This window comes from Artemia sp. Qi Xiang Cuo, chromosome 6, assembly GCF_049724085.1.
Source record: "Artemia sp. Qi Xiang Cuo chromosome 6, ASM4972408v1, whole genome shotgun sequence".
Taxonomy (NCBI): Eukaryota; Metazoa; Arthropoda; class Branchiopoda; order Anostraca; family Artemiidae; genus Artemia; species Artemia sp. Qi Xiang Cuo.
The window spans coordinates 69,046,945-69,335,302 of record NC_142799.1 but is presented as its reverse complement, the minus strand read 5'-3'; the positions used below and the strand labels follow the sequence as shown (position 1 = coordinate 69,335,302).

Genomic DNA, 288,358 nt, shown 5'->3' with positions numbered 1-288,358 from the left:
AGGTCTAATTTTTATTTCATATTTACGATCTTTTCTCAGGATGTCGTAGGTATTTTTGAAAATACAGTCGACAAGAGCCACTTCATACTTTCCATCGTCGAATTTGATGGTGGGAGAGAGTTTCTTCCAAAAATCACTTGTTCTATTCAAGTCATTGTAGAGAGGATCAGAAACATTGGACATGAAAGTCACATAGAAATCATTGGGCATTTCTAATATCTTCAGCACTGACCCAAGAATCAAAATCAGAGTTGTATCCTAGCCAGCGCCTAAGCAACTGTCTCTGGCCCTCACGAGCAAAACTCTTTAATATCTTTTCAATTTGATAAATTTCACTAGCGTTTCTAACTTTTTGCAGTTCATATTCATAAAAACCGCCGAGAATCTCATCATCTTTGGTGTCTCGCAGTCGATATGTCGTGGGTTCGGTGTCTAGGATTTTGGACACTTTAAAAAGTTCAGTGCTCCATAAATAATTCCCCTTTTCAAAATATTGGTGGTTCTATTAATTCGAACAGTATAACCCACATTGAATTTCTTCTTCTTCTTCACATTTTTTTTCTTTTTCACCATTGGAATATTGCTTTAGAAAAGCATCAAATGGATTTTCACTGCAATGAACTTCCCGAGGACTTGAGTTGGACAATGATTGATGGGGTCGATGGTTGTATATCCGCATGGTTCTATCCAAATCATGAATAAAAGCAGATGTATTTTTCAGTGTACAATATCTTGAAATTAATAGACGATTCGTTCTTATCAATCGTTCAGCCAATGCAGCCTTTATCGGGCTGTGACTATGATAAAGTTTTGTATTATATTTCAATAGAACCTTTTGCATATGAGAATTAACACATTCGCTACCACGATCCGATTGAATTTTTCTATAGCAATCCTGTTCAAGAATACTTTCAATGCCCTGAGCAACTTCAACATCTCTCTTTGACCGTAAAGGAATGGCATAGGCATAGCGACTAAAGACACTGATTGCCACCAGAATATATTTGTAGTGTGTATTGTAATGCCGTTGAATTGCATCTAAAGTTAAAAGATCCGTTTGCATTATATGCAGAGGGAAAAAGGCGTTAGTTTGTCAATATTGTTTGCCACGAAGCCTGCGATTCTGATGCAGTGTGTAACTCGGTTCATTCTGTAGATACTCTTTTGGTTTTTTTAATATGCTACCAGAGACAATTTTAGAAAGCGTTTTGGGGGAACTTAAACTTCCCACTTTACCATTATTTTCATAGACGTGTTTCAGAACTTCAACCATTTTAAACGCAAACGCGTAGTGTAATGTCCACTCCCCTTTTGCACACTGGAGGGTGAATTAATCCGTCTTCACTTATGACTAGCAGCCACTGGTGCTATAAAATCATTTCTGCTGCTGCTGCTGCTGCTGCTGCCACTATTATTTTCTAATATTGAATCTTCTTCTTGTTAAAATGGTGGTGTTGCCGTTGTTGGAGGACTATATTTTCTTAGTTTCTTTAGAATTTGCTTATTGCCAATAAGACTTTGGGGAAGTTTAATGTATTTAGAAAGGTGTATTGATTATTGTCAAATGATAAAAGTCCTTTAAGATTTGTAACCATATCACAAATTAAATCTGGTAGATTATAACTTTTTCCCTGAATTATAGTTCGTTTCCCTGTGCTGTAGACTTGAACTTGATGATCATCACCACCAGTTTCCAACATGAGATAAGATAATACTCTTTTACTCTGTTCTCGATAGGTCACTGGCAATAGGTTTCCAATTTTCAATACAATTGAATTCAAGTCCTTCTCCTTTGATTGCACAGCAGAATTCTGAGAAGGTGATTCTTGTTTAGAGGGATCTGTGACGATGACAGTGGTGGGTCTCTCACGATAATGTCTATGGGTGTCCACACGTTGCAATGCGTCTTGAAGTAAAAGTAGTTTTTTATCATTAGCAATATTCTTATCATTAATGAATTTCCTTAGATTGTCTTTAAAATGTTTGACGGGCGAGAGGACAAGTTCAAATGGTATCAATTTATAGGGTTGAGCCATGCTCTAGAGAAAACTGTTTACAAGTCCTGCAATTATTGGCAGTAAAAGTGTAAAGAAGCTACCGCCCGCTTGAAGGAGACGTTTTCTTTTTAAAAATTGTCCCTTGTTTTTGCAAGCCAAGGCGCGTACAGTGGAACGATGTTGCTTTGTCTGTTTTCTAATACCTTCTTGCAAGTGTGCATTACCCTCAGTTAAATTTAAACAAAGTTCAGATATTAGATTAATGAAATCATTGTCAACACCATGTTTGAGTATAGCCTTCCTGAGTGGAGGTTTTGGAGTGTCTAAAACGGAAAATAAATGCCGTTGTTCGTTTAGTTTCTTCAGTGTCATAATGGCAACTAATAACCTTTTCTACTGTTCACCGAAAGATATACGGTAATTTCATTTTCAAAAATATCGGTGACTACACGCAGATCCTCGGGTGCATTTTGATTAAGATCTAGCAAAATGTAGCTGTAGTGCTTATTTGTCGCCTGAGTGTACGCTGACAGCAGAAATTTAGGGGCGCCTGGATATAATTGCTTATTGAGAGGTATTAGTGAGCTAAAATCACGAACAACTCGGTAGATAATATAGATGGTGCAATTCAAAGCAAGAGTTCGCATACATTTGCTCTGATGAAACAGATTGTGTAGAACTAGGGTTATGAAAATCTGTTCATGATGAGAGCGAACAGTGAACAGCTGTAGCATTTCCTGTCAGAACTGTTCAATGGATTCAGCCAAATCATCAATAATCAGCCACGAGTTTGGTTCTATACTATTGAAAACATCAAGTCCCCGTATGAATTGTATTGGCATGGTTGTGGCAATAGCTTTTATTTGATCATTGGACTCCTGCCAAATACTATAGCAATAATAAATTTTTTTGGTTTTTCCAAAAACATTCCATTACAATTTTGAATTATTTTAGCTAAAAGTGTTGTTTTTCCAGACATTGATGGACCACACAGAAACGATCTGAATGGTGTTTTAAATTAATACATGCTGCTGCTGCTGTTGACAACAGTCGGACTACAGCTAACTGTAAATGATACGTGTCTAGTGAATAAGTAGTAGTAATAATTTTCCGATAGATCTATCTTGTACGTTAACAGAAACAACAAAAACAATATGTCATGGTCATTTATTCGACATGAAAAACACTATTTTTTCAATATGAACAACATAAAAAAAAACTTATTCAAACATTCTTAAGATAAAAAAAACACCTCTGTTCAAACATGAAAAACATAAAAATGACACTTGTTCAAACATGAACAACATAAAAATGACACTTGTTCAAACATAAAGAACAACATTTATTATAAAAACACTTTTGTTCATCAAGAACAACAAGAGCAACACTTATTGTCATAAAAAAACACTTTTTGTCCAGCATTACTATTTGTGCATTAGCACACTTTTTGTACAAACACACACACACACACTATTGTACATGACTTAACATGCACATGAACATGAACTTTGAAAAATGGTACAGTTGAATATTATGAATCTAATACCCTCCACCCTCCGGGGAGCCGCGGGGCCGAAGGCCAGCCACGGGCAGGACCCCCCCCCCCAACCCTCCGGGCCACGGGGCCAAAAGCCAGCCGTGGGCGGGACCCCCCCCCCCACCCCCGGGGGGGGCGCTGTGGAAAAAACTGTATACAATAGTTGTCGTCACTGCTGCTGCTGCTACAGGTTAGGTTGGGTTAAGGTGAGGTTGGGTTAGTTAATTTATGAAAGGATTAGGTTAGTGGTTAGTGGTTAGAGTCAAACACAGGTTAATTTATCCAGACCAAGTTGATTGCGATAGTCTATGCATTTAACCCTGTCTGAAATACGGTAGTGGCCATGTGGCAGTACACTTACACCATTCTCGAGCACATAGACTTTGTCGGATATACACGACATTGCATTCTTTTCCACTCTAACAGTATAATTTTTATACTGCAGGGAGTGAATTGCAAGCACTTGTGCTCTCGGCACTAGGCTACTCTCTACACAGTCTCTGTACAAGCTCATGTTGAAATTGCTCTTTACAAAATGTGTGGGCACCCCTTTACACGCCTGCTTTACATCCCCATTATGTGTTTCCACGCAATAAACTTTAGGATCCCGGGAACACCCCCCTGGATTTCAAATCACTCACAGTCTCTGATTTTAACATTAGTAGTTGGTTGGGGGCTTGATGTTTCACCAACTCGGGGTGGAAGGATGGATTCCAATTGGTGAAAACCATCCGCGAGCTGATGTGTTCCCCATTTTCTAAATTCCCCAATAAATCATAGGTTTTTACCTTTAACAGCAGAGAATATGTATCCCCAAAATAAACTTGAACCTCCCTCTCCCGTGGCCATTGCACCTTGCACACATTGTAAAAAACGACAACATGAGCTTTTGGAAAATTCAACTACTGAACTACCTCCTGCTATATTCTATTTCAGTACCACATTTCTCTTTTTCCCGTGTAGAAGAACCATGCCAGCCTTTTTGCTCGTGAACGTTGTAAAATTGGGGGCAGCAATATTTCGTGCACACTCTTGAGGATTAGTAACGACGTCGCAATAATATTTGTTCCGTATGCTTTCACACATTTTGCCAAACGCTGAATTTAGAATGAGTTTGTACATTTCCTTCTCTACTTTGCTGTTTGCCCGAGAGCGTTTATCAACAAAAGTGTCGATAAACGTCTTCAAATAGGGTTCCTGACTGAATTGCAGGACCCTATGTATTTTGGTGATCTTGAAACGATTGTTCACCATCCAGTGCAAAAGCACATGGTGAACAACGATATTCTCCTTAGGGTCCAGATCTACAATCAGTTTTTTCTTAGAGGGGGTCCAGTGCATCCCCATATCCTCAACCAATGATCGATTGTAGGGGCTCAGTGAGTCCCTGCTCACTGGTCGATTGATACAGGGAAAAACAAAATCTCTGACTGAATCATGAAGCGCCAATGGAATGTGCCCGTCAATTTCAAAGAACCATCCTTGCGGCCCATTGTCCTCGACGGTGGTAATGTCGGGGAGCTCACAAGGATTCTCAAGCCATTGATAGTTCCCACACGGCAAAGAGTAGTGAGACATTGCCGAGGGGTACAATGAGTTCATGTCCAAGAACACTGCATTTGACTTTTCACCGGTGTTGCTGTTTTGTCTGCTTGGATCGGTTGTCAAGACGCGATCCCCATGAAAAACTTACCCACCCCTCATTGATCTTTATACAGAAAGGTGTTGATCCACGTCGGTGATTAAGCCTATTTCCTCCCTACTAATTTTAAAATCAAATCCATCACCAAATGTGGTGTGGAAAAATAATAGCCTATATCTAGTCTCGAACTCTGAATAGATTTGGTCTGTGTTCTTGCAGACTATATCTAACAGAGTTAAAACGTCACTGGCCAAGTACAGTCTACAATAATCCCACCCATTTTTACAATTCCCCTTAGACCACACCTTCTTGGCAAATTCATAGTCCTCGGCTGTGCATTCACTGTTGGTGAGTGAATTATAGAAATCTTCAATTGGAGGTAGTTTTACCTCGCTTAAGCTAGCGCCAGAACGGTAATAGTCGTATGCATATACACCTTTACAGGTCAATAGGTGATACATTTCACTGTCTGGAAAGTGCTGTTTAAGCAAAGGAAAACTATCAAAATTTTCACTTTTCTGCACTTCAATCAATTGACTCAATGCCTTGGGAAAAAAACTAAAAAAATCTAAAAACCTGATTTTATTCCAGCACGTGCGCCCATTATTTACTACCTGCCATTTCAAATCGAGAATCAACTACATCTCGGCTGATTTGGGAATGACTTTACAGGTAAATGAATTATTAACCAATGGGTTCTCTTCTCCCCCTTCCTCCCTGTGCGTACGTACTAGTACCAGTGAAATAGATTTAAAATCATAATTTGAATTATGAATAAAAACTGGGATAAAAAACTGCTGGCTAACGTTTATGTTACACTATTGATGCGCTACTCCTCTAAAATTACTACCCCCAGAGGATATTTCCTGCCACAAGTGATTGTGGTCTCTGACTTTCCCCCTCCCCCCTCTTTTCGCTTTAGTCTCCTTATCCCCGTCCTCAAACTCCCCCTTACAAACCCAACATATTCATTGATTTTTAATCGCGAGACAATCCTCTGCAGACAGCACCATAGGGTAATGCGTATTTCTCAAACGAGAAATAGCGCCATTAGCTGTGCTATTTAATTTAGTCAGTGCCTTGATCATGAACTCTCCCTCATCCAGTGTTTCAACTATTTCTAACAACTGCATAGTGTTAGAACTGTCTCTTTGTGCGTGGGCGTAGGAAACTGCAATAGCTTGATGTTCTTTGATACAGTTTGAAAATCGAGGATCGTTCACTTCCACTAGCTTCGCCTCACAATCCAAAGAGATTTTATTGTTCTGGAGGAGGGTATTTTGAAAGTTTTTAAATCGTAAAATGGCCCTATCCCCTGAAACCGTTTCCACTGACTGTTAGCCATGGCGTATACAGTGATTCATATGAGTTTGCAACTTTAATTCTGTCAAAAATCGAGACAGGCATGTCGGACAGTAGAAACTTACCCCCCTAGTCTTACCCTCCCCACGAACTCTACTAATGTCTGTAATTGGATTGAAATGGCCAATTGAATTGGCTAGGTCACTAGATGGTGGTGTGTACAACAACCAAACCCAGTGTTTAACCAGTTCAATCGACGGACCTCTTACTGGGAAAACCACCCCCTTCTTTTTAGAACGAACCCCATCTTCAAATTCAGTTTCATACTGAACGACAGTAACGCCGATATTGAAATGGGCATTGGCCCTTTCAAAAATATCAATAGACCTGAGCGTTACTGCGTATTTTCCATCAAAACAAGTGAAATCTACAATGGAAAAATTGGACCCCTCCTTACCATGTACAGCTCAGTGGTCTAAATTCGTCTTGGTAGCGTCACGTGCTAGAGGCTCGAATGCTGATATGAGGAAAGCGTACTTGAAATATTTGACCTATCCACTCGGAAAAAAACCCTCATAATTCTCTAAATTTGGATAGACCAGTCGCATCTCGGTGTGTACATAATGATGGTAAACCTCACTTTTTCCCTCATTTAAATACAACACCTTTAAAACAATAGAAACCTTAATTGAATCCCTACCTCCTCCCCCCCACAACTGAATTTGATTTTCTAGCAGTGCACGAATTCTATCTACATAGTCATGAACAATTTCTACAGGGTCAAACACAAAATTACCACACAAAAGCGAATTAAATGGGTCTCCAAAGGTTGCAGTGTAGACAACTATTGTATTTCAAATTGTATTTGTGAGCTGCAACTCAGGGATTGGTGTCAATTGGATATTACCCTCCCCCACCTCCTCCCCCTCCTTCTCTTGTATATTATTATCAGCACCCCTCCCCCACCCCACCTTCTCCTCTTGTATGTTATTATCAGCACCCCTCCCCCACCCCAACCTCCTCCCCCTCCTCCTCTTGTATATTATTATCAGCAGCCCCACCCGCATATTATCAGCAGCCACATTGTTCAATAATAGGGCTATGAGAAGCCACTTCATTCGATTGAAGTGTAAGTATGTTATCAGTGGGGGGAGGGTTCCCTGTTAATTCACTGGAAATATCCTCTAAAATTTGTAAGGTGTTTGGACTCAAGTCCCCCTGCTCAACTATGCTATTATCATCATTAAAAAAATCAGTTAAAAACTCATCAATGTTATCAGGAATTTCAAGTGAATTAACGATACCCTGCTGTGACATTTAATTGTTGTAGAGCTCCACAGGCGCGTCCTCTCCTTCTCCAACTGAAAAGTAGGGGGAGATGGCGAGTAGGGAACCAATGCAACCTAAAAATGAAAAATAGCTTATTTTCAAAGTGTCTAAATCACCCTATTTTTAAAAAATTGGATTATTATTTAAAAACGTGTAATGTCCCCTCCAACACGCCCCGGGCCCCCCCCCCTGGGCCCCACTTGATTTAAAAAGGGGGAACAATTTCTTTTAATATCTTTGACAGGCTTTGACTGACTGACTGATGAAATGCATCGATTGTTGGAAGACGATCCTTAAAACTATAATATTCTAGCGAAAAATAGCATTCTGCTTTGGAAAAGAATCTAGTTCTATCAGTAATTGACTAGAAATTAGAGAAAAATATTATTATGAGGTTAAAGAGATAGCGAAGATGCCTACAGTGGGCAGAGAAAATAGGAAAGATTAGAAAAAAAGAGTGGTTTCTTTGACAAGCAATCAAAAAAAATTACATTATATTTAGATATCTCTGAGGGAGGTGCAGAGAAATTTAAAACAAATGGTTGGAGCGGGGGGTTAATATTTTAATATCTCAGATTACAGCGATGAAAAATGGGTTTTTGTGTAGATATTTCTATAAGTTAGGTAAAAAATGCTCACATTTTTATATCCCGGGTGCAGTTGAGTGCCTGAAGGCCCTGGTGAAGCATGCTGGAGGGCCACCTCCTGACCTTGTGTAGGTGGGGCAGCTCCTGAAGGCCCAGGCAACGCATGATGGAGGGCGGACGGTCCGGCGGCATTCTTGTAGATTAAGCTGCGGCTTGTGCAGGCAGCGTGTCTCGAATAACCGTTATGGGGGTTGGGTGGGCCAGTGTATTTGATAATTAATGGTCTTAAAGAAGTAGCCTCATCCTCTCTTGCTCTCTTAGGTGGAGGGGACATACATTCTTCATAATTTGCCTTAAAAGAAGAGAAAAAAGTTAGTATTGAAATAATTTTCCCCTTTTTTACAGAATAAAAATTAGTACCCCTAACCTAACCTAGCAATAAATTTGTCTAGAAAGTACTTGTCTCAAAGAAGTCCCCTCCCCCCTGTTCAGTAAAGCAAAAGGTAAAATTTGCGACAGTCAGTAGCTCCTATTTTTACCATTTAGAGAAAAAATTAAATACACAACTTGTGAAAAATAAACCCGAAAGCATAGAAATTGTATTTTTACCATTTAGAAAATAAATTAAAAAAACTATTATTATTCCTTAGGGCCAGCAGCTGCATCAAATCCAAGCCAAGGATTTAAAATCTAGATCTCAAAATAGCCAACCATAAATATGGTATAAATAAAAGCTAACCAAACATTAAACTTCAAGTTTATATATATATAGGAATGACTACATTAGTTTTCTTGTCAAAGGGTGTACATGTCTGCACAATGAATCCATCCCCTTGCGGTTCACGGGGGAAACATTTTTTTCACCTTGCAGCGAAGCTGCTAGAAGCGAGTCACTGCCCCTTCCCCCCTCCCATATAAACACTGAGTACTCAAAATGGAAGACAAATTTTTTTATATTAAAATATTTATCATAACTGTCACCAGCCCCCCCTAGCAATTTATAAGATTTACTGTAGAAAAATACGCCACAATATTGACTGAAAAAAAGCGTCTTTTCCGTGAAACCATTGTAATGCTTAATTCCATGGTTCCCTACATAGCGGATGAGCGTTGACAGTATGTGATAATTACCCCTATTTAAATCTTTACACAACTGATAAAGTTAGGTTGACGGCTTAAAGGAAATTAGCATGCTTAAGAGTTGACGAAAGTTGCCTGTCACTTTTAGCTAGAAATAGAGAAAGCATGAATTTATCGAAAAAGAGAATTATTTCCAATGAAAGAATTGAAGTCGTAAACAGTGGGGGGTTTACATGGTAAAAAAAGAGTATTTTACGCTTTCTAGAGAGTATAAACAATAAATAGTGGAGTTTGTATTGTGGGTGGGAGAGGGGGTACCTGAATTTGAATATATTGTGGGGGCTACTATGTAAAATAATTTTATTTGAAAATAAAGAATGAAAATGTACTAAACAACTCACATTGTAAATAGCTGTAGCCAAGGCTTCTAGCTCATCAATAATATTCGTTGTTTTATCCATTGTGTCTTGAAACTATATTATAATTTAATCACAACGCATGTCCGTTATATATGAAATCTCAAGGGCAAATTGCGATGTAATGGGAAACCGTATGTAACCGACTCTCTGATTGGCTTAGAAGGAGATGTAACCGACTTTCTGATTGGATTATAAGGAGATGTACCCGACTCTCTGATTGGCTTAGAAGGAGGCATGTACTTCCTGTTTCCCATTCCTGGATCAAAACATTCTCCCCACCGATTATGTAAATCAAGTTCCCGGAAATTCTCTTCCCCTAGATCAATACATTCCACACTGATTATGTAAATCATCCCTCGTGTCATTACACTTGGCCAAACAACAACAACAACAAATAAATCGACCTTGACATATTCCATTAGACATTAATATACCATGAAAATACATCAAAGTGAGAAAAATCCTGTTTTTCATTCTCTGTGACAAAAACCATAAAAACAGGCATAAATTATATAGGCCCGGGATATTATGTAATCAATTTCTCTGCAATCCTCTCCCACTAATATGTAACCCGCCCTCTGATTGGTTTAGAAGGAGACACGTGATCCTGTTTCCCGTTCCTGGATCAATACATTCCCCCTAGCGTACACCTGGACGAACAACAACAACAGATAAATCGACCTTGAATATTCATCAAAGTGAGAAAAATCCTGTTTTTTTATTCTCAGTGACAAAAACCATAGAAACATGCATAAATTATATACTTTCAGCGTTAGACTAAATTGTAGATGGCAGCAGTGGTGCCCGTCACGAGCTCTTGATAGGTTCCTACTTATGAGTTATAAAACAATAATTTTACCTTTACCATTTTTTATCTCATATTAATTATATTTTCTTCTACCATTAAATCTGTTTAGCATTTCCTCTAACCTACTATGTTTTGCAAATCGTTCGCGTGTTTTTGCTTCTTCAAAACCTCTCCTCTCTCCTCCAAAAAATGAAATCTCTCTGTTATAAGTTGCTTTGTACACTCCTGCATAAAAAAGAATTAATTAGATTCATAATATTGTTTTAATTTTACTGTTCAAATTTAATCAATTCAACTTGAAATCAAAGTTGCAGTGGTAGCTGCAACCTAGTAAAGAGCGAACCACAGCCCATAGTAACCAAAAGTTAATAAACGCGTTTTGAAAAAAATCCAGCCTAGTGACAAAAATTGCCATCTGACACTGACTCAGGAATGGTAACTATTATTTCGGTTCGCTTATAAGCAAAAGTTTATCATGAAAAGAAGTTTATGGTGATTTCGAAGAAAAGCTTCAAACCCAAGGCCGTACCCAGAGGGGGGGGGCTAGGTGGGTTTGAATCCCCCCCACCCCCGAAATGTTTGTCTAACTCGTAAAAACGTAACAAAAATGGATATAAACAAATTTATTTGCGTTTTTTTAATTTTTTTTGGTGTAAATCCCCCCAATTTTTTTTAGTAACCCCCCCCCCCGAAAAAAATCCTGGATACGGCCTTGCTCAAACCCCTCAAAAATGACGTCAGATCAAAATGAAAAGTGTACAGTTGGAATCAGCAAGGTCGAAAACCTTGTACAGGAAAATTACAGTCCCCCTCCTTGAACAACGAGGAAAATCACTTTTTTTGCATCTGTTTCCCGTTATTTTTTTTTAACAGGCCTAGCGGACTACCAGAACATCATAGAGAGATGTTTAATGATTCATTCAAAAGCTATTTCTCATATCTACGTGCTTTTTATAAATTCTGCCATCTGCTAGTGCTAAATGGCACTCAAATGTTATTTTTGTGCCACTTCTCAAGGGGTGGCACTATCAGGGTACCAGAACATCGTAGACAGATTTTTTGTAGCTTGTATAAAATATATTCCTCATACATACGTCCTTCATATAAATTCAACCATCAGCGCGTTCCAAATGGCAGCGCGTTCGAGGAGTGGGGCTAGCGGGCTACCAGAACATCTTAGATAGATTTTTAATAGTTGATTTTGAAATATTGCTAATATCTACGTTCTTCCTATAAATTCCACCATCTGCAAGTTTCAAATGGCACTTATAACGGCACTTTTGGTGCCATTTCTCAAGCAAAAAAGCTGGGGCTAGTGGGGTACCAGAACTTTTTAGAGTGATGTTTAATGGCTCATTTGAAAACTTTTGCTCATATCTATTTGTTTTTTATCAATTCTACCATTCGTAAGTGAGATATAGCACTAAAAACAACACTTTTGGTGCCACTTCTTAAGTGGAAAATCTTGGAAGCATAAAACGGTATCATTGTAATAATAATGATCCAAAACCCTTAACTGGAGGTTTGCAAGAGCAACTCCCGCATGCTCATCCTCCAGGCCTCTTTACTAAGCTACGCAATTAAAGTCCTATAAACACCAATATATTAAATTACATTGTTAGAGGCGTGGTTCTGTTAGTACAGCGCTTGACTTCAAATTAGATTATCAGGCGTCCGATTCTAGCTTGGATTTTTTTTTCAATCATGGTTTGTCCCTTCTTATGATTACTGTTCAGATAATCCGCTATTTTTGCAAATGTGATGCGCTCATTTTTTAAATCATATCCCGTGAAAGCTCATTTTAAAGCTATTACTTATATTTACTTGCTTTTTATCAATTTTACCATCAAGAAGTGCCATATAGCACTAAAAAAGGCACTTTTGGTACCACTTCTTAAGTGGAAGAGGTTGGAAGCATATTACGGTACCATTGCCATAATTATGGCCCAACGCCCTTAGCTGGAGGTTTATAAAAACCCTCATCCCCCCCTCAAGACGCTCTTAGTAAGTTTCATAAATCGCCTACTCATCTTAAAACTAAAAGATTATTACGAAATTGAATTTACTAAGACTAAAAACTTTTAAACTGAAAATCTACCAAAATTTAAGCTTGAAAGATCAACAGTATTGAATTGAACCTTTAAACTTCTTAAACTTCACTCTGCGATGAAGTCTGTGTGCTTGTTCAAACGACGGTAAATGAGGGGAGGGGACGTCTTTGGCCCTTTGTTTTTTGCTCCTGTCTAGGTTTTGAAAAACAAATTTTTTGGTCATTTCATTGGAAAAGGTACTTTTTTCATTAAAAAAAAAAAAAAAAAAAAAAAAAAAAAAAAAAAAAGGAAAACAATGTTCTATCTAAAAAATGGGGGAATGTGCTGTCGAGTCAAATTTATAAAAAACGATTAGGTATAAATTTAAGCTTTTAAATGAGCCCTTAAACAGCTTTCTTTTGTTACAGTAGCCTTCTAGTTTCTGCTAGTCAGTAAGTGATTTATAAAGCCCTGTCTTCATTATGGCTTTTTCAGGCAAAGTCGGCCGAGTAAAACAGTTTTTCGCTCATCGAAAAACAAAAGTTCCTGAAAAGCATGTATTGTTTTGTGAAGTATGGATAATGAACTTTATGTTATAGACTGAAAGTTTTTCTTAGCTGCCAAGGTTGCTTGCAGTATTTTTTAGAGGTCTTATCTCCCCTAGATCGGTGATAATTATAAATTATATTAAAAATGAGTTTTCAACTGATACTAAGGAATGACATTATTTAAAAAAAACAAAGTTTTTCCGAGGAAAGTAAAGAGCAAAGTTGAAACTGAAACGGACAAAAATTATTACTTCACAGCCTATCTATTATATATAAATAAAACAAGTACAAATAAACGCTTTACTGAAAATACAAAATAATATTGGAGTTTTAGTACAGTAAAAGCAAACCAATTAAGGACACATTTTACAAAATAAAAATATTATAAATCCCTTATAGAATAAATCCCTTTTAAGATAGAGCAACAATCCATTTTAGGATTGTTGCTTTATTACTTTTTTCGTTTAATTCGGTACCACTTCGGCACGATGGCTCAGTTCAATGACTGGCTCTCGTTTTGGTTCTGAAAAGGACAAGTCATGATTAGTTTGTAGACAAGTTCGTAGCAAAGCCATCTTGATAGTCTTAGGACTATAGACTAGCTTTAGAATTTGTATCTTAGCTTGAAATTCACCGTTGTATAGAGAGAAATAATCGGATTTCCAGAGTTCATATTATGTCTTATTTGATATTCATCATAGGCAGCACAATAGCGCTGCCTGAGTAAAGAACGATGTTGGCACAAGTATTATTTATTATTTTTTGGTTGGTCTTTGACCAGGGAACTTCGTACCGAAGGAGTTGTCGTACAAACTTGGAAAAGCTCTTATTGGATTGGAAATTCGAAGGGCTTGTGCCCTTTTTAATAGACGAAAGGGATTGGAAGGCAACTAACACCCATTCCACGCCCATCATTTCACCAAACACATCCAATAGAAATTTTGAGATAGCCATTTTATTCGACGTAGATGAAAGACCTAGAAATTATGTCTTTGAGGATAACACTCCCCTCATAGTCCTCAGGGCAAGGGTTGTAATTTATGTCCTGGGGGCATATAAGGTTGTTATTGAAAGCGGTGTCGTAGAAACTTCAAAAAGGGACCATTGAATTGGAAATCCAAAGGATTCGTGCCCTTTTTAATAGTCGCAAGTGATTGGAGGGCAACTAGCCCCAACTTACGCCCACCATTTCCAAAACACGTCCAATCAAAATTTTGAGATAGTCATTTTGTTCAACGTAGCTGTTAGTTCTGGAAATTAGGTCATTGAGGATGACAAACCCCCCACAGCCCTCAGGGCGAGGGTTGTAGATTACTCCCTGGGGGCATATAAGGTTTTTATAGAAAGCGTAAAAACTTCAAAAAGTGCTCATTCAATTGGAAATTGAAATGGCTAGTGCCCTTTTTAATAGTTGAAAGTGAGTGGAGGGCAACTAATCCCCTTCTCACGCCCACCATTTCCCCAAACACATGCAATCAAAATTTCGAGATATCCATTTTGTTCAACGCAGTTGAAAGTTTTGGAAATTAGGTGTTTGAGGATGATAAATAATCCCCTCAAAGCCCTCAGGACAAGGGTTGTAAGCTAAGCCCTGGGGGCATATAAGGTTTTTATAGAAAGTGTTGTTGTAGAAATTTCAAAAAGGGGTCATTTGATTGAAAATTGAAAGGGCTAGTGCTCTTTTTAATAGTCGAAAGTGATTGGAGGGTAGCTAACCCCCCTGTCACGCCCACAATTTTCCAAAACACATCCAATCAAAATTTTGAGATAGCCATTTTGTTCAACGTAGTTAAAAGTTCTGGAAATTATGTCTTTGAGGATGACAAGCCCCCCACACTCCTCAGGGCAAGGGTTGTTAGTTATGCCCGTGGTGCATATAAGGTTTTATAGAAAGCGTTGTCATAGAAACTTCAAAAAGGGCTCGTTCGATTGGAAATTGAAATGGCTAGTGTCTTTTTTTTCAAAAATATAATATAATATTGAAAATATACAAAATCATTTTCTAATGTATGTTTTAAATTCTTCTTCTTTTCATTCTCTTGCCCAGTGGTATTCGGTCCTCCTTTCCGAGATTCTTCTTCTATTTCGTTTTCTTAATGATGGGTTGTTGATACTTCATGTAATGAATAGAATCAAACCGGTTATTGTTTCCTTTTCGTACTCCTGAAAAAAAAATGTCCTGTTTTTTTTCTTGTCTTTTTTTTATCTAAGACTCCCTGCTCATTTGTAATCTAATTCGTCCCTATTTCTATATTATTTCTTCACTTTACTACCTATCTATCTTACCTCTTACTCGATATTCCATAGCTTTGCATTTTTAAGCTGTGTCGTAGAAACTTCAAAAGGGCTCCTTTGATTGGAAATTGAAAGGGCTAGTGTCCTTTTAACCATTTTCCCAAACATATCCAATAAAAATTTTGAGATAACCCTTTTTTTCAACGTAGTTGAGAGTTTAAGAAATTAGGTCTTTAAGGATGACACCCCCCCCCAGCACTCAGGGTACGGATGCTGAATTAGGTCCTGGGGCATATAATGTCTTTACAGAAAGCGGTGTTGTAGAAACTTAAAAAATGGCTCATTCGATTGGAAATTGAGAAAGCTAGTGCTCTCGTTAATAGTCGAAAGTGATTGAAGGGCAACAAACCCCCCTCTGACGCCCACAATTTTCCCAAAAATATCCAATCATAATTCTGAGATAACCATATTTTCAACATAGCTTAATGTTCTGGAAATTAGGTCTTTGAGGATTACACCCCCCCCATAACCCTCAGGACATGGGGTTGTAAGTTATGCCCTGGGGTCATATAAGGTTCTTACTGAAAGTGTTGTCATAGAAACTTCAAAAATTGCTCATTCGATTGGGAATTGAAAGGGCTAGTGCCCTTTAGTAGAAACTTAAAAAAGGGCTCATTCGATTGGAAACTGAGAGAGCTAGTGCTCTTTTTAATAGGAGCCCCAAAACCCCCTCGCACGCCCACCATTTCCACAAACACATCCATTTAAAATTTTGAGATAAATATCTTGTTCAACGTAGTTTAAAGTTCTGGAAACTAGAGGGGGATTGTTCAAAATAGTTCAAAGGTCCAGAAATCATGTCCTTGAGGATGATAAACCCCCAGAGCCCCCAGGGCAAAGGTTTCAAGTAATGCCCTGGGGGACATATAAGGTTTTCATAGAAAGTGTTTTCGTAGAAACTTAAAAAAGGGCTCATTCAGTTGGGAATTGAGAGGGCTAGTGCCCTTTAGTAGAAACTTAAAAAAGGGCTCATTCAATTGGAAATTGAGAGAGCTAGAGGTCTTTTCGATAGTCGAAAATGATTGAAGGGCCTTAAACCTCCCTCGCACGCCCACCATTTCCACAAACACATCCATTCAAAATTTAAAGTTCTGGAAACTAGAGGGGGATTGTTCAAAATAGTTCAAAGGTCCAGAAATCATGTCCTTGAGGATGATAAACCCCCATAGCCCCCAGGGCAAAGGTTTCAAGTAATGCCCTGGGGGGCATATAAGGTTTTTATAGAAAGTGTTTTCGTAGAAACTTAAAAAATTGCTCATTTGATTGGAAATTGAAAGGGCTAGTGCCCTTTAGTAGAAACTTAAAAAAGGGCTCATTCGATTAGAAATTGAGAGAGCTAGTGCTCTTTTTAATAGTCAAAAATGATTGAAGGGCCTCAAACCCCCCTCGCACGCCCACCATTTCTACAAACACATCCACTCAAAATTTTGAAATAACCATCTTGTTCAACATAGTTTAAAGTTCTGGAAACTAGAGGGGGATTGTTCAAAATAGTTCAAAAGTCCAGAAAACAGGTCCTTGAGGATGATAAACCCCCATAGCCCCCAGGACAAAGGTTTCAAGTAATGCCCTGGGGAGTATATGAGGTTTTTATAGAAAGCGTTTTCGTAGAAACTTCAAAAAGGGCTCTTTCAATTGGGAATTGAGAGGGCTAGAGTAGTGAGCATATATAAGATTTGACGAGTACATTGACGAGCACAAGAATAAGCTCAAAAGTGTAATAGATAAGAACCCTACAAGAAAACCTACACCTGAGGCTCTGTGGTTACACGTGGAAATTTAAAAAAGCGACTGGTTTTTCTGATTTTTTGGAAGATTACCTTAACTCGAGAGTAGTTTGTTATTAAAAAATTGGATGCGACAATCAGAATTGTTTGATTGACATTTTCAAAAAGGGATAAGGGATTTGCGAATTGGAGTGTAACTCGAGAGTAGTTTGTTATTAAAAAATTGAATGCTAATATCAGAATTGTTTGATTGACATTTGCGAAAAGGGGTAAGGGATTTGCGGATTGGAGTGTAACTCGAGAGTAGTTTGTTATTAAAAAATTGGACGCTACAATCAGAATTGTTTGATTGACATTTGCAAAAAGGGGTAAGGGATTTGCGAATTGGACTGTAACTCGAGAGTAGTTTGTTATTAAAAAATTGGATGCTACAATCAGAATTGTTTGATTGACATTTACAAAAAGAGGTAAGAGATTTGCGAATTGGAGTCTAACTCGAGAGTAGTTTGTTATTAAAAAAATGGATGCTACAATCAGAATTGTTTGATTGACATTTGCAAAAAGGGATAAGGGATTTGCGAATTGGAGTGTAACTCGAGAGTAGTTTGTTATTAAAAAATTGGATGCTACAATCAGAATTGTTTGATTGACATTTACAAAAAGGGGTAAGGGATTTGCGAATTGGAGTCTAACTCGAGAGTAGTTTGTTATTAAAAAATTGGATACTACAATCAGCATTGTTTGATTGACATTTGCAAAAAGGGATAAGGGATTTGCGAATTGGACTGTAATTCGAGAGTAATTTGTTATTAAAAAATTGGATGCTACAATAAGAATTGTTTGATTGACATTTGCAAAAAGGGATAAGGGATTTGCGAATTGGAGTGTAACTCGAGAGTACGGCTTTTATGAGCTAGTTCTCCTAGTATTTCGTAGGTGTGTGTTGTCTGAAACTTATGATTTGGGGTATGTAAATTACTATTTAGGGATTTTCTGGACTAAAGTTTCTTAGTATTTCGTAGGTTTGTTTTGTCTGAAACTTATGATTTGGGGTGTGTAATTTGCTATTTCTGACTTTTCTTAGCCAGATTTCTTAGTATTTCGTAGGTGTTTGTTGTCTGAAACCTATGATTTGGGATCTTTAGTTTGCAATATCCTGCTTTTCTGACCTAGGTTTCATAACCTTTTGTAGGTGTTTATTGTCTAAAACCTATGATTTGGGATGCTATTTGGGCTTTTCAGAGCTAGGTTTCTTAGTCTCTCATAGGTGTGTGTTGTCTGAAACCTACAATTCGGGGTGGGTAGTTTGCTATTTCTGGCTTTTCAGAGCTAGGTTTCTTAGTCTCTCATAGGTGTGTGTTGTCTGAAACCTACAATTTGGGGTGGGTAGTTTGCTATTTCTGGCTTTTATGAGCTAGGTCTTCTAGTATTTCGTAGGTGTGTGTTATCTGAAACTTATGATTTGGGGTATGTAAATTACTATTTCGGGCTTTACTGAGCTAGATTTCTTAGTCTTTCGTTGATGTGTGTTGTCTGAAACTTATGATTTGGGAAAAGTAGTTTGCTATTTTTGAATTTGCTGAGTTAGATTTCTTAGCCTTTCATAGGTGTGAGTTGTCTTAAACTTATGATTTGGGATGTGTAGTTTGCTATTTTTGACTTTGCTGAGCTAGGTTTTGTAGTATTTCGTAGGTGTGTGTTGTCTGAAACCTACAATTTGGGGTAGGTAGTTTGCTATTTCTGGCTTTTATGAGCTAGGTCTCCTAGTATTTTATAGGTGTGTGTTGTCTGAAACTTATGATTTGAGATGTGTAATTTGCTATTTCCGGCTTTTATGAGCTAGGTCTCCTAGTATTTCGTAGGTGTGTGTTGTCTGAAACTTATGATTTGAGGTATGTAAATTACTATTTCGGGCTTTTCTGAGCTAAGGTTTCTTAGTATTTCGTAGGTGTCTGTTGTCTGAAACTTATGATTTGGGGTGTGTAATTTGCTATTTTTGACTTTGCTGAGCTAGGTTAATTAGTATTTTGTAGGTGTGTGTTGTCTGAAACTTATGATTTGAGATGTGTAATTTGCTATTTCCGGCTTTCATGAGCTAGGTCTCCTAGTATTTTGTAGGTGTGTGTTATCTGAAACTTATGATTTGGGGTATGTAAATTACTATTTTGGGGTTTTCTGAGCTAAGGTTTCTTAGTATTTCGTAGGTGTGTGTTGTCTGAAACTTATGATTTGGGATGTGTAATTTGCTATTTCTGACTTTTCTTAGCCAGATTTCTTAGTATTTCGTAGGTGCGTTTTGTCTGAAACTTATGATTTGGGATGGTTAATTTGCTATTTCCGGCTTTTATGAGCTAGGTTTCTTTGTCTTTCGTAGGTATGTGTTGTCTGAAACCTATAAAAATAAACCATATTAGCAAGATCTGAAATATTAAGTGTTTTTTACCTCAAACTGTACGTTTGTGCGAGACAGTTATGGAAAATACAATTCTTCGGCTCTTATGTGGAGCTTAATTTTAGTTTTTGATAGAAAAATAAACTATTTCTATAAAATATGATCTATAAGGGTTTTTGACTCTAAAAGAATGTTTTTTGTCAAAAAATTATGTAAAGCACTATTGTCTATTTCAAATGCAAAATTTAAGTCCAGTTATGAAAATAAATATAGACTCTTTCTGTAAAGTCTTTGCTAGTGAAGGTTTTGACCGTAAACTCTAGTTTTTTTTTGTTAGAAAATTATGGAAAATACAATTCTCTGGTTCAAATGTGAAACTTAAGTCCATTTTGGATCGAAAAAATAAACTATTTCAATAAAATATGATCTAATCAGGGTTTTTGGCCGTAGTCTATAGTTTTTTGTTGTGATATGTATGGCATTAAGAGACACTGACTCAAAGGCAATATTTCTGTCATTTTTTTAATCGAAAAATAAACTATGCCTGTCATTGATGCGCCTATAAGGGTTTTTGATTTTAAACACTAGTTTTTTGTAAGAAAATTATTGAAGATACAATTCGCTGGTTTAAATATGAAACTTAAGTCCATTTTTGGATCGAAAAATAAAACTATTCCTGTAAAATCTGAGCTAATAAGGGTTTTTGACCGTAAACTCTAGTTTTTTTGTAAGAAAATTATGGAAAATACAATTCTCACGTTCAGATGTGGAACTTAGGTCCATTTTGGATCTAAAAATAAATTATTTCTGTAAAATCTGAGCTAATAAGGGTTTTTGACCGTAAACTCTAGTTTTTTGTAAGAAAATTATGGAAAGTACAATTCTCTAGTTCAAATGTGAAACTTAAGTCCATTTTTGGATCGAAAAATAAAACTATTTCCGTAAAATCTGAGGTAAAAAGGGTTTTTGACCGTAAACTCTAGTTTCTTGTAAAAAAATTATGGAAAATACAATTCTCTAGTTCAAATGTGAAACTTAAGTCCAGTTTTGGATACTCATAATGATGAGGACTGATGGTTCTAATTCAATATTTTTTCATAAAAACAAACTATTTTTTTTAAAACTTCGAAATTATTCAACTTTATTTATTTTTTATTTTTTTGTACGTATCTTAAAATGACAAAATATGCTTACGGCTCTAACAATTGTAATCTATGATTGCTCAGAGACACGATGTGGCTTTCCCACTGGTATTCTATGTCCGGTTATCAACACTACCTAGTCTATTGCATGTATTAAATCAGTATTTTTTACGCAGTTGAACGATAAACACATAAGTCATATCTTAAAAAAAGTGAAGATGGAGCATTTTAATAAAGTGTGTTCACATAACAAGGTTACTGTAGCATTGAATGCCGACAAGGAGAAGTATTTAAACTATGAAACAAGTACAAGTGGTAGAACTATTGGAAATGTATGCATGCATTGTCATGACAGTAAGGAATTAAATTTCTTTGGAATAGCGAAAAAATTCAACTCTTATGTTGGTGGTTATGCGAGATTTAGATCTCCAGAGATGATTGCACTCAAAGAGAATGCCAACATAAAAATAATCGTTGATTGAAATCGCTTCCTAGACAGACAATGCAGCAATTTCACAAAATATAAGTATAAGAGTGATTAAATTCTATATCAACATCCATTTCTCGGATACACAGGAAAAAGTTGGCAAAATCTAAGTGTTAGAGTGAATAAATTTTATTTATCAACATCCTTTGTCAGATACATCGGATAAAATTGACAGAATCTAAGTGTCAGAGTGAATAAATTTTTTTTATCAACATCCTTTGTCAGATACATCAAATCAAATTGACATAATCTAAATTTCAGAATGATTAAATGCTTTAACAATATCCTTTATTGGATATATCGGATAAAATTAACAAAATCTAAGTATCAGAGTGAGTAAATTCTATATCAGCATCGTTTTCTTGGATACATAGGATAAAATATCGGATAAAATTGACAAAACCTAAGTATCGTATTGATTAAATTCTATATTGACATCCATTTATCAGGTACATGGGATAACACTGACAAAATCTAGGTATCAGAATGAATAAATTCTTTATCAACGTCCGTTGTTGGATATGTCATTATGTCATTATGAAAAAATTATAAGTAAGTAAGTAAGTAAGTACGTAAGTAAATAAATATTTCTTGTTTCACCTCTTGGATACACAATACAGAAATTTAATTCAGGAAATTATGAAAAAAAAATTGAACAAATTCTTTATTAACATTCATTATCGATTGAAGTCTCTTCCTAGACAGACAATACAGCAATATCACAAAATATAAGTATAGGAGTGATTAAATTCTATATCAACATTCATTTCTCGAATACATAGGAAACAGTTAACAAAATCTAAGTCTTAGAGTGAATAAATTTTATTTATCAGCATCTTTTGTCAGATACATCAAATAAAATTGACAGAATGTAAGTGTCAGAGTGAATAATTTTCTTTTATCAACATCTTTTGTCAGATACATCAAATAAAATTGACAAAATCTAAATTTCAGAATGAATAAATGCTTTAACAACATCCTTTATCGGATATGTCGGATAAAAGTGACGAAATCTAACTATCAGAGTTACTAAATTCTATATCAGCATCCTTTTCTCGGATACACAGGACAGAATATCGGATAAAATTGATAAAATCTAAATATCAGATTGATAAAATTCTATATCAAAATCCATTTCTGAGGTACATGGGATAACATTGACAAAATCTAGGTATCAGAATTAATAAATTCTTTATCAACATCTGTTGTTGGATATGTCATTATGTCATTATGAAAAAATTGAAAGTAAGTAAGTAAGTAAGTACGTAAGTAACAAACTCTTTCTTGAATTCACCTCTTGGATACACAATACAGAAATTTAATTCAGGAAATTATGAAAAAAAAAATTGAACAAATTCTTTGATTTAGATTGTTTCAATGTTATCCCATGTACAGGAGAAATGGATGTTGATATAGAATTTAATCAATCTGATGCTTAGATTTTGTTAATTTTATCCGATGTTTTATCCTGTGTATCTGAGAAAAGGATGATGATATAGAATTTACTCACTCTGATACTTAGATTTCGTCAATTTTATGCGACATATCTGAAGAAGGATGTTGTTAAAGCATTTATTCATTCTGAAATTTAGATTTTGTCAATTTTATTTGATGTATCTGACAAAAGATGTTGATAAAAGAAAATTATTCACTCTGACACTTAGATTCTGTCAATTTTATTCGATGTATCTGACAAAAGATGTTGATAAATAAAATTTATTCACTCTAACACTTAGATTTTGTCAACTTTTTCCTATGTATCCTAGAAATGGATGTTGATATAGAATTTAATCACTCTTATACTTAGATTTTGTGAAATTGCTTTATTGTCTGTCTAGGAAGCGACTTCAATCGATAATGAATGTTAATAAAGAATTTGTTCAATTTTTTTTTCATAATTTCCTGAATTAAATTTCTGTATTGTGTATCCAAGAGGTGAATTCAAGAAATATTTATTTACTTACGTACTTACTTACTTACTTACTTATAATTTTTTCATAATGACATAATGACATATCCAACAACGGACGTTGATAAAGAATTTATTCATTCTGATACCTAGATTTTGTCAGTTTTATCCCATGTACCGGATAAAGAGATGTTGATATAGAATTTTATCAAGCTTATACTTAGATTTTTCCAATCTTGTCTGCTGGTGTTTCCTGTGCATCCGAAAAGAGAATGCTTATTTATAATTTACTGATTCTTATGCTTATATTTTGTCAATTTTATCCTACATATCCGATAAAGGATGTTTTCAAAGTATTTATTACTTCTGTAATTTATATTTCGTATATTTTTTTTCATGTATCTGATAAAGGATGCTGATAAAAAAAAATATTTACTCTGACACTTAGGTTCTGTCAATTTTATTCGATGTATCTGACAAAAGATGCTGATAAATAAAGTTTATTCACTCTAACACTTAGATTTTGACAACTTTTTCCTATGTATCTGAGAAATGGATGTTGACATAGAATTTAATCACTCTTATACTTAGATTTTGTGAAATTTCTGTATTGTCTGTCTAGGAAGCGACTTCAATCAACGATTATTTTTATTGTGGCATTCTCTTTGAGTGCAATCATCTCTGGAGATCTCAATCTCACATAACCATAAACATAAGAGTTGAATTTTTTCGCTATTCCAAAGAAATGTAATTCCTCACTGTTATGCCAATGAATACATACATTTCCAATAGTGCTACAACTTGTACTTGTTTCATAGTTTAAATACTTCTCCTTGTTGGCATTCAATGCTACAATAACATTGTCATGTGAACACACTTTATTAAAATGCTCCATCTTCACTTTTTTTTTTAAAAAGATATGACTTATGTGTTTATCGTTCAACTGCGTAAAAAATACTGATTTAATACATGCAATAGACTAGGCAGTGTCGATAACCGGACATAGAATACTAGTGGGAAAGCCACATCGTGTCTTTGACCAATCATAGAGTACAATTGTTAGAGCCGTAAGCATATTTTGTCATTTTAAGATACGTACAAAAAAAATAAAAAAATAAATAAAGTTGAATAATTTCGAAGTTTAAAAAAAACAGTTTGTTTTATGAAAAAAATATTGAATTAGAACCATCAGTCCTCATCATTATGAGTATTCAAAACTGGACTTAAGTTTCACATTTGAACTAGAGAATTGTATTTTCCATAATTTTCATACAAGAAACTAGAGTTTACGGTCAAAAACCCTTATTACCTCAGATTTTATGGAAATAGTTTTATTTTTCAATCCAAAAATAGACTTAGGTTTCAAATATGCACTAGAAGATTATATTTTCCATAATCTTCTTACAAAAAACTAGAGTTTAAGGCCAAAATACCTTAATAGCTCAGATTTTACAGAAATAGTTTATTTTTCGATCCAAAATGGACCTAAGTTTCACATTTGAACCTGAGAATTGTATTTTCCATAATTTTCTTACAAAAAAAACTAGAGTTTACGGTCAAAAACCCTTATTAGCTCAGATTTTACGGAAATAGTTTTATTTTTTGATCCAAAAATAGACTTAAGTTTCACATTTGAACCAGAGAATTGTATTTTCCATAATATTCTTACAAAAAACTAGAGTTTACGGTCAAAAACCCTTATTAGTTCAGATTTTACAGAAATAGTTTATTTTTTGATCCATAACTGGACTTAAGTTTCACATTTGAACCAGAGAATTGTATTTTCCATAATTTTCTTACAAAAAACTAGAGTTTACGGTCAAAAACCCTTATTAGCTCAGATTTTATAGAAATAGTTTATTTTTCGATCCATAACTGGATTTAAGTTCCACCTATGAACCAACAAATTGTATTTCCCATAATTTTCTTACAAAAAACTAGAGTTTGCAGTCAAAAACCCTTATTAGCTTAGATTTTACGGATATAGTTTTATTTTTAGATCCAAAATAGATCTAAGTTTCACATTTGAACCACAGAATTGTAGTTTCCGTAATTTTCCTACAAAAAACTAGAGTTTACGATCAAAAACCATTATTAGCTCAGATTTTACGGGAAATAGTTTTATTTTTCGATCCAAAATGGGCTTAAGTTTCACATTTGAACCAAAAAATTGTATTTTTCATAATTTTCTTACAAAAAAAAACTAGAATTTACGGTCAAAAACCCTTATTAGCTCAGATTTTATAGAAATAGTTTATTTTTCGATTCATAACTGGAATTAAGTTTCACCTATGAGCCAGAGAATTGTATTTTCCATAATTTTCTTACAAAAACTAGAGTTTACGGTCAAAAACCCTTATTAGCTCAGATTTTATAGAAATAGTTTATTTTTCGATCCATAACTGGACTTAAGTTTCACCTATGAGTCAACGAAATGTATTTTCCATAATTGTCTCACACAAAAGTAGATTTTACGGTCAAAAACCCTTATTAGCTCAGACTTTCCGGAAATAGTTTATTTTTAAAGGCTTCAGACAACAAACACCTGCGAAAGACTAAGAAACCTAGCTAATAAAAGCCGGAAATAGCAAATTAACCATCCCAAATCATAAGTTTCAGAAAACACGCACCTACGAAATACTAAGAAATCTGCCTAAGAAAAGTCGGAAATAGCAAATTACACATCCCAAATCATAATTTTCAGACAACACACACCTACTAAATACTAAGAAACCTTTGCTCAGAAAACCCCGAAATAGTAATTTACATACCCCAAATCATAGGTTTCAGATAAAACACACCTACAAAATACTAGGAGACCTAGCTCAAAAAAGCTGGAAATAGCAAATTACACATCTCAAATCATAAGTTTCAGACAACACACACCTACGAAATACTAAGAAACCTTAGCTCAGAAAACCCCGAAATAGTAATTTACATACCCCAAATCATAAGTTTCAGATAACACACACCTACAAAATACTAGGAGACCTAGCTCATAAAAGCCGGAAATAGCAAATTACACATCTCAAATCATAAGTTTCAGATAACACACACCTACGAAATGCTAAGAAAACTAGCTCAGCAAAGTCAAAAATAGCAAATTACACACCACAAATCATAAGTTTCAGACAACAGACACCTACGAAATAGTAAGAAACCTTAGCTCAGAAAAGCCCAAAATAGTAATTTACATACCCCAAATCGTAAGTTTCAGATAGCACACACCTACAAAATACTAGGAGACCTAGCTCATAAAAGCCGGAAATACCAAATTACACATCTCAAATCATAAGTTTCAGACAACACACACCTACGAAATACTAAGAAACCTTACCTCAGAAAACCCCAAAATAGTAATTTACATACCCAAAATCATAAGTTTCAGATAACACACACCTACAAAATACGAGGAGAACTAGCTCATAAAAGCCGGAAATAGCAAATTACACATCTCAAATCATAAGTTTCAGACAACACACACCTACGAAATAATAAGAAACCTAGCTCAGCAAAGTCAAAAATAGCAAATTACACAACCCAAATCATAAGTTTCAGACAACACACACCTACAAAATACTAAGAAACCTTAGCTCATAAAAGCCCGAAATAGTAATTTACGTACCCCAAATCATAAGTTTCAGACAACACACACCTACGAAATACTAGGAGACCTAGCTCATAAAAGCCGGAAATAGCAAATTACACATCTCAAATCATAAGTTTCAGACAAAACACACCTAAGAAATACTAAAATACCTAGCTCAGCAAAGTCAAAATAGCAAACTACACATCCCAAATCATAAGTTTCAGACAACACACACCTATGAAAGGCTAAGAAATCTAACTCAGCAAAGTCAAAAATAGCAAACTACACATCCCAAATCATAGGTTTCAGACAACACATACCAACGAAAGACTAAGAAACCTAGATCAGAAAAGCCTGAAATATTAATTTACCTGCCCCAAATCATATGTCTCAGACAACACACACCTATGAAATACTAGGAGACCTAGCTCATAAAAGCCAGAAATAGCAAACTACACACCCTAAATTGTAGGCTTCAGACAACACACACCTATGAGAGACTAAGAAACCTAGCTCTTAAAAGCAAGAAGCATAGAAATAACGATCATCAATTGTCTGTTTAAGAAAGGACGCACTTATGAGAGAATATGAATCACAGCTTTGGTGATCCTTAAAACTATCCAAAACACTAAGTGTAAGAGAACCTACACCAGTATAATACTATGAAACATAGCTTAAACAGGCCTTATCTTGCACACTAAAGATCCCAAATCGTGGGTTTCAGACTACAAACACCTACGAAATACTAAGAAATCTGGCTAAGAAAAGTCGGAAAGAGCAAATTACACACCCCAAATCATAAGTTTCAGACAACACACACCTACGAAATACTAAGAAACTTTAGTCCAGAAAAGCCCTAAATAGTAATTTACATACCCCAAATCATAAGTTTCAGACAACACACACCTACGAAATACAAGGAGACCTAGCTCATAAAAGCCGTACTCTCGAGTTAGACTCCAATTCGCAAATCCTTTACCCCTTTTTTGCAAATGTCAAACAAACAATTATGTTTGTATCATCCAATTTTTGAATAGCAAACTACTCTGTAGTTACACTCAAACCTGAAATTCCCTTATCCCTTTTTGCAAATGTCAATCAAACAATTCTCAGTGTATTATCCAATTTTTTAATAACAAACTACTCTCGAGTTACATTCCAATTCGCAAATCCCTTACCCCTTTTTGCAAATGTCAATCAAACAATTCTGATTGTAGCATCCAATTTTTTAATAACAAACTACTCTCGAGTTACACTCCAATTCGCAAATCCCTTACCCCTATTTGCAAATGTCAATCAAACAATTCTGATTGTAGCATCCAATTTTTTAATAACAAACTACTCTCGAGTTACACTCCAATTCGCAAATCCCTTATCCGTTTTTGCAAATGTCAATCAAACAATTCTGATTGTAGCATCCAATTTTTTAATATAAAACTACTCTCGAGTTACACTCCAATTCACAAATCCCTTACCCCTTTTTGCAAATGTCAATCAAACAATTTTTTATTGTAGCATCCAATTTTTTAATAACAAACTACTCTCGAGTTACACTACAACTCGCAAATCCCTTATCCCTTTTTGCAAATGTCAATCAAACAATTCTGATTGTAGCACCCAATTTTTTAATAACAAAAACTACTCTCGAGTTACACTCCAATTCGCAAATCCCTTATCCTTTTTTTCAAATGTCAATCAATCAATTCTGATTGTATCATCCAATTTTTTAATAACAAACTAGTCTCGAGTTACACTCCAATCCGCAAATCCCTTACCCCTTTTTGCAAATGTCAATCAAACAATTCTGATTGTATTATCCAATTTTTTAATAACAAACTACTCTCGAGTTACACTCCAATTCGCAAATCCCTTATCCCTTTTTGCAAATGTTAATCAAACAATTCTGATTGTAGCATCCAATTTTTTAATAACAAACTACTCTCGAGTTACACTCCAATCCGCAAATCCCTTACCCCTTTTTGCAAATGTCAATCAAACAATTCTGATTGTAGCATCCAATTTTTTAATAACAAACTACTCTCGAGTTAAGGCAATCTTCCAAAAAATCAGAAAAACCAGACGCTTTTTAAAATGTCCACGTGTAACCACACTGCCTCAGGCGTAGGTTTTCTTGTAGGGCTCTTATCTATTACACTTTTGAGCTTATTCTTGTACTCGTCAATTTACTTGACAAATCTTATATATGCTTACTACTGGCTAGTGCCCATACTAATAGTCAAAAGTGATTGGAGGGCGAATGTCCCCGAAACACCCATAATTTTCCCAAACACTTCTGATAAATATTTTAATATAGTCATTTATTTTAACGTAGCTTGAAGGGTCTGGAAATTATGTTTCTGAGCATGACAACTGCCCCCCCCCACAGCCCTAAGGGCTAAGGTTGTAAGTTATACCCTTGGGGCATATAAGGTTTTTATAGAGTGCGTGTTCGTAGAAACTTCAGGAAGGGTTAATTCAATTGGGAATTGAGATGGTTAATGCCCTTATTAATAGTCAAAAGCGATCTGAGGTCGAATCCCCCCCCCCAAGCACGTCCATCATTTCCCCAAACACTTGAAATCAACATTTTTATACAGCCATTTTGTTAAATGTAGTTGAAGGGTCCGAAAATTCTGTTTTTGAGTATGGCAACCCCCCCCACAACCCTCAGGGCTAAGATTGTAAGTTATGGCCTCGGGGCATATAATGTTTTTATAGAAATTGTTGTCGTAAAAACTTTAAAAAGGGATCATTACATTGGAAATTGAGAGGGTTATTGTCCTTTTTAATAGTCGAAAGAAATTGCAATGAGAATCAGCCCCGCCCCATGCCCATCATTTCCCCAAACATTTCCAATTAACATTTTGACATGGCCATTTTGTTCAACGTAATTGAAAGGTCTGGAAATTATGTCTTTGAGGATAAAAACCCTCCCCCCATAGCCCTTGGGACAAGGGTCCTGAGTTATGCCCTTGGGGCATATAAGGTTTTTATAGAAATTTTTGTCGTAGAAGCTTCAAAAATGGCTCTTTTGATTGGAAATTGAGAAGATTAGAGGCTTTTTTATTAGTCAAAAGTAATCAGAGGGCAAATGCCCCCCATGCCCATCATTTCCCCAAACACTTAAAAATAAAATTTTGAGATAGCCATTTTATTAAGCGTATCAGAAAGGTCTGGAAATTATGTTTTTGAGGATAAAAAATCCCCCCAGCCCTCAGGGTAAGGGTCGTAAGTTATGCCCTGGGGACATATAAGGTTTTTGTAGAAAGCGTGGTCATATAAACTTCGGAGGAGGCTCATTGGATTGGTAATCAGACGCTCTAGTGCTCTTTTTAAGAGTCAAAGTGATCGGAGGGCAGCTACCACCGCCCCCCCCCCCCCCACACACACCCACACACACACGTCGCATTGTCACGAAATGCATCTAATAGAAATTTTGAGATAGCTATTCTATTCAAAATAGTCTAAAATAATATCATATAACAAGGCTTTTGGGGTTGAAACAGACCCCAGAGATTAGGGGGCAAGGGTTATAAGTTAAGCCCAGGGGGTATTTAAGGTTTTTATGAAAGGGATGGTTGTTTAACTTTAGAAGAGGCTCAGTGTTTCTCCCTGAAAAAGACTATGTCAGTATAAAATGAACAGAAATTAATTAAAAGAACTTTTTCCACAAAATAAGTTTTTCAAAAAAAAGTAAAGAACTCCATTAAACCAAAAATGAACAAAAATAGAATCAAATGATCTACCAAGCATACAACTGCCACAAATCAATATCAATAAATAAATGAAACCCAAAACAAACAGAAATTAAAATAAATAATAGAGTCAAACTCAAAAAGATCAGAAACTAATATGAGTAGGGTTCTAAACCCCATGCTTTCTAAAAGCCAGAAAATAATTGGTAATTTACTGAAAAAAATTCTTTTAAATGTTTTCACTTTTATAACTTTAAGAAATCAAAAATTAATTAAGATTTTAAGGAATAAATATCAACATATGTATATTAGACTGACAATACACATTTTTTCAGTAAAGTTCAAATTATATTCTGGCTTTTAGAAACCATGGGGTAATTGGGGTAACTAGGGTAATTGGAGACACCAAGAACCGTAGAACTTCTTAGGAACTTTAAAGGTGAATTTTAGAAATAACTGAGTCTAAAAAAAAGTGCCAAAAAAGAATATGCTACTGGGTGACTTTCAGCTAAAACAAACTCTTTATAGTAACAATTATGTTTGCTAATTATCATAGGCAGCAAAATAGCGCTGCCTAGGCAAAGACCGTTGTGGGCACAATGTATTATTTATTTATGTTTTATTTTCTAGACCAGGGCACTTTGTATCAAAAAAGTTGTCGTAGAAACTTCAAAAAGGGCTCATTCGATTGAAAATTGAAAGGGCTAGTGTCCTTTTTAATGGTTGAAAGTGATTAGAGGGCAACTAACCCCCTCCCACACCCATCATTTCCCAACACACCTCCAATAAATTTTTGAGATAGCTATTTTGTTCAGCGTAGTTAAAATGACTGGAAATTATCGCTATAAAGATGATACCCGTCCCCCCTCCCTCAGCTCTCGGAGCAAGGGTTATAAGTTATGCCCTAGGGGCATATAAGGTTTTTATAGAAAGGGGGATCTTATAAACTTCGGAGGGGGCTCATTAGATTGGTAATCAGAAGTTCTAGTGCCCTCCAATCACTTTCGACTGTTAAAAGGGACCCCCGCCCTCTCTATTTTCAATCGAATGAGCCCTTTTCGAAGTTCCTACGACAACTCCTTCGATACGAAGTGTCCTGGTCTAAACAACAACAACAACAACAAAAAAATAGTACATTATACCCACATCTACCTTTACTATAATTAAATAAAAAAAACAAGTTTTTTTTAACTGAAAGTAAGGATCGACGTTAAAACTTAAAACAAACAGAAATTATTCCGTATATGAAAAGGGCTGTCCCCTGCTCAACGCCGCGCTCTCTACGCTAAAGTTTTTTATTGGTTAAAAAAATAGAGTTGTGGGAAAGTCCAACTTTAGCGTAAGGACCGAGGCGTTGAGGAGGGAACAGCCCCTTTCATATACAGAATAATTTCTGTTCGTTTTAAGTTTTAACGTCGGTCCTTACTTTCAGTTAAAAAAGCTTGTGTTTTTTAATTTAATTTTTGAAAGCCTTTGAATAAATGGAGATTTTGATTATGACTCACCGTACATGAATAATCAACACCAAATTTGCATGTTAATTTTACTTTTATTTGGTTAAAAGGCTTTCTTGAACGTTGTTTAATTTTATTTACGAACGTTTTTATTAGTAATAAATATACGTAAATTTACGAATTAACTTACGTAACGAATTTCTATATTCATGTATTTTTAATACGTATATAAGGGGGTTCGCCCCTTATTCAATACCTCGCTCTTTACGCTAAAGTTCGAATTTTGTCCCAATTCTTTAAAATGACCCTTTAATCACAAAGGCCGTTAATTAGAATAAATAGCTCTTATGAAAGTACTAAAAAATCTTTGGCTTAAAGAGCGAGGTATTGACTAGGGGGTGAACCCAATCATATACGTAATATTTCCTGTTCGTTTTAATTTTGTTGTTGCTCCTTACTTTCAGTTGAAAAACTTGTTTTTTTTATATATAATTTCTGATCTTTTTTTAAATAATGCTGGGAAATCTGGCACCCCCGTCATAGCAATGTCCCTTCCCCCATGAACATTTCCTCCATGTAAAGATCCCCCGCATAACCCCCCCCCCCACCCCCACTACCAAAAAAATACCCCTGGAAACGTCTGTATACTTCCCAATAACCAATACTATATGTTAACATTGGGTAAAGTTCATAATTTTCAGCCCTCCCCCTGGAGACTCTGGGGGATTAATTCATCCTAAAAGACATAGTTATCATATTTTCGACCATGCTGAACAAAATGGCTATCTCAAATTTTGATCGGGTGATTTTGGGGAAAGAATGAGCGTGGGAGGGGGCCTAGGTGCCCTCCATTTTTTAGGTCACTTAAAAACTGCACTAGAACTTTTAATTTCCGTTCCAATGTGCCCTCCCACGATATTCAAGGACATCTGGGTCGATACGATCATGGTAGGAAAAAAAAAAAAAAAAAAAAAAATAATCACGCATCCTCGATCTTTCATCTGGCAAAAAATACTAAATTCCACATTTTTGCAGATAGGATCTTGGAACCTCTACAGTAGGGTTCTATGATACGCTGAATCTGTGATTTTCATTAAGGTTATATAATTTTTAGGGGGTCTTTCCCCCTTTTTTCGAAAAGCCAAATTTTCTCAGGTGCGTAACTTCTGATGGGATTGAACTTTATGAAACTTATATATTTGAAATCAGCATTAAAATCTGATTCTTTTGATGTGTCTATTAGTATCAAAATCCCGTTTTTTAGAGTTCCGGTTACTTTTGAGCCGGGTTGCTCCTTACTTACAGTTCGTTACCAGGAGCTGTTTGAAAAAATGTCAAGCCTTCCAATCACTTTCGACTATTAAAAAGGGCACTAGGCCTTTCGATTTCCAATCGAATGAACCCTTGTTGAGTTTCTACGACAACGCTTTCTATAAACAACTTATATGCCCCGAGGGCATAAATTACAACCCTTACCCTAAGGGCTGTGAGGGTGGTTGTTATCCTCAAAGCCCTAATTTCTAGAACATTCAACTATGTTCAACAAAATGACTATCTCAAAATTTTGATTGGATGTGTTTGGGGAAATGATGGTCGTGAGAGGGGCGTTAGTCGCTCTCCAATCACTTTCAGATATTAAAAATGGCACTAACCCTTTCAATTTCCAATCAAATGAACCCTTTTTAAGTTTCTACGACAACGCTTTCAATAAAAACCTTATATGCCTCCAGAGCATAACTTACAAACCTTACCCTGAGGGCTGCGGGGATGGGGGGGGGGGGGGGTGTCATCCTCAAAGAACTAATTTCCAGAACTTTCTACTACGTTGAACAAAATGGTTATCTGAAAATTTTGATTGGATATGTTTGGGGGAAATGGTGGGCGTGAGAGGGAGGTTAGTTACCCTCCGATCACTTTTGACTATTAAAAAGAGCACTAACCCTCTTAATTTCCAGTTGAATGAGCCATTTTTTAAGTTTCTACGACAACTCTATCTGTGACAACCTTATATGCTCCCAGGTCATAACTTATAACCTTTTCCCTGGGGGCTCTGGGGGGGGGTGTCATCCTTAAATACATAATTTCCAGAACTTTCAACTATCTTGACAAAATGGCTATCTCTAAACTTTGATTGAATGTGTTTGGGGAAATGGTAGGCGTGAGAGGGGGGTTAATTACTCTCCACTCACTTTCGACTATTAAAAGGGGCAATTTCAATTTCCAATCAAATGAACCCTTTTTGAAGTTTCTACAACAACTTTCTATATAAACCTTATATGCCCCCAGGGCATAATTTACAACTCTTGCACTGAGGGCTCTGATGGGGTTATCATCCTAAAAACCTAATTTCCAGAACTTTCGAATACGTTGAACAAAATGGATATCTCAAAATTTTGATCGAAGTGTTTGGGGAAATGTTGGGCGTGAGAGAGGGGTTAGTTGCCCTTCAATCACTTTTTAAAGTTTCTACAACATAGCTTTCTATAAAAACCTTATATACCCCCAGGGCATAACTTACAGCCCTTGCCCTGAGGGCTGTGGGGGGAGGGGTTGTCATCCTTAAAGATCTAATTTCCAAAAAAAATTTTAACTACGTTGAATAAAATGGCTATCTCAAAATATTTATTGGATATGTTTGGGGATAAAGTGGGCGTGAGAGGTTAGTTGCCCTCAAATCACTTTCGACTATTAAAAAGGGCAGTAGCCATTTGAAGTTCCAATCGAATAAGCCCTGTTTCAAGTTACTAAGACAAAGATTTCGATAAAAATCTTACATGCAACCAGGGCATAACTTATTATCCTTGTCCTGAAGACTGTGGGGGGAGTGTCCTGCTCAAAGGTATAATTTCCAGAACTTTCAACTGCGTGGAACAAAATGGCTATCTCAGGATTTTGATTTGATGTGTTTGGGGAAATAATTAGCTTGGAAGGGGTGTTAGTTGCCTTCCAATATCCTCCAACAATTAAAAAGGGCACTAGCTATTTCAATTTTCAATCAAATGAGCCCTTTTGAAGTTTCTCCGACAACACTTTCAATACAAACCTTATATGCCTGCAGGGCATAACTTACAACCCAGACCCTGAGGGCTGCGGGGAGGGGGAGGGGGGCTGTCATCCTCAAAGACCTAATTTTCAGAACTTTCAACTACGTTGAACAAAATGGCTATCTCAAAGTTTTGATTGGATGTGTTCGGGGAAAAGGTGGGCGTGAGAGGGGGGCTAGTTGTCATCCAATCACTTTCGACTATTAAAAAGGGCACTAGCCATTTCAATTTCCAATCAAATGAGCCATTTTTAAGTTTCTACGACAACACTTTCTATAAAAAAAAAACATTAAATGCCCCCAGGGCATAACTTACAGCCCTTGCATTGAGGGCTCTGGGGGAGTGTCCTCCTCAATAACATAATTTCTATCTGGAAATCAATTACGCTGAACACAATGGCTGTCTAAAAATTTTGATTGGATGTGTTTGGGCAAATGGTGGGCGTGGAAGGAGTGTTAGTTACCTTCCAAACACATTCGACTATTAAAAAGGGTATAAGCCACTCCAATTTCCAATCGAATGAGCTCTTTTCGAAGTTTCTACAACAACTCCTTCGATACGAAGTGCCCTGGTCTAAAGGGAAAGAAAATACATTGTGCTAACATCGTTCTTCACTTAGGCAGCGCGATTGCGCTGCCTATGATTTCTGGTCTTTTTTAGTTTGCATTTATTTCTGTTGATGTTAAGTTTAATATTTTTTTTTTCACTGTTGCATTGTTGTTGGTGTTCTGACAAACAAAAAACACGCTGGCCAAAACACAAATCATTTTCGACAAAGCTCCAATGATACTTTGAGCTTCAGAAGATTTGGAGGGCAGTATAGCCTTACTTCTGTTTGTGGTACTCGTGTATGTTTACTTAAGCCTTTCAGTGGGTTTTAAATGTCAGGGGGATTACTACTCATATTTTTGACTATTAAATAGCCTTGTGATATTCTTTCATTGTGGCATTGTTGTTGGTGTTCTGACAAAAAAGAAACACGCTGCCTAAAACACAAATCATTTTCAGCAAAACACCAATGACTCTTTGGCCTTTGGAACATTTTTTTGGGGGGGAGGGGGGGGGGAGCAGTAGCCTTTCTTCTGTTTATGGTAATTTCTCTTCACTTTATGTTTACCATGATTATTTTTTTTAAATTATCTTTGTTTAGGATTCATTTATATAAAAATGTGTCGCTTTTGCGTTTAATGTGACAATTCAATTAGTTTTTGTTCGTTTTCGGTTTTATTTATTCAGTGATAGCAATTTCTTCTTTTTTTATGTTAAATTACTGTATATAAGGCTGTCTCCAGGATTTTTATTGGAGTAGGGGTATTTTTGGGGAGGCTGTTTTACGAAAAAAAATATTAAAAAAACCCATTAAAAATTTGTTTATTTGCATTTCTGTTACGTATTTACGAGCCGGACAAAATTTTTAGGGGGGGGGGTCAAACCTTACACCCTGGATACGACGTTGACTTTATGAGTTGGTTTTAGGTCACATTAGGCTTTAATATGACTTTCTATTACTTTCCTTAAACAATTCTTTTCGGAACACTGTTTTTACAGTAATCAACATTAAAAGCTCGGATGAGTCATTAAGAAACGAAAATCTTCACCATAGTAAAATTCAACTATTTATCTTGAATTGTGGGAAGTTTCAGTTCATTAGATTATAATGACTCCTTCTTCTGTTCAACCGTCGACTGATATCAATCTTATTTCTGACCACTAATCTATCATGATTTTCATCAGACTAAGAGAATAAATCATACTGGCATTTTTTCATTTTAATTGATTTTAGGTTTTCAACAACAAAAAATGTTGGGTAGAAAGAGAGTGAAAGTGAGAGAAGGGAGGTCAATTGGGGGAGGGAGGCAAAGGGCTTATAGAGGGGAATGGGTAATTGTTACCATAGATTTCACCCACCACTCCTCCTTATTTTGAAAACACCTTTTATTTTGATATTTCCAATGAAAAATACTTTTCATGGTATTTTCAACGAAAAATACAACACAATACCCACCTTGGTGCGGAGAAACAAATTCCCATCCCATATATCTGTGAATTAGAGCCCCTGAGATAGCAAGAGAGTGAGGGAGGGGGAGTGGTATAGAGGTGGAGAGAAAGGGGAATAGAAGGGAAGGGGAAGAGAAATGGAGAAAGTGTGAGAGAATGAAGAGACACCTACTATTTCTGCTGCACTGATTATGAAAATAAGTCTTCCAGTGCAAGAGTATTATTCAAAACCGAATTCTCTTCAAAGCAGAGACTAAATTTTTTGAACGTAATAAAATGAAAAAAATAGCTTCAACGAATAGCTAAAAATATTTTAGGAAACAGTCTGCCATGAAATCAAATATTAAATTGCATAACTGCACCTTTGGCTATTTTCTACAGCAACTAAGATAAGTAACGTAACTATGACATAGGTAATGAATCCAGCATTAATTAGTTTGGTTGGCAAAGAACATAAAAAAAGGTCAATTTAACAAGAATTCAAGTTTGGTAAGTGTATCTTTTTTCCTACCCAAATATTTCAATAAGAACGCTATAAATCAAATCTGGCAAATAGGTTTATAATAACAGAGTAAACTTTGTTGAGATAGGCGTTACGTTTTTACGCAATGGCTTGTGAGATATTTAACTTTTTAGGAATGTAAGTTACGTTATCTCAAGCACAAGTAGCCACAGGGTCAACTTGATATGATTCCAGCACGGGGGTGCCCAGTTTCAGAAATCCCGCACATCAGGTGGCGCAAGCCAAAAGAGGTGAAAGTGTGCCATGCGCGGTGGAAACTGTTCCAAACATGGCTGAAACTCTGTCAAGTGTGGTGGAACTGTGCAGCACACGTGGCATTCTTAGATGTATATCAGGTCGTGGAGAATGGGTGCTTCCTCGGATTTCACGCAAAAACAAATGTTCTTGATTTATACTAAAAAGTTCCTTTAAAAAGTTTCTACTTTAACTATGTAGACTGCACATAAATATTTTTGTGCATCTGTCAGAGAAACAAATACCGAATGAGAGTGGAGAAACGGAAGTTGGTCATTGTCGTTATTTTAACGTTAGTCATTTTATAAACTAACTTTAGTCATTAATTGTGAATATCTTTGCTTTCTGTCGAATTTACTTCAAAAGATTAGTTTTTCCTTTTTATTTTTTTAGCACTGAAGACGACTTGGCGGAAGTCCTTGTATCGCACCGAATCAACGGTCCAGAAAATCGGGGTAATAATCATTTGTACTTAACTTAAATTTCTAGTACTACCTTTGAGTAGCAAAAAGGATTTTGCCACAGCAAATGACATTTTCGGCTATTTTTTGTGGCACCAATTGACTATTTTTACCCAAAGGTGTCAAAAAGTCGTCGACTGAAAATTCTGATATTGGCAATCAATTCAAGATTGTCAAAAAATTGTATATTGAGATTCCTAGTTCCAGAAGCAGTTATGACACACGGCAGGATATTCGTTCCTAGAGCTGCGCGAAGTCCAGACAAAATATACGATTAGTGTAGAAACTTATTTAAAAGCTGCATAAATTTATTCATGCGAGACATTACAAAATTTAACTTAAGTACAGTAACATATAGTTTCGCATCAGCCATTATAGTGGAGGACCGTTTGATCTTTGTTTAGATGGAGGGGGGATAGTGTCATAGTCTAAAGTAGTTTAATTTAATTAATTACCGCAAATTTGCGATAATTAAACTTGCTCCTAACGCAAGTTTATCGGATCAACCTTTTTTGTGTCCCCTCCCTAAAAAAATCCTGGATCCGCCCCTGTTTACATGGAAAATAGTTCCCCAAAATTAAGGCTTTAAACAAATTTTCCTGACCTCGTGACCAATGTAGATCACTTTTTTCAAGTAAGAAAATCTTAGTGTGCAAATTTTCAAATAAAAGTATGGAGCTATTTTCGAAAAGAAATATATGGAAAAAATAGACAGGGTACCAGGTAGAAATATAATATTTTATCAGGGGATTTTAATTCCCAGGTCGGTAAAGATGGTGATAGATAGTGTCCAATCCTAGGTAAATTTGGTGTAGGAAAAGAAAACAGTAATGGTCGCAAATTTCAGGAATTTTGTAGGTATAACAATCTAGTTAAAACCAATACAGCATTTGGTCACAAATTGGCCCATAAGAAGAAGAAGAAGGATTTATTGAAAAAAAAACATATCAACAAAAAATTATTGCTGCCTCCCCTAAAAAGCAAAGCTTGTCCGTGGGGGAGGTAGAGAAAACAAAATCCTTAAAACAAAGAATACTTGGCCACCGACACCCCTAATACCATCACACTAAACAATAAATACAAAATAATATCATATATTATACTTCCTCTGGAAACATCATATAAACAAAACCCCCACAATAAATAAATCAATTAATCAGTCAAAACTCATATTCAGCAAAAAGCAGTTCCTTAATGATTTTTCTAAAAATATTGGGGTCACCAATAGTCTTAATATCACTATTCAAACTATTCCATTATCCGCGTACCTCTATAAAAAACAGAAAAACATGAACGGGAAGATATACCTCTAGGTACACAGAAGTCCGCGCTACCCCTTGTATCATGAGAATGAACAGTAGACCTAATGGACAATAAATCACCAAAACAACGAGGCTGAACATCCTGCTGCAGTCCAAAAATAAACCACAATGCATAGAACTCACGAAGGCCTGCAGCCGACAAAATTTTTAAAGTTGGGTAAATTTCTCAAAGAGACATACGTAGAGATATACCGGCTAAAATTCTTACTGCATGATTTTGTAGAACTCTTATTAGTTTTAAGGTAAAAGAAAAAGTAGAGAGCCAAATACTTGAACAATAAAGTATATACGGGTGTATTAAAGAGAAGTAAAGATGGCAAAGGACAGACTTAGGAAAACAATGTTGGAGTTTCTTCATTATACTGAGATTTCTTGCCAAAATTTTGCTAGTTTAAGTTACATGTTCCTTAAAAGATAAAGTTTCATCTATTACAATCCCAAGGTATTTAAAAGACGCAGTCCGTTTTATAACGCCATTGGGCATATCTAATTCCTTGATCCATGGGTAAAAGTTTGATGATCGCGAGAAAATAATAAAGTTAGACTTAGCCATGAGTAGTAAGGGCATATAAGATTGAAAACTTACATGCACTTTCACAAGCCTGAGGCATGGATATGCGTGTATATTTTCAAGTAATTGGGTTACCAGGGTCATTTGCCTGCCAAGAGGAACAAGTATAACTTGATTGGTGATTAGGATTTGAATATTTTTTAGGTTAAATCCGTGGTCTTTCATCTGTAAGTGGATTAGTAGGTTTTTTTTTTTTAACTTGACTAATAGGTTTTTAAAACTATTGCTACGAACGCAAAATGTATTACATTTTTGAAACTAGGAGCGTGATTGTATTATACTATAAGACTGGTTTCGTTTCATGGGTTCATTAATAGAAGGACTAATGTTTTTGAAAAGGGTAATTACTTCTTTAGTTTACGAGATTTGCGAATTTTTTTTGCGAAAAGATATTTGCGTAAAGGTATTGCGAAGGTTAAGAATGCCTCACGGGTAATTAAAGAATGAGATGCTTGCATCAACAATACAAAGAATAAGCTCAGATACTTAATAGATTTGACGCTTACAAGAGACATTGCTAGAAAGTATTCAATAGCTTAATTGAAAAGTAACGATAAAATGACATTGTGACTTGACCTAGCTTTACCTCGTCGATGTGCTCTGTATAATACATAAGTAACGTTTGAAAAATATTGTCAATTTAAAAAGAAATGGCTGAAAAGTGTTTTGAGGGGGATGGGGTTGCATGGAGGGGTGAGTTGCACGAGGGTTCAGTTAAAGGGGATACTGTTGCACGGGGGGTTTCGGTTATACACGGGGTTCAGTTACAAGGGGGGTTCAGTTGCACGGGGGTTGAGTTAAATGGGAATTGAGTTCCACGAGAGTAGTGCTTTGTCATGGTTTAGTCGTGAAGTCCCATACCACAACCCAAAAGGGCTCCGCTCCCCCCCACCCCGCCCCGCCCGAAACCCCCCGGCCACCAAGGTTCTCTAGGCCCCCCAAGGGGGCCGGGGTTAACTTGTAAAATTTTAAATATCGTGATTTTCAAAGTTCCGTTTAGAGAGAGAGAGAGATTTATTTTAAACAAACAATCAATTTAACATAAGTTTAGTGGCCACCCCAAGAAGTAAAAACTTGTCCAAGGGGGTGGCAAAAATACACTAACATAACAAAACAGCAATAAAAAAAAAACGAAAAAAATAATAACCTATCTATAACACAGTCCCCAAACAGCACCACAAACCTTAAACCTTAACATTATCATTAAATTTGCAATCATATTCATAATCATCACCCCCAGGAGCCATAAAAATTTACCAATATCATTATTAAAAAAAAAAAAAAAAAAAAAAAAAAAAAATATAAAAAAACTAAAATACATACTTACTAAAAAGCATCCCTTTAATTACTATCTTAAACGAAGAAATATCACTTATATTTTTTATATTTTGATCAAGATGGTTCCAACTTCTGATCCCTCTGTGAAGCAAAGAAAACATCGATCGGGCCGAAAATACCAGTGGAATATTAATATCTGCAAATGACCTAGCACCATAATCATAGACAGAAGATCTCAGGTTAGCCAAGCTATCAAAACACGGGAGGTTTATACCCCTCTGAATCCTAAAAATTAATAGAAGTGTATACAACTCCCTTAATCCAGAAGCTGGCAGTATCTTTACACGCTCATACACGTTTCGTACCGAATCCCGGGGTTGTAGGCCATCTAACAGCCGAACAGCGTTGTTTTGTAGAACTCGTATTGGCCGAGCAATAGAAGGAAATGTTCCAAGCCAAACGCTACTACAATACAATATATATGGATGGATAAGGGAATAATAAAGAAGGTGCATAACAAAAGGAGGAAAAAAATGCTTAAGTTTTCTCATTATACCCAGGTTACGAGACACGGTTTTACAAACATAATGTACATGGCGCTTGAATGATAAAACATCATTAATATAAACCCCCAGGTACTTGTAATAACACAACCGCTTTAAAGCTCCATACTGTGTTGCAATATCCTGAAACCATGGATAAAAATCTGGCGAACGGGAAAAAATAACAAAATTAGTCTTACCCAGATTAATCTTTAATCTATTTACCCTCAACCAGGAATATAACCTTTCAATAGCATCTTTCATCGATGTCTGAAGTAATTCTTCTGTCTTCGCGGTACTTACAGCAACTGTGTCATCAGCAAATAATGACACCGTCTCATTCCTGGGATTTTTGACCATATCACTAACATTAAAACAACAACCTGGGATACAATCAGGCATATCATTAATATACAATAAAAAAAGAATCGGACCAAGAACTGACCCCTTCGGGACACCACTAGTCACTGGGCAGGCGCCTGAGTGTATACAAGTCATCTCTACAAACTGGTACCGGTTACTAAGGAAACTCCGTATAAAGTCGAGAGCTTTACCTCGGATCCCATAGACCTCACATTTTTCCAGGAGTAGGCCATGGTCAACTGTATCAAAAGCCTTCTGTAAGTCTAGAAACACTGCACCAACCTTAAAACCTTCATCTAAAGCTATGTTAATTATACTAGTCAAAAATATCAATGCATCCTCAGTCTTCCTATCTTTTCTGAAACCGAACTGATTATTATTCAACAATTTAAACTTCTCTAAAAAATAGGTCAACCGATTGCTAAAAAATTTTTCAATAAGAAGAGAAATAACTGGCAAGACTGATATTGGGCGATAATTACCCAAATCATTTCTATCACCACCTTTATAAACTGGTGTCACTCTTGCATTTTTTAAAAAATCCGGAAACCTTCCTTGATGGACGCAATCATTAATCAGTGATGTCAAAACACCAGATATACAAGGGAAAATGTATTTTAGAATTTTTAGGCTAACTAGGTCACTACCGGACGAACTATTTTTCATACTATAGATAATATCCCTTAACTCATCTAATGTAATCATCTTTAAATTTAGCGATACATTTGCAGGAGATGGTAGAGTAGATCCAAAGGGTGGGTCATCTGGAGACGAGGAAATCATCTCGGCTATTTGTAGGCCTACTGAACAAAAATGATTTAAAAACTCATTACATATCCCAGTACCATCTGCAATTATAACCTCATTAACAGTCACTTCAGTTGGTAGAATATTAGACCGCTGATCTATAACATTACGGATTATTTGCCAAGTTTTCAACGGGTTAACTTTAACATCCTTAAACTTCATACTAAAATATTTTTGTTTAGCCTCACGGAGGAGATTATTCAAACCATTACGAAAAACACGGTATCGCTCTTTATTCTCATCCGTCGGTCTTAAAGCTTGTGACTTAAACAGTCTATCTCTTACATTTATTTTTCGAAGAAGGTCATGCGTTATCCACGGCTTCCTCCTATTATGTTTTCGACCTTTCGAATTCTTCACTGCTCCCACTTCCTTAACCATTTCTAAAAGCTTACTATAGAAGAGTGAAAATTTAGTATTTACATCACTCTCATTTCCAAACAGGGATACCCAATCAATATGATCCATATTATTTTTTAGTTTCAATAGTGCACTACGATCAAAAACTACAACTCGTTTACTCTGTTCAGGAGTTTCTTGCTTAGGGATAGATACCTCAAAATCTGCAAAAACACCAAAGTGGTTAGATTCCACATTTACAAGAACTCTTGGCGATCTAAAAGGTGAATTGGAAAAAATATTATCCAAAAGTTTTGCAGACGTCCAAGAAACTCTAGTTGTGATATTAATCGTTGGGAACAGACCATAAGACATACACAAATTTAATAACTGAGAAGTCACAAAAGACTCCATATCCAGCATGTTAATATTAAAGTCACCTAGAACAAAACAAGGGTTATTACTAATTTGTACTTTTGCCAGTTGTTCATGAAGATTCTCAAAAAATTCTTGAATAGAACCAGAAGGAGGCCTATATACAATTACTAAATATGTATCAACATTATTAAATTTGGCTTGTAATACTAGTGGTTCACACACCATTTCCTTGTATTCACTTAGATCTTCTCGGACTCTCGCAAGGAGATCTTCACGAACATAAGCCGCAAGACCCTCGTGTTGACGTAACTCCCGGTTCCGAGAAAACAAAGTATATCCAGGTATATCTAAAAGAGCAGAATTGTGGTCCTTCAACCAGGTCTCCGTCAAAGCAAACACATGGAAAAGATTAATTTTACCTAGATTCGCTAAAAAATCAAATGTAGTATTTAGGCCCTGACAATTCAAATGAAAAATCCCAAACTCTTCCGATCCACCATGCCGATACTCAACATTATGAAATCATAACTAAAAACAAATTTAGAATCCTCAGGGGGGTTAAAAGCTGGAACCACAAAATCCAAATTTCTATTAATACATTCATTAAAATAATTATAAAAATTAACCTTCTTATTTTCCAAATCAATAATACTACGAGCCCCCAGGGGTAGAACAAGATCTCTAACCACTATCTATTAAAGATCCAAATGGCCTGTGGTGACGAATAGAGCATGTACCAATCACAATTAAAGATATTCTCTCAATACTCACAACAAAAAATTAAACAAAAATAATCAAAAGAAAAAATGAAAAGATAGAACACCATAAGAAATAAGGTATAAATTCTAAATAAAGGCAAGCGAAGAAAACAATCATTATTAATCACCAAAGAGCACAACATAATCACACAGAGGGTATCCAATCTAAACTCTAACAGCCAATTAAATTACTTAAACTTACATCACAAACTATAAAAACAAATATAATTTTCCTTGATTAACAACAAACAAGCAGAACATTCACTTCTGCTTTCCGAATCGACCTTTTTGACTACGCCCTCCATAGTCATGGCTAATAACCGGTCTAGCAAGTTCAGTAATTACATCATTCCGAAAATACTTAGCGATCGATCCATCAGGGCGTTTAAATTGAACACAAGGTGGGAAAGATTTAGAAACCCGAGCATCAAAACGCGCCTCACGTAACTGGGTTCGCTTATAAGACAAAACGTTCCTAGCCCGACCTATCTCAGGGGTAGCATCGTCACTAAGAAACAATTCCTTAAATGGATCAACATTCTTATTCTTTAGTTTTTTTTGCACTATATAATAGGACATATTTAGTCTCCTTGTCACTCAGTTCAACTTTAAAAAATTTGGCATCCTTCTTACACTGAATAACTTTGAATGGTGGTACTGTAGGCTGTTCTAAACCCACTTTAACAATATCCTGGAACAAAGCAACAGCAACATTTTCACTCTCGCAACTTGCATTCCAAACAATTATGTTTTTACCCCTCTGTTCAATTTCCAGTTTAACAAGCCTATCCGACATTTCCAAAACTGCATTTCCCTGGACCCTAGCCTCATCAACAAGAACTGATAATTGTGATTTCAAGGATGAGTTCTCATTTGTTAGAACTTTAATTCTACTATCATGAATAGCAACTTGAGAACCCTGGTCAGACTGGGTCACCTCTAATTTGGAAACACGATCGTCTAGTGTTTTTAACTTATCATTCACCATGTCTAGTTTTCTACCATTTTCTTGGACAGCTTCAAGTACTTTATTAAAAATTTTGTGATAAAGTTTCCACGGTAATTTGGGTGATAGAACTTCCGGTACTAGTAGATGTAGAATTCAACGGGTTTACTGAGTCCTCAGCAGGACGATTACGTTTACGATTACGACCCATACCAATTAAAGTAAAGAGACTTCGCCCACTTCAAATAGATAAATTGTTTGTTTACTCACTCTAATTTTAACGTACTGTTGGCTTTGGCCGTTAATTACTAGCACGGCTAAAAATATAACCAGGACAGGTACACCTCAATAATGGCTAAATATCAAACTTGGGTGATCAAACAGTCATTGAACCAAATAATACCAAAGACGAAAAGCATATTGAGCCTGTTGATGAGACACCAGTAAAAATTGTGTATGACTCAAAATGGAATAATGATTATTCTACTGATTACGAGCTAAGAGAAGACAATAGGTATAATATCAAGAGAGAATATGGTGAACTATTTTATGGAACAGATTCAAAATGTCCAAAGTTAATCATTGATATTAATAATGTATCATAAATATATTTTTTGTATTAATATTCTACATATCATTATTTCATTAAAAATATATTATCCATTACATTGTTATATGTTCATTATTTTTAGAGTAAGCTAGCATATCAAACGTTTAGAATTTCTAATAAAACGTCGGATATGTAAGAAAAGGAATTTGCATACATCTATTGTCAGACACATGGGAACAAATTCTTTTTTGAATTCGCCTCCTGGATAAATAAAAAAAAGATATTTCATTCTAAGGTTTTCAGACCTAGGTTTTTTAGATTTTTTTGCGTGCTCGACTCCTAGGGTTTATTTTTTGAGAAGTTAACTTGAGTATTTTATGGTTTTACGTGCCTGAAATCTTGAATTAGAATTTTTAATTAGATGTTTAGGTTTTCAGACATAGTTTTTCAGATGTTCATGGGTGTTGTGTTCCTGGAGGGTTTTATGACTCCTCCTCTCAGTGAAATCAGATGATTTTAGGACTCGTCCCCCTAGCCATAATTCCATTCAACCTTGAGCGATGATATAAAAGTTTGATGGAGTATTTTTCTGCTTAACAGCTATATCAATAACTTCCAAGATGATAGGACAGTATGCCACAGAATTTATCAGTTACCGAAAGTTCAATGACTCCTCCCCACAATGACTTCCAAGGGTTTTATGACTCCTCCCCACAATGAATTCAGATGGTTTTAAGACTCATCTCACTAGTCAGAACTCCGTTCAACCTTGAGCGTAGTTATAAAAGTTTGATGAAGTATTTATCTACTTAACAACTACATTAATAGCCTCCAAGATGATAGGACTGTATGACACAGAATTTATCAGTTTGAAAAAATCATCTTGCGGTGTTCAATTCGAATGTGCTTTTTTATTAATGTCTATGGATCTCGAAGAAATCGACTGTTATCATTGGTTAGTGAACTATAATCTGTATGAGTATGATAAAATCTTGGGGACTACAATATTACGTTTTATAAACAGACTGGGATTCTATGATAGAGTGATTAAACCACTAAATAATGCTGTTCAGGAACTGAGAAATGTCCAGGAGGAAGTCAGTGAAATTTGCAGCTTTTTCGGAGTTGAAGCACTCTACGTAAAGGGCAATGTACCTACAGATAAAGTTTTAATTCAAAAGTGTGACCCTAGTACTCCACTTTTCAATCTAGAAGAGTTTAAGTGTCCTAAATTTGAGGGGGGGGCTATCACCGTCCTCAAGACGAGGTTAGGTTCTTCGCACAGTGGATACCTAAGAACATACCTGATCATGATAAATCTATAAGACATGTTAAAAACTATTCTATATCATGGGACCATCGTTTGTGGATGTTTAAAAGTGAACTCTAAGTACTATTTTTATGTAAACATTTGTTGTTGTTTTTTTTTTCTTTCTCAAAAAAAAAATCTGTTAATACATTTAAGCAATAAGTATCTTTAATCTTAACCCGTCCTTGTTCTTTAGAATAGTTCTATTGTAAGCAAGTAACAAACTCTTTCCTGAAGTCACCTCTTGGATACACAATGCAGAAACTTCATTTAAGAAACTATGAAAAAAAATTGTAAGTAAGTAAGTAACAAATTCTTTCTCGAAATTACCTCTTTGATACACAATACAGAAATTTTTATTAAAGAAATTATGAAAAAGTTGTAAGTAAGTGGCAAATTCTTTCTTGAATTCACCTGCTGGATAAGCAAAGACATTTCGTTCAAGAAATTATGACAAAATTCTAAGTAAGTAACAAACTCTTTATTGTTTACATGACTTGGATACACGATGTAGAAATTTAATTCAAGAAATTATGAGAAAATCGCAAGTAAGTAACTTTTTTCTCTTTATCACAAACAATTGTCACTTAGCTAAATGATGTAGAAATTTAATTCATGAAATTATTAAAAAATTCTCAGTAAGTAACAATTTCTTTCTTGAAGTCAACTCTTGGATACGCAATATGGAAATTTCATTCAAGAAATTATGAAAATATTTGTGAGTAAGTAACAAACTCTTTATTGATTTCACCTCTTGGATATACAGTACAGATACTTTATTCAAGAAATTATGAAAAAATCGCAAGTAAGTAACTTTTTTTTTTCTCTTTATCACAAACAATTTTCACTTAGCTACATGATGTAGAAATTTCATTTAAGAATTATTAAAAAATTCTCAGTAAGTAACAATTTCTTTCTTGAAGTCAACTCTTGGATACACAATTTCATTCAAGAAATTATGAAAAAATTGTAACTAAGTAGCAAATTCGTTCTTGAATTCACACGTTGGATTAACAAAAATACATTTCGTTCAAGAAATTATGACAAAATTCTAAGTAAGCAACAAACTCTTTAATGCTTTCACGAGTTATATATACTATTTATAAATTAAATTCAAGAAATTATGAAAAAAAATTCTCAGTAAGTAACAATATCTTTCTTTAAGTCAACTCGTGGATGCGCAATACGGAAATTTTATTCAACAAATTATGAAAATATTTGTAATTAAGTAACAAACTCTTTATTGATTTCATCTCTTGGATATACAGTACATATAATTCATTCACGAAATTATGAAAAAATCGCAAGAAAGTAACTTTTTTTTTTCTCTTTATCACAAACAATTTTCACTTAGCTACATGATGTAGAAATTTAATTCATGAAATTATTAAGAAATTCTCAGTAAGTAACAATTTCTTTCTTGAAGTCAACTCTTGGATATACAATTTCATTCAAGAAATTATGAAAAAATTGTAACTAAGTAGCAATTTCTTTCTTGAATTCACATGTTGGATTAACAAAAATAAATTTCGTTCAAGAAATTATGAGAAAATTCCCTGATTATCGAAAAATGGGGGAAACATCCTCCAAAAGTCGACAGGAATGCTCCCCACCAGTGCTTTCTCGGATATGTTGAACTTAGCTAAATGATGTAGAAATTTAATTCAAGAAATTATTAAAAAATTCTCAGTAAGTAACAGTTTCTTTCTTGAAGTCAACTCTTGGATACGCAATACGGAAATTTCATTCAAGAAATTATGAAAATATTTGTAAGTTTGTAACTTTTTTTCTCTTTATCACAAACAATTTTCACTTAGCTACATGATGTAGAAATTTAATTCAAAAAATTATGAAAAAATTCTCAGTAAGTAATAATTTCTTTATTGAAGTCAACTCCTGGATACACAATTTAATTCAAGAAATTATTAAAAAATTGTAAGTAAGTAGGAAATTATGTCTTGAATTCACCTGCTGGATAAACGAAGACATTTCGTTTAAGAAATAATGACAAAATTCTAAGTAAGTAACAAACTCTATACTCTAAAAAATGGATAGATTAACAAAATCTAAGTGTTAGAGTGATAATATTCTTAATGGCTTGTTAGCTCAGTTGGTTAGAGCGTCGTGCTAATAACGCAAAGGTCGAGGGTTCGATCCCCTCACGACCCATAGTTTTGACTTTCGTATGCTAACTCCATAAGTTATTTTAGGGATGTATTTTATCTCAACAAGCAACGTCGACAGCGCTTTATTTCATTTTTTAAGGTTCATTTAGACGAGGTTACGTGCGCGCACATAACCTCGTCTAAATGAACCTTAAAAAATGAAATAAAAGCTATGTCGACTTTGCATATTTTATTCAACATATCCGAGAAAGCACTGGTGGGGAGCATTCCTGTCGACTTTTGGAGGATGTTTCCCCCATTTTTCGATAATCAGGCAATTTTGTTATAATTTCTTGAACGAAATGTATTTTTGTTAATCCAACATGTGAATTCAAGAAAGAATTTGCTACTTAGTTACAATTTTTTCATAATTTCTTGAATGAAATTGTATATCCAAGAGTTGACTTCAAGAAAGAAATTTTTCTTTCTTGTCATAAAACCCTCCAGGAACCGGAACACCCATGAACATCTAAAATACTATGTCTGAAAACCTAAACAGCTAAATAAAAATTCTAATTAAAGATTTCAGGCACATAAAACCATAAAATACTAAAGTTAACTTCTCAAATAATAAACCCCAGGAGTCGAGCACGCACGAAAATCTAAAAAACCTAGGTCTGAAAACCCTAAAATGAAATTTAGAATGAATTGAAATTTTTTTATTTATCCAGGAGGCGAATTCAAGAAAGAATTTGTTCCCATGTGTCTGACAATAGATGTATATAAATTCCTTTTCTTACATCTCCGACGTTTTATTAGACATTCTAAACGTTTGATATGCTAGCTTACTCTAAAAATAATGAACACATAACAATATAATGCATAATATATTTTTAATGAAATAATACTATGTAGAATATTATTACAAAAAATATATTATGATACATTATTAATATCAATGATTAACTTTTGACATTTTGAATCTGTTCCATAAAATAGTTCACCATGTTCTCTCTTGATATTATAGCTATTGTCTTTTCTTAGTTCGTAATCAGTAGAATAATCATTATTCCATTTTGAGTCACACACAATTTTACTAGTGTCTCATCAACAGGCTCAATATTATTTTCGTCTTTGGTATTATTTGGTTCAATGATCGTTTGAGCAATGACAGTAACGTTTACTGGTGCGTTGTTTTTCATCAATTCATCTTTATATTCCATCGTGATATTTTCTGACAATGCCCTTTTTATTTTTCTGGCAATTTCACTGTCTATCATCACATTATTTTTACACAGGTAACAGTTTCGGCACGTAGACAAGATATGGTTTACGATATTAGCAGAAGAGTATGCCTTTCTTTTATTGATCTTCCGTTGAATGCTAATACCCGAAAAGTGACGATTGGATGTATCAGTAGGTAATGTGTCACCTGCAACAGTAGCAAGGAGTTGTCCTCTATCATCAATGATTATTTTTATGTTGGCATTCTCTTTGAGTGCAATCATCTCTGGAGATCTCAATCTCGCATAACCACCAACATAAGAGTTGAATTTTTTCGGTATTCCAAAGAAATTTAATTCCTTACTGTCATGACAATGCATGCCTACATTTCCAATAGTGCTACCACCTGTACTTGTTTCAAAGTTTAAATATTTCTCTTTGTCAGCATTCAATGCTACAATAACCTTGTTATGTAAACACACTTTATTAAAATGTTCCATATTCACTTTTTTTTTAAAGATATGACTTATGTGTTTATCATCCCACTGCGTAAAAAATACTGATTTAATACATGCAATAGATTAGGTAGTGTCAATAACCTGCGATAGAATACCAGTGGGAAAGTTACATCGTGTCTCTGACCAATCACAGCGCGTAATTGTTAGAACTGTAAGCATATTTTGACATTTTAAGTTATGTACAAAAAGCTATCATCTTGGAAGTTATTAATGTAGTTGTTAAGCAGAAAAATATTTCATCAAACTTTTATATCTTCGCTCAAGATTGAATGGAGTTATGGCTAGGGGGATGAGTCCTAAAACCATCTGAATTCATTGTGAAGAGGAGTCATAAAACTCCTGGAAGTCATTGAGGGGGGGGGGAGTCATTGAACTCTCGGTAACTAATAAATTCATTAAACTTCCCAAAAAAAAAATCACACGGAATATCCACGCTTTTTGAACGAACACCGTGTAAAGAAAAAATCCAAACGGCCTAAAACAATAGAGCCCCCCTCAAACCCCGTAACGTCATTCTAAAAGGTATAAAAATTATTTATTTAACAGATATCCTCGCCTTCAATTGAACGGGAAAAATATAAGAATTATTTATTTAACAGAAATTCTCGCTTTTTTGAACGAACACCATGTAAAGAAAAAATCACACTGGCTTAAAACAACAGAGTCCTTCAAACGGAACTTTGAAAATCAAGAGAATGTAAAAGTTACAAGGTAAACCACGGCCCCTTTGGGAGCCTAGAGAACCTTTGAGGACCGGGGGTTCCTTCGGGGTGGGGGTGGGGGGCTCGGAGCCCTTTGGGGTTGTGGTAAGGGACCTCACGGCTAAACCACGACAAAGCACTACTCTCGTGGAACTCAAGTCACATTTAACTCAACCCCCATGGAACTGACGTCCCCTTGTAACTGAACCCCAATACAACCGAAACTTCTGAACAAGTGTATCCCCGTTAACTGAACCCACGTAAAACAACAGCGTCCTTCAAACGGAATTTTGAAAACCAAGAGAATGTAAAGGTTACACGGAAACCCCGGGCCCGTTGGGGAGCCTAGATAACCTTTGAGGCCGGGGGGGGTCGTGGGGGGTGGGGGGGGGGGGATCGGAGCCCTTTGGGGTTGTGGTAAGGGACCTCACGGCTAAACCACGACAAAGCACTACTCTCGTGGAACTCAATTCCCATTTAACTCAACCCCCGTGCAACTGAATCCCCCTTGTAACTGAACCCCTGTATAACCGAAACCCCCGTGCAACAGTATCCCCATTAACTGAACCCCCGTACATCAACCGAGTCCTACAAACGTATATTGTAAAATCAATAGAATGTACAATTTACATGGTAAACCCCGGCTCCTTTGGGGGCCCAGAGAACCTTTGAGGACGGGGGGGTTCCTGCGGGGTTGGGGTGGGGGGATCGGAGCCCTTTTGGGGTTGTGGTAAGGGACCTCACGGCTAAACCACGACAAAGCACTACTCTCGTGGAACTCAATTCCCATTTAACTCAAGCCCCGTGCAACTGAATCCCCCTTGTAACTGAACCCCTGTATAAGGGAAACCCCCGTGCAACAGTATCCCCTATAACTTAACCCCCCTAAAAAAACAGAGTCCTTCAAACGTAACTTTGAAAAGCACGAGAATGTAAAAGTTACACGGTAACCCCCGGCCCCTTGGGGGGTCTTCAGACCCTTTGTGGACCGGGGGGTACCTTCGGGGCTGGGGTGGGGGGATCGGGGCCCTTTGGGGTTGTGGTAAGGGACCTCACGGCTAAACCACGACAAAGCACTACTCTCGTTGAACTCAATTCCCATTTAACTCAACCCCCGTGCAACTGAACCCCCCTTGTAACTGAACCCCGTGTATAACCGAAACCCCCCGTGCAACTGTATCCCCTTTAACTGAACCCTCGTTCCACTCACCCCGCCATGCAACCCCATCCCCCACAAAACACTTTTCAGCCATTTCTTTTTAAATTGACAATATTTTTCAAACGTTACTTATGTATTATACAGACCACATTAGCGAGGTAAAGCTAGGTCAAGTCACAGTGTCATTCTATCGTTACTTTTCAATTAAGCTATTGAATACTTTCTAGCACTGTGTCTTGTAAGCGTCAAATCTATTAAGTATCTGAGCTTATTCTTTGTATTATTGATGCAAGCATCTCATTCTTTAATTACCCGTGAGGAACTCTTAACCTTCGCAATACCTTTACACAAATATCTTTTCGCAAAAAAAATTCGCAAATCTCGTAAACTAAAGAAGTAATTACCCTTTTCAAAAACATTAGTCCTTTTATTAATGAACCCATGAAACGAAACCAGTCTTATAGCATCACACATTCTCGCTCCTAGTTCCAAAAATGGAATGCATGTAGCGTTCGTATTAATATTTTTAAAAACATATTAGCCAAGTTAAAAAAAAAACAAACTACAACTAAACTTACAGATTAATGACAGCGTATTTAACCTAAAAAATATTCAAATACTAATCACCAATCAAGTTGTACTCGCTCTTCTTGGCAGGCACATTACCTTAGTAACCCCAATTACTTGAAAATATACACGCATATCCATGCCTCAGGCTTGTGAAAGTGCATGTAAGTTTTCAATCTTATATGCCCTTACTACTGCCATGTTAATCCTTAATTTATTTACCCTCAGCCATGCTGTAATTCTATTAACTGATTCCTTCATGGAAATCTGCAGCAGCTCTGCTGTCTTAGCTGTGCTAATGGCTGTTGTGTCATCAGAAAAAGTGAAACTGTTTCATTAGTCGGGTTTACCGTTAGTTCATTTATTCTATAGCAAAAATTATTCAGACAATTTGGTAAATCATTAATAAATATCAAGAATAATATAGGACCGAGAACTGATCCTTGCGGAACACCTATTTCAATACGCTTTCTTTCGGAAGAAGTATCATTTAGTTGGACATACTGATAACGATTACTTAAAAAACTTCTTAAAAAATTTAATGATTTACCCCTCAAACCATACACCTCACACTTCTTAAGTAGAAGTTCATGATCCACAGTATCGAAAGCTTTCATCAGATCTAAAAATATAGCACCTATTTTGAAACCTTTATCTAACACATCATTAATAATAGTTGTCAAATAAATCATCGCCTGTTCTGTTGTCCTTTTTCTACGGAACTCAAATTGTGTCTCTACCAGTAACTTATGATCCTCCAAAAAACTCATCATTCTCATACTAACACACTTCTCTAAAACACAGGAAATAATGGGTAAAACAGATATCAGTATATAATTTCCTGGGTCATTTTGAATGCCACCCTTATGAATTGGGGTTATACGGGCAACTTTAAAACAATCTGAGAATTTTCCTTGACGAAAACACTCATTCATTAACCCACATAAAACTTCAGCTATAACAGGAAAAATACATTTAAGTGTTTTTAGAGTAATATGATCGCTACCAGATGAATTACTACGCAACCCATAAATAATTTTTTTAATTTCATCAACTGTTAGAAGTCTAAGGTGAAGAAACACATCAATGGGGTCCCTCAGTAAGGACTCGGACGTTGGGTCACCACTATCAGGCACAACTGACATAGCTAAATTCAGACCAATATTCGAAAAATAACTCTGAAACTCATTGCATATGACCTTTTCAGAATTCAAAGTATTTCCCATTAAACTAACTAATTCATCAGGTACACTATTTATTTTTATTCCAATTACATCTTTTATTAGCCCCCAGGTTTTCTTAGTGCATCCTTTTACCTCCCTAAATTTTTTCTCAAAATATTTCTTTTTTTCATTTCTTAAAATTGTATTCCACCTATTTCGATAAATTTTATATAATTGCTTATTTTCTTGTGTCGGGTTAATTATTTGAGCTCTAAACAATTTATCTCTTACATTTATTTGCTTCAAAATCAAAGGACCAATCCAAGGTTTTTTACTTGAGTGCTTTCTATTAAACGGTTTCAATATGACACTTGACTTATCAAGCTCTGCAACTTTTCATAAAATAAAACAAACTTTGAATTTGCGTCCTGAACTTCGCCTAGAACATCGTACCAATCCACCTTTTCTATATCATTTTTAAGTTTTACCATCGCACTTTTACTGATCACTGGAATCCTTGATTTTATGCCTTTAACCACCTTCGTGACAGTTCTACAGCTAGCTGAAACTCCAAAGTGGTCAGATACATCATTGATAAGGACCCTGGGAAGACTCAAGGGTATATTAGAAAGGATATTATCCAGAAGCTTAGCTGATGTTCCCGTAATTCTTGTAGGGATATTTATACAAGGATGCAACCCATTGGATAAACTTCTATTAATAAATCCAGTGCTAGCAGATGACTGATCAATAAGGTCAATATTAGAATCTCTCATAATAAAACATGGCATAGAGTTAATCGGAAGTTTCATTAATTGTTCTTCAAATAGGTCCATAAAGTCTTGGAGCAGGCTCTGTGGAGGTCTATATACTACAAAAATACAAAATTCAAATTCTCTCTAGTTATATGTAAAACAAAACACTCGCAAACTTTCTCTCTATATATTGTAAGATCTTCTCTTATTGAAACCTTATAATCAGCCTGAATGTAAGCTGCTAGGCCTCCATGTTGGTAATACTCGTGATTCCTTACATATAAATTATACCCAGGGATATGTAGTAATTGTGAGTTATTATCATTTAACCACGTTTCAGTTAAAGCGATTACCTGAAAGACATTAGTATTTATTAACTATGATAAAAAATTATGCGCAGAATTCAATCCCTGACAATTCAAATGAAAAATGTTTAGGCCAAAATGGCCCCTATCAGAATACAAGGGTAGTGTTTCCTCTTTAAAAATATACCTTGATGGTTCATTTGTGAAAATCTCAGTGGCATTAATATCTAAATTTATATTTATCCTTTGATTAAACTGGCTGGAAAAATCAACCCTTCGACTTTCAAGTTGCAGGACATTGCAGTTCCCAGGAGGAAAAACGATATCTCTAACCATCATCAATAAAAGTTAATGTATGTGACGGTAGAGGGTGGCGGTGGCGAAAAAAATCATTATCTACTAAACATATACCTAGACCTAGATAAATAAAAAAAAAAATAACAAAATATATTCCGGCAAAGCGGACATACAATTTAAAAAAGCACATTATTGCAAGCTTCATGACACAAAGCAAAACCATTCAAAGACATCAGCCCGCTACCACCCACTCAAAATAATTTCACATTAACAAACATTTTAAATTATTTACTCAAAAATAAAAATTAACATTAACCCAAACATTTCAAATTCATCACTATCAACTTTTCCATATCTATTTGATTAAACCGAGCGAAAAAGAAAAGATAATTAACCAATAAGTAAACTAAACACATTCAATAAAACACTCATTTTTTAGCACCTCTGGAAGCTGTGGAGGGAGGAGGCTTATGTGCAAGTTCCTCAATCTATTCATCACACGTAAACTTCACTTTCGTACCACCCGGACGTTCAAACTGAAGATATGGTGGAACTGTGTTTGATACCCATGAAATTATACCCATCGTTTTAAGACACAATTTTTTTTCATATAGTTTTTTTCTTGCCTCTCTCACAGAAAATGGGGCATCATCACTCACATAAATGTTTCCCTGGTTTGCTATATTTCTTCCTTTAAGCTTCTTCCCATTTTTAAGGATTTCAATCTTGTTTCCACGGTTTTTTACATTAACCTTAAAATATTTCTTATCCTTTTTTATTGCAACAACTGAAAAATGGGGTATCACTGGTAAATTTAGTCCATCCGTACATATCTCGGTAAACATATGTTTGGCTTGATCTTCATCCTCACAGACTGCATTCCATACAACCAAATTATTTTCGTTAGGCTGATACTCTGCAGCCATAAGCCTATCAGACATACATAGGGTCGTTTCTTTAAAATATTTAACTTCTGACTGCAGGTTAAAATTATCATTTTTCAACAAAGGAATGTCATTTTCTACAGCATTTGTACAAGACTTAATCCCGGAGAATTCAGACCTTAGGGCTAATTGCTCTGATTCAATTGCTTTTATTTTATTTTCTACTACAATGAATCGCTGTTCAATTGATTGGACTGAGCTATGAGTTTCACGCATAATGTTCATCATCTTTGCAAATTCCTCTGATAGTCTCATTAACGAAACCTGAGTTGTCACTGGCTTCCGAATATATCTGGATTTCCTGACGTATTTGGGGTACTTGTGGCAATATCCTCGCTAGAATCAATATCTGGACGACTCCTTTTATTTTTTTTCTTGCCCATCTTAACTTAGTAATAGCTAAAATTGACTTACTGGCAAAAGAAGAAGCCACCAGTCCTAAATCAGTCCTTTTCCCCCACTTTACTATTCCTTTAATCTCATATCACGAATAATTTGAGCCTTAAATCACTTTGGAGGAATATCAGCTAATCATTTCGATTGTTGAGTTTTATTTAGGGAAAGGCTTTTATTTTCAGATTGTCTTTTATCAGATTGTACAAAGTTTTCATTATATCACAGCATGCAGATAATTTAGCAATAATCCATCGTCATTCATTTCATTAAGTGATTCATAGAGTGGGCGATAGCAAGCAATACGGTCTTAACCGGTTGAGCAATGAATCATGACTGAAAAGGTTAAAATGGTACACACATGATGGTAAGACAGCTAACCTTATTGATTATGTTACTGTAAACTGAAGACTGAGTGGATCGATACAAGATACTAGGGTATGTAGAAGTAATGTTACGGATGTTAAAAGTAAAGATCACCAACTGGTTTTCAGGGTTATTCTGAAGCTGAAATGTGGGAAGGATAACTACCTTCCGGGAACCTATGACGTTGGTAGACTCCAAGATGAGAATTTAAAAAAATTCCAGGAACAGTTGAATACCAAAGTGGGGAGTTTAAAATTTGAAAATGTAGAAGATGGATGGAATAATTTTAGCAAAAGAGTTTGTGAAGTCACTGATGGTATCTTGGGGGGAAAAAATAGAAACACAGCTAGGAATATTAGTGAAAATGCTCTATGCTTGATAGAGAGGAGGAGTGAAAAGTGGTCAGGGTAACCACCCCCCTTTCATGTTCCACTTTAGATGCCCTCTTTCAAAGACATCTCATCAAAAATTAGAAACCACCATCTTGTCCAAAATAGTCTAAAGTTTAAATAACTATGCGTCTTGGGATGACACAACCCCCACAGCCCCTGGGACAAAGGCTGTATGTTATGCACGTTGGCCATTGTATACATAAGTAAGGGTTGTTATAGGGAAAAGGTGCATGTTTGATCCTGTGTCTCCAAAAACGCCATATCTAAAGAACGGCTGAGGGTATTAAGTTGAAATTTTCCAGTTATATTGACAGGGATGTTGAAGAGTGATCGGAGGGCAACCAATCCCCCTCTCCATTTTTTGATGCCTTCCTCACCACTAATAGAAAACTTTAAAAAACAATTTGTTCAAAATAATCAAAAGGTCTAAAAATTATGCGCCTGGGGATTTCATTCCCCCAAGCCACCAATTATACGATTTGCCCATTTTTCACATGCAGGATTTATCATTGGGAATGGGGAGGGGAATTTGATCCTGGGTGTGTTGGAAAAGCCTAATGGTATTGAGGTGAAATATCGAGGAATATTTAGGGGGTTTAGGGGAACTAAATCAAATGACATTATGCGCATTTAGGTTATCAAAAAGGAGTTTCTGCAATATTTTAGGAACGGGTTAGGGTATTAACTTCAAACTTTCAGGGCCACTACAACTGCTAATGCTCCTTTGACTACAACTGCAACCACTTGTGACTGCGAGTATTTGTGACTGCTACTGCAACTACCTGTGACTACGACTAAGCCTTTTTGTAACGTCAACTGCTTTCAACTGTATGTGACGATTTGCGACTATGACTACGACTACTTGCAACTGTGACTATTCCAGCTGTGACTACTACTAATTGGGACTGGGACTACTTTTGCTTGCGACTACTTCCAGGGAATTTCGAGGGGGATATTGAACAAAATCAAGACACACCATTTGCATGCCGGTTTTCAAAAAAGCATATCAGCAATATCTCAGGGATGGCTTAGGGTATTAAATTTTAACTTTTGGAGCATGTTCAGGGGAACGTTAGAGTGAAGCCAAACATTTCCCACTTTCTCACTGATTCCCCAAATTCCAAACTGCCCGCTTTTTCAATGCTGATCAAAATTTTGAAAAAGAATATTTTATTAAAAATAGTCAAAAGGTCTAATAACTATGCTTCCACGGATGCCAAGACCTCCACAGCCCCCGGGGCAAGGGTTATAATTTATTCAGTTTGCCCATTTCTTAGACACAGGATTTTATCATTGGATAAGGGAGAGTGTTTGATCCTGGGTGTGTCCGAAAAAGCTAAGGTTGCTAAGGTGAGACTTTAGAGAGGTTGAGTGGGATGCTAAAATAAATAAAACGACACTGAAAGCATCTAGACTATCAAAGGGGTGAATCTGTAATATCTTCATAACGGTTAAGAGTATTTATTTGAAACTTTCAGGACCCCTACTACTGACTGCTACTATTCCCACTGCTACGACTACAGCTCCGACTAGTTATGACTGCAATTGTGACTACTTGCGACTGCGACAGTAACTAATTTTAAAATCGACTACTTCTAATTGCGACCGCCTTTAATATATGTTAAGGGGGGTGTTGAACAAAGTCAAAACGCACTATGCATGATCTTTGTCAAAAGAGTGCATCAGCAACTTCTCTGGAACGATGAAGAGATTAAATTGAAACTTCATGGGTACGTTGAAAAAGGGTTTGGAGGGCAAAGGGTCCCCTTGTCTATTTTTAAATGCCACCCCCCCCCCCCTCCCCAGAACTGACTAAAATTCTTAAATAGCTACATTGTTCAAAACAGTCAAAAAGTCTAATAATTGTTCTAAAGCGCGGAAGCTCCGAAAAACAGAGGAAGATTTACTAGATGTTTTCCAGACAAATTACCTAAGGATTGTTTTGGGTACCGGACTGACGGGCCATATCTCAAACAGTAAGCTTTACCAAAACTGTGGTTCAATCTCGCTTTCTAGGGCTATAATGAGAGTAAGGTTGAGATGAATGAAGGATGACAGATTGCCAAGGATTGTCCTTGTCGGCCAACCATCTCAGACCAAACGACAATCAGGTCATGCCCGAATGGGGCGGGAGTAGGCTACGTCGTAAGAAAAGAAATAAGGAAAGTGGGTACTTCCTGGAAATATGTATAGAGGGAGGCTTTGAATAGATTGGGATGGGGAGGAAGGTGTGTAGCTGTGTTTGCCTTAGGCGGCTTGCTGCTAAAGTGAGGTATTAGTAGTAGCAGTAGTACAAAATCTTCTTAGGCTCGTAATTTTCCGTCGGTAACCTTAAACGTAGTGAATTTTATAATAGAAAACACTGTAAAAAGCCAATTCTTTTATTTATAATTTGTAATCATTTTTTTAAGAGTTTTGGTTATTATTACACAAGTGGCTCCTTCCTTATAGTTCGTTGCCATGGACCACACTGTTCAAAAAGCTTGCGGTACTGGTGCATTATATGGACATTTTGATATATTGTACAAGGAAACCAAACCAGTCAAACAGGCTATTGTCAAGAGACCGCTGTACATAAATGACTGCAAAGTCGTGGTTTCTCAATGATTTACAATATTTAAACAATTTTTTTGTGGTTTAAGGGAGAATAAGGTACCTTGGTTAGGTTACGTATTTTATATATGCTATGCTTTACCCCCCCCCCCCCCTAATGTGTAAATATATAGCCCAAATTTATTTATAAACTATTATATATTCATCCTACTTTATTTTATTTCGTTAGCATTAACCAAACTTGACTTTTTAGAAGTATCCATATAATGCACCAGTATTAAACTTACTTTTCCCGTTTTTTTTCCTAGCCTGAAGTATATACGGATGTTAATACAAACATAATGACATATTGTTTGGAACTAGTGACAGCTTTTATGCTCTAAAACCAGGAAACGAGATGAGACTTCAGAGCCGTCCTCTGAAGGACGGCTCTGAACCAAACAATCTCACTCCTTCTTAACTGTTTCAACATCCCACCAAAACAATTCCAGTGAACATGCTTACTTTAAACTGATACAGGGGTTACCCTTATTAAACATCCTGTCAATGATGTGACTGCATACATTACTCTATGCTAGTCGTTTACACCAAGACAGTCTGGAGGGTGGACACACATCGATTCTCGTTGCAAAAAAAAAAAGTTCTTGGTTTGTTGCAAAAACAAGCTACACTCCTTCTATATCTCATTGCAAATTTTTTAGCGAAAAGGTTGGTATTCTGGACCTTTTTTGAAACAAAATAATAAAACAAGGTTCTATCCTCCACAACTGCATCTCTAAATTTTTATCAGAGAAGTAGGTATCTTTCAACTATTTTTAAACCGGAATCATCCTCAAACTTCCAATCTTGAAAAAGTGGAAAAACGTTTATGTGAAAAAAATTGGAAGCATAAAACAGTACCATCCTTATAATTATGTTCCCAAACTCTTCCCCGGAGGTTTAAAATTAACCTTCCCGTTTCCCCTCCCCTCCCATCCCCATTAATCACGATAACAGCAGTAGCTGCAACCTAGTCAAGAGCGAATCACAGCCCATAGTAGCCAAAAGTTAAAAAACTCGTTTAAAAGAAAATACCTATGTAAAAAAAATTTACATCTGACATTGATTCAGGAATGGTAACTATTATTTCGGCTCGTCTTAACAGTAAAAGTTTATTGCGAAAAGAAATTTATAGTGATTTCGAAAAAATTATGAAACCTTTCAAAAACGGCGTCAGATCAAACTGAAAAGTTTACCATTGGAATCAGCACGGTCGAAAACCTAGATGTGGGAGATTACAACCCCATTCGTTGAGTAACAAGGGGAATTACTTTTTTGCATGGGTAGCACTGATCTGTCTTCCGTCTTTTTTTTTCCTAGCAAGGCTAGGGGTAACCAGAACATCATAGAGAGATATGTAATAGCTTATTCAAATGGAAATTAAATTTTTTAGTGCCCTTTTTACGTGACCAAAAATACAGGAGGGCAACTAAACCCCTCCCCCTCTCCCTTAAGGCCCCCTCCCCCCAAAGTCATCCAATTGCAATTTTGAGATAGCAATTTTGTTGAAAATAGATCAAAGGCCAAATATTTTTGGTTTTGGTGAGGATATGACCTTCCTTAGTCCCTGGAGAAAGGGCTGCACACTGTGTCGGTATCGGATATTTTGATGCCACGCGTATCAGTATTGGCGTATTGTTATTGGGCGTATTGGTATTTCAGGTATTTAGACAGACTTTTGAATAATTCATAAAAAAGATATTGCTCATATCTGCGTCCTTCCTATAAATTCAACCATCAGTAAGTTCCAAATGGCACTAAAAACGGTACTTTTGGTGCCATGGTTCAAGTTGAAAAGCTGGGGCTAGTGAGCTACCAGTACTTTTTAGAGTGACGTGTAATGGCTCATTTGAAATCTATTGCGCGTATCTAACTGATGTTTATCAATTCTACCATCCGTAAGTGTGATATAGCACTAAAATCAATAATTTTGATGTCACTTCTTAAGTAGAAAAGCCTGGAAGTATAAACGAAATCATCATTGTAATAATTATGGTCCAAAACCCGTAACTGGAGGTTTGCAAGAACAACCCTGGTGAGTTCTTCCTCTAAGCTCTCTCAACAAGCTACGCAGTTCAGGTACTAACACTAATATATCAAATCTCTTTGTTAGAGGCGTGGTTCTGTTGGAACAACTTTGAAATAGATTGTCTTTTGATTCAAAAGGGAATAGAGGTCATCCAGTTCATGGTTTGCAATGACATTCTGAGTAGATATCTAAATCCGTACCCCCACGAATGACGTAATTTTGTCAAAATCCTGTGTGGGGAGGGGGGTCCAAGTTGGAGCCAATTTCCCAAATCAAGTGAAAATGACGGAGAAAACTGAAAAACTAGATGTATAGTAATAAAACTGATAAAGATATACCAAAGAAAGCTGACCTGTTTCACTGGATGCTTGAATTATGCAGGCATATCTTAGTTTCGACAACATTTTTGGAGAAATCAAATTTCAGCTGGAAGGGGAGGGGGGCAAACTGGGACATGGAGCGAAACTAAGGTCTGGAAGGCGAAGTTGTCTCCTCTGCTCCATAGCAAATTACGCCCCCAACCCTATGCCACTAAGTGGTTGGAGAAGTGTATGCATGCTGTTCTGGAACCACTCAAAGTTGTATATTAAAAGAAGGATTACATATTGTTATACTTACTTATTCAAATTATTTACTTGAAAATTCGACCGTAATATTCTCTCCATACGTAAGATTGTGCATCCAAAGAGGAAGACAGACAAATGAAGTCAGTTCTGTAGGAGAATTCAGGTAATTCTTCCCAAAATTTTTGAAATGAAAACAAACTTAGTTTGTAATACCATTCATCGTACCTACAAAAGAAATGATCTTTTTTGAAATTTCAATTCATTTCTGAGTAACGAGTGGCTTTTTATTTAGGGGCAGGTCAAATGAATCCCTAAGCCTAAAGGCACATTTCTGTTCAGCCAGCAAAATTTTCCACAAGTATGTCGATATACAAACTTATTCGCTCAGTTAACCTTTTGTGTCGAAGCTATTCGCCTGAAGCTACTCTCTTAAGTGTGACTAAATTTGATTTTTTTAAACAAATAATAAGAAATCTTTTAATTATTATTTTTTTTTACAAAAAGAAACGACACTATGTTTAGATTTTTTTCCCCACTCTAAACTTATTTTTTCCTTCAATTCTTGTACGGCTTCTGTACGGCTTCTTAGTTCAGCTCCTTAATAAGGTTTGATGCGTCTTATCTCCCCTAGATTGGAGGTGACTAGAAATTATATAAATAACTGGGTTTTCAAATGAAACTAAGGAAAAACATAAAAATTAAAACGAACAGATATTATTCCGTATAAATAGAAAAGGTCATAGCAGTGTTGTTTCTAAATTAAATTTTAATCAAAAACGAGCATAGATTAATTCAAAAAAAAGTTTTTCCAAGGGAATAAAAGAGTGAAGTTAAAACTTAAAACGAACAAAATTTATTACTTCATAGCCTATGCAGCATATCAACAAAGTTAATGGAAATAAATCAATTGGTGATATTTCCCTGTATTTTTAGGATTACAGAAAACTAGTGCTTTACTGAAAACACAAAACAATATAAGAGTTTTGGTACGGCAAAAGTAAACCTTTTAGGGACACTTTTAATAGTATAAAAGTAAAGCATTTTTAGATTATTGATTTTTTGTTTAATTTGGCATCACTTCTGCACAATGAGCTCAGTTCAATGATTGACTGTAGTTTTGGATCGGAAAAGGAAATTTTATGATTATTTTGTAGACAAGTTCGAAGTAAAGGAATCTTATTAGTATTAGGACTACAAGCTCGCTTTAGAATTTGTGTCGCAACTTACAATCCTCCGTTTTATAGAGAGAAATAACTGGATTTCCAGAGTTCATATTACGGTTTATATGTTCTTCATTTCGAGCAATACTAGGTGAGGCCAAGATGTTACCTGATAAATCAATCCTTTATTTCATATGCTGTGTAATGACTTTAAACTTATTATTTTATGCCTAAGCTTTCAAGATAATTTTAATTTTATACTAAAAGTTACTGATGTTACAGCTCTTGTACGACTATGAAAAGCATTATAGATTAGTTCGTTGTTGTGAGGCTACGTATTTATTTTTGACTCCTATTAAATAAAAAAAACAAGTTTTTTTGACTGAAAGTAAGGACGACATTAAAACTTAAAAATAACATAAATTGGTCCCTATGCGACAAAAGTTGTCTCATTCTCACCACTTTGCTCTTTGCGCTAAAGTTTTTTATTGTTTTAAAAAATGAAGTTGAGAGAGAGTCAAACTTTAGCGTAAAGAGCAAGGCGTTGAGGAGGGGACAGCCCCTTTCATATACGGAATAATTTCTGTTCGCTTTAAGTTTTAATGTCGCTCCTTACTTTCAGTTAAAAAAACTTGTTTTTTTTATTTAATTTTTGAACGTTTTGGAATAAATGCAGGTTTTGATCTTGGCTCGCAGTAGATGAATAATTAAAACAAAATTTTCATATTAATTTACTTTTATTTGGTTAAATGGCTTTCTCGAAACTTGTTTCATTTTATTTACGAACGTTTTTATTAGTAATAAATATACGTAACTTACAAATTAACTTACGTAACGAACATCTATATTCATATATTTTTAATACGTATATTAGGGGGTTCGACCCTTAGTCAATACCTTGCTCTTTAAGCGAAAGTTCGAATTTTGTTCCAATTCTTTAAAAATGACCGCTTAATCACACAGGCCTTTAATTAGAATAAATATATATAATTAAATTACTAAAAAATCTTTGTCTTAATGAGTGTAGTTTTAACTAGGGGGAGAACCCAAACGTATATGTAATATTTTCTGTTTGTTTAAAGTTTTGATTTTGCTGCTATTGCAGTTGAAAAACTTGTTTTTTTATATTTAATTTCTGATTTTTTTTAAAATAATGCTGGGAAGTCCGGCGTCCCCTTCATAGCAATGTCCCTTCCCCCATGAAAACTTCATTCATGGAAAGATCCTCCCACACAGCCCCGGGCCCCCCCCCCACCACCACCAGGAAAAATCTCCCCTGAAAACGTCTGTACTGCATACTTCCCAATAACCAATACTATATGTTAACATTGGGTAAAGTTCATAACTTTCAGCCCTCCTCCCGGGAACTTCGGGGGATTAAGTCATTCTAAAAGACATTCTAAAAGATATAATATTTTCGAACATGCTGAACAAAATGGCTATCTCAAAATTTTGATCAGGCGACTTTGGGAAAAAAAGAGCGTGGGAGGGGGCCTAGTTGCCCTCCATTTTTTGGTCACTTCAAAAGGGCACTAGAACTTTTAATTTCCATTCCAATGAGCCCTCCCACGATATTCTAGGACCTCTGGGTCAATACGATCACCCCTGGGAAAAAAAAAATAAAATAAAAAATAAACACGCACCAGTGATCTTTCTTCTGGCAAAAAATGCAAAATTCCACATTTTTGTAGATAGGAGTTTGAAACCTCTACAGTAGGGTTCTCTGATACGCGGGATATGATGGTGTGATTTTCATTAAGGTTCTATAACTTTTAAGGGGTCTTTCCCCTTTTTTTCCAAAATCAGCCAAATTTTCTCAGGCGCGTAACTTTTGATGGTTTCAAAAATTTCAGCATTAAAATCCGATTCTTTTGATGTATCTATTTGTATCAAAATACCGTTTTCTAGAGTTTCGGTTACCACTGAGCTGGGTCCCAATAACCAATACTATATGTTAACATTGGGTAAAGTTCATAACTTTCAGCCCTCCCCCTGGGGGATTCGAGGGATTAAGTCATGCTAAAAGACATAGTTATAATATTTTCGACCATGGTGAACAAAATGGCTATCTCAAAATTTTGATCGGGTGACTTTTGGAAAAAAATGAGCGTGGGAGGGGGCCTAGTTGCCCTCCATTTTTTTTTTGTCACTTAAAAAAGGCACTAGAACTTTTAATTTCCGTTCCAATGAGCCCTCCCACGATATTCTAGGACCACTGGGTCGATACGATAACCCCTGGGGAAAAGAAAAACAACAAAAAAACAACAAAAAAACAAATAAACACGCATCCGTGATCTTTCTTCTGGCAAAAAATGCAAAATTCCACATTTTTACAGATAGGAGCTTAAAACCTCTACAGTGGTGTTCTCTGATACGCTGAATATGATCGTGTGATTTTCATTAAGGTTCTATAGCTTTTAGGGGGTCTTTCCCCCTTTTTTCGAAAATCAGGCAAATTTTATCAGGCTCGTAACTTTTGATAGGTAAGATTAAACTTGATGAAACTGATATATTCGAAATCAGAATTAAAATCTAATTCTTTTGATGTATCTATTGATATCAAAATTCTGTTTTTTAGAGTTTCGATTACCATTGAGCCGGGTCGCTCCTTACTTACAGTTCGTTACCACGAACTGTTTGAAACCAATATTCCTGTTTTTATACTCGGCTTTTGTGTTTTCGGTAAAGCGCTAGTTTTCTGTAATCCTACAAAAATGGGGAAATATCCCCAGTTGATTTATTTGCATTAGTTTTATTGATATATGTTAGATAGGCTGCGAAGCAATAACTTTTGTTCGTTTTAAGTTTCAATTTCGCTTTTTACTTCCCTCGGAAACACTCTGTTATTTTAAATTAATCTATTCGACTGGCCAAAGCAGGGCTATGGCAGCTCTAACTCCCCACCACCACCCCAGCGCTAAGGTTTATCAACTAGGCAAGTATTTGGAAACTTTTTTGAACTGGAATCATGCAAGGATTTTCACTTTTTGCAATTGTAGATACAAAGTGGGCCCATGGCCCTTAAATCAACATTTGAATAGGATGTACCCAGAACCTCGGGAAAATTTTGAAGTTGTCGGGAGGGGGGCTTGTGACTTTTCCTGCCAATTTGTAAATTAAGCGTCAAGTAGACCTATACCCTCTGCCAAAGGAACGGAGGGAGCCAATTTTCAGGGTCATTCCAAGGACTATCTGCCTCCCGTACTAAAGTGCAATTTCCATTTTAAAACTGAGATGAATATAGCTGAAGTTCAGGAGATTTGCTCGAAAGAGTTTGAGACAACTGGCTTCCTTGGGAAAAGTTTCTTTGGATTTTAGTCCCTACCGAATTCGACTGAATTCCAGCACTTGCATTTTTCAGTCACTTCTTTGACAAGCTACTATAAAAATTACCAATACCATTCCTAGGTACCCAGTTAAAATGTTAAAGTCCCAATTTTGGTCAAGTGTGTTAATTTAAAACTAAATGTATTTTTGACGCTTGTATGATATAGCCCCTACCGCTCAAGTTTTCATTCATTGACGCATTATATAGCTGGTTTTTTTCGTTAGTTTCTTTCAGCTTAGCGTGAGACAAGACAAAGAGAAGTAACAGAATAGATGGAAAATATATAATTTGGGCTATATGTTTGCACATTAGTCGCGAAGGTGGGGGTAAAGTATTTGGACAGGTGTGAAGTTAGAAAACAATGCTTACTTTATAATACGCAGAATAATTTTCCCTAACACATTAGGCATGCACATCCGCTATACTTTACCCCCACCCCCCTAATGTCCAAAGATATGACCCAAATTTGTTTCTAAAGTATTATATTTATATCATACTTAAGTGTCTCATTTTAGGATTGGGTGTCAGAGAAACATATTAGGAGAGTATTAGGCAGGGGCTATATCATGCAAGCACCGTGTTTTCTATATAAATAAGTGCCACTCCAGACCCTAGAGCGTTCGACGGGGTAGAACCTCCATTCTCGTTATGTTTTTTTTCTGTTAAGTTTAACCTGTAAAATCTATTTTAATTCCTATTCATTCCATTGATTTGTTCTCTGTAATTACTGTTTCATTTCAATTCCTGTTTGTTTTAGATTTCACTTTTTTTTATTGATCGTACTTTCTATTTGTTTAAATTTACTTATAATGTGTCTTTGTTTCCATTCGTCTCAAGTTTTAACATCACGTTCTATTTTTCATTAAAAAAAAAAACAAAAAAAAAACTTGGTACTCAATTACAAAAAATCAAATTTGTTTGATAATTTGAATAAGAAGTGCCCAAAAATCTAAGACGATTTAAGAGTTGGGGGGGTCAGAACCCAAGCCCCCTCCCCCTACCTTGCGCACGTTCCTCCTTTTAGGTTCTACTTGTATCGACTTTACCACCCCTTTTACTTCTATTGCACAGGTTCAAAGAACCTGAATCGTAGTTGCATAATGGTGAGAAAATAAGATTATAGTACAGATAATGAATTCATTGATGCGCGTAACCTAATTCAATCAGTACCAACCATACCCATATAACCCTTTTGTCAAGTGTTTGTTAATTTCAAAAGTCCACAGAGCGAACGACCTTTCAACTTCAAAATGCTCTACTTTTAACTGTTTACCATTCAGAAGACCCGCTTAAAGATCAGCTTTACGGGTCACTGAGAAGTCAATCATGAGGATGGGAGGGATCTCTTGGAATGAAAGCCGCCTGAGGCTTAAATAAGTCGCCAAAATGCCCAATCCCATATATATATGACCGCATTCGTCGTTGAGTCCTGTAACTTGTGAACGCTGCTAGAGGATATTCTTTACTTAGTGAGTTTTGAGCTTAATTGCTTTCTCGTTAGACAGTGATCCTATACATTTTACAACATTGTTTCCTGTACTTTTATATATTTTGCATATTGTGATCTTTGTGTACAAAAAGAGGGAAGAGGATGGGCCCAAGCACTTATGACCAAGTCCCTACTATAAATTTTGTTCAGGCGGAGGGGGTGGGGTCTTTTCAAAGATAACTTGAAAAAATGTCATTCAATTGTTCTTAGCATCAAAAGAAAAAACTTAATAAAGAAATCATTTCAATCCAGTAACTCTAATTCATGAAAATGTAAAGGGGTGGAGCAAGGATCTTTTCAATTTTGTCTAATGAAGAAAAAAGCAAAGGGTATTTTTTAACATTTAGGGAGGGGGTATTTGCTTTTTTCGAGTTTTCAAAGTAGAACACCAAAACAGTTGTTTTCAAGTCTAGAGGGGCGATTGCCTTCTGCCCCCTATTCCAACCAAGGCCGAACCCAGAAGGGGGGGGGGTTAGGGGGGTTTGAACCCCCCTGAAAAGTTTGATTGACTCGTAAAAACGTTACAAAAATGGATACAAACAAATTTTTTATGTGTTTTTTACTTTTTTTGGGTAACCCCCCCCCCCCGACATTTTTTTTTAGTAAAACCGCCTCCAAAAAAAATCCTGGGTGCGATCTTGATTCCAGTAGGTACCCCTGTTATTGCCTATTTTAATTTTAGCATGTAGAGACACAGAATAAGCCGCCCCCCCCCAAAAAAAAAAACAGGTGTATTCCTCAGTACCAAAGACGTTCCTTGGAAAGTAACGAAAACAGAATCTGGTCCTGGACGGTATATGATAACTGAAGTGCTGAGTAGCTCATCGATATAAATCATAATTCTGAATATTCTAGTCGCACCTCACATACCGGGCCAGTGACGACAACATGTTAATACTAAGATAAAAAAGACTTGGTGTTTTGAGGGTGTGGGGGGGGGGTACGACCAGAGTAAGCCTCACCGATGATTTAAAAATTAAGAAACCCTTAACTACTAACATGGACGTCTGCCGTTGTCAGTGAAGGAGGTAATCCTACAAAAATAATTCCATTGGGGTTAAAGTTTGAAACTATCACCTGTTTACAAAAATTGGCATTTTTTGCCTGTCATTAGTGTTTCTGTAAATCCGTTGAGGATGGGAGGGATACCTGGTCTGTTTTCGGTTTGATTTCTAGTGTTCAAGATCTGTTCCTTGGCTCGTGAGGTTCCACTGATTCCCAATATCATTTTGAATGTTGAAATAAAGACCCCTACGTCCTATATTTTCTATCGTCTGTAGTTTACGCACAATGATATTTTTCGGTAATTTTCAGTCTAATTTCAAAATAATAACTTTACAAGAGACCGAATAATATGTGGCACCTATGAGCGTTGAACAAAAAGATTAAAATGTCGTGTTTGATCCCGTATGAACACCTACACCAGGGTAGCAAAGTAAAATTTTAGTAACCAATTTCGTGTTTACTAAATAAACTCTTTGAAAAGCAAAAAAGAACAATTCTAATAATTCCAAGTTCTAAAATATTAATGAGGCAAAGTTTTTTTTTCTTTCAAAAATGATGGCTGCTCGTTTGAAGTCGATTTGAAAATGTAAGTCAATGACTCGCATATATACATTGGAACATATTTAGGGAGATGTGCTATAGATATTGCAACAAAGCAAGATGTCTGCTTTGCATAGGTTATTACCTTATTATTAGTTATTATTAGTCATGATTGTTAATTTATGTTTGCTATTATTAGTTTATTATTTGGGGTATAATTTCTTCTTTGGTTACTTTACCAATGGAATTTAGTTTATACATGAGTTTTCTTTCATTCTTTCTTTTTGTTCTTTTGGATAGTGCTTGCTGTTTCTCTTTATGCGTTTAGTTTAGGCCACTTCCTTTGGCGTTGATAAAGGCATCCGTATATGAAGGCCAAATTTAGGATTTATTATTTTTGTATTAAAAAGTGTTTTCCTTTTCAATGCCTTACCAAAAATATTTATCTGCTGTTAATATATTTTCAATTGAACTATTAAATACATCTTGTTTCCATCACAGCTGTGACTCAAATTAGTTCAAAATAAACGAGAATCCTATGTTGATCTGTCTTTTGATTTTGCAATGTTGGTTTCAAATACACACTGTGGTATAATTCAGGCGAAATGCATTACTTCAGTTTTTGAGCTTTGCAGGGCCAACAGAAGGAGATGGCAGTCCTTGGCACATCTATGGATTTTGGTAGGGGAGAAGAAGGAAACAGAAAAGCAAGGTGGCATATTTACTATATTCTGTAGAGCTGTGACACAATTGCCTTACAATTGCTATTCTGTAATTGCCTTACAATCACTATGATAATTTTTCTAGGAGAATGGGGTGCAATGATGTTCCTAGAGGGCTACTATTCACCCGCACCAAAGCTCTGCCCATGATTTCTATCATTCTAATAATTGAAAATCTTTCACTTAATATTTTCAAGGAGGTAGGATTTTTTGTTGGAATTTTTCTTGATTGGTTTTACTTTTCCTACCCATGCTAGGTCAGCAAAACTCTTCTTTTTTTGGTTGATGTTTGCTGATGCTTGCAAAAAACTTATTATATTGAAACATACATATATTTTTAACAGGGAAGTCCAAAGGAAACACCTGATTAAGCCTTGCTTTAACAACAAAAAATAGTGATTAAGTCAATATGAATTTGAAACATAATTCTGGACATTGATAAGTTAATTTACCTCCAAAGAGCTATGCCAAAATACTCTCTCACTGTATTTACACAATACTATGCATCATCGACCTTCCATGTGGAGTGCACTGACCTTATATTCTCTGGAAAGACCTTGATTTTTAAAATCTTTCCATTGTTTCTTATCTAACGTAATGCTTTTTTAATGATTTGACAAATTTGACAACCTAAAAAAAGAAATTGATAAAAACATGCTGTGTACCTGTCTCCTCTGCAATGTTTTTTTTTTCCTACGAGGGGCTGTCCATTTTACACCGTCTCTACATCTTGGAATGCCGCTGGTTCTACCTCAAGTTGTACACTCCCCCCTCGCCGTTTCTCTTCACACCACGCATGATGGAATTAGGACCACTCATGCTATACTTTTGTGACACGAGGCGTGTGCCACCTCGTGGACAAGCTTTTAGAAAGTGAACAACCCCTCGGTAACTTCAATGAAAGGCAATTGTTGTATACTTAATTTTTTATGTTAAGGAACAAAGCTTCTTTTTTTAGTTCCTGTGCTACAAAAGAAAAAAAAATGTGTAGGCTCCACGAAGATCTTTTAGCTTCCTCTTCTCGCTAGAAAACAGTTAAAAAACAATGAATGATTATATTGGTAGTAGGTACGTATCAAGGAACTCTTTTTGGAGGAGCTCAATTAAAAAAATGGGAGGGGGGAGGTGGCCAATAACAAAAAAAGCAAATTTTATATAAAAATTAGAATAAAAATTGCCTGGAAATTAAAGAAATTTTTGCGTTTTTAGGGGGAGATCCCCTTACTTGTGTACGTCCCTGGGTGGAGACCAAATTTATCTGAGTCCCCATGTTTGCCGGAAAAGATGCTTATCTTTTTATTTTTTGCTTCTTAAAAAAGAAGCAGCAAGGCCATATCCAGGGGTGAGGTTAAGGGGCTTGAACCTCCCCCCTGCCCCCAAATGCTTGTCTGACTCGTGAAAACGTAACAAAAATGGATATAAAAAAAATTTTATGCGTTTTTTGAGGGTATTTTTGTGTACCCCCCCCCCCCCTGAAAAAATCCTTGTGTAAAACACCCCCGAAAAAAAAACTGGATATGGCCGTGATTACAGTGCATACACACATAATAAAATACAATTAGGCTGTACAGAAAAATGATAAACCGAAAAACTTAATTGTATTAATTATAGCGGGAAAAATGTCAAAAAAGCATGTGCTCCATTTAAAAAGAGTAAGAAAATGTTCTCCAATTTTATATAATTTCTAGGTTTGTTTTTTCTTGTCAGTACTGATCGACGAACAGTTACAGCATAATTGCAAGTAGGCTCTAGCACCGTAAATTCGTCAAGTTCAAGGCACTTCGCGGTAGCTTGCTGCAACCGTAAAATTATCGTTAAACAAGAGTGACCGTTTAAATGAGTCAGTTGGATTGCCACTTTATGTGGGAAGAAACAATTGGAACCGCTAACAAAGATCAATGTTCTATTTTACACACGGCATTTTCTTTAAATAGTAAATTGCAAGGCTGTGGTGGGCTCAAATCATACTTCATCTTCTCAAAATGTAGAACCCTAAAATAAAAATATTGACAATGATAATGACCACGCCCTTCGCTAGAGGGGAAGGAGAGCTTTTATCCTCCTCTTCGAGTTATTGAGATTTTAATGATTTTCAGACTACTCTTTTTCCTCTTATGATTAACTTTGGAGGACGAGAGGGGCTGTGACAACTTTTCCCAGAAGGCACAATGTGTTTTAGGGGGAGGGAGCTTGTTTTGCTATGGGCGTCAATTCGTCAAAACAGGAAGAAAGAAACAGCAAATAAACAAAATGAGTTCTACGGAATATTGGAAAATCATGGAGGGTTTTGTAAAGCCTTTAGGTTGTGAAAGTCAAGGCCCAGAGTAAAACTCTGCCAATTATGTACGCCAAGATAGGGCTCTTGGGACCCCTCCGCCCAAAGTCTTAAACTTTTCCCATTTTCTGGGCACTTCTCAAATAATTTATCAAATAAACATTGTAACTTTTCAAATAAACACTGTCACTCCCCCGACATATTGCTACGCACGTACCTGCTCTCTGCTTGCAAATTCAATTATAAAGTTAGTAGTATACAGGGCCGTATCCAGGATTTTATTTTATCGGGGGCGTTTTACACAAGGTTTTTTTCGGAGGAGGGAGGGGGTGTTTAAACAAAAAACTCAAAAAACGCATACAAAAATTGTTTATATCCATTTTGTTACGTTTTTACTAGTCAGGCAAACATTTCGGGAGGGAGGGGTTAAAACCCTCAACCCCCTTGGATATGGCCTTGGTAGTATATTATATATATATATATATATATATATATATATATATATATATATATATATATATATATATATATATATATATATATATATATATAAATGACCTATAATTTTTCCCCAAAAAAATAATTGAAGTGTTTCAATCTATCGTATTATTTTATGTTGATGTATTCACACCTATTATGCGTATTGATTTACACAGGTAGGTGTGGTTATAGGGGCATTTCCAGGGCTCTGTTTCTGAAGGAGTTCAAACAATAATTTTAGGGGAATAGGTTATTAAGCATCATACAAAAACATAATGAATGTCGGTATAATTTCATTTTTTGAAGGGAGGGCTCTGAGCCTCCAAACCGTAGGCCTACTACTGGTGCATTTTTGGAACAAACATTTTTTTTTCTTTTTTTTGGGGGGGGGGGGGGTGAGGATGCGTTGCTAAGCAAAATGTTTAATAATGTCCTAATTTATATTAGATCAGTAAACAAAAATATCAGAGATACTATTTAATTTTTTAATGGTAAAATAAAAGCCAAAAATGTTCCAGGTGCGATTTCAGGAAAACTCAATTCCTAGAGACAAAAATAACCTATATTCCATGCAAAACATTATTTTTACTGTTGTCAAGTTTAAAAACGAATGTTTCTTATTTGACATATTAATTATCCCAAGACTCTTCAACTGACATAAGTCTTTGCCACACGCAATGTGTTCAATATTGCATGTTAGTCACACGACAGTCCATCTCAGTTACTATCTATGGAGTACATCTCAAGAGGTTTTAGAGCAGAACGACACGCCCTTATTCTAGTTTTAAGAGTGTATACCCTTATGGTATGCTTATTTCGTGACTAGGCCTGTACTTTAGATGTGACTTTTACCTTATGGACCTGTATTTCTCCTAGTAGGGGAGGGTGTGGTCACTTCGGTTAGTGACCGCTTTGTCCGCTAAGGTTACTGATCCGGTATCAATTTTCTACTTAAAAAGATTACCGGATAACCACAGTTTTTTATTGAGTGGTAAGCTCTCACTCAATTTTCTTTCTGCGTGTTTTTTTTTATATTGAATGAGCGATTATTATAATCAATCATTGTACCTGCTACATGTCCAACGTCAAACTTTTACTTGAACAGAAACAATAAGGTGTTTGATGTAACCGAAAGCATCAGGGACGCACACCAGAACGGTAGGGTTGGCTGCCCTACCCCCCTAAAAATCCAAATTTTCCTTGAATTTCTTAATAAAACTGTGGAATGAAATTGTCCTTTTATTATTGCCCCGCCCTTCTCCGAAGCGTTTTATTTATTGCTACCCCTCCCCGAAAAAAAAATTCCGCCGTGAGTGCCTGTCTAGCTTATAACCTGTAACATAGTCTCGTATAAGGGATTGAAATGTCCGCAGGTCCTCTAAATATTCCATTTGACTCTTACAGAAGCCAGTACGACTAAACTTAACTTTTATGTTTTTTTTAAGCTATAGTGTTTGACTTGAGTTGTTAAGTTATGAAGTTGTTTTTTAAGTTTTGACTCTTAACTTTAAGCCTTCCCAAGGATATTCTCCAAAAGTAAATATTAAAGATATTTGTTTATATTATTTTTTTATTTTTTTTTGAAAATCCTGTCAACACAATAGAGAACAAGACATAGTTCATAAGGAAAAAGGAAAAACACAGAATACACATATAAGAAAATTAGCAAAGGAGCGAAAAAACGAATACAAATACCTCATCACCAAAGGGGAAAAGCCCCTTTTCACACTATTAAGAGATGTATGGAAACCCCTGTGTTTAGGAAAATTTCGCAAAAATTCCAATATTTTCCTCTGTACTTTCTTAAACATTCATTCCCCCCCTCCTGATAAATCCTCCTACATCCCTTAAAGTTTTGTCTATCAAAGAAAATTCTAGAATTAGAAACCGAGACGTTAATATAATAAAGCGCACAAGGATTTGAATTCAAAAGCACAACATACATTCCTACATTGGCTTTGCTATTAGGATTTTAGCATTGATTTTACGCAGATTGAGGAGTAGGGTTCATAGGATAAAATGCCCTGTGGATGATTAGACTTTGGAATTGAAACATTAATTTCTCTAGCTGATATAACATTATTGTATTCCCTTTAATGCTAAAGAAACGAAATTCTGTTTTTCACGATCAAGCTTTCCTCCGTAAGTAACCACGTAAGTATCCACCGTTAACCATCACCGTGTAGTAACCGAAATCCTCTGTTACTTCTGCAACACAGTCTAGGTCTTTTGATATTAATCGACGCGCTGTTTTCCAGTTTAGGCAAAACGATCTTCGGTACACCCTGTAGTGCAAAATAAGCATATTAACTTGGCCTTTTTGTATTACATTACAGGTGTAATATTTATTTTCGGTTTTCCATGACTTATTGCATTATGTGAAAAAATAACAAAATTCACAAAGAAAACTCCCTTTTTTTGCAGACTACTGATCGAAAGTTACCAAAATGGGGTGGCTTTTTCTAGTCATCTACTTTATATCAAGCTCCATACACCGTTCTGATGGCTTCGATCGATCAGCAGTAGAAGGACATCCGGAAGCTCAAGCTCAACAGCTGTTACGCTTGAGTAGAGAAAATGCTGAGGGAAGACTGCCACTTCGAGATGCAGTAGAAGGAAGACCTGACCCGATGTTCACTCGGACACAAAGACTAGGCTTAGAGGATATGGCTGTGATTGATGACGAAGGCTTTTCCATTCAGAGCAGCAACTTACTTGAAGCAGATAGTCCTCGTGCATCTGGCAAATTTTACAGAGGGGCAGTTGAGGCTCCCCCCGATAATTTTCAATTTTTTAAAAATGCTGTGTTCGAGCCTGAAAATGCTCATCACTATGACGAAAGAGTAAATGAACGAATGGAAGGAGAAGAAGAAATTACTGTCAATGCATTACAAAGAGATCAGAGCTATTCTTTACGATGTAAGTTTGTAGTTTTCTTTTTAATTGGTTTCGTTCTAAAATCTTCTTCCTTCCTTTCTAATCCTCAATGGGGTATTTCAAGATACTTATACTTTTGAGCATTAGTCGGTGTCATTTATTCATCTGCCTAATGTTGCTTAGCCTACCTCCTAGTTTTGTAGAATTCTTTACTCACTTTTAAATGAGATATGCAATTTTGTTACTTAATAACTGATGTATGTTGGTCAATCGATGATTATAATAAAATGACAACTCTTAAAGAAAAATCTTCACCATAATCTTCAGACGAAGCCTTACATTTTTTCTGCCCTTTTTTTGAAGAAGCAAAATAATGAATTTAATCTAGTTTTTTTTTTCATCCATTCCAGAAAGCGTCCTAAGGCTCAAGGACTTGTGTTCTCCTTAAGACAAAATATAAAAATAAAAACATAAGATTCTGGTAGCTCTTGAAGCATGTTCGAAACTGTATCTTTTTTTTCAAATATGTTGCTAATAATTGAACATTCGCGATTTAATGAGACAAACAAAATCAAGTTTTTATCAGATTTATTACCGAAGTAAAACTTAAAAATAAAAATATTATGGAATTTATTACTTTAATTTTGAAGATGGTGGCTTATTCGGCTTATCTCCTTAGAGTCTACATTTCATATTTTATTGAAAACCGGGTTAGAAATTTGGACACAAAACTAAACCACATGCCCAACACCTGAATGGTGTTGGGCATGAACAGACCTTTTCGGGTGCGTCTTGAGGGGTTGAGTTTTCAAGATTTCCAGACTGGTTTTCTAGAAAGGTCAAATGTAGACAAGTTCTTGCATTGTCTGCAAATGGTATTGGTAAGGCAAAAAAAGAAGAAAATTCTATGATTTTGTAAAAAAAAATCTTTTTAAAATATATTTTGAGAGTAGCTTTGAAAGTACACCACAATTTTCTTGGACATATTAAATGAGCCCAAATGTAAGCTTAAGAAGGATCATAAGCTAAATATCAAATCTACGATTTTATTAGAAATGAAGAAGTGCCAAAGTTCATCATTGAATCAATTTATTGAGTGTTTCTCTTGTATTATAAAGGACTGCTATATTTTTTTTTACAGATAGACGTATGAAAAATATGGTCTTAAACCAATAGATAAATCGACTTCTTTTTTATTTCAGCCGGAAAAGACCTCAAAGTTATTTGCTATTGGGGAGCCTGGTCAATTTATCGCCCTAGTCCGATGGATTTTTCGCCCGGTGACTTAGACCCTTTCGGATGTACACATATTATTTACTCGTTTACTGGTTTGGATAACTCTTCATTAACTTTGGTTTCGCTGGATCCTGAATACGATCTCATTCAAGGTAAATTATGTTTTATTATGTTTTAATCGTCTGCGTTAATGTGCATATACATATATATATATATATATATAATATATATATATATATATATATATATATATATATATATATATATATATATATATATATATATATATATATATATATATATATATATATATATATATATATATATATATATATATATATATATATATATATATATATATATATATATATATATATATATATATATATATATATATATATATATATATATATATATATATATATATATATATATATATATATATATATATATATATATATATATGTGTGTGTGTGTGTGTGTGTGTGTGTTTGTATGGTTCGGGGAGGATAGCTGAACAGTCTGGTTACCCCTGTAGATGACCCCACCCATGCTAATGCTTGACATTCTTGAAAAGTTTTATGTCCAAAACATTGTCCACGAACAAAGCAGAAATAAACTTCAATATGACATATTTTAGGGATGTTACAGTCGAAATTCTTGTTTTAAAGATTGGCAAAAGCGACGTGTTTATTACTCAAAACTCTTGGACAGATACAAAAAATGGCACGATGCAAAAGGGCTCTAGGGGTCATTGAACTATCTTAAAAATAAAAGAAAAGCCTGTATCGCCTGCATTTGATAAATAACTCATGAAAATTCGTACAATTTTTTCCATTTGACGCTTTCTCTTTTTTCCAATTTGTTTTGTGTGGGAGGCGATGCGCGTAAATGTCTGGTGCTAATGTTTACTGAAAGGATCAATCTACCCTGAGGATTGGTTGAATAGCCCTACAAAACATCTCAAATGTCTTATTTTCTGTAAGATTTACCTTAAAAACTTGATAAAGGCCTTTATCACGGCATGACATATTTCAAGATTTTGTCAATATTGATAATTGTGAATACCGCAGACAATTTTTATTTTTATTGGAATCAAATTGGAAAACATGGAATTTTTTTTATTTTAAAACGTATTTTGGTGGCTCCCTGTCTCTTGCAGTGCCAAAAATTAATATTAATAATGAAATAAAGGCATGTTTCTCACATATGTCTACTGTGCACAACCTGGAAAACTAACATTATCCGCTAACAAACTTTTGATAGTACTGGGACGACTTTGTCACTCTAAATTAAAACTACAGAAAAGTACAAGAGAGCTTCCTAATCATTCACTAGTTTGTTTTTTGAGGTACCGAGGACATTGAAAATAAAATATGACTGTTTGAATCGGTTAAGTGGAAACTTACATAACCATATACATATCAAAATTAGGAAAATCAAGAATTCAATTTTTAATTAAAAAGACCTCCGTTGGAGTTGTGCTGTTTTTGTTAGCAGCGGGCGTCAAATTTAAAAAAGAAACGTGTGATAAAACACTAGTAAATGATAATCTTAAAATAAATGGCAAGAAAAGGCTAAAAGATGTAGCTTTACTTTGAAGGTGTAATAGTGTTTGGAAATCAACTGACTGTTAATGCTTGAATCTTTACGTACGAAAAACGTTGTCAAGATCAAGTAACTAGTTTTGGATCAACTCACTAGTCAACTCACTCACTAGTCAAGATCAACCAACTAGTGATTTATTTTCACGGTTCAACGTTAGAACACTTACGAAAATGTGCTATTGCCCTAAAAATTCATAATTTGAAAAAAAGAAACCTTACGAAATTGTAGTTTTTGACAATGATAGACCTCAGTTGGGTACTGGAGGAGGGTGGGGGAGAATGTATTTGTTTTAACCAAGTCAATGAGACATTACTATTTTTTCGTTTTTTTTAGAGTTTCTTGGAAAAGATTCTTAGGAATACATTTGTTACTCTGAATTACAACTACGGTAAAACAGGAGGGACCCTGGCAGCAATTTTTATTTCAAATAAGAGGAGGATAAGTGTCAATTTCTTTAAAGTATTTTTTTGGATAAGAATAAAATGTGCATGTAACTAAGTGCTCCCGAACAAATTTTGGAAGTAGAATCTGGGCAGGGGTGTAAACAAAGTTTCCTAGCATAGGGGAGCCAAAGATATAAAAGATCACATTTTCCCACATGTTACAAAATGTTGTATTTTGAAGTATTTTAAGACTTATAGAGGGAAGGGGTATGAAGCTACCCCTATTCTTGCCCACTCCCCTACCCATATCTGCTTATGCCAAATAAACTAAAAATAAAATAATAAAACTAGTTTATAATGGATAAACTTGTTAGAAATAATGCACTTTTTATATATGTCTAGTCTTATAGGCGGAAGGCGGCAGCCACCTCTACCCTTCATTAAGCGCAGTCCCCCGCATTTCCCTACTTATATCGCAATAAAATTGTAGCTGAGTATTTAGTATATTATGACAAGACATTGTAAATTTCTGTAAATTATCCGCCGCTTAAAGCTATTTTAAATGCAGCACTATCTCTCATCAATAATCATCTTGCATAATAGCCTATTTGTGTGTTTTTTGTTTTTTTTTTCGTCTGGAAGGTTTAAAGATCCTTTTAGCGTGTCTATGAAAAGTTACTGAGCTTAGATAGTCATTGGTGAGATAATAAACTAGTCTTTATAAAAAAAAAGCTGCCATACCAAAAAATCACACAGCCGAAAAAGGGTCTGTAGCTTTTTACCATAGACTCAACCATTCAAAGACAACTAAGGGGTAATCAGTGCCGCTCAATTTTCAAATGTTTTTAGTTTTTCCTTTTAGAATGTTTGCTTGAAAACTTCTAAGAAATTACAGAAAAAGACTCTCATTCATAAAACTTTATGAAAGTAGCAACACCTTAAAAAATGACTGTTAAGTCGATTGATACAACCATCGAGGCAAACAAAATGTGTGACTGAACGAAGGACAATAAGTAGCATATTGTTAGCCTATTTGCAAAGTTCTGTCTCTTAAAATCCGGGCTCTCCCCCGGAAAATCCAGAATACACAACATGGCATGATCACTTCTTTTGACCATTAGAGCAAAATAAAAGTACCAGATAAAAAATAAATCAAACAGTTCGTGGTAACGAACTGTAAGTAAGGAGTGACCCGGCTCAATAATAACCGAAACTGTAAAAAACGGAATTCTGAAACCTATAGATGCATCAAAAGAACCAGGTTCTAATGCTGATTGCAAATATATAAGTTTTATCAAGTTTAGTTTTACTCATCAAAAGTTACGTGCCTGAGAAAATTTGCCTTGTTTTCGAAAAAAGGGGGGAAAACCCTCAAAAAGTCATAAAACTTTAATGAAAATCACACTATCAGATTCAGCGTATCAGAGAACCCTACTATAGAAGTGTAAAGCTCTTATCTGCAAAAATGTGGAATTTTGTATGTTTTGCCAGAAGAAAGATCACGGATGCGTGTTTAATTGTTTTTTGTTTTATTTTTGATTTTTTTTTCCAGGGGTGATAGTATCGAACCAGTGGCCCTAGAATATCGCAGAAGGGCTCATTCGAACGGAAATTAAAAGTTCTAGTGCCCTTTTTAAGTTACCAAAAAAAATGAAGGCCAACTAGGCCCCCTCCCACGCTCATTTTTTCCCCAAGTCACCCGATAAAAATTTTGAGAAAGCCATTTTGTTCAACATGGTCGAAAAATACAATAAATATGTCTTTAAGGGTGCTTAATCCCCCATAGTCCCCAGGGGAAGGTCTGCAAGTTATGAACTTTGCCCAATGTTTACATATAGTATTGGTTATTGGGAAGTATACAGAGGTTTTCAGGGGGGATTTTTTCCGGTAGTTGGGGCAGGGGGTGGGTGGGTCGGGGGTTAAGTGGTAGGATATTCCTATAGAGGAAGTTTTCATTGGGGAAGGGGCATTTCCCAGCATTATTTAAAAAAACGATTAGAAATTAAAATAATTAAAAAAAACAATTTTTCAACTAAAAGTAAAGAACAAAATAAAAATTTATAACGAACAGGAATTATTACGTATATGATTGGGTTCGTCCCCCTAGTCATTACCTCGCTCTTTACGCTAAAGTTTTTTTTGTACTTTTATCAGAGCTATTTATTCTAATTAACGGCCTTTGTGATTAAAAAGTCATTCTTAAAGAATTGGAACAAAATTTGAACTTTATCGTAAAGAGCGAGGTATTAACTAGCCATTTAGCCAAAAAAAAAGTAAAATTAATGTGCAAATTTCGTTTTAACTATTCACATACGGTGAGCCAAAATCAAAGCTGAACTAATTCAAAACGTTCAAAAATTCAATAAAAAAACAAGTTTTTTTGAACTAGAAAGTAAGGAGCGACATTAAAACTTAAAACGAGCAGAAATTATTCCGTATATGAAAGGGGCTGTCCCCTCCTCAACGCCTCGCTCTTTACGCTAAAGTTTGACTCTGTCTCACAACTTTATTTCTTAAAACAATAAAGAACTTTGGCGTAAAGAGCGAGGCGTTGAGGAAGGGACAGCCACTTTCATATGCAGAATAATTTCTGTTCGTTTTAAGTTTTAATGTCGCTCCTTACTTTCTGTTAAAAAAAAACTTTTTTTATTTAATCAAACTAAAGCACCAGGCTGATATTGTCAAGCTCAAGATTTTAAACATATTGTCTTATATATTTTTTTTTATACATTTTATAAAATATACATTTACCACACATTATTTTAACTATTCTCTTGTGATTCCAATGAATAATTTTGTAATGTTTTACTAATGATAAGCTTTTTTAAACATTTAAATGCTTGACTATGTATAATGGCTGTCCTTTGGAAATAGAAACAAACATAAAAACCACATAAACATCATATACAAACTTACTTCTAATTTTGATCAGTAGTGACGAAAAGGGAAATCCTTGCTGATTTAAGGGTGAAATTAGTTGTTTTTTATCTTTCTCTCTCTCTCTCTCTTTCTTTCTCTCTCTTTCTCTCTCTCTCTCTTCTCTCTCTCTCTCTTTCTCTCTCTCTCTCTCTTCTCTCTCTCTCTCTCTCTCTTTCTCTCTCTCTCTCTCTCTCTCTCTCTCTCTCTCTCTCTCTCTCTCTCTCTCTTTCTCAATCTCTCTCTCTCTCAATCTCTCTTTCAATTGTAAAATTGAAAAAAAAATCCCGCCCCCTCCTACAATTTTTTAATTGCCGCCACTAAGAATTGTTAGTTAACAATTAGCTGAGTTGCCTAATTTTCTTCTCTTAGGTGGATACAAATCAGTTCTTCGCCTTCGAAGATTTAACCCGAATTTAAAGGTAATGATTGCCGTTGGAGGATGGAATGAGGGAGGCAAGAAGTATTCAAAGATGGCGTCGACTAAGGAAAATCGTCGAAGATTCATTGACTCAGTCTTGGAGTTTATTGATAAACATGGCTTTGACGGCTTTGACCTTGATTGGGAATATCCAGGTAATTAGTTTTAGGAATAGTTGGTGGATGTTCCAAAACTGAATTTACTCCATCAAAATACAATTATATAATCCCTATTTAGTGTATTTAAAGAGGAATCATTTAAAGAGGAGGCTAAAGAGGAGGCTCATTTAAAGAGGAATCGAAATAGCGGGTCAATAAATTATAATAAATGCATCGAATATTGCCGAACTTCCAATAAACCTTTCAATAAAAGTATTCGAATATTTTGCTTTTAACGCTTTTACTGACATGGTACCCTTATGTTTTTTTAACGCAAGGAAATGTTATCCTTTTATCTTTGCTTCCTTTTATGTTTACTCTCTCCTTTTATTTGCATTTTAATTTAATTTAAAATTTATTTGCATATTTTATTTTATGTTTTTACTTTTGTTTATATATATTTATATTTTTACTTACATTTATTTTTTTTTATTTTTTTTTTTTTTGTTTTTTTTTTTCATATTTATTTTTTATATTTTTACTTATATTTATATTTATTCCTTTTATTATTTTTACTTATATTTATATTTTTACTATACTTACACTTATTTTATATTTTTATTTTTACTTATATTTATATTTTACTTTTATTTGCATTTTAATTATGTTTGGTTCCTTTTATGTTTACTCTCTCCTTTTATTTGCATTTTAATTTAAGCTGATAGTGCTCTCTGTGACCTATTGAATAAATTTCGGACTATCGTAAGTAGCAAACTAAAATAAAAAAATTAAAAAAATACAGCTCGCGCCAGAGGACATACGCACGAGAGCAACTCGGGGCCTGGGCTCTCCCCTGATATCGTTAATTCTCCAGAACTCCTAAACACTATGTTTATATTACCCAATGAATTTTTATTAGCTCCCGAAGAATAAATCCTTCGTCTTTGCATGATCGTGCCATTAGGATGACTATTGTTGCAAAATTGTTTTCTCCGAAAAAAATAATTCATGCTGTCAGAAATCAGCTAGTAAAAAATAATTGAAAATCATCTTTTGTTTACTAACTAATCGAAGTAAAAATTTTAGTTATATAGTGTTGGTTACAGTGTTCTATAGTATATTTATGGCGTAAACAAGGTCGTATCCAGGGGGTTAGGGGGTTTGGACCCCTCCTGAACTGTTTGTCCGACTCGTAAAAACGTAACAAAGATGTATATAACAACATTTTTTATGCTTTTTAAAGTAATTTTTTTGTAGACCCCCCCCCCCAAAAAAAAAATCCTTTCCCCCCTCCCTCACCGAAAAAAAATCCTGGATATGGCCCTGGGCGTAAAGGATTTCTTTTTAGTTTCATATCCTATTAATCGCAAACAGTTTTATTTAAAGATACATTCTTATTCCAAAGCTTTTATATTTTATTCCTCCTTCTTTCTTCATGAGTTGTCTAATAGTAGATATAGCGACTAAGAAAAGAATAGGGTTTTAAACGCTTTAGAAATGTACGCTTTGTAAGAACAATGGCTTTTTCTCAAACAGAATTGTTCTTTTCTGTATTTCATGTTACTGACTTTTTAACTCATACGGCTTGATGACCCTTTTGTCCACCTAATGCAAGAAAAATCTTATTTTTGTTCCTAGAAAAATTTTCAATTTTCCCGATGTCTTTCTATTTACAAAATTGAAGTAAATAGGACTTGAAGAGCGTTAATACATCTTATTTTCTAAGTCGGCCAATGAAAGAGATGTGGACCCAAGATACCAGTATTTAAGTCTATTTTGTGACAACATAATGCTTTCTGATTTTGAAATTTTATGCCGTAGAACAAGATCTACAAATTGGTTAGGGCGATAGCTGCACTTATCATGGTTCCCTTACCTAGATAAGAAGTAGCCATTCAGAGTAAGACCAGGGGCCTTGACAATGGGTGTAGCTAGGGGTACCTCCTTCGGAGGCGGTGGAAATTTGTTGTCTTACTCGAAAAATTAGCTTTACATTATTTTTTAGAATTAGCTTAAGAGAGAGTGAGTTATGCGATGTACTGCCTGAACTTGACCCCTAGCCCTATATTTCCAAAAACAAAAAACAACATTGTTTTCTTTAGCCCAGAGGCCTTTTTAAAATTCTTGGCTCTGGTACCCTGTCTAGTTGTGTGTGCCTATACCACTGTGGTATGTGCCTATACCACTGTGGTATGTACCCTACCTAGTGGTATATAATGCACAAGAGGTTTAGGGCTGTAGTCCTATGGAATTTCACATCAAGATTATAATTTTTATCCCCCTCCCCCACAAAAAAAAGAATTAGACTTACAATTTTAGCCAGAGGACATGAGTTATAAATTTAAAATTGCATACCTCATTTAAATGATTTTAAAAATGTAATAACTAAACTCTATACACTAGAATAGCCCTCATCGTGCTTTTTTAGATTTGTTCCCACAGTTTACACGGTTTTGCAAACGAACTGGTTTCATTAAGTGTGACTAGATATGAGATAAGCAGGAAGAAAGAACATTATTAAATATAACAGATTTGAAGGATCAAAAAATGTCAAACTGTGCCATATTATTGTGTTTAGCGAATAAGAATAAAATGGATCATTGAGATTACTGCATTGCTATATTTATTTTTATCTTCTTTCCCTGAAAATGACTGACAATGAGACACTTAGTTTTAATATTAGACTTTGCAACTCGAAATAATTATGTAGATAATTAATCAGTTTTCTCAGGTTTGTTCTATATTTATTCAGTTGTCATCAGGGGCGTTGTTTAGGGGGTGGGAAGGGGGGGGGCTGTTGCCCCCCCCCCAAATAATTTCAAGCGCAAAAACTATTATATAGCCCATGCCCCTTAACTATCCAAATATGGACCACTCTTCCCCCCCCAATAAAAATGCTGGAGCTACGCCTCTGGGCATCATTGCACTCCATACTTGTCCAGAAAAACTTTATGTACATTCCAGGAAAATAGAAGCTTTTACGATTCAAGATTACGTATCTCCTACCAAAATATTTTGTAAATTGTGAATTCTATATTCCCATCAGCTTTTCCTCTAGTTTCCTATTTTCATGAATTTGTTTCAAAGGAAACAGCAACTGTAAAATGTTATAGTAAATTTCCTGTGAACTGAATTAGGAAGCTGAAAGCAAAACGGTCCCTGTGTGCCTTAGGTGTTTAGAATCAATTTTTGGGCCTTTATTCTGTTTGTTTTCATAGTTATCCCTCCCTCCTTAAGCTCAAAATTTACGAAACAAACCATCCAATAGCGAAATAGTTTCTTCAAAACAGAGGCTACAAGATATTTTCATTTGGCCTTAAATCCCTTTACCCCAAACATTGCTTTCGTTTGTACTCCTTTGTAAGCAAGTCCATCATTTTGCTGTGGTTGGACACAGAGCTTAATTTCAGAAATATTATAACGTCAATAAAATTTCTCATTTTACTGGCTTAAAACTTCGTACAAAAGAACCAATCAGGTTTTGTGCTGGTTTTATTGGCTCAAAATTTGGCATAGCAGCAACGAATGGGTATACAAACCATCTAATAGTGAAAGAATTTCTTCAAAACAGAGGCTAGAAGATATTTTCATTTGACCTTAAATCCCTTTACCCCAAACATTGCTTTCGTTTGTACTCCTTTGTAAGTAAGTCCATCACTTTGCTGTGGTTGGACACAGAGCTTTACCTCAGAAATATTATAACGTCAAAAAAATTTCTCATTTTACTGGCTTAAAACTTCGTACAAAAGAACCAATCAGGTTTTGTGCTGGTTTTATTGGCTCAAAATTTGGCATAACAACAACGAATGGGTATAGCAAGATGTACAAGAATGCTGGTTTATTTGGCTTCCCTTTATGACTTAACACTGAAGAAATAATCAGATTAACTTGTGAAGATTTGTTACAAAAATCCTTGGCGTTCTACAAAAAGGGCCTAAGTCCACTTTTCCTAATGTTACAGGAGAGCAAAATGAAAATAAAAAGGCACAATGAAAAAGTATTACTCAGAAATCAGAATTTAATAAACTCGAAACTTTAAAGATTGATTTCAAGTGAACTTTTTGATCGGAATTCGCTGGAAATGTCCAAATTGCTAATTGCTTATTACTTAGAAAATAAGAGATTTACACTCTCTGTTACGCCCTTTTGAAACAATTTATTACTTGGTCAGAATTGAAGATAAGCCCATTTTCAGTTGACCAATCGATAGATATCTTTGAGCCCTTATAAACCATTTGCTTAATTCTTTTCCAGAAAAAAGTAGACTTGGGCCCTTTTTGCCAAACGCCATGGAAACACACCGATGGAATTAAAGCGCATTTTTAAAACCGGGGGTACAGGACAGTTGTTTTTTCTTTTACTCTTTTGAATTGAAATTAATAACTAATCTCAGTGTTTGACCATCAATAGTGTTAATCTGTTTTTGGGATTTTCTTACCAACCCTAACCTCTTCTAACAACACAACCTCTTCACCTCAAATCTAATTTTTCCTTGACTTTATAGATAAGCCCTTAACTACCCTGTGATATGCATGGTATTAAGGTTAGTTCCAATCAGTCACGTACGCAAGGAGGCAAGTGAGGCTTGAAACTTGCTTCTTCTGAGATCTTATTTTTTCTGAATTTTGGGGCAATTCCTTTTCAATTTTTTTTTTATTATTTTTATTGGTATTATTTTTATTATTCTTAATCTTTCAAATTATTTTCTTTACTGTACCTGCCTGATTTTAATTTCAGTTTGTTAATTTGCAATTCTAATAGACAAAATTTTTACTGATTTCGGAAACTTTTCTAACATAGGAGCAACTGACCGTCAAGGTACATACGCTGACAAAGAAAATTTCGCCCGACTCTGCGAAGAGATGTCGGAAGAATTTAAGCCCAAAGGACTGCTTCTCTCCGCTGCCGTTTCTCCAGCTATTTTCCGTGTTAACGAAGGTTATGATGTTCCACGGTTAGGGAAAGCGCTTGATTTTATCAATGTAATGACCTATGATTTACATGGGTCATGGGACAGGTATGCTGACCATCATGCTCCAATTAGGAAGAGACCTTTTGATCAATGGGGAACGGCCAATTTGCACGCTGTAAGTGATGTCTCTATGCTTTCCGTTCATTTGCTTCTTACAGAAAAGTATTTTAAGGGCTTAATGCTTTTTTATATGCTTCCTTTTTTTTAATTATTACTAATAACTACGCAAAGGTTAAGGACTATCTTAGCTCGGCCATCCATAATCATTTACGTTATTTAACATTTTTGCAGTTATGAACTTTTAATAGTTAACGATCTTTCTGTATTGATTGGCAATGTTTGTAAAGCTACTGAATTGTGCCATTAATACGCATGCTACAGGTTAAAGTAAACCTAAAGACTGAACCCAGAATAAAAAAAAAGATGAGACACATGTGCAAAATTTTTCTTTTCGGGGAAGGGAATAAAAAATCTATTGGATAGTTTGAATAAAAAGTACCCGAAAATTCGGAAAAAATAGGATTCTGGGGGAGTCTGGGCCTTGAGGCCGCCTCCTCTCTGTGTGCATCACTGATATTGACCATTATACTTTGAAATTCATAAGAACAAGGAAGATATCACTAAGTCGTTGTGAATTTGAGCCCCACCGACAGCAAATTCTTCATTAGCAAACACTCATTAACTTTTAATATACTTGTAACCCTTTTGCTTTATATGGCCTCCTCATCAGAGTTTTCGGAAATAACAAATTAGTTGAACCTTCCTTCGTAAAAAAATATAAATAGGAACCCAAGCGAATGCATGTTTTTAATTGTGTTGTGTAATTTCTTTGTGCAACACAGACAAATAGACCTCATTAGCTGTTATCATAATTTCACCAATGATCATAAAGACTTACGTCAGAGGCTATGGACCTATGTTACAAAGCTTCGGCTGATTTCAGTATATAGTATATAAACTGATTATCCAGAATTGTTCACCAATGACCAGGAGTGTCAAAACAGTTCTATTTTTTTTTCAAAGGGGAGATTGGACATAGGCCTACTTCTTTTGTAGACCTTTATAAATACAACTACTTACAGCTCCAAAGGGCAACACCAAGCTGCAAAGGACAACACAACTGCACACGCTCGTCCTTCGCCCCAATGTGATAAAAGCATTTTCTATATTTACTGACTCCCATGACGTTCCTATATTTCTTTAAACTCCTTTCCTACGACCTCTTCTTACCAAATTTAAAACTTATGAAAACTTATGTCTTCCTAAAGATTACACTGAGAACCATGAAATACTTTATACAATAAGCTTCTTGCCGTGGGCCTTGAACTAAATTAAATAAAAAAAACAAGTTTTTTTAACTGAAAGTAAGGAACGACGTTAAAACTTAAAACGAACAGAAATTATTCCGTATATGAAGGGGGCTGTCCCCCTCCTCAAGGCCTTGCTCTTTACGCTAAAGTTTTTTTATTGTTTAAAAAAATAGAGTTGTGAGAAAGTCAAACTTTAGCGTAAAGAGCGAGGCGTTGAGGAGGGGGACAGCCCCTTCATATACGGAATAATTTCTGTTCGTTTTAAGTTTTAACGTCGTTCCTTACTTTCAGTTAAAAAAACTTGTTTTTTTTATTTAATTTTTGAACGTTTTTGAATTAATGCAGGTTTTGATTTTGGCTCACCGTACATGAATAATTAAAACAAAATTTGCATATTATATTTGGTTAAATGGCTTTTTCGAAACTTGTTTAATTTTATTTACGAACGTTTTTATTAGTAATAAATATACGTAACTTAGAATTAACTTACATAACGAACTTCTATATTCATAAATTTTTAACACGTATATTAGGGGGTTCGCCCCCTAGTCAATACCCTGCTCTTTAAACTATAGTTCGAATTTTTTTTCTAGTTCTTTAAAAATGACCTCTTAATCACAATCAGTTGATCAGTTGAAAAACTTGTTTTTTTTATTTAATTCCTGATCTTTTTCTTTAATAATGCTGGGAAATCCGGCGCCCCCTTCCTAGCACTGTCCTTCCCTATAGCCCCCGCCCCTCTCCGTCCCCCCCCGACCAGAAAAAATCTCCTCTGAAAAAGTCTGTATACTTCCCAATAACCAATACTATATGTTAACATTGAGTAAAGTTCATAACTTTCAGCCCTCCCCCTGGGGACTTTGGGGGATCAAGTCATCCTAAAAGATATTTTTATGATCTTTTCGACTCTTCTGAACAAAATGGCAATCTAGAAATTCTGATCAGAGTACTTTGGGAAAAAATGAGCTTGGGAGGGAGCCCAGTTGTTCTCCATGTTATTTGTCCCTTAAAAAGAGCACTAAAATTTTTGAATTCCGCTCGAATGAGCCCTCCTAGGCTATTCTAGAACCACTGGGTCGATAAAATCACCCCTGGGGAAAAAAAAAAAAAAAAAAAACACCCCAACAACAAACCCCGCATCCGTGATCTTTCTTCTGGCAAAAAATGGAAAATTCCACATTTTTGTAGATAGGAGCTTGAACACCTCTACAGTAGGATTCTCTGATACGCTGAATATGATGGTGTGATTTTCATTAAGGTTCTATTACTTTTAGGGGGTATTTCCCCTTTTTTCGAAAATCAGCCAAATTTTCTCAGGCACGTAACTTTTGATGGGTAAGATTAAACTTAATGAAACTTATATATTTGAAATCAGAATTAAAATCTGATTCTTTTGATGTATCTATTGGTATCAAAATCCCGTTTTTTAGAGTTTCGGTTACCATTGAGCCGGGTCGCTCCTTACTTACAGTTCGTTACCACGAACTGTTGGATAATATGTGAAGCGGTACTTCCGCTGGGTGTTTGAAATTATCAGCGCTTATCTTACACTATATTTTCTGCATCTTTTTTTTTATTAATAGTGTTGTTCTCAATGACCATTCAGCTTTTTAAAGACTCACTGTTTAAAATCTTTAAAGCCCTGTCTTACTTGGTCTAATAATTGTCTTAAGGATTCTATAGCTTGAAGCTTCCAGATCAGATTTCGCCTTGTTTTGATTTACGTATAAGCAGTGGTATCAATTCATGAAAAGTTAGAGGGGAGGGTCAGATATATTTCTTAAAGCTTAGGGGACAATGGGCAATTTTTTGAATTTTTTCAATGAAAATACCAAAAAGATATTTTTCAAGCAGAATACAGACAATAAGTATTTTTCAAAATCCCCCCCCCCATTAATGCCTCAGTGTATATATCCTTATTAACCTTCTTACTAGTAGATTTAAGACGACTAGAAAATACCTCGGCTTTATCTTCTTCTTATTCAATAGCTGCTAAGAACCTGTAATCGAGTATCGCTTCAATACGAAGATGAATAAGAAAAATACAACAATTTCTGCTTGAGCGTTATTAGTGCTATTCGATACGATACGATACGAATTTATTATGTCAAATAACAAGAATTAAATGAGACACAATATAATTTAAATAATCACTCTTCCTTGTCACTTACTTATTAAAATGAGACACAAAATACTGTCGAAAAGACAATCTGTATCGGTTGGTAGCCACGGGCTTACAAGGCTTGAGTTGTAAAGCTATTCGTCTTGTTCAGGTTATCTCCAAAAATGAAGGATCCTTATTACTAATATTTGCCATTTATAATAAACGACTGCACCTTATAAGACAGGGTTCTTTCTATCCCCTTCTTTGTAATGCCAGATAGTCTATCCGACAACTGACATGAAAAAAAAAGAACAAACCTTAGCGCATCCTCTTTGGTAATAACTAAAGAAAGTTTTTACCCCCTTCCCCAAAACACAAAGCATCCCCTCACCCTAAGTCCCCTTAATCCCGTCCAAAACAAAACTTTCCTGAAAGTTTCAATCTGATCCCCCAGCCGTGAGACAAAACAGGGTATGATCTCTTATGGTGATCAGGTGCTCTTGAGGAATACTGGGTTTAGATACCCGCTGTATAACCTCACGTGATTGCCTAGGCAATACGAGCACTTACCAATTATATCAAATAAGTTTTTTATCGCTCAGAAGCTGAACTCCTATTCATTTAAAAGGAGGCTAAGAGGAGGCTAGGAGGCTAAGAGGCCATTTGATTTGTAGTGAGTATTGAATCATATCCATAAAAGTAAAACTGCCTCTTTGTGTAGATTAAATAAAAAAACAAGTTTTTTAAACTGAAAGTAAGGAGCGACATTAAAACTTAAAACGAACAGAAATTATTCCGTATATGAAAGGGGCTGTCCCCTCCTCAACGCCTCGCTCTTTACGCTAAAGTTTTTTATTGTTTTAAAAAATAAAGTTGTGAGACAGAGTCAAACTTTAGCGTAAAGAGCGAGGCGTTGAGGAGGGGACAGCCCCTTTCATATACGGAATAATTTCTGTTCGTTTTAAGTTTTAATGTCGCTCCTTACTTTCAGTTAAAAAAACTTGTTTTTTTATTTAATTTTTGAACGTTTTTGAATTGATGCAGATTTTGATTTTGGCTCACCGTACATGAATTATTAAAACAAAATTTCATATTATTTGGTTATATGGCTTTCTCGAAACTTGTTTAATTTTATTTACGAACGTTTTTATTAGTAATAAATATACGTAACTTAGAATTAACTTACGTAACGAACTTCTATATTCATAAATTTTTAACACGTATATTAGGGGGTTCGCCCCCTAGTCAATACCCTGCTATTTAAAATATAGTTCGAATTTTTTTTTCCAGTTCTTTAAAAATGACCTCTTAATCACAGTCAGTTGATCAGTTGAAAAACTTGTTTTTTTTTTATTTAATTCCTGATCTTTTTCTTTAATAATGCTGGGAAATCCGGCGGGCCCGTCCATGCAATGTCCCTTCCCCCATGAAAACTTCCTTCATGGAAAGATCCTTCCATATAGCCCCCGACCCTCTCCTTCCCCCACCTACCAGAAAAAATCTCCTCTGAAAAAGTCTGTATACTTCCCAATAACCAATACTATATGTTAACATTGAGTAAAGTTCATAACTTTCAGCCCTCCCCCTGGGGACTTTGGGGGATCAAGTCATCCTAAAAGACATTTTTATCATATTTTCGACCATGCTGAACAAAATGGCTATCTCAAAATTTTGATCGGGTGACTTTGGGAGAAACATGAGCGTGGGAAGGGGCCTAGTTGCCCTCCATTTTTTTTGGTCACTTAAAAAGGGCACTAGAACTTTTAATTTCCGTTCCAATGAGCCCTCTCACGATATTCTAGGACCACTGGGTCGATACGATCACCCCTGAGGGAAAAAAAAAAAAAAAAAAAAAAAAAAAAAAACAAACAAATAAACACCCATCCGTTATCTTTATTATGGCAAAAAATGAAAAATTCCACAATTTTTTAGATAGGAGCTTGAAACCTCTACAGTAGGGTTCTCTGATACGCTGAATATGATGGTGTGATTTTCATTAAGGTTCTATAACTTTTAGGGGGTCTTTCCCCCTTTTTTTGAAAATCAGCCAGATTTTCTCAGGCGCGTAACTTTTGATGGGTAGCACTAAACTTGATGAAAGTTATATATTTGAAATCAGCATTGAAATCTGATTCTTTTGATATATCTATTGGTATCAAAAACCCGTTTTCTAGAGTTTCGGTTACCATTGAGCCGGGTCGCTCCTTACTTACAGTTCGTTACCACGAACTGTTTGACACATGTGTATTTTTTGTTAAGGGATATATTTGCCCACAAGGGCACACATCATATTTTATGAGGAGACAAACTTTACAAAATTGAAGAGATTAATTGCGTGGAAGCAGCAAAATATGTTGTACAACAGGATCTGGAAATTCTTCAAATTTGTGTAAGGGTTCAAACCCGCTGGACGCTCGCCTATCTTTGGGGAATACTTGCACTAATTATGGGAGCTAAGATGCTATTTAAACATACAGCTTTTTGCAGAAAATGGATAGAAAGATAGAAAAATGGATAGAAAATGATTGAGAAATATTGCAGAGTATGATTAGTATTCGTTTCTCATAATTACCTGTCATTTTGTCCCTTCGAGTTCTTAAGAACCGTTACTAGGGATACATAATGGGCAATCCTGGGGGTATCATTGTCATCTTATAGGAAAAGTCTAAGACGCTCTTTGCCCTGTAAAAGGGATTTGATTTAAAATAATAATTAAAGAGTTGGAAAGAACTAGATTGATTGAAAACCTTTTCGAGTTTTTTTTTTGTTTTATTGGGTATAACTTTACTTTCTATAGTAATAAAAAAATACTAATTTTTTTAGATATGATAGCTTTTTTTTCTAGATGTTCTAACACACTTGTCAAGGCTAGACTTACTACTTTTTGTTTAGTTTTCTAGGAAGAACTGTTATTTTCTCCTAAAATCAACCAAGCTTCGACAACTATTCTAATACCCTAACAAGAGTCAGGGTTTAGTGCTCCAATACTGATAAGAAATATCTAACTAATCTGAAAGATTTTCTTCTAATTGATTGGTTGCGTTGTCTAATTGATTAATTGCGGATTTTTAGTTATACAAGATAATCTAAGAGCAGGCTTACTCTTAAATAGCACATACTTTACAGTTTTAAAAAGGCAATATTGATAATTCATATAATATATATAATAAAGTATTTTTTATAATGAAATCAATATTTATAATAAAACCATAATATTTATAATTTAAAGTTTTACTATCATATACAGAATGTTGGAAAATCATAACAAACTATAACAGTTATTGATAAAAAAAAAAAAAAAAAAAAAAAAAAAAAAAAAGGACGCTTAGAATACGAGCTACAAAAGATAAAAATAACGAATAAATTTGGGTCAATAACTACAATAAATATAATAACAAATAATAGCTGGATACAAAACTTTATAAAGCATAATAAAAATGTATCGCTTAGAATACGAGCTACAAGAGATAATAACAACAAAAAAATATTAGTGACTATAATAAGATATATTATTTAAATATAACGTTAAGCAAACCGTTATAAAAATCTAACGTCTACAACACGAGCTACAAGTAATAATGAAAACAAATAAACCTAAATCAGTTTACATAATAACTACAATCAAACAGTTCATAATTTCTTAGACCACACTGCTTTTCCATTAAAAACAAAAAAAAATTTTTAAACACGAAAAACGGGTTTTAATTTTCTAACAAGCAGTGAACTACAAAAAAATTAATTATTCAAAAAAGATCCTAATATTTCGGCCCCAAATCCGGTAGCCTTTATAAACGGAAAAAAAAAAATAAATAAATAAAGCAAAAAAAAAAAAAACAACATAAATTAAAATACAAAAAAAAATAAAAAAAACGAAAATATAAAAAAAAGAAAAAAATAAATAAAAATAAAAATAAATAAGAACAAAAATCACATATTAATTAAACACTTCCATGCACTGAATGTCTTTCAACTGGCCTCCTCTCAGTATATAAATTGAAATATATTAAATAAACACTTCCATGTACTGAATGTATATATTGATTCTACTCGCCTCCTCCCAGTATATAAATTGAAATCTATCAAAAATGAAGAATATATTTATACTTAGACCAAAACAATAAAAGGTCAACTAACCCCCGGTCCATAACCCTTAATTAAATTTCACAAGTTCATCAACCATTTTATGAATTATAAATTGAATGGATTCGTTTTGTTGCAAGCTTAGCTGCAGTTCGTTTACTTTTCTCATCATTTAACCCACTCTGACCTTTGTTCGCAAGGTCATCTTTCGTTTCAGAAATATTATTAAAATCAGTATTGGTTGAATATCTTGCCTGCATTTTAATTAAACTATTATAAATTGAATTGATCCCAAATTCCCCTTTATCTCTATTGATGCTAGTACCCCCATATATTCTCTTTTTTATTTCTATAATTTCCCTGAAGCTTTGTAAAAGTCCTACAGACGTATCTACTATTTTTTTTTGATCAAATAAAATACTGTGATGAGGAAAATTATAAAGATGTTCTGCAACCGCTGACTCAAACGTTTCTGGTGTGTTGTTTTGTTTTAGAGCGTAATCTATTGCATTCTTGTGTTGTTCTATCCTATTTTCTATAATTTGTTGCGTTCTACCCACATAAAATTTTCCACAAGAACATGGAATTTTGTATACTCCCTTTTGCAAATTTATCGTTGTCTTGTCTTTCCCTTTATTTAACAACTAGCCTATATTATGTCCTGATTTAAATGCTGTATTTATATTATGTTTTTTTAATTCTCTTCTTAATTTTTTTGATAAAATTGGTACAAAAGGCAAAGTTATGTAATTTGTTTCTTGATTTGACCCATCTTCTTCTAATATTTTTGGCTCCGTCAACTTTTTTTTCCTCTTTTCAATTATTTGAGAAATCATTTTTTCCGGATAGCCATTACCCATTAGAATATCCTTAATAAAAATTAGTTCATTTCTTATGTATCCTGGTGATGCTAATTTTAATACCCTATCCACTAAAGAAATAACCACACCCCTTTTTACTTGGATCGGGTGATTTGATGTGAAAGACAAATAACGGTTGTTACTAGTCGGTTTACGGTAAATTGAAAATGCTAGTTCATTATTATTTCTATGGATCAAAATATCTAGAAACGGTAACTTATTCTCTGTTTCCTTTTCAATTGTAAAAATTAACTCTCCTCCCAAATTATTTAAATGTTCCAAGAAACCTTCAATTTCTGATTCCCCGTAATTCCAAATAATTGAAATATCATCCATATATCTGCCCCAAAATTTAGGTTTTAAAAAATATGTTTCTATAGCTAAATTTTCAACATACTCTACATAAATATTTGCTAACAACGGACTTAAAGGCCCTCCCATTGCTAAACCCCTAATTTGATGGTAAAAATTATCTCTAAACCTGAAATAGTTAGTATATCTGCTAGTTATTTTGACTAAATTTAATATAGTTTCCAGTTCAATTCCCGAAGGTAATTCTTCTCTCTCATTTTTTCGTTCCTCAAGTTTTTTGGATAAAATACTAAACGATTTATCAAAAGGAATATACGTATAAATGGATTTTATATCGAAACTGAACAATCTAGATTCTTCTGATATTTCTACACTTATAAGTTTGTCTTTTAAAAATTTCGAGTTTCTTATATACGAATTTTGGAGATATAATAATGGTTTAAGTGTCATTGCTGCCCAGTTCTCTATTTTTACCGTTGGTGAATTGGTTGTTGAAACAATAGGTCTTAAGGGGATGCCTGTTTTATGTATTTTTGGCAAACCATATATTCTAGGGCTAACTGATCCCCTTGGAAAGAACTTGTGATACATCTGGGGTGTGATACTTCCATTTGTTTGAAGGTCTTCAAAATCTTTTCTTAATCTTTTAGCATACAATTTAGTTGGGTCCGAGTTGATTTTTTATATGTTGAAGTATCACTTAGAATTGTTTCTATTTTACTGTCATAATCATCTTTTTCTAGTATTACTACTGTATTGCTCTTATCCGCTTTCGTTATTATTAGAGAATCATCTTTTTTTTAAATCTTTTAAAATTTTAATATATTTGTTCTTAACTTTTTCTTTATAACTACCAAAATCTGTTAAAATATTTACTACCCTTAGTCTTAATTCATCTACATTATTTATATCTTTTGGAAACTTATGAATCCCTGTTTCAATCTTTGAAATAATTTCCTCTATCGGTACATTTTTAGGATTTAGTCCAAATTTTATACCTCTTTCAAGGATTTCCTTTTGTTCTTTGGTTAACTCCTTTTTGCTTAAATTAATCACCCCAGGACCTGGGACAAATTAACTAATTTTTATTAAGGATATTCTAATGGGTAATGGCTATCCGGAAAAAATGATTTCTCAAATAATTGAAAAGAGGAAAAAAAAGTTGACGGAGCCAAAAATATTAGAAGAAGATGGGTCAAATCAAGAAACAAATTACATAACTTTGCCTTTTTTACCAATTTTATCACAAAAATTAAGAAGAGAATTAAAAAAACATAATATAAATACAGCTTTTAAATCAGGACATAATATAAGCTCGTTGTTAAATAAAGGGAAAGACAAGATACCGAGAAATTTGCAAAAGGGAGTATACAAAATTCCATGTTCTTGTGGAAAATTGTATGTGGGTAGAACGCAACAAACTTTAGAAAATAGGCTAGAACAACACAAGAATGCAATAGATTACGCTCTAAAACAAAACAAAACACCAGAAACGTTTGAGTCAGCGGTTGCAGAACATCTTTATAATTTTCCTCATCACAGTATTTTATTTGATCAAACAAAAATAGTAGATACGTCTGTAGGACTTTTACAAAGCTTCAGGGAAATTATAGAAATAAAAAAGATAATATATGGGGGTACTAGTATCAATAGAGATGAAGGGGAATGTGGGATCAATTCAATTTATAATAGTTTAATTAAAATGCAGGCAAGATATTCAACCAATACTGATTTTAATAATATTTCTGAAACGAAAGATGACCTTGCGAACAAAGGTCAGAATGGGTTAAATGATGAGAAAAGTAAACGAACTGCAGCTAAGCTTGCAACAAAACTAATCCATTCAATTTATAATTCATAAAATGGTTGATGAACTTGTGAAATTTAATTAAGGTTTATGGACCGGGGGGTTAGTTGACCTTTTATTGTTTTGGTCTAAGTATAAATATATTCTTCATTTTTGATAGATTTCAATTTATATACTGGGAGAAGGCGAGTAGAATCAATATAGACATTCAGTACATGGAAGTGTTTATTTAATATATTTCCATTTATATACTGAGAGGAGGCCAGTTGAAAGACATTCAGTGCATGGAAGTTTTTAATTAATTTGTGATTTTTTTCATTATTTATTTTTTTTTTTATTTTTTTTTTTCTTTTTTTTATTTTTATTTTTTTTTTTTTTTTTTTTTTATTTTAATTTAAGTTGTTTTTTTTTTTTTGCTTTATTTATTTTTTTTTTTTTGTTACGTTTATAAATTAAAACCGTGTGGGGAGCCAAAAATTAGGAGATTTTTTTCATAATTAATTTTTTTTTATTTAAATGCTTGTTAGAAAATTAAAAACCGTTTTTCGTGTTTAAAAATTTTTTTTTGTTTTTTATCAAACAATTCATGGTAACGAACTGTAAGTAATGAGCGATGTAGCTTAATAGTAACCAAACTCCAAGAAACAGGGTCTTGATAACAATAGATGCAGTACATCAAAAGAATCTAATTCTGATGCTTATTCAAAATGCGTAAGACTCATCAATTTTTGTACCCGTCAAAGGTTAAGAGCCCAAGAAAACTTCCCCAAAATATCAAGTGATCTTAATGAAAATCAAACCATCAGATTCAGCATACCAGAGAACCCTGCTATAGAGGTTTCAAGCTCCCATGCACAAAAATGTGAAATTTTTCATTTTTGCCAGAAGAAAGATCACGGATGCGTGTTTTTTTTTTTCGTGTTTGTTTCCCCCAGGGGTGATCATTATCTAACCAGTCACTTTAGAAGATCGGGGAAGGGTTTATTTGATCGGAAATCAAAAGTTCTAGTGCCCTTTTTAAGTGACAAAAAAGTATTGAAGGGCAGCCGGTTCCCCTTCCACGCTCATTTTCTCCCCAAAGTCACCCGATCAAAATTTTGAGATAGCCATTTTTTCAGCATAGTCGGAAAATCTAATAACTATGTCTTTGAGGATGACTTAACCTCCCACACTCTCCGGGGGAAGGGCTGCAAGTTATGAGCTTTGCCCGTTGTTTACGAATAGTATTGGTTATTGGGAAGTATACAGACGTTTCCAGGAGAGATCTTTCTGGTGGAGGAGGAGGGTAGGCGAGAGGATCTTTCCATGGAGGTATTTTTCATGGGAGAAGGGAAAGCCAGATTTCTCAGCATTATTTAAAAAAAAGATCAGAAATTAAATAAAAAAAAGTTTTTCCAACTGAAAGTAAAGAACAACATCAAAACTTCAATCGAATAGAAATTATTATGTACCTCGCTTTTTGTGCTAAAGTTGTTTTTAGCACTGTTAAAAGAACTTTTTATTCTAATTAAACGGCCTTTGTGATTTTGGAGTCATTCTTATAGAATTGGTAAAGAATACGGCATTGGACTTTACAGTCCAATGGACTTTACCTTATAGAATTAGATAAAAAAAACAAGTTTTTTTAACAGAAAGTAAGGAGCGACGTTAAAACTTAAAACGAACAGAAACTATTCCGTATATGAAAGGGGCCGTCCCCTCCCCTCCTCAACGCCTTGCTCTTTACGCTAAAGTTTTTTATTGTTTAAAAAAATAGAGTGTGAGAAAGTTAAACTTTAGCGTAAAGAGCGAGACGTCGAGGAAGGGACAGCCTCATTCATACACGTGATAATTTCTGTTCGTTTTAAGTTTTAACACCGCTCCTTACTTTCAATTAAAAAAACTTTTTTTTATTTAATTTTTGAACGTTTTTGAGTTAATGCAGGTTTTGATTTTGGCTCACCATTCATTAATATTTAAAATAAAATTTGCATATTAATTTTACTTTTATTTGGTTAAATGGCTTTCTCGAAAGTTGTTTAATTTTATTTACGAACGTTTTTATTAGTATTAAATATACGTAACTTATGAATTAACTTACGTAACGAACTTCTATATTCATATTTTTTTAATACGTATATTAGGGGGTTCCCCTAGTCAATACCTCGCTCTTTACGCTAAAGTAGCGAACCCAATCATACTAAATGGTAACGAACCATTTAGGGGCGAACCCAATCCTATACGTAATATTTTCTGTTCGTTTTAAGTTTTGATGTTGCTCCTTACTTTCAGTTGAAAAACTTGCTTTTTTATTTAATTTCTGATCTTTTGTTTATATAATGCTGGGAAATCCGGTGCTCCCTTCATAGCAATGTCCCTTCCCCAATGAAAACCTCCTCCATGGAAAGATCCTCCCACATAGCCCCGACTCGCCCCTACCCTCCCACTACCAGAAAAAATCCCCCCTGAAAACTTCTGTATATTTCCCAACAACCAATACTATTTCAGAGCTATGGAATGGTGGGCTAGGGATTGGATTAAAGGAAGGAGCAGTTGCAAATAGGGTCAGGGAGAGGTTAAGGGACCAGGAGATCCAGGTGTGGCATGCGCGAGTGAATGAGACCCGATCACTGGAGTTATATGCAAAGGCTAAGGAGCAGTGGGGAGAAGAATTGTATTTTAAGGCGGAGCTTCAAAAGAGGCAACAAGTTGATTATTTGTGTTAGGTCAGATGGGTTACCACTAGGTGAGAGAAGGAAGTATCTGGGAAGGGTTAGGCAAGCTTCTGGTCCTTACTTCTGTCCCATGTGCGGGAAAGAGGAAGATTTGGTTCATTTTGTGGGGAAGTGTAGTGAATTAATATATTTAAGGAAAGAATTGTTTGGGGTTGAGGCTTGGGAGAGAGATGAGATAATAAATTTATTAGCAAGGAAAGATATTGGAGGTATAAAGAGATTCGGAAGGTTCCTGACGATGGTTATAGAGCATAGAGAAAGGTTTATTTTTTTTGAAGATTAGGGATGAGAGTGATATTTCACTAGCTTAGATTATAGTTCTGTGCCAATTTATGCTTGTATGAAAGTGTCTTTGTTTTTGTAACTACGGCCCTTTGGGATTTTGTGTCAATAAATTATATTCTAAATTCCATTCTATATGTTGACATTGGGTAAAGTTAATAACTTTCAGCCCCCCCCCCGGTACTTTGGGGGATTAAGTCATCCTAAAAGACATAGTTATCATATTTTCAACCATGTTGAACAAAATGGCTATCTAAAAATTTTGATCGGGTGACTTTAGAAAAAAACGAGCATGGGAGGGGGCCCAGTTGCCCTCCATGTTTTTGGTCACTTAAAATAGGACACTCGAACTTTTGAATTCCGTTCCAATGAGCCCTCCTACGATATACTAGGACCACTGGGTCGATACGATCACCCCTGGGGAAAAAAAAACAAAAAAAAAACAACAAATACACACGCATCCGTGATCTTTCTTGTGGCAAAAAATACAAAATTCCACATTTTTGCAGATAGGAGCTTGAAACCTCTGCAGTAGGGTTCTCTGATACGCCGAATCTAATGGTGTGATTTTCATTAAGGTTCTATAGCTTTTAGGGGTTTCTCCCACTTTTTTTCGAAAATCAGCCAAATTTTCTCAGGCGAGTAACTTTTGATGGGTTGGACAAAACTTGATAAAACTTTTGTATTTAAAATCAGCATTAAAATCTGATTCTTTTGATGTATTCTGATTAAAATCTGATTTTCTCAGGCGAGTAACTTTTGATGGGTTGGACTAAACTTGATAAAACTTTTGTATTTAAAATCAGCATTAAAATCTGATTCTTTTGATGTATCAATTGGTATCAGAATCCCGTTTTTTAGAGTTTCGGTTACTATTGAGCCGGGTCGCTCCTTACTTACAGTTCGTTACCACGAACTGTTTGATTGGAACAAAATTCAAACTTTAGCGTAAAGAGGGAGGTATTGACGAGAGGGATACCCCCTCATATACGTAACAATTTTTGTTCACTTTAAGTTTTAATGTTGCTCCTTACTTTCACTTGGAAAACCTTGTTTTTTGCTTTATTTAATAAAAAACATTAGCTAAATGTAACGCTATATAAAGTGTTAAAAAATGTATCGCTTACAATACTACTGCACAGTATGATACAACCAAATAAATACGAGTATTTATCAATGAAAATAATAACAAATAACAGCTACGTATAACGTTATATAAAGCGTTATAAAAATGCGTCGCTTGCAGTATGAGCAAAAAAATATAATTCCAACAAATAAATATTAGTAAGTAGCTATAAAAAAATAATATCCAAATATAACACTATGTAAAGTGTCATAAGAATGTTGCGCTAACAAAACAAACTATAAAAGATAATAGCCACAAATAATTTTTAATCAGTAACTATAACAACCAATAACAGCTGTATCATTTTAACAATTGGGGGGGGGGCAGTTGCCCCCCAATAATGCGGAGAAAAATTATTATATATTTCATGCCCCTTGACTATCCGTATATGGACCCCTCTCCCCCCCCAGTAAAACTGTTGGAGATTCGCCCCTGAATATAGCGATAATCAACATTCTTTTGATAAAATTATTTATTTGAATTATAGACTACATGGAAGTAATTTATGAATGACCGTAGTCTTTTTTATGAAATGTCCAATTTCCAATCTCTACCTCCATAAAAAGACCTTGAATAACACTTTGTATGTGTGATAAGTGAAGTGTTGCCCCTCTATATTGCAAAACAATAAATCCAATATACATCTAATTTCTGTAAATGATTCTGAGTTGTACAAGCAATTCAATCGCTCATCTCATGCCTAGTTTAGGCACATAAAGTTATTTTTTTAAGGTAATCCTACGTTTTTGTAGAAAAACTGCACATTACTAATAGCATTTCATTAAAAAAAAAAAAAAAAAAAAAAAAAAAAAAAAAAAAAAAAAAAAAATGTTTATTTGGACCCTTGAAAAAACTTCAAGTGTGAAAATCATTTCACCGTTGAATGAAAACCTCATCAGAATCTTCTGAGTCTAACTAACCATCAGTAACGGTAGTTTGACTTATAATATCTAAATTTTTGTTTATGAAATTAGCCTGATTGGGGAACAATTTAGATAGGATTTGTCCAATCAAATACGGTAATAATAACCCAAATAGGTTAATTTGGGCTAGTAGTTTTCATCATTTGTGTTAGTAGAATCTAAAAATACCGAAGACCTTGTATCCACTGTGTTAAGATTTATTCTTGTAAACTTCGCGCTTCATTCTACACCAAAAAAAAATCCATTGATGTTAGATCCAATGAAGATGGTGGCCATTATTATTATTATGGGCATATTAACCAAATTTATTCCATGCTCAGGCCACAAAGGCCAATTAGAAGTCGCTGATAGAGATTTTCGTTCTTTAAAGTCATTGCTTTGATAAGGTTTAGTACAGCTTGTGCTCAAATACACTAGACATAATAAGGAGGGCCTCAATCCTGCTGACTGAATAATTTAGCGACGTTTGCTCTGGTTTTGAGTTGTGACTACGTCATGAACCTTTTCTTTTTTATTTTGTTACACGCAGAATTCAATCGAAAAGAACTTGAAACAGATAGTGAAACAACTGTAAATTCACTTATATTATTATTATTGTTTTAATTATATTTAAATGTTTATCTAAATACTTTATTAAAACATTTTTTAGTTAGGTTTTGTTAGATCACTTACCAATTATACCATTATTACATTGATGTAATTGGCACTGTAAGATTTATTCGGTTGGACTTAACGAAAATCTACGCGCTTTGTTCATAGTTTATGAACAAAATTGGGCTATAATTTGCAAATTAGGGGGGGGGTAAAGCATATTATATATTAAATAAGTAAACTAACCTAACTGAGGCTTTCCCCCCTAAACCCCCAAAAAACTAAAGTTTAAATATAATTCCCAGAGTGAGAAACCCCTGAAAACGTGTTTATACAGCATTAGAAAGCGCCAGATCTTTGTTTTTACGGAGTGGATGCCTTGCGTGTTTTACAGATATTAGAACAGTTCTAATTTCATTCAGAACATTTCTAATAACCTCTTATCAGCACATTCTGGGACGACCTACCTTTTGTTTGGCCTGGGAATGTGGGCCAGAAAGTACGATTTGCCGGCAATCTATCGTCCTTCATCCGTAAGCTTTTTTCATTATAGCCCTAGAAAGTGGAAGAAAACCATAGCCCTAGAGAGCATAGCCCTAGAAAGTGGGAGCAAACCGCATTGTTCATAAAGCTTAATGTTTGATATATAGTCATTCAAACGAACATTTAAAATGTCCTTAGAAAATTCTCTAGAAAACCTCTAGCACATCTTCTTAACATTTTTAGTTCCTAAGCTTCAAGGTCATGCTCGACCGCTATCTATACCATGGCTTCCAATATCTAACCTCAGTTCGAAGACTTACCTTCCTATCCTTCCATTTATTTTGAACTATATTAAAAAAAAAACTATATTTAAACTAGTTTCTGTTGAAAATTAGGTAAGAAAAATCAATAATTGAAATTAGTCCAACTCTTTCCGAAGTTTCAATGACCTTTATAGTTGCAAAAAATAAACGGGTGATGAACGCGCGACTCTGGCGAAATCTGCAAGGACGGTTAGACTATCTACGAAGAAAGCAGTCGCTCAAAAAACAAGATTTGGATGGTTAACGACCCTGCTTCCGATTTGTTTTTACTGTTTTCTGACGTGGTATAATTTGATGATCGATTATATTTCTTTTATGGGAATTTAAGATCCTTTTTATTCCATAGTTATTTGTAAGACCATATCCAGGGGGGGGGATTCTCGGGGTTTGACCCGAACCCGAAATGTGTGTTCGACTCGTAAAAAGGTAACAAAATATATAAACAAATTTTTGGGTTTATTATTTTTTTTTTTGTGTAACATTCTTGGATTGAATTTTCTAAGAGGATCTTTCCGTGGAGGAGTAGCCGGATTTTCCGACTTTATTCAAAAACGATCAGAAATTAAACAAAAAGAAATTAAATTTTTTCAACTGAAAGTAATGAAAAACATTAAAGCTTAAAACGCACAGAAATTATCACGCATGTGAGGGGGCCACTCCCTCCTCAATACCTCACTCTTTGCGCAAATGTTTGAATTTTTGTCCTAATTCTTCAAGAACGACTCCTGAAACAAAAGGATCGGTTAATCAGAACAAAAAGAAGTTTTTTTTAAAAGTACTAAAAAACTTTTAGCGTGAAGAGCGAGGTATTGAGCAAGGGGCAAATCCCCTCGTATACGCAATAAATTCTGTTCGTTTTAATGTTGTTCCTTATTTTCAGTTGAAAAAACTTGTTTATTTTATTTAATAGAAACAAAAATCAAGATGCCCCTTATTGATACAAGTCGTACCTCACACTTACATATCCTAAGGGCCACTCAAAATCCACAGGTCAAAACTTTGACATGACTGATTGAAGGTATAATGAAGTGCTGACAAGTCTTCTTTTTAACCGAATTAATAGACCCCATACTTAGACTTAACGTTTCATGCAAGATGTTACCGTTTCATGAAAAACCTTTTATAGGATTTTTATGTCAAATTGATGGGATATAATTTTCGGATTTCTCAATGCATAATTTTATTCAATGAAATTAGGTGACTGTTTCAGACGTTACTATAGTAGATAGATGTAAAAACAACTTCATTGACAAGCTGAAATATTTTATGACACTCTGAATTTTTTTTTATAAAATTAGCGGGGTATCGAGAATAAGAACTGATTAGTTGTCAGTTTTTTTTGTTTTTTTTTAATTGAGCTTGTTTTTTTTTCACATAATTGCATTGTAATTGAGTGTTTGTGAATTTCGTTGCGCAATAGAAATTATTTTCTTTTGTAGCTGTGGCACACCTTGTATTCAGTTTGGAACATGAGTATATAATAGTATCAGAAAATTTTCTCGCGACAAATCCCAAATTTTCGTAAATAAAATCATATGATATCGAAAAGAATAATAACTATGCTACTACTTCTACTACTGCTATTTCTAACAACTCATTGCGGTGCCAGGGCACCCGAGGCCAATGGAATTCCATAAGCACCTCCACCACCCCAACCTATCTAAGGCTTCACTCTTACCCTGGGCCTTGGCAATTCTACTTTTTACATCCTCACTTCATCCAACATCTTTACTAATAATACCGCCAAGGTAAGTAAATCTAACCACTTGATCAGTATTCTTCTTAACCAAGTTCACCTCGTGACCTTGATTTTCTTTTATTTTAAGTAACTCGGTTTTCTTAATGTCAATTTTCAAACCAATTCTTGCACCCTGAACTAACAAAACCTCCAAAAATGACACTCTTAAAAGGACAATTAAATCACCTTCCCTAACTGTGGAAAATTTTTTCCTCCCCATCTAATTCCATGCTCTCCCATAGCCTTTACCTTGTTTCTTAGGACAACATCTATCAAAATAATCGATATAAACAGGGATAGGACACAACCCTGCTTAACCCCTGACTCAACACCAAACCAGCTACTAACCTCACTTCCTACCTGAGCGCAGCAATATCGTCCTCGCACGTAGCACTAGTCACTTAAATGTACTTATTTGGCATGTTATGCAAGGATAGGGCCTTAACTGAAGCTCTTCTATCGGCTGAATGAAATGTCTTTATAGTCTACAAAGCTAATGACTAAAGAGGTCTGATTATTCAGACAATTCTCAATTATTAGTTTAAAAGTGAAAAATTAGTTGACGCATCCCACTTCCTCAAACCACGCTGTTCGTCTCTTGAAATTTTACCCTCAGCATCTCTCAGTCTATTAAGCATCATCATAATAAGTAATTGGCTTCCAATAGAAACCAGGCTAATGCCTCTAAAATTACCTCACTCACTCTTATCACCTTTCTTTTAATGGGGTTTAATTAAAGTTTTTCCGAAATCACTAAGTACTTCCCCGTTTTCAAAGATCATATTCATAATCTTTAGCAGTTTGTCTCTAGCTTCGCAGCCACCATATTTAGAAAGCTCATTTACCACGCTATTAGTACCTGAGGTCTATTATTTTTAATCCTTTTAGTACTGTCTCTGACTCTTCTTTACATAATAAATTTTTCTTCACTTCCAAATTGTCAAAGATAAAATCATTCTTTTCTATATCATTTCCTACACTTTCTTCACGGTTAACATATTCTCAAAATGCTCTGCCCATCCCATTTCTCTTCAAAACTTTCCTTAATTTCATATTTCATTAATTAATGTCGTAATTGTAACCCTTTCAGGATGGAGGCCTGTCATACTGGATTAAGAAAGGAGCTCCACCTGAGAAAATAATCTTTGGCATACCATTTTATGGAAGATCCTTTACGTTAGGCAGCTCTCAGAACACAAAGCCTAGATCCAGCATTAAGGGACCAGGGAAAAAAGGGAAATTTACCCAAGAAAAAGGGTTCCTTGCCTACTACGAATTATGTTCTGATCTGGCAGAAGGAGGCTGGACTGAGGAGAAAGATCCGGTAGGAAGCCCATACGCTTACAAAGGAGACCAATGGGTTGGATACGACACTGAGGAATATATAGTCGAAAAGGTAAGATAAAATCCTTAAAAGAGCTTCAAATTTATATTTCGGTGGTGAATAGGATTGGTACTAATCCAATATTGAAATTTACTTCAAGAAAAATAAAGTTCATGGTATAAGCTCAAATGGCTAAAATTAGATCTTTTAATTTTGGCGATTATTTTGCAAGGCCAACTTTGTATAGTTTTTCAATACTAATTTGTGATGGGAAACATAAATTTTTTTGGTAAAACGTCAGAACAGCAAAGAAAAAATAACGCAAACGGACTGGGAAGAGAAAGAAATTCCTGAATGGAACCTACTGAAATATCTCGGCTGTTTGCGGAATACGAACCAGTGACTCTTAGCTACAGGGGTAGTTTCACTTTTGAAAATGATACAAATAACCCTGAATAGCCTAAATACCTATACCTTCAACCAAGACATGGTTATTTGATAATCTCCTAACAGGCAGTAAACGTGTCTCCAGTTGGTCCCTTAAGAAGTAAAATCATTGCTAGTGCGAAATCGGCAGTCATGACATTCTATCTAAGACACATATTCTTGCGTAGTCTAAGTTTTTATGATTGGACAGGGTCTGGTCCTTCATAATAGTTCATTGGTTTCTGTTCTGCATGAGGCTTATTAGTCATTTATGCATTTTTTAATCGTTATTATCTTATACAAGTTCATATAATCGACGGACAGGAAAAACATTATACCTACAAATTGCAGCATAATTTCCGTTTGTAGTGTTTTCCCGCTCCAGAGTCCAGATTGAAAGATGTGCATTAGCAAGGCTGTATCCAAGTTTGGGGTGGGAGGGGTTAGAAGAAGATATCCTGTCTCCCGAAATGTTTGCCCGGCTCGTAAAAACTGAACAAAAATGAATATAAGCAAATTATTGATGCGTTTTTTAAAGTCTTTTTTCGTAAACTACCCCGAAAAAAATCTTTTGTGACCCCCTCCCTCCCCGAAAAGGAATCCTGGATACGACCCTCTGCATTAGTGTTACCTGGTCCCTGGTGTAAGACACCGTAGCCATAAAAACGGAAATTGCACCCAAATACGATTATATGACCGAAAATGCTTTGAAGGTGCTCTTTCCCACTCAGATGCCCAAATGGTGCAAATATGCCCCCTTTGGCACCACCGATCTGCGTTCGAGGTTATCTCGTGATTAAACCAATGACCATCGTGTCACACAAACAAACATTTAAAAAAAGACAATCAACACTTAATAAAGCAAATGAAAAGAACTAAACTGAGCAACATCAGAAACGAATAGATAAACTGTTAAAAACCTAGGCTTTTGGTTCGGACAATGAATCTATTCAAAATGAACAATCGAAATAACTAAAAGCTCCTTTGACACTGAGTGTTCTGCAGTGAAATAATTCAAAGACTTATGCCCGTGCCACATTATAGTCACACTTGTCAATAAAATCAAAATTACGCACGGCTATAGCGCCAATTACGTTCGTCGTTCCTAATTTTGAGGTGAACAAAGTTCAACTTTCAAACATAAATTTCTTGATTAACCATTCAGAGTCAAGTTTTATGGCATAATTTTTAAAACTAGAAAAGACGAAAACTTAGAATAGCAGTTTTTCTATCTGGGAGGGAATCTGACCAAAGTTAAGACGACTTAGTATTAGTAGAAAACAGTTAGACACAAATTACTGTTGGTGCAAACTCTTTAAACTAATTTCTTGCAATTTTACTTTTTAAATACAAGTATAACGCTAAAATCAAGAAAATTGCCTTGCCATTCATGATATTTGGCTTTCTTTATCGATAGATGTGACTACGATGTGGCACGGGCATTAAGCATAAGAAAAAGCGTGATACTCGTCCTACCCATAAACAGAAAAAATTGAATATGTATCTACATTTATATTTGCATTTGACTGCTGAAAAGTTTGGCATTAACACATATCAAATTATAATTCTATTGGAAGCAAATGAAAATTTTCACAGTTACCGTTACAGCATACTTTACTAATCTGACAATGACTTACTTAGAAGGTTTTGGCGTCCATTGTGGTACGACAAGTTTAGAATTTTATGCTTCTTTAGGATCGTTCTTTTTTTATAGGACTTGTTTTACCGAAGCTTATCAGGCGTAGTTGGAAGCAGTCGAGATCAGCTGCGTCCAACTATGTCGAAGACTCGAAGCTTCCGTACGACAAACGCGTATGGATCAAACTCAGTCCTTAGCGTTAATTGGGGAGTGAGGGGTGCAATAGCCCTCCCCCTTTTTACCCCCCCCCTAACCCACCCACATTCTTTTGAGGTTGAACCCCCCTGTAAAAGAGATTTTACCCGTGAAAGATCTTGTAACTCACAAACTTTTTCATCTTTTGTTACTGGTATGGTATAGCCCCGACCTAATATTCTTCATCTAAGTTGAACCTGTTTCTCTGACGTTCAATCTTAATGTAATATACATAAGTATGGTAAAAATATAATACTTTAGAAAAAAATTTGGGCTATATATTAGCACATTAGGGAGGGGGTAAAGTATAGCGGGTCTGCATGCCTAATGTGTTAGGTACAATTATTCTGCATATTATGTAGTAAGAATTGTTTTCTAACTTCTTACTGTCAAAATAATTTACCACCCCTCCACCCCTAATGTGCAAATATATAACCCAAATTTTATGTTTCTCATCTATTCAGTCACTTCGTTGTCTTGTCTCACGCTAAGCTGAAAGAAACTATAACGGAAAAAACGGTTCTACAATGCGTCAATGGATGAACAACTTGAGTGATCGGGGCTATATCATACAACTGCCCATGTTTTTACTGGTTGAATATTTCGCACAAAGAACTAATTAAGTTTTAAAAGAGAGAATTATTTGTCTATCCAGAAGTTGTATTTTCTTGCTTGTCAAGATGGGTTGCTCTCATTAGTAAACCCAAGGAGTTAGTTAATCTCGGTTTTTAAAAGACTTGCCTATTTTTCTCCCAAGAAATCGGGAATAAAGCATCGCCTTGAGAAAATGTGTGGAAAAATAAACCAATGAAACTAAAGCTTATTTTCTAACACAGAAGTAAAGGGAAGTATAGACAGGAATAATATGGTATAAATATAAATACAAACGACATTTATTATTCTTCTTACTTTGGATTTGAAGATAGCAAAGTTACGCTATTAAAGATCAGACGACTAGACATAGATGTTTTAACCTACTTTCAGATGTTGATACTTTTACAGGGAAAATTGGCAAGAATCCAGATGTACAAGTCTATATCACACTTCAAAGCCCAATTCTTAAAAACTGTGCTTTTTAAGTTACTGCTGGAAATTTTCTTTTTTGGAATTTTATGTTATGTTTGAAAAAAATTGCTTTTTTGTCAAAAAAATATTAATCCTTGTTCTTCACACAAAATGTTTGCTATTATAAGCTTCTTTCTAGAATTCATTCTTGATCAAAAATTGTAGAAGGCTTCATAAAACCTCATTCAAGGTTACGCTAATAACGTCTAAATGAAGCCATTGTCTTCAAGCTGATTACTGCTTGGAGATCGAACAATTCAGGGTGTATCTTCACTGTTTTATTGCAACAGTATCGTAAAGTTTTGGCTCTTTTATTCGCAACATTGTTCATAATTGGGTTGAATTATGTTGAATGAGAAAAATCAGGTATTCAAATAAAATGTTTCTTGGAACATAATTTTGGGCTAGACAAAAGGTGTAAATATTATTTTGATTTATGGAAACCATGGAAAACACCCTAAGTATAAGAATTTTCAAGAAAATACATGCTTTATAGCTCGGAGCTCCCAATACAAAATTCAATCTGGACTAATCACAAATGCTACTAAAATGTGAAAGTACTAGCAATGATGATGACAAGGGCACCAATACATCAAATTTTTTTGGGGGGAATATACAAAACAGTATTTTCAAAATCTAGGGCCGGTGTACATAAAAATGGCGAAAAATGTATTTTCAAAATTTAGGGGGGGCAATTACCACCACTGCTCTCCTCAGTCGACACCCCTGGATGAAGAACAGTTAATTAGTCAATGTTATATAGTAGTCTTTCGGACAGCATTAAAAATTTACATTTTCTGCAATAAAAAAAAACAACAAAAAAACACGTACATACACACATAAAACCACAATTTTTCGAAAGTTTCCTTTGCTCTAAATCTTATCTTTTTAGTGCATGATACAACACACTTCCTTCAAATATGCGAAAATATTCACAAGCATATTTTTCTTTTTACTGTAAATATTTGCAGTAACATTCATATCCGGAGGAAGTATTTCCATTAGATGAATATAAATTTCTCATTAGAAATGTGTCACTTTAAATAGTATATATCCGAGATATCTCCTCAATGACTTCAGAGGAGTGATTTTGTCTGAAAACTAGCACAGATAAGGAAAAACTGCATTTTTTCTATTTATATTTCGAAAAATTGGAATTTCTACAGCTGAATGTTCAAAATATGGGTCATTCAAATTAGAGTCAAGTCTTGATAATCTGCGCACCGTTGATACGGCACTGGTGTTAATTCATGATTGTTTTTTGCGGGGGGGGGGGAGGAAAAATATATTTCTCAATATCTAGGGGGAGGAATTTGTAATTTTTTCAATGACAATACCAAAAGGCGTATTTCAATGAAAATGCGCCCCGAACAAGTTATATGGAGAAGAAACAAAAATCCTGACAGAGCCAGGCCCCCCTGCCCAGCTCCCCATAATTGATGCCATCGTGATATCATCTTTACGGTCCACTATTTGCCTTAATTCAGTGAACCAGTTTACGACCATTTTTTTACGAACACTTCCACACTTTTTTTAAATAGTAGTTTAGTTTATAGAAAACTTTAACGAAATGGTATCACAACTTTACGCTTTTCTGCGATTTGTGTGGATTTATTTGGGTGGTACTTGGTACCTAGCAATTCAGTTGAAATATCATACAACATTTGGGATCAATTAACAATTATTGGTGTTTGCAGATGAAATACGTTGTTGAAAATGGCCTCGGAGGGGCTATGGTTTGGGCTATTGACTTGGACGATTACAGAGGGTGGTGTGGTAGCCGCTGGCCATTGCTAAGAGCTTTAAATCGTGGACTTGGAAAAGGTAAGTCTTAAGTATTTTCCTTAGTAGTAGTGTAAATTTGAGTGAGAGGCCAAGAGTCGCTAAGAGTCGCCAAGATTCCTTCCCCTAGATTTTGAGAACTGTCTTTTTTGGGGGGGGGGGGTCATTGAAAAAATAGCACCCCCAAATATTTTTAAAAACATATTTTTGCAACCTTTACATTTCCCTGAATCGACGAAAAATAATCAAGTCATACTAAATCGATTTTCACTTCACTATACACTCTCATTTCTCAGCTTACATAAGTTATAGTCAAAACCAGAGTTGCCATCCGGTAAAAAAAATAAACCACTAGATTCTTGAAAAAGCATTACTAAATTAGCGCATAAATTACTCGATCATTGAATAGAAATCACTAAAAGCACTAGAATTATAATACTCTTTATCATTGTAATCAATAATTGTTCGTTTCTTTACCATATTATATACAGGCGTACCTACAGGAAAGGGGTAAAATTACCGCCCTAGATGTGGAAAAATACCTTTAGATTGACGTTTTGTTTTTCCTCAATCGAAAACTACCTTTGAAATTTTCAAAAACGTCTTTTGTTTCTTTATGCAGAAAATAGAACAAATCCTTGCTTCCTCCCTGTATTTTCCGGAATTGGTACCATTGGTTTATACCCCGACTGCTGAAAATTGGTTATCTGTGATCTAATCGAAATATTTGCTTTTTCTTTTTAACTTTCTTTTTCCTTGTCGCTTCTAAACCTCAATTTTTTTTTCTTAAAAATATAGAAACTATTTTCTTTTTACTTTAGTTGAGCTGCTATAATTACTGGGACACCAGCGACAATATTGAAAATGACCTTTTTATATTTTCATGGATAAAATTATCCCACCCTTCGCAAATTTTGATAAGCATCGGTCTTATTACTTGTTTAGTAAAAAAAGGGGTACTTGCTAATTATGCGGAACCCACCCAAGAAATAAAGTTATGTTAATCTTAATGAAATATGCCAAAATGCGATGAAAACATAATAATATAGGTTATGTAATTATATAATTTGGCTATATATTTGCACATTAAGGGGGGGGGGGGGGTAGAGTAAACTAACAACCTAACCTTACCCCACCCCCTAATTTGCAAATATATAACTCAAGTTATACAAGTCCAATGCGTTCTGTCACCCCTTATTTGTCTTTGTGGCTATGAAACTGGTTTTTCATAGACCGTACATTATTATTATCCTTAGCAAGTTATCCTTAGCATACTTTCATACCCAGACTTATCCTCAGGACCTAAGTGGGTCATGTTAAATCTAAAGGTATAGTTTTGGAACCTTTCAAATACGCTAAACAAAATGGCTATCTCAAACTTTTGATCGGACAATTAAAAAAAAATGGAGGTGGTAGGGGGGCTAGTAGCCTTCCGATCTTTTTTTCAAACAAAAGGGACACCAGAAATTTTAATTTCCGATCAAATGACCCCTCTTCCGATGTTCTAGGACCGTTGGTTCGTTACGATTGCCCCTGAAAAAAAAAACAACAAATTAACACGCATCCGTGATTTTTCTTCTGGCAAATAATACAAAATTCAACACTTTTGCAGATAGGGGCTTGAAACCTCTACGATAAGGTTCTCTGATACGCCAAATTTAATGGTTTGATTTATTTAAAATTATTTGACCTTTAATTAGTATTTCCTACCTCTGTCAGACAAATTTTCGCAAATTTTCGCGCATTTCCGTTCTATTTGCAGTTGAGAGGGTCACTATTTTGCGGTTTTTTTTTATTAATTAGCTTCTTGTATGATTAATTCGATACAATCATGAATCTACGCGCTTTATTTTGAAAAATCACTAGATTTAGGAAAAAATCACTACTTTTAGAACAATAATCACTATGAATCACTAACTAAAATAAAATCACTAGGCATCATAAAAAATCACTAGAAATAGTGATAGATCACTAGGGGTAGCAACCCTGGTCAAAACCTATTTCCCCAACAGGCTAAAAACCTGGGTTGGAATCTGATTTCATGAAAAATGTTCAGCTTGTTATCTGTCAGAAACGGCCACACATGCAGTGACGAAGTGGGCTAAAAAAAAATTACCAGTAGGTATCTGAATGTAATGTTTTATAGTAAAAGGAGAAACATTTAACTGCCACAAGATATGAACGCATTTAATATGCATTTAGCGTTTAATATACTATAAAAAGGCTAAAGGTTTAAATCCATTTAAATAAATAAAATTGAATAAGTAAAATTTGAGTAGCGTAATTTTTATTTTCATTTCAATGCTGTAATAATTGGAAAAGGGATTATTTGTAATACAATTCACTGTCAGTGAACGCCAGTGGTACAGTAAGCTTTAGGTTTATACATCTATAAAAGAGGGCATAAACTGAACTCACGCTTGTATTGAAACTAAATTCATCGTGAACGGTTTTGGGAATGAATTAGTGTAAGCTACACATTTAATGTGTAATATCAGCGGCTGAAAAGCTCATCATTCCAAAATTTAATTTTACTTTAATTTCATTTTTATTTCAATTTTGTAATAAGCATCTGAGAAAATATTTGTAATATAATTCATTTTCAGTAAAGCGCCAATGACGCAGTAGGTTTTATACTTTTACAGTTAGGGAAGGATGCAGTACCCATACTCCTGTTTGTAGTGATTTCTGTTTCTTTCAATCTTGACTTGCATATTTCATTAAAGCTTTATTCATTTTAAGGTTTATTTATTCATTTATGTTAGCACATGCTGTATGTTTGTTTGCTATGATTGTTTATTTAGTTTTTGTTCGTTTTGGGCTTTAATTATGCTACAATAGTAAGCTATTTTGTTCGTTTTAAGCTTGATTTGCATATTCAATTTTAGCTGAATTTGTTTTAAGATTTATTTATTCATTCATATTAGTAAAGCAAAAGAATAAAAAAGAAAGCAATACGAAACCAGAAGAATGGAACAACGAGAACAGCGCAAGAAGGGATAAGAAAAGTAGAAACAATATTAAAAAAAAAAGAAAACAAAAACATTTGACCCTCCCCCTCCCAAACAAAAAGCAAACTAAATGTATTTAAGCTACTCCAACTCCATCGAGGTAATAAGAGTCCAGTCTAATGTAGGTTAGATTTTAATTACTTTTAGTTTCATTGATAAGCAATTCTGATTTCCCCCTTCTCTTCTTCACTTGACTAGTTGCAATTCCTTTTTTCTTATTGTTAGACGTTTCTGTTCTTTTCTGGTTTTTATCGGCATCGAGTATGCCTCGTTTGACGCATCTAAAGATATTAGCAGTCTTTTTTATCTTTCCTTGTCCTTTTTCGGTGGTCTGCGTTAACCGCTCCCCCCCACCCCCGGAAAATACACCCCGTGGAAATTAGCCCCCCACGGAAAATACACCCCAGAAAAAAAAACAGAGAAAATACCCCTCTTCCCCCCCCGAAAAATACCACCTCCATGCAGCTGGTTGGTCTCCAATCCCTTTGGACTTAAAGGGATTGGACTTAAAAATGACTAGAACTCTCAATTTCTAATCTAATGAGCACAGTCCGAAGTTTCTTTGACCCTTAGGTGGAGGCGTGGATAAGGAAGGGACAATCCCCCTCCTGTACAGAATAACTTCTGCTCATTTTGGGGTTTAATGTCATTCTTTACTTACAAAATAACAGCGTGGACTAGCAATACACCCTGAAATCATAAGAGAGTAGATATCAATTTCACATTTTTGATGCGTTTTTTAAAATTTCTTTTGTACCCCCCCCCCCTAAAAAAATCTTTGTTGGAAAGTACCTTTTAGCTGGATTTTTGTAGGGGAACTTTTCACGGAGGGGATTACCGGCTTTATTTAAAAAAAAAATAATCAGAAATTAATTTTTTTTTTATGAAAGTAAGCAAGAAACATTTTTCACCTGAGATTGTCCGCAAGAAAGTTTCTGGGTGGAATTTTCAGCTAGAATGGAATTGTCTTAGTGGAATTTCCATGGAGGGGGATATTTTTAAGTGAAAAGAGCATTCCAACGTGGAATTCTTCCGTGGAGGAAGGAATTTTTGATGGAGGAGAGCCAGATTTACGGGTATTATTTGAGAACGATTAGAAATTAAATTTAAAAAAAGTTTTTTTTTTAACTGAAAGTAAGGAGCAACATCAAAACTTAAAATGGGCAGATATTATTATGTATACTTTAATATAGTTTAGTATATAGCGCACGTATACTTTAGTATACGTATACTTTTAATATGTATACGTATACTTTTAATTAATCGTAAGTTTTGCCCTTTGGTCCTAATTCCTTAAGAGCGACTCCTGAAACAGAATGGCTGTTTACTAGTAAGCTTTTTTTAATTTCCAATCATTAGTTATGAAAGAGTGTCGGTGGGTGCAGAGTGGGGAGAAGGGATGGTGCCTGATACCACCTTGAGGAAGCCGGATTTTCCGGCATGATCCAATTAACAATCAGAAATTAAAATTTTTAAAAATAATTTTTTTCAACTGAAAGTACAAAAAAATATCGAAAAAGACTAAAAAATAGTCCATATATGAGTGGGGCTGCAGGTGATAAGGCAGGTGATAAGTGCGGATGAAAAGGTGACAAGGTGCAAGATAACGGAAGGCTTCAAATTCAATGAACTTGGGTTGCCATATGTGTCTATTTTAATATGTTTATTGCATCATATATATACAAGTATTACTATGCACTTGCTGTTTTTATTCTAGAATCCATTAAAACTATGATTCGTTCTCTAGATGTAGGATAGTTTAACTGCAGTGAAGTCAACCTTAGTTCTCACTGCAGTTTTGTTAAAGGGATAAATAGGCCCGAGCGCCAAACGTTAATGCAAGAATTTAAGTTTAATAAAATGTTGCCTTCTTACTTTAAAATGATTAATTGTTATTAATCATTTTTTTGCACGCTAATTTATTAATATTGTTTTCTATATTCATATTCTGATAATATGTTACGTTATTACATTATTATTTATTATAATAATATTATTGCATTATCATTACGTATAATATTACTATATTTATTCTATTATGTATACATTCATTATTTACCGTATCATTTAGAGATTTGTTTGGGGATCTGATTACACTTGTGTAGAGAAACCGAATTCACAAGAATGTTATGTAAATTGATAAAATATATATATATATATATATATATATATATATATATATATATATATATATATATATATATATATATATATAGCAACGACAACAGTCAAGCAGTTCGTGGTAATGAACTGTAAGTAAGGAACGACTTGGCTCAAAAGTAACTAAAACTCTAAAAACAGATTCTTAATATCAATCAATACATCGAAAGAATCAATTTATTATGCTGATTTCAGATATATAAGGTTCATAAAGTTTAGAGTTACCCATCAAAAGTTACGGGCCTGAGAAAATTTACCCGATTTTGGAATAGGCGGGATACCCCCTAAAAATAAATGAATCTTGATGGAAATTACATTATCAGATTCAGTGTACCAAAGAACCCTGCTCTAGAAGTTTCAATCTGTAAAAAAGAGAAATTTTCCTATTTTTGCAAGAAGACATATCACAGATGCGTGTTTATTTGTTTTTTTTTTGTTTTTTTTTCCCAAGGGGTGATCGTGTTGAAATAATGGTCCTAGAAGATCGGAAGAGGGTTTTCAGGGCCAGTTGAATACTTTTCAAGAAAAGTTGAATACTAAGCTGGAGAGTTTAAAATTTGACCGGATGGAAGATGGATGGAATATTTTTAAAGAGCATTTACTGAAACACGAGGACCATTTGATTAGAATAAGAAGCTTTTCAAAAGTGCTAACAGCTTTAACGTAAAGAAGAAGGTAATAAGGAGGGGAAAATCCTTCATATACGGAATAAATCTCCCAAAACTAATATAAAAATTTTGCTTTAATTTTTCATGTAAGGTGAGCCAAATTCAAACCTGTATTAGTTGAAAAGCGTTCAGAAACTAAATATCGAAACATTTTTTTTACTGAAAGTAAGGAGCGACATTAAAACTTAAAACGAACAGAAATTATTCCGTATATAAAAGGGGTTGTCCCCTCCTCAACGCCTCATTCTTTATCCTAAAGTTTTCATTGTTTTAATAGATAGAGTTGTGACAAAGAGTCAAACTATAGTGTAAAGAGCGAGGCGTTGAGGAGAAAACAACCCCTTTCTCATACAGAATACTTTCTGTTCGTTTTAAGTTTTAGTGTTGTTTCTTACTTTCAGTTAAAAAAAAGATTTTTTTTATTTAATTCAAAAACGAAAACCCTATTGCTTATTGCTTACGCATAGCATTTGTAATTGGGAATTAAACAGACATTTTTCGGGAGGATATTTTCTCTGGGGGAATTTTCGGTGGTGGGATGTGGAGGATGCCCCCTATTAAATACTTCGCTATTTATGCTAAAGTATGACTTTGTATCCCAATCCTTTTCGAACAAAAAGCGAAACACAAGGTTTGTTAAATTAGAATATGAAGGTTTTCGAAAATTCTAAATAACGTTAGCGTGAAGAGCGAGATTGTGGAGGGGCTATCCTCCTCATGGTTCTAGACGTTTACGTCCCCCCTAACCACGGAAAATACACCCCAAGGAAAATATCCCTCCCCTCGAAAGTACTCCTCGTGGAAAATACCCCCCCTCCCGGTGGAAAATAAGGCTTTTCAAATTTGATATTTTTTTTAGTTTCCTTTTTTTGTCTTATTTTATGTAGTGGGAAGGAATTTTGGTACTTGTGTATTATGCGCCACTTACTCAAGTTTACGCTGTGTAAGACTCGAGAATAAACCGGTGTCTTCGTTAGTTTCTTTTGGTTTAACGCGAGAGAAGACAAAGGCAAGTGACAAAATAGATCAGAAATATATAAGTTGGGCAATTTATTTGCAAATATGGGGGGAGGATAAAGTATTTGGGCGGTTTGAAGACAGAAAACAATTCTTACTTCATAATATGCAGAATAATTGTACCCAACACATTTTTCATGCAGACTCGCTATACTTTACCCCTCCCCCCTCTAATGTGCAAATATATAGCCCAAATTTGTCATTGGCATCAGACGGTTTGGTGCTGCGATGAGCTGATAGTAGTGGTGGTAGTAGTAGTATTGAATATTAGAAATATTTTAATAAAAAATACTAAATTATTGAAAACATCAGTGCCGGCCCGGAGGTATGACGGTTTCTGCCAGTTTTTCATTTGGAGTTGTTCCGGCGGAATTATCTTGCGGCTATTTTCTGCGTGTTTTGATTCCTGGAAAATAATTTCCACGGAAGGGGGCATTTCTGGAGTGATCGAGAAACCGATTAGAGATTAAAGTCTTATTCACATGAAAGAATGCTAAGGGGAATGTTTCAGGCTGAGTTGTCCCCAACCAATTTTACAGGGAGGGGGGATTCTCAGCGAGGATAGATCTGTCTGGAGGGAATTTGACGGGGAGAAGGTTTTATTTACGTTGGATGAAATTTCACCGAAGAAGATTTCCGTGTGGGGGAGGGTTGCCCCTTCCATATATGAAAGGTGTCCCCCTCCTTAATACCTTGCTCTTTACGTTTAAGTTTTACTGTTTTCCCCATTTTTTTAAGACCGTTTACTGAAAAACAGGGGCTTTTTAATTAGAATAGGAAGCCTTTTTAAAAGTACTAACAGCCTTAGCGAGTAAAGATAACGAAGAGGGAACAACCATCCATAGAAGGAATAAATCTTCCAAAATTGATTTGCAAATTTGGTTTTAATTTTTCATGTACGGTGAGCCAAATTCGAACCTACATTAGTTGAAAAACGTTCAGAAAGGATTAAATACAAAAATAAGTTGTTTTTTTTAACTGAAAGTAAGGACTAACTTTAAAACTTAAAACAAACAGAAATATTTCCGTATATGAAAAGGGGTTGTCCCCTCCTCAACACCTAACTCTCTAGTAAACAGACTAGAGAGAAGTAAACAGACATTTTGCGGGAGGGGAATTTTCAGTGGTGGGGTATGGGGGATGCCCCCTCTTAAATACTTAGCTCTTTACGCTAAAGTATGACTTAGTATCCCCATCCTTCACGAGCAACAAGCGAAACACAAGGTTCGTTAAGTTAGAATAAAACAGCTTTTTGAACATTCTAAATAATGTTAGCGTGAAGAGCGATGTATTGTGGAGGGGATATCCTCCTCATATACGTAATAATTTATGTTCGTTTAGGTTTTAATGTTGATCCTTACTTTTAGTTGAAAATAGCCAGTAGTTTATATTTCTTTATCCGGAGGTTGAGCCCGTGTATTTTAAAATCTAGATTTTTCTATTAAGCATTTATGTCATCGAAGCTTGTCTTTATATTATTTAATGTTTGGGAAAGATTATGGAAAATGCTCTTTAATTACAACTTTTGTTACTGAACTTTGGAAAAGCGAAGAGTTAATTAACTTTAACAAAAAAAAAAAAAAAAATGATCGAAGATATAACAAATATAAATAGTGAAGACACTGATATATAGTTTAGTCAAATTATCGCCCAACAGTTCTAATCTAAAGCGAACCATCTCTTCGTACAAATCATCTAATAGCGGAGTTGAAGTAAAACAGTATTGCGCTTTGATTGCGTGAGCTATTTGCGTGTAGGCAGTTAAATAGATAACCTCTGCATTCACTTTGTCAGCCTAGCGTTAACCAGTGAAACGAGGGTAGAAAGTGACATAAATTATACTAATAATATACAAATTTACCTGAGGTTCTGACTACAACTGGCAAGAAAAGGGATAGCTCATAACTGTAGGCATATTTGTCAATTTAAGATTGTTTCCCCCCTTAAAAATAGTGGCTCCCACAAATCGTATATGCACTTCATGGGATCATGGGTACCACCAGGAATGAAACAGTAGGGAAGGAAGTAATGGCTCACCCTGGGAAAAGGAAAACTATAAATATTCACTTTGAGACCTAGGCTCCTTTGTATTGGCCCCTCCACCCTGTCCTCAGATCTGTTTCCGACCAAGTGATTCGCACTCTTAAAATAAATATTATAACCTGGAAACCCCTTCCTCTAGAAAATTATATATATATATATATATATATATATATATATATATATATATATATATATATATATATATATATATATATATATATATATATATATATATATATATATATATATAGTCGCTTACATATATAAAGCTGTTTGTCAATATATTCGTTGTTTTTCGCAATAAGTGACTTTCTGTTAATATATCCTAGGAACTCGATGTCGTTTTTAAGTTTGTTACGTAGCTAAAAGAAACAGAAATGCGTTGCCTATGGCATTACGCCATTACAACGGCTCACCAATAATTTAAGCCATTTTTTCCTCAGGTGGATTTAAGCTCGAGGGAACTCCTTAGCTCTCGAAAGAACTTTAACTCTGGTTCATGTAAATTCTTTCGAAGAATGGAACTTTTATGAAATTTACAAAAATGTGTGTAGACATTGACTTGTGAGTTATCTAGAAATTTGACAACCAAAAGATAATTAAGTCCCCTAAAACCAGAAGTTCTTATATTTAGATGACTCTATGGGGCCATAGTGGTTTGGCTAGTAAGCATTGGCAACACGGAGTTTTTAGGGTGTGGGGAGGGAGTTCTAAAGGTCACAAACAGAAAAATTATACAAAATGTGTACAAAATTGTTAGGAAAATCTTACTGACGAGACTCGAGATTTAGAGAGGGAAACATTCATTAAATAATTACAAGCTTAGCTTCCCGATTTGTACTCAGAGATTGAATCCATAAGACATATGGCTACCATACCCCAAAACAGTGGGGGTACGTCCAGATAAAATCCCCTGGCCAAAATAAAAGACACCTTTCTAATTTGACTAGAGGATTCAGACAGTGGAACAAATATGGGGAAAGTTCGGGGACTCATGCTTCCCTCAGGAATAAAGAATTCGGGGGGGGGGGCTTTCTCTGAAAAACTGGCAGGAAATTTGTATTTTATCCTAGCCCTCCTTATGTCTGATTCCTGGCTCTTACCTCCTAGAATAAAGCTGGAATGAGGCCTCGTGTTTCAGAATCGTTGAACTCTCGTCCTGGTTACGCCAATGCGTCTTTCCATTAATTTAACTTTTGGAAAATTGGTTTGCGCAGAAGCATTCCTTAATGTTCCCGAATTTTATAGCACTTTTCATTAAACATATCAGATAAATCAACATATCAGATCAACATATCTGATTTGTTTTTTATCCCCCCCCTTCTGAAAAACTCCTGCATAGGCTAAATGTCTGATTGCAATATCCCTACCCCTCCGCCCCTCCCCTTGCGATCAGACTGTGTTGGAAAAACTAGTTACACATTCCTTCATAAATTCATCATAAACTTCTGTGTTTACAAAAAAAACAAAAAAACTCTGTAAGTGCACCCTTGACCGCAATTTGCTACCGATACCCATTAGATCTCTTCGAAATTTTAACGTTCCTATTATAGCTTCTTTCGTCAAACTGGCACCCAAATAATGCGTCGTAGAATGTGAATTGGTAAAAGTTGTAGAACAGGCTGGGTATATTTTTATGGTCGGGTTATGTGCAGAAAACCTGATGCTGTCTTGTACCTAACGGTTCGTTTTTTATTTACTAACTAACCAATGTTGTCTTATGACCGTAACCTTAATCAAATGAGGTTATTAGTTTGATTGGGATATAATAGGAGAACTGAGTTTCAGATGGATGATCGAAGAGCGAAAAGAACGATAGAAGAAAAAACACCAAATGAAAAAACAACGAGAATGACAGAAAACAAAGAAAATACTTATTTCAAAAATCTATCACTAGCTCTAATAGAGCCGATATTACCTCTTATCTCAAGTAAAAGCAATACTAAAACACGCAAACAGCACTCTTTCCTGAATAATAATGTTATTTTATCAGTCTTGCTAAATTTAAAAGAAAAAATATGTTTCAACTTACAAAGAAAAAAAATAATTCATAAGAAAAATAAACTAAAAGTCAATATAATAAAAAATATCAACTAACAAACAGCATTGACTTTTGGAATTTTTGAAATTGGGTCATATTCTTTATTTTAACTAAGCACCTGCTCGGAATATGTTTGGGGATAAAGGATTTTCATCAAATTGTGTATTATACAAAAATGGTATCTTATTCATGAATTATGGAAAAATAGTAAGATTTAAAGATTGGTCGTGCCAATGGGGGGGTCTGTAAAGAATAAAACACAACCACCTTTTTCGGGATTACAAGTAAGTGGTATAAGGGGCTGCTATTTCACAAGAGCTGTGATGGATGATCCTATCCAAGTTTTCAAGAATTATCTGTAAGATTACTTTCAAGCCGTGAATTATTATTTTAGTTTAAATTTATTCGATTTTATCTTACTTAATATGTGTTTTGTCAACAGACTTTGTACCAGGAACAGTCGAAATAACGAGCAGCACAAAACAAACAACAGCTACAACTTCTGGTACACGGCCATCTTCTACGACTTCAGCACCACAGACAACAACTTTACCACCAAGATCTTCTACAACCCAACAGCCTCAAATTACACAGGAGCCAGAGCCATCTACTACAAGAAAGACAACAATTCCAACTACCCAGCCTACTGTTCTTCCAAGTGTCACCCCATCTGGAAGTGAATGTCCTGAAAATGGAGACGGTTATGCCAGAGATGCCAGTGACTGTACAGTATTCTACCAATGTGCAGGTGGTGTTAAATTCACTATGGTCTGTCCTGCTGGTCTTTATTTTGATCCTTCAATCAATGTTTGCAACTGGCCTGAACAAGTTGCGTGTACAAGTGTGACCAGTAAGTATTTTTTTTTTTAAATATATTTTTTCTTCCTGATTTATGCAAAAAATCTAAAATTTTGAGTACTGTTCCCATAAAAGGAGATATTCCCGTTTACTTCGCACTCAATCCTTTTATTATTATTTTTTTTCAATTTTAGCTAAGGAAGTTTTATTCTCTCAAGATTTATAATTTTCAAATTTAAGTAAGGCTCACTGTGATTACATATTTATTTACATTATTACCTTTTCACACATAACTATAAATTAATGGCGACAAATTAAAAAAAAATTTAGTTGTCAATCATTGGGAAGATATTTCGATCGTATGATAAAGCTTTGTTGGGCAATGCTTGAATTAAGTCATTGGAGAAAAATTATTAGAAGATCCATGTCGGCATTTAAGTACCCTTGTATTCATTGATTATATGCTAACATGCAGTGTTTATGACTAATCACTGCTGTTACTCAACTTTTAAGAAGTTTGTTAAATACCTCCCACTTATGCATAATGTAATCATCAAACTGTGGTATCCATTGTTTTCTGTGTGGTTACGATTTATTTCATGGAAGCTTTGCGCAAGATTTGGATGGAACTGAGCTTTATAATAGTTAAATTCTTTAACCAGTTTTAGCTGTGCTACTTCTTTGTATCTCTGATATTCAGACTCCCTATTTTCTGGCGGTTAAATATGGAGCGAGGCCTTGGGACCATATATCCCCAAACGTCGATGTTTCGTTGAATTCGTCCCCTCAAAAGAACTACCTGCGTATATTTCATCCGTGCTTCGTGAATTAGGTTTCTTATCTTAAAAAAATATTTTTGTCTAAAAAGATACGGTATAAATGTATGTCCAGTCCAATACATAGGGAGACATGTTAAGAAAACAATTCTTACATCATAATACGCAAAATAATCCTAGTTAACATGTTTGCCAGGGGGAGAACCTTTATCCTCACTATTTTCCTTCTTTTTCCAGTTTTTCAATAACATTTTTCGATATTTTGTCCATTCTCCAAGTCTTGAAAATCGTTTATAAAACAAACGCCGAAGAGCCATCTAGCTAATCTAACCAAACCAAGCATAATCTAGCTTAATCTAAATTTATCAATATTAGCCTATTTATATCTTTTTGGTAGATGGCAGTAATGATGTTTAACTTTCCTACATAGAATATTTGAAAACGGATAAATGCAGTCACGTCTGTTTATTTTTCACAATTTTGTTAAAAAAAAATTGTACAACAGTGAAAGAAGTGATGATAAAGGTTCTCCTCCTGGGAAACATATCTCCTTTTGGAAAACATTTTCCATATCCTCCTGGAAAACATACTGGATAAACATTATACCAAAGATATATATCTTTAGAAAGTGCATTTTTTTTTTTTTTTTATAAATAATCAAACTTAAGTATCAGCCCACCTCCTTTCGAGTATGAGCTGTATGTAGCCTCGTCTTACCTAGTGTATTAAGTATCATAAGTGTCATAACATTGCTGAGAAATAAGTGTAATAAGTAAATTATTTAAGAATAAATATAAAATAGTAAATTACTCATAGTAAATGGGTAAATAAGTGTATAAATTAAATAAGCGTAATAGGGATTATACATCTTAAGAAGCTCATACACAGACTGGGGAGCAAATTTCAATCATATTAATTCGAGTGTAGGATGATTAGAAGATAATTAGTCCTTAGTTTTATTAGAGCGTATTTTGAGTCCGACAAAAAGTTAATAACATCTAATAAAATTAAATTTTGTTCCAGATGAGAGCGAAGTTGATCTGCTTCTGTAGACGTTTTAATTTTGCGGATTTATCTTAGTTTTGGGAAGATTTTGAAGAAACTAAATTTTAGCTGGGGGGGGCAAACTGTGGTCTGGGGGGAGAGCAAACCGAGGTCTGGGAGGGGCAGTTGTAAGCCCCCCTCCCTTCTCCATAGCAAATTACGCCCCTGGGCCAATGTATTAAGAATTAATGAGTATTAACGTATCAACACTCATATTTATTATTTTTTACTAATTACTTGTTCAAATTACTGACCTTTTAATAATCAATTATAATGTGTAGTTAGGCATTAAGTTAATACGTCGTTCCAAATTCGAAGTTACTTCGCATTAAATTTCAAGTTACTACGAATTAAATTGCAATTTCCACCTGTAACACATTCTTAGTCTCCATTTTAGTAGATATAAGATTAATAATTGAGACCTCACCTTCCTATTCTTCCCCACGAATAGCCATTCCGAACCTACAACCACGCGCATTACTTCAATGCTAAGGTGAGTGAAAAAATTAAAATGATGTTAATTTTAGTGTTATTGGTGCTACTCGCCTTAACCATTTTATTACCCAAAAATGAAGGATCTGTGTTATTGTTATTCACTAATTAAGACAAGCTAATACACCAATAAACACGAAACATATTGTGACCATTGACATATCCCTCCTGTTCAATTATACTATTTATGTTTAGAGGCTGCACAAGAACAATTTGTATGTGAAGAAGACGGTTTATTCAACGATCCAAGTGACTGTTCAAATTATTATTGGTGCGCTGGTGGTCGGAAATACAGAATGAGCTGTGGTGCCAATCTACACTTCGACGCAGCGCTGGGAGTATGCAACTTTCCTGGACTTGCGCAGTGTAACCCAGGTGTCAAGACTTTGGTCAAATCTGCGAATGAAGAGGACAATTTCGTGAATGGCTTGGCTCTGAGATGTAAATAATAATTTACTTCACTAAACTTTTAGTTTATCTAATGTCTCTTGTTAAGCATGCGTCAGAGGCGCCAACTGAGGGGTACGAGGGAGATCTTTCGCCCACCCCCACCCTTACATTCTGAAAGTAACTTTTCTCGGCATTTGTGTTGAAAAAAGAGAAAAATCAAAATGTCTCCTCCCTAGGTTTAGATTTTTTTGCGTTTTCACCAAAAGAAAAGAACTGAAAAATATTCTTACCGCTCCCTGCCCAATATTTTCTTGAGTTGATGCCTCTTGCACACGTGAAGGTAAAAACATCTAACTTATTTTAGCTCTGTTCTCGAACATTAATTGCCCGTCTATTTAATTTACACTATATTACCCAAATTAAAATAGAAACAATAAGTAACAATAATAAGTACTGTATTTTCCCGTTAATAAATATGAATATGGAAGCAGTTCATTCAGAAGTGGCGAAGTTAGATTTTGGAGGGGGGATATAAAGAATATGCCAACAAAATCGTCCAGTGTGCCGACAAATGCGGACACATAAGCTAAATTAAGACGCTCTAGGTTTCGAGGCGTCGGTACTACGTGACGATGCCTTGGAACTTAGGGGGGATTCTCCCCTCCCCCCTTAGCTGCGTCCCTGCTATTCATTCAGTAAAATATCGAGAAATATTCTATAAAACAGTAAATTATTAGCTCTTTCAATGAAACAAAATATACCTAAGTTATCAATCGACAAGGGAGCTGTGGTGTCAATTGGAGGAGGGGTTGTTTGGCCCCTAAATTTCCCCTATATCTTTAAAAATACCTTATTTTGATATTTTCATTAAAAACTTCCTGTTTTGGTATTTCATTGAAACAAACTGAAATACAACGAACCCCCCCCCCCCTATAATCTGAAATAATACATTTCACCCCCTCTTAGGTTTCGTAAATTGATGCCACTACAAGACAGCTGAGAGCCATAGGAGTAGGTAGGAAAAGATGTACGCAAAAAGTAACTCTGCCTTATAAAATTTAGACACTCCATATTCAGAGGCGTAGCTAGGGATTTCAGCGTCCGGGGATAATTTCATTTTTACCCTCCCCCCCAAAAAAAAAATCACTACCAAAACATAATGAGATCGTTGTATTTACGAAAAATCCTCAGTTTGTCGCCCATAAGTGGCTGCGTCCGGAGACGGCCGTCCCTCGTAGCTGCGCCACTACCCATATTTGTAGGATAAGCTCTATTTTAAGCCATTCGTCAAATTCAAAATTGAGCCTATTATGGTCTAACTTCAAATTTGAAGCTAGCCTTCAAGTTTTTTCTTTTATTCTTCTATCTGAAATCATTGATATTTTCTGGGCTAAAAGGAAATCCCTCCAAAAACCGTTTTAAATGCTCTAACACTCTTGGCTATATGAGAATTGTTTTTAGATGAGTATTTTTAATATCTTTCTATTTTTGGATTACTCCTGCAGAGCTCAACTATGATTGTCGAGCACCTAAATTATTCAAATCCTCTCTCCCTTTCCACGGGAATCTAAATACGTTTATTTGATTTCCCGTATATATTATTACATTTTGTGTGCTTAAGGGGATAACAGTTGAAATATTAAATCCCTTTAATGTGCCGTCTTTGTGTCTTGCGTTCCCGTCTCATCTCTTACTTAGAATAGAATTTATCAACAAAAAAATATACCACTTAAGACTTTGTCAGCGTCAGCTGTGGTAATCCAAAAGACGTTTTGTTGCACAATATAAATTCACTGCAGGGCTGAAAAATGAGTTTGGGAAATAGAAAAACAGAGACGCTTCTTGAAGAAAAATTTTGTGGCTAAAAGATTTGTATTTTTTTCTGTCTTCAATTTTCACACAGGAAGAATCAATCAGGTGGAATTTTATTTTACTGGCTTAAAATTTCACACAGGAAAAGCCAATCAGGTGGCATTTGACTTTTTGCTCTTTTTATTAGCTTAAAATTTCACACAGAAAACCAGTTAGGTGGAATTTGACTTTTGTGTTCTTTTTACTGGCTTAAATTTTACACGGCAAAAACCAATTAGGTGAAATTTGACTTTTGGCTCTTTTTACTGGCTTAAAATGTCGCAGAGGAAAAACCAATCAGATGGAATTTAACTTTTCGCTCTTTTTACTGGCTTAAAATTTCACACAGGAAAAGCCAATCAGGTGGAATTTGACTTTTGTGTTCTTTTTACTGGCTTAAATTTTACACTACAAAAACCAATTAGGTGGGATTTGACTTTTGGTTCTTTTTACTGGCTTAAAATTTCACACAGAAAAACCAGTTAGGTGGAATTTGACTTTTGTGTTCTTTTTACTGGCTTAAATTTTACATGGCAATAACCAATTAGGTGGAATTTGACTTTTGGCTCTTTTTACTGGCTTAAAATTTCACACAGAAACCAATCAGATGGAATTTAACTTTTCGCTCTTTTTACTGGCTTAAAATTTCACACAGAAACCAATCAGGTGGAATTTGACTCTTTGCTCTTTTTACTGGCTTAAAATTTTACATAGGAACACAGGAAATTCAATCAGACTTTTAAGGGACGAGTCAATTTGGTTCCCCTTCCTGACATATACTTAAGGAAGCAACTTTTTCTCTTTGTTTCGAATTTTTAGGCTGTTATTAAGAAGCTGTTGCTTGTCAAATGACAATTTTTTAGGCATCCAATCAAGGATGTATTCAAGGGAGGGTTAGGGTTTTTTACCCCCTCCCAAATGTTTGTCCCACTCGTAAAACACATTTTTGATGCTTTTTTAAAGTTTTTTTGCCCCCCCCCCACCCCCTGAAAAAAATTCTGGAGACGGTCCTGCATCCAATATCCGACAAAAGTGAGTTGATATTAAAAATATCCAATTGATAATTATTTTTTAAGTGAGAAAAGAAGAGTAAAGTTGAGTTCTGGTTTTAAAACAAAACCTAGTAAAAATAACTTCTAAATATCTAAGAAGCTAAATAGGACAAGAGAAAACTAAGAGCAGAAAATATCACATAACGCCTTTTGGATTACTGCAGCCGGTAGATCTATATATTCAAAGTGAGCGTTAAAAAGTTTGGCCATATCAAGGTCGTATCCAGGGTGGAGGGGATTGTATAATTCGACCCCCCCCCCCAAAAAAAAAAATTATGTCCATCTCGTAAAAACGTAACAATACCTAATTTTTGTTTGCATTTATGAGTCCCTGTGGGAATTTTTTCAAGTTGAAGTTGTAATGGTAAAACAAAAACATCATCTGTACCCAGGCTAGCGAAAAGTCTCAAAGTTTGAAAAAAATCCCAAGATATTGAATAATAATATTAGTAGTAGTATAATTAACATTTTTCCAGCACAAAGACTACCATATATACTTTTTCCAAGGTCAAGACTGAAGACCAAGGGATGGCAGCCCAGGATTGGCCTACTTTAAAATCCTTTGCAAGTTCCCTGTAAGTTATTGATTCCTAGCTTTAACAATCCCCAAGTAATTAACTATTTTATGTAAATCTGCCGTTAAACTAGTCTAATCATCTCTACTTTTTGTCTTCATTAGTCATTCAAAATTTCAATAAATAATGATTCTTTATTTCACTTAATATAACTTCTCTTCAAAAAATAATTCATCAGTCTTAAAGTCAAAGTATGTCAGCCGACATAATTGTCTATGAATCCCTATTCGTTAAGTATGATAAATTTCTCCAAAGTGACTATTAATAAAATTATGCATTAATGTTTTTGTTTTTAATCTTCGGTGCTGTCAGCGGTATTGTACTAAGGATGATTAGGGATTTTCGAGGTGTTTATGGTGTCATTTTTTGCTGTGTAATCATTTAATAAGCTTAATTACTTTTAAAATTTGTTCTTATTTGGTCACAATGGCATTACCTGAAAGTAGAACCAAAACACAAAAAGTAATGAAGAATATTTAGCCATGAAACTCCAAATAATATTTCTAGAAGCTAATTCGACCAATCAGTTCATAAATGCATCCGAGAAGTATTCCATACTCACGGACTTTTGCAAACCACCAAATCATCGCTGTCGCATCTGAAAGTCATACTTGACGATTTCAAACTTTTGTGTTAACTACCAAATTTTTTACTAAGCTGCTCTCAATGGAAAGATCTAGGGTTACAGCCAGATCAAAAATAAAATCACTAGAATCTTGAGGGAAAAAATGCCTAAATGAGCCAAAAAAACACTAAATTTAAAATATGTGTGTTTTTTCTTGAAAGCATTAGAAAAGCTTTAGTTTTCGATCATCTATGTCTTTAGAATGAGTTTAAGGCAATTTTCCTTAAGAAATAGGAGGTATTCTGCATAGATAAAAAAAGAGCACATGCTTGTTGATTATAGCGATGCCGTTATGGGCAGGGAGCATTTTCACCCGACTGGGGGACAAAGGAAGGCATGAAAATCATCGCTGCAGCAGGAAATATGTTGGTTATGCGTTAGCTTCATGCAGGGCGTCACTGGTCAAATGTTTGGGGGCGGAGGCAGTAAATTTTACTATTTTCTGGTCAGGTTCGTCAACTGGTTTTATTTAATCAATAATTACCCTAAGGCTGTCTGTTGAAAATTAGAATGCCATCAGCAATTTTATTCTGAATCAAGCATTTTTTCTGCTTTTCCATTGAATTTCTAATATATTCTTGCGATTCTAGGACAAATCACTAATAGAAGCCAAATAATAACTCCCTAAAAATTCCCTAAAAATCACTAGCCAAGGATAAATCACTAAAAATAGCGACAAATCACTAGGGATGCCGTCCACACGTTGATATACCTAATGTACATCACTCTGCTGATCCTCTCTATGAGAACAGCTTAGCAAACGATGGTCAGTCAATTTTCTCAGAAGATTGGAAATATCATATAGGAATTGTAGGCGCAATAAGGACAAAATCTTTTTTTTCAACTGGATGGTTCATGCACCAAAATTAAAACTGGCAAAGTGTTCTTGTTTACTTTTCACCGCAGTGTTTTGGACTTGATTAACTTAGACTTTAAGTGGCGTGTCTCACTAAGAACTCAGTAAGAACATTTAAAACTCACTAAAATTTCTCTTTTAGCTGACACGGTTGGTAAAAAACTTCTCTGCTACATTACAAGCTGGTCCTGGACCCGATCTGGAGATGGAAGTTTCGTCCCTGAAAATGTGGACCCATTCCTTTGTACGCATATTGTTTACGCCTATGCAGCACTTGATCCAGATTCTCTAGTTGTTCGTGCTGGGGATAAATGGACGGATATTGACAACAGTAAGTAGCCTATAGCTAAATATAAAACTCATCATACTTAAAAGACAATACTCTATTTTTTCTTATCTGAATCTCAAAATATAGATAATAGATCAACGTAAGGGTAATGGTGGATGGATGTTTTCCTGGGTTCTGGCGCTGTTTAGTTTGCATCCAAGTATTTTAATTGGTTTAACGAAGTCTCTCCAATATTCTCGTTTGATGATCGAGGAAACTTTTAGGGTAAGAAAAGTGGCCCTTTACTGCCTTCTCTATTGAAGGAAGCTGGAATTCTGGCAGCGGGTCCAAACGCAGACCTAGAGCAAAATCTGGGGGAGAGGGCAATATGACAAGGGTGCCCATTATTGATCAAATTGACAAATACATTAAAAAAAAATGGGCTGTCGATATACTTTGTTCAAGCTTTGAGGTGACATAGCAGGAGAGGGGGGGGGGGGTAATTGATGAAAACGAAAGGGGGAGTCAAAATGTAATTTTCAAAATCTAAAGGGGATGTTTTTTTTGTTGATTTTTATCAATGATAATACCAAAAAAAGGTATTTATAATGAAAATACCAAAGATAAAGAAAATTACCAGAGATAATGAATATTATTTATAATGAAAACACCAAATAAAAGGTAGTCTCTAAATCCAGGGGGCAAAGAACCCCCCCCCCCCCCCATTGACGCCTTGGGATTAAACGGCTGCTATAAATTGTTTTCATGACGAGTTGTTCCAAAGCCAAAGTTTCATCCAAATCGAATCTTTAGGCGGGGGGAATAACTTAAAATATTATATACAACAGCGGGGATAAAAAGAGAGTATAGAAGACAAAAGAGAGTATAGAAGGCTGGAGTGAGTTCTAATGCCACCTAACACGTAGCCTACTGCTTTTGCCTTGTTGACAGCTAAAAAGGTAACGATATGATTGTTATTTTAAATTTATGTTGTGCCAAAAGCTGCTTCATTATAGCATCATTAATGAGTAACAAATTTCCCAATCTTTGGTTTTACATTGCTAATTAAATAGCTTATTTACATCATATTGGAAGCAGAGCCTAGACGTGATGCTCTGCATGGGTGGTTATTAAACTCCTTTTTTTTAGGTTTAGGTCGCTTCTTTTTTGTTGTTTTTCTTCTTTTTTTTAGTAAGTTCGGCACTTTGAAAAATGATGGATACCGCCATATGTGATAAGAATTTCAAAATATCTAACGAAAGAACTAGTATTCTCATAAATGACTTATTTAGATCAGACATAAAGCTACAATTATCACGCTCATGGCTACTTTGGATTCAGTTGTCAGTTTAAATTTAATTGCATCACAATATACTGAAAGTAAATATTTAAGGATTCTGTGGAGCAACCTCAAATGTAAAATTACAGGGGCGGCTCTTCCTCCCCCATCTTTTCCTGTAAAGTTGGCATCTATGATGACACTAGAAAAAATCGAGTTCTTAATAATTCATCAGACAATAATTTTAACAGCTTGTGCAAGGAGATTATTAACAGTTACAATTTAGAAATTTACAATTTTATTTAGATTATATCACAGAACATGTGCCCGAAGAAGGGGTTAAGCTTTTGCTCGAAATCCAATTAATTTTCAAGCCATAGTCTAATTTAATTTTGAGGCCATTTTAGTACCTGAACATAGGGGGGGGGTGTAGGGATATCAGGAGCTCCTCCCTAGAGATTTTTATGTTTTTTTTAGGAAATTACATCTCATGCAAATGATTGAATTCAATTACATAAATGACTAACAGATTCCAGGAGACAAGAACGTTTCCAGTATTTTTTTTCTGTCGAAGGGGAGGGAGGGGGGTTAAAAAATTGAAAACGCATCAAAGATTTATTTATATTCATTTTTGATACGTTTTACGAGTAGGATACATATTTCAGGGGGGGAGGTCAAACCCCTTAACCTGGCCTTGGCAGAAGGCCAGGCAGAAGGCAGAGGATCTACGAAAATATTTTAATTTCAACGGAAATTTGAAAATGGGTATTCCTTCGAGGAAGTGCCATGTCTATCAAACGTTACAATGTCCCCCCCCCAAACAAAAAGAAATGTTTTTACAACTATGATTACAGCATTAATTTGACAAAATGAATAAAGGACGGAGTTTCTAAAAATTGATTAAACTACAAGGTAACAAATGTTTTTCTTTGCATGAATTATATTTTTTATTTGTTCTTTTCTTTATTTATTAATACCAAATGCGGTAAGCTTTACAAAACTCGTTGCAGTAATTGCGTCAAATTAGTAATGCGCAGACAATGAGAGAGAGGAAGAGCGAAAGATTCAGCATTAAAGAGAGTGAGATAGAGAACATTGAGAACAAGATAGCAAAGAAAGGGTTAAAATTAAATAAAGCAACATAAGATTTTAAGGATTCCACGTATTGCAGCAAGGTGTAAGAGGTCCAGCGAAATATGTCTTATATTTAAAAATAATATCGATAAAACAAAAAAGGAAACGAACAAAAAGTATTTTTTAATTTACTAATTTGTTATTTTAAATATGAAATTGCCAAAACTCGCAACGCACGTACTAACTGTGTATTTTTAGTAGATGATTAGAACATGCTCATCCTTATTTACATAAATAGTCGCTCTTATAGATGAAGGCTCTTTGCACCTGATGAGAACGCTGCATAGCCCATCATAAACTGATTCGCAAAAGGGCAACGATTAGTGCATCTCTATGGACAAGGTCGTATCCAGGGCGTTTTGACCCCCCCCCTTAAAAACGTAACAAAATTAATATAAACTAATTTTTGTACCTTCCCCCTGAAAAAATCCTTTTGTACCAACCCCCCCCCCCCCAAAAAAAAAAATCCTGGATATGGTCCTGTCTATGGACGATCCATTTTCCGTTTCCAAAAGATGCTACCAAATCTCAGCAGACTACCAGCCTTCTCTGGCATTGTCCCTTTAGATACGTACTTATGGAGGGGGAGTTAGGACTTGAAAAATATGCTCTTCTTAACTCGAAGTCTAGTCTATCAGTTCTGACATTTTTGAGTCTATAAGTTATTATATTTTTTTTATAATCCATCTATTTTGGTATTTTTTTTTACCTGAAGTGTTACGTCCCCCAACACAAATGTTTGCGTTCGCACAAACGTTGACATATGCCTTTTTGAGAGTAAAGCTGGCTTTAGACAGTAATCGGATTATAAGTAGCAGTAAAGGTGTTAAAAGCTTGATCTGTCACTGCAATCATGGCAAAATTATTCTTCGTGTTTTGCATTTTATATTTATAACGGTTCAAGTTAAATTTCAAATCACGATCTGGCCTCATGGCTCTCAGTAGCAGTGGAATGATTAATTGTAACACTATATGAGTGTTCAAGCCCATTAGAGCTTAGAATATGTGAATATAAACCCAGTTTCCTTCTATTTTCTGTAAGCAACATACTATCCCCGCTTTTCCAAATTACTTATCCCCCTGAGGCCATATCAAACAGTTCGTGGTAACGAACTGTAAGTAAGGAGCGACCCGGCTCAATGGTAACCGGAACTCTAGAAAACGGCATTTTGATACAAATATATACATCAAAAGAATCACATTTCGATGCTGATTTCAAATATATAAGTTTCATCAAGTTTAGTCCTACCCATCAAAAGTTACGCACCTGAGAAAATTTGGCTGATTTTCGAAAAAAGGGGGAAAGACCCCCTAAAAGTTATACAAACTTAATAAAAATCCCACCATCATATTCCAGGTATCACAAAACTGTACTGTAGAGGTTTCAAGTTTCTATTAGAAAAAATGTTGAAATTTGCATTTTTTGCCAGAAGAAATTTCCCTAATGCGTGTTTATTTGTTTGTTTGTTTTTTTTTTTTTTCCCAGGGGTGATCGTATCGACCCAGTTGTCCTAGAATATCGTGGAAGGGCTTATTGGAATGGCAATTGAAAGTTATAGTTCCCTTTTTAAGTGACCAAAAAAAATTGAGGGCAACTAGGCCCCCTCCCACGCTCAGTTTTTTCCCAAAGTCACCTGATCACAATTTTGACATAGCCATTTTGTTCAGCATGTTCGAAAATGTAATAAGTATGTCTTTTAGGATGACTTAATCCCCCTTAGTTCCCGGGGGAGGGCTGAAAGTTATGACCTTTACCCAATGTTAACATATAGTATTGGTTATTTGGTAGCATACAGACATTTTCAGGGGAGATTTTTCCTGGTAGTAGGGGGGGGGGACAGGGGTGATAAGAGAGGATCTTCCCATGAAGGAAGTTTTCATGGGGGAAGGGACATTGCTAGGAAGGGGACGCCAGACTTCCCAGCATTATTTAAAAAAAGATCATAAATTTAATATAAAAAAACAAGTATTTCAACTGCAACAGCAGCAACGTCGAAACTTTAAACGAACAGAAAATATTATATATATAACTGGGTTCACCCCGTAGTCGATGCCTTGCTCTTTAAACCAAAGATTTTTTAGTACTTTTATAAGAGCTATTTATTCTAATTAACGGCTTTTGTGATTAAGCGGTCATTTTCAAAGAATTGGAACAAAATTTGAACTTTCACTTAAAGAGCAAGGTATTGACTAGGGGGCGAACCCCCTAATAAATGTATTAAAAATATATGAATATAGAAGTTCGTTACATAAGTTAATTCGTAAGTTACGTATATTTATTACTAATAAAAACGTTCGTAAATAAAATTAAACAAGTTTCGAGAAAGCCATCTAACCAAATAAAGGTAAATCAATATGAAAATTTTGTTTTAATTATTCATGTACGGTGAGCCAAGATCAAAACCTGCATTTATTCGAAAACGTTCAAAAATTAAATAAAAAAAACAAGTTTTTTAAACTGAAAGTAAGGAGCGACATTAAAACTTAAAACGAACAGAAATTATTCTGTTTATGAAAGAGACTGTCCCCTCCTCAACGCCTCGCTCTTTACGCTAAAGTTTGACTCTGTCTCACAACTTTATTTTTTAAAATAATAAAAAACTTTAGCGTAAAGAGCGAGGCGTTGAGGAGGGGACAGTCTCTTTCATAAACAGAATAATTTCTGTTCGTTTTAAGTTTTAATGTCGCTCCTTACTTTCAGTTTAAAAAACTTGTTTTTTTTATTTATACAGGAGGAGATTAGGGGTGTTGAACCACTCTTACCCTCGAAATGTTCGTCTTACTCGTAAAAAAGTAACAGAAAGGGATATAAAAATATTTTTGATGCGCTTTTTAAGTCATTTTTTGTACCCCCTAAAATATCCTCTTGTATCCCCCTCCAAAAAAAATCCTGGAGCCAGCAGTGATAAGAATATCGATACAATTTTAAATATCTGCAGCATCGATTACGCTGGGCAACAGAGTTTTGCCTTTTTAAAAGTCTTATTTACTTCCTGTATAACTTTTTATGCTGAATTCAAATATGCAATCAGAATTTTTCCCTACTGCAGGAAATTTTCACTTTAATTATGCTCTTTTGGATGAAAATATTTTCTTAGTTGTATTGGAAGGTTGTTTAGTGAAACCTTGTATTACGAATTATATTTTGATTTTCTTCAATGCCCTTAGTTTATGCGCCACGATTTATATTTTTTATTAATTTCTTGGTTAAACTTTTGGATGTTTCAGACGAAAAACAAATATTACAGCATAAAGATCTGGTGGCGTGGGAATTAGAAATTATATTTTTGAATTCGACACACCAAACTGCTCTAGAAAACTATTTTAAGCACATAAAGTAGAAACAAAATAAATAATTTTGTCTATTTGTAAATAAATTGTTAACAATAAATTGTTAATTTTATAAATTGTCGATTTAAATAATAAATTTTATAAATTGTCAATTTAAACAATAAATTGTTTAAATTGTATAAATTGTTTATCTTTATCAATGTCAGCCATCGTCAGAGCCTGGATACCACTAGGAATATTTTTTACCTCTCTCTCTCTCTCTTGAAGTTCAAAAACTACTAAAATACTCCTAGAAATGCAAGAAGCATTTTAGATGTGTTTAAAATGGATTTCATAGCTTCATTTTGATGTTTTTTCTAATTTTATTAATAGCACTTTTTCAAAAAAAAAGAAAATAGACGCTGCACTAACGCAAAGTAGACTACAGTGAGACAAACCGTGTCTCAATAAAAAAAAACTGCCATTTTTAAGCGCCACAACGTAAAACGAAAGTGTGGCGTTGGGGAATAAGAGTGCACAATTAAACGAGTGTGAACTCGTATAATTCCATTAGTCGTGTTTAAAGGGCTATATCCAGGGTTGTTTTACAGGAGGGGTCTAAAAAGAATTTTTTCAGGGGGAGAGGGGAACAAAAAAAACTCTAAGAAACGCATAAAAAATGTGTTTATATTCATCTTCTTACGGTTTTACGAGTCGGACCAGCATTTCAGGGGGAATGGGTTCAAACTCCCTATCCCCCTTCTAGGTACGCGGCCTTGCGTGTTTATCGTTTTAAACGCATTTACCTTTTTTTCAGAAATGTACGAGCGAGCCATATCCCTAAAAGACAAAAACCCCGATCTCAAAGTGCTACTTGGTCTCGGTGGATGGGCTGATTCATCTGGTGACAAATACTCTCGAATGGTTAGCGACAAAGCGAAAAGAGCACAATTTACGACTCACGCAGCTGCTTTTTTGAAAGCCTACGGTTTCGATGGATTACACATTGATTGGCAATATCCAACATGTTGGCATCTAGATTGCAGCAAAGGACCCCAAAGTGACCGTGAAAATCATGGAAAACTTCTAAGGGTAAGTTCTTAATCTTGGAAAAATTTTAAGAAGTTGTCAATCTGCATTTCTATTCGTCATATATTACAACTCCAAAGTCTCCTTAATGCTAATTTCCTTAGTTTTAAAATATGATTAACTAAACTTTAGGCTCTGAAATAGTGTCATTAATGTTTTATTAAACGACCATATCCAAGATTAAAAAAAAAAAAAAAATTCAAATTAAAAAAAAAAATTAAAATTAAAATTTTTTGTTTAGGGGGGAGCGGAGGCCAATCCATTCGGTTCGCCCTTTGTCTCCGAAAAAATCCATTGTAAACTTGTTTTAGCGCATACAATCGTAAGATACGTTTCTTCATGTTCTTAATGGATGTGCCGTTTATTCACGATTACCAGGCTATAAACTTCTCAAATAAATATTTGAATCAGCTGATAAACTCTGCTTTTGAAAATATTTTTATTTGTACTAGAAAGTGTCATAACCACGATACAAGAAATGAGGATAATATAATTCACGAGTGTAGGAGCACTCCGGCATCTTTTGTAGTTCGCCAATAAGGCCATGAGATGAGTTTAACACGAGTTAAATACTGTATGGGTTTAAAACTTACTGCCTGAGTTTGTGAAAAATGCTCCCAGTCTTCCTGCTTTCAAACCACGGGCAAAGAAGTTTCTTTTATCTCAAAAGTGAATTTAGCGAGTAAGCCACTTCAGTTCGTGTTACATTCAAAGTACTGTTCCCTACCTCTTTTTTTCCATTCGTTACCCCCGTTTCCCTTTTCAGGCTTCATTGTCCTTTCTGGAAGGCGAAATTTGAATAATATTTCTTTTATTATCAAATTCCTCTTTCTGTCTCTTTCTACCACTCCATCTCTCTTTGGTTCTTTTTTTTTCTCTCTCTCTCTCTATCTCTGCCTGGCCTTGCTACCCATAATTTTGAAAAATATTAATGATATAAAAAGTGGTAGACAGAAGAGCATATAATAGAACCATTAGAACTGAAGCGTCATATGAAATAATTGAGAAATGATTCATAAAAGAAATAAGATTAGACAAGAGAAAATTTAAGTTAAATATAAAATAGGCTGTTCAAATTAAGAAACAACAAAAAGCGATTCAAAGCTTCAGACCTGAAAACTTTCCTTATAATTTTCAGTTTGGCATATCATAACCCCTAAAAGCAATTAAAGCTACGAACTTCCAAAGTTATAAAAGCAAGACAAAAAAAAAAAAATACAATAAATAGAATCGCTTCTATCTCCAAATGAGCCAAAAATTAAAAATACAACTTTAATTCCGAATATACAATAGTTATAAAGTACGTTATGACCTCCTCAGGCTTTCCTTTTAGTTTATAGAAACTTCAATGTTGGCAGAAGCGGGATAGCACTTTTTTTTATAATAATGAATTTTAAGACAAAAACTTCCAAAAGGGCTCATCCGATTGGAAATTGGAAATTGAATAGTGCCCTTTTTAATAGTCGGAAGTAATTGGAGGTCAACCACAGATCCGTATCCAGGAGGGGGGGGGGGTAACCCATTTTGACCCCCCCCCCCCCGAAATGTTTTTGACTCGTAAAAAATTAAGAAAAATGGATACAAATAAATTTTGTATGCGTGTTTTGAGTTTTTTTTTGTGTAAAATCTCCCCCCCCCAAAAAAAAAAATTCAGTAAAACCCCCTCAAAAAAAAAAATCCTGGGTACGGCCTTGGTCAATCACAACCCTTCCAACGTCCATCATTATCCAAGACACATCTAATCAAAAAGTTATACCCTGGGGGAATATAAGGTTTTTTTTATAGAAAGGGTGGTCGTATAAACTTCGAAGGGGGCTCATTGGATTGAAAATCAGAAGTTCTAGCGCCCTCTTTAAGATTCAAAATTATCGGAAGGCAGCTCCGACTAAAAATTTCAAAATTTCAAAAATATATTTTTAGTCCATGGTTAATCTGTCATAACAGAAAAGTCAATCCTTCCAAACTTCATTCTGTCATACTTTTTACTAACGATGCACTGCAGGAAAACTTCTTGCCGAGAACATGCCTACCTTTCCTTCAACCAATAGCCTCGGCATAACCTGTAATACAAAGGCTAAGGCCAATAACCTGAAAACGATTAGCTGTAAGCAGTAAATTGATTTTTATTTCAAGATTTTATCTTCTTTCAGCATTTGATTTCCTAAACAAGCAAAGTTAAATGTAACCGCTTAAAAATAAATAAAAAAAATATTTCAGTTCGGTTAAATATTAATGCAATATATTATTTTTTAGGAATTGAAGAAAGTGTTCCGTGGATCAAATCTTCATCTGTCAGGATCCATATCAGCTGACAAAAATATCATAGATGAAGCTTATGATGCTCAAGCTTTAAGTGACAGTCTTGACCTTATATCAGTCATGGCTTACGATTATCATGGGCCTTGGGAAAACGAGGCTGGGTATATCGCTCCTACCAGGTCTAAGGATGGAAATGATGTGGTAAGCTAAACCTAGATTAGTGGTAAAATTACGTTTAGTGAAAAAGGGGGGGGGGGTGGGGGGTTGCAAACAGGTATGTATAAATTCGTTTTTTGATCTGACGATATAAGTTGAGAAAAAGCACTATCTATCCGCAAGAAAAAAAAATCCAGAGTAATATTCCAAATGCACTTACTTTTGATCACAAATATCACTAATTATTAGATTACCATTACCGCTCTGACAAGCATAGATAAAAAGAGATGAAATTTTTTTTAGGTTATCTGACATCTTCCTGATAAACACAAATATGTTGAAGTTGGAGGGAGGAGGGCCCTCCTTCCAACTATAATAGAAGGATGTTGTTTTACAACAACATTTGTAAAAGTTGTTGTGACTCTAAAGCTTCTCGTACTTTTACTGGCTTAGGATTTGATCCAAAATCCTATGCGATATTTTTACTGTCCCAAATTTCGACATAGTGACAAAGGGTCAATACAACAACTATTAAAATAAGTAGGGCTACTTGTCTTCCATACAAGACATTTTCACTTTGGTAAAATGGCGAGGGTACAAGGGCTTAAACGATTCATTTTTTAGATTGACAAATGGCTATAAATGCCATTTAGTTTTCAATTGCCACAACGTAGACGTTTGCAGAAACTGAAGATAAATTGTTTCTAAGAATGTTGGTTTGTTTAGGTTCAAGAATGGTCAGAAGCATTAAAATCAACTAATTAATTAAATAAAAGCAGATAGTTAGTTAATTTAATATTAGATAGTTTTCAAGTTTTTAATACATTCCTTTTCTTCTAGGAGTCCACTATGCGTTACTTGGAGTTTAAAGGATTTTCGACCAATAAACTTCTTGTTGGCATGTCCACTTATGGCAGAAGCTATTTACTTGCTGAAGAAGGTGACGCATCGAAGACTTTAGGCTCTGGCTCAGCAGGGCCTTATACAAAAGAACCCGGGCTTATGGCTTACTACGAGATTTGCAATGCAGGTAAAATAAATTTGGTGCTGCTTCAAAGCTTTTGATTGAAAGTAAAACAATATCTATTCGACAAGCTAGTAAATAATGTTAAAAAACGAATTTGCAAAAAAAAAAATGCCAATAATGCATGTTTATACAAGGAAGAGCGCGTCAAATAGAAAGAATAACATGTTGAACTGAAAATACAGACCTTGAAGACCTTCTAACCAGTTTTCAAATTAATCAAAAATTCCTTGCCTCATTTTCGTATCAATCACTCTCAAAGATATCAATTAAATATTTAAGCGTATTTTTATGCTTTTTATCAAATATTATAGCAGTATATCGAAATTTATAAAATATAAAAGGACCCGAAAGTGGAAATTTTGATTTCCCTATTACACTCGGTTGTCAACACCTGAAGTAACACAGACTGCCAAATTCAGAAAACAGATTTGGACTTCAAGTGCGCTCTAAAAGCAGGTGATCAAACCAACCTTCAGTATATCTAGTAAGGGTGAGCAATACAAAAAAAATATATCAATCTAAGCATAAATAAGTAAGTAAGATTGATTGCGCTAAAACGGGAAGGCGTCATAACATCCAACCGTCAGGACATCCAACGTCATAACATCCGCAAAATCCGTCATAACATTGACAAAAAAATCCGTCAGAACCACCAACCGTCACAACATCCAAAATTTTAAAACTTTAGTTTTTTGGGGTTTAGGGGGGAAAATGTACCTAGGTTAGGTTATGTATATAATATATGCTATGCTTTACCCCCCCCCCCCTAATGTGCAAATATACAGCCGAAATTTGTTTCTAAACAATTATATACTTATTAGTATTATATAAACTTTTAAATGTTTTTGGATGTTGTGACGGTTGGTGGTTCTGATAGTTGGATGTTATGACGTTTGTTGCTTGTGACGGTTGTTCGAAATGGTAGCACCCCCGCTAACACCCTAGGGCCCTTGCAATACAAAACAAAAAAGAAAATTCGCTTTTAAATAATTGACATTATATAAACATTACATAATATAAACAAATAAAAACACAAAATCACAAAAATCTACTTATTTGCTTCATTGCCAACCTGAAAAATCATCCTAAATTTTTAACACATATTAAATGGGAAACTATATACAAATTTTCAAAGAATCCCTGCATTCTGGGTGCTTTTTGATCATATACTTTGTAATAATTTTGGCAACGAAGAGTCTAATGCTATTATTAGACCAACAGATTTTGTAAGAGCCATGCACTCAATACGAGAGGATCCAAAACTGAAGGCTGGTGGCAACGTAATAAATGTGCCATACACAACGAAAATTAGATCTTGAATAAGATTTTGTTGTCTTAGGGCGCTATCGACTCCAATACAAACCCTTTGAAGTACTAAGAAAAGCTTAGGTGACATAAAATGCAAGAAACGGGATCCTAAGGGGGCCCCTACAAGACCGTACCTAGGATTTTCTTTTGGAGGGGGTTTTACTCAAAAAAAAATTCGGGGGAGGGGTTTTAACACAACAAAAATATTAAAAAACGGATACAAAATTTGTTTACATTCATTTTTGTTACGTTTTTATGAGTCAGAGAGACATTTGAGGGGGGGAGGGTTCAAACCCCCCTAACCACCGCCCCCCCCCCGCGGGGTACGGCTTTGATTTAAAGCTCACAGATATTAGCGAACCAACTGTGAAAGTATTTAAATACTACCCATTGACTGCATCAAAGCTTATAGCTGATAACAATGTTCTAATAAATGCTAGAGTTACAATAAGTTCCAATGTGTATCTATAATTATTTGTTTTGTTTATTTCAGCCAAAAATTTAGACTGGAGTCAAGGAAGGAATAAATTGGGGTCATTTATCACTAAAAAAAAAGATTGGGTCAATTACGAAGATGCTGAAAACTTTGCAAATAAGGTAGGCTATCAATATCTTTTTGATGCCCTACTGGTTTTAGTGGACTTTTTGATATCCTAACGCTATTCATATTATTTAGTTGCTTGTGTTTATCCTATGTTTTTGTCCCTTCGTTTACTATTATTTTACATTGTTTGATACCCTTTCAAATAATTTTTCTATTCTTCACGGAAAACCCAAAAATTATGACTTTTCAGTTTTTGCTATCCAATTTAAAGGGCTGTGCACTCTTTTAAGCTCATTTGTCCTTCTTTTTTCTGCAAGTGTTTTACATGATGGGGAATTTTTACTTATTTTCTAATTTTGGATTTTATTTCTGCCTTTCAATCTTAGCTTGAAGAAGAGAAAAATAAACTTTAGTTGTCAGACATTCAAAAATTATCTATAAGGGTCATATCTATTTTGATTTTGTATAATTTTATGTACAATTAATTCCTATTTAAGCCAGTTTATGAGAAGAGAAATACAGTGAGATCAGCTCATGTGTTTCGTCACGTAAGTGTAACCCTCTGGAATAACCTCCCGGACAGCATTAGGGGCTCTGTATCAGTTTCGTAATTTAAATCACAGGTCAAAAAGTTCCTACTTAGTCGAGATGCAGGATGAGAGCAGGTCCCTTGTGAAGGTTTAGTCTTTTTCTTTTTTTTCTTTCTTCTTCTTATTGCTTTTCTTCATTTTTTTTTTAGTGTATTTGTGTATATGTTATTGATTATGTGAATTAATGAATTGAGTCACTATAAACAGGTTATTGACCTTCTAGTAGTGGCTATGTTTGTTTAATTTGATTTTTTTTTTTTGAATTGATCAATAAAGGAATCTGAATTTAATAAAGTTTGCTTCGATGCTGAACTTTTCAACATCTTGTCTTTACAAGATGTGCCCGTACCTGATAGTTAACCTGTTTAAGACCTGTACAATTTTACCTCCTTGTACACAAGCGTCATCTGTGGTATACCCCAGAGCACAAAGTACAGTGTAATACTTACTATTTTAGAGCTCGTAAAAAAAAACTTAAAATATATTTTGAATTTCCGTAAGAAAGAATGGTTTTAAAATTAAATATTAAATGGGCAAGTTATTAAAACTCAGGCTGTAAACAAACAAGATTGAGTAAAACCAAGTAAACCTAATAGTAAAAACTAAATAAAAGAAAAAACAAATCTACCTAGGCGCCAGAAAAACAAATAAACAAATCAAGGTAAAGCAATATAAAAACTTAAGGAAGAGCACGATAGGTAAAAAAGAAGAAAAACGTCAGTATTTAGCAAATAGGAGCAGTTTGAAGTTCAGTATTTCTAGAATTAAATGCTTTTGTAGATTTGTCACAAATTTATCACAAAATTTGCGTTGATAATACTAAAAGTAATTAGTAAAAGATAATAGTAAAAAGTAAATTAGTAAATAATAGTAAAAGAAGAGACACAAGAATAAGATAACCACAAACTCGTCACCAAATCTCTTCTTGTCTCTTTCTTTCTTTCAATCTCAGCTTTAAGAAAAGAAAAAGGTAAATTTCAATTTCTTAAAACACAAAATTTAGCAATAACTAGGACAATATTTATTTTGTAGGGTCATTCGCATTAGGATAAATTCAATGATTCTTCCAAACTTCACAGTCAGTTTTTGTCGTTAACCCCAAGTCATAGCATATTTTAGAATACAATTGTTAAACTGAATAATGGAATAAATATTGAAAACAAGCGAGAATCTTGCCTTCCTTTTTCGTCATCTTTATTGGTTTGAACGTACGTCCTAGATTTCTTTTCTCCTACCCGGTTGATTTGTACTTACACATTTGATTATTAGGTTTGTAACAGGAATTATATATATATATATATATATATATATATATATATATATATATATATATATATATATATATATATATATATATATATATATATATATATATATATATATATATATATATATATATATATATATATATATATATATATATATATATATATATATATATATATATATACGTATATATGTTTTTTGTTTTTTACTTTTGGGAAAGTAGAGTTTTTGCAAAACTAAACTCTTTCTTAAAGTATTTTAGGATTTTCCAAAGCCTTTAAAAAATCCAAAAAGTATTTTCATATAAAAATTTTAAATACCTTATTATTCCTGTGACGAAAAAAGAGGACAAAAAGGGTTTTGAATAAAAGAGAAACTTTCAAACTCTTGGGAACTAAATAAGATGAGAAAACGGACCGAAAAAATAGATGGAGCTTTGCGTGAGACGGTGGAATGTAAATATAAGTTTCACTTCAAGCGTCGTATAGCACTTTTCTAAGTACTTTAGCTGGGACGTTTTTGAATCCTGCCCCTTATAGTGTTTTTCAGACCAAAATTAAGAATATTCTTGCGAATTCTTTTTCCTAATGTGATTTATTTTCGTGTTATTTCTTACCAATTCCTGAAGAATCATGTTTTCCCCATTTTTTCTTCCATCTTATCGAAACCTGATAATGTCAAGCTTCAACTCTTTTCCGTTCTAATTAATATAGATTGTTCGTGTTTAACGTTTGGCTTCCGCGTGTAACCTCATTAGATTGGTTCTCTCCTGAATTATTTCCAAGATTTTTCTGTACGGCACTTAAAAGATTTATGTCAATCCCAGGAGCTTGCTTTATAAGAAAAACCTTAGTCCTTACTTATTCCTTGAACAATTACCATGTGACTGGACTCGCAACCGTACTTTAGATCCTAATTAAGAATCAGTATAAGGAAATTACAGGAATCATCTAAGGTGAAACGGAAACTTGGAAAAAATAGATTTAATCAGCTTTTGGAGATTTTGATTCATCAAATTAGATATTATGAAATTCAAATATTTGAACATCAAATATTATGAAAGAGACAAATTTTAAAAGTTACATTCATAGAAATATTATTAGTGTATATTTATATTAAGGGAAAGAAGTTACATATGACTCGCAATAAAATTTTCAGCAGTTTTTTTTCTTTTATTCAAGCACATGAATTAATCCTTTTTGGCAATTCAAAAGCCATTATGTGATATTTACTTAACAATTTAGATCTTCAGCCTATGTCCTCAACCTAAGTAATTTCTATAAGCTCATCTGAAATTTTAAATTATTGGAGTTCTTAGATATTCACATGTCTGTCTTTTCTCTCAGTAAAAAATAGTTGGAAAATAGCGCTTTTTGTATCAAAATTTTGTTTTTTATTTCTTGGATGCCTCAACAATTCTTCCTTCGTAGCAATTAAACATAAAAATAAAGAGTGACGTCAAAACGCAGGGCTGTCTCCACTTCAAATCTGTGAACGGGAAATTGTGCTGTTTAAAGCAACTGCACATCACCCAGCTCTTCCATCCTTGGAATCAGTGGCGTAATGTCGTCAAAATCATGGGGGGGGGGAGGAGGGGGGGGACAAAGTTGGAGCCAATTTTTCCAAATCAAGTGAAAATGAGAGTCAACACTGAACCATGAGCCATTTAGTACCATAAAGGTAAAGCTATACTAAAGAAAACTGATCTGCTTCTGTGGCTGCTTGAATTATGCATGCTTATCTTAGTTTTGACAAGATTTGTGAAGAAACTAAAACTCAGTGGGGGGGAGGTACTGGAGGCTGGGAGCAGGTTCTGATCCAGGATTTTTTTTAGGCGTGGGGGGCAAAATAGGTTGATCCGATAAGCTTGCGTTAGGAGCAAGTTTAATTAACGCAATCTTGCGTTAATTAAGTAAATCCCGCACAAGCATTGCTTCAGGGAATCGATGATGTATATATTTTTTTTTTAAATAAACCCATTGTTACTTAAAAAAAAAAAATGACACTACTTTAGACTACGTTAGGGGGACGCCTCCCTCGCCCCCTGGATCTGCCACTGTCTGGGAGGGGCAGTTGTCCCTCCTCCTGTCCCATAGAAAATTATGCTCTTACTTGGAATACTGTGAAAAGCACTTTTAAGTCCATTCCAGTTGCCTCTGTGCTTGTGCCGTTGTTCTTGAAGCATTGGGACACAAAAATAAATTTTAACGTAAAGAGCAGTATGTTGTGGGGGAGGCAGCTCCTGCTCCTCCAGCTGTTTTTAAAAGACAGCTGTTGACAAAACCGAAAAGTATTTTTCAGTTTTTCCATTCTCGCTTTAAATGTATTTCTATTACCACAGTCTTTTGTTTTGACTAGGTAATTGAAAACCTTTCAATTACCGTAGCCCAGTCATGGTCATACCACATACGCATTAATTTATTATCAGCTACAGACAGCTTGTGTCTTGACTAACTTCTTGTTCTTTTTCTTCTAAGCCACCAGCAAAGGTTTCCTAATGCAGCTGAAGATGGTAAACCAGTTATTTACGTCTGCTTTTCTATTACTTCCAATGATTTACAATATTAACTTTACGCACTTGATGGTTGTTTATTTGCTCATGTGTTTCAATGCTTCTTCTTTATCAAACTGAATCTATTCCGCTAATAAATCTTTGTGAAATAAACGGATAAATTCATCATAATTTGTAGGCGGATTTCATCAATCAGGCAGGATTTGGTGGTGCATCAGTATGGTCTTTGGATATGGATGACTTTAATAATATCTGTTGCGAAGAAAGCTTCCGCTTAACAAGAGCTATAGCAAGAGGACTAGGCTTAAGAAATGACACCTATAAAAAATCCTGCACTACTCCCGTGATCGTAACACCTCCTCCTGTTGAATTCGAAGAGGACTGGGATGACGGTATGCCTATTCTATTGATTACAGTATTCTTAGGTTAGATCCTTAGCAAAATATGAATTTGTAATGATCCTTGAGGTATACCGTTGGCAGAATTCTATAGAATTATTTAAAAGTCTTCCAGAAAAAAAACACTCCAAACCCCTGCTTAGAGCGAAAGTCAAATTTGTCTTTAAGTGGAAATATACATAACTAGTTCTCAAATGAGTAAAAACATAATTCACTCTGAAAATTTGTAAGAAGATAAATTTATTACTAAATTTATGAGATTAACTACTGTCTAACTAATGGCAATCGGGAGAATGGGAAAAGTACCAGAGTTTCCTTTTATTCTATGTCACAGAAAACTTCCTTCATATTAACAAATATTTTAGAAATTGCTTAGCTTTAAGATACCTACTATCCCCTTGCCGAGTGCTGATAAAATTCCCTATTTTTACAGGTTCAAATACACCAAAACCAACCGATTCAACACTGATACCCACATCCAAGTGGCCAAGAAGTACAACGACAGAGGGTATAACGGAACCAAGTACAACACAACCACCCAAGACCACAACGACACGTACTACCCCAACACCAAGTGCAACTACAACCACACGTCCTACAACAACAGCACCAACCACAACTACCTCCACAACAACAAAAGTCCCTACTACAACACCAACCACAACTATCTCCACAACAAAAAAAGCCCCTACTACAACACCAACTCCTACTACTTCAACAACAACGAAAGCCTCCACTACACGTACAACCACAAGACAAACAACTACTACTCAAAAACCTGTAGCTCCAGAGAGTTGTATCCAGGGAGAGTATTATCCTGACCCCTCTGGTGGCTGTAATAAGTTTGCAGCTTGTGTTGGTGGAAATCTCATCATGATGAATTGTGCTCCTGGATTAAGTTGGAATGCAGATGGAAAGTATTGTGACTACCCAGAAAATGTTGACTGTGAAAGGGTTGCTTCAATTGCCGCAACTATGTCTATGAGCTTCACAGCTCCCGTTGCTGCACCAGCAGTGACACAGAGTAGTACAGATGTGGGACAAGAAGTGACTCCTGGCACAGACGTCGATTCAAGTAAGTTATATTTGACCATATTACCTGCTTTCTGCAATCCCTTTTCCTTTGAGGAGTAGCGACCCGATCTCAATCTCTATTCTTTATGCTAAAGTTTGGCTAGTGGTTCCATGTAAGAATTTTCTGGTTAGCCATTTGGTAATTGCAAGCAGAGTTGTCACCCCCCCCCCCCGTGATATATCACTACTTCTAGTGACTTTATATATTGTATAGACAAAAAATAACTAAATTTACACAAAAATCACTAAATCAACCAGGAAGTCATCAAAATCTTGTGATTCTTTGTCATCGGGTAGCAACCCTGATTGGAAGCGCTTAATTACCTTTCTAAATTTGAACGGAAAATCTTATTGTTTGAAACATATACTATTACATAAATCTTTCATACTTGAGCTAATGTGAAAAATAATTTAGCTTTTTTTCACATTGCTCTTGTCTTTGAGTATTCATTCTTGAAACAATAAGAAAAGCAAAGGTTGTCTTAACGCTACCTAGTTTTTCTTTTTTTAAAAATTTAAATTTAAGTAGCTCTAGTAATGGTGAAAAATTACCAAAATGTTAATAGTTTATCCCTATCTACTGTCTCCTCCCAGAAATCATTTTATTATAATTGTTTCATTCAAATCTTTAATCGTCAGGTTTCTTTAAGCAAACGAATCCTCCAAATGAAAGAAGGCTAGGAGGATTAATCCTCCCTCAATATAGACGTGATAGACCTCTCATAGACAACTGGATTATATTTAGGCTGAAAATTCCCTTTTCAATACTTCTACTCCCCATCCCACACTGGCAATTTTTTTACCCCCCCCCCCTCTAACGATGTTTGTACAACTATAAAATAATGAGCATAAATGAACAAATGGTACATACGTCATCTTGTAATAGAGAAAAGATTTCCAAAAAAGCGCTTTCTTCAAGCTGACGTGATTAGAATAACATTATTTTTTAATATTAAGCTGGGTGTAAAACAAGGCAGCACTCTTTCTCCTAAATTGTTTAACATTTTTATAAATGATGTTGTTGATTATCTAGAGAATAGATGGGCTCCGAATGTTAGTCTAGGGACCATAAACTATGACTACTATTATTTGCAGATGATATTGCTTTGGTGGCTAGTACACCGTAAGATCTGCAGACGCTTCTGAGTCTTATATAAGATTATTTGCAGATGAAAAAATTAAGTCTGAATGTTGAAAAGAGTGAGGTTGTTATTTTTAAAAAAAAGGAAAACAAGTGGTGTAGATCATTATAGATATATATGTAATTATGAGGAACTGAAAGTAAGTAAAAGAATAAAATATTTAGAATTTATTTTATCGGAAAATGGAAGTTTAAAGAGTCATGTTGATGAACTAATTAATAGAGGTAAAGTGGCCATGTCTGCAATTTTTAGAAATCCGACGATAATGGGAATTAAAAACCTAAAAATGCATAAAAGAATATTTAATACAAAAAATTTACCAGTATTAGAATATGGAGAGGAGATTTGGGGCGGAGAAGCGGCGCAGAGGTTGGAGTCCCTCCAGCTCCAGTATTATAAAAGGCTGTTTGGATTACGTCAGACAACTCATTCACAGGTTCTGAAAGGTGATATGGGCCTGTTTTCGTTAAAACTGGGTAGGTCTATTTTGATGCTTAGATTTTGGTTGAAGATCATTAGGTGTAATGAAGACAGACTAGAAAGTGCTGCTTATTATCAGATGTTGAGCTATGATTCGAAAAAGTCGTGGCCATCCCAAATTAGGTCATTACTAGAAAGTTTGGGAACGGCTTACTTATGGAATGACGGTCTTGGTTCCCCTGATCTACCAACAAATTTAGTAAGACAGGTACTATTTATCTTAGAGTGTAAAGAAATTAAGTATTGGCAAGGGCTGGTTTTAAATTCTGCTACATTGAATCATTATAATCAGGTTAAACCTAGTTTTGGAGAGGAAATTAATTTTAAATTGAATTTTACGGCTATGATTTCATGTCGATGGATTCAGCTTAGGGCGAATTGCATTCCAACCCAGAGCAGACTAATGGTATTCAACAAGGGGATAGGACATCCTGATGGTCGGTATGTGTGTCCTCTTTGTAGGGATGAGGACGAAGATTTGGACCATTTTCTCCAAAAGTGCCTGGTGCTCTCTGATTTAAGGGAAAATTACTTACATGGGATTGTTTTGCTGCTTCCAAAAATCTTACAAAGTAGTAATCCAAGAACAATATTTCGTATTGGTGCGTACATAGAGAAGGGATTAGAAAGAAGGAATTGTTTTTACAATTAATTATTATTAATTATATGGAATTAAAGTTATTTTTTTGGTATTTTACCAGAAGGTATTTTTCGCTATGTATCATGTTAATGTGTGTTTCGTAATTTGCTCTGTTGTAATTTTTCTATTTTTCATAATTTTTGTGTGTATATGGCTCTTGGGCTTTTGAAATACACGATCTATCTATCTATCATTATAATTGTGTTTTAATAATAAAGTTTTTCAAACTGTATAAGTTCGACTTCATTTTATCATTGGATAAATTTCAAGAAAATGAGACCGAATTTTCTTTCTAAAATAATAAATGCAGAACGTCGTATATAAATAACATTGTTTTTAAAAATAATTCTTAAACTCAAAGAGCACAAATCGGGCATTTTATTATTTTTTTTCAAAGGAATCCTCACCTAGGGATGACTAAAAAAGACTAGTATCTGCTATTTTCGAAACATCACCATTTTCAGGAAAAACATGCCCGCATAGATCGATTTCCTACAGGAATTACTTCAATAGTAACAACCCATGGAGTTAGTCAAAATCCTGAAATCGCTCTGATAAAAACTATTAAATCAAGCGAATTGCACAACTGGTGTTTTTCCTGTTCCAATTTTACAATCCAGGTGTAGTATTTGTTATTCATAAGCAGCTTTCAAAGTTTATGCCTCAGTAGTTATATGACATGTTTAAACTAGTATTAATTGCCATTCTTTGTAAGTTTGTTTCTTTAGACTTTCTTTCTTTAGAGTTTCTAGTTAGCGATAATTGGAAATAAAAAAAAGAAGACGAACAATATATGAGTTCTCTCAATTGTAATTAAGCTGTTTTTCTGTCGTGATATATATAAAAAAAAAAAAAAAAAAAAAAAAAAAAAAAGTTAGCCGTCCTAAGAAAGTAACTGTCAAACGAACCATGTTTAAACATTGACGAGTCTCCCTAATATCCAGCCAATCAGTACTCTGAACGCAATCGCGTGATATTATATAACGGGTACCTGATGAGAGTATTTCTCCAAAATACTTCTATAATCAGAGTTAGTAGGTTTAGGATGCTCAGGGAGAGTATATTTTTTCTTAATTGTTTTATCTGAAGCCCGAAGGCATGCAAGTATTTTTCACTGAGGATATTGCATGCAGTCAGTGGGCTTTTATTAAAATGTGACAAACTTTATAAGTATTTTTTAAATTATACCCTAATTTATACAAGCTTTCTTGTTTTTTAAGGCATAGAGGGACTTGGAATTTTAATTTTGGGAGAAGGGGTGAAATATTATTTCTCTGTTCCTCACAAAAGAGTGTGCGCTACTGTCTTTTTCTTTCTTATACCTGTCGTCTGATCGGCTCTTCTATACTAAGATTATATATCTGTAAGTATTCTATTTTACTATAATCTTAATTTTATATAACTATGTCACTATAATTATGAGTAAAACTAACTATTGAGCATCTTACCTTGACTATTAAAGAACCTGTAATTATAATTAGGCTTCCCAGAGATAGTAAAAATATATTAGCCATCTTTGTTAAAGACTTTTTCATACAAATTAAATTGTTGTTGGGAAAATTATTAGAAATATTTAAAGGCCAATACTCAAAACTGATAATAAAGCAAAGCAGGGTGGCTGTTTTCTGCACTGTATTAAAAGAAAACAAGCTTTTTTTAACTGAAAGTAAGGAGTATCACTAAAAATCAAAAGAAACAGAAATTATAACATGTATGAAGGGGGTCACCCCCTCCTCAACACCTCGCTCTTTACGCTAAAGTTTGAATTTTTTCCCAATTCTTTAAGCAAGACTCCTGAAACACAAGGGTCGTCATTTAATTAGAATAATAAGAGGCTTTTTTAAAAGTACTTAAAAACTTTAGAATAAAGAGCGAGGTGTTGAGGAGGGGGAAACCCCCCTCGTATATCCATTCTGTTCCTTTTGAGTTTTAATGTTACTCCTTACTTTCAGTTGAAATAACTTTTTTTTAAATTTCTGATCGGTTTTTAAATAATGCTGGGATATCTGGCTCCCTCTCAATGGAAAATTCCCTTCCCCCATGAAATATTTCTCCATGGAAAGATCCTCCAACCGTAACCCCCGACCCCCACCAGAAAAAGCCCCCCTGAAAGCGTCTTTATACTTCCCAATAACCAATACTATATGTAAACAATGGGCAAAGTTCATAACTTGCAGCCCTTCCCCTGGAGTTTGTGGAGGAAAGAGTCATCCTCAAAAACATAGTTATTAGATTTTTTTTTCTATTTTTGACAAAATGGCTATCTCAAAATTTTGATCGGTTGACTCTGGGGAAAAAAGAGTGTGGGATGGGGGCTAGCTGTCTTCCAATTTATTTGGTCACTTAAAAAGGTCACTAGAACTTTTGATTTTTGGTCCAATGACCTCCTTCCCGATCTTCTACGATCACTGATTCGATATAATCACCCTTGGGGAAAAAAAAAACAACAAACCAACAAAAAAACAAATAAACACGCATCCGTGATCTTTCTTCTGGCAAAAACTGAAAAATTTCCGCATGTTTGTACATAGGAGCTTGAAACGTCTACAGTAGGGTTCTCTAGTATGCTGAATCTGGTGGAGTAATTTTTATTAAGATCACATGGTATTTTTGGGGTGTTTCTCCTCTTTTTTAAAAATTGGGCACAATTTCTCAGGCTCATAAGTTTTGATGGGTACCAATTAATTACCATTAAATGTTACATATAATAGGTAATTTGAAAAATGTCGTGTTGCGATTACTAGATCCTACCCATATAAACTACTAAATCGTTTGGCATTAGAATGTGGGACGTATACAGTGGGGGGGGGGGTCTTGGGGCCCTCATCCCAACGTGAAATCCCGACATTTCCCGAATTTATGGATAGTTCTTGTTTAAATTATTAGGTAAAATAAGCGTTATTTTTATAATCTCCCTTCAAACGTACTTGCCAAAAAAAAAAAAAAAAAACAAACACGCCATTTTCTAATTTTCAAGTTTAAAAATAATACACAACACTGATCAACAACGTATGTCTGTCAGTTTAATCCACTTTGGATAATTAAACTAAGTTTAGACAGAAAGGCGTCCATAGATTCCATCAGGCATTTACTAAGAATCCGTTTTCGGGGGAGGGGCTAACAAAAAGAAGATAATTTGAATAAGAAGCAAGAAGAAATATGGGGAAATTTATTATTTCGGAGTGGGGGGGTTGGTGGGCCAATTGGTGGGCCCCTGTGTGCGTGAGTAGAGTGCTAACTTATACTTCTAAGAGTCCTATGTACCAAACAGGTTTTTCTGGTAGGTAAACATTTCTACAGGGCATTACACCTTTCAAAGAGATTTACGCAATTTCTAGTTCAAGTTATATACATGTTTTTTTTTTACCATCTCTTGAACTTGAGGACACCCCCGTACCAGTAGGTTTTTCTGGTAGAAACTTATACTTTGAGTACACCCCCGTATCAAACAAGTTGGGGATAATCTGTTTTGGTTCAAGTTTTTTCTGAAACAATTAACTGAATTTCTTGTTCATGATATACAAGTTTTTTTTTTTAGGTTAAATCCGTGGTCATTCATCTGTAAGTTGATTAGTAGGTTTTTTTTTAAACTTGGCTAATAGGTTTTTAAACCTATTACTACGAACGCTACATGCATTCCATTTTTGGAACTAGGAGCGAGATTGTGTAATGCAATCAGACTGGTTTCGTTTCACGGATTCATTAATAGAAGAACTAATGCTTTTGAAAAGGGTAATTACTTCTTTAGTTTACGAGATTTGCGAATTTTTTGCGAAAACGTATTTGCCTAAAGGTATTGCGTTGGTGAAGAATGTCTCACGGGTAATTAAAGAATGGGATGCTTGCATCAACAATACAAAGAATATGCTCAGATACTGAATAGATTTGACGCCTACAAGAGACATTGGTAGAAGATATTCAATAGCTTAATTGAAAAGTAACGATAGAATGACATTGTGACTTGTGACCTAGCTTTACCTCGCCGATGTGGTCTGTATAATACACAAGTGATGATTTGCACAGTGTTGTCAATTTTAAATAGTTTAGAAATAAAAAAAATTAACAAGAAATGGCTGAAAAGTGTTTTGAGGGAGTTGAGTTGCACGAGGGTTCAGTTAAAGGGGATACAGTTGCACGGGGGTTTCGGTTATACAGGGGTTCAGTTACATGGGGGTTCAGTTGCACGGGGGTTGAGTTAAATGGGGATTGAGTTCCACGAGAATAGTGCTTTGTCGTGGTTTAGCTTGTCACAGTTTTAAAAGAGCTTTACGGGGATTGAGAGACTCAGTTGCCGGATTCCGTGTTTTTTTTCTTTACTCTGTTGTGATTTAATTATAAATATTGTATTATAATATTGTTATGTTTATAAATAGTATTTATCTCTACTTTTAGTTTTATTCGATTTTTACTTATTCATTTTTGTGTTTACTCTCTTTGTGTTAAATTAATTAGTAAGTAGATTTTTGTATAATTTTTTTTTTTATATTTTAAAAGAGCTTTAAGGGGATTGAGAGACTAAGTTGCCGGATTCCGTGTGGTTTTTCTTTACTTGGTGGTCATTAAAAATGAAATTTTTGTGTTAAATAAGTAGTTTTTGTATCTTTTAAAAGAGCTTTCAGGGGTGTGAGAGACTCGGGTGCCTGATTTAGTGTCGTTTTTCTGTCCTTGGTGGTTATTTGCTTTATCTCTTAAACGAGCTTTAAAGGGTTTGAGAGACTCAGATGCCTCAGTCATTTTGATTTTTCTTTATGTTTGTATCATTCAAAACATAATTTTTTTGTTCAATAAGTAGTTTTGGTATCTTTTAAAAGGGCTGTAAGGGGTTTGAGAGACTCAGTTGCCGGATTCCGTGTAATTTTTCTTTACTTAGTAGTCATTAAAAACGTAATTTTTGTGTTAAATAAGTAGTTTTTGTATCTTTTAAAAGAGCTTTACGGGGATTGAGAGACTCAGTTGCCGGATTCCGTGTGGTTTTTCTTTACTTGGTGGTCATTAAAAAAGAAATTTTTGTGTTAAATAAGTAGTTTTTGTATCTTTTAAAAGAGCTTTAAGGGGTTTGAGAGACTCAGTTGCCTGATTCCGTGTGGTTTTTCTTTACTTGGTGGTCATTAAAAACGAAATTTTTGTGTTAAATAAGTAGTTTTTGTATTTTTTAAAAGAGCTTTACGGGGATTGAGAGACTCAGTTGCCGGATTCCGTGTGGTTTTTCTTTACTTGGTGGTCATTAAAAATGAAATTTTTGTGTTAAATAAGTAGTTTTTGTATCTTTTAAAAGAGCTTTAAGGGGTTTGAGAGACTCGGTTGCCTGATTCCGTGTGGTTTTTCTTTACTTGGTGGACATTAAAAACGAAATTTTTGTGTTAAATAAGTAGTTTTTGTATCTTTTAAAAGAGATTTATGGGGATTGAGAGACTCAGTTGCCTGAGTCCGTGTGGTTTTTCTTTACTGGGTGGTCATTAAAAACGAAATTTTTTTGTTACATAAGTAGTTTTTGTATCTTTTAAAAGAGCTTTACGGGGATTGAGAGACTCAGTTGCCGGATTCCGTGTGGTTTCTCTTTACTTGGTGGTCATTAAAAACGAAATTTTTGTGTTAAATAAGTAGTTTTTGTATCTTTTAAAAGAGCTTTACGGGGATTGAGAGACTCAGTTGCCGGATTCCGTGTGGTTTTTCTTTACTTGGTGGTCATTAAAAACGAAATTTTTGTGTTAAATAAGTAGTTTTTGTATCTTTTAAAACAGCTTTACGGGGTTTGAGAGACTCAGTTGCCTGATTCCGCGTGGTTTGTCTTTACTTGGTGTTCATTAAAAACGAAATTTTAGTTGTAAATAAGTAGTTATTGTATCTTTTAAAAGAGTTTTACGGGGTTTGAGAGACTCAGTTGCCGGATTCCGTGTGGTTTTTCTTTACTTGGTGGTCATTAAAAATGAAATTTTTGTGTTAAATAAGTAGTTTTTGTATCTTTTAAAAGAGCTTTAAGGGGTTTCAGAGACTCAGTTGCCTCATTCCGTGTGGTTTTTCTTTACTTGGTGGTCATTAAAAACGAAATTTTTATGTTAAATAAGTAATTTTTGTATCTTTTAAAAGAGCTTTAAGGGGTTTGAGAGACTCAGTTGTCGGATTACGTGTGGTTTTTCTTTACTTGGTGGTCATTAAAAACGAAATTTTTTGTTAAATAAGTAGTTTTTGTATCTTTTAAAAGAGCTTTAATCAAAATTAAATTGCATTTACTACTTTTCATTTAAACTAATCCAGTTACTATAAAAAATTTGAAATTATTTCGTTTAAACTTCTATAAAGTTAAGTTAACATGTTACCAAATTCCACATTATTGCACAGAAATATCAAAATCGTAGGTTAGAAAAGCACAGGCTATTTTTTTATTACATTCAGCCTGTGCAATAGAATTTATTTTCGACTTATTTAAAAAAAAAAAAAAATTCAAATAGAATAATCTGGTAGATGGATAGAACTAGATCTTAGCTAACAATTGTTAGTGTTATTGTTACAATTGTTACCATGTAGAACTACAGAATGATTCAAAACTGTATTAAAAGTTCAGAAACACATCTATACTATTTGCTAACAATAGCAGAAACACATTTACCTTCTTTCAAATTATTTTAATTTAGGTACTTGTTCAATATCTCTAACCCCACTGAAGAATTTTGATCTGTAAGATCTGAGAAAAACCGGTTTGTAATTGCATTCAGCATATGCGATAGAATTGACTATGGTTCGAAAAGAGCTCGTAAAACTTCAGTTTCTATAAAAAATGCTGAATTACAAAATCAAAATTAAATTGCATTTACTACTTTTAATTTAAACTAATGCAGTTTCTATAAGAAATTTGAAATTATTTCGTTTAAACTTCTATAAAGTTAAGTTAACATGTTACCAAATTCCACATTATTGCACAGAAAAATCAAAATTGTTAGTGGTATTGTTACAATTGTTACCATGTAGAACTACAGAATGATTTAAAACTGTATTAAAAGTTCAGAAACACATCTATACTATTTGCTAACAATAGCAGAAACACATTTACCTTCTTTCGAATTATTTTAATTTAGATACTTGTTCAATATCTCTAACCCCACTCAAGAATTTTGATCTGTAAGATCTGAGAAAAACCGGTTTGTAATTGCATTCAGCATATACGATAGAATTGACTATGGTACGAAAAGAGCTCGTGAAACTGCAGGTTCTATAAAAAAGGTTGAATTACAAAATGAAAATTAAATTGCAATTACTACTTTTCATTTAAACTAATGCAGTTTCTATAAAAAAATTGAAATTATTTCGTTTAAACTTCTATAAAGTTAAGTTAACATGTTACCAAACTCCACATTATTGCACAGAAATATCAAAATTGTTAGTGGTATTGTTACAAATGTTACCATGTAGAACTACAGAATGATTTAAAACTGTATTAAAAGTTCAGAAACACATCTATACTATTTGCTAACAATAGCAGAAACACATTTACCTTCTTTCGAATTATTTTAATTTAGATACTTGTTCTATATCTCCAACCCCACTCAAGAATTTTGATCTGTAAGATCTGAGAAAAACCGGTTTGTAATTGCATTCAGCATATGCGATAGAATTGAATATGTAAAGAAAAGAGATCGTAAAACTGCATGTTATATAAAAAATTCTGAATTACAAAATAAAAATTAAATTGCATTTACTACTTTTAATTTAAACTAATGCAGTTTCTATACGAAATTTGAAATTATTTCGTTTAAACTTCTATAAAGTTAAGTTAACATGTTACCAAATTCCACATTATTGCACAGAAATATCAAAATTGTTAGTGGTATTGTTACAATTGTTACCATGTAGAACTACAGAATGATTTAAAACTGTATTAAAAGTTCAGAAACATATCTATACTATTTGCTAACAAAAGCAGAAACACATTTACCTTCTTTCGAATTATTTTAATGTAGGTACTTGTTCAATATCTCCAATCCCCACTCAATAATTTTGATCTGTAAGATCTAAGAAAAACCGGTTTGTAATTGCATTCAGCATATGCGATAGAATTGACTATGGTACGAAAAGAGCTCGTAAAACTGCAGTTTCTATAAAAAAGGCTGAATTACAAAATCAAAATTAAATTGCATTTACTACTTTTCATTTAAACTAATGCAGTTTCTATAAAAAATTTGAAATTATTTCGTTTAAACTTCTATAAAGTTAAGTTAACATGTTACCAAATTCCACATTATTGCACAGAAATATCAAAATTGTTAGTGTTATTGTTACAATTGTTACCATGTAGAACTACAGAATGATTTAAAACTGTATTAAAAGTTCAGAAACACATCTATACTATTTTCTAACAATAGCAGAAACACATTTACCTTCTTTCAAATTATTTTAATTTAGGTACTTGTTCAATATCTCCAACCCCACTCAAGAATTTTGATCTGTAAGATCTGAGAAAAACCGGTTTGTAATTGCATTCAGCATATGCGATAGAATTGACTATGGTACGAAAAGAGTTCGTAAAACTGCAGTTTCTATAAAAAAGGTTGAATTACAAAATCAAAATTAAATTGCATTTACTACTTTTCATTTAAACTAATACAGTTTCTATAAGAAATTTAAAATTATTTCGTTTAAACTTCTATAAAGTTAAGTTAACATGTTACCAAATTCCACATTATTGCACAGAAATATCAAAATTGTTAGTGGTATTGTTAGCAAATAGTATAGATGTGTTTCTGAACTTTTAATACAGTTTTGAATCATTCTGTAGTTCTACATGGTAACAATTGTAACAATACCACTAACAATTGTTAGTTAAGATCTAGTTCTATCCATCTACCAGATTATTCAATTTGAATTTTTTTTTTTAAATACGTCGAAAATCAATTCTATTGCATATGCTGAATGCAATAAAAAAAATAGCCTGTTCTTTTCTAACCTACGATTTTGATATTTCTGTGCAATAATGTGGAATTTGGTAGCATGTTAACTTAACTTTATAGAAGTTTAAACGAAATAATTTCAAATTTTTTATAGAAATTGCATTAGTTTAAATGAAAAGTAGTAAATGCAATTTAATTTTGATTTTGTAATTCAGCCTTTTTTATAGAAACTGGAGTTTTACGAGCTCTTTTCGTACCATAGTCAATTCTATCGCATATTCTGAATGCAATTACAAACCGGTTTTTCTCAGATCTTACAGATCAAAATTTTTGAGTGGAGATTGGAGATATTGAACAAGTACCTACATTAAAATAATTCGAAAGAAGGTAAATGTGTTTCTGCTATTGTTAGCAAATAGTATAGATGTGTTTCTGAACTTTTAATACAGTTTTAAATCATTCTGTAGTTCTACATGGTAACAATTGTAACAATACCACTAACAATTTTGATATTTCTGTTCAATAATGTGGAATTTGGTAACATGTTAACTTAACTTTATAGAAGTTTAAATGAAATAATTTCAAATTTTTTATAGAAACTGCATTAGTTTAAATGAAAAGTAGTAAATGCAATTTAATTTTGATTTTGTAATTCAGCCTTTTTTATAGAAACTGCAGTTTTATGAGCTCTTTTCGTACCATAGTCAATTCTATCGCATATGCTGAATGCAATTACAAACCGGTTTGTCTCAGATCTTACAGATCAAAATTCTTGAGTGGGGTTGGAGATATTGAACAAGTATCTAAATTAAAATAATTCGAAAGAAGGTAAATGTGTTTCTGCTATTGTTAGCAAATAGTATAGATGTGTTTCTGAACTTCTAATACAGTTTTAAATCATTCTGTAGTTCTACATGGTAACAATTGTAACAATACCACTAACAATTTTGATATTTCTGTGTAATAATGTGGAATTTGGTAACATGTTAACTTAACTTTATAGAAGTTTAAACGAAATTATTTCAAATTTTTTATAGAAACTGCATTATTTTAAATGAAAAGTAGTAAATGCAATTTAATTTTGATTTTGTAATTCAGCCTTTTTTATAGAAACGGCAGTTTTACGAGCTCTTTTCTTACCATAGTCAATTCTATCGGATATGCTGAATGGAATTACAAACCGGTTTTTCTCAGATCTTACAGATCAAAATTCTTGAGTGGGGTTGGAAATATTGAACAAGTATCTAAATTAAAATAATTCGAAAGAAGGTAAATGTGTTTTTGCTATTGTTAGCAAATAGTATAGATGTGTTTCTGAACTTTTAATACAGTTTTAAATCATTCTGTAGTTCTACATGGTAACAATTGTAACAATACCACTAACAATTTTGATATTTCTGTGCAATAATGTGGAATTTGGTAACATGTTAACTTAACTTTATAGAAGTTTAAACGAAATAATTTCAAATTTTTCATAGAAACTGCATTAGTTTAAATGAAAAGTAGTAAATGCAATTTAATTTTGATTTTGTAATTCAGCCTTTTTTATAGAAACTGCAGTTTTACGAGCTCTTTTCATACCATAGTCAATTCTATCGCATATGCTGAATGCAATTACAAACCGGTTTTTCTCAGATCTTACAGATCAAAATTCTTGAGTAGGGTTGGAGATATTGAACAAGTACCTAAATTAAAATAATTTGAAAGAAGGTAAATGTGTTTCTGCTATTGTTAGCAAATAGTATAGATGTGTTTCTGAACTTTTAATACTGTTTTAAATCATTCTGTAGTTCTACATGGTAACAATTGTAACAATACCACTAACAATTGTTAGTTAAGACCTAGTTCTATCCATCTACCAGATTATTCAATTTGAATTGTTTTTTTTTAAATACGTTGTAAATCAATTCTTTTGCATAGGCTGAATGCAATAAAAAAATATCCTGTGATTTTCTTACCTCCAATTTTGATATTTCTGACCAATATTTTTGAATTTGGTAGCCAGTTAACTTAACTTTATAGACGTTTAAACGAAATTATTTCAAATTTTTTATAGAAACTTCATTAGTTTAAATGAAAAGTAGTAAATGCACTTTAATTTTGATTTTGTAATTCAGCCCTTTTTATAGAAACTGCAGTTTTACGAGCTCTTTTCGTACCATAGTCAATTCTATCGCATATGCTGAATGCACTTACAAACCGGTTTTTCTCAGATCTTACAGATCAAAATTCTTGAGTGGGGATTGGAGATAAACATGTTAACTTAACTTTATAGAAGTTTAAACGAAATAATTTCAAATTTTTTATAGAAACTGCATTAGTTTAAATGAAAAGTAGTAAATGAAATTTAATTTTGATTAAAGCTCTTTTAAAAGATACAAAAACTACTTAATTAACACAAAAATTTTGTTTTTAATGACAACCAAGTAAAGAAAAACCACACGGAATCCAGCAACTGAGTCTCTCAATCCCCGTAAAGCTCTTTTAAAAGATACAAAAACTACTTATTTAACATAAAAATTTCGTTTTTAATGACCACCAAGTAAAGAAAAACCACACGGAATCAGGCAACTGAGTCTCTCAATCCCCGTAAAGCTCTTATAAAAGATACAAAAACTACTTATTTAACACAAAAATTTCTTTTTTAATGACCACCAAGTAAAGAAAAAACACACGGAATCCGGCAACTCAGTCTCTCAAACCCTGTAAAGCTCTTTTAAAAGATACAAGAACTACTTATTTAAAACAAAAATTTTGTTTTTAATGAACACCAAGTAAAGACAAACCACACGGAATCAGGCAACTGAGTCTCTCAAATCCCGTAAAGCTCTTTTAAAAGATACAAAAACTACTTATTGAACACAAAAATTTCGTATTTAATGACCGCCAAGTAAAGAAAAACTACTCGGAATCCGGCAACTGAGTCTCTCGAACCCCGTAAAGCTCTTTTAAAAGATACAAAAACTACTTATTTAACACAAAAATTTCGTTTTTAATGACCACCAAGTAAAGAAAAACCACACGGAATCCGGCAACTGAGTCTCTCAATCCCCGTAAAGCTCTATTAAAAGATACAAAAATTATTTATTTAACACAAAAATTTCGTTTTTAATGACCATCAAGTAAAGAAAAACCACACGAAATCAGGCAACCGAGTCTCTCAAACTTCTTAAAGCTCTTTTAAAAGATACAAAAACTACTTATTTAACACAAAAATTTCATTTTTAATGACCAGCAAGTAAAGAAAAACCACACGGAATCCGGCAACTGAGTCTCTCAATCCCCTTAAAGCTCTTTTAAAAGATACAAAAACTACTTATTTAAAACAAAAATTTCGTTTTCAATGAATACCAAGTAAAGAAAAATTACTAGGAATCAGGCAACTGAGTCTCTTAATCCCCTTAAAGCTCTTTTAAATGATACAAAATCTACTTAGGTAAAACACAAACTTCGTTTTTAATGACCACCAAGTAAAGAAAAAACACACGGAATCAGGAAACTGAGTCTCTCAAACCCCTTAAAGCTCTTTTAAAAGATACAAAAACTACTTATTTAACACAAAAATTTCGTTTTTAATGACCACCAAGTAAAGAAAAACCACACGGAATCTGGCAACTGAGTCTCTCAAACCCTGTAAAGCTCTTTTAAAAGATACAAAAACTACTAATTTAACACAAAAATTTCGTTTTTAATGACCACCCAGTACAGAAAAACCCCACGGAATCAGGCAACTGAGTCCCTCAAACCCCTTAAAGCTCTTTTAAAAGATACAAAAACTACTTATTTAACACAAAAATTTTTTTTTTAATGAACACCAAGTAACGAAAAACCAAACTGAATCAGGCAACTGAGTCTCTCAATCCCAGTAAAGCTCTTTAAAAGATACAAAAACTACTTATTAAACACAAAAATTTTGTTTATAATGACCAACAAATAAAGAAAAACCACAATTAATCAGGCAACTGAGTCTCTCAGACACTTTAAAGCTCTTTTAAAATATACAGCAAATGACCACCAAGTAACGAAAAACCACACGGAATCAGCCAACCGAGTCTCTCAATAACCGTAAAGCTCTTATAAAAGATACAAAAACTACTTATTTATAACAAAAATTTCGTTTTTAATTACCATCAAGTAAAGAAAAACCGCACGGAATTAGGCAACTGAGTCTCTCAAACCCTGTAAAGCTCTTTTAAAAGATACAAAAAATGACCACCAAGTAAAAAAAACTAAACGGAATCAGGCAACTGAGTCTCTCAAACCCCTTAAAGCTCTTTTAAAAGATACAAAAACTACTTATTAAACACAGAAATTTCATTTTTAATGACCACCAAGTAAAGAAAAACCACGTGGAATCCGGCAACTGAGTCTCTCAAACCCCGTATATCTCTTTTAAAAGATACATAAACTACTTATTTAACACAAAAATTTCGTTTTTAATGACCACCAAGTAAAGAAAAACCACACGGAATCAGGCAACTGGGTCTCTCAAACCCCTTAAAGCTCTTTTAAAAGATACAAAAACTACTTATTTAACACAAAAACTTCGTTTTTAATCACCACCAAGTAAAGGAAAACCACACGGACTTCGGCAACTGAGTCTCTCAATCCCCGAAAATCTCTATTAAAAGATACAACAAATGAAAACCATGTAAAGAAAAACCAAACGTAATCAGGCAACTGAGTCTCTCAATCCCCGTAAAGCTCTTTTAAAAGATACAAAAACTACTTATTTAACACAAAAATTTCGTTGTTAATGACCACCAAGTAAAGAAAAACCACCCGGAATCCGGCAACTGATTTTCTCAATCCCCGTAAAGCTCTTTTAAAAGATACAAAAACTACTTATTTAACACAAAAATTTCGTTTTTAATGACCACCAAGTAAAGAAAAACCGCACGGAATCAGGCAATTGAGTCTCTCAAACCCCTTAAAGCTCTTTTAAAAGATACAAAAACTACTTATTTAACACAAAAATTTCGTGTTTAATGACCACCTAGTAAAGAAAAACCACACGGAATCCGGCAACTGAGTCTCTCAATCCCCGTAAAGCTCTTTTAAAACTGTGACAAGCTAAACCACGACAAAGCACTATTCTCGTGGAACTCAATCCCCATTTAACTCAACCCCCGTGCCACTGGACCCCCCATGTAACTGTACCCCTGTATAACCGAAACCCCCGTGCAACTGTATCCCCTTTAACTGAACCCTCGTGCAACTCAACTCCCTCAAAACACTTTTCAGCCATTTCTTGTTAATTTTTTTTTATTTCTAAACTATTTAAAATTGACAACACTGTGCAAATCATCACTTGTGTATTATACAGACCACATCGGCGAGGTAAAGCTAGGTCAAGTCACAATGTCATTCTATCGTTACTTTTCAATTAAGCTACTGAATACCTTCTACCAATGTCTCTTGTAGACGTCAAATCTATTAAGTATCTGAGCATATTCTTTGTATTGTTGATGCAAGCATCCCATTCTTTAATTACCCGTGAGGCATTCTTAACCATCGCAATACCTTTACGCAAATACCTTTTCGCATAAAATTCGCAAATCTCGTAAACTAAAGAAGTAATTACCCTTTTCAAAAACATTAGTCCTTCTATTAATGAACCCATGAAACGAAACCAGTCTGATAGCATCACACAATCTCGCTCCTAGTTCCAAAAATGGAATGCATGTAGCGTTCGTAGTAATAGGTTTAAAAACCTATTAGCCAAGTTTTAAAAAAAAAAAATCTACTAATCAACTTACAGATGAATGACCAAGGATTTAACCTAAAAAAAAACAACTTGTATATCATGAACTAGAAATCTACGTCAGAAAAACTTGTCCTTAAATTGCGTAAATCTCTTGGCAAAGGTGTAATGACCTCTAGAATAGAATACCTACCAGAAAAACCTGTTTGGTACATAGGACTCTTAGAAGTATAGGGTACTACTCTACTTGCGTGCATGGCTTCGATCAAAAAAAAAAAAAGAATGACAAAACTGAATCCAAAAACAGAGATGTTTTCTAGAACTAGAAAGCGTAAAAAGTGAGAAAAGAAAGAACAATGTCAATAGCTTCCATCAAGAAAAACAAAAAACAATAACAACATTTTCGTTGTCCACTTTTTTTTTTCGAGTTAATCAAACAGCAACAAAAATAATATATATATATATATATATATATATATATATATATATATATATATATATATATATATATATATATATATATATATATATATATATATATATATATATATATATATATATATATATATATATATATATATATATATATATATATATATATATATGTTATAATAATATATTATAATAATTAGTTAGACTCTTAGTTAGACTGTTTCTCACAACTTTATTTTTTAAAACAATAAAAAAAACTTTAGCGTAAAGAGCGAGGCGTTGAGGAGGGGACATCCTCTTTCATATACGGAATAATTTCTGTTCGTTTTAAGTTTTAATCTTGCTCCTTACTTTAAGTAAAAAAAACTTTTTTTTATTTAATATAAATAAGCTCCACTACGAAAGCTTCTATGCGGCGATGATAGCTCAACTTTCAAGACAATTTCACTAAACTGCTAGCACTTGTGTGAGAATATATGTTTTATGAGGTATGAGCCCTCATAGGTGGTCTCTACCCTAGAGATAAGACAAAGAACCCTGAAATATATTTATAGATGTGATGGTAGACAAAGGATGAAAATTTTTGGTGGGATGTCATGTATTTTTCAAATATACAAAATGCCCTCTTTGATACATCTTTGGTGTTCTCAGATCACAGGGGTATGGTGACTGTTAGTGGGTAGAGTTGTTGACCCGATTTCTTCCTCATTCCAAAAACTGAAAAATGATTACCCACTCAGAAAAGTCAACAATATTAAGTTCAAATTAAGCTATAAGTCAAATATTTGGTATGCGTATATATTTATATTTTCAACTTTCCTTCGCTTTTAAAGTTTTTTATTTCTTTTCTTGATTCGGTTCTTAATTTATGTAACGCTCAAATTGTTGCAAATACAGCCATTACGGCAGGTGTTTACAAACTCAAACATACGATAATAAACGTCTAAAAAGGGGTGATTGAGACTTTAAAATGGTTATACAGATTGATTGCATGCCTTTGTAACTTGTTTACATATCAAAATTCTGCGAAATATCTGGTAACAATGCTTATATTTGGCTTATTATATCCAACCCTTTATCAGTTCTTTGCTTGCTATGGGTGTCGCTATTTGGGATTATGATAGCTTTCGTACTATTTTCTCTTATTACCGACACAGTAATTACTTTTCCAATAGAAAAGTGTCGGTGCGAATGCCAGACTGAAAAATTCGAAAATTGTAAGCAAATTTTTTTATTTTGAATTGCAGTTATCAAGTATTTTGCAATAGGTTGCATAGGTTATTACAACATAAAGATTCTATTTCTTCGGCTTTAAAGCAAGATTCTAAGTCTCAAGATTTTACTTCAGCCCTTATATTTTCAATTTTCCAGACCATTTTATTTTTTTCGAGAATGTCTCTTTGATTTCTAGGGATCGGGGTTTAAAGCAAAATTTTCGTGAAACTCTTGAAATAAAGAAAAACCTTATTTAGGAGTATTGCTTTGAATCGGGATACAGGTGAATTTGGGCTGAACTCTATTTATGATAATTTATTAAAATCTGACAGAATAAAGTTCAATTCACCCAATATAATTTACCTCTGTCCAAATGTTATACCATTGAACGCTAATGAACCGAATCCAGGAAGGTCAAAGAGGCTAGCTTCTGCTTTTGCTTTGAAAAGAATTAGAGTATCAAACAATATGCATTTTTATTTTATTTCGTATATAAACGTTTGTTTTAAATTGTTTTTGCTTAGTTTTACTATTGATGACGGTCACTGTATATGTGACCGAAATATCTGGTATTTTTGTGAATTTCTATACACTGTCTATTAAAAAGGATTTTATCCCTATTTTGAACTTTTATTTTATCGCCATGTTGACCAAGAATTTAAAATTGACATAAGACCGTTAGATTGCCTGTAATGAGAGGCAAACAAGGCACGCCCACCTATGGTCTTAAAAAATGTCCGTTGATTTTGAATTGCAGTTATCAAGTATTTTGCAGTAGGTTGCATAGGTTGCATCAAGACAGATAGTTCAAGTAATTGAGAGGCAAAATTTAAATGGCTGGGGCTGCGGGTAAATGGCGGGTATGCATGACTCTTTTACTGGACACATACGTGTCCCATCCCCCATTGTAAATTCTCTCCTGGATATTTACCCCTTAAATTTTCTTTCCCATGGAAAAATTCCCGTGGAAAATCCCCCCTCCCCTACAAAAGTCCCACCCTAGAAAATGTCTGAATATTTCCCAATAACAAATACTAGGCTATATATGAAATCCCTTTTTTGAAGACTATGGGAACCAAAAGAAACAATGAACTGACGAATTCGAATAACTTGATTTAGTTTTTTTCCGAAATACTAAAAAAAATGTAAAACAAAAGTGATTTTTTTTCCATCCAGAAATTATCGGAAAAAAAAATCAAGCTCAAAATCACCCAAATTTCGGCGGTTAGACGTAATTTTTTGGCGCAGTAAGAAACACGACATTGGTTAAGAATTACCGTACTCTGCCTTAACAAATACAGATTATCCACATAATCATATAGACGGCACAAAACCATGACTGAAAAAAAGACCTTTAAGGACTTGAACCGTTGATGATTTAATTCAAAGTGCAAGCTCTGACAACTGGACTAAAAACTCTATTAATCCAATTTAATTCATTGGAATTTGTAGGACCATAATTGCCTAGCTTGCAGCCCTTTTCCCATGGACTATGGAGTGTCAGGTCATCACCAAAAGTATGGTTATTGGACCTTTCAACTATGCTAAAAGAAAAATTGCCATTATAATTCTGATCGTACGACTTTAGGAGAAGAGGCCTTGGGGGGGGGGGGTTGCTAGCTGCCCTCCAATCTTTTTGGTTGCTTAAAAAGGGCAATAGTAATCTTAATTTTCGTTCAAATTCTGTTGAGCCAAATCTCTTAATATTGTTCTGGAAACTCGCTAGCCCTGGTTAAAAAAAAGAGAAAAAAGGGCAAATCAGTGTTATCCTTGCAAAAAAGTGATTTTCTTTGTTGTTCAAGGTGGAGGACTCTAATTACCCTATACAAGATTTTTGACCATATTTTGATGCTAATGGTGCAACTTCGGTTTTGATCTGATGCCATTTTCGAGGGATTTCAAGCTCTTTTTCAAAATCATCCGAAATTTATTTTCTCAATAAACTTTTACTTTTAAGATTAACCGAAATAGTTACCATTCCTGAATCAATGTCAGATGGCAATTTTATCTCATTAGGTAGTTTTTTTTTCAAAATACGCTTTTCAACTTTTGATTAGAATGGGCTGTGGTTTGCTCTTACTAGGCCGCAGCTATTGCTGCAACTATGATTGCAGCTACTGCTGCAACCATAATAGAAGGCAAAAAACCATCATTGAAAAAAAAACTATACTGATATGTCCGATCCGATACACGGCATACCAATACGCCCGATACCGATACATGCAATAGCGATACACCTGATACCGAAACGCCCGATACCACGTACAGCCCTTCCCCTGGGACTATGGAGGGTCATATCATCATCAAACCATATTTATTGGGCCTTTGAACTATGATGAACAAAATGGCTATCTCAAAACTTTTATAGGACACGTTCTATCATTCCAAGTAATTTTGCTTTGCCTTCAAACGGCAAATTTTGTTGGGCCAAATTTTCGTTTGCAATGCTGTGGGGCTTTTACTGTTTCTTGTTCCATGCCTTTTTCTTAAGCTGTTCAAGCCTTTTGTCATCTTTTTTTTTGCATCCGTCATATATACTTAAAATGATACGACCTCTCCTGGTGGGTGGGGGGGAATGATGTGATTTATGGTCTTGAAGTATGCTCATAAATATGATATTACTCGTATGGATTTTTTTTTCAAAATTAAGGCTCGAAACGAATTTTTAAAATCGTGACCAATCTGGATCGTATTTTCATGCAAGGAAATCCCAGGTTACCAATGTTTGGTAGAAAAATTGAGCCGTTTTCAAGAAAAAATTTACGCGTAAATAAATCTGGGACTATCTAATCGTCCATCTGGATGGTTCTTACTAGTTCAAGATAACCTAATAATGGTTTCATATAACTCTGAGACGTTTCAAATTACTCTAACATCGTTTTATATTTTACTTAATAAAGAAATGTTTAATCATCAACTGTTCTCCTGTTCGTATTCTCCTGTTCTCCTGTTCCTGTTCGAAAAAAAAGGTATTCCGAAACATCTCAAATGTTCAAAGTTTATAGCAATAAATTGAAAAATTAATATTTTCTGAAGGTTTTTGAATTGTATTGTAAAGATTCTTTGACAAAAATATTTTCAAAATACAACAACTATTTACAATTTTCAAATCAATTTCTAAAATAAAAAAAGAAATTATTACAATATACCGATTGTAGAAACTTCATTGGATGAAAAGCAATATATTGAGTTAAAGTTTTCATTTCTAAATTATTGCCTTATTTTTCAAAACAAATAATTCTTGAAATGCTGAATCGATTGAAGATTTACAAGCTAATCGTGATCAGCCAGCAAAGAAAGCAGGTTGCAACCATGAACTCCTCAAACCTTTGATTTTTATATTAATAACCAGGGACGTTGACAGAATTGTTGTTTTGAGGGAGGCTTTGCAGAAATACGGAAAGTTTGTTAATATGCTTTTTATTTACGTTTTTACGCGTCGGACAAAAATTTGAGAGGGGGGTTGTTGACCCCCCCCCCCGCTGGAAACGGGTGTGGCTGTGACTACTTTTAGAGCCTGTTACTTATCAAAAGTTTACTTTGACAAGTAATGTAAAACAATTTCTATCTTTTATAGTTTCGTTACTATTTGGCTGACTCGATCCTTACAATCGAACTGTCGTCATGAACTGCTTGATTTTACTATACAGAAAACTCGATATTACTGATAAATAGAAGAATTGCTTCAAAATTAGGAACTAACTTTCCAAACTTTTGTTTGGGACGTTAAGCTATTAGTTATTGTGGTATCAATGCACGATTGAGGCTATTGAGATGGAAATGTTATAAAATTCTGAAAACAGCTCTACAAAATCTTAAAATACTTACTTATATCATTGCTAAAATCGGTTCAGTTTATTTTAACTCTTTATTAAGATTTGTTAAAATCCAACTCCTCAAATCATTTTATAAAAATATTTTCTATTTTCAAATTATACAGAATTCACAATGAGGAAAAAAATAAATACTGTGGAATAATTATTAGTACAGAAATATTATTTAGCATAGCTTTACTAGACAATCTTTTATATATTAAGCTCAGCAATCACCGTAAGTTGAAGAATCATTTCCCTTCTAATGTTTCAGAATCCAGACAATTTTTGAAAAGCTGAAGTTCCTAGTTAGGAATCAGCTTGCCTTTCATTATAATCTAGCTCGAGACAGGGTTGCTAATTTTTGGCCTATGATTGTGTCTCCCAGGGCTGCCACCACGGTCAGTTTCTAAAGTTCTACAATGGCCCAAGTTTGCGTCTTACACATTGCTACGGTAAAAAGAAAACAAAAAAAACTGTGTTTGTCGTGGCTTAGTGCACTTACATCAGTTTTTGGGCAATTTTTAATCTTTTTTTAATGTAAAGGAATACAAATGTATCCTGATCAGTGCTGATTTGGAAAATGTACACGCACACGCATATCTCGTATTTAAATGTATTTAGATTACTGTCGTGCATAAAAAATGCTCTGACATATATTTTGATGTGAAGCACATCGTGAAAATCTATTTTGTATGTATACATTATTAATTTGGTCATATAAGAGAAAGTGCTATGTTCAATGTAGCACATGCTACAGTGCTCCACCTGATGAAATAGTACTTCAATACCACTTTCGTGCTACAGGTGGAACCCCTGGTGCCCCCTGAGCCTCAAATATATGTCGCTTTTAGCTAAAATATGACAATCTTTAAATCTCAAACTATCTTTAAAACTAGAGGCTATATCTTACCAGTTGCATTATTGACCAAAAGATGTTTTGTAAACCTCTTTAAAGCGGCAAGTTAACATCAAATATAATGAACACGAAAACAATCCATATAAAACATTCATACAAAATGACTTAGTGTGAAAGCACAAAACTCATTTAAACTTTGGAGAAAATCTCTTACTTACGACATTTCTGGCAAAACCTGGATACTCCAAAAAAAAATATACCGAGAAAAAACATTATTTCGGTGAAATGTGACGTTTTTTTTACCAAAATATATATCCAGTCGGGAAATGCCTCGTTTTATATCATAGATTTACAAAATGTGTCCTTTTTGCCCTTTTGTGTCCAAAATTTCTTAAATTTGTCGCTTGTTTGGTCTTTTATGCCATTGTGTCCTGACGCATGGGAATGTGACCTTCAGACATAAAATGTATCCGGTTGGTAACCCTGCTAACAAAGCCTCCTTCTTCTTTCAAAGCACCTCAATTGGCTATCTCAATACTTTTATAGGACGACTTCCGGGGAGGGGGTCTAGCTGCCCTCAAACCTTTATGGTCACTTAAAAAGGACACTAGAAAATTTAATTTCCGTTCGAGTGAACCATTGAATATCTCTATGGAGTCCTGGTTACTCGCCAGCCCTGGTTTAAAAAAAGGAAACACATCAGGGCTACCCATGCAAAAAAGTCATTTTCCTTGGTGTTCAAGATGGAGGACTTTAATTATCTTATAAAAGCTTTCCGACCATGCTGATTCCAATGGTGCAATTTATTTTGATCCGACGCCATTTTCAAGGGGTTTTAGGCTCTTTCGAAATCGTCATATTTTTTTTTCGTAATAAACTTTTAAGATTAACCGAGACAATAGTTACCATTCCTGAATCAATGTCAGATGGTAATTTTTTACCACTAGACATTTTTTTTCAAAACGCATTTTTAACTTTTTGTTACTATGGGCTTTGGTTCGCTCTTTACTAGGTTGCAGCTACTGCTGCAACCATGATTTCTTCCTTGTCAGGCCTCAGCAGAAATAACTTTGATGATAGCCAAATACAACCTGAGAGTCAAGGCATCAGTTTTAAAATCAGATTAAAATCTATTTTTGTTAGTAGGAAATACTTAGATATAGTAATGTTCCTATGTATTCTTATGTATGTCTATGTATTTAAGCTCTTCCTTTTTAGTGATAAAAGTCGATTACGCGCAGCCATGTACAACCGGTCAATTGGCCCCAATGCCAGGGAATTGCAACCAGTACCAACTATGCGTTTATGATAAATGGCTCGCCATGACATGTCCAGAAGGATTACACTGGAATCAGGTAAGAACATTATTTTTTTTTTTACAAATTTTCATTTCCATAGATATTACCATCAAGGCTGTAGCCAGGATTTTTGTTGGGGAGGGGGGTAAAAACTTAAAAAAAAACGCATCAAAAATTTGTTTATTTGCATTTTATTACGTCTTTGCGAGTTGGACAAAAATTTTATTGGGGGGGGGGGTGCCCTCCCCTAGATACGGCCTTCATTACCATATTACAGTATACGTTACCCTTTTTCAAAATGAGTTTTCTTCTGAAGCGTGTCAGTGGGCCGGGGTCCGTCCTTGATCCCAAAATTAAATAAAAAAAACAAGTTTTTTAAACTGAAAGTAAGGAGCGACATTAAAACTTAAAACGAACAGAAATTATTCCGTATATGAAAGGGGTTGTCCCCTCCTCAACACCTCGCTCTTTACGCTAAAGTTTTACTTTCTGACAACTCTATTTTTGTTAAACAATAATAAACTTTAGCGTAAAGAGCAAGGCGTTGAGGAGGGGACAGCCCCTTTCACATACGGAATAATTTCTGTTCGTTTTAAGTTTTAATGTCGCTCCTTACTTTCAGTTTAAAAAACTTGTTTTTTTTAATTTAATTTCTGATAGTTTTTTAGTTAATGCAGCTTTTATTTTGGCTTACCGTCATTGAATAAGTAAAGAGAATTTGCATAAAAATTTTACTTTTCTTTTGCTAAATGGCTGTCTCTAAATTTGGTTCTGACGTAATTTACAAATTAACTTACGTAACGAACTTCTATATTCGTATATTTTTCTTCTGGCAAAAAATACAAAGTTGCACATATTTGGATATATGAGCTTGAAACCTATGTAATATGGTTTTCTGATACGCCGAATCTGTAGATGTGATTCTCATGAAAATTCATTCACTTGTAGGGGATGTTTCCCCCCTCTTTAAAAAATCAGGTAAATTTTTTCAGGCTCGTAGCCTTTGATGAGTAATACTACACTTGATAAAATTTATATATTTATAATCAGCATTATAAGCCCATTCTTTTGATACATTTATTGACATCAAAATTCCATTTTTAAAAGTTTCGACTGCTATTGAACCTTATCGCTTGTTTTTTCTTTATTGTTTTTTTTATTACGTATATATTATTACGCATATGAGGGGGGTTCTCGCCTTAGTAAATACTACGCTCTTTACGTTAAAAGTTAAAAAAAATGTTTAATTCACAAACCCCTGAATAACAAAGGCCGTTTAATTAGAATAGATAGCTCTTTTGAAAGCACTAAAAAAACTGTAGCGTAAAGAGCGAGGTATTGAATTGAGGGAGAACCCCCTCATATACGTAATAATTTCTGTTCGTTTTAACTTCTAATGTTGCTTCTTACTTTCATTTGAAAGAACTTGTTTTTTTTTAAATTTAATTTCTGATCGTTTTTTAAATAATGCTTGAAAATCCGGCACCCCCTTCATAGAAATGTCCCTTACCTCAAAGAAACATCCTCAACGGAAATATTCTCCCGAGTAACCCCCTCCTCTAGCCCTCCCCCACCAGAAAAAATCCTTCCTGAAAATGTCTGTATACTTCCCAATAACCAATACAATACAGGGAAATCCGGAAATCCAATATAATGCTGGGAAATCTGGCGCCCCCTTCATAGCAATGTCCCTCCTCCCATGAAAACTTCCTTCATCGTAAGATCCTCTTTCATTACCCCGGACCCACTGCCCCCCCCCACGACCAGAAAAAATCTCCTCTGAAAACGTCTGTATACTTCCCAATAACCAATACTATATGTTAACATTGGGTAAAGTTCATAACTTTCAGCCCTCCCCCCGGGGACTTTGGTGGATTAAGTCATCCTAAAAGACATAGTTATTCTATTTTCGACCATGCTGAACAAAATGGCTATCTCAAAATTTTGATCGGGTGACTGGGAAAAAAATGAGCGTGGGAGGGGGCCTAGTTGCCCTCCCATTTTTTTGGTCACTTAAAAAGGGCACTAGAACTTTTAATTTCCGTTCGGATGAAAGGGCACTAGAACTTTTAATTTCCGTTCGGATGAGCCCTCCCACGATATTCTAGGACCACTGGGTCGATACGATCACCCCTGGGGAAAAAAACAAAAAAAACAACAAAAAACAAATAAACACGCATCCGTGATCTTTCTTCTGGCAAAAAATGCAAAATTCCACATTTTTGTAGATAGGAGCTTGAAACTTCTACAGTAGGGTTCTCTCATACGCTGAATCTGATCGTTCAAGGGGATGGATTAAGGGGTGTTTTCTCCTTATTTTGAAAATAAGGCAAATTTTCTTAGGCTCATAACTTCTGATAGGTAAGACTTAACTTAATGAAACTTATATATTTGAAATCAGCATTAAAATCTGATTCTTTTGATGTATCTATTGGTATCAAAATTCCGTTTTCTACAGTTTCGGTTACCATTGAGCCGGGTCGCTCCTTACTTACAGTTCGTTACCACGAACTGTTTGAAAAGTGTACTTGTAAAACACTTTTAAACTATGAAACGCATGGTACTCTTTCCTTCAACCTTGATGTAAAAAACTTGTGAGTCAGTCATAAAAGAAGATTATCTTTAAAGATAGATAGATGTATTGATGGATAGAAAAAGAGAAAGAGAGGGAGAGAGGAAATGAGAGAGGAAAAGAAAAGGCAGAGAGAAAAGGAAACAGAATTGCTCCGTAGCTCATCCAAACAATAAAAGAATCATGAATTTCGTTTGTCTATCTGCTACATCTTTTGGTTTGTTCGAGGGGTCTTCAGAGAAGTGATGGCTTTTTATGTTCATGATGTAAAGTGCCATATTATCGCTAGTTTATACGATATTCAGGTGTTGAAAACCCTAAGGCTTGAAAAAAAATCCCATGACATTAAATAATAAAAATATATATTCAATATTCAACTGTCTGGAAAAGACCACTACACTTTCAAAAGAAAGTGTAATATGGCAGAATCTACTCCCCAAATTTCATAACTGGTTGTGGACATTTTTTCAATTAAAATCGCAATCCCAATTTTCCCAAATTTTTAAGATGTTGGGTTGCGCAAGTTTCCATTTAACCAGCTTAAACAAACGAATCTTATATTTACTATTCTTGGTACCTTTAAAAAAATTTTTTTTAATGTACCTCAATTAAAAAAAAAATTTTATGTACCTTAAAAGATTTTTTTTTAATGTACCTTAAAAATATTTCTCCTACAACTTATTTTTGTACACAAATATAATTATAATGACTCAAAGCTAATCTTCAGTGCTTTTCAAAACTATTCGTAACTCACTAATAGCTCATAAACCGATCTTAATTATCAGGAGTTCTTAGATTTCTCAAACTAAATGTTTGTTCATTGTTTTGAAGGACACAGGAGTATTTGAGCATAAGGACTGAGTTAAGCCTGTCAAATATGTTACATTGGGTCTACTGTTAACGAGTAAAAGATTGTAATATCAAGATATTTTGTCACTAAAATTTCTTTATTTTTATCTTATTACATTAGGAGATAATATTTTAGGAATTCTGAAGGTTCAGGACGTGAATCAGGCTTTTAGATTCAGACATTATATTTAATACCAAACTGCAAAGTTCTTCTTTGGGTTTTTAACCCATAAATATACTATTTTTTTTAAGTGAAAGTTGCTATTCTACCCACGAACTTAATAAAATTATAATTTAGGGTTCTCTAATATGTGACTGGCCGTCAAATGCAAATTGTAAAGCTGAGGAGATTACGGAGCCTACTGTAGCGCCAACTAGTCCTCCATCTACAGAGCCACCTAAACCATCGACAACAGCGGAACCAACTTCTAAGCCAGAACAGACAGCGACATCTGTTGAAACTAAACTGCCTAGCACGACACAGATTTCTCTTACAACGAAGGCTGGAAGTACTTCAACAGTTGTCACAACTCCACAACCAATAACAAGTCCAGTTATTGCAACAAAAGCACCAACTTCTGGCACAAGTACTGAGCCACCAAAACCAACAGGAGATGGTAAGCTATTATCTTTAAATATCTTACAAACCATAATTAGAAATAATACCATTTATGGCTGAATCACGCGGAAAAACTAAAAACGGCAATAAGCTAATGTATGACTCACCCTAAGTGAAATTGAGTATACTTATCAAAAGAGAATACTGTTTTGTATCTCCGTGTCAAAGTGTTTCTTAATACCATTATTTTGTTTTTGTGACATATTTTTGCACGTCAATCACAAAAACACTCATCCAATGAAACTCAAGAGAATTCTGAAACTGTGCTTACATTGGTTGGGTCTATCCTTCTTCCAAATTTCTTGAGAGAAAATAGCCTAGCCCTTATAAAATCGGGTTAACTAAGGTTAAGTGACAAATTTAGACTAACAAGGAAGTGCAATTTTTTATGAAACAGCTGTTTAAAACCTGATTGGTTCTTTTGTGAGAAATATTAAGCCAGTGAAAAGAATGAAACATTTTTGAGTCACAACGTAATTTATAATTAAATTCTCTCTTTCTCTCTGGTTTAGATATAATTTTTTGAAGCATTTTGGGCGACGACGGAATTGTAGAAGAATCTCTGTACATAGATACATATGCAATACATATATACATACATTTAAAAGCTTTGTATCACCAATCGTCATCAGCTCCATAACAAATTTTATACAGTATTCGTATCCCTTTGCGTTTCATCAACAAAATTGGTAATTTTCCAGTTACTTTTTAAATAAACATATCTCCCGTTTAAAAAAACGACGTTGTAAAAAAAGTAAAAAAAAATACACATTGTAACTGACGAGAAAATTCGTATTGCTAACAATTTTTAAGATCATAATAGTGTGTGTTATTGAAAACACCTATTAAAAACATATTGAAATAATTAGTAAATAAATATAATTGACTGAAAAGTAAGTAAAATTAAAATATTTATGATTTTAAGATGAAATGATTAGCGATATTGATAACGACTATTAAAAACATATTATAAACACCTATTGATGAAAACCCCCGATGAAAATCAAGTAAAATTATGTACATTGGAGTTCACTAACTAAAAAGAAAATTTCGTTTATTCAATAGATCAGTTTCCAAATTGTTTTTCAGTTTGGAAAACAATATAGAGCGAAGTTTAAATATTTGTTTCGGTAGATGGGTAAATGAATTTTAGCTACCGAATGAAAGTAACATAGTCGTCTCACGTTAAAATATTAAGACCATAGAATAATAACTTAGAAAAAACTTTCACAGGAATCGTAAACCTTGAGACATAAAACGTTACTTATACCACACTGAAAAAACAGTATTATAAAATTTACCAATTTATCTCTTAATTTACTTTTAAATTGAATTTGTACCTCTTGCCTTTTTTTTTCTATTTGGCAATGAATTACAAAATACCCTAAAAATTTTGTTCTCATACAAATCGTTATGGATTTTAGGCTTAATTTAGCTCAAGGAAAGTCTTTTATTTCCAACCAAGGTCGTAAGTCCCAGAAAAGTTGCGAAAGGTTACAAATAGTTTCAATCCTTACAACTGTCTCATACACGGCAAACATATTTTCATCTTTTGGCATTTTTTTGTTAATCATAATTATTTGTTTTCCTACTGTTGGTTGCAACCCTGGGGAGGGGGTAGAACACTAAAGATATAAGTATATGTATCCCGAATTTAAATTTTCATGGAATAGGCGAGGGAAGTGAACCTGTCCAGGTTCGGATAGGGGATTTCCATTACGCGGAAAAAGAAAACATTTTTAGGCCACTAACTTTCAAGTTTTCATGTTAAGAGTATTTATTATAACATAACATAACACATAATTTGATTTTTCTTAAGCCAATTACGATTCTTTTCGCAAAATAAACAATATATACAACAATGTTTCAATCTTGAAAAAAACTTCAAAACTTCTCCAAAGACTGATTGACCAAAACAATGTTTTGTTACCGTCTCTAAGCTCTAATTCTCTGTATAAACGCTGGAATCGTCTACAACTGTAGACCTGTGCATATCAGATGAGAGATCTGATATGTTGATAAAACCATGAACTTGGAGAGAGTTAGTAATTAGCATGCACATATATAAGAAAACCTAACACCGAGGCCCAGAAAAATGAATTTTTTTTATAACTAATGAGTATGAAATTTTCAGACTCAATGAAGGTAATTTGCTACTTTACAAATTGGGCATGGTATCGACCAGGTGCTGGAAAATACACTCCTGACAACATTGACGCATCCCTGTGTACTCACATGGTGTATGGTTTCGCAACCCTGGATTCTACAAAGCTAATCATGAAACCATATGACACGTGGGCTGATCTAGATAACAGTGAGTAGTAATTTGTAGCACGTTTCTGTACCACAATCTTATCATATCTACCAATGCGAAAGCCAAAAAAGTCAATGGCCCTTGTTAATCGTATATTTTAAGGTCAAACTGGCACTAGAGAAGTAAATAATTAAAAGATTTTGAGAAGTTTTTTATCCTCAAGGGTAGCATTAATGTATTTTCAAAAGAATTTTCAATTTTATTAATTTTTTGAGTTATTTTAGTCTTTTAAACTTACATTAACCATTTATTAAACTTACCACCAGGTAAGGGAATTACTTTTCCAAACTTCTGTTCTCACTTAGTGTAAGAAATCAACAATTACCTTATACTGCAATTTGTCATTATAAAAATTCATGTTTAACCTAACTCATAACCTAACCTAACTGTAAGCATAACCTAACTCATAAGCATAACCTAACTCACCAGAATTATGCCCAAACAACATCATAGTCACGCTCGACGTTAAAATGTAAAAAAATAGTGTGAAAATCCTGTATTAAAATTTATTTGTCCTTATATAGTAGCATCTAGAACCATCTTGTTGATAGTGATATATATATATATATATATATATATATATATATATATATATATATATATATATATATATATATATATATATATATATATATATATATATATATATATATATATATATATATATATATATATATATATATATATATATATATATATATATATATATATATATATATATATATATATATATATATATATATATATATATATATATATATATATATATATATATATATATATATATATATATATATATATATATATATATATATATATATATATATATATATATATATATATATATATATAATATAAATATATATATATATATATATAATATATATATATATATATATATATATATATATATATATATATATATATATATATATATATCAGGTTTTTTTTTCAAGGGTGTATAGCCTAAACAAGTTTGCTTCTGGTGGTTGATTTATTTATTTGTTTGATTTAAATAAACCCTTATCAGTTATATCTTTTCATCTTGAGCTAGATTCATCTAGCTGAAGATGATGTCCCATCCCAAAATGTCACGCATTCACAATTTTAGTCGTTTTACTGTTATTGCATATTTGTAATCTCCTTCCCCGAAGCAATTCCCTCCCCCCTGTTCAGTCATAAATTTTACACTTGAAGTTGAACACCATTCAACTCCAAAAATTACGATAGGGTACATAATTTATTCTGGTCGTGCAAAATCGTGATATTATCCACTGGCGCCTAATATGGCTCCGGTGCTACTGGCGCTGTAGGCAATTCTGTTTTTATTGTCGTGTGTGACTATAGTGTGGTTTGAGCATAAGTTGGCAGAAATTAATTATACTACTACTACTACTAACAACTCACCGCAGCACCAAGCCGCCTGAGGCCAACACAGCTACGCACGATCCTCCTCCCCCCAATCTATTCAAGGCCTCCCTCTTTACACCCTCCCATGAAGTTCCCATTTCCTTTAAATCTTTCTTTATGACATCCTCCCACCCCAGACGGGGACGACCTGCTTTCCGTTTAGCCCTAGATGGTTGGCCGAAAAGAACAATCATCGGCAATCTGTCATCCTTCATCCGTACAACGTGCCCTAACCACCTCAACCTTTCTTTCATTAAATTAATTATAGATCCAATGATATTTACGGTAAAAAGATGTATGACGATAAAACATATAAGTTAGAGCTACATGTGCTATCTTTAGGATATGCACTACTATTCGTATTTGCTTTTAGACATTATTGTTTAGGATTCAGCCACTTAATTGACTCTTGAATCTGTTTTTTAACCTTGTAAGAGAAGTCCCTAAATACACTTACTAACCCTTGAATGATACAAAAAGACAAAACACCTTAACCATTAAAGATTATAATTTTTGATATTTGCCAGTTTCTACGAGTCCTTTTCAAGATTCACTGATATATTTTCAAGATTCGGATGTAACCTGCACCCAAGAAAACTAGAAATAATTTCTAATAATTTTTCCAACTAAATGGCTGGTAGACAATATTTCTTCAATTTTCGTTTTCGGCAGTGTATGTTTTACGGTACAAATTGAATTGGCATCAGAACATAGAGCACTATTTAAGAACTTATTTTTTTCTTCCAAAGATTTTCAAACCCACTTCACAATATCTATAACAATCTAATCACAATATCTCTCATGTGGTAAATTTTCCTCGATTTGGCAAATTTGGACAGAATGGGGTGATTTTTTCTTAGACATACTTTTAAATCCAGCCACTACCTTAATTTAGCTTACGTGTGGTATTTTCCTTAGAATATTTTGTTATTCTAAAGAGTGTCAAGATTCTTATGCAACCTGTACCCAAGAAAACTAGACATTATTTCTAAAACATTTTCAAGCTAAATGGCTGGTAAACAATATTCCTTCTTTTTCCGTTTTCGCCAGTGTTTGTTTTACGGTGCAAATTGATTTGGCATTAGAACATAGAGGACTTACTTTAGATTAATCTCAAGGATTATCTTTGAATTCCATGATGAAAGAGAATACTCCAGGACCGAAATCAACCAGTTGACTTCGGTCAACTGGTTGACCGAAGTCAACTGCAAGGAAAACCAATTCAACTTCACATGCAAGGAAAACTAAAATGCACTCATTTAGCTCCAATAGTAAATTAATTTTTCTTCTGAAAAGTAATTATATTGCTCACATATATTAATAAATTAATTACATGTAATACTCATTTGAAAAGCAAAAAACAATTAACAATATAAATAATGTTAAGGGCGAGAGGCCCTTACCTGACTCCCTAACGAAGAGATGGGACATGTTAAGGATGAAATAGCTGAGTGGAAGTTAAACTTTTGGAAAAATACCTCTCCAATCTGTAATATGGACAAAGCCCCTAACTTTCCTTTACTAGAGGGGGTCAAACTCAAGAGGCAAATATACCAGCTGTTACCTAATAGTATTTATTCCGTAAATACTTTGAGGAAAAAGATACTGGTACGCATGTGTATCTATATAGCACCCATGTTTGAATTCAGTGATCATTTACAAAAGAATGAGAATAATTCACAGGAAAGATTGACCAAGCTGGTCTTAAGCGAAATTGCGTATTTAACAGAGTTGCCTGTCCCCGGAAAGTAAATTGCTTAATTTGTGTCTAAATTTTAGGCTGTTCCATCCATTAATTATACAGATGGACAAGTTAGAGGTGGATAATTCAATTGGAAAAAGCCCCATACAAATATATACACTTTCATACTCTCTATTCCCACCCAAATTGTAAGTTTTCACCCCTCCCCCTCAAAATAAGGTTCTGGCTACATTCACTAGTTTAGAGCTTCTATAAAAGGAAAAGGTAAATATATTCAAGGTTCCATAACTGAGATAGGGATCGCGTGAGCGCACAACATGATGCCTTTTTTATACCCTTCCCAAATATATTAATCAATCCACATTCAAATCCAATTCAAACCCTTAAATGGACCAAAACTCCTATACTTTCGGAACAAGAAAGGGTTTAAGAAAAGTAGTTAAACATACCAAACGATAATAAATCAATTCTTTGTATTCAACAGGTATTGACTAAAGACAATCAACTTAAGTAAACCTAACTATACTCGACTAAACTTAACTATGCTCGACTGCTAAACTTACTAAACTATGCTCGTGTTCACCAAACTTAACTGCTTTGTTTCTTTTTGAATGGGTATTTAGAACCATTAGACTTGCATCTGAATGTAGCAGAGTTTCAGATCTGTTGAATTGAATATCAAATTAAATTCTAAATGATTTACAAATTCGGACAAACATAAAAGTAAACATGATTGTGTTATAAATAAAACCGTTGTGCATATTATAAGGTAAGAATTTTGTTGTTAAGTACTTTTTTCTTAGTCTTTTACAAACCTATATATAGGGTTCACCTTGCCCCTACCTCAGTCTCAGTTACGGAATCTTCTGTATATTTACCAAAGAAACCAAAACGCATTGTTGTATTTATTATAAATAAAATTACAATTAATGCAGCAAACATAAACACAGCATGTCTTGTCACTCAATTTAGAAGCAAGGTCTAAAGTATTTATAAAGGATAAAATTTACAGTGAGCATCAATTTTTTCACTATTTATCAATTATTCTGATAACAATGGAATTTTATTTCTCTTATTTTGTAAAAAAAAAACTTCCTGTCCCCAAAAGAAGAAAAAAAGAGTTATTTCTGATTTAACTTCACCAATATTGATGGCAATTCAAGACCATGCGATAGCCATGATAAACACCTATTTATGCACAATATAATTTCCTGATTGTTTCCATATAATATAATTGTTTCCATATAATATAATTTCCATATAATATAAACTAAACAATAATTTTTGTTGTTTACATATAATATAATTTCCAATATAATTTTATTTATGCACAACATAATTTCATTATTGCTTCCATATAATATAATTGTTTTCATATAATATAATTTCCATATTATATATATATAAATGATTATTGTTATTGTTTCCATATAATATAATTTCCAATATAATTTCATTTATGCACAGTATAATTTCTTATTTAGGTTAAAAAAAGGTGCTACCACAATCTAAAATGTCTGAATTTGTATCGAGATCTTAGAAGCCTCTCTAGAAGTGGTGATTGCTAGTACTGAGGTTAAAGGTCCCCAATTGGTGCCGTATTGGAAGGGGAAGGGAAGGGGAGGCTTAGTTAGGTATAAATGAGAAGAGAAAACCAAGGGAAATATACTCTTCAAAACTCCAACATGGACAAAAAATAAAACTTTATGCTGGGAAGCCAAACCTTAGAGATGGATATACCTTTCTATCAACAGGTACTATCTAATAGCTTATATTTCCTGTACTTTTGGGAAATGGTGCTCATACAAACATATCGAAAGATCCAAATTTAATTGCCGACTACACTTTACAACAGATAAGTCAACTTTCAGCAATGCATACTTCAAAATGTAATTTAAGATATTTTACTTACAGAATTTTACCAGAAAGTTGTTGCCCTTAAAGAAAAAGGTGTCAAGGTTGTGATTGCCCTCGGTGGATGGAACGATTCAGCAGGAAACAAATACAGTCGCCTAGTAAATAGCCCAGAAGCCAGGAAGAATTTCATAGACAACGCAATTGTGTTTATAGAAAAATATGGCTTCGAAGGAATAGATTTGGATTGGGAGTACCCTGTTTGCTGGCAGGTAAACTACATACTTTTATATTTATACACTTTAATTTTCAGTAGATTTTATAGTTTCATTTTTTATGTTATCTTGTCATTTCTAACGTTCAATTTATTCTCGTTTTCTTTTAACTTTTTTTATAAGGAGAATGGACAATAAATTATTGACTTAATAGTTTTATATTGTCTAATAGACTTATAAAATATGTTAATAATATACTGCCTTCTTCATTGGCATTTTTATTTTCTACAAATAGTGCTTTCTACAAATTGTGCATGAGATCCAGCATACAGCTAGAGCATAATTTACTTTTAGAAATTTTGCTGCATTCAAAACATAAAGCTACGTACAGACAAATTTTAGCCCAACTGTTTTCGGAAATATTTGCAGCCCACGTGCTAGGACTCTCAATTTCAGGACTCTTATCAGATAAAAAGAAGCGTGCAATGTTTCACACCTTTTCCAGTTTTGCATGTTTCTCCCGTGACTGCCTCCATGGAAGCGAAACAGAGTGATTAGTAACCAATACAGCATACCCGACCCGTACACCATTGCACAAGAAAGATTAGAGAAGGAAAATAATAGTTCAGCGGCAAATGAATTACGGGATTCTTTATGATATTAGTGTTTTTTTTTGTTTTGTGCGTTCTTCATTTTTTTTTTTTTATAAATAAATCCCCTAGTTACTGTCTGTCCTTTAATGGGAAATTAAGTTTATTAATTCACATGTATACTTATCTCTTTTTTCTCAGTAAGAGATTTCCCACCCTATTCTTTATTTTAATCTTCTTTATGCTTGTTAAATTTTTGAGGAGAAGGAATAAATTAAAGCACAAAGAGGCACTGTGGGTCTACTACAGGTCATAACATCATGGCCAATTTGTGCTACAGTGCCTCTACCTTTTAAAATGATTGTGAAAGAAATATATTACTTTATTTTTATGTAGTTTAGTTGTTTCTTTACCTCACGAGGATGTGATTTTTTAAATCACTAATTTAGACCTAAGCAATCAGTTAGACATTACTTATAAGACCTTTTTCTTATGTCTCAAGATGGTTTGCCCACGCCCCCTAATGAAAACACTGGCCTGATTTGAGCTAAAATTTACATCCCTCCCTTTATTTTTCTAAAGAAAATTCACACAGCAGGCGTATTTAAAGTCTAGTAATATGGCTTTCTGCCAATTCGACATAAACCTGTTTTACAGTTTCTTATACATGTCTCGTTTTCTTTACTTATCCTAATTTTCATTGAATTCTAGGTCGATTGCAGTAAAGGACCTTCTTCTGACAAAGAAGGATTTGCTCTCTGGGTTAAGGAGATCAGTGAGGCTTTTAAGCCGAGGGGATGGACAGTTTCTGCTGCAGTGTCACCGTCAAAAACAGTTGTTGATGCTGGTTATGATGTATCAACTATTAATCAATATTTAGACTGGATTGGAGTTATGACATATGACTACTATGGAAACTGGGACAAGAAAACCGGTCATGTGTCTCCACTCTATCATTTCCCCGAGAGCGACTTTGATTATTTTAACACGGTAAGAAACCATAGAAATTGGAAAAAGCCCCCCCCTCCCACGCCCATGATTTACCCAGTCACTTCCGATCAACATTTTTATATAGCCATAACCCCCCCCCTCGGCCCTTAGGACAAGGGTTGTAAGTTATACCCTTGGGGAATTTAAGGTTTTTCTGTCTGAGTCGTTGAGAATCGCGTTTTAGGCCAGGCATTCCAGTTTTCCCTGGGAGGTGCTTCCTCTAGACTAGCCTTGTAGGTGTGTGTGTGGTAGAGGAGGGGGGGGGGTCCAAGTAGGGCGTTAGTATATCTTCAATTATGAAATATTTGTAATTAGTTAAAGTATATACCTATTTGTATTATTTACCATAAATATGGGTCTTTGTTTATATGATGTAATAAAAATAAAACTCATTTTGCGTTTTGAAACTCTAATTTTCTGAGGAGGTTCCTTCTGACCAGCCTAGTTTTGTGTGAGGAAGTATGTGGAAGGGGGATTATAAGTGGTTCATAAATCTACATATAACTATAAGATAGTTGTAAATTGTTCATATTTGCATATGCTTTATTTTCTAATTACATACCTAGACCCAAGTTTTCATGAAAAGACAAAAAGGGGAAAATGAATCCATAATATAATTTTTACTCATTGGATAAATGTATATAATATATATATAATTATATATAAAATGGTATAAAATAGATACTAGCCACACGAAAAATCGTGGCAAAATATGTAGTGTTGGAAAGAGTCCGGGAACACCACGTTACCATGCTTGGTGCAAAAGACGTATCTGCGTATCCTTCTGTTGTTGTTTTATGTATTTACACAACATTAATATATCCATAACCATTCCGAATTTCAGAAAAGAAAAAAAAGCTTGCAAGGGCAAAATTTTAACATAAGAAATTTGAGAAATAGTGTAATTATTTACCCTTTCCCTTAGTTTCGATATTGTTCTTCTAGATTTCCCTTTCTAGATCTTATCCAGATTTACTTTTGTCAGTTTCACACAGCGTTTGATTTAAACTTAACTTGATGGTCGTTTTTCAACGGACGTTTTAAACTTTATAGCTAATCTTGTTTAAACAGTATTGTAACTAGAGGAATTTTTTTAGATGGGTTAAAAGAATCTTTCCTCTGGCATGTCCGTACTTGGGACTTGGTTTTAATAGGGAAGGAAGAAATATATGCTGACTTGAACTCTTCGTGTTTTTTACGACTTGAAGGTCATCGCAAATGTTTTTAAAAAGGTATAATTTTCAAGTTATATGAAGGGAAAAAAAATCTGTGCTATCGACAAAACGTGACTTTTGGAATATCTTTTGCGTCAAAATCAGCAAGATGAAAATTGGGTTCTTTATCTAAAGCATACTTATACTTTTTGAATCAACTTTAATCTTCTTAAAGGGACAGAAAAAATGCATGGCAAAACCCCCGAGGTTTTGCATTTCACTTTGATCTTATACTATGAACAGAAAGAGAAAAAAACTAATCTTAATCTCAGTTATCCTGAAAGCTGCAAAATTGTACGTCTATCGCAGCTTTGTGATAGTCTGGATACAGAAGGAAAGCTCACTAAATTTATCAATAGGCTCGACACCGTTTCAATCAAAATTTATATCCTCGAGTTCCGCATTTCTGCACCGCTTAATGATTTTTATAATTACTTGATAATTATATTGATGATTTTTATATATAATGATTTTTATATAGAATGATATTTATAAATAATGATTTTTATAATTATAAGGATTTTTATAATTATTTGTTTATTTTAGGATGTATCTAGCTCGTATGTTAGGAAAGTCTCGGATTAATAGATGTAAGCAGAAAAATTGCCTGATTTAAAATTGTCATTGATTGTTTTGCCAGAAGATGATAACCTTAACCCTTCATTCGGCTACCTCGTGTCTTAGAGGAAAGAATTCCTAATTACTTCCATGATACTGATCAATATGTATATTTTAGCAACTTAAAAATTTGCTAATATCCATCTTATTGAGCACTCACCGTCAAAATAAAGTAGTTGTTTAAGCTTTGTAAAAGAATATCTAAGTTTATTTTATTTTTTAGAACTACACCATCAATTACTGGCTATCCAAAGGAGCAACAAGGGACAAGCTGACAGCAGGTGTCCCCCTTTACGGACAAGCTTTGAGTTTAAGGGATAAAAACAAAAATGGATTAAATGCACCAGCTACAAATCCTGGACAGGCCGGTGAATTTACGCGTCAAGCTGGATTTTTGGCCTATTATGAGGTAAATGGATAATTTCCTTTTTTGACTTGTTCAAGTAAAAGCAAAAGACATAACAATTGATAAACAACAAAGCTGTAAGCAAGAATGAGAAATTTGTAAAAGAACTTAACAGCTGCCTTCACCATTTTCAGCATGGGTTGTGATGAATATTTTTTTCGATTTTAATATAGATGCTATTATTTGTTAACGCATTTGAAGTGTTTTAATTAATTAATGTCAGCTATTCATTCAAAAATTGCTCCCACCCTGACGATGTCTCCTGGAGGTGTCCCCTGGTGGTATCTATTTTTATTCTGTAATTTTCAAACATTTTTTGTGTGCAAATTTAGGGAGTGGTAAAATGGTTCCGTAACAAATTTAAAAATCTATTTCTAATCTACTGTAAAACTATTAATTTTTTAGATGCATTATTTAATTTTGGGCACAAGATTCTGTGCTTGTGTTAAAAAGGAACTTTTAAGGATCAGATATTCTTTTTGTTATTATTCCTCAAATTAGTTTTTTTTTTGCATACAATAGAGTAGTTTCATTAATACATTTTCCAGAATGAGAATTCTGTACCATTTTAATATAATTAAAAATAATGTGGTTGCGCACTGTTATTATTTTAATAGTTTTCAAATGCAAAAAATTATTTTATTATTGAAATACAAAACCACAAAAGGAGAAGGAACAAATAATGAAAGAAGATGTAAGAAGACTAAATTACTATTATACAAAAATCAACCCTGTACCGTAATAAAAAATATGCTTCAACCTTGTTAACCATTTTGCCTTCTTTTGCAGATATGTCACCGTGTCAACATAAAGGGAGGATGGACAGTAGTCAGTGATCCAGAACACAGATGGGGCTCCTATGCCTACAGAGGTAATCAATGGGTATCGTTTGATGATTCTTCAATGATTGAAAGGAAAGGAAGACTATTCAAGGAGTGGGGACTTGCTGGAGTTATTGTATGGGCTCCAGATCTTGACGACTTTAGAAACAGATGCGGCTGTGAGCCACATCCTCTGCTGAGAGCCTTGAATAGAGGAGTTGGAAGACTTGAGGGAGCTGGACCTGATTGCTCCTTACAAAGTAGGTTTTGTTTTGTTGTGTGTTTACAAACTGTTTGCTGTTCTAGGAGTTTTTACGTAAATCAATCAAAAAGATTTGGATTTGGCATTCCAAAAATTGTTAAGTTGCTGGTCAGTACACTGGTTGACTCGACTTATTGTTTAGACTCCAGATCTTGACAACTTTATAAGCCATATTCTCTCCTAAGAGCCTTGGGTAGGAGAGTTAACTGGTCCTGACTATTCCTTACAAAGTTCTCACATTACTACTACTACAACTAAAAACTCTGCAGCACCTAGCTGCCTGAGGCCGACACAGCTTAGTACACTTCTCCTCCATCCCAATCTATTCAAAGCCTTTCTCTTTACACTCTCCCAGGGAAGTTCCCATTTCTCTTAAATCTTCCCTTACGACATCCTTCCATCCCAACCGGGGACGAATCGCTTTTTGTTTGGCCATAAACAATTAGCCGATAAGGACAATCTTTGGTAATATGTCATTTTTCATCCGCAGAAGTTGCCCTAGCCATCTAAACCTTTCTCTCATTATAGGCCTAGAAAGTGAGATTGAACCATACTTTTCGCACAGCCTACTCTTTGAGTTACGACCAGTCAAGCGGGTGCCCAAAACAATCCGTAGACAATTTCTTTGGAAAAACTTCTTATCAGTGGTGAAGAAATTTTTTCTTCTCATTGGTGAGTTTAGCTTTTGTCTTGGAAAAATATAAAAAAAAATCATTTTAATGTGTATGATTAAATATTATAGATATACAATTCAATTAACAAACCCTAAAATCTATAAAGAAATACGTGTAAGGTAAATCTGGAAAACATAGCAAATCTTCCTCAGTTTTTTGCAGCGGAATACTACTACTACTAACAACTCACCGCAGCACCAAGCCGTCTGAGGCCAACACAGCTACGCGCGCTCCTCCTCAATCCCAATCTGTTTAAAGCCTCCCTCCCTACACCCTCCCAGGAAGTTCCCATTTCCATTAAATCTTTCTTTATGACATCCTCCCACCCCAACCATGGACAACCTGCTTTCCGTTTAGCCCTTGACGGTTGGCCAAAAAGGCGAATCTTCGGCAATCTGTCATCCTTCGTCCGTAGAACGTGCCCAAGCCATTTCAACCTTTCTCTCATTATAGTCCTAAAAAGCGGGATAGAACTGCATTTTTTGTACAGCCTACTGTTTGAAATACCGTCAGTCAGCCGGGTACCTAAAACAATCCGTAGGCAATTTCTCTAGAAAAAATCTCGCAAATCTTCATCCGCTTTCCGGAGCGCCCATGCTTCAGGACCATATTTGACCACTGTCATCACTGTAGCTTCCAGTTTTCTAATCTTGGTTTGCAGACTTATCTTCCTATTCTTCCAAACTTTTTCAATTGTAAAAAACACTCTGACCCTTGGCTTTTCTTCTTTTAACATCTTCGATGCACCCACCGTCTTTACTAATAATACTACCAAGGTAAATGAAGCTGTCCACCTGATCAATCTTTTAGTTACCCAACATATCCTTTTCATCTTCACTTATTCCTAGCCTTAGCGCCTTAGTCTTCTTAACATTAATTTCAAACCTATTCTACCACCCTGAAATCGCAAAAACCTCTAAAAATGTTCATTTATTTTGCTCACACTTTCATCTAGGATGCTTAAATCATCAGCACAATCTGAGTCCAGGAAATTATTTCTTCCCCATTCGATTCCGTGTTCTCCCTTTGCCTTTCCTGTGCTCCTTAAGATCAAGTCTATCAAAATGATCCATATAAAGGGGGATAGAACACAACCCTACTTAACTCCTGATTTAATATGAAACCAGCTGCTAACCTCATTTCTTGACTTAGCCAAAGCAGCGTTATTCTCTTTCATAGCACTAATCACTTTAATGTATTTGTCTGGTATACCATACAAGGAAAAGATCTTCGCTAAGGCTCTTCTATCAACAGAATCGAACGCTTGCTCATAATCTATAAAACTTAGGACCAAAAATGTTTGATTACTTAGGCACTTCTGAATTATTAACCTAACAGTGAAAATTTGGTTGACACATCCTCTACCCTTTCTAAAACCACTGTTCTCCTCTTATCATTTTGTCTACAGCATCTCTCAGTCTAAAAAGTATCATACTACTAAGTAATTTGCTTCTTACAGAGACCAGACTACTGCCTTGGTAATTACCACACTCTCTCTTATCACCTTTCTTTTACAGTGGTTTAATTAGGATTTTTCTAAAATTGCTAGGTACTTCGCCTTTTTCAAAAATCATATTCATAATCTTCAGTAACTTATCTCTAACCTCTGATCCACCATATTTAAGAAACTCATTTAGCACAGTATCAGCACCCGGGTCTTATTATTTTTTAATCCTTTTAGAACTGTTGAACTTCAAGTTTCAACTTAATGCTCCCAGTTGTTCTCGAAATATTGCTGATGTGTTTTATTGGCAACCATACACACAGTGCTTTTTGATTTAGTTTTAAAGCATAATGGGCAATTTGCATAGCTGTGGGGGGAAGACACACCCAATATCCCTAAAGACATAATCACTCGATCATTCTAATATGCTGAACAAAATGCAAGTCTCAAAACGGATGTGTTTGATTGGATGTTTTTGGAAAATAAATGGGCTTTGGAGGAGGACTGCTTGCCCTCCACTCACTTTTGACTCTTAAAAGGACACTAGAAATTTTTTTCCAATTGAATTGGCTCCTTTAGAAGTTTCAAAGATATTTCTAGCTATTATAAACTGGCACTGCCTATGGTATTACTTATGTTCGCTTTCGAAAACCTGCGTGCGTGTAGTTTCTTTGTTTAATTTAAAATATTCTTAAGCATACCCTAAAAGTTTCAGCTTAATACCTTTAGCTTCATTAGTTACTGTAAATATAGTAGTGGTATTAGTAGTATACACATAGTGCCTTCTGGCTAGTTCAAAATCCACCAGAACTTAACCTTAAGCGTCTAATTTACTTAATGTGAGCCATTCTTGAAATATTGCTTTGTCACCTTTTTGAAAAACTACATGCTTATAGTTCATTTGATTTAGTTCAACTGCCACCCTAATATCAAACAGTCTGTGTTAACGAACTGTAAGTAAGGAGCAACCCAGCTCAATAGTAAGTGAAACTCTAAAAAACGGAATTTTGATACTAATAGATACGTCAAAAGAATTGGATTTGATTTCAAGAATATAAGTTTCATCAAGCTTAATCGTAAACATAAAAAGTAACAAGCCTAAGAAAATTTGTTTTATTTTCGAAGAAGGGGAAATACCCCTTAAAAGTCATAGAATCTGAATGAAAATCACACCATAAGATTCAGCGTATCAGAGAACCCGAATGTAGAGGTTTCAAGCTCCTATCCGGAAAAATATGGAATTTTGTATTCCTTTGCCAGGACAAAGATCGCAGATGCCTGTTTATTTATCATTATTTTTTTTTCCAGTGGTGATCGTATCGACCCAGTGATCCTAGAATATCGCAAGAGGACTCATTAGAACGGAAATGAAAAGTTCTATTGCCCTTTTATAAGTGTCTAAAAAAAATTGGAGGGCAACTAGGACCCCTTCTACGCTCATTTTTTTCCCAAATTCACTGGATCAAAATTTTGAGATAGCCATTTTGCTTAGCATAGTCAAAAAATCTAATAACTATGTCTTTGAGGATGACTTAATCCTCCACAGTCCCTGGGGGAAGGTCTGCATGTTATGAACTTTGCCCATTGTTTACATACGGTATTGGCTATTAGGAAGTATACAGACGTTTTCAGGGGGATTTTTATAATGGGGGAGGTAGTGGAGAAGGGGTTACGTGGATGAACTTTCCATGGGGGAAGGTACATTTCTAATTCTATGAAAGGGGTGCTGGATTTCCCAGTATCAAACAGTTCGTGGTAACGAACTGTAAGTAAGGAGCGACCCGGCTCAATAGTACCCAAAACTCTATAAACGGAATTTTAATATCAATAGATACATCAGAAGAATTAGATTTTTATGCTGATTGCAAATATATAAGTTTCATCAAGTTTAGTCTTACCCATCAAAAGTTACGCGCCTGAGGAAATTTGCATTATTTTTGAAAAAGGGGGAAACAACCCCTAAAAGTCATTCAGCGTATCAGAGAACCCTACTATAGAGGTTTGAAGCTCCTATCGGAAAAAATGTGGAATTTTGTATTTTTTGCCAGAAGAAAGATCACGGATGCGTGTTTATTATTATTATTATTATTTTTTTTTCCCAGGGGTGATAAAATCGATCCAGTAGTCGATCCAATATCGTTAAAGGGCTCATTCGAACGAAAATTAAAAGTTCTAGTGCCCTTTTTAAGTAACCAAAAAATTGGAGGGCAACTTGGCCCCCTTCTACGCTCGTATTTTCCCCGAAGTCACCCAACCAAAATTTTAGAGATAACCATTTTGTTCAGCATAGTCGAAAAGCTAATTAATATGTATTTGAGGGTGACTTAATTCCCTACAGTTCCCGGGGGAAGGGCTGCAAGTTATAAACTTGGCCCATTGTTTACATATAGTATTGGTTATTGGGAAGTATACAGGCGTTTTCAGGAGGAATTTGTTTCTAGTGGGGGGGCGGGGTCAGAGTAACGGTTACCGGAGAGGATCTTTCCATGAGGATATTTCCTTGGGGGAAGGGACATTTCTATGAAGGGGGCGCCAGATTTCCCAGCATTATTTAAAAAACGATCAGAAATTAAATAAAAAACAAGTTTTTTTCCACTGAGATTGAGGAGCAGCAATTAAACTCGCAAAGAGCAGAAATTACTTCGAATATGAGGGTGTTTACTCCCTAGTCCATAGTTCGATCTTAACGCTACAGTTTTTTTAGTGCTTAAAAAGGAGCTGTCTATTATAATAAGATGGACTTTTTGATTAAGGCGTTTGGGTTTCTTACAAAATTCGGACTTTAGCGTAAAGAGTCAGGTATTGACTAGGGAGCGATATCCCTAATATACGTAATAAAAACATACAAATATAGAAATTCGTTACGTAAGTTAATTCTTAAGTTACGTCAGAACAAAATTTCTAGAAAGCCAATTAGCCAAAAAAAGGAAAATTAATATGCGAATTTTGTTTTATTCTTGTACGGTGAACCAAATTCAAAACCTGCATTAATTCAAAAACGTTCAGAAATTAACTAAAAAACAAGTTTTTTTTAGCCGAAAGTTAGGAATGACATTAAAACCTAAAATGAACAGAAACTATTCTGCATATGAAAGGGGCTGTCTCCTCCTCAACGCCTCGCTCCTTACTCTAAAGTTTGACTTTGTCTCACAACTTTATTTTTTAAAACAATAAAAACTTTAGCGTAAAGAGCGAGGCGTTGAGGAGGGGACAGCCCCTTTCATATATGGAATAATTTCTGTTCATTTTAAGTTTTAATGTCGCTCCTAACTGTCAGTTAAAAAAACTTGCTTTTTTAGTTAATTATCTAAAAGAACAATCTGAAATTAATTTTTTTTTCAACTGAAAGTAAGGAGCAACATTAAAACTGAAAACGAACAGAAATTATTACGTACATGAGGGGGGTTTGCCCCCTAGTCAATACCTCGCTCTTTCCACTAAAGTATTTTTTTTACCTTCAAAAGAGCTATTATTCTTATTAAGTGGCCTTTGTGATTCCGGGATTATTCTTAAGGAATTGGAACGAAATTCGAACTTTAGCGTAAAGAGCGAGGTATTGACTAGGGTGAAATTTTCAGAAATTCACAAAACTACAAAAGCAAGCTAAAAGACATGTCTCTTAGTCAAAAATATAAATTTTTACATCTTTATAAATCATTTTTATCAATTCTACGTGATTGTTGAAATATATGACACATGACATGAAATTTTCTGGATAACTTAAAAGTAAATAACTCATAATTAAATTTAGAAGGTACCAAATCCTCACCTGCCTCATCCTAGTTGCTAAACTAGGCACGTACGAAGATTTTTTTTTCTTAGGGAACAGTAGTAAAGAAACACATTTATTGATAATTTGAATAAGAAGTGTCCAGAAGTTTGGAAAATTTAGGACTCTTTTGGAAGGAAATAGGGGAAAGAGGCAAGGAAGAAGATGGCCGTGTGGTTCCCGTGGTGTAGATCTTGGTGCTACACCATACTAGTTTCCCTCAATTTTATATATATTAGAGTTTCAAATATTTTTCAGCAAAAGAAGTACAAACAGTAGAACCTACCCCAGGAAGTGGTGGCGAAACAGGAACAGGTTCTGGTGGTAATGCTGGAGGAAGCTCATCAGGAGCTTGTGAGGATGGTACCACCGTAAGAGACCCAAACAATTGTGGTAAATACAAGCTTTGCAACCATGGAACATATATTGAGCAGTATTGCCCAAATGGACTTTTCTGGAATGAGGTACGAAAGTGCAAACTTTTCTGTCCTTTTTTAAATTGGTTTTTTGGGTAACAGAGTGGAAAAAAGAAAATTCTGAATTATTTGTGTTTTGAAGTTCCTTATTTATCCATTGAAGGAGAGCTTAGAAATGGTTCAGGTAATAAGGAGGTTATCAGATGAGAACAAAGCCTAAATTGTCTGCTACTGAAAGGGAGATATCCAATTTTGGTTTCGCTTGGAGGATGAATTGCTAATTTTAAAGCAGAAATGGAGAGTCTTCTGCCCTCATGCAAATCTCAAAGCGCATATTAATATTTCTTTACTCCATAAAAATGCACCTGGATGGTAAAGAATACATATGCATCTTTTATAAGTTAATACGACCAAGTCCAGAGTTGAAATTTTTCAAAGCCTAATGCTGAACATACTTGATTGAGACTCAATATTACGCAGTCTTTGGGGAATAAAAAAAAAAAGAAAAAAGAATTGAAAAAAAAAAAAAAAGAATTTTCGTTAAGTACTAACTATCGTTTCAGGAGCCACTTTGACTGAGTCAATTCTAAAATGAGCTTAAGAATACTTTCAACAGCGAAAATTCTAATTGAAATTTAGCTTAGTCGGTATGACGTCTGGACAGTTGACCTATTTTAATAAGATTAAAGTTTGAACGTCCGTCACTTGTAAAATCTTTCAAATATAAATTTTTACCCTAGGGTACCAAAAAAACTCCCCTACCCATTTCGGTGTAGTGCTAAAGAATTTTCTAGAACTATAATTTCCAAGAAGTCTAAAAAAGACTTAAGTAAAGCTTTGAAAATTAAAGTTTTGCATTACAAAAAGGGAAGGAAAAATGGGCAAAGTTGCTTTTTATGACTTAACCCTATCTATTCTAGCCTCTATTTGCTATTATTTGAAAAAAACTACGTTTTCTTAAAAAAAAATTTTTAAACTGAAAGTAAGGAGCGACATTGAAACTTAAAACGAACAGAAATTATTCCGTATATGAAAGGGGCTGTGCCCTCCTCAACGCCTCGCTCTTTACGCTAAAGTTTTTATTGTTTAAAAAAAAGAGTTGTGAGAAAGTCAAACTTTAGTGTAAATAGTGAGGCGTTGAGGAGGGCACAGCCCCTTTCATATACGGAATAATTTATATTCGTTTTAAGTTTTAATGTCGCTCCTTACTTTCAGTTAAAAATTTTTTTTTTATTTAATGGCTGCGAAAGCGGGGGGCCAACTGTACCTTCTAATCCCTGTACGTTTTAAGGTTCGAACTTGTGACACAGCCTCTTTAACTCTTTAGAAAACGTAGTTTTTTTTTAAATAATTTCTGCACATTTTTGTACAGTTTATTACTTATTATTGCTTGACTAACTGTTAGATGATTGTGTATTATTCTTTTTTTTCTCGACAGGGTGTTTAAAGGGTAGACCTTGTAACTCAGCCTCTTTAACTCTTTAGAAAACGTAATTTTTTTCAAATAATTTAAAATAGAAACTGAGTTTCTTTTTTAAACTTTAAATTCAGTATATAAAAAATTCCTTCTGACGGGGAATCGAACCCGGGTCTTCCGCCTGACAGTCAGGAGTATCGAACGCTGTACTAAAGAGAAACAATTGTAATTGTATTTTTAGTAAGTGGAATCTATTTTTACGCAAGCAAATCCCCACAAAACTTGATATTTGGTTTTTGGAAAACAGGGAAGGAGTGATCAGATTGAGCTGAAATTTCGAGAATAAGCTCCCATGCCCCAGGAAGGCTTATCCTCTAAATTTCAGCCAGATCAAACAACGTTAAAGGGGGCTGTGGTAGGAAAAATTAACATGGGCTCTTATAGGAAAACGAGGTTTTTCGTAAATATAAATTCGGGGGATAATTTTTTCGGTCTGAAAATATCAAAAGGCCTTCGAATGAGTCCTCATTTACCCGGATCAGTTGCCAACTGTGGCCTGTAGGCGTGGCTAACAAGAAATTTTTTTTTTTGAACTTTAAGTGGCTATATTTGGTTTTTGGAAAACAGGGAAGGAGTGATCGGATTGAGCTGAAATTTCGAGGATAAGTTTCCGGGCCCTAGGAAAGCTTAACCTCTAAATTTCAACCCAATCGGACAACGTTAAAGGGGGGCTGTGGTCGGAGGGTCGAAACTTTCGGCCCACTTTTACCCATGAAGATAAAGTCGGAAGGGGGTGAAATTTTGCACGTTTCTTAGTTTGAGCTTGGGCTACAAAATGCGATTACCGCTGTCTCTCTGTGACCGCTAGGACCGGAAATCACTTAACATTGTGGTGGGTCGCCTCTTTATAGAGGCACAAGTGTGCCTCCTTGATATCCAAGGTTATAAACGTATTAAAATATTTTGTGTTCCAATCAATTAATTTTCCGGTTTTTAAATAATTTCTTAGACCACACTGCTTTTCCATTTACGAAAAATTAAGCAAGAAAAATGGGTTTTAACTTTTTGCAAGATAAGCAAGATAAACGGCAAGATAAACGGCTTCTCCGCATTATATGTATTTAAATGATACTTAAGACAAAGTATCAAAGTATCATGTCTTAAGTATTATTTAAATACATATAATGTGGAGAAGCACACGAGAAAGGTAAATTTACTAAACTTAAACCATGTGCTGAAAGATAAACGTTTCCAGAGATCACAAGTTGTAAAAGAAATAGATTTTTTTTAAATATAGCCTTGGTGATTTTCTTGATACAAATGATTTCCAACAAATTATATCAAGCTTCAAAAATTCTCATTTTTTTCTTTTCTTTTTTTTCCGTTGAGAAAGGCTCCCGGACCTGGGGCCAAAATATTCGGAGTATTTTTGTTTAATTAAGTGTTTATTTTATTGTATTCACTGCTTTATAAAAATTAAAACCCGTTTTTCTTGCTTAATTTTCTGGTTTTTAGGTATTTTCTTCTAGTTAAATTAATTTATATCTTTGCTGTAGCAATAGCTAACTTCAGTAAATTTACCTTTTGCTAACTTTATCTTTAATAGTTGCTATTTCTGATTCGCGTGCCAACGTCATGGTTTAGATGCATAGTACTAAATTTAGCACCTATTAGTTTTCCACTTCATTGCTACTCTCGGTTTCCTTTCATAATTAACATTTAGTAATTGATTAGCAAGGGTAAGCATAGGGACCCCTTTCCAAAGGAGCCCTCTAGGGATTTCTCAAACGTGTAACTGTGAATTTAGATATTATTGTAATAAATATTAGCTATTATACAGGGTGCATACCAGACTGTGAACCCTAGTAAATTTACATTTAAACAAAAGATGTTTAAAGCTGACATCTACCGAGAACGGTTGAGAAGTGGCCAAGGGCTTATTAGGCTCATGAGGGCATTATCATCACGAGTTTCAATTGTATCCATCTCTCTTCGATTTGAATAATATCTTCAATATGCATCAATCTGATTGTAATACTGATGATGATAATGATGCAGATTTACTTCACTAAAGATGATCTGTTAACTATCTTTATTAAAAGTTACTACAAAAACAAATTCAAAGTTACCTTTCTGCTGTTCCAGCTATTAAGACAACAAAAGCTGGGACAAAAAAGATAGTTTTAGTAGCTTTTAATAACTTTTCGTCAAACCTGAAATGCACCCATAATCAAACGATTGCTGTTAAGCCTCGTTGTGGAAATCAGAATAATCTCTTCTGTAAATTATCTTCATTGGTGAACGATTGTGCATACTTATGAAAAAAAAATGGTTAGGGCGTTTACACCTGACTCTTGTTGGTAAGATGTTTTCCTAGTTGAAACAAAAGATTGAGATTAGCACGCACACGGTTAATTTGTTTTTTTTTCTTTGTTTTAAATAGGATCGTTGTGACTGGCCAGCAAATACAGATTGTAAGCCAGGTGGTATTGGCTCTACATCAACGAAGCCATCTGTAACACAACCACCACAGGGCTCAACTTCTGAACCTTCCAGCACAGGTGGTAGCTCTACGAAACCCCCTGGACCTACCCAAACGACAACTGTAACGACACTAAAACCAGTGCCTTCTTCTACAGCCATAACGACAAGGGCTCCTACACCTTCCACTGAGCGTCCAGCTACTGAAGATACAGGCGTTAAGGTCATCTGTTACTTCACAAATTGGGCTTGGTACAGACCTGGGGATGGAAAGTATACACCAAGCAATATTGACGAGAGCTTATGCACGCACATAGTTTATGGCTTTGCAACACTGGACAGAAATAAACAGGTGATAAAAGTATACGATTCGTGGGCAGACCTTGACAACAGTGAGTATACTTTTGCGTTATTTTTTTTCTGAGCATAAAAATAATGCATTCTTTCATCAAAAAACTAAAAAAAAAAAAAAATCAATTTGCAGCACTTAAAATCAGGAAGATAAAACTATTAGATAAGAGGGATCACGATTTTCAAATTTTTAAAAGCAATTGCTTAGATTAACAGCTTGTCAAAGAATTAATACAGCATAGAATTTAAAAAGTATGACAGTAAACTTGGCAAGTCGATTCAATGCACATATCAATTTTAAGATAGGCTATAACAAGCTAACTGAATATGAGAACACGGAATTAGTAGGGGAAGTAAAAATCTCCTAAACTTGGATTATGCTGATGATTTAAGGACCTTCGATGAAAATGTTAGCAAAATGGACAGATTTTAATGGTTTTGACATATTTTAATTCTTGGTGCAAGAATAGGCCTGAAGATTAATGTTAAGAAGACTAATTCACTAAAATTAGGAATAAGTGAAGGTGAAGAGGTGATGCTGGGTAACAAGAAGATAGATTAAGTGGACATCTTCACTTACCTAGTATTAGATAGTTGTATCAACTACCTATTATTTGTAAAGACGGTGGGTGCAGTGAAGATGTCAAAAGTAGAATAGCCTAGTGTTTTTCCATAGCGGAAATAGTTTGGAAGAATAGGGAGATAAGACTACTAACCAATATTAGAATAGTGAAAGCGATAGTGATTACAGCGGTAAAGTGTGGTTCAGAAGCGTGGGTGCTCCGTAAAACGGAGGACGATTTGCTTGATGGTTTCCAGAGAAATTGCCTGTGGATTCTGATATGACTCGACCGTATCTCCAACAGTAAATTGTACAAAAGATGTGATTAAAACCCACTTTCGAAGGCTATAATGAGAGAAAGGTTTGTATGGAAACGACACGTTCTGCGGATGAAGGATGACACATTACCAAAGATCGTCATTGTCGGCCATTCATCTAGGACCAAATGAGAATCAAGTCATCCCCGAATGGCGTAGAAAGATATCACGAGGAAAGATTTAATGGAAATGACAACTTTTTGGGAGGTCGCAAAAATATACAGTAGGTTCAAAAATATTAACTTCTTTTTGGCTTTGCAAATCTGAAGACGAAATTTTAGTGCATTGATGCAATCATATAATTTTCCTCCAGAATATTCAAGCTTCCAATCCAAATATAAACTACACAATGTCATCCTAACAATATTTATAATATTTTTCTATTGTTAATCAAACCTAACATCGACTGGGTGCCAAATCCAAGAATTATTGGGGAAATGGTCCAAAAGTATTATCTTCGTTGCACTTCTTTGTGGCATTGTAAACCTGAACATTGGGTCTTAGTGTCTTGATGCAAAAATACAACGATCGTCTAGGAAAAATTTAACAGTAAATAGATTTTTATTCAAACTTCTATCAGTGGTGAATAAAGCTACTAAAAATTTAATATTCAAATTGTTTTTCTATTTAAAAAAAAAAAAATCTGCAACTCGATTACTGTCGGCTGTGGTAATGACACGAAAGCTGATATGAAAAAACAATAGTATAATACTGGTAAATTGGAATAAAAATTACTTATGTTTTCTTGCTTATCGTTTAGATGTTCGTTTACCGTTTATGCTTTTGCGTGACTATTTTTAGCATAAAAATAATTAATTCTCTTTTCAAACAAACTAAAAAAAGTTTAATTTTAATAACCTTAGTTTCTAGGGTAAAACTTCTAAATCAGAGTGATTTCAATTTTGAATTTCAGTAAATAACTTTTAATTCAAGCTTCTATGAATGGTGAGCAAAGTTTTTATAATGTAATCTTGAATTTTCTAGTTTGTTCAAATATGTAACTTAACTGGTCGTTTCAAGACCGGTTTGTTTTGCTTTTTATAACAACAAGTAAGATTTTGGTATTAATTTTTTTTTTTTTAATAATTTTTTTTTTTTTAAACTATATCAAGATATCTGTTTTCCCAGCATATTGCAAGTAAAAAAAAAGATTCGACGCATTTTGTGTTAGCTTTAAGCTCTAAATCTGTCGAAACTAGTGAACATCCATATCAGGTGACCCTCTGTGTTCAGTCTTGAGGGAGAGAGGTCAGGGAGGAGTTTTAAATATTGACGTGTATACACATTTTGCATTGCGCAAATTGAGCTGCCGGAGTCTATCTAACACTTTCTTTGTTATGCCCAAATAGCAGGCTCCGTAGTAGATTTACTTTCAGGGAACATATCTATTAAAAATTAAAAATTCGAGACATCTATATTTTCTGTTAGTATACATCTTCATGTGTTTTTATTAATCATAACATGAGACAAACTTTTATTTCTATCGTTATCCCTCCATCTTTCTATTTATCAGCGACTCTTCTTGACAATAGGGGGGGACTTGTTTTTTTTTATAATTAGAGTGGGACATTGCCTCTCTTTTTAAATATGGCACCGTTGTCTTCATTTTTTTTCAGTTTTTTTCCCTCATTTTCTAACAGTATCTTTTTAAATGATGTATGATAGATTAGCAAAATCTTGTATTTAGTTCAGTCCTAGTTTAATGCCGGTGTAATTTCTTCTTTTGTAATGTTATCATTTATATAGCAGCCAGCTTTTGTGTGTATGATTATATTTTTATGTTATGTCGTTGTTTTTCATCAATTCGTTCATCCATTTTTATAGTCTATCTTTATCTAACCGTAACATTCTTTTGCAGATTTCTACAAACGAGTTGTCGCTCTAAGAGAAAAGGGTGTACGTGTATCTATAGGCTTAGGAGGATGGAATGATTCACTGGGCAATAAATACAGCCTTCTTGTTAATGACCCTGAAGCAAGAAAAAAATTCGTTAAAAATGCTGTCGAATTCGTCGAAAAATATGGTTTTGATGGCTTAGATCTTGACTGGGAATATCCAGTATGCTGGCAAGTTGATTGCAATGCTGGTCCTCCATCTGATAAAGAAGGATTCTCAGCATGGGTCAAAGAATTAAGTGCTGAGTTTAAACCGAGGGGATGGACTCTATCAGCTGCCGTATCACCGTCGAAAAAGGTTATTGATGCAGGTTATGATGTGCCAGTGCTGTCTGAATATCTAGATTGGATTGGTGTTATGACCTATGACTATCATGGGCAATGGGACAAGAAAACTGGACATGTTGCACCCCTTTATTATCATCCAGAAGATGACATTGAATATTTTAACACAGTAAGTTCATATCCAATATTTTATGTGTAGCTCTTCAAATAGGCTATTATGATGAATTTAACTAGTATTATTTTTTCTGTAAGACATACATTGCATGATAACCTTACTATAGACACGCAATACACAGGGGCACTAAGTGGGGGAGGGGGATATTGTTATCCATTCTGGAGTATGGAAATAAATTTTTTGGTATTTTTATTGAGAAAATTTAAAAAGAAAATAAAATTGCCCCCTCCCCCCAACATTAAAAAAAATGCCTTTTCTGTATCTTCATTGAAAGAAATAAAAATTTCTTACCCCCTATATATTTGTGAACTGGCTTCTTTGAATGAACATAATGTTACTTGGCATTTTCTGATACAGTATTTATAACTACACCCCTTCCCATCCCTAATTCTTTGATTATTAGGGCGTGGAAAAGTACATCTTTCAAATGAGCTGCTGATGAAAATATGTACCTTTGAATCACAAATATGTGAAAATACATAAGAAAAACCTTATATGCAGTTATGTTCATCTATTGAACCTAATAGATTTTTTATGTTTACTTCAGTTAAGGGTCAATTTAAATTTGTTTCCTGCATTCAGAGAAAGCAGTAACAAAAAAGAGTACAATGTAACTACAAATATGCGAGTAAACAAAGCAATAACAAATTAACAACACTTCTTATTTGTCTTGTGTTCTTTACTCCTGGGTCTAATAATACCGACAAATTTAAGTTGGAAACAATATGTTGTAAGAAAGTTGAACCAGAAATTGTATTGATTTTTTTAGTCTATAACGTTAGATTTTTCTTAATAAGGAAGGTTTTTTGAACCTTTCAAAATTTAGGAAACATTTCTAGTGTCAAAAGTTCAGCTTAAGGTAATAGGATATACTGAGATAAGAGTGAAAAAGGCAAGCCTTTAGATACAAACCGATAAAAAAGAGTAGTAAACAATATAAGACAGAATGAAAAGGGAAAGGTTTTTTAAATTCTGTTCTTGAATAAGATACCAAAACAATCTATTGTTGAAATCCAAGCTTTGCAATCCTTAGGCACAAGTATAGAAACTTTTGAAAAACATCAAAAGACTCGTGTTCTGTTGAGCAGCGCTATAGAATAGAGACTTCGAGCAGCAAATAAATCTTTTTTTTAGTAATCAGGGGTCAGTGGAATGGTCATTCCAATAGGATAATGTGTCAGCACCCTGTTTTAAAAGAAATGGTCGGAGCTATGTCAGCATTGTTTGGTAACCGTTTTATATCAAGTTTCGATGACATTCCCTAGCCCTCAAGATAATTGGATTTTCGATTTGGGATTTTCCTTGTGGGAGAACCTTGAAATAAAGTTTTACGCAACGTGGCTATGAATATTTGATGAATTAAACTACAATTGAAGATGAACTTAGTGATTTCTCAGCTGAGATGTTGCAGTGATCAATGTGGAACATTGACAGCACTTTGGGGAAATGTATACGTAAAGGAAAAAACCAAATACAAAACGTCATTTTTTGATTTGGAAAACTTACATCTGTCTCTTAAAGGCAAGCTGTAGCACTTCAATTGTTGTTAATACAAATTTTTCCTATACTTTATTTTCTTTATAACTGCGGTTTCCTAAAGTTCTCATTCCTTTCTGTCACCCTGTGTAACATCGACTGTGTGAAAGCAAACATAGCCAAAAAATTTCAACTTTATGTTGCTTTCTATCATAATTTTGGTTACTATGGTCGTGGTTCGCTCTTAATCATATTTCCCTACCAGGGTAACTATGATATTATATTGCGACAGCACGTAGGCCTACTGCAAGGCTGGCAATTACAGCTGTCTGAGAATTTTGGGGTAACCGTGTTATATCAGGGTTCGACGACATTCCCTAGTCTTTAAGGTATTCGGATTTGTCCATTTGGGATTTTTCTTGTGAGCAACCTTAACATACAGCTCTGCACAACATGGCTAAGGATATTTCTTGAAGTAAAACAAAGAATTGACGAGGAACTTTGCGAATTCCTGGCTGAGATATTGGCAGTGATTAGTGGAGAATAGCTATAGCAGTTAGGGAAAATGTATACGTAAAGGATACTGAAAGTAATTTTTCAGTTTGGTAATTTACATTGCTGTCTCTTAAGAGCAAATTGAGTTGTTTCGATTGGTATCAATAAAATTTGTTGCTGCATTTCCTCTACTGTATATGGTTTACCCTATTTGTGTCACCCTTTATAATTAGGACGTTGTCAAAGCAAATATAGCCTAAGAAACCCAACTTTATGATGTTTTTATTGATAATATTCTTGAATTTGCTGTTTTTATCTAGTATCTACTTTTATGTAAAGAAAAAATTTGATCACCGAGTCTCTAAGACTATTGTTGTTCTTTTTAGAATTTCACTATGAATTATTGGAAAGAGAAAGGAGGTGCCTCAAACAAACTAACCATGGGTGTTCCTTTGTATGGCCAAGCATTCACTCTTGCTGATAAGAACGTGAATGGATTAAATGCCAAAGCAACAGGTGCAGGGACTGCTGGACAATATACTAGACAAGCTGGATTTCTTGCTTATTATGAAGTAAGTATTTGAATCTATTGATTTGATAAACTTATGACTGGCACTTGCGCAACATTTGATATCAAGGCTGAGTAACTTTCTTAGAGTACTGGTAAAATACCCCCCCCCTCCCAAAAAACCTAACGTATCTGATAAGCATGGATATTTCAAGGGAATGGATAGAAGGTACTTAATGATCTTTTCCCCTGTGTATGTAACTGATTAATGTGTTTTTTTTTTTTTTTTTTTTTTTTTTTTTTTTTTTTAAGAACAAGTTAAATCTTTTGAAACTTGAGGTCCGGAAACTCAATCAGATTTCTTAGATGTTTTTACTTTTGGCTAAAATACCTTGAATTGAAAACCAGGGAAAAGCATGTTTTGGAATGTTTTGACAAAAAATAATTCCAGAACCGCTTTTTTCTTTAAGAAATTCAACTGTAAATTCAAACAATCCTTAAAATATACTTAAAAAAGACAATTCTCATGTCAAGCGCGCATAAACGAAAATGGCTTCGCTCCCAGATTCCATCAAATCTCCAAATTTTTATTTGTTATTTCTATACAGCCTCCCCCATCTCCACATATATTACCCCATCCTAACCAAAAAAGTTCCCTTAGTATGTATATAACTTAAGTATGTGAGGCAGATATTTTAATTTTTGATTTGTTTTTTTTTCTGTTTTAAGTATTTTAAACAAGAGGTGTCGACCAAAGGGCTACAGTCTAATCTGCGCTAACGTTGGGGAATGAACCGTAAAACATTTACCAAAAGAGACAAATTTGGGAAAGATACTCCTACAATAATTTTTTCTTTGTTTAAAAATGTGTTTGATAACACTATATGCAATCGGTCATAAAACCTACCTTCGTATTTCAAATCGATCTGTAAAATTGATCATAAAATTATGTTATTTTGCATTTTATGCATCTATGAACAGTCAATTATAAGATATTCAGTATAGTCAGTTTAGTAAATTTATTTAGTTCATTATATGTTTGATTAGTTTAATAACCGTATTTAACTGTTAGCACTTGAAACCAAGTTTGTTTGAATATTTTGATAAAATGACCAGACATCTGACCTGTGAGTCCTGGCCTGAGAGTGAAATTGTCCTACTGCTCGAAAATTTATTCCGAAAAAGCGAGATTAAAGACTGAACATTCTTATTTTTGAACGCTCCTTAGTCCAGCTAATAAATCGTATAAGCTTAGATTTTCCTTCCGCCGTTTAAAATAGCGAATACAATTTTGCTCATAGGATACATTTACTTTAGTTTCTTTTTCTAGATTTGCAGCCGCATACAAAAAGGAGGATGGACAGTGGTTCAAGATCCTGAAAGTCGAATGGGTCCATATGCCTACAAAGGTAATCAATGGGTATCTTTTGATGATGCAGACATGATTAAGAGAAAGGCCCAAAAGATTAAAGATTGGGACCTCGCTGGTGTAATTGTCTGGGCACCTGACCTTGACGATTTCAGAAATAAGTGTGGTTGTGAGCCGCATCCTCTTCTTAGAGCTCTTAATAGAGGACTAGGACGTCTACAAACCCCTGACCCCCAGTGTGAAGTTTGAATTAATTATATACCAGTGATTTAGTGCCATTTTTTTTTTTACCTCCGTCATTGAAGTTTACGGAGAAAATGATTTTAGGTCATTTGACCAGTGATACCTTAATGACTTTATTCGATTTTCTGAATGAAATCAAACCAGTTTTTGGGTTCGGTAACGGTGAATAAGTGCTATTAATTTGTAATTTATTTGTAAATAAATTCGTACGATATTTATCATATTTGAGCTTTGGATCTTAATCATTTAGCTATATGTCGCAAGAGCTAAAGACCAGACATCAATAACATCTCTTAAGATTTTGCAAACCACAGATGAACATAAGCCCATTTTTTTAAAAACATTTCAGGGTAATTTTCAGCCTTCGTTTTATTATACAAGTTAAAACCGGATAGAGCAAATTCCACAGGCTCTATTAGATTCGGTCTTGGGTCAAACATAAAAGATGAAGGGGACAAAAAACTGAGTAAGGTCAATTAATAAAATTAAGAGATGAATTTTGCAGATTTTTATAAGTTTCAGTTTGGCTATTTGCCATAACAGTCCGCTAGCTACAATACCATAAAAAACTAAAAACGTTTAAAAATTTTGTTAATATGCACTTTTGTTACGTCTTTACGAGTCGGACGAAAATTTTGGAGGGGTCAACCCCTCCTCCTGAATACGAGTTTGCCTGCAATCGCTTTTAGAGCCTGTTACTTATCAAAGTTTTACTTTTGATTAGTAACATTAAACCTAATTAATTGTATATATTTGGAATCAGCATAACAAGCCGATTCTTTGATGTGTTAGTTGTTTTAAAAATTTATTTCTTGGGAGTTTCGGTTATTATTGTGGTTCAGCTCTATTGGTTTATTGTTGTGGCGAATTTTCGAAAGTCAATGACTTTACTACTTATCTGCGGAGAGACAGTATTTTTTAAATCGGCTTAACTAAGACTGAGAAACAAATCTTAATGCACAAGGAATTATAATTTCTGGAGAGACAAAAATATCCGCTTTTCTGACAAGTTATTTGTGGGAAACATTAAAACAGTAAAAAGAATGATTTTTATGTGAATTACTGCATTGTTTACAAGTAAAATTCGTTTCTCTTTGGTATGATCACAATATCTTCCGTTATGATGTAGCAGTTGCAATATATATAGTACTGGGATCGCAGGAATCGCCCGGGCCCCAGCACTCAGTATGTGGCAGGCTTGTATATATTTGAATTTCTATTTACGCAATAGTATAGTCATCACGGTATTTCTTAGTTTTCAGTCGTGAGGTGTAAAATCAGCGATTTCGATTAAATTAAGAAATTCTGGCGTGAATTAAATTTCTTTTTCCTGTCAATGCATCAAAGAATCACCCGTTTTACAGGATTTGTTTTCTCTAGGGACTCGTTGTGATTCTCACTTTTGCTTCTGTTCTCACCGCAGGTTTGATTTGCGATTCGATATGATCATCCCCGTCCCATAAATTCTACTTGCATGTTTCTTTGGCCATTATTTTAAGTTGGGATTCATTGAGATACTTATTGTCGCATGTCTTCTAGCCACAGATCTCGTTGCTCTTCATTTTCGTCTACCGCTATCTCAAGCTTAGTTGTCACAGCGCGTGACAACAAATTGTTCGCGAAAAAAATTCGCGAACAATTTTCGCGACACAAAACAAATATATCTTGATAATTCGCACTGAAGGAAATTGTTTTTCGCTTCAAGAGATGAAGAAAAAATGAGATCAATTTTTGCGTCTGTTTGTGCCCTTGCTTTACTTAATCTTGAAAAAAAAAAAAAAAAAATAAAAAAAAAAAAAAAAAAAAATAAAAATTAAAATTAAAGAACTAGAGAAAGAAGATCCCGATTTTTATTTTAACTACTTCAGGATGTATCCTGATCAGGGGCGTTACTAGCCAAAATGTTTGGAGGGGGGGGAGTCATTGATTGGACCGACTGGCTGATCATTTATATCGACTGTTTTAACCACAGATTAATATAATGTCCGTTTCTTATACGAAACTTGGGATCGTAGTTCAGCCTAAAGAATTATATAATCTGATGAAGAATAACTACTTAGTTCTTTTTCCCATAAGAAGCGTATGAACAACGAAGTGGTGACCTAGTGAAGAATGAGGCAATATATTAGGAGAAAAGTGATAACATGATTTATATAAAAAAAGATCTAATAAGTGAAAAATTAGCAAATTTAAATTAACATACACAGATTCAACAAAAAGAGGAGAAAATACAACTATATACATTCAGTTAAAAATTCAAACGTTTTGGTTTGGAAGACAGCCAGACTTTCAGTAATTCGTCAAGTTTCAGTTTGTCTGTAACGTCAGTCTTGCAGCACATCATGACAAGGTGATCCAAACGGTCATCGTCCATCGTTGTTGGTAAACGTGTAATGACCAGTTTCAGTTTCCTAAGACTTCTTTCTGCTGTGGCCACAATTGGTGATGTTGTCGCAAACCACTGGTAAATTGACCAGACAGTCGGTGATATCGATTTGACAGCCTTAATTTTACGGAATAGTCCCTCAAAGATAATGTGACTTAACACTTTGTTGCTTTCAACCTCAGTCCTGGCCGAAAAGTGTTTGAAAGCCTTTAGTTCTAACATTAATTCCGCGGGATCTAAGTCTTTTCCAGGAAACATCTTCATGAGTCTGGAAAGGCTTTCATAGCTGTCGTCAATTTTGCCTCGTAAACTTTGGTATGCTGGCCCCAGAAAAGATGATTTGTCGTAGATTGCGACATCCAAGCAAGTCACTAGGATTCTAAGGACACCGCTGAGCTCCTTAGCATAGAACGATTTCCAGTCATCCAGCGGGTTGGCTCCAGAATTCGCAAATACCTCTGAATAACGAGCAGGTGGACGTCCAGGAAGGTGTTTAAGTTAAAAATCCTCATTGGCTATTGAAACAAATTTCCTGCTTTACTGGTTAATTTGTTTCAGCACTAAGATACAGTGAAAAATTTGGAATTGGAATCCTTGATCATTGATTGAATTATTTGAGCAAGACTTTGGACTTATGTTATATTTTAGCTAAAAGAGAAACGCTATCTATGAACAAATTCTACACGATCAGCTTTACTATGTTCCAAAACCGTTGCATTAACCAACCAAGATTGAGATTTTGATAGACGCCATGTCATTATTTTCATCTTCTTTATTTAACCGAATAGAGAATAGTGGCACCGTCCGTAAAATCCCTTCACGAGCTGGTATGATCACTAGATTTACCTACCGAGATTGAAGTTTTGGTACACATCATATCTTGTTTTTCATGTTCTTTACTTAACCGAACGAAAAATTTTGGCTCCATCCGCAACTCACGAGACAAGTCGGTAAAACTGCTACATTTACAAACCAAGATTGACATTTCATTAGATATCATATCTATATTTTCATGTTCTTTAACCGAATGGAAAACTGTGGCACCAACCGAAAAATCACTGTACGAGTCGGTAAAACCACTGCATCTACCGACCGAGATAGATATTTCGGCATATTTCATGTCAGTATCTTCAAGCTCATTATTTAACCAATCCGTAAAATCATGACAGGAGTCGGTATTACTGCTGCGTTTACCGACCAAGCTCGAGATTTCTGTAGATCATATGTCAGTATTTTCCTGGTTTTGTTTAACGGAACAAAAAAATTTCGCGGTGTCGGTAAATCGTATAGCTTCGCGCCACGATTTTACCGACTAATTTTCTTTTTATTGAGTGGCAGAAAATATTGTGAGGGGGCGTCCCCCCTCCCCATACATGACGGCCCTGATCCTGATCAGTTTAAAATTATCCATAATCTCATCAAACCTCACATACGAAAAAAGAAAACAAACTGCAGACAGTCAGACTCAACAGAAGACCGCTTGGCAGTAACTTTGAGATACCTAGCTACAGGAGAAGGCAAAATGTCTCTTTCATTTCAATACAGATTACTTCAACTATCCGTTACAGATGCTAGAATAAAACAATCCTCATCCTCATTGTAATCTCTGGAATTATTATCGAAATTAATAAATAGCAAAATTTTCGTAATATTCTTTAGGCTTAAGTCAAACTTTCGTTTACAGTTTAATATGATTTTTGCTGTTTCTTGTTCCTTACCTTTTTCTTTATCTGTTTGGAGTTATTTATAATCTTGTGTAATTTAGCACGTGTCAGATGCTAAAATGCAATTCCTCTTTCCTGTTCCTTCATTGACTCATACAAGCTAAACTAACACGTTCCTTCAATCCAAGCAATTTTGGTTTGTCTTCTAACTACAAATTTAGCTGTGCAATATTTTCGTTTACAGTTTAATATGATTTTTGCTGTTTCTTGTTCCTTTCCATTTTCTTTATCTTTTTGTAGTTATGTATAATAGTGTGTAATGTCGCACGTGTCAGATGCTAAAATGAAATTCCTCTTTTCTGTTCCTTCATTGACTCATACAAGCTAAACTAACACGTTCCTTCAATCCAAGCAATTTTGGTTTGTCTTCTAACTACAAATTTAGCTGTGCAATATTTTCGTTTACTGTTTAATTTGATTTTTGCTGTTTCTTGTTCCTTGCTTTTTTCTTTATCTGTTTGGAGTTATTTATAATCGTGTGTAATTTTGCACGTGTCAGATGCTAAAATGCAAATCATCTTTCCTGTTCCTTAATTGACTCATACAAGCTAAGCTAACACGTTACTTTATTACAAGCAATTTTGGTTTGTCTTCTAACTACAAATTTAGGTGTGCAATATTTTATTTTAAAGATTAATATGATTTTTGCTTTTTCTTGTTCCTTGCCTTTTTCTTTATCTGTTTGTAGTTATATATAATCGTGTGTAATTTCGCACGTGTCAGATGCTAAAATGCAATTCCTCTTTCCTGTTCCTTCATTGACTCATACAAGCTAAACTAACACGTTTCTTCATTCCAAGCAATTTTGGCTTGTCTTCTAACTACAAATTTAGCTGTGCAATATTTTAGATTACAGTGTAATATGATTTTTGCTGTTTCTTGTTCCTTAACTTTTTCTTTATCTGTTTGGAGTTATTTATAATCGTGTGTAATTTCGCACGTTTCAGATGCTAAAATGCAATTCCTCTTTCCTGTTCCTTCATTGACTCATACAAGCTAAACTAACACGTTCCTTCATTCCAAGCAATTTTGGTTTGTCTTCTAACTACAAATTTAGCTGTGCAATATTTTCGTTTACAGTTTAATATGATTTTTGCTGTTTCTTGTTACTTACCTTTTCCTTTATCTGTTTGGAGTTATTTATAATCGTGTGTAATGTCACACGTGTCAGATGCTAAAATGCAATTCCTCTTTTCTGGTCCTTCATTGACTCATACAAGCTAAAACTAACACGTTCCTTCAATCCAAGCAATTTTGGTTTATCTTTTAAATACCAATTTAGTTGAGCAATATTTTCGTTTACAGTTTAATATGATTTTTGCTGTTTCTTGTTCATTGCCTTTTTCTTTATCTGTTTGTAGTTATTTATAGTCGTGTGTAATGTTTCACGTGTAAGATTCTAAAATTCAAATATTATTTCCTGTTACGTCATTGACTAATAAAATCTAAAATAACACGTTCCTTCATTCAAAGCAAATTTGGTTTGTCTTCTAACTACAAATTTAGCTGTGCAATATTTTAGTTTACAGTTTAATATGATTTTTGCTGTTTCTTGTTCCTTACCTTTTTCTTTATCTGTTTGGAGTTATTTATAATCGTGTGTAATTTCACACGTGTCAAATGCTAAAATGCAATTCCTCTTTCCTGTTCATTCATTGACTCATAGAAGCTAAACTAACATGTTCCTTCATTCCAAGCAATTTTGGTTTGTCTTCTAACTACAAATTTAGGTATGCAATATTTTAGTTTACAGTTTAATATGATTTTTGCTGTTTCTTGTTCCTTGCCTTTTTCTTTATCTGATTGGAGTTATTTATAATCGTGTGTAATTTCGCACGTGTCAGATATTAAAATGCAATTCCTCTTTACTGTTCCTTCATTGACTGATACAAGCTAAACTAACACGTTCCTTCATTCCAAGCAAGTTTGGTTTGTCTTCTAACAACAAATTTAGCTGTGCAATATTTTAGTTTACAGTTTAATATGATTTTTGCTGTTTCTTGTTCCTTTCCTTTGTCTTTATCTGTTTGGAGTTATTTATAATCGTGTGTAATGTCGCACGCGTCAGATGCTAAAATGCAATTCCTCTTTCCTGTTCCTTCATTGACTCATACAAGCTAAAACTAACACGTTCCTTCAATCCAAGCAATTTTGGTTTGTCTTCTAACCACAAATTTAGTTGTGCAATATTTTCGTTTACAGTTTAATATGATTTTTTCTGTTTTTTGTTCCTTTCCTTTTTATTTATCTGTTTGGTGTTATTTATAATAGTGTGTAATTTCGCACGTGTCAGATGCTAAAATGCAATTCCTCTTTCCTGTTCCTTCATTGACTCATACAAGCTAAACTAACACGTTCCTTCATTCCAAGCAATTTTGGTTTGTCTTCTAACCACAAATTTAGCTGTGCAATATTTTCGTTTACAGTTTAATATGATTTTTGCTATTTCTTGTTCCTTGCCTTTTTCTTTATCTGTTTGGAGTTATTCATAATCGTGTGTAATTTCGCACGTGTCAGATGCTAAAATGCAATTCCTCTTTCCTGGTCCTTCATTGACTCAAACACGCTAAACTAACACATTCCTTCATTCCAAGCAATTTTTGTTTGTCTTCTAACTACAAATTTAGCTGTGCAATATTTTAGTTTACAGTTTAATATGATTTTTGCTGTTTCTTGGTCCTTACCTTTTTCTTTATCTGTTTGGAGTTACTTATAATCGTGTGTAATTTCGCACGTGTCAGATGCTAAAATGCAATTCCTCTTTTCTGTTCCTTCACTGACTCACACAAGCTAAACTAACACGTTCCTTCAATCAAAGCAAGTTTGGTTTGTCTTCTAACAACAAATTTAGCTGTGTAATATTTTCGTTTACAGTTTATTATGATTTTTGCTGTTTCTTGTTCCTTGCCTTTTTCTTTATCTGTTTGGAGTTATTTATAATCGTGTGTAATTTAGCATGTGTCAGATGCTAAAATGAAATTCATCTGTCCTGTTCCTTCAATGACTCATACAAGCTAAACTAACACGTTCCTTCATTCCAATCAAGGTTGGTTTGTCTTCTAACTACAAATTTAGCTCTGCAATATTTTAGTTTACAGTTTAATATGATTTTTGCTGTTTCTTGTTCCTTACCTTTTTCTTTATCTGTTTGGAGTTATTTATGATCGTGTGTAATTTCGCACGTGTCAGATGCTAAAATGCAATTCCTCTTTCCTGTTCCTTCATTGACTCATACAAGCTAAACTAACACGTTACTTCATTCCAATCAATTTTGGTTTGTCTTCTAACTACAAATTTAGCTCTGCAATATTTTAGTTTACAGTTTAATATGAGTTTTGCTGTTTCTTGTTCCTTACCTTTTTCTTTATCTGTTTAGAGTTATTTATTATCGTTTGTAATTTCGCACGTGTCAGATGCTAAAATGAAATTCCTCTTTCCTGTTCCTTCATTGACACATACAAGCTAAACTAACACGGTACTTCAATCAAAGCAATTTTGGTTTGTCTTCTAACTACAAATTTAGCTGTGAAATATTTTAGTTTACAGTTTAATATGATTTTTGCTGTTTCTTGTTCCTTACCTTTTTCTTTATCTGTTTTTAGTTATTTATAATCGTGTGTAATGTCGCACGTGTCAGATGCAAAAATGAAATTCATCTTTACAGGTCCTTCATTGACTCATACAAGCAAAACTAACACGGTCATTCATTAAAAGCAATTTTGGTTTGTCTTCTAACTACAAATTTAGCTGTGTAATATTTTAGTTTACAGTTTAATATGATTTTTGCTGTTTCTTGTTCCTTACCTTTCTCTTTATCTGTTTGGAGTTATTTATAATCGTGTGTAATTTCGCACGAGTAAGATGCTAAAATGAAATTCATCTTTAAAGTTCCTTCATTGACTCATACAAGCTAAACTAACACTTTCCTTCAATCCAAGCAATTTTGGTTTGTCTTCTAACTACAAATTTAGCTGTGAACTATTTTAGTTTACAGTTTAATATGATTTTTGCTGTGTCTTGTTCCTTACCTTTTTCTTTATCTGTTTGGAGTTATTTATAATCGTGTGTAATGTCGCACGCGTCAGATGCTAAAATGCAATTCCTCTTTCCTGTTCCTTCATTGACTCATACAAGCTAAACTAACACGTTCCTTCAATCCAAGCAATTTTGGTTTGTCTTCTAACTACAAATTTAGCTGTGCAATATTTTCGTTTACAGTTTAATTTGATTTTTGCTGTTTCTTGTTCCTTGCTTTTTTCTTTATCTTTTTGGAGTTATTTATGATCGTGTGTAATTTAGCACGTGTCAGATGCTAAAAATCATTTCCTCTGTCCTGGTCCTACATTGACACATACAAGCTAAACTAACACTTTCCTTCAATCCAATCAATTTTGGTTTGTCTTTTAACTACAAATTTAGCTGTGCAATATTTTCGTTTACAGTTTAATTTGATGTTTGCTGTTTCTTTTTAATTTCCTTTTTCTTTATATTTTTGGAGTTATTTATAATCGTGTGTAATTTCTCACGTGTCAGATGCTAAAATGCAATTCATCTGTTCTGGTCCTTCATTGACTCATACAAGCTAAACTAACACTTTCCTTCAATCCAAGTAATTTTGGTTTGTCTTCTAACTACAAATTTAGCTGTGCAATATTTTCGTTTACTGTTTAATTTGATTTTTGCTGTTTCTTGTTCCTTGCTTTTTTCTTTATCTGTTTGAAGTTATTTATAGTCGTGTGTAATTTTGCACGTGTCAGATGCTAAAATGCAATTCATCTTTCCTGTTCCTTCATTGACTCATACAAGCTAAACTAACACGTTCCTTTAATCCAAGCAATTTTGGTTTGTCTTATAACTACAAATTTAGCTGTGCAATTTTTTCGTTAACAGTTTAATATGATTTTTGCTGTTTCTTGTTCCTTGCCTTTTTCTTTATCTGTTTGGAGTTATTTATAATCGTGTGTAATTTCGCACGTGTCAGATGCTAAAATGCAATTCCTCTTTCCTGTTCCTTCATTGACTCATACAAGCTAAACTAACACGTTTCTTCATTCCAAGCAATTTTGGTTTGTCTTCTAACTACAAATTTAGCTTTGCAATATTTTAGTTTACAGTGTAATATGATTTTTGCTGTTTCTTGTTCCTTACATTTTACTTTACCTGTTTGGAGTTATTTAAAATCGTGTGTAATTTCGCACGTGTCAGATGCTAAAATGCAATTCCTCTTTCCTGTTCCTTCATTGACTCATACAAGCTAAACTAACACGTTCCTTCATTCCAAGCAATTTTGGTTTGTCTTCTAACTACAAATTTAGCTGTGCAATATTTTTGTTTACAGTTTAATATGATTTTTGCTGTTTCTTGTTCCTTACCTTTTCCTTTATCTGTTTGGAGTTATTTATAATCGTGTGTAATGTCACACCTGTCAGATGCTAAAATGCAATTCCTCTTTCCTGTTCCTTCATTGACTCATACAAGCTAAACTAACACGTTCCTTCAATCCAAGCAATTTTGGTTTGTCTTTTAAACACCAATTTAGCTGAGCAATATTTTCGTTTACAGTTTAATATGATTTTTGCTGTTTCTTGTTCCTTGCCTTTTTCTTTATCTGTTTGAAGTTATTTATAATCGTGTGTAATTTCGCACGTGTCAGATGCTAAAATGCAATTCCTCTGTCCTGTTCCTTCATTGACTCATACAAGCTAAACTAACACGTTCCTTTATTCCAAGCAATTTTGGTTTGTCTTCTAACTACAAATTTAGGTGTGCAATATTTTAGTTTACAGTTTAATATGATTTTTGCTGTTTCTTGTTCCTTTCCTTTTTCTTTATCTGTTTGGAGTTATTCATAATCGTGTGTAATTTCACACGTGTCAAATGCTAAAATGCAATTCCTCTATCCTGTTCCTTCATTGACTCACACAAGCTAAACTAACACGTTCCTTCAATCCAAGCAATTTTGGTTTGTCTTCTAACAACAAATTTAGCTGTGAAATATTTTAGTTTACAGTTTAATATGATTTTTGCTGTTTCTTGTTCCTTGCCTTTTTCTTTATCTGTTTGGAGTTATTTATAATCGTGTGTAATTTCGCACGTGTCAGATGCTAAAATGCAATTCCTCTTTTCTGTTCCTTCATTGACTCATACAAGCTAAACTAACACGTTCCTTCAATCAAAGCAAGTTTGGTTTGTCTTCTAACTACAAATTTAGCTATGAATTATTTTCGTTTACAGTGTTATATGATTTTTGCTGTTTCTTGTTCCTTTCCTGTGTCTTTATCTGTTTGGAGTTATTTATGATCGTGTCTAATGTCGCACGTGTCATATGCAAAAATGTCATTCCTCTTTCCTGTTCCTTCATTGACTCATACAAGCTAAAACTAACACGTTCCTTCAATCCAAGCAATTTTGGTTTGTCTTCTAACCACAAATTTAGTTGTGCAATATTTTCGTTTACAGTTTAATATGATTTTTGCTGTTTCTTGTTCCTTGCCTTTTTCTTTATCTGTTTGGAGTTATTTATAATCGTGTGTAATTTCGCACGTGTCAGATGCTAAAAAGCAAATCCTCTTTCCTGTTCCTTCAATGACTCATACAAGCTAAACTAACACGTTACTTCATTCCAAGCAATTTTGGTTTGTCTTCTAACCACAAATTTAGATGTGCAATATTTTCGTTTACAGTTTAATATGATTTTTGCTATTTCTTGTTCCTTGCCTTTTTCTTTATCTGTGTGGAGTTATTCATAATCGTGTGTAATTTCGCACGTGTCAGATGCTAAGATTCAATTCCTCTTTCCTTTTCCTTCAATGACTCAAACAAGCTAAACTAACACGTTCCTTCATTCCAAGCAATTTTGGTTTGTCTTCTAACTACAAATTTAGCTATGCAATATTTTAGTTTACAGTTTAATATGATTTTTGCTGTTTCTTGTTCCTTACCTTTTTCTTTATCTGTTTGGAGTTACTCATAATCGTGTGTAATTTCGCACGTGTCAGATGCTAAAATGCAATTCCTCTTTCCTGTTCCTTCACTGACTCACACAAGCCAAACTAACAGGTTCCTTCAATCCAAGCAATATTGGTTTGTCTTCTTACCACAAATTTAGCTGTGCAATATTTTCGTTTACAGTTTAATATGATTTTTGCTGTTTCTTGTTCCTTGCCTTTTTCTTTATCTGTTTGGAGTTATTTATAATCGTGTGTAATTTCGCATGTGTCAGATGCTAAAATGCAAATCCTCTGTCCTGGTCCTTCACTGACTCATACAAGCTAAACTAACAGGTTACTTCATTCAAATCAAGTTTGGTTTGTCTTCTAACTACAAATTTAGCTGTGCAATATTTTAGTTTACAGTTTAATATGATTTTTGCTGTTTCTTGTTCCTTTCCTTTTTCTTTATCTGTTTGGAGTTATTTATGATCGTGTGTAATTTCGCACGTGTCAGATGCTAAAATGCAATTCCTCTTTCCTTTTCCTTCATTGACTCATACAAGCTAAACTAACACGTTTCTTAATTCCAAGCAATTTTGGTTTGTCTTCTAACTACAAATTTAGCTCTGCAATATTTTAGTTTACAGTTTAATATGAGTTTTGCTGTTTCTTGTTCCTTACCTTTTTCTTTATCTGTTTAGAGTTATTTATTATCGTGTGTAATGTCGCACGTGTCAGATGCTAAAATGAAATTATTCTTTCCTGTTCCTTCATTGACACATACAAGCTAAACTAACACGTTCCTTCAATCCAAGCAATTTTGGTTTGTCTTCTAACTACAAATTTAGCTGTGAAATATTTTAGTTTACATTTTAATATGATTTTTGCTGTTTCTTGTTCCTTTCCTTTTTCTTTACCTGTTTGGAGTTATTTATAATCGTGTGTAATTTCACACGTGTCAAATGCTAAAATGCAATTACTCTTTTCTGTTCCTTCATTGACTCATACAAGCTAAACTAACACGTTCCTTCATTCCAAGCAATTTTGGTTTGTCTTCTAACTACAAATTTAGCTGTGTAATATTTTAGTTTACAGTTTAATATGAGTTTTGCTGTTTCTTGTTCCTTACCTTTCTCTTTATCTGTTTAGAGTTATTTATAATCGTGTGTAATTTCTCACGTGTAAGATGCAAAAATGCAATTCATCATTTCCGTTCCTTCATTGACCCATAAAAGCTAAACTAACACGATCCTTCAATCCAAGCAAGTTTGGTTTGTCTTCTAACTACAAATTTAGATATGAACTATTTTAGTTTACATTTTAATATGATTTTTGCTGTTTCTTGTTCCTTACCTTTTCCTTTATCTGTTTAGAGTTATTTATAATCGTGTCTAATGTCGCACGCGTCAGATGCTAAAATGCAATTCCTCTTTCATGTTCCTAAATTGACTCATACAAGCTAAAACTAACACGTTCCTTCAATCCAAGCAATATTGGTTTGTCTTCTAACTACAAATTTAGTTGTGCAATATTTTCGTTTACATTTTAATATGATTTTTGCTGTTTCTTGTTCCTTGCCTTTTTCTTTATCTGTTTGGAGTTATTTCTAATCCTGTGTAATTTCGCACGTGTCAGATTCTAAAATGCAATACCTCTTTCCTGTTCCTTCATTGACTCATACAAGCTAAACTAACACGTTCCTTCATTCCAAGCAATTTTGGTTTGTCTTCTAACTACAAATTTAGCTGTGCAATATTTTAGTTTACAGTTTAATATGATTTTGCTGTTTCTTCTTCCTTGCCTTTTTCTTTATCTGTTTGGAGTTATTTAAAATCGTGTGTAATTTCGCATCTGACAGATGCTAAAATGCAATTCCTCTTTCCTGTTCCTTCATTGACTCATACAAGCTAAACTAACACGTTCCTTCATTCCAAGCAATTTTGGTTTGTCTTCTAACTACAAATTTAGCTGTGCAATATTTTAGTTTACAGTTTAATATGATTTTTGCTGGTTCTTGTTCCTTGCCTTTTTCTTTATATGTTTGGAGTTATTTATAATCGTGTGTAATTTCGGACGTGTCAGATGTTAAAATGCAATTCCTCTTTCCTGTTCCTTCATTGACTTATACAAGCTAAACTAACACGTTCCTTCATTTCAAGCAATTTTGGTTTGTCTTCTAACTACAAATTTAGCTGTGCAATATTGTCGTTTACAGGTTAATATGATTTTTGCTGTTTCTTGTTCCTTACCTTTTTCTTTATCTGTTTGGAGTTATTTATAATCGTGTGTAATTTCGCCCGTGTCAGATGCTAAAATGCAATTCCTCTTTCCTGTTCCTTCATTGACTCATACAAGCTAAACTAACACGTCCCTTCATTCCAAGCAATTTTGGTTTGTCTTCTAACTACAAATTTAGGTGTGCAATTTTTTAGTTAACAGTTTAATATGATATTTGCTGTTTCTTGTTCCTTGCCTTTTTCTTTATCTGTTTGGAGTTATTTATAATCGCGTGTAATTTTGCACGTGTCAGATGTTAAAATGCAATTCCTCTTTCCTGTTCCTTCATTGACTCATACAAGCTAAACTAACACGTTCCTTCATTCCAAGCAATTTTGGTTTGTCTTCTAACCACAAATTTAGCTGTGCAATATTTTAGTTTACAGTTTAATATGATTTTTGCTATTTCTTGTTCCTCGCCTTTTTCTTTATCTGTTTGGAGTTATTTATAATCGTCACATGTGTCAGATGATAAAATGCAAATCCTCTTTCCTGTTCCTTCACTGACTCATACGAGCTAAACTAACAGGTTTCTTCATTCCAAGCAATTTTGGTTTGTCTTCTAACTACAAATTTAGCTGTGCAATATTTTAGTTTACAGATTAATATGATTTTTGCTGTTTCTTGTTCCTTACCTTTTTTTTATCTGTTTGGAGTTATTTATAATCGTGTGTAATTTCGCACGTGTCAGATGCTAAAATGCAATTCCTCTTTCCTGTTCCTTCATTGATTCATACAAGCTAAACTAACACGTTTCTTCATTCCAAGCAATTTTGGTTTGTCTTCTAACTACAAATTTTGCTGTGCAATATTTTAGTTTACAGTTTAATATGATTTTTGCTGTTTCTTGTTCCTTACCTTTTTCTTTACCTGTTTGGAGTTATTTATAATCGTGTGTTATAGTTATTTCCTTCAATCCAAGAAATTTTGGTTTGTCTTCTAACCACAAATTTAGCTGTGCAATATTTTCGTTTACATTTTAATATGATTTTTGCTGTTTCTTGTTCCTTACCTTTTTCTTTATCTGTTTGGAGTTATTTATAATCGTGTGTAATTTCGCCCGTGTCAGATGCTAAAATGCAATTCCTCTTTCCTGTTCCTTCATTGACTCATACAAGCTAAACTAACACGTCCCTTCATTCCAAGCAATTTTGGTTTGTCTTCTAACTACAAAGTTAGCTGTGCAATTTTTTAGTAACAGTTTAATATGATTTTTGCTGTTTCTTGTTCCTTGCCTTTTTGTTTCTCTGTTTGGAGTTATTTATAATCGCGTGTAATTTCACACGTGTCAGATGCTAAAATGCAATTCCTCTTTCCTGTTCCTTCATTGACTCGTACAAGCTAAACTAACACGTTCCTTCATTCCAAGCAATTTTGGTTTGTCTTCTAACCACAAATTTAGCTGTGCAATATTTTCGTTTACAGTTTAATATGATTTTTGCTATTTTTAGGTCATTGACATTTTTTTATCTTTGTGAAGTTTTTCAAAGTATTGTGTAATGTTGGATTTGTGATATGCAAAGTTGTAAATATTATTTTCTTGTCCTTAACTTAACTGAAAGCTCTAAGCAAACACATTCCTTTAATCAAAGTACGGTTTTATTTTATTATAACCGCAAATTTAGCTATGTAATATTTTCGGTTACAGTTTAATATGATTTTTGCTGTTTCTTGTTCCTTTTCTTTTTCTTTATCTGTTTGGAGTTATTTATAATCGTGTGTAATTTCGCACGTGTGAGATGCTAAAATGCAATTCCTCTTTCCTGGTCCTTTACTGACTCATACAAGATAAACTAACACGTTCTTTCATTCAAAGCAATTTTGGTTTGTCTTCTAACTACAAATTTAGCTGTGCAATATTTTAGTTTAGAGTTTAATATGATTTTTGCTGTTTCTTGTTCCTAACCTTTTTTTTATATGTTTGGAGTTATTTATAATCGTGTGTAATTTCGCACGTGTCAGATGCTAAAATGCAATTCCTCTTTCCTGTTCCTTCATTGACTCATACAAGCTAAACTAACACGTTTCTTCATTCCAAGCAATTTTGGTTTGTCTTCTAACTACAAATTTTGCTGTGCAATATTTTAGTTTACAGTGTAATATGATTTTTGCTGTTTCTTGTTCCTTACCTTTTTCTTTATCTGTTTGGAGTTATTTATAATCGTGTGTTATAGTTATTTCCTTCAATCCAAGCAATTTTGGTTTGTCTTGTAACCACAAATTTAGCTGTGCAATATTTTCGTTTACATTTTAATATGATTTTTGCTGTTTCTTGTTCCTTGCCTTTTTCTTTATCTGTTTGGAGTTATTTATAATCGTGTTTAATTTCGCCCGTGTCAGATTCTAAAATGCAATTACTCTTTCCTGTTCCTTCATTTACTCATACAAGCTAAACTAACACGTTCCTTCATTCCAAGCAATTTTGGTTTGTCTTCTAACTACAAATTTAGCTGTGCAATATTTTAGTTTACAGTTTAATATGATTTTTGCTGTTTCTTCTTCCTTACCTTTTTCTTTATCTGTTTGGAGTTATTTATAATCGTGTGTAATTTCGCATCTGACAGATGCTAAAATGCAATTCCTCTTTCCTGTTCCTTAATTGACTCATACAAGCTAAGCTAACAAGTTCCTTCATTCCAAGCAATTTTGGTTTGTATTCTAACTACAAATTTAGCTGTGCAATTTTTTCGTTAACAGATTAATATGATTTTTGCTGTGTCATGTTCCTTGCATGTTTCTTTATCTGTTTGGAGTTCTATATGATCGTGTGTAATTTTACACGTGTCAGATGTTAAAATGCAGTTCCTCTTTACTGTTCCTTCATTGACTCGTACAAGCTAAACTAACACGTTCCTTCATTTCAAGCAATTTTGGTTTGTCTTCTAACCACAAATTTAGCTGTGCAATATTTTCGTTTACAGTTTAATATGATTTTTGCTATTTCTTGTTCCTTGCCTTTTTCTTTATCTGTTTGGAGTTATTAATAATCGTGTGTAATTTCGCACGTGTCAGATGCTAAAATGCAATTCCTCTTTCCTGTTCCTTCAGTGACTCATACGAGCTAAACTAACACGTTACTTCATTCCAAGCAATTTTGGTTTGTCTTCTAACTACAAATTTAGCTGTGCAATATTTTAGTTTACAGTTTAATATGATTTTTGCTGTTTCTTGTTCCTTACCTTTTTTTTATCTGTTTGGAGTTATTTATAATCGTGTGTAATTTCGCACGTGTCAGATGCTAAAATGCAATTCCTCTTTCCTGTTCCTTCATTGACTCATACAAGCTAAACTAACACGTTTCTTCATTCCAAGCAATTTTGGTTTGTCTTCTAACTACAAATTTTGCTGTGCAATATTTTAGTTTACAGTTTAATATGATTTTTGCTGTTTCTTGTTCCTTACCTTTTTCTTTACCTGTTTGGAGTTATTTATAATCGTGTTTTATAGTTATTTCCTTCAATCCAAGAAATTTTGGTTTGTCTTCTAACCACAAATTTAGCTGTGCAATATTTTAGTTTACATTTTAATATGATTTTTGCTGTTTCTTGTTCCTTACCTTTTTCTTTATCTGTTTGGAGTTATTTATAATCGTGTGTAATTTCGCCCGTGTCAGATACTAAAATGCAATTCCTCTTTCCTGTTCCTTCATTGACTCATACAAGCTAAACTAACACGTCCCTTCATTCCAAGCAATTTTGGTTTGTCTTCTAACTACAAATTTAGCTGTGCAATTTTTTAGTAACAGTTTAATATGATTTTTGCTGTTTCTTGTTCCTTGCCTTTTTCTTTATCTGTTTGGAGTTATTTATAATCGCGTGTAATTTCGCACGTGTCAGATGCTAAAATGCAATTCCTCTTTCCTGTTCCTTCATTGACTCATACAAGCTAAACTAACACGTTCCTTCAATCCAAGCAATTTTGGTTTGTCTTCTAACCACAAATTTAGATGTGCAATATTTTTGTTTACAATTTAATATGATTTTTGCTGTTTTTTGTTCCTTGCCTTTTTCTTTATCTGTTTGAAGTTATTCATAATCGTGTGTAATTTTGCACGTGACAGATGCTAAAAAGCAATTCCTCTTTCCTGTTCCTTCACTGACCCATACAAGCTAAACTAACAGGTTTCTTTAATCAAAGCAATTTTGGTTTGTCGTCTAACTGCAAATTTAGCTGAGCAATATTTTAGTTTACAGTGTAATCTGAGTTTTGCTGGTTCTTCTTCCTTGCCTTTTCCTTTATCTGTTTGGAGTTACTTATGATATTGTGTAATTTCGCACGTGTCATAGGCAAAAATGTAATTCCTCTTTCCTGTTCCTTCATTGACTCAAACAAGCTAAACTAACACGTTCCTTCATTCCAAGCAATTTTGGTTTGTCTTCTAACTACAAATTTAGCTGTGCAATATTTTAGTTTACAGTTTAATATGATTTTTGCTGTTTCTTGTTCCTAACCTTTTTTTTATATGTTTGGAGTTATTTATAATAGTGTGTAATTTCGCACGTGTCAGATGCTAAAATGCAATTCCTCTTTCCTGTTCCTTCATTGACTCATACAAGCTAAACTAACACGTTTCTTCATTCCAAGCAATTTTGGTTTGTCTTCTAACTACAAATTTAGCTGTGCAATATTTTAGTTTACAGTTTAATATGATTTTTGCTGTTTCTTGTTCCTTACCTTTTTCTTTACCTGTTTGGAGTTATTTATAATCGTGTGTTATAGTTATTTCCTTCAATCCAAGAAATTTTGGTTTGTCTTGTAACCACAAATTTAGCTGTGCAATATTTTCGTTTACAGTTTAATATGATTTTTGCTGTTTCTTGTTCCTTGCCTTTTTCTTTATCTGTTTGGAGTTATTTATAATCGTGTGTAATTTCGCACGTGTAAGATTCTAAAATGCAATTCCTCTTTCCTGTTCCTTCATTGACTCATACAAGCTAAACTAACACGTTCCTTCATTCCAAGCAATTTTGGTTTGTCTTCTAACTACAAATTTAGCTGTGCAATATTTTAGTTTACAATTTAATATGATTTTTGCTGTTTCTTCTTCCTTACCTTTTTCTTTATCTGTTTGGGGTTATTTATAATCGTGTGTAATTTCGCATCTGACAGATGCTAAAATGCAATTCCTCTGTCCTGTTCCTTCATTGACTCATACAAGCTAAACTAACACGTTCCTTCATTCCAAGCAATTTTGGTTTGTCTTCTAACTACAAATTTAGCTGTGCAATATTTTAGTTTACAGATTAATATGTTTTTTGCTGTTTCTTGTTCCTTGCCTTTTTATTTATCTGTTTGGAGTTATTTATAATCGCGTGTAATTTCGCACGTGTCAGATGTTAAAATGCAATTCCTCTTTCCTGTTCCTTCATTGACTCGTACAAGCTAAACTAACACGTTCCTTCATTTCAAGCAATTTTGGTTTGTCTTCTAACCACAATATTAGCTGTGCAATATTTTCGCTTACAGTTTAATATGATTTTTGCTATTTTTTGTTCCTTGCCTTTTTCTTGATCTGTTTGGAGTTATTTATAATCGCGTGTAATTTCGCACGTGTCAGATGCTAAAATGCAATTCCTCTTTCCTGGTCTTTCATTGACTCATACAAGCTAAACTAACACGTTCCTTCATTTCAAGCAATTTTGGTTTGTCTTCTAACTACAAATTTAGCTGTGCAATATTTTAGTTTACAGTTTAATATGATTTTTGCTTTTTCTTGTTCCTTACCTTTTTCTTTATCTGTTTGGAGTTATTTATAATCGTGTGTAATTTTGCACGTGTCAGATGCTAAAATGCAATTCCTCTTTCCTGGTCCTTCACTGACTCAAACAAGCCAAACTAACACGTTCCTTCAATCCAAGCAATTTTGGTTTGTCTTCTAACAACAAATTTAGTTGTGTAATATTTTCGTTAACAGTTTAATATGATTTTTGCTGTTTCTTGTTCCTTGCCTTTTTCTTTATGTGTTTGGAGTTATTTATAATCGTGTGTAATTTCGCATGTGTCAGATTCTAAAATGCAATTCCTCTTTCCTGTTCCTTCACTGACTCATACAAGCTAAACTAACACGTTTCTTCATTCCAAGCAATTTTGGTTTGTCTTCTAACTACAAATTTAGCTGTGCAATATTGTCGTTTACAGTTTAATATGATTTTTGCTGTTTCTTGTTCCTTACCTTTTTCTTTATATGTTTGGAGTTATTTATAATCGTGTGTAATTTCGCCCGTGTCAGATACTAAAATGCAATTCCTCTTTCCTGTTCCTTCATTGACTCATACAAGCTAAACTAACACGTTCCTTCATTCCAAGCAATTTTGGTTTGTCTTCTAACTACAAATTTAGGTGTGCAATTTTTTAGTTAACAGTTTAATATGATTTTTGCTGTTTCTTGTTCCTTGCCTTTTTCTTTATCTGTTTGGAGTTATTTATAATCGCGTGTAATTTCGCACGTGTCAGATGCTAAAATGCAATTCCTCTTTCCTGTTCCTTCAATGACTCTTACAAGCTAAACTAACACGTTCCTTCATTCCAAGCAATTTTGGTTTGTCTTCTAACAACAAATTTATCTGTGCAATATTTTCTTTTACAGTTTAATATGATTTTTGCTTTTTCTTGTTCCTTGCCTTTTTCTTTATCTGTTTGGAGTTATTCATAATCGTGTGTAATTTCGCATGTGTCAGATGCTAAAATGCAAATCCTCTTTCCTGTTCCTTCATTGACTCAAACAAGCTAAACTAACACGTTCCTTCATTCAAAGCAATTTTGGTTTGTCTTCTAACTACAAATTTAGCTGTGCAATATTTTAGTTTACAGTTTAATATGATTTTTGCTGTTTCTTGTTCCTTACCTTTTTTTTATCTGTTTGGAGTTATTTATAATCGTGTGTAATTTCGCACGTGTCAGATTCTAAAATTCAATTCCTCTTTCCTGTTCCTTCAGTGATTCATACAAGCTAAACTAACACGTTTCTTCATTCCAAGCAATTTTGGTTTGTCTTCTAACTACAAATTTTGCTGTGCAATATTTTAGTTTACAGTTTAATATGATTTTTGCTGTTTCTTGTTCCTTACCATTTTCTTCACCTGTTTGGAGTTATTTATAATCGTGTGTTATAGTTATTTCCTTCAATCCAAGAAATTTTGGTTTGTCTTCTAACCACAAATTTAGCTGTGCAATATTTTCGTTTACATTTTAATATGATTTTTGCTGTTTCTTGTTCCTTGCCTTTTTCTTTATCTGTTTGGAGTTATTTATAATCGCGTGTAATTTCGCACGTGTCAGATGCTAAAATGCAATTCCTCTTTCCTGTTCCTTCATTGACTCGTACAAGCTAAACTAACACGTTCCTTCGTTCCAAGCAATTTTGGTTTGTCTTCTAACCACAAATTTAGCTGTGCAATATTTTTGTTTACATTTTAATATGATTTTTGCTATTTCTTGTTCCTTGCCTTTTTCTTTATCTGTTTGGAGTTATTTATAATCGTGTGTAATTTCGCACGTGTCAGATGCTAAAATGCAATTCCTCTTTCCTGTTCCTTCAGTGACTCATACAGGCTAAACTAACACGTTCCTTCATTCCAAGCAATTTTGGTTTGTCTTCTAACTACAAATTTAGCTGTGCAATATTTTAGTTTACAGTTTAATATGATTTTTGCTGTTTCTTGTTCCTTACCTTTTTCTTTATCTGTTTGGAGTTATTTATAATCGTGTGTAATTTTGCACGTGTTAGATGCTAAAATGCAATTCCTCTTTCCTGTTCCTTTACTGACTCATACAAGCTAAACTAACACGTTCCTTCATTCCAAGCAATTTTGGTTTGTCTTCTAACTACAAATTTAGCTGTGCAATATTTTAGTTTACAGTTTAATATGATTTTTGCTGTTTCTTGTTCCTAACCTTTTTTTTATATGTTTGGAGTTATTTATAATCGTGTGTAAATTCGCACGTGTCAGATGCTAAAATGCAATTCCTCTTTCCTGTTCCTTCATTGACTCATACAAGCTAAACTAACACGTTTCTTCATTCCAAGCAATTTTGGTTTGTCTTCTAACTACAAATTTAGCTTTGCAATATTTTAGTTTACAGTGTAATATGATTTTTGCTGTTTCTTGTTCCTTACCTTTTTCTTTATCTGTTTGGAGTTATTTATAATCGTGTGTTATAGTTATTTCCTTCAATCCAAGCAATTTTGGTTTGTCTTGTAAACACAAATTTAGCTGTGCAATATTTTCGTTTACAGTTTAATATGATTTTTGCTGTTTCTTGTTCCTTGCCTTTTTCTTTATCTGTTTGGAGTTATTTATAATCGTGTGTAATTTCGCACGTGTCAGATGCTAAAATGCAATTCCTCTTTCCTGGTCCTTCATTGACTCAGACAAGCTAAACTAACATGTTCCTTAATTCCAAGCAATTTTGGTTTGTCTTCTAACTACAAATTTAGCTGTGCAATATTTTAGTTTACAGATTAATATGATTTTTGCTGTTTCTTGTTCCTTGCATTTGTCTTTATCTGTTTGGAGTTATTTATAATCGCGTGTAATTTCACACGTGTCAGATGCTAAAATGCAATTCCTCTTTCCTGTTCCTTCAGTGACTCATACAAGCTAAACTAACACGTTCCTTCATTCCAAGCAATTTTGGTTTGTCTTCTAACCACAAATTTAGCTGTGCAATATTTTCGTTTACAGTTTAATATGATTTTTGCTTTTTCTTGTTCCTCGCCTTTTTCTTTATCTGTTTGGAGTTATTTATAATCGCGTGTAATTTCACATGTGTCAGATGCTAAAATGCAATTCCTCTTTCCTGTTCCTTCACTGACTCACACAAGCTAAACTAACACGTTCCTTCAATCCAAGCAATTTTGGTTTGTCTTCTAACTACAAATTTAGCTGTGCAATATTTTAGTTTACAGTGTAATATGATTTTTGCTGTTTCTTGTTCCTTACCTTTTTTTTATGTGTTTGGAGTTATTTATAATCGTGTGTAATTTTGCACGTGTCATATACTAAAATGCAATTCCTCTTTCCTGTTCCTTCATTGAATCATACAAGCTAAACTATCACGTTTCTTCATTCCAAGCAATTTTGGCTTGTCTTCTAACTACAAATTTTGCTGTGCAATATTTTAGTTTACAGTTTAATATGATTTTTGCTGTTTCATTTTCCTTACCTTTTTCTTTATCTGTTTGGGGTTATTTATAATCGTGTGTAATTTCGCATCTGACAGATGCTAAAATGCAATTCCTCTTTCCTGTTCCTTCATTGACTCATAGAAGCTAAACTAACACGTTCCTTCATTCCAAGCAATTTTGGTTTGTCTTCTAACTACAAATTTAGATGTGCAATATTTTAGTTTACAGATTAATATGATTTTTGCTGTTTCTTGTTCCTTGCCTTTTTCTTTATCTGTTTGGAGTTATTTATAATCGCTTGTAATTTCACACGTGTCAGATGCTAAAATGCAAGTCCTCTTTCCTGTTCCTTCATTGACTCATACAAGCTAAACTAACACGTTCCTTCATTCCAAGCAATTTTGGTTTGTCTTCTAACCACAAATTTAGATGTGCAATATTTTCGTTTACAGTTTAATATGATTTTTGCTATTTCTTGTTCCTTGCCTTTTTCTTTATCTGTTTGGAGTTATTGATAATCGCGTGTAATTTCGCATGTGTCAGATGCTAAAATGCAAATCCTCTGTCCTGTTCCTTCACTGACTCACACGAGCTAAACTAACAGGTTCCTTCATTCCAAGCAATTTTGGTTTGTCTTCTAACTACAAATTTAGCTGTGCAATATTTTAGTTTACAGTTTAATATGATTTTTGCTGTTTCTTGTTCCTTACCTTTTTTTTATCTGTTTGGAGTTATTTATAATCGTGTGTAATTTCGCACGTGTCAGATGCTAAAATGCAATTCCTCTTTCCTGTTCCTTCATTGATTCATACAAGCTAAACTAACACGTTTCTTCATTCCAAGCAATTTTGGTTTGTCTTCTAACTACAAATTTTGCTGTGCAATATTTTAGTTTACAGTTTAATATGATTTTTGCTGTTTCTTGTTCCTTACATTTTTCTTTACCTGTTTGGAGTTATTTATAATCGTGTGTTATAGTTATATCTTTCAATCCAAGAAATTTTGGTTTGTCTTCTAACCACAAATTTAGCTGTGCAATATTTTCGTTTACATTTTAATATGATTTTTGCTGTTTCTTGTTCCTTGCCTTTTTCTTTATCTGTTTGGAGTTATTTATAATCGTGTGTAATTTAGCCCGTGTCAGATTCTAAAATGCAATTCCTCTTTCCTGTTCCTTCATTGACTCATACAAGCTAAACTAACACGTCCCTTCATTCCAAGCAATTTTGGTTTGTCTTCTAACTACAAATTTAGCTGTGCAATTTTTTAGTAACAGTTTAATATGATTTTTGCTGTTTCTCGTTCCTTGCCTTTTTCTTTATCTGTTTGGAGTTATTTATAATCGCGTGTAATTTTGCACGTGTCAGATGCTAAAATGCAATTCCTCTTTCCTGTTCCTTCATTGACTCGTACAAGCTAAACTAACACGTTCCTTCGTTCCAAGCAATTTTGGTTTGTCTTCTAACAACAAATTTAGCTGTGCAATATTTTTGTTTACAGTTTAATATGATTTTTGCTATTTCTTGTTCCTTACCTTTTTCTTTATCTGTTTGGAGTTATTTATAATCGTGTGTAATTTAGCACGTGTGAGATGCAAAAATGCAATTACTCTTTCCTGTTCCTTCATTGACTCATACAAGCTAAACTAACACATTCCTTCAATCAAAGCAATTTTGGTTTGTCTTCTAACTACAAATTTAGATGTGCAATATTTTCGTTTACAGTTTAATATTATTTTTGCTGTTTCTTGTTCCTTACCTTTTTCTTTATCTGTTTGGAGTTATTTATAATCGTGTGTAATTTCGCACGTGTAAGATGCTAAAATGCAATTCCTCTTTCCTGTTCCTTCACTGACTCATACAAGCTAAACTAACACGTTCCTTCATTCCAAGCAATTTTGGTTTGTCTTCTAACTACAAATTTAGCTGTGCAATATTTTCGTTTACAGTTTAATATGATTTTTGCTGTTTCTTGTTCCTTGCCTTTTTCTTTATCTGTTTGGAGTTATTTATAATCGTGTGTAATTTCGCACCTGACAGATACTAAAATGCAATTCCTCTTTCCTGTTCCTTCATTGACTCATACAAGCTAAACTAACACGTTTCTTCATTCCAATCAATTTTGGTTTGTCTTCTAACTACAAATTTAGCTCTGCAATATTTTCGTTTACAGTTTAATATGAGTTTTGCTGTTTCTTGTTCCTTATCTTTTCCTTTATCTGTTTATAGTTATTTATAATCTTGTGTAATGTCGCACGTGTTAGATGCTAAAATGCAAATCCTCAGGGCTGGTCATTTATTGACTCATACGAGCTAAACTAACAGGTTAATTCATTACTAGCAAGGTTGTTTTGTCTTCTAACTAGAAATTTAGCTGTGAAATATTTTAGTTTACAGTTTAATTTGATTTTTGCTGTTTCTTCTTCCTTACCTTTTTTTTATCTGTTTGGAGTTATTTATAATCGTGTGTAATTTCGCAAGTGTAAGATGCTAAAATGCAATTCCTCTTTCCTGTTCCTTCATTGACTCATACAAGATAAACTAACACGTTTCTTCATTCCAAGCAATTTTGGTTTGTCTTCTAACTACAAATTTAGCTGTGCAACATTTTAGTTTACAGTTTAATATGATTTTTGCTGTTTCTTGTTCCTTACCTTTTTCTTTACCTGTTTGGAGTTATTTATAATCGTGTGTTATAGTTATTTCCTTCAATCCAAGAAATTTTGGTTTGTCTTCTAACCACAAATTTAGATGTGCAATATTTTCGTTTACAGTTTAATATGATTTTTGCTGTTTCTTGTTCCTTGCCTTTTTCTTTATCTGTTTGGAGTTATTTATAATCGTGTGTAATTTTGCACGAGTCAGATTCTAAAATGCAATACCTCTTTCCTGTTCCTTCATTGACTCATACAAGCTAAACTAACACGTTCCTTCAATCCAAGCAATTTTGGTTTGTCTTCTAACTACAAATTTAGCTGTGCAATATTTTAGTTTACAGTTTAATATGATTTTTGCTGTTTCTTGTTCCTTGCCTTTTTCTTTATCTGTTTGGAGTTATTTATAATCGCGTGTAATTTCGCACGTGTCAGATGCTAAAATGCAAGTCCTCTTTCCTGGTCCTTCATTGACTCATACAAGCTAAACTAACACGGTCCTTCAATCCAAGCAATTTTGGTTTGTCTTCTAACCACAAATTTAGATGTGCAATATATTAGTTTACAGTTTAATATGATTTTTGATATTTCTTGTTTCTCGAGTTTTTCTTTATCTGTTTGAAGTGATTCATAATCGTGTGTAATTTCACACGTGTCAGATGCTAAAATGCAATTCCTCTTTCCTGTTCCTTCATTGACTCATACAAGCTAAACTAACACGTTCCTTCATTCCAAGCAATTTTGGTTTGTCTTCTAACTACAAATTTAGCTGTGCAATATTTTAGTTTACAGTTTAATATGATTTTTGCTGTTTCTTGTTCCTTACCTTTTTTTTATCTGTTTGGAGTTATTTATAATCGTGTGTAATTTCGCACGTGTCAGATGCTAAAATGCAATTCCTCTTTCCTGGTCCTTCATTGACTCATACAAGCTAAACTATCACGTTTCTTCATTCCAAGCAATTTTGGTTTGTCTTCTAACTACAAATTTAGCTGTGCAATATTTTAGTTTAAATTTTAATTTGATTTTTTCTGTTTAATTTTACTTACATTTTTCTTTCTCTGTTTGGAGTTATTTATAATCGTGTGTAATTTCTCATCTGACAGATACTCAAATGCAATTAATCTTTCCTGTTCCTTCATTGACTCATACAAGCTAAAATAACACGTTCCTTCATTCCAAGCAATATTGGTTTGTCTTCTAACAACAAATTTAGCTGTGCAATATTTTAGTTTAAAGTTTAATATGATTTTTGCTGTTTCTTGTTCCTTTCCTTTTTCTTTATCTGTTTGGAGTTCTTTATAATCGCGTGTAATTTCGCACGTGTCAGATGCTAAAATGCAATTCCTCTTTCCTGTTCCTTCATTGACTCATACAAGCTAAACTAACACGTTCCTTCGTTCCAAGCAATTTTGGTTTGTCTTCTAACCACAAATTTAGCTGTGCAATATTTTTGTTTACAATTTAATATGATTTTTGCTATTTCTTGTTCCTTGCCTTTTTCTTTATCTGTTTGGAGTTATTTATAATCGTGTGTAATTTCGCAGTGTCAGATGCTAAAATGCAATTCCTCTTTCCTGTTCCTTCATTGACTCGTACAAGCTAAACTAACACGTTCCTTCATTCCAAGCAATTTTGGTTTGTCTTCTAACCACAAATTTAGCTGTGCAATATTTTTGTTTACAGTTTAATATGATTTTTGCTATTTCTTGTTCCTTACCTTTTTCTTCACCTGTTTGGAGTTATTTATAATCGTGTGTTATAGTTATTTCCTTCATTCCAAGCAATTTTGGTTTGTCTTCTAACTACAAATTTAGCTGTGCAATTTTTTAGTAACAGTTTAATATGATTTTTGCTGTTTCTCGTTCCTTGCCTTTTTCTTTATCTGTTTGGAGTTATTTATAATCGCGTGTAATTTTGCACGTGTCAGATGCTAAAATGCAATTCCTCTTTCCTGTTCCTTCATTGACTCGTACAAGCTAAACTAACACGTTCCTTCTTTCCAAGCAAGTTTGGTTTGTCTTCTAACCACAAATTTAGCTGTGCAATATTTTCGTTTACAGTTTAATATGATTTTTGCTGTTTCTTGTTCCTTACCTTTTTCTTTATCTGTTTGGAGTTATTTATAATCGTGTGTAATTTCACACGTGTCAAATGCTAAAATGCAATTCCTCTTTCCTGTTCCTTCACTGACTCATACAAGCTAAACTAACAGGTTCCTTCAATCCAAGCAATTTTGGTTTGTCTTCTAACTGCAAATTTAGCTGTGCAATATTTTCGTTTACAGTGTAATATGAGTTTTGCTGTTTCTTGTTCCTTGTCTTTTTCTTTATCTGTTTGGAGTTACTTATGATCGTGTGTAATTTCACACGTGTCATAGGCAAAAATGCAATTCCTCTTTCCTGTTCCTTCACTGACTCATACAAGCTAAACTAACACGATCCTTCATTCCAAGCAATTTTGGTTTGTCTTCTAACTACAAATTTAGCTGTGCAATATTTTAGTTTACAGTTTAATATGATTTTTGCTGTTTCTTCTTCCTTACCTTTTTCTTTATCTGTTTGGAGTTATTTATAATCGTGTGTAATTTCGCATCTGACAGATACTAAAATGCAATTCCTCTTTCCTGTTCCTTCATTGACTCATAGAAGCTAAACTAACACGTTCCTTCATTCCAAGCAATTTTGGTTTGTCTTCTAACTACAAATTTAGCTCTGCAATATTTTAGTTTACAGTTTAATATGATTTTTGCTGTTTCTTGTTCCTTGCCTTTTTCTTTATCTGTTTGGAGTTATTTATAATCGTGTGTAATTTCGGACGTGTCAGATGTTAAAATGCAATTCCTCTTTCCTGTTCCTTCATTGACTTTACAAGCTAAACTAACACGTTCCTTCATTCCAAGCAATTTTGGTTTGTCTTCTAACTACAAATTTAGCTGTGCAATATTTTCGTTAACAGTTTAATATGATTTTTGCTGTTTCTTCTTCCTTACCTTTTTCTTTATCTGTTTGGAGTTATTTATGATCGCGTGTAATTTTGCACGTGTCAGATATGAAATTGCAATTCCTCTTTCCTGTTCCTTCATTGACTCGTACAAGCTAAACTAACACGTTCCTTCATTTCAAGCAATTTTGGTTTGTCTTCTAACCACAATATTAGCTGTGCAATATTTTCGTTTACAGTTTAATATGATTTTTGCTATTTTTTGTTCCTTGCCTTTTTCTTTATCTGTTTGGAGTTATTCATAATCGTGTGTAATTTCGCATGTGTGAGATGCTAAAATGCAATTCCTCTTTCCTGTTCCTTCAGTGACTCATACAAGCTAAACTAACACGTTACTTCATTCCAAGCAATTTTGGTTTGTCTTCTAACTACAAATTTAGCTGTGCAATATTTTAGTTTACAGTTTAATATGATTTTTGCTGTTTCTTGTTCCTTGCATTTTTCTTTATCTGTTTGGAGTTATTTATAATCGCGTGTAATTTCACACGTGTCAGATGCTAAAATGCAAGTCCTCTTTCCTGGTCCTTCATTGACTCGTACAAGCTAAACTAACACGTTCCTTCATTCCAAGCAATTTTGGTTTGTCTTCTAACCACAAATTTAGCTGTGCAATATTTTCGTTTACAGTTTAATATGATTTTTGCTTTTTCTTGTTCCTTGCCTTTTTCTTTATCTGTTTGGAGTTATTCATAATCGTGTGTAATTTCGCACGTGTCAGATGCTAAAATGCAATTCCTCTTTCCTGTTCCTTCACTGACTCATACAAGCTAAACTAACACGTTCCTTCATTCCAAGCAATTTTGGTTTGTCTTCTAACTACAAATTTAGCTGTGCAATATTTTTGTTTACAGATTAATATGATTTTTGCTGTTTATTGTTCCTTACCTTTTCTTTATCTGTTTGGAGTTATTTATAATCGTGTGTAATTTCGCACGTGTCAGATGCTAAAATGCAATTCCTCTTTCCTGTTCCTTCATTGACTCATACAAGCTAAACTAACACGTTTCTTCATTCCAAGCAATTTTGGTTTGTCTTCTAACTACAAATTTTGCTGTGCAATATTTTAGTTTACAGTTTAATATGATTTTTGCTGTTTCTTGTTCCTTACCTTTTTCTTCACCTGTTTGGAGTTATTTATAATCGTGTGTTATAGTTATTTCCTTCAATCCAAGAAATTTTGGTTTGTCTTCTAACCACAAATTTAGCTGTGCAATATTTTCGTTTACATTTTAATATGATTTTTGCTGTTTCTTGTTCCTTGCCTTTTTCTTTATCTGTTTGGAGTTATTTATAATCGTGTGTAATTTCGCCCGTGTCAGATTCTAAAATGCAATTCCTCTTTCCTGTTCCTTCATTGACTCATACAAGCTAAACTAACACGTCCCTTCATTCCAAGCAATTTTGGTTTGTCTTCTAACTACAAATTTAGCTGTGCAATTTTTTAGTAACAGTTTAATATGATTTTTGCTGTTTCTCGTTCCTTGCCTTTTTCTTTATCTGTTTGTAGTTATTTATAATCGCGTGTAATTTTGCACGTGTCAGATGCTAAAATGCAATTCCTCTTTCCTGTTCCTTCATTGACTCGTACAAGCTAAACTAACACGTTCCTTCGTTCCAAGCAATTTTGGTTTGTCTTCTAACAACAAATTTAGCTGTGCAATATTTTCGTTTACAGTTTAATATGATTTTTGCTATTTCTCGTTCCTTGCCTTTTTCTTTATCTGTTTGGAGTTATTTATAATCGTGTGTAATTTCACACGTGTCAGATGCTAAAATGCAATTCCTCTTTCCTGTTCCTTCACTGACTCATACAAGCTAAACTAACAGGTTCCTTCATTCCAAGCAATTTTGGTTTGTCTTCTAACTACAAATTTAGCTGTGCAATATTTTAGTTTACAGTTTAATATGATTTTTGCTGTTTCTTGTTCCTTGCCTTTTTCTTTATCTGTTTGGAGTTATTTATGATCGTGTGTAATGTTGCAAGTGTTAGATGCTAAAATTCAATTCCTCTTTCCTGTTCCTTCACTGACTCATACAAGCTAAACTAACACGTTCTTTCATTCCAAGCAATTTTGGTTTGTCTTCTAACTACAAATTTAGCTGTGCAATATTTTAGTTTACAATTTAATATGATTTTTGCTGTTTCTTCGTCCTTACCTTTTTCTTTATCTGTTTGGTGTTATTTATAATCGTGTGTAATTTTGCAACTGACAGATACTAAAATGCAATTCCTCTTTCCTGTTCCTTCATTGACTCATAGAAGCTAAACTAACATGTTCCTTCATTCCAAGCAATTTTGGTTTGTCTTCTAACTACAAATTTAGCTGTGCAATATTTTAGTTTACAGTTTAATATGATTTTTGCTGTTTCTTGTTCCTTGCCTTTTTCTTTATCTGTTTGGAGTTATTTATAATCGTGTGTAATTTCGCACGTGTCAGATGTTAAAATGCAATTCCTCTTTCCTGTTCCTTCATTGACTTATACAAGCTAAACTAACACGTTCCTTCATTTCAAGCAATTTTGGTTTGTCTTCTAACTACAAATTTAGCTGTGCAATATTTTCGTTAACAGTTTAATATGATTTTTGCTGTTTCTTGTTCCTTACCTTTTTCTTTATCTGTTTGGAGTTATTCATAATCGTGTGTAATTTTGCACGTGTCAGATGCTAAGATGAAATTCCTCTTTACTGTTCCTTCACTGACTCTTACAAGCTAAACTAACACGTTCCTTCATTCCAAGCAATTTTGGTTTGTCTTCTAACCACAATATTAGCTGTGCAATATTTTCGTTTACAGTTTAATATGATTTTTGCTATTTTTTGTTCCTTTCATTTTTCTTTATCTGTTTGGAGTTATTTATAATCGTGTGTAATTTCTCACGTGTCAGATGCTAAAATGCAATTCTTCTTTCCTGTTCTTTCATTGACTCATACAAGCTAAACTAACACGTTCCTTCATTCCAAGCAATTTTGGTTTGTCTTCTAACTACAAATTTAGCTGTGCAATATTTTCGTTTACAGTTTAATATGATTTTTGCTGTTTCTTGTTCCTTACCTTTTTCTTTATCTGTTTGGAGTTATTTATAATCGTGTGTAATTTTGCACGTGTCAGATGCTAAAATGCAATTCCTCTTTCCTGTTCCTTCATTGACTCATACAGGCTAAACTAACACGTTCCTTCAATCCAAGCAATTTTGGTTTGTCTTCTAACCACAAATTTAGCTGTGCAATATTTTCGTTTACAGTTAAATATGATTTTTGCTATTTTTTGTTCCTTGCTTTTTTCTTTACCTGTTTGAAGTTATTCATGGTCTTGTGTAATTTCGCATGTGTCATATGCTAAGATGCAAATCCTCTTTTCTGTTCCTTCACTGACGCATACAAGCTAAACTAACACATTCATATAATACAAGCAAGTTTTGTTTGTCTTCTAAATACAAATTTAGCTGTTCAATATTTTAGTTTACAGTTTAATATGATTTTTGCTGTTTCTTGTTCCTTGCCTTTTTCTTTATCTGTTTGGAGTTATTTATAATCGTGTGTAATTTTGCACGTGTCAGATGCGAAAATGCAATTCCTCTTTCCTGTTCCTTCATTGACTCATACAAGCTAAACTAACACGTTTCTTCATTCCAAGCAATTTTGGTTTGTCTTCTAACTACAAATTTAGCTGTGCAATATTTTCGTTTACAGTTTAATATGATTTTTGCTGTTTCTTGTTCCTTGCCTTTTTCTTTATCTGTTTGGAGTTATTTATAATCGTGTGTAATTTCGCACGTGTCAGATGCTAAAATGCAATTCCTCTTTCCTGTTCCTTCATTGACTCATACAAGCTAAACTAACACGTTCCTTCATTCCAAGCAATTTTGGTTTGTCTTCTAACCACAAATTTAGCTGATCAATATTTTAGTTTACAGTGTAATAATATTTTTTCTGTTTTTTTGTCCTTACCTTTGTCTTTCTCTTATTAAATTTTAACATAGTCGTTTCTATGGTTGCATGTTACATATGTACAGTATTAAATACAATTTCATGTTAATTACCTTACTCGTAAGAGCTAAGCTATAAGGGTCATACAATCAAATCAAGTTTGTGGTGTCTTCTATACGCAAATTTAGCTTTGTACTATTTTAGATTAATGTGTAATATGAGTTTTGCTGTTTCTTCTTCATTGTCTTTTCCTTTATCTGTTTAGAGTTATTTATAATAGTGTGTAATTTCGCACGTGTCAGATGCTAAAATGCAATTCCTCTTTCCTGTTCCTTCACTGACTCACACAAGCTAAACTAACACGTTCCTTCAATCCAAGCAATTTTGGTTTGTCTTCTTACCACAAATTTAGCTGTGTAATATTTTCGTTTACAGTGTAATATGAGTTTTGCTGTTTCTTGTTCCTTGCCTTTTTCTTTATCTGTTTAGAGTTATTCATGATCGTGTGTAATGTTGCACGTGTCATATGCTAAAATGTAATTCCTCTTTCCTGGTCCTTCACTGACTCGTACGAGCTAAACTATCACGTTCCTTCATTCCAAGCAATTTTGGTTTGTCTTCTAACTACAAATTTTGCTTTGCAATATTTTAGTTTACAGTGTCATATGAGTTTTGCTGTTTCTTGTTCCTTACCTTTTTTTTATGTGTTTGGAGTTATTTATAATCGTGTGTAATTTCGCACGTGTCAGATGCTAAAATGCAATTCCTCTTTCCTGTTCCTTCATTGACTCATACAAGCTAAACTAACACGTTCCTTCATTCCAAGCAATTTTGGTTTGTCTTCTAACTACAAATTTAGCTGTGCAATATTTTAGTTTACTGTTTAATATGATTTTTGCTGTTTCTTGTTCCTTGCCTTTTGTTTTATCTGTTTGGAGTTATTTAAAATCGTGTGTAATTTCGTACGTGTCAGATGTTAAAATGCAATTCCTCTTTCCTGTTCCTTCATTGACTCATACAAGCTAAACTAACACGTTCCTTCATTCCAAGCAATTTTGGTTTGTCTTCTAACTACAAATTTAGCTGCGCAATATTTTTGTTTACAGTTTAATATGATTTTTGCTGTTTCTTGTTCCTTGCCTTTTTCTTTATCTGTTTGGAGTTATTTATAATCGTGTGTAATTTTGCACGTGTCAGATGCTAAAATGCAATTCCTCTTTCCTGTTCCTTCATTGACTCATACAAGCTAAACTAACACTTTCCTTCAATCCAAGTAATTTTGGTTTGTCTTTTAACTACAAATTTAGCTGTGCAATATTTTCGTTTACAGTTTAATATGATTTTTGCTGGTTCTTGTTCCTTGCCTGTTTCTTTATATTTGTGGAGTTCTTTATAATAGTGTGTAATTTTGAACGTGTCAGATGTAAAGATGTAAGTCCTCTTTCCTGTTCCTTCACTGACCTATACAAGCCAAACTAACAGATTCCTTTAATCAAAGCAAGTTTGGTTTGTCTTCTAACTACAAATTTAGCTGTGTAATATTTTAGTTTACTGTTTAATATGAGTTTTGCTGTTTCTTCTTCCTTATCTTTTCCTTTATCTGTTTGGAGTTATTTATAATCGTGTGTAATTTCGCACGTGTCAGATGCTAAAATGCAATTCCTCTTTCCTGTTCCTTCATTGACTCATACAAGCTAAACTAACACGTTCCTTCAATCCAAGCAATTTTGGTTTGTCTTCTAACTACAAATTTAGCTGCGCAATATTTTTGTTTACAGTTTAATATGATTTTTGCTGTTTCTTGTTCCTTGCCTTTTTCTTTATCTGTTTGAAGTTATTTATAGTCGTGTGTAATTTTGCACTCGTCAGATGCTAAAATGCAATTCCTCTGTACTGTTCCTACATTGACTCATACAAGCTAAACTAACACGTTCCTTCAATCCAAGCAATTTTGGTTTGTCTTCTAACTACAAATTTAGCTGTGCAATATTTTCGTTTACTGTTTAATATGATTTTTGCTGTTTCTTGTTCCTTGCCTTTTTCTTTATCTGTTTGGAGTTATTTATAATCGTGTGTAATTTTGAACGTGTCATATGTAAAAATGTAATTCCTCTTTCCCGTTCCTTAACAGACCTATACAAGCTAAACTAACAGATTCCTTTAATCCAAGCAATTTTGGTTTGTCTTCTAACTGCAAATTTAGCTGTGTAATATTTTAGTTTACAGTTTAATATGATTTTTGCTGTTTCTTCTTCCTTATCTTTTCCTTTATCTGTTTGGAGTTATTTATAATCGTGGGTAATTTCGCACGTGTCAGATGCTAAAATGCAATTCCTCTTTCCTGTTCCTTCATTGACTCATACAAGCTAAACTAACACGTTCCTTCAATCCAAGCAATTTTGGTTTGTCTTTTTAATACCAATTTAGTTGAGGTAGATTTTAGTTAACATTGTTTTTAAATTTTTGCTTTTTCTTGGTACTTACTATTGCCTTTTCATTTTTAAAGTTAGATATGGTCTTGTGTAATGTTTCATGTGTAATATGCTAAGATTCAAATACTCTATTCTTATACTTCATTGAATCATAAAAGACAAAAAAACACTTTCATTAAATCCAAGCAATTTGGTTTGTCTTCTAACTACAAATTTAGCTGTGCAATATTTTCGTTTACAGTTTAATATGATTTTTGCTGTTTCTTGTTCCTTACCTTTTTCTTTATCTGTTTGGAGTTATTTATAATCGTGTGTAATTTTGCACGTGTCAGATGCTAAAATGCAATTCCTCTTTCCTGTTCCTTCATTGACTCATACAGGCTAAACTAACACGTTCCTTCAATCCAAGAAATTTTGGGTTTGTCTTCTAACTACAAATTTAGCTGTGCAATATTTTCGTTTACAGTTTAATATAATTTTTGCTGTTTCTTGTTCCTTGCCTTTTTCTTTATCTGTTTGGAGTTATTTATAATCGTGTGTAATTTCGCACGTGTCAGATGCTAAAATGCAATTCCTCTTTCCTGTTCCTTCATTGACGCATACAAGCCAAACTAACACGTTCCTTCATTCCAAGCAATTTTGGTTTGTCTTCTAACTACAAATTTAGCTGTGCAATATTTTAGTTTACAGTTTAATATGATTTTTGCTGTTTCTTGTTCCTTACCTTTTTCTTTCTCTGTTTGGAGTTATTTATAATAGTGTGTAATGTCGCACGTGTCAGATGCTAAAATGCAATTCCTCTTTCCTGTTCCTTCATTGACTCATACAAGCTAAACTAACACGTTCCTTCAATCCAAGCAATTTTGGTTTGTATTCTAACCACAAATTTAGCTGTGCAATATTTTCGTTTACAGTTTAATATGATTTTTGCTGTTTCTTGTTCCTTACCTTTTTCTTTATCTGTTTGGAGTTACTTATAATCGTGTGTAATTTCGCACGTGTCAGATGCTAAAATGCAATTCCTCTTTCCTGTTCCTTCACTGACTCATACAAGCTAAACTAACAGGTTCCTTCAATCCAAGCAATTTTGGTTTGTCTTCTAACTGCAAATTTAGCTGTGCAATATTTTCGTTTACAATTTAATGTGATTTTTATGTTTCTTGTTCCATCTCTTTTTTGTTCATTCATTGTGATTTTTTGTAATTTTGCATACGTCATATATACTAACAATTATACAACCTCTCGCGGGGGGAAAATGATGTGATTTATGTTCTTAAGATGTGCTAAGAAATAAGATGTCCCTCAAAAATTTTTTCCAAAGTTAAGGTTCCAGTTTCCAGAATCTCTTCCCCTAGGAAAGGAGACCCACTGACTTTTCCGACTTTCTTATTACTTGCGTGGAATGATGTATTAGTGAATAACCGTCCCTCCACTTTTTGTGAACTTTGTAACTTAATGTCTAGAGGCACATGTGGCACGAGGTGACAATTTGACCTCTAAAACTAGACCAATATTTATATAGCTTTTCAGAACTCCCAAGCCACTTAGCTATCTCCTAATTTTCTGCCAAAATTGTGTCAAAATTGAAATTCCAAACAGTTCGTGGTAACGAACTGTACGTAAGGAGCGACTCGGACCAATAGCAACCGAAACTCTTATATACGGATTTTTGATAACAATAGACACATAAAAAGGATTGAATCTTCGTGATGATCCAAACATATGAAATTTATTAAGTTTAATATTACCCATAAAAAGCTATAACTTTGAGAAAATTTGAACTATTTTTGAAAAAAGAGGGAAACATTCCCCAAAACTCATAAATCTTATTGAAAATTGCACCATCAGATTCAGGGTCATCAGAGAACTAGACTGTAAAATTTTCAAGCTCCCACCGGCAAAAATTAAGAATTTTGTATTTTTTGCCAGAAGAAAAATCACGGATGCGTGTTTAATTGTTTTGATCGTTAATTGTTTTGATCGTTTCGAACCAATGGTCCTAGAAGATGAGGAGACGACTCATTTAAAAGGATATTAAAATTTCTAGTGTCCTATTCAAGTGACCAAACATTGGAGGACAGACAGCCCCCCCTCCCACGTCACTTTTTCCCCAAATTCGGTAGATCAAAAATTTGAGGTACCCATTTTTTTCAGCGTAGTCAAAATGTCCAAAAACTACGCCTTTGGGGATGACATGACCCCCAACATCGCCCAGGGAAACGGCTGCAAATTATGTAATTTGCCCATTGTTCACATATAGTTTTTGTTATTGGGACGTATACGGACATTTTTTTTTGGTAGGGAGGGGAGGGAAATTTTATGCGAGGGGATTTTCTACTGGGAGAATTTTCTGTTTGGAGGGAAGGTTCAGGGATCGAGCTTTCAAAGGGGAAGTTTACATGGTGGGAATTTTCCAGAATTCTTATATGAAATTTGTTTTATTTCAATTAATTTTACATGTGAATATTTTTTGGGGGAATTGTTTAGGGAAAATTTTCAGTGGAGTTGGAATTCTCCGGGGAATGGAAAAGAATTTTTCACAGGAAAATGCTCCATGGGGAATTACTGTTAGTAGAATCCTCCCTGGGTAAATATTTCTGCGGGGAAAACTTTCCATTGGCGGGGGGAGGGGGGTCTAGGAAAAATTTTCGACATAATAGGGATTTATAGACGATCAGAAATTAAATGAAAATCAAGTTTTCTTTAAATGACAGTAAGCTAAGGAGAATTCCCTTTGTCCTAAGTCGAAATAGTCATGCCTTCAGGTTTGGCAAACCTTCTTCCAAACCTCCTCCTTCCTCCATCCATAAGCTTTACAGGGGGGGGGGCAGATGCCTCAAAGGGTGCAAACTAATGCCAAAACACCTTAACGCTCATTGAGCCTTCAGGTACATAAGGAATTAGTTCTAAGGTAAGGATGGGGGGGATGGAGGTAGGAATTGATTTGCAATCTCTTTTGATTTATGGGAATATTTGTACGCTGCTATTATGAAAACAGAGAGTACCATTTAATCCAAAAATTACCAGAATTTATTCCGTATGGGATTGGGGATGCCTCTTTCTCATCCCCAACCTCCCCCTTGTGGTTGTAGAAATTTAGGAGGATGCTCATTAAATCAAAAATTGAAAGTTCTAGTTCTTTTTTATAAGTAGGAAATGATTGGAGACCAACCAGCTCCTGTCCTAAGAGTATTTTTGGTATTTGGTCCTTTTTGTTATCCCTTAGGATATCTCATCGACAATTTGAGGTACTTGTTTTATGCTTTTTCTATGGCTGCTTAATTTTGCGTCGAGGGGAATTTTCCATGGGAGGAGTGTCCTGCGTTTTTTTTTTCGGGAGGGGGGGGGGGCGATTTTCTGCGTTAGGATTTTACAGAGGGTAAAACACCGTTTCCCATAATTATTGTCGTCACAATTTTATTCTGTAGAGTTTCAATTGCTATCGGAAGAACTCATGTATATTTAGTTACTTTTTGTTGCCAGAATTTCTAAATATTAAGTGTGTTTATTTTGGTTAAATTTGAAAAGGAAAACATCTTTTTTTGGATACAAAATTCAAATCCATTAAATTCCTGCTTAAAAACAGTCAACTTACTTACTCTCGGGTCTTTCGAGCCTTGTCTTAGTGCTTATAGCTTTGTTATTATCGGAGTAGTAATATTATTGAAAACATATGTTTGGTATTCAGGACTGTATCCAGGATTTTTGTTTTGGGGGTGTTTCACACAAGGATTTTTTTTCAGGGAGGGGGGGGGGTTACAAAAAAAAAAACGCATACAAAATTTGTTTATATTCATTTTGCTACGTTCTTACGAGTGAGACAAATATTTTTTTTGTGGGAGGGGGGTCAAATCCCTTAACCCTCTCCCTGGATACGGCCTTGGTGGCATTATAGTTACAGAGTTCCAGTTTTAACTAGCAATAGCTCTTGACAGTTTCAGAAAATTACAGCTTATTAATTATAAAAAGAACTTGGTAAAATGAAAGTTAGCTTGACTGAATTTATTCTTACAAAGTCTTTGCTTGATGCGTTATAATTGGAGCTAATAGGTCACGGACATAGGTTTAGTAATTATATTCTGTTAAAAGGATTGTATTTGGATTCTCGTGGTGGTATATGCTTGGTTATTATGTTTTTTTTTCTTATTTTCACAGCTGTAGCTTTTTGTCCCTGAGGACAGGGGTCCGAATCCTGGTGTCGCTGATTATTTGGTTTGGAACGGGGGTTATTGGCATTGAAACAGCTCTAATTGGGTTCTTGGGGAAATTGAAAACGTAAGCAGTATGAGTGCGCAAAAGCAATGGATGGCTGGTTCTCAGCGCACCAGTGCACTTCCTGGTTGAAGGGTCATGACATAGAGATCAACACCGCTAGTAGGAGCTGCAAAGTCCAATGATGTACTCTTCACTTTTACCATTAGTTTTGTTGCAATGCGATTAAAGGAAAAACAATGGTAAAGTGGACATAAGACACTGTTTTTCTTGGGTAAAGATATATTTCAACAACAACAACAAAACTCAAATCATCGACAAAGGCTCCACGGCCTGTAAAAGAGAGGGATCACGAAACAAGACTTTCAAGAATTAAAGTGTTAATCTTTTAAGCACATAAAATGCAAAAACACCTACTCACAAAAACAAAAAGCAGAGGAGAAAAGAAAAAAAGAAAGAGAAGAAGCGACAGAAGGAAAGGGACTCCATTCAAATATGACATTGAAATCAGGCGATACAGGACATCACAAATCTGGCAAAACAAAAAAAAGAAAAAAGTTTTTATAAGAAAATTTAATGAGGGGAAGGAAACTCGGAATTGCAAAATAGGTATAGGGTAGTCAGAGAAGTGTAATGTAGGTTGTAAAACCAGGAAATCCAGAAATAGAGTATAGTATTACCATCAGATTCCCTTGAGAATTTCCCTTGAGGTTTCTTGTACAAGAATTATTTTAATTCAAGTTATAGAGTTTCATTTAGTCTAAATTAAAGATTCGGCATCTCCCAGGCCACTCAGCACGTCCCCAGGTGGCGGATAGGGGAACGTCCTGTAGATATGCAGGGCACCCCTCGATTGGGAAGCACGAACCAAGGGAGGATCCGGTCTATTGGGGTCTTGAAATAAAGCCGGAGCACCCAAGTCTGGGGCCATAAATTCAGGCGAAGGATGTAGAAGGCCCGTCTGATGCGCACAGTGCAGGGCCCACCAGCGTATCGATACGTCCCGCCATTAACATACCTTCTCCCAGCAATGGGAAAATTGCAGGTGATGGAGGACGCCAGAAGGGCGCATTATCGGTAGTACATATAACCGGCCCCTGCTAGGGATGGAGAGGAGTGGCATACCGCCGTCCTGAAATTAGCCAAGAAACCTTCTTTCCTATAAAATATGAAGTACAAACGATCAAGAACGAGAACTAATACTACCGCGTCCGGGGCAACCGACGAAGTTACCGCGTCCGGCGCAACCGACGAAGTTACCGCGTCTGGTGCAACCGATGAAGTTACCGCGTCCGAGGCAACCGAAGATCTGATTACCGAGAATCTCCCTTTAACAATGTTGACAACTCCAAACCCGGAGGCTATGCTTTCTCCTAAACAGATTTTATCTGTTGGAACCTTGAATGTTAGGACGCTTGCTAAACAAGGCAAAATAGATCTTGTCCTAAATGAACTAAACCTATATAAATGGGATATTGTGGGACTTTCAAAAACACATCTCCCTAGCACCGGCGAAGAAAGGATCGGCAACACTAGTCTGATAGTGTTTGGGAGACCGATGGCGTCCATCGCCAAGGTGTTGGCTTTTTTCTGTCGAATAAGGCACAAAGATCATTGATTCCGTAACTCCTGGCTCAGAATGGTTGATTCTGATATGAATGAAACGATCCCCGATCAACATCAAGATTATAGAAGCCTTTACTACTGATTGCAGCAAACTAGATGAAGAGTCTGACAATTCCTACCTTCAACTGCAAAGCCTAATTGACGCAGTTCCCAAAAAAGACCTTGGTGTTGTCATTGGCGACTTCAATGCTATTGTTGGTAACGATTCTGCTGGAAATAAAGATGTTATGCGTAAATTTGGCCTTGGATGACTTAACAATAGGGGTGAACACCTCATTGAATTTTGCAGAGACAGTGATCTAGCCATTACCAATACTCTCTTCAAACATAGAGAACGTCGTAAGGCGACATGGACTTCGCCGGATGGAAAAACCCGTAATCTTATTGATTACGTGCTCGCCTCTAGGCGGTGGAAATCGTCTCTGCTAGATACTGTCACCCTCGCAGGTGGCGATTTCGAAAGCGACCATTCCCTGGTCATGTCTGCACTAAAGATATGCCTGAAATCTTCCGCAAGGCTGAATAATAGACCCGCTCGTTTCAACACACATTTTCTCAAAGACCCTCAAACCCGCCAAACTTACATCGATGAACTGTCTACTCAAATATCGGACCTTCTTTTTAATATTCCTGTAACACTATCTAAAGAGGATATTGATAAACTGGTCACAGACTCCTCTAAGATCCTCAGCAAAGTAGCGCTGTCCGCCCTAGGAACCAAAAAGGGTGATAAAAAGCCTTGGATAACCAACGAAATCATTTTATTATGTGCTGAGAAACGAAAACATAATAACAGGTCGGACAGAGAAAGCAGGGAAATATATAAGCAGTTGAAGCGTACTGTAGAAAAGGCCGCCCGTAGAGCCCATCGCACCTACATTAAAGACAAATGTGAATAATGTGAGGCTGATTTTAAGAGAGGCGATTCATACTTCATGTATAAGAGAGTTCGTGAGCTAACAAGCAAGAAAATCCTCAGTTCTTGTGCACTGCTAGACAAAAATGGCTCTCAGATACAAAACACAGAAGGTATCCGATCGAGATGGATGGAGCATTTCAAAGAAAAGCTTAATCCGGATATCTTTCCAAACCCTGCTGTCCTGGACTTCTTTCCCGTTACTGTCTCAGACCCCAGCCCACCTCCTCTCCGTTCTGAGGTCGAGGATGCCATCCAAGCGCTGAAGACTAACAAGGCCCCTAGCCCAGAAGGAATACAGGCAGAACTGCTGAAAGTCCGGTGTGAACCACTTATAGATCTTTTCCACAAGATTGTATCCGGTGCCTGGCAAAAGAGTCATTTCCCAACTTCTTGGTGCCAAGCCACAATTGTTCCACTACACAAGAAGTGGTCAAAGGCAGTATGTGATAATTACCGTCCTATTAGCCTAACAAGTCAAACTGCCAAGATCTTCACCCGAATTATACTCCAACGGATCAGAGCCGTGTCATCCTTAGTCATCCAAGAATACCAAGCCGGGTTTTGCCCTGGGAGATCGACCGTTGATAAAATTTTCACTGTTTGCCAAATTTTAGAGAAATATCTGGAATTCGGTCTCGACCTGTATCAGCTCTTCATCGACTTTAGGCAAGCATTTGACCTTATTTGGAGAAATGGCCTATGGCATATCCTCCTCCATTACGGAATCCCATGAAACCTAGTAGATCTTATCAAAGATATGTACTCAAAATTTGGGAGTCGCGTCATGACTAGTGAAGGTCTCACTGACAGTTTCCAGACTTCCGCAGGTTTCCTTCAAGGATACCTTTTGTCTCCAGAGCTGTTCAACCTTTCCCTCACAGCAGTCTTATCCCTGGTGGAGACAACTTGTGGCGCAAATATAGGGGGTGTTCAGATAGATAAGCTAGCTTACGCCGAAGAAATCGACGAAATGGCTGAATCACCCGAGGATCTTCAAGCCGTTGCTAACGACGTCTTCGAAGCCACTAGTTCTTTTGGAATGATCATAAATGTATCAAAAACAAAGGCTATGTGCTGCTCACGAAAGCTGCAGGATACAGTTAAGCCAGACCTGAAACTTAATGGAGAGAGTATCCAGTGGGTCGACGAGTTCCCTTATCTCGGTAGTCTGATCACCAGCGACAACAGTCTATCAAAAGACATTAAAAGACGTCTCGCCCTCGCGAGTTCCAGTTTCAAGGCCCTTATGCCCATATGGCGAAGCAAGGATTTGTCTTTGCGGCTTAAGACACGACTTTTTGATTCCCTGATCATCCCCATCGCAATCTACTCATGTGAAACATGTACACTGAAGGTAAATGACAACCGTCGACTTGCAGCATTTGAAACTAAGTGCCTCCGCCAAATCGGCGGGATCAATTACCTTGATAGAATCTCAAATGTCGAACTTTTCGAGCACCTTAAAGTACAACAAACAATTCTCATGAAGATCCAGCTCCAGCAACTTCGATGGCTCAGTCATGTACAACGGATGTGTCGGTCCCGTCTCCCAAAAATCACCTTCGAAGGCCAAATTCACGGTTCTCGTCCTCATCGTCGTCCCCCAAAAAGGTGGAAGGAAAATTTTGCACCTCACCACCTCTCGGACCTTCTTCGCCTAGCAGAAGACCATGAAGCATACAAAAGGCACATCCACGCCGTTACGAAGAAAGAGGCCCCAAGACGAACTTCAAGGACGGATGGGACTTAAGTCAAGTAAGTCAAGTAAATTAAAAATATTAAATTTCCTCTTTTTTGGATTAATTCATTTTCAGGCAGTTTAAGGTCTTATTGTCGATCGTTTGAATTTAAAGATTGTTTGGGAGAAATTTAGATTGATGTCTCATCCTTATTTTGTCCAAGGTCCAATCATGGTCAAAAACCTGAAAAGGTATTATGAACTGCTCAATTTTGTATCTGGGGGGAATTTTCAACGTAGGGGGATTTCCCACTGGGGGTTCTTATGGGAGGAAATTTTCCGTGGAGAGAGAAAGGATTTTCCAATGCGTAAAACCCTGGCTCTCATAGTTATTATCATCATAGTTTCACTATGCTATTTTATTTCACTATACTATATTGTTAAAATATAGTACAAAATTTGTAGGGATTACATCCTGCTATTTAGCTCAGGTAATTTCTCTGCGTTTAAGTTTTGAATATTTGTATCGATTTCATTAAAAAAATGTTTTTTTTAGCGCTATAACTTTTATTGAATTTTAAGATGTGACAACTAGTTTTCGTTGTTGGAAGAAATGTAAATTTCACTTGTCTTGAACAATTTTTGGAGAGCTCTGAAATCTAGATATTGATAATGCTTACTTCTTTTAATCAGAGTTTTGAAATACAAAAGGTTGTTTAGTGCCACTTTGAACCATCCTTGCCGAGTGGTAAGCATGTAGGCTAGGTTTCAAATCCTTTGTCCTTGAGGACTGGGGTCCGAATTCCGGTATCACACGTTATTTGGTTTGGACAGGGGGTCAGTGGCGTCAAAGAAGCTCTAAGTGGGTACTTGGAGAAATCTGTGAATAGTAAACAGGAAGGGTGTGTGCAAGCAAAGGGTGGCTGGTCCACAACCCATTGTTATGTTTCTGGCTTAAGGGCTATGAAACGGATATCAACACCCACAGTAGAAAGTGTAAAGTCCAATGCTGTGCTCTTTCCCCTTACCATTAGTTTTTGCTGCGACATTATTGTATAGAAACCATGGTAAAAGAGACATAAACATTTTGTTTTTTCTGGGTATTGTAGTGAAGGAAAGAGACCTCGGAATTGTAAAATAGGTAATGGGTAGTCAAAGAAGTGGAATCTAGGTTGCAAAACCACTAAAAAGGTATTTCAAAATGTTCATCAGAAGTCCTAAGGGGTAACAAAAGGACTGGATATCAAAAACAAAAATCTGAGGACAGGGGCTGAATGGTTTCCAATCAGTTTCGACTGATAAAAAAGGACTAGAAATCTCAATTTACGATTGAATGAGTATCCTCCTAAGTTCTTACGACCACGAGGGGGAGGTTGGGAATGCGTAAAGGACTGCCCCTCTCTTTTACGAAACAAGTTCTGCTAATTCTGGGATTTAATGTCATTCTTTACTTTCATAATAAAAGTGTAGACCAGAAATACTTCCAGAAATCCAGGGGGATGAAAGGGTCAATTTCTACCTGTATCGCTCCCGTGCCTTCCTTAGAGCTTAATGCTCAATGAGAGTTAGGATGTTTTGGCATTAAGATACAATCTTTGAGACATCTGCCCCCTTGCACTTTTTGAGGCATCGTGTTCGACAAAACCTTTACGACAACCATTCCCATGAAAAACAAGTTGCCATTCCCATGGCAACTTGTGTATCTCACAGCCCTTGCCCTGAGGCTAAAAGGAGGATTGTCAAACCTGGAGGTACGGTTATTTGATATTTGGACTATTTTAAACAAAATAGCCATCTCAAACTTTTGATCGGATACGTTTGGGTAGAGGGGAAGAATTTCTACGAGGAATTTCCCACGGGGGGAAGGGGGTTAGGGGGGATGGAAACGCCTAGACCCAGTATTATATCAAAAGAATCTCCTCTTTACGGTAACTGAAAATAACGATCAACATTATAATTTAAAACGAACAGATATTATTCCGTATAAAAGTTCCTTATTCTAATCCAACGGTCTTTGCGTTTACGGAGGCGTTTTTTAAGAATTGAAACAAAAGGTCAACTGTTGCGTAGTGAGCAGAGTATTGTGGAGGAGGAAGCCCCCGTATGTATGGAATAATTTTTGTTCGTTTTTAGTTTTGATATTGCTCCTTACTTTAAGTCAAAAGAACTTTTTTATTCATTAAATTTCTGATAATTTTGCTAATAATTGTGGACCACCCACCTTCTCCTCCGTGGATATACCCCCTCCGAACAAAAACTTCTCCATGGAAAATTTTACCGCTTAAAATAGTTCCATCCTCTCTGCAAATTACCCCCATAAAATTTCTTGCAGACGATTCCGCCTGAAAAATTCTCCTTAGCATAATGCCATTCGAAAAAAACTTGACTTTTACTTAAGTTCTGATCGTTTTTATATCCAAGCTGAAATCCCCCCTCCCCCATGTGGATTTTCCTAGACCCCCCTCCAATAAAAAGTTTCGTCCGCGAAAAATTTCCTAAGGGAGAATTTCTGACGATAACTCCCCATAGAATGTTCCTCCTGTGGAAAATCCCTCTCAACGGAAAAATACCACGGAGAATTTAAACCTCATACTGAAAATTTCCCCTAGACAGTTCCAGTAGGGAGGGCATAATGACTCCAGTGGGGAGTGCCGTCACAGTCAGTTTATTGATCGAGTCTAATGGAGTCAATGTCCCCCTTTTTCAAGGTCGATTTATTTGTTGTCTCTAGGTGTAATGACTCCGGGGCGAAGTTTGAACATGCGCATTAACGGGAAGAGATGTATTGATCGACTCAGGGGGAAGTGGATTTCTGAAAAATAGGCTACATAAGCAAAGACGATGAATTATTGATCAAGTCTAACGGGAAAAGGATCATGTGTCTCTTTCTAAGCCAATCAGGGAAGTTATGCAAGGTTTTCCATTACATCACAATTTGCCCTTGAGATTTTGTATATAACTGACATGCGTTTTGCTTAAACTATCATAAAGTTTTAAGACACCATGGAGAAGACATTGGATATTATTGATTTGAAAACTCTGGCTGCATTAATTTATAATGTGAGTTCTGTTTAGTAGATTTTCTTAGTTTATTTCCAAATAAAATCATTTTACATAGTCACCCCTCCAGTAAATTCAAATTCCGGGTATACCCCCCCCCACAACACAGACTCCACTATACGATGTTTATAGTCCATAGAAAGCGTAAAATACACTCTTTTTTACCATGTAAACCCCCCTCCCCCCTGTTTACGACTTTAATTCTTTCATTGGAAATAATTCTTACCTAAAAGTGTCTGTCAACTTTCTGACAACCCTTAGCTATTAAGCCACTATGGCTTGACTTACAGATTTCCCGCAAAGATTTAAATAGCTGATAATTACTAAACCCTTTAAAGTACATCCGGCTTTGCTAAATCCTTATGAATTTGGCTTAGCAATAGCTTCCGCTGAAAAAATGACACTTTTTCCCGTTAAATTAAAAACAGTTTCACACGGAAAGAGATTGCTATTGATTAAGCTTGTAGGGCTACAGGCTTTACGAAATTCTATGTTGTATTGGAGAGGGAAACGAGTTATTTCCAAAATTAAGGCCTAACAAATATTTTTAGAACATTATGTAAAAGGGGGAAGGTGGGGAAGCGGCAATGTCTCGATTCTAACAGCTTCGTTGTAAGGTAAAAAAAAACTGTTTCTGCGCGTGAAAAGTAAGGGGGTGGGTTTAAGAAAAAAGATAAAGAACTACAATGAGACGACTTCCTTAAGAACAGTCTCTTTTAAATTATATAAACCTTTGACCATAGAGGAATAATGTGTAAATATATGCGTTGCGTCTCTAGGCAATGTTTTTAATTTTTTTCTAGCTTTCTTTCGATAAAGTTTCTTTTATATTCCCAGGAGGGGCGTGAAAACTATGGTTTTTCAACTTTGATACACAAGGCTAGAAAGAAAAGTCCTTAGGAGTTGCATGAAGACTATATTAAGTGTAAATTGAATAGCTTTTTACCTATGATCGTAAATTATAGGCCTATAAGCTGTGTGTTAATGAGCTTTTTTTTTCTATTTTAAAGCCTATAGACTGGAGCATTTAAATTTCTTTCTAAGTGGTAAAAATAGAAACATTGATTTCTATCCTAAGGCTACAGACTACTGTTTGTCAAGGGAATTATTTTTCACAAGTTGTATAATAAAAAAGTTTGATTACCAAGCCTAGTGTATTTCTCGCAAATTTTCACTTTTTGCTTTATTGAAAAGGGGGAGATAAATGCTTTCTAGACTAAATTATGGTTAGGAGCGGGGAGTACTAATTTTTTTCGATAAAAAAAGGGGATCATTTTTCCATACCAAATTTTTTCTTCTTTTTTAAGGCCAATTACGAAGAATGCGCGCCTCCTCCATCAAAGAGAGCAAGAGAGGGTGAGACAGTCCCATCAGTGCCAGCCCCTATGCAGTCTGGTCAAAAACCGAAAAGAGAATGGGCAACAAGGATGGAGAACCCCGCTGTACAAGCCAGCGACATCGACACCACATCTATGCAAGCCACTCTTCATCGAGCCTCAATGCTGCCTCGTCAAGTCACAGCCTCGGCTGCAAGAGCCCAGTATATTGCTGGCCGGGCTGCAAAAGATCGTGATGGACATGATATGATCCATTTGAGCCCCAGTCATACACCAGGGCTTTCAGGACAAGATACAATGCATGACCCTTCTAGACAAACCGTAGACCAAACTTCGGCTCCTTCTCATGTAATATCTGAGCTATCAGCTCCCCCTCCAAGTGTCAGTGCACTCTCCTCCACTGTCTCCATCAAGTGCTGAGCCTTCCATGCAAGATAGAAGGGTTGGCCCCTCCAGGCAAGTCATAGACCAACCAATGGCTCCCTATCATGTAATTTCCAAGCCTCCAGCTTCCTGTCAAGTGGTTGATCAATTTAAAGACGTGAGTAAATGTGTTTCAATCAAATAAGCTATTTTTTAGCTGTTAGAGAGCCTTTTACTCTTTAATTTTATCTTTTCACTTTTTTCTATTATTCAGGACCAGGTTATAGAAATATCTAAACAAAACTATTTTTCCACCTAATACAATCTTGTCGAATCCATTAAAAAGTTTTTTACGCTATGATATTAATCCCCCCCCCACCCCTTGTTTTTAATTTCACTGCTCCCTCCCCTCAGAGATACCTAAATATAATGTATTTTTTTTGCTTTTCAAAGAAACCGGTCTTTTCTAATTTTTCCTATCACCTTATTTTCTCTGCCTACTGCAGACAGCTTGGCTTTTTTCAACCACATAATAATATTTTTCGCTAATTTCAAGTTTACTGTTAGAGAGTCTTTTATCTCGCCATTTGAAATTAATGATGCTATTTTTCGCTAGAATATTGTAGTTTTCCCCGAGTTTTAAGGGACTTAGAAGTAAACCTTTTCTTTTACTTTTTTAGGCCTTTCTTTTCAACACAGTAAAAGCGTGTCGGAGATATTTTTTCAACCTGATAAAATATAGCGTTCTCCCTTTTGAATCATGTCAATTATTGCATACATTCAGCCAGCTAAATTCTCATAGCGAAGCCAAAAAGGGCACTATATTTAGGTCATAATTCCCCATAGTAAATAGCAAAATCTTTGCGTTATAAACTGCTTTATTAACAAATGCTTAATCTTGCTTCTACAAATATTATAAAAACAATTTTCTATCGGAATGAGAGGATAGGCTACCAAGTAAAGACCCCGGTTTTTTTCAAAGCAGATAAAGAGTATTAATATGAAATTTTTTGAGGGGTTTTTCGAACAAAATCAAAACCTTCTATGTTATCTCTTAGATTGTATTAAGTTGGAACTTTCAGAATATATATAGAGTAAACCAAATGCTACTGAGCGCGTTTTAAATAATAATTCAATTTTGAAAATAGGGATGATTTAGAAACTTTGAAAAAAAGCTATTTTCTTTTATAGGTTGATTGGTACCTTATTCCTTGTCGCCACCATCATCAGTTGGAGAAGGAGAAGACGTGCCTCTGGAGCTCACCCACAATTCACCATGGAACGGTAATTCACTTGAAATACCAGTTAATATTGACGATTTTTTAACCGATTATTTTAAAAATGTTGATTATAGCACAGTTGAGCAGGGGGACTTGAGTCCAAACACCTTACAGCTACTAGAGGATTTTACCAGGGAATTAACAGGGAACCCTCCCCCCACTGATTAGATACACACTTCAAACGAATGAAGTGGCTTCGAACAACTCTATTATTGAACAATGTGGGGGAGTGGGTGGTGATAATATACTTAAGGGGCAGGGGGAGGATGGAATGTCTTCGAACAATCCTATTGATGAACAATGTGGGGGAGGGGGTTGTGATAATATACATTAGGGGGAGGGGGAGGGTAATATCCGATTTATAACATTTCCTGACTTTCAGCTGTCAAATTCAATTTTAAATACGATAGTCGTTTACACTGCAACTTTTGGGGACCCTTTTAATTCGCTTATGGGGGGTAATTTTGTATTTGACCCAATAGAAATTGTCCATGAATATGTAGATAGAATTCGTGCACTGCTAGAAAACCAAATTCAGTTGGGGGGGGGGTAGGGATTCAATTAAGTTTTCAATTGTTTTAAAGGTATTTTATTTAAATGAAGGAAAAAGTGTGGTTTATGGTCATTATATACATACCTAGATACGAGTGGTCTATCTGCTTTTAGAAAATTTTGAGGGTGTTTTTATGGATTGGATAGACCACATTATTACGCATCTTGAGAATTATAACAAAAATGGGAGTGGGTCTGTGGTTTTATTTGTTGAAAATTTAAGCGTTAATATTTGTAAATTTAAAAAAATATTTTATTTTAAGAGGGGGACATAGGGATGAGGGTACAGTTTTAAAATATAATACCGATTTAGAGGGGTGTAAAGGCGTTCAGCGAATCTGTTTTGAAACAGGCCAAAAATGTTTGAAGTACGCTTTCCTCATTTCAGCTTTCCTACCTTTGAAAGATGACGCTACAAAGAAAAATTTAGATCACTGGGCTGTGTATGGGAAGGAGGGGTCCGATTTTCCCATTGTAGATTTCACTTGTTTAGAGGGAAAATACCCAGTAACGCTCAGGTCCATTGATATTTTTGAAAGAGCCCATGCCCATTTAAATATCGGCGTTACTGTGGTTCAATATGAAACTGAATTTGAGGATGGGGTTCGCTCTAAAAAGCAGGAGGTGGTGTTCCCAGTAAGGGGCCTGTCAATTGAATTAGTGAAGCACTTGGTTTGGTTGTTGTACACAACACCTAGTGACCCCAATGCAATTGGCCATTTCAACCCAATTACAGACCTCAGTAGAGTTCTGGGAGGGGGTAAGAAAATGGGGGTATGTTTCTACTGTCCGACATGCCTGTCTCGATTACGTAGCGATTTAAAACTAAGGGATCATATGAAACATTGTAGACTGCATGGCTACCCGTCAGTGGAAACGGTTTCAGGTGATAGGTCCATTTTATGCTTTAAAAATTTTCAAAATACCCTCCTCCAGAGCAATAAAATCTCTTTGGACTGTGAGGCGAAGCTAGTGGAAGTGAACGATCCTCGATTCCCAAATCGAATCAAAGAACATCAAGCCATTGCACTTTCCTACGCCCACGCGCAAAGAGACAGTTCTAACACTACGCAGCTGTTAGAAATAGTCGAAACTTTGGATAAGGGTGAGTTCATGGTCAAGGCACTGACTAAATTAATTGGCACTGCAAATGACGCTATTTCTCGTTTGAGAAATACATATTACCCTATGTTATTATCTGCAGAGGATCGTCTCGTGATTAAAAATTAAAAATATGCTGGGTTTGTAAGGGGGAGTTTGAAGAGGGGGATAAGGGGAAAGAGACTAGGGAGAAAAGAGGGGGGAAGGGGAAAGTAAGAGATCATGATCACTTGTAGTAGGAAATATCATCAGGGGGTAGTAATTTTAGAGGGGTAGCGCATCAATCGTGCAACGTGAATGTAAGCCAGCAGTTTTTTATTCCAGTTGTTATTCTTAATTCAAATTTTGATTCAAAATTCATTTTACCGGATTTGGCACGTATGCACAGGGAGGAAGGGGGAGTAGATAGTCCATGGGTAAATAATTCATTTACCTATAACATCATTCCCAAATCAGCTGAGAAGCTAGTGCTTTTCGATTTGAAATGGCAGGTAGTAAATAACGGGCATACGTGTCTGAATAAAATTAGGTTTTTGGATTCTTTTAGTTTTTTCCCCAAGGCATTGAGTCAATTGATTCAAGTGCAGAAAAATGACAATTTTGATAGTTTTCCTTTGCTTAAACAGCCCTTTCCAGACAGTGAAATGTATGACCTATTGACCTGTAAAGGTGTATATGCATACGAATATTACTGTTTTGGCACTCGCTTAAGCGAGGAGAAACTACCTCCAATTGAAGCTTTCTTTAATTCACTCACCAACAGTGAATGCACTGCCGAGGAATATGAATTTGCCAAGAAGGTGTGGGCTGTGGGTAATTGTAAAAATGGGTGGGATTATTGTAGACTGTACTTGGCCAGTGACGTTTTAACTCTGTTAGATATTGTCTGCAAGAACACAGATCAAATCTATTCAGAGTTTGGACTAGATATAGGGTATTATTTTTCCACACACCATTTGGTGATGGAATTGATTCTAAAGATCAGTAGGGAGGAAATAGGGTTGATCACTGATCTAGATCAAAACATTTTTGTTGAACTGAAAATGAGGGGTGGGTACGTTTTTCATGGGGATCGCGTTTTGACAACAGATCCAAGTGGACAAAACACCGGTGTAAAGTCAAATGTAGTTTTCTTGGACATGAACTCGTTGTATCCCTCGGCTATGTCTCACTACTCTTTGCCGTGTGGGAACTATAAATGGGTTGAGAATCCTTGTGAGTTCCCTGACATTAACACCTTCGAGGACAATGGGCTACAAGGATGGTTCTTTAAAATCGATGGTCACACTCCATTTGCGCTTCGTGGATCAGTCAGTGACATTATTTTCCCATATATCATTCGACAAGTGACCTAGGACTCACTGAGTCCATACAATTGATCATGGGTTGCGGGTGTGGAGATGCCCTGGACCCCCTCTAGGCAAAAATTGATTGCAGATCTGGACCCTAAATGTAATATTGTTGTTCATCATGTGCTTTTGCACTGGATGGTGAACAATGGTTTCAAGATCACCAAAATACATAGGGTCCTGCAATTCAATCAAAAACCTTATTTGAAGACGTTTATCGACACCTTTGTTGATAAACACTCTCGGGCAAACAGTAAAGTGGAAAAGGAAATGTACAAGCTCATTCTAAATTTAGCCGTTGGAAAAATGTGTGAAAGCGTACGGAACAGATCTCATTGGGACGTCGTGACTGACCCTCAAGAGTGTCAGTTGATCAGCAACTTCAACTTCAATTCTCGTTTTTTACAATGTGTGCAAGGTACAATGGCCAAGGGAGGGGTAGGTTCAAGTTTACTATGGGAATACAGATTCTCTGCTGTTAAAAGTAAAACCGGGGATTTATTGGGAGATTTAGAAAATGGGGAACACATCAGCTCGCGGATAGATTTCACCAACTGGAATCCGTCCCTCTACCCCGAGTTGTTGAAACGTCAGGCCCCCAGCCAACTACTAATGTTAAAATCAGAGACGGGGAGTGATTTGATATCCAATGGGGTGTTCCGGGTCCTAAAGTTTATTGCGTTGAAACTCATAACAGGGATGTAAAGCAGGCGTGTAAAGGGGTGCCTACACATTTTGTAAAGAACAATTTCAACATGAGTGTGTACAGAGACTGTGTAGAGAGTAGTCTAGTGCTGAGAGCACAAGTGCTTGCAATTTGCTCTCTAAAGTGTAAAAATTATACTGTTAGAGTGGAAAAGAATGCAATGTCATGTATATCTGACAGTCTTTGTGCTCGAGAATGGTGTAAATATACTCCCCCACGGCCACTATAGAATTTCAGACCGGGTTGAATGCATGGACTATCGCAATCAACTTGGTCTGGATAAATTAACCTAACCCAAACCTAACCCAACCTCACCTGATAACAATCAAACCTAACCCAACCTAAACTTTAATGAATTAAATTAAATGCTCTAACCTAACCTAACCCAATCTGTAGCAGCAGCAGTACCGGCGACTATTGTATACTGTTTCGACCCCGGGGGGTGGAGGGTTCCACCCACGGCCGGCCTTCGGGCTGCGGCTCCCCGGAGGGTTGGGGGCCCCGCCCGCGGCCGGCTTTTGGCCCGTGGCTTCCCGGAGAGAGGGGCGTCCTTTTAATTCATAGTGTTCAACTTTGCTATTGTTCGAGTTCGTGTTTTTTTATGTGTCGTACAAATAGTGCTATTGCATAAAAATGTGTTTGTGTGCACAAATAGTGTTCTTGCTGGACAAAACGTGTTTTTTTTATGACAATAAGTGTTATTGTTATACATATAGTGTGTGTTTTGTTCTCTTTGAACAAATGTTCTTATGATAATAAATAGTGTTCTTGTTTGAAAAGAAGTGTTTTTTTTATAATAAATGTTGTTCTTGTTGAACAAGTGTTTTTGTTCAATAAATGTTGTTCTTGTTGAACAGAAAAGTGTTTTTATGTCGAATAAATGAATGAAATATTGTTTTTGTTGTTCTTGTACTAGATAGATCTAAGGAAAAATTACTACTTATTCATTAAACATGTATGGCTAACATTTAGTTGTAGTCTGACTGTTGTCAACAGCAGCAGTATGTATCAATTTAAAACACCATTCAGATCGTTTCTGTGTGGTCCATCAATGTCGGGGAAAACGACACACTTAGCTAAAATAATTAAAAATTGCGATAAAATGGTTTTGGAAAAACCAAAGAAAATCTATTATTGCTATAGTATTTGGCAGGAGTCATACGATCAAATAAAAGCTATTGCCACATCCATACCAATACAATTCATACGGGAACTTGATGTTTTCAATAGTATTGAACCAAACTCATGGCTGATTATTGACGATTTGTTGAATCCATCGAACAGTTCTCACACGAAATGCTACAGCTGTTTACCGTTCGCTCTCATCATGAAAACATTTCCATAACCCTAGTTCTACACAATCTGTTTCATCAGAGCAAATTTACGTGAACCCTTGCTTTGAACTGCACCATCTATATTATCTACCGGGTTGTTCGTGATTCTAACTCACTAATAACTCCCAATAAACAAATATATCCAGGTGCCCCCAAATTTCTGCTGTCAGCGTACGCTCAGGCAACAAATAAGCCCTACGGCTACATTTTGCTAGATCTTAATTAGAGCACACCCGAGGATCTACATGTAGTCACCGATATTTTCGACAAAGAAATTACTGTATATCTTCCGGTGAACAGTAGAAAAAGCTATTAGTTGCCACTATGACACTGAAGAAACTACACGAACAACTGCATTTATTTTCCGCTTTAGGCACTTCAAAACTTCCACTCAGGAAGGCTATACTCAAACATGGTGTTGACACTGATTTCATTAATCTAATATCTGAACTTTGTTTAAATTTAACTGAGAGCAATATACACTTGCCAGAAGGTGTTAGACAACAGACAAAGCAACATCGTTCCACTGTACGCATCTGGCTTTCAAAAACACAGGGAAAAATGTTTAAAGGAAAACGTCTCCTTCAAGCGGGCGGTAGCTTTTTAACACTTTTACTGCCAATATTTGCAGGACTTGTAAGCAGTTTTCTCTCGAGAATGGCTAAACCCTATAAATTGACCCCATTTGAACTTGTCCTCTCGCCCGTGGGACATTTTGAAGACACTCCAAGCAAATTCCTTAATGATGAAAATATTGCTGATGACAAAAAGCTAGTTTTACTTCAAAATGCATTGCGACGTGTGGACAAACATAAACCTTATCATGACATACCCGCCGCCAACGCCATCACAGATCCCTCTAAACGGGAAACATCTCCTCAAGATTCAGCAGTGCAATCAAAGGAGAAGGAATTGAATTCTATAGTGTCAACAATTGGCAACCTATTGCCAGTGACCTATCGAGAACAGAGTAAAAGAGTATTCATATCTCATGTTGGAAACTGGTGGTGATCAAGTTCAAGTTGACAGCGCAGGGAAACGAATTATAATTCAAGGAAAAAGTTATAATCTAGTTGATTTAATTTGTGATATGGTGACGAATCGTAAAGGACTTTTATCTTTTGACAATAATCTATACGCCTTTCTAAATGCATCAAACTTCCCCAAAAGTTTTATTGGCAATAAGCAAATTCTGAAGAAACTAAGAGAATATAGTCCTCCAACAACACCAACACCATTTAAAAAAGAAGAAGATTCAATATTGGTAAATAATAGCAGCAGCAGCAGCAGCAGCAATGATTTTATAACACCTGTGGCTAGTCAAAAGCGAAGACGGATTGATGCACCCTCTAGTGTGCAAAAGGGGAGTGGACATTACACTACGTATTTGCGTTCAAAATGGTTGAAGTTCTGAAGCATTTTTATGAAAATATTAGTGAAGCGGGAAGTCTAAGTTCCCCCAAAACGCTTTCTAAAGTTGCCCCTGACATAGATGGCAGCACATTAAAAAAACAAAAGAGTATCTAGAAAATGAGCCGAGCTACACACTGCATCGGAATCGCAAGCTTCGTGGCAAACAATATCAACAAACTAAAGCCTTTATCCCTCTGCATATTATGCAAACTGATCTTTTAACTTTAGACGCGATTCAACGGCGTCACAATACACCCTACAAATATATTCTAGTGGCAATCAGTGTCTTTAGTCGCTATGCCTATGCCATTCCATTGCAATCAAAGAGAGGTGTTGAAGTTGCTCATGCTTTAGAAAGTATTCTTGAACAGGATTGCTATATAGAAATTCAATCAGATCGTGGTAGCGAATTTGTTAATCCTCATCTAAAAAAGGTTCTATTGAAATATAATACAACACTGTATCATAGTCACAGCCCGATAAAAGCTGCATTGGCTGAACGATTGATATGAACGATTCGTCTATTAATTTCAAGATATTGTACACTGAAAAATACTGCTGCTTTTATTCATGATTTAAATTAAATCATGAGAATATATAACCATCGACCCCATCGATCTCTGTCCAACTCAAGCCCTCGGGAAGTTCATTGCAATGAAAATACATTTCGTGCTTTTCTAAAGCAATATTCCATTGGCAATGAGAAGAAGAAAAAGAAGAAATTCAATATTGGTGAAACTTTTCGAATTATTAGAACCACCAATGATTCTGAAAAGGTGAATTATTTATAGAGCACTGAACAATTTAAGGGGTCCAAAATCCTAGACACTTCACCCACGACGTATCAGCTTCGAGACACCAATGATGATGAGATTCTCGGCAGTATTTATGAATATGAACTGCAAAAAGTTAGAAACACTAGTGAAATTTATCAAATTGAAAAGATATTAAAGAGTCGTACTCGCAGGGGCAAGAGACAGTTGCTTGTTGGCTGGCTAGGATAAAACTCGGATTTTAATTCTTGGGTCAGTGTTGAAGACATTAACAATGCCCAATGATTTCTATGTGACTTTCATGTCCAATGTTTCTGATCCTCTCAACAATGACTTGAATAGAACCCGTGATTTTTGGACGAAACTCACCATCAAATTCGATGATGAAAATTATGAAGTGGCTCTTGTCGATTGTATTCTCAAAAATACATATGACATCCTGAGAAAGGATCGTAAATATGAAATAAAAATTATACCCTATGACTGGCCGCCATCCTTAGGAGATCAAAAACAAATTCAAATGATCAATGGGATGAGTTGTTAATATATTGAATTACCCTGTGAAGAACTCGCATTTGTGAATGATTTATGTCGTTCTATCAATAAAAGATTTATCGCAGGTAAAAGCAGAGCCTTTCATTTCAACTATTCAAAGGAGGAGGGCAAGATCTACATTAATTCACCCATTGCTGATGAAAAGCTTATTCTCAATGATAATCTAAAAGATGTTCTTGGCTTTAAGCTCAATATAATCAACGGTAAAAGTGGTGGAAACACTAATTTCATTTTTGCTGACTACCCGCCTGCCTTCTCCACGGACACTTGTATATTTCTCTACACTTCATTTGTGGAAACATCCCTGGTTGGCAATAGCAATGTTCCCCTCCTACGTGTTCTTGAACGAAAAACCAATCAAGAACATATTCATCACTAAAATATAAAGCATCTTTATTATATCCCCGTAAACACTTCCTATTTGGAACTCTGTCAATATCAAAAGGTGTGACTGTGATTACATGCCATTTTCGACCCATCGCTCAACAACAACAAGATGTCTAATAGAAAAATGGTATTCATTTGTCCTGATATTGACTGCTATGTTAATACTCTTGGCCCAAGACAACAGGGCATTCGAATGGACTATTAAAAAGGTCGCTCGCCAATGTCTGGCTACGGTCTTGGAAGTTGGTTTGCTAAGCTGTTTCGCTCTGCACTACCTCTGGCTAGAAAATATATTGTACCGGCTGCGACAGATTTTGCATCCTCTACACTATACGATTGGAGCTCTGGCAAGGATTTAAAAAAAAGTGCTTCGGAAAATCTTAGGTACAGTGCGCGAAACCTTGGTGAGGGATTAAAACAAAATGGAAAAGGTATAAAAAGGTAGAGAAACAATGCATCACTCATCAGTCTCTACTCAGGTCAGAAACGTAAGACATGACCCTTGTCCAAGAGAAGAAGGAAAAACACGCACTGTAAACAGTAGAAGAAGAAGTCCCAGGAAGAGAATTGTTAGATCGCAATTAGATTTCTTTTCCTAAGATGTCATACCTACCGCATAAGGATTCCCAGCCTTCAATCACCTCCTCATTGAATCTATTCAATGCAGAAAATGTTGATGTGAGTGTAAAGCATGAATACTATGAACAATTTTATCCTCAACAACCCCCCTCTGATAATATCCACTTTCAAATTTATTCCAATGAAGACTACTTTATGGAAATGTCTTCGATATTTTTAGATTTACAAATGAAAGTTCGGAAATCCGATAATACATTGCCAATTCTTGCCGATGGAATATCCTATGAAAATTATATATTACATAATTTATTTTGTCAAATCAGTGTCTACATCAATGGCACGCTGGTGAGCACAAGCAACAATCTCTCAAATTATACAAGCTATATGCAATTCATGCTGATGACACCCAAGTCATACAAGGAATTGAGAGGCACCTCCAATGGATATGAATATATTACTAATACTGATAGTACAGATGCACTTAAAAATTCTACAACTAGTGAATTACATCTAGTTGGAAAAATATATCATGAAATATTTAATATACCCCAATGGCTACCACCCAATGTTAAAGTGGATATAAAATTGACGCTTGCTCCATCCAAATTCATATTAAGGCAAGAACTTGCTGCCAATCCTGATGTAACTCTCTCCCTCACTTCGGCAATACTTCATGTACACAAACAACATGTTAGGAGTTCTGTTGCTTTGGCAGTGGAAAAACTGAGAGCTAGTGGAAATAATATCAAACTACTTGTTCCTCGTAGCGTTCAGAATCAACGTGATAGTGCCGCAGGGTCATATTCTTTTATTTACTCTTCCCTTATAAATGGTGATATTCTGTCAAAATAGGACTCTGAATCTGCAAACGGTGCTAATGCCATAGGATCGTGGACTGGATGTCTAAAAAGATTTGAAATGTTTGGGCTTTCATCTCTTGTCTGCAAAGTAAATGGAATCCCACTCTACAATCTATCTTTTGATAAATCCTATAGAACATTGTATGAGTTGACCATGCAAACCCTAGATCATGATTCACAACTATTTGAAAATGGTATAACCGAAGAAATGTTTGCTAAAACACATGGTATCATTGTATTGGATTTGTCTGGCACCCAGGATATGAGCATAGTACGTACGGGGAGTGTGCTTTTTGAGTGTACATTTGCCGACCCATTAGCTGAGAGTATTGCACTAATCTCGCTAAATCAATTTGAAACCACTCCCGAAATCACTCGGGAAATCACTCCCGAAGGCAGTGTTCTACTTGACTTGGCACCATGAACACCAGTCAAATAATCAATGTATTTAATATGGACCCCTACATGTCCAAATACAAATCCTATTGTCTGCCCTCGGATTTTCTTGGAAAAATTCAAAGTGGTAACAATACTCTAATTATTGTTAATAGCAGTCCATCGACTGTGCACACGGGTCATTGGCAGTGCATCTTTCAAAAAATGAAGACGATTGAATTTTTTTTATCCTCTTGGGCTACCCTATACATTCTATTCACCCCACATCAGCAACTATATTAAGAGCAGTGGGAAAATTATTATTCAAAATCAGAAGAGAGTGTAGGATCTGACGACTAAAAGCTGTGGCTTCCATGCACTACTATATTTTGTGTTCCGATGTCGTGGCTACACTTACAAGCAGTTTCTAAACATTTATGTAGACAATCCACGTCTGAACGACTTTCTAGTGGAAAATATCCTCTCTGACCTGTATAATATTGATTTCGGTGCCCTACGAGTAAAGTGCTTAAAAAATGTATGTGAATTTGTTTATTAGTAAAAGAAATAATGTATATATGCAACAATGTCTTTAAATCTTCACTTTAGATTTCTTCTTCTTCTGTGTATAGGCAACTGTCGTGAAAAACTAATGTCGGTAAATCATTTGGATTCACTGTATATTGATCTTGATTGGCTGCAAAGTCAGGGTCACATTTTCTACAGTATAATGTAACTTCACTCTTGTCATATCTCTTTGTATAGTCAATGATGCTATTTGCATTCATGTTATGAAATTCACGAGTTTCAAACTGTCTATTTGAAGCAATATCCCATACAGTGTTTTATAATGGTGAATCGCATTTGATAACTGCCAAATAAAAATCACTTGGCTTATAGTCATAATAGGCAGTGTCGTCACAACAATGACGTAGAATCCAAATTGTCTTGTTACCCCAACAGTTGAATCGTAGACCAGATTTTTCCTCACAGAATAATTTAAATCCACGACGATACCAATCTCGTAGAAATAAAATAAAATCACGTTTGGGATTCTTTCCAATCATAGCGGGGTAAGTATTCTCCCACTGATTACATTTGTCATAGTGACAACTGGAGCACAGATGTCCTCTAGGGTGAGAGTCAAAAATCTCTTTAAGACATGAATTACATCCTTTAATTTGTACTGCATAGCCTCTATGTAATTTGTAAGGATTACATAATTTGCACTTTTCACTATAGTCATCCAAAATTGTAAAATTATCACACTGTGTCCTACTGCCAAGAGTATACAAGCAAAGCGGACATACATAGAACATTTTTCGGTTTTAGATGCCAATTCTCTCACAGATAAAACGAAACTGGTTATCCTCGCTCGATAAAGTCAGGGGCAGGAATGGGAGGGGAGTAACTCTGTGACGTCACTTCTTTCGAAGGGGGAGCCATCTACATTGAATCTATGGAAATATTTTCAAAAGTATATCCACGATATAATTCTGTTTAGTTCCAATTAATATATCAATAAATTAAGTATAAGCATTTGAGTCACGTCGACAAAGTTTCATGCAATAGTCCAATGGGGGAGAATCAGTTTTCATTATATTGTCTAGTGTTCCCCGAGAGAATATTTCTCGTTGAATTGATAAATCGAGAAAATTATCATCCAAAATCAAATATTTTTCCATTACCACCAGATTCGATCTAATTCTTTCTTTCTCAAATTTATTCATTTTCAATCCTATCACTTTGACTGCTGACTCTAGAACGACCATGATTCGTTAGCCTAACATTCTAACAAAAAGAAAGGGAACGTTTTCGATTTCGAAAAATTTTATTGTATAATTAAAACAATAATACTAGACATGCACAATTAGCGATACAGCTTATTGTCTTCGATATGCTTCACTAATGCACTTAAAGCACATTGAGGTCTATTCATATGCGCTATATCAGCTTTTGCAGCGAAGCATAATTGGTCCTCCGTTTTAAATTTGCTCAAGGATATCACATATCTTGCATATACTTCATCCCATTCCAGACAAAGCCTTGATCCTCTCGTAATTTCCACCGCAATATTTGGTGCTCCTGTATCATTGCTACCAGCTCCAATATCAACTTCTAATAGGGTAAACATTCCACTCATCATCAACACAAATATATCCTAATGAGTAAAGTCAAACTGTTCTTACTCCTTTGAATTCTATTCACACACTAATAAAAACTATAGCAAAAATCCTTTCCTTATATTCTCTGCAACCCTGATTGGCTTAGAAAAAGAAACGTGATACTGTTCCCTTTAGAATCGATCAATACATTCCCCACCAATTATGTAATCAATTTCTCAGAAATCCAGTTCCCTTCTTGCCCTAGTCAAATATGTAATCAATTACTCAGAAATCTACTTCCACTCTTGTCCTAGTCGATCATGTAATCAATTTCTCAGAAATCCACTTCCCCCCGAGTCGATCAATATATCTCTTCCCATTAATGTGCATGTGCAAACTTCGCCCTGGAGTCATTACACCTAGGAACAACAAATAAATCGACGTTGAAAAAGGGGGACATTGATCTCATTAGACTCGATCAATAAACTGACTGTGACATCACTCCCCCCTGGAGTCATTATGCCCTCCCTACTAATTCCTTTGAATCATATCCACATGTAAAATTAAATCGCCTAAGAGAAAGCAAGACAAATAAAATGAATTTCTTATAGGAATATTTAGACATTTCACCCATGTAAGATTTCTCTTTCAAAGCTCACCCCTAGAAACATTCCTTCCAACGAAAAATCATCCCAGTAGAAAATCCCCCCGCCCAAAGTCCCCCCTCAAAAAATGACTGTGTCCCATAACCAATACTAAATGTGAACAATGGGCAAATTACATAATTTCCGGCCGTTTTCATGGGACTGGAGGGAGAGTCATGTCATTCCCAAAGTCACAGTTATTGCACCATTCAACTAGGCTGAACAAAATAGATATTTCAAATTTTTGATCAACCGACTTAGGGGACAAAGGGGCTTGGGAGAAGGGCTGTTTGTCCTCCAATCTTTTTGGTCACTTAAAAGGGACGCTAGAACTTTTAATATCCTTTTAAATTTGCCATCTCCCAATGATGTAGCATCATTGGTTTGATACGATCATCCCTGGAACCAGGGGATATCCAGGATTTTTTTAAGGGGGTGGAGCGCAAAATAGGTTGATCCGAAAAAAAAATTAGGGAGGGGGGGGGGCAAAATAGGTTGATCCGATAAACTTGAGTTAGGAGCAAGTTTAATTAACGCAAACTTGAGTTAATTAAGTAAATTAAACTGCTTTGGATTACGCTAGGGGGCCCGCCCCCTCCCCCCCCTTGATCAGCCACTGCCTGGAACGAAAAAGAGACAAATTAATAAACACGTATTCATGATATTTCTTCTGGCAAAAATACAACATTCCCTATTTTTGCAGATGGAAGATTGAAACCTCTACAGTATAGTTCTCTGATATGCTGAATCTGATAATGAAATTTTTCAGCAAGATTTTACGAGTCTTGAGGGATTTCCCCCTCTTTTTCGATAATAAGTCAAACTTTCTCAGGGTCGTAACTTTTGATGGGTAATATTAAACTTAATGAATTTTAAATGTCACTGCACGCAAATATTAGGAAAGTTGGAGAAATCAGTGGATTTCCTTTCTTTGAGGAAGGGAGTCTGGAAACTCGAAAATGTGTAGTTTGTAGGGTTAAATTCTTGTGAGGGGTTTTTCGTATCATTATGGAGAGAGCATTTAACTTCAGCTGTAGTGTATCTTCAGCTGAAGGAATATATTAGGGCTATGTATGTGATTAGACAATAAAATATAATTTTTCTCCCCAATTATTGTAAAGTATTTTTATAGTGTAGCAAAAGATTATATTTAAGTTATACTGCGGATTTTAGACAAATCTTTTTATTTTAATAAGATCCCATTTAGTTACTATTTTTTTTTGCCCTGACCCATTACACCTAGGGATCCCGCTCTATATGATACGGTGAATTTGCCAGAAATTATATTTATTCAGTGAATTCTAACAACCTGAACGTAAAAATAACAATAAACGTAACAACCTGGGGCTGAAAAGAAGGCTATAATCTGAGGTGTAGTCATTGGATCAGCTACCTCAATCAGTAGTGTAAATATAGCGTTTAGGTTTTTCCCAAAAGAGCAGCAACTCTAAAGCTCCTCATAATTTATGATCATGCATCAAACAAAAGGAAGCTTCTTGGTCAGATGATAGCAAGGAAGTGAGAATGCAGATCAGAACAGAAATGACGACGTTGGCATTTAAGACCATCTTTTAAAAAAATATTAAGAAAATAGTTTTTTCAAGGGATTTTATTTCAGTTTCAAGAAATCGCAATTCAAAATTAAACTTCGGCGTAAAACCTAAGGGTGGATTAAAACAAATATGACAGTGAAAATGAATTGAAATCAAACATAAAAAAATATGTTAAAGTAGAGAATAACATTACAACTTGAATAGTAATAAGGGTTGATACTTCCCAACATCTTACTCTCTACGCTACAACCTATTCCTCTAAATGTTCCTTGTGAACCTCTTAAACTCTATTTATAAATCTTTCTTTCCAGCGATCTTAAAGTAACAATTAGTCAATTTGTAGCAGGATAAACTGAGGCGATTTAGAGTAGTAATGATACTAAAGGTGCGGGACGAGATTAGGGATGAGATTGCAAAAGGCGAGCAATCCTTTATATTATATACCTATAAAGCGATCAAACATGTTTTGAAACTATGGACGAGAATGTATAATGCAACCAGATTGGTTTTTGAGGCAAAACCCATTTTTTAGGGCCAATCAGAGAGAGCGGAGGCTACTCCATATACGATAACTTGATTAGTAATTGGATTCAAATAAAAGGAGTGATTTTCATTGTAGTTCATATTAGTATGAGAATTGAATTCAGAGAATATTTTATTTGATATGATATTAGTAGAGAAAATGAGTGGAACATTTACACTATTGGAGCTTGAAAGTGGAGCAGGTAGCAGCAGCAATGATACAAGGGTACCAAACGTGGCTGTGGAAATAACACGAAGACGTAGACTAAGCCTTGAATGGAACGATATGTATGGTAGATACGTGATACTATTGAGCAAATTTAAAATGGAGGAGTAATTATATTTTGGTGCAAAACTGAACGTTGTGCATATAAATAGACTTCAGGCAGCATTATATGCACTAGTGAAATATATTGATGAAAACAAATTGAATCAGTGATTATTATTACTGTAATTATGCTCAATAAAACTGTTTCTAAATCGAAGATATTTTTCTTTCTATAGTAGGTTAGCGTATATTTTTTACAGTAGAAAAAGAGAATCCTGGTTAGTCTGAAGTTGGTTGTGAGAGTTTAAGGACTCTAAAAAATGGATAGATTTGAGAAAGAGCGAATCAGGGAGAATCTTGTGATTATGGAAAAACGTTTGATTCTATATGATAATTTTCTAGAGTTTTCTCTAAAGGAAGATATTCTAAAAGGAAGATATTTTCTCAGGGAATGGTTCTCGATATAATGGAAACTGATTCTCCATCATTAGACTATTGCATGAAGCTTTTACGCTGTGGTCCAAATGCATTTACACAATTTATTGACATATTAATCACGAAACAGCAAAATGATGTTGTGGATATGCTTTTAAACACAAGCTTGGAAATTTAGAACTTTTTTCTTGAGAAAGATGGTGTTCAAGGCTGATTTACTCCTTTCTCTGTCTCTCAATCCCACTCAATTTGTTGAAAGTAGCTCAGTTTCATTTTGGCGGTGAGAGTGTCAACACATAAAAAAAAATGTTCCATACATGTCCAGTATGCATTTATACACTGGGCAGCTGGTCATCATGTGAAAATTGTGCAATGATTTATGAGTAAGATAAAAAGAGTAAATTATGCACCCTATATGAATTTCAAAGAGGATATGCCGTATAAATTAAAGGTTTTAATTCATGTCTTGAAATGATGTGTGACTCTCACCCTAGAGGGCACCTATGCTCGAATTGCCAATATGATAAATGTATTCAGTGGGAGAATACATATCCTGGTATGATTGGAAGGAAACCTAATCGTGATTTTAGTTTATTGCTAAGAGATTGGTATAGTCGTGGCTTTAGATTGTTCTGGGAGGAGGAGTCAGGTCAGCGATTCAACTGTTGGAGCAATAAAAGAATTTGGTTTCTACGTCATCGTTGTAAAGACAATGGCTACTATGATTATAAGCCCACTGATTTTTATTTGGCTGTGACCAAATGTGATTCACCACTTGAGGACACCGTTTGTGACATTGCTTCAAATAAGCATATTGAAACAAGCAAATTCTAAAAAATGAATGAGAATAGTATCATTGACTATACAAAGCGATATGACAAGAGTGAAGTTATACTCTACTGTACAAAATGTGACCCTGACATTGTAGCACATCAGTATCAGTATAGCGTGAATTCTGATAATCTACTTGCATTAGTTGTTCTCGACAAGTACCTATACATAGAAAAAGATAAAATCTAAAGAATAGATAAGTCGTTTTTATCATATATATACATTACTTTTATTAGTAAACATTTTTACATACATTTTTAAAACATTTTATTCGAAGAGCACTAAAATCACTATTAAACATACTTGAAAGTATTTTTTCCCCTAGAAAGACATTCAATGTACGAAAATCAACGTAAATGTGAGAAACTGCTTGTAGGTATAACCACGACATCTGAACATGTTAAAGAGTTGTGTATGGAAGCCGCATGTCTTCGTGGTTAAATCCTGTACTCTTTTTTGATTTTGAATGATAGTTTCCCACTGCTCTCAATAAATTTGTTGTTGTGTGGAGTTTCGAATTCATTTGAGAGACCAAAAGGATCAAAAAATTTAATGTTCTTCGTTGCTTGAAAGATGCACAATCAATGGCCTGTCTTTAAAGTTGATGGTCTATAATTCACAGTGAGTGGTCTTTTGTTAACACTTGGAATTTTTTCAATGAAGTCCGGTGGTATGCAATAGAACTTTTACTGGGACATGTATGGATCCCTACTAAATACGTTGATTATTTGGTTTGTGTTCATGGTGCTAGGTCTAGAAGAACACTGTCGTCGGGTGTGATTTCCCAATAGGTTTCAAATTGACTCAATGATATTAGCGTGATACTCTCAGTCAAAGCATCGGCAAATGTACACTCTAAACTTACATTCCCTGTTCGTACTATGCTCATATCCTGGGTCCCCGACAGGTCCAAAATATTTACGCCATGATTTTTTTGAAAACATTGAATCGGTTATTCCATTTTCAAATAGTTGGGAGTCATAATCTAGGGATTGCATGGTCAACTCATACCGAGTTCTATTGGATTTTTTGTCAAATGATAGAGTGTACAGTGGAATACCATTCAATTTGCACACAAGGCTAGATAGACCGAAAATATTAAATTCATGGGGGGAAGCAGTCCAGGATCCAACGGCACTCCCACTCTTCATAATGGCCAAAGCAAGTTTTGATGGGATTTATCCATTGATAAATGATGAATCGGTATAACTACGATAGCTGGTGGCAATGTGACGTTGATTGGTGATCGTATGGGGGACAAGAAGTTTAATGTTGTTACCATTGGCTCTTAGCTTTTCCACTGCCAATGCAACAGAGCTCATAATCTATTGTTTTCGGACAAGAAGAATTGCCGATGTGATAACGACATTTGCATCGGGTGCTGCAGGAAGTGTTTATCTCAAAATGAAATTCGATGGGGCTAGTTACAACTTTATGTCAATCTTGATATTGGGGCGGGGTAACCATTGGGATATATTGAATATCTCATGATTTAATTTTCCAACTAAATGATACTCCTGGGTCACTGCAGTAGTCAGTATCAACATCTGCTCGATATTCATAGCCCAATGGCTGTCCTTTCAACTCCTTATATGCCTTTGGTGTCATCATCATAAATTGTATGTAGGTTGCATAGTTGGATAAATTATTGCTAGTGCTCACCAATGTTCCATTAATAAATACATTAATTTGTTTGAACAGGTTGTGTAGAATACAGTTTTCATAGGATAGACCATTGGCAAAAGTTGGAGTTGTATTATCTGACTTTTTCTTCACCGCAACATTTAAATCAATAAATGATGATGACAAATCATTGAAATAGTCTTCATTGGAAAATATCTGAAATTGTATATTTTCTGAGAGGGGTTGCTGGGGGTGAAATTGTTCATGGTAGCCATACTTGACAGTGACATCAACATTTTCAGCATTGAACAGAATCAATGAGGAACTGATTGATAGATGTGATTCCTTGTGGGGGAAATACGTCATCTTAAGAGAAGAAATCCTTCTTTGATCTAACAATCTTTTTCCTCTTATTGGTGTTTGTCATTTTATTCCTCAAAGTCCTTGTTGATGTCCTTCGCTTCCCGCCTGGGTAGAGACTGATGAGTGAATGACGCGCACGCATCCTTTTCAATCCCTTCCCATTTTGCTGAGATTTTAATTGCTCACCAATGGCTAGTGCTGAAGATCTAATATTTTCCTTAACACTCTCGTTGAAATTTTTACCAAACCCCCAGTCCTGTAGTGTTGAGGCAGCAAAATTTGATGCAGCAGGTATAAGATATTTTCTGGCAAGGGGTAGTGCAGAACGAAATCGCTTAGCAAACCAGCTACCAAGACCATAACCAGACATTGTAGTACGCCCCTTGTAGGTAGTCAAATCCATGACCTCTTTGACGTGGACTTAGAGCACAAACCTAGCAATTGATATCAGGACAGACAAATGGAACTCTTCTATTGTTCCTTTAAGGTCGTGATGATGTCGCTGGCGATGGTTCGAAAATGACATGTAATCACTGCTAAGCCTTTTGTTATTGCTAGAGGATCACCCAATTCACTTCTTATTGTTAACTGACAGAGTTCCAAATATGAAGTGTTTACAGGAACATACTGAAGATGCTTTATAATATGGTGATGAACAAGTTCATGAGATGTTTTTCGTTCAACAACACGTAGGAGGGGGACATTTGAATTACCAACTCTCGATGTTTCCACAAAGGATGCATACAGAAATATGCAAGAGTTCGAGGTGAAACCAGGTGCATAATCAGCAAAAATAACTTGATCCATCCCGTTAACTGTATATACGTTTTCTCCATTGATCATATTCTGTTTAAAGCCAAGAACATCTCTCAGATTATCATGAGATGAATTATTTCAGTGTCAACAGGTGAGCTAATGTAAATCCTATCGTGTTCTATTGAATAATTAAAATGGAATGTACCATTCCTACGATATGAGATTTTTCTATTGATTGTACGGCACAAATCTGTCATACTATCATTTTCTATATATTTTAATTTAACATTTGGATATTCGCTAGATTTATGCGCTTCAACCCATTAATACTCGATAATGAGTAACCAATCGAATGGTATAGCTTTTATGCCACACACACGACCTTTTATCAGGATGTCATAGGTATTTTTGAGAAATCAGTCGACAAGATCCTCTTCATACTTTCCGTATCAAATTTAATGGCGGGGGAAAGTTTAGCCGAAAAATCACTTGTTTTATTCAAGTCATTGCAGAGAGGATCGGAAACGTTGGACATAAATGTTACATAGAAATCATTGGGCATTGTCAATATCTTCAACACTGATCCATGAATCAAAATCAGAGTTGTATCCTAGCCACCGAACAAGTAACTGTTTCTTATCCCTGCGAGTACGGGTCTTTAATATCTTTTCAATTTGATAGATTTCATCATTATTTTTAACTTTTTGTAGTTCATAGTCATAAGAGGCACCGAGAATCTCTTCATCTTTGGTATCGCGCAAACGATAAGTTATGGGTTTAGTTTCTAGGTTTTTGCAGTTCTGTGGACCACAAGTAATTACCCTTTTCAAAAACATTAGTTGTTCTATTAATTCGAACAGTATCACCAACATTGAATTTTTTCTTGACAATCGTTTCATTGGAATATTGTTTAAGATTGGTGTCAATTCTATCATCATCAGAATGATGAACTTCCGTTGGGGTTGAGTTGGACAATGATCGATGAGGTCATTGATTATAAAACAACATGATTTTATCTAAATCATGAATAAAAGCCTGTTTATTTGTCAATGTACAGTATCTTAAAATTAAAAGTCGAATAGTTCTTACCAATCGTTCGGCCAATGCAACCTTTATAGGACTATGACTATGATAGAACATTGTATTATATTTCATTAGTACTTTTCCAACATGGGGATTAACAAATTCACTACCGCGATCCGTTTGAATTTTTCTATACGAATCCTGTTCGATAATACTTACAATGGCCTGAGAAACTTCAACGCCTCTCTTTGACCGCAATGGAATTGCATATGCATAACGACTATAAACACTGATTGCTTGTATAATGTACTTGTATGGTGTATTCTGACGTCTTTGAATCTCATCTAGAGTTAGGAGATCTGCTTGCATTATATGCAGGGGGAAAAAGGCTTTAGTTTTTGGATAATGGTTAGAACGAAGCCTTTGATTTATAAGTCGAATGTAACTTGTTCACTCTGTAGATAGTTTTGTACCTTTTAAATGTTGACACCAGTGACTTTCGAAAGAGGCTATGGGGAACATAATGTTTCCACTTCCCCCATATTTTAATAAGGACGCGTCAAAATTTCAGTAACTTTGAACACAAATACTCAGTCCAAGATCCGCTACCCTTCTGTATACTAGTGGTCGGCGGTGGTGGTGACGTTGACTTGATACGTCTTTCCTTTTGTCTAGCTATCGGTGATGTGCTCCTCCTCATTGTCAAATCAATGTTTCCACTAGGTGTGCTAGTATTTTCCAAGATTGATTTAAGATCTTCTTCTTCTTCTTCATATTTTAATGGTGTTGATGATAGTGCATGTTCATTTAATTGTTTTAGAATTTGCCTATTGATAATAAGGTTTTTGGGGAAGTTTAATGTATTTAGAAAGTTGTATAGATGAGCTTCAAATGATAATAGTCCTTTACGATTTGTAACTATATAGTATATTAAATCAAGTAGATTATAGCTCTTTTCCCTGAATTATAATCCCTTTCCCATTGCTATCAACTTGAATATGATCTTGACCACTTTCCATGAGATATGTTAGGAGTCGTTTACTTTGTTCACGATATGAGTGGGGAATTAGATTTCCAATGCTCGACACCATTGAATCCAATTCCTCCTTCTTTAAATGTGTTCCAGCAGTGATAGCAGAAGAAGAAGAATCCTGAGGAAATGATTCTTTTTTGTGATCAATACCACTGACCTTCACACGATATGGCTTATGTTCGTCCACTCGGCGAAGTGCATCTTGAAGTAAAAGCAGTTTTTTTATCATCCTCAGTATTCTCGTTGTCAATGAATTTGCTCAGATTGTTCTCAAAGTGTTCCACGGGTGAGAGAGCGAGTTCTATTGGAGTCAATTTATAGCGTTTAGCCATCTAGAGAAAACTGTTTACAAGTCCTGCAATTATCGTCAGTAAAAGTGTGAAAAAGCTACCGCCCGCTTGAAGAAGACGTTTCCTTTTAAAATTCTTTCCGTTCTTTTTACAGGCCAATGTACGTACAATGGAAAAATGTTGCTTTGCCTGTTGCTTAACTACTTTTGGCAGTTGAACATTGCCCTCGGTCAAATTTAAACTAAGTTCAGATATTAGATTAATGAAATCATTGTCAATACCATGCTTGAGTAGCCTATGGATTTGCTTAGTGGGGGTTTTGATGTGCTTAGAACGGAAAATAAGTGTCTATTTTCACGTAGTTTCTTCAGTGTCATGCTGGCAACTAATAGCCGTTTTTACTGTTCACGGGAAGATATACTGTAATTTCATTGTCAAAAATATATTTGACTACACGCAGATCCTCGGGTGCATTTTGATTAAGATCCAATAGGATATAGCCGTAGGGTTTATTAGTTGCCTGATTGTATGCTGAGAGCAGAAATTTAGGGGTGCCTGGGTATATTTCTTTATTGAGAGTTATTAGCGAGCTAGAGTCACGAACATCTCTGTAGATGATATAGTAGGTGCAGTTCAAAGCAAGTGTCCAAATACATTTGCTCTGATGAAAAAGCTCGTGTAGAACTAGAGTGACAGAAATCTGTTCATTATGAGAGTGAACAGTAAACGATTGTAGCATTTCCGGGGACCATTGTTCAATGGATTCAGCTAAATCGTCAATAATCAGCCAAGAGTTTGGTTCAATAATGTTGAAAACATCAAGTCCCTGTATGAATTGTATCTGCACCAACCCCGATATGCCAATTGCGTTTATTTTATCGTCTGACTCCTGCCAAATACTGTAACAATAGTAGATATTTTTCGGCTTTTCCACTAACATTTTATCGCAATTTTTAATTACTTTAGCTAAGAGTGTTGTTTTGCCTGACATTGATGGCCCACACAGTAACAATCTGAATGGTGTTTCAAATTGATACATGTTCCCTTCAACAGTTCACCTACAGCTAACTTTAGACTATAGATGTCTAATGACTAAATAATTTACCTATTAGTACTACTTGTCCGTTCAAGAATAATGAGAAGAACAAAATCAATAAAGAATCATATTTTCTTTTATTATACATAAAAGTAATAGCACTTTATAAATAATACATTGAACATGAAAAAAGCACATTAAACAAGAAAAATACACTTTTTATTTTAAATTTATTTATAATAAAAAATAAAAAATTTATTTTACATAAGCACTGGAAAAAACACTTTAATAAATACCCTTTTTTAAATTTATTTATAAGAAATGCAACATTTATTAAAATATACACACACACTTAAATTGATATCACACTTAAATTTATTTACAACATTTTAAATTTTAAATAGGGTCCCCCCCGGGGGCTGCCGCTGCGGCGGCCAAAGGCCGAGGACGGCCACTGTTGCGGCCAGGAAGCGCCACGGGATGGGCGGGAAGCGCCGCGGAGCCCACTGCGGTGGGCCGGCGCCGGAGGGGGCATTATATAGTGGAATTTATGTAGAAGAAATTGCTCTGCCTTGCACACACACGTTGAAAATTGTTTATGATAAAAAGAGAAAAAAAGAATTTAAAACACCAACCACCCACCCACCCACCTTGTACTATTATAGAATTTAATTTAATTTTTGTAGACCGAGTTGTTTTCTGTACTCTACACAAGAGCGAATCGCCATGACTTTCGCTCTTGGGACTAAACTACGTTCCACACAGTTTCTATGCACACTCATGTGGAAATTATTTTTTACAAAGTGTGTAAGTACCCCCTTGCAAACTTGTTTTATATCCTTGTTGTGCGTTTCCACACAGTATACCTTCGGCCCAGGAAACACACTACTGGATATCAGATCGCTACCTGTTTCAGAATTTAATATTACTAATTGTTTTGGGGCCTGGTGGTACACTTGCTCCGGATAAACGGATTCATTCCAATTGGTCTAGTTTATTAGTAAGCTAGTACAATCGCCATTTTCTAAATCATTCGATAAATTTGCACTTTTAGCTTTTAACAGTAGTGAATCAGTTTCCCCGTAATACACTTGAATTTGTCCCTCAATCGGCCATTGCACCTTGCATACATTATAATAAAATTACAACATGAGTTTTTTTAGATATTTCCGTTATTGCACTCTCGCCTGCAATATTTTTATTTAAAACAATGTTTCTTTTCTTACGATGTAGGAGCATCATATCAGAGTCTATGACTGTGAAAGATGTGAAGTTTGGATCCGCAATGATTTGAGCACAATCTTTGGGATTGGTTACAATGTCACGACGAGTTCTGTTTCGTATGGTTTCGCACATTTTACCGAAGGCTGAGTTCAAAATGAGTTTATAGACTTCTTTTTCGAACTTCGTTTTTGCTTTTGAATGCTTTGTGAAAAAGGTGTCAATAAACGTTTTAACAATAGCACTTGATGAACAACGATATTCTGTTTCGGGTTTAGGTCCGCATTTAGTTTTTGTTTTGAAGGTACCCAGTGCATACTCCCATCCTCTACTAAAGATAAATTGTAGGGGCTCAGAGAGTCCCTACCCATCGGTCCATTTATGCACGGAAAAATAAAGTCTTTTACCGAGTCATGGATTTCCATGGGTATTTCACCATCAATTTCAAAAAACCATCCCTGTGCCCCATTCTCCTCAACGCTAGCAATGTCGGGGAAATTCGAAGCACATGGATTGTTAAGCCATTTATAATTGCCACACAGAAAACAGTAGTGAGAAATTGCCGATGGGTAAAGGGAATTCATATCAATAAAAACTGCGTCTGACTTTTCATCGGTGTGCTGTCCGGTCGGATCGGTTTTCATGATACGGTCCCCATGAAAAAAATACCAACCCCTCATTGATTTCCCTACAAACAGATGCCAATCCACATTGACAATCAGACCTATTTCTTCTTTGCTGATTTTAAGTATCAAGTCCATCACCAGACGAGGAGTGGAAAAATAATACCCTAAATCCAACCCAAATTCCCCATAGATTTTATCCGTGTTTTTGCACACAATGTCCAGAAGAGTAAGTACGTCACTGGCCGAATACAGTTTACAGTAATCCAACCCATTTTTACATCCGCCCCTTTCACCAAACCCTCTTAACAAATTCACAGGCACTAGTGGTATACTCACTCTCAGTAAGAGAATTGTTAAAAGCTTCAATTGGCGGTAATGCACCTCATCTAGCCTCGAGGCGGAGTTGTAATGATCATATGCATATATGCCCTTGCACGTTAATAAATAATACCTTCATCATTGGGGAAGCACTGTTTAAGGAGGGGGAAGCTGTCAAAATTGTCACTTTTCTGTACCTGAATCAATTGACTTAAGGATTTGAGGAAGAAGCTGAAAGAGTCTAAAAAACGGATTTTATTCAGGCACGTTTTACCCTTGTCAACTGTTTTCCACGTGAATTCTAGCAGCAGTAGCTTCTCCGATGATTTGGGAGTGATATTATATGAAAAAAAATCATCTATCCATGCGTTATCTACAACCGCACCCTTGGCAATGTGGGCCAACGCCGGTAAAACAATCTTTAAGTCGTAATTGGAATTGAGTATACAAACCGGTACGAAATATTGCTGTCTAACGTTTAAATTGCACGACCGATGTGCAACCCCTCTAAAGTTACTCCCCCGGTGTAATTTCCTGCCACAAATGATCATGGTTGATCACCTTCCTCCTCCCCCCCATTCCCAACACCATCATCAAATTTTCCATTGCAAACCCAACATATTTTACGATTTTTAATGGCCAATATGTCATCTGGTGATAAGAGCATAGGACAGTTTGTGTAACAGAGGCGCGATATTAGACCGTTTGCTGTTTTGATTAGACTGGCCAATGCCGAGCGCAAGAAGTCTTCACCGCCCAACGACTAAACCACATCCAGCACTTGTATGGTATTATTGGATTCTTGTTGCGCATGAGCGTAAGAGACCACTATGGTTTCGTGTATTTTAATGCGATTTGGATTTGACGAATCGTACACGTCTGTGAGTCTCGCCTCGCAGTTTAAAACGATGTTATTGCTCTGTAGGAGGGTGTTCTGGAAATTCTTAAAACTTAAGATCGCTCTATCACCGCTCACTGTTTCCACAGCCTGGTATCCATGACGTTTACAGTGCTTCATTTGATGCTTTAACTTTAAATCAGTCCAAAATCGGGACAGGCATGTTGGACAGTAATAACGTACATTCCGATTTTTACCCTCCCCCAAAACCCTACTACTATATGAAATTGCATTAAAATTTCCAAATGAATCTGGCTCTGCGGTTGGCGTATATAATATCCACACAGAATGCTCCATTGATTCAAGTGACGGAGCCCTCACTGGAAATAATAAACCTTTTTCATCGAAACGCTGACCCTCCTCAAATTCTATTTCATACTGCAAGACCATGACACTAATTTTAAAATATGCATTAGCCCGCTCGAAAATATCTATTCCTTTTAATATCACGGGAAATTGACCATTTAAACAATTACAATCTACTATTGGAAACTTTGAACCCTCCCTACTATTAACTGCTAATTCGTCCAACTTTTTCTTAGAAGTATCCTTCAAAACAGGTTCATCGGCGCCAATCAAAAATGTATACTTGAAACACTGTACCCTCTCATCGAAACAGATTCGTTGTACCCCCTGACACTTCTCTAAATCTTAATGATATTTTAAAGCTCTAGAACGTGACCCGCTCCCCCAATCCCACTTCTTAAAATAAAGCCCTTTTTAATGCTAAAAATATTAACTTTTAAAATCTCAATAAATAGAAAAACCGACCCACTACCCCCCTCGTTATAATTATCCAGTTTAGTTTGAATGCTATTAACCCAATCTAAAGAACACTCCTCATAATTTGATAAATGCGAGCGAATTGCCAACATCTCTGTGTGCAATCATTTTGAATACAGCTCGCTCGCATTTTCATTTAATAAAAATATTGTTAGTGCTATTGATGCTTTTAAACTGACCCCCACACACCCATCTGTTGTTCAAGAAGGGCTCGAATCTTGTTAACATATAAATGGGTAATATCCACGGGATGTGTTATTATATCCCCTGACACCAAAGAGTTAAAGGGGTTACCGAATTTGGCGCTGTAGACTTTTGTATGTTGCAAGGCAGAGTTAGAAAGAAAAAAAAATCTGGAAGTGAGGATACTTGTAGTGATTTTCTATCATTACTAGTACTACTACTGATATCATTAACCAGAACGGAGGGGGGTGGCATAGAATTGTCAATAGCACCACCCCCAGTCTGTTCAATCGCATTGGTTTGACGTGGTATGATAACGCCCAGGTTAACTAGTATGTCTTCCAGGGTGTCTGGGGATAGCTGATCAAGCCAGCCTGTATTGTCTTGTGACGGAATTTCTTTATGAGGACCCGGTTTAGATGCACTAGTACCACTACTACTACTAACATCCCCTAAATGCTCTCTCATAAATCTATCTGTCCATTCCGGGTCCTCCACCATGTCTATGTCACAGGTTAGATCATCTAGACTGGCCAAGTCCCCAAAACAATCATTTAGAAAACCCCTATGCCACTCCATATTATCAAGAACTATACTATCCTCATCCCTAAACTCCATTGGCGGTGGTACAATGATTGGTTCTGGTCCACTAAAAATAGATGCTTCATGACTTGATGGTGATGGTGGTGCTAACTCATTAATCTATAGAAAAAAGGGTTTATTTTCTATGTGAAATATCCTTTATTTTATAAAGTCAAAAGATTATGTAAATTTTTCACCCCACTCTCAAAACTTAATTCCCCCTCCCAGTATTATACCTCCCAGTATTGAGTAAATACTCGTCCCACCCCCTCACCCAATATAAAGTAGTCAAATAAAGCTTGATCAATTTTATATTTCACCATTCTTATGAAATTATTTTAACTCAAAATATTTGAGCAGAAAAAAGTCCGATACATATTCACTAGTTGCTATGACACACACACAACACAACACAACGTTTGGCTAATAGCAATAAAATACAAAAAAAAATTATCTGTCGAGGGGTTAGCATTCGGTCTGTAAGAAGTGGTAACCTATTTTTCCAATGAACCATTTCGTTATAGCACCACTCGCGTGTTTACCGGGTACTAAATAAGTACCAAAAGTCATGTAGCAAAGTTATGGTTTTCTTCCCCACCTACCTTTTTTTACAACACTCCTTTATAAAGTTAAAAGACTACCAATTTTTCACCCCACCCTCAAAACTTTATTTCCCTCCTAGCTTTATATTGAGTAAAAATTCGCCCCCACCCCCCTCACCAAATATAGCTTGATCAATTTTATATTTCACACGGAAAGTATTATTTTTTTTAAACTTTGCTACATGGATGCCATCTCTTAGCTGAATGTAAAAGTTAAATGATAAGCAACTTGTTTGAAAAAAGGAATTTGCAAATCGAAATTGTGAGTGCGCTATAAAGTTGAAAGCAATCTGATAAATGGTGCTTACCGAGGAAGTTACAGCTAGTTCGGTATAAACTGTCCGAGGTGCAAAATGGATCACGCTATTCCTCTTCAAGTTCATGCTTCTATTTATGTCCATGTCAGTATTGCCAGTCTCGCAATCGAGCTTCGGTCACTTTTGTTCAGACAGACTTTGACCATCAATCCCATTGAATAAAAATTAATTTTCAGTTGTTCACTAGGTAACTTGTAGCCTTATAGGCTTAAATCATCCTAAAATAATTAAAAAAAACGCCACTTCAACATATGATAAAAGAAAAAAAAAAAAGATTTCAACTATTAGCTACGTTTGAAATTTATTCAGAATATTAATGGTGGGTTTGCACCCCTCCCACCTCCCCAAAGCCCACTCCAAATACATTAACGATATTGTTTGTATTTAAAGGAGACGTATTGTTCAATTTTAGTCTTAAAAATGAGATATTTCTGTAAGGTACATAAAGAACATTTAGAGCCAAATAGCCTATACCTGTATCGAATGTCATAAAACACATTTTTAAATACGATACATGAAAAAAAAATACAATTTCAACTATTAGCTACGTTTGAAATTTATTCAGAATATTAATTGGGAGCCCCCTCCCTTTCCCAATTCCTCTTTTTTCTCTACAATAATTACCCTGATTGTTAGCTGAGTAGGCGATGTTCCTTTCATCGAGTTTGTCTAATTAAGACTGCAGTGAAATATGGATGGAATTTCACGAGAAGTGACAAAATACCCTTTTAGTCAAAATATCTAAACAGCTGTTATAGAGCGTGCGAATTTTATCGTAGATATGTAATTATGATTGTTTACTTCGAGGGTTTGCGTCATGTAATTACAGGAGTTCGCTTTTCTGTGCGAAACCCGGATGATAGATAGTTAATTGGTAACTATAGGAAAAAAAGCATCATGTTCTTATGATAAATCAAGAATAATGTGTATTTACTTACCAGCATAATTCTTTTGTTCTCCATTAGAAAAATGAATAAGTTTGATTCTAATAGGCTTAATATAAGTTCTATTAA

General features: G+C 34.8%; 1 protein-coding gene across 1 annotated transcript; it reads left to right on the top strand.

Moving 5' to 3' along the window:
- Positions 1 to 69,302: 69,302 nt before the first annotated feature.
- On the top strand, positions 69,303 to 210,635 carry Cht10 (Chitinase 10). The gene is made up of 28 exons (XM_089091125.1): positions 69,303 to 69,425; positions 76,892 to 77,386; positions 78,547 to 78,732; positions 83,860 to 84,063; positions 88,807 to 89,093; positions 108,722 to 109,027; positions 113,978 to 114,104; positions 125,445 to 125,852; positions 128,308 to 128,553; positions 133,604 to 133,792; positions 140,230 to 140,504; positions 142,755 to 142,961; positions 143,757 to 143,946; positions 145,745 to 145,848; positions 150,342 to 150,555; positions 150,995 to 151,636; positions 176,020 to 176,156; positions 179,819 to 180,137; positions 182,274 to 182,453; positions 187,480 to 187,691; positions 188,936 to 189,214; positions 191,270 to 191,455; positions 192,242 to 192,533; positions 198,681 to 198,886; positions 202,699 to 203,128; positions 205,825 to 206,315; positions 208,679 to 208,864; positions 210,131 to 210,635. Exons 2-28 carry the CDS (start codon positions 76,915 to 76,917, stop codon positions 210,416 to 210,418), a joined length of 7,263 nt encoding a protein of 2,420 aa, XP_088947251.1. The 5' UTR covers positions 69,303 to 69,425; positions 76,892 to 76,914; the 3' UTR covers positions 210,419 to 210,635.
- The last annotated feature ends 77,723 nt before the right edge of the window (positions 210,636 to 288,358 follow it).

Excerpts from the sequence above, each read along its gene's own strand:
- Cht10 (XM_089091125.1), top strand. The coding sequence starts at position 76,915 with ATGGGGTGGCTTTTTCTAGTCATCTACTTTATATCAAGCTCCATACAC. Across the intron at positions 140,505-142,754 it reads ATCATGGAAAACTTCTAAGG|GAATTGAAGAAAGTGTTCCG; the intron begins GTAAGTTCTTAA and ends ATTATTTTTTAG. Across the intron at positions 203,129-205,824 it reads GTGGGCAGACCTTGACAACA|ATTTCTACAAACGAGTTGTC; the intron begins GTGAGTATACTT and ends ATTCTTTTGCAG.